The sequence below is a fragment of the Eleutherodactylus coqui genome, chromosome 1, assembly GCF_035609145.1.
Source record: "Eleutherodactylus coqui strain aEleCoq1 chromosome 1, aEleCoq1.hap1, whole genome shotgun sequence".
In the NCBI taxonomy this organism is placed as follows: Eukaryota; Metazoa; Chordata; class Amphibia; order Anura; family Eleutherodactylidae; genus Eleutherodactylus; species Eleutherodactylus coqui.
In genome coordinates this window covers 413,334,404-413,622,761 of record NC_089837.1, presented here as the reverse complement: position 1 = coordinate 413,622,761, position 288,358 = coordinate 413,334,404, and the positions used below count along the sequence as shown (strand labels likewise).

Genomic DNA, 288,358 nt, shown 5'->3' with positions numbered 1-288,358 from the left:
CTCCGCCGTCCGCCACTGTGATGCCTACTCCTGTGTCCCGACAAGCTGTTTTGCTCCTGTGTCCCCATGCGTGCCGGAGCTCCATACTAAAGGCTGCATGTGTAGTGCACCGTGGCAGCCAATCCACAGCTGGGGACATGACCTGGGCATTTACCGTCACTGATCCCAGCCAACCCATGTCTCCACCCATAGTTCCGGTGGAAACATATGACACCAGTACCCTAGTGGTCATTAAAGGGTTAGAAAATCAAATTCCATCGTCAGTTAATAGGAGTATTTAAATAAATTCCAAAACCCCACAGTGCAGGCAGTGATCTGATGAGCACAAGTACGTTAGTCAGATGGAAACCTGTAATTTCCCCAGGAAATTACACATCAAATACAAAAGAAAAAAAAAATGCCTACCAAACATTTTTGTGCCTGCGACCCAACAGGTCAACTTTAACTATCAAAGTGCCAGTGATCATGTGAGAGTGAGATGCTAGGAAACAAAAAGATTTATTTTTTCCACTCTTTGGATGGCCTCATTTAAAAACTACTCAAAATGACGCCAAAGTAAGGCTGCCTACCCACGGGAGTTGCGATATCATGACAGATAGGCGATCCCATGGAAAATCACGGCAATTGGCAGCATGCTGCGCCTTCTATAGGAACGCAGTGTAAATTCATCCGTGGACAGGAGCCCTAAGTGCCATGTATGAAAGGGGTTGCTTAGCCATATCTAATTTTTGTAAACAGCGTACACTGCTATTAAATAAAAAGAAAATAGTAATACTCCCCTACGGCACCACGGAACAACTAGCTTTCATAGTCCCTGAAGTGTACAAGTGCTTAAAAATCCTTTACCGAGTGCTTGTTGTTCACAGATCGTTCATAGGGGGAATCTTGTTTGCAGGTTGTTCAAATATGTGCAACTGCAGTTTTATACCGGGCGACTTTCTGTTTTGAAAAGTGAACTCAAACAATCAATAAGGCATTACTTCTGTCATTTTATAACATAAGCTGTGTGAACAACCCCTTTGAGGCAGAATGCCCATAGACAGATTACTGCTGCGGAATTTGTAGTCAGACGCCCCTGCCACGAATTCCGCAGCAATATCCATCCATAGACATGCTGTGTTACACAATTCTCCCCCGCCCACGAGGGGGGGGAACAATTGCAGCAGGTTCTATTCAGTGCGGGAAGAAAAAATTAACTAAAATATCGGATAGAACAGCTTCCATTGCAGTAAATAGCCCAGTGCAAGCGCGTCATGCGCCGCATTCTGCATGTGCGCCAGCTTGCCAGGCAAGACACTAATGGCGGATCCGGATGAGTATAGGGTCTCTGGGGGGCACCGGGTGGGATTCCGCTGCGAGACTTCACAGTCAGAATCCAACCCATCCGTTGGCATGAGGCCTATAAAGCATAGGGTATGTACATGAGCCATCTGCGCATTCTGGGGACATCATAGGCAAAAAGTAGCCTGAAAGTATAGTTTTATCTTGATTTGCGCCCTTCCTATCTGTGAAGATAATGAGAAGTGATCCAAAATGACTGGAAATGATTCAATAAAAAAAGTTATCATGGCAGCAGTGAGGAGAGCAGGTTCCCAAAAGCCTGACCCTTCACAGAAGAGAGCATACATACTGCCATATACAAGGTGTCCCAATAAAAAGTATGAATGCCCACCCCTCTGCTCTCCCGAACAATTCAGGCATTTTGGCCAAATGGTGAGTAAACAGACAGGAGGCGCAGAGATTGTACAGATTGTTCTTATAGTGTTGGAAGATCTGTTGCCTGCAGCCTCTGAGTACATGGGAGCGCCCCTGTGAAGAAAGCTCTTGCCCCAATTGGTAAGGAAACAAGTGTCTTTGTTACTACAGAAGCTCTGTACCCAACAACAGACAGTGGACTGCAGACAAGCTGGGATGGAGAAGTCCATGCAGCTGACATTTGTACAGCCATCACCTGCATCCTCTTCGTGAGACAGACTACAGTTACATAACAAAAGAAAATTATTTCACCCAAGTGGTTCTTTAAGGCCGCCTGCACACGGGCGGAAATCCCGCGGCGGGATTTCCGCCACTGAAAGTTTGCATAGGAGTGCATTACAATACGCACTCCTATGCAGACGGCCACGGTTTGGCCGCGCAAAATCTCGCGCGGCAAACAAACCGCGGCATGTCCTATTTTTGTGCGGGGCTCGCACTCACCGGGCCGCCGACTCCGGTCTGCGCATGCGCCAGCTGCGTGGCAGCCGGCACATGAAAGAGCCGGGGCTGCCAGGCGCGGGTGAGTACGCACTTGTCTCTGCAGGCTCTCGGGTCGGGTCCCGCGGCGAGATTTCTCGCTGCCGGATCCGACCCGCTCGTCTGCAGGCGACCAAAAGGATATTTCTAGCACTTAGATTTCCTCCTTGGGATTAAAATCTTATTCAATTCTCTTTTGTGAACACCATGGATTTTATTGTATTATAGTAATGGGCAGGAAGGAGTTGGATAGTTAAGCACATGATCTTGTTTATATAGAATACACTAAGGTAGCATCAGAATAACATGAGACAAATGTGCAAAATGCCTTTTAATCCAATTAAAACCACCTCTAACTGCATTTGTACAATGCTTGGCAAGGAAATACCAGACTCTCTTGGTATCTTATCAGCAAGACAGAAGAAAATGTTTAGACTGTCAATATTAATTGCACCAGAGTTACACCCAGAAAAATGTGGACCGCTGGTTAACCTCTTCCCCACCTGTCAGTACAGCCAGCACTTCATTCTTTGGAAAGAAAAAAAAGTTTAAAAAAGGTACTTTTACACGGGGCAATTATTGCCCAAACTGTTGCTGTAAAAAGTGAATTAGAGCGATAGTCACCCCGTCTACAAGCGGCCACTGACAAGGCACTGTCAACATTTTTATAAACGATCTGGAGGAGGAAATTGATGGGAAACTGATCAAATTTGCCGACACAACGCTAGGAGGGATAGCTAACACTAGGGAAGAGAGCGTATTCGAAAAGATTTAGAAAAGGTTGAACAGTTGGCAGTGACTAACAGAATGGTATTTAACAAGGAGAAATGCAAAGTCCTACATCTGGGCAAGAAAAATGAAAAAAAGCACATACAGAATGGGAGGAATTGGGCTAAGCAGCAGCACATGTGAAAAAGACTTGGGTATACCAATGGATCATAGACTGAACATGAGTCAACAATGTGATGCAGCAGCCAAAAAGGGAAACACAATTCTGGATGTATTAAGAGAAACATAGAGTCTAGATCACATGAGGTAATTATCCCCCTCTACTCTTCCTTAGTCAGACCTCATGTGGAATACTGTGTCCAGTTTTGGGCACCCCACTTTAAAAGAGACATTTACAAACTGGAACAAGTTCAGAGAAGAGTTACCAAGATGGTGAGCGGTCTACAAATCATGTCATATGAGGAACGGTTAAAGGATCTGGGAATGTTTAGCTTGTAAAAAAGAAGGCTGAGAGGAGACTTAAAGGAGATGTCTCGAGGAAGCAGTGAATTTTTTTTTTTTGCCCAGTCCCCCTAATTAAGCATACATTACTAAGCCGCCCTGTAAATGACTTTTCTAGCTGGTTTGTACTTACCGTTTCAGCAACTTATAAAAGTTTCCCCAAGATGGCCGCCGGCTTTTTTCCCGTCGCTTGCTGTAGCCCGACGTGCGCGCTCCCGAGACGCTGCCAGCTGTGTCTCCATGACAACACGACGCCCCGCAGCCGCCGACCGGACCCCTGGAGTGAACACGGCCAACCACGGCACACAGTCACCCACCGCCAGGCAGCAGGTAACCGGCGCAGCCCCCGGCCCCCCCACGCTACCTCCCCGGCTCCCCAGCGCTACCGCCCCGGCTCCCCAGCGCCAGACCCTGACAGACGAAGGCCCCCTCGGCCCAGCGCTAGGCCCCGGAGCCCAGCGCTAGGCCCCGGAGCCCAGCGCTGTGGCCCCGGAGCCCAGCGCTGTGGCCCCGGAGCCCAGCGCTGTGGCCCCGGAGCCCAGCGCTGTGGCCCGGGAAGTTCACCTGTTAGTGAAGATCACCCCCCGACCCATCACTTACCTTGGTGGCTTCTCGGGACAGCTGGGCTGGGCTGGGCTGGGCTGGGCTTCTCCGCTGGGCAGCTCCAGTTTCTGCACCTTCCTCTAACAGAGGATGGTACAGAATGGCCGCTCCAGCGCGCTCCCGAGCAGTGACAGCTCGTCTGCGCATGCGCAGAAGAGCTGTAGCGGGGAGCACGCTGAAGCGGCTCGTGCTGAAAGGAGAAGACCGGACTGCGCAAGCGCGTCTAAAAAAAGCAAGCTGCCAGCGAATTTAGACGGAACCATGGAGACGAGGACGCTAGCAACGGAACAGGTAAGTGGAATAACTTCTGTATGGCTCATATTTAATGCACGATGTATATTACAAAGTGCATTAATATGGCCATACAGAAGTGTATACCCCCACTTGCTTTCGCGAGACCTCCCCTTTAATAGCGGCCTACAAATATCTGAAGGGCTGTCACAGAGGGATCAGCCCTATTTTCATTTGCACAAGGAAAGACTAGAAGCAATGGGATGAAACTGAAAGGGAGGAGACACAGATTAGATATTAAGACAGTGGGGGGGATCAATGAGTGGAACAGGTTACCACGGGAGGTGGTGAGTTATCCTTCCATGATAGTCTTCACACAGAGGCTGGACAGACATCTGTCTGGGATGATTTAGTGAATCCTGCATTCAGCAGGGGGTTGGACCCGATGACCCTGGAGGTCCCTTCCAACTTTACCATTCTATGATTCACTGAGCGAGAAATCACTCATCAGCTGGAGTCACTTGGTTCTTAGCAGAGCTAAAAACCAGGCGACTATTGGACCGTGTAAACAGGAGCCGCTCAATCCATGAAGGGACAGACAGAAGCGATCTCCGTCGGCTCCATCTTCATTCACAGAACGACTATCGCTGCTGTGTAAAAGCACATTAGTTATAGTCTCTCGGCCGCCAAATCATGCGACAATCGCTCCGTGGGAAGATACCGGTACACACTGGGGAGATACAGCACAGTATATTTGATAAGAAGCCTTCTGGATGCTTCCGGGGTTTTACCATACAAACCTCAACACAGTATGACTGTCAGGTGCACCCCAGAGCCGACCCAGAGAATACCTCTGCTTGCTTTCAAACAGGAGCGATAGTCTGTCAGTGAATGGAGGCAAAGGCGGTGCGGGGGGAATGGGGGTGATTTTGTTGACCAATGTGATCATAAACTTTGTCGTTAATTTTCTGCAGACATATAAATAATCGTTGGCTTGTTCAGTATTTAAAACCTAACAATTAGCGATCAGTCACTTATAGAGTGGATGTGAACGACGGAACGGTTTCTCATGTGAACGAGCCAGCGATGTATCTGCTGCATAAACAGGCTGCAGGAGCGCCTCCATACATACATGGCAGAGCGTGCATGAGCTGCGACTGTAGAGAGGGGAGGCCGCCGCCACCGCGCACCTCATCGCCTATAAACTAATATTTCGAATTCCAACTGCCCGTTCCTTAAGGTTCATAGCTTTTGCCATAGGGGGAGAATCAGAAGGCAACCATAATCATTAGAGGAGTCCTGCCATAATCCGTGGGTTTAGCTGGTCTACTTCTAATGTATATAGCCGCCCTTAGCTTTACAATAAAGTGAAATAAGAAGTATACCGATGGAAAGCAGCTGCGCCATACTCCTTTTCTGCATAGGTCAGGCCATAGAACTCTGCCACATGTACACCACTCGCGGAGTGACCATAGCCTCTGCCGGAGACATAGCCTCTCTATCATATCACTGCCCTCACCGGCCTGTCCACCCCACTTCATATATGCTGTACCCATCATCTTTACCTACTAGGACAGTGCAATTATCCTCCTACATGTCAGTAGACCATAAGCATACACAGCCGGAGGCCGAATGGCCATCTTCATCAGAACTGTTGTAAAGGAGCCCGCAATCAGCAGCAGTAAGGGCCCTTTAACGATGAACGATCATCATTCACATGGCGGGAATCTGAAGAAAAATCATTGTAAACGCTGCACAATCTAAAGGAGGAAGATCAGCCTGTGCAAACGAACTATCATTCATCTACGACGGCCTGCTTACTGAGAATGAAGGAGGGGGGCTGGAGCGATCTCCATCCCGCTCCAGCTCCATTCACTGAGCAGTGATCGCTCGAGTAAGCCTGGTTTAACACGCCCAAAAAAATCGTGCAAGATTTGTGCGTTGCGCGACGGGGTTTGAATGGGGTTATACACGTGCGATGTTTTTCCCAAAATGTGGTGCAGGAAAAAAATACATAAAAACCATCGCTGCATGTCCTTTCTTCGGGCATTTCTCAGAACGCATCGCTCATTGTTTTCAATGGCCCAGGCAAAACATTGCACGGTGCGCAAGTGTGAAGTGAAGTTTCCCATTGAAATCAATGGGAAACACTTGCTATTCCTGTGGCGCAGCTAAAAGCCACGCCGGAGAGTCACTGCTTCCCTGAAGTGATGCCAGGTATTTTTGACAAACAGTTTACATCTGCGGAAAAATCATACATTCCTAAGCGTGATATCGGGCTAAGTTCCACTGATATCATGCTTGCCCGTGTGAAATTATCCTAAGAGCGCAGAAGCAATTATTTCGTTGGACAACTGTCGGTCATGTCTGCACCCGATAGTCGTCTCGTGTAAAACAGCCCCTAGAAGGCAGCGCTCCTGCAAGTCAATGTCTGGTGATATAAGCCAAAGCCTTCCCCAGAAGAAGAGATCAACATGGATATATATACCTTCTGGAGAAGACTCCGACTTTGGTATATATTCTCATTCAGGTTACAAGGCCTCTTAGAAGGTCAGACATTGACTTGCAGGAACACTACCTTCCAATAGGTGGCGCTGTAGAGGCATTGTAACATCTCCACTTTGCATGCACCAAAGCTTGCTTCACACCGTTTCTACACAATGGCTCCAGTTTGATATTTAGTGATAGAAGTAGGAAGAAAACGAAGAACTAGGAGACTTGCGCACCAGAGTCTGCATTGCATCATGTGGAACATTAGTTTTGGACAGAGCTCCTCTTCAATGATTTATGTCATACAGAAGCAGAGGAACAACTAAACCTCTACTGAGGAAGAGAAAGCAGTGCCATCCATCTGACAAACATAACCTAAGGAAGTTTTGTACTACCGTCACACTGATAAATGTGCCATATAGATACAAACAGTCCGTAAACGTTGTGGTTATGTATCAGTAAAGTGGCCACAGGACTAAGACAGTCAGTCTCCCTCCTCCCTTCACACACCAGGGCCATCCTCTTGGTCTCAGACATCTTTCACTTAAGTCGCAGCACTTGTCAAAAAAGAGCAGATTACACCCCGTGCCACACAGACACTACCAGCGGCCATGTAGGTAGCCGCATATACCCTGCAAAATGGCCTTCATTTTCCGTTACCGCCAAATTGATTACTTTAAGACAAGCGACTGTAACTACTAGGAAGACAAATGGGGATAAGGGCACGGAGGGAGCAGTCTAAGCATTCATCGCTTGTCCTTGGACAACCCCGCGTTGCAGTGTACAGCCTTGAACTTTCACTGTGCAATCAGATGTCTACACATTGGGACTAGACAAGGTCAGCAAGGCCCTCCACATCCAGAAACCTTGGATTCTTATCTTTCAACTGGTAATGAAAGGGGAAAAGAGCCATTTTACTATATTTATGTCATTAAAACAACGATACAAGAAGAGTACAGTAAGGAAACACTTCCTGCTGGACATAAAATTGTTGGAATAACCCCTTCATGTAAAAAAGGAAAAAGTCATTACAACTTATTTTTCAAAATCAGTGGTTTAAAAGAAAAAAAAAAAAAGCTGTGCTAAGGCCAGGTCAGTTATTTCAAATTCAATTATAGCGCCCTCTAGTGTTTCTATGGTTCTCCTACTACTGCATCCACCTTACACAGCAGTCAGTGGTGGACACGCATGCATTTATCTTCATCGCTGCACTGCCTGAATCCCTGCTAGTGATGCACCTCTGTGTTTAACCAAATTACTACCATTACATAGCTGTACTCTGCGAACGCCAGCATTGTTTTCTGTAAAAGGGTTTATGGATTGAAGACAATGGGGTCTATGTCCCTAACAGTCGTGTCTCTCGCAACGCACAAACCTCGCACAGGAAACTTGCCCAAGTAAATACCAACCAACTTGGAATATCAAGCCTCCCAGCTTACCGCTACATTGTGCATTAGATTGTATGGGTGTGAGAACTACTTGCAGACGCTTAATAAATCTTCTCTTGTCTTCCTGCAGAAACGGCAACTGGCTTCTATACGTTCGGTTCCACGACTGCAGTGTCACACCCAGGGGCCACGGAGAGGAGCCCACGCAGTGTCACACCCAGGGGCCACGGAGAGGAGCCCCGCAGTGTTACCAGTCCTCCTCTCCACAGAGCTGGGAGGGTAACAGCTGAGGGGTAATGTTAGGATGGAGCACATCTTAAGGAACTTGGCAAATTAAGGTATCCAAAAGCTTTTGGTACCACTAAGCAATTCTTCATAGTACAAGGTGTGGTGGCAGCTACCACCAATAGACGACCCTTTGAGGGTACAGAAGAGACGGCTCCTCCAGAGGGAGAGATACTGTTATAATAACGTTCTTGCTACAGTAGAGGGTCTGTAAGGCAGGCCACCACTGATTAACTATCCTTATGTTATGGCATGAACATTATAGTCTCAGAGACCCCCTTTCAAGAGACCATCAGCTTATGGGTGCTGGGGCGCTGCTTTGGGGAGGTCACTCTCATACCCACCAACTTCCCTTTTTCTCCTCTGTCCACCCACAAAGCCGCTGCTCCTAAACTAGGTTATAGCGCTGTTCGGTGGGTGACGGAGAGCTGGATTATTTATTTATACGTCACCGGGTGAAGTCCGCATGCCACACGAAACTGACTCTTTTCAGATGTCTATATGTGCGCACACAGACATCAATGGGTGGGTATAAAACATACATGCATCGGCTAGCCATCACCTCCCCAAACGGCACTATAACTTAGTTTACGGTACTGTTCACAGGCAACTGGTTCTCTTTAAAGGGGTTGTCTCGCGGCAGCAAGTGGGGTTATACACTTCTGTATGGCCATATTAATGCACTTTGTAATATACATCGTGCATTAAATATGAGCCATACAGAAGTTATTCACTTACCTGCTCCGTTGCTAGCGTCCCCGTCGCCATGGATCCGTCTAATTCTGATGTCGTCTTGCTTTTTTAGACGCGCTTGCGCTGTGCGGTCTTCTCCCTGCTGAATGGGGCTGCTCGTGCCGAAGAGCTGGTCATCGTAGCTCCGCCCCGTCACATGTGCCGATTCCAGCCAATCAGGAGGCTGGAATCAGCAATGGACCGCACAGAGCCCACGGTGCACCATGGGAAAGGACCCGCGGTGCATCGTGGGTGAAGATCCCGGCGGCCATCTTGGTAAAGGAAGAAGGAAGATGTCGCAGAGCGGGGATTCGGGTAAGTAATATGTAAGTAATATGTAAGTAATATGTAAGTAATATGTAAGTAATATGGGGGGCCTATGGAAAAAAAAACATAAAAAAACAAAAACGTTTCGGCGCGAGACAACCCCTTTAATCACCATTTTAAGACCCATGATACATTTGATCATGATACATTTGGTTTTTTTGTTTGTTTTTTTAAGAACAGCAGATGATTTTTGTGGAAAGGGTGTTTTAGGCCTCCTTCCCACGAACGGATTTCCGCCGCGTAATTCGCGGTGAAAATCAGCTGCATTGCCTGCAGCTATTAGGTTCTATTGAACCTAATAGCTCAGGGCACACGGTGCGGAATTCCACACCGTGAAATCTCCCGTTTTCACCCGCAGCATGCTCTATTTGCCGTGGGTGTACGCGCGGACGGCTTCCATTGCAGTCAATGGAAGCTGTCCGCTCACGCTATCTCCCGCTGTAACACATCGGAAGATAGCGTGAAAACGCTTTCCCGCCTACCGCCGCCACGTCATGTGACGCGGCGGTGGGCGGGGAAACGTCATGCGGGACCCAGAACGGCGGATCCGCTGGTAAGTATGGGGTCTCTGGGGGGGCGCCATGACGGGCTTCGGCCGCGGTATATTCCGCGGCGGAGCCCGTCACACTCGTGTGCAGCAGGCCTTAATGTAATTTTTGTACCCTAATAGCTATATGTCAACAATCTTCCAATCCATTTAGAGTAGCTTTCCAGGAAATAACAATGGTGGGCTATCCTTAGAATACACCATCAATGAGATCTGTGGGTGCCGCAGCCTTTACACTGCAGTACCCGATGCAGCAAATTCCACACGTGTGTAAAACTACAGCAACTCATGATCATAAGGGCATGAAGCCGAGCCATGGCCAATCACAATACCGTGCCCGACTATATGCTTTGTTAGTAGGGATAGTGGGGAAGCTTGAGGTGAAACCCCATACTGCTATTTTCTCTATTTATGGGCAATGTTCTATCTTGGAAAGCTTTCCATAAAAACACATCGGAGTTGACCAAGCCTAACAAGCAGCAGCCAGCGCCAGGTTCAGCCTGCACTGCCGTGTGCTTTTCACACAGTGATTAAAAGATTGAAAATCATTAACATGATAACTAACTAGCAGGAAAGCTGCCAAAGCCCAGAAATGTCATCCCGTTTTACTCCGGCTCCGTGACACTGGATGGCTGAAGCAGTCATGGGCTTCCAGAGTCAGATGTGCAGCGGAGGCTCCTTCCCACCGCGGCCAAGTACTTCCACCGTCCGGCTCCTATCGAGGAGCTCAACCGTGATAAACCCTGAAGGGCCAAGTCTGGCACATGCCAACCAGACTGGCGACGAGCAGACCACATTAACTATAATGGGATCAGTCTGGATACAGTGATGCCCTCCGGCATTTTCAAGGACAAGAAAAGGGCAATTTATCAAAGTAAGAGCCTTCTCACAGAGATTTGCTTTCCGTCTTGCAGATCCGTTGTAGGAACAGCAAAAAAGGTGCTTTCAAGCCCATAGAAACAGGAGGCTTTAGTTTTAATCCGTTTGTGCAGACTGCTACACTATTGTTTCCAGTTTCAGAAATGAAATACAAATGGATCCTTCTTTAATCCATTGTATTAAACGGGAGGCAGATGGAACTGAAAGCTCCAACTCCAGCACTGCAAGGCAGCAGTGCTAACCACTGAGCCACCAAACCTTGTAAGGGGCTTACTCACACGGGCATATGTGGCCTGGATATTACAACATAAGGAGCTAGAAACAAGGATAGGTTTAGAAGGGGAGCTGTCCAAAGGGCCGATGACTCAGTAGAGCCGCCGTCCAGGGTGCAGGAGCTCCTGGGTTCGAGTCCTGACAGAAGGTATACCCACGAATAATATATCTCAGCAAACAACTAATGATCAATAAGCACCATTTGTTAAAGTGACCATCCTGTCATGGCAGAATCCCCGTGTGGTGGCTTGACAGACTGCCTGCTCGACAGCAAGAAAAACAAACACTGTATAAGTCTGCCATCGTAGTAATCGTACTGACCTATAGAATAAAGTTGTCATGTCATTTTTTGTTGCAGTTTGTGCGCCGTAGAGACAAGATGCACCGAAAGATGGCGGAATTTCACTTTTTTCCCCCCATTTCTCTCCACTTAGAATTCTTTCAAAAATTTTCAGTACATTAAATAGTACCATTGAAAAATACAACTTGCCTCACAAACAACAAGGCCTCAAACAGCTAAGTCGATAGATAAATACAGGAATTACGATTTATTTTTTTTTAAAGGGGTGGGGAAAGGAAAATAGAAAAACGAAAAGAAGCTTGGTCACTAAGGGTGCGACCCCTGATCCTGTTCACTACAAACCCGAACATGCATGGCGTGACTGTACATCCTGGAGCGTTAAGGGGTTAAAAGCAGATAAAGCCTGGTTACTGACAAATCTGTTCTTCAAGAAAGACTGGTTAGTGTGAACCATGCCTCCAGCACCTTCCAGAACATCTCACAAGATGTGTTCTAGAGATGCATACAGCTGGAAAAGGCTAAAGACCCGGGTCTACATCAGTCTAGGCTTACAGGAATAACCTGCAAACACAAAATGGACTGTTGATAATCTCCCCAAGAGTAGGTGCCGTTTTAGGGTCACTCCAAGAACACAACTGGGAATCCTAAGAGAGGTGAGAAAGAACCCAATGGTCACAAAAGACCTACAGAAGACACTACAAACACCTCTGTGTATTTACTATTAGAGAACCACTGAACAAGAATGGTGTTCATGGAAGGAAGCATTGGGGCCCTTCTCAAGTATTCCTGAGACCACCTGGATGTTCCCCTATACTTTCTATAGACTGCGAGAAAAGTGGGAACTTTTTAACATGAGGTTTGGAAGAAAAAGGACACTGCACACCAACACCAAAACCTCCTCCCGACCGTGAAGCATTGTGGAGGGAGCATCAGGGCCTGGACATCCTGCCATCATTATAGGAGCTCAGCCACGTTTGAAAGTTATTTCCCATCCACAGGACAGCCAATAACCTGCCAACCACTGGGAACCCCACTTACCATTAGTTTCCAACAAAACAAATAGAGTGGTGGTGCACATGCGACTGCTGCGGCCCTCACTTCAGGATGAGCAGGAGCCCTGTGCTCAAGATCGGTGGGGTCCCCGGCAGTCAGACCCCACTAATCTTCAAGTTATCCGCTATCCTGTGGAATAACTGTCAATCATGGCACAACACCGGTATTAATGTAATATGTCTCCACTAGGGCTATGGGTGGAGACATAGTGAGTTACAGTAAGCGCTGTGGTAACGCCCCAAAGCTGCTGATTGGGTCTCGTGGCAGTCTGTCAGCAGTGAGGGCAGAGAGGAGCAGGACTTTTACAGCGGTCTGTGTTAGTTGGCGCCAGGATGGAGGTGAATTGTTGGCCGTGGCTGTTGGAACAGCCCAAGCAGGAGCTGGCCTGCCGGAGCCGCTTCTAGATCCTGGGCGTCCAGAAGCAGAACCAGTCGCAGCATGACTGTCTGAGCCGCTTCAAGGAGCTGGCCGCCCAGTAGCATGAGCGGCCGCAGCAGCAGGACTGCCGGAGCAGTTTTCAGGAGCTGCCCTACCAACAGCTGGAGCAGTTGCAGCATCAGTGGCGGGGTCGCTTTCAGAAGGTGGGCGGCCAACAGCAGGATCAGCCGCTACTGCGCTGCCGGGGCCACTTCCAGAAGCTTGCCGGCCATGACCTGCAGCACAAGTGGCCGCAGTGGGACAGGGCAAGAGGGTGCTGGAGTAGCAAAAGCTCAGGAGGGCACGTCTGCAGCAGCCAATCAGCAGTTTTCAGGAGCTGCCCTACCAACAGCTGGAGCAGTTGCAGCATCAGTGGCGGGGTCGCTTCCAGAAGGTGGGCGGCCAACAGCAGGATCAGCCGCTACTGCGCTGCCGGGGCCACTTCCAGAAGCTTGCCGGCCATGACCTGCAGCACAAGTGGCCGCAGTGGGACAGGGCAAGAGGGTGCTGGAGTAGCAAAAGCTCAGGAGGGCACGTCTGCAGCAGCCAATCAGCAGCTGTAGGCATTCCCTTTTACTTAGGGCAGCCAACCCATGTCTCCATCCATTGTTCTGGTGGAAACATATTACACTAACACCCACAACTCCTTTAACATAATTAATTCTAAGGTGAATCATGTGTTACAAGATAATGTAAGGGCAACAATCCATGACCTGGAGCTGAAGAGACCCTGGCTGAGGCAACAAGACAATGACCCAAAGCAGCACATAAGTAAAGGTGCATTTACATGGTAAGATGATAGCTCAAAACTCAGTCAAGTGGCAGTTTGAGTGACAGTTTTGAGCGATCACTTTGCATAACTTCTTAAGTAGCTAATTATCTACTTAAGAGCTTATTGGTGTGTAAATGAATGAGGTCGCTGTATGCAGAAGACAGCAGAAGTGTTGCCTTCTGCATACAGCTGCTTTGTTCTTGGAGCTGTCAGCTGGTGTTGATAAGGCTCATTGCTGATTTTTAGCTTGTCAAAAGTTAAAAAAGAGCAAATAGTGGGCCAAATAGTGCACGATGGCAGCGCATTTAGACGATTATCGCTCAATGGCTTTTGAGCGAATTTTGAGCAATAATCGTGTCTAAATGGGCCTTAAATCATCTAAAGAATGACTGAAAAAGATTTTTGATACATCTGAACTGCCATATTTTCTTCCTTTGCTGTATTATGGCCTATTGAGATGTAATACAAATCTTAGAAAGAGAGGTTTTGAAATTTCCAATACTAACCCAAGAGGTTGTGGCATGACCCAAATACAATTGTGCATGCAAGGCACCCCAGAAATATTAATAAAATGAAACACATTTGCAGAGAGACCTGGTCCAACATTTCAACATTGTGCAAATATTGTTTGCAGCTACAAGAAATATTTGCTGGAGAGGATTGCTGTTCAAGGCCCAACACACACGGGCATATTTGAACTGCTGGATACGGAGCGAGCAGTCGCCAAATACTGCCCATAGGCATGCTATGCAAAATGCTTTTCCATGCCCACGAGTGGAAATCAAAGGAAATTTTCTACTTGTGCGGGTGGGGGATTTGTAGCATGTCCTATTCTAGTGTGAGCATCGCATGGATGGTCTCCATTGCAGTCTATGGAAGCTGTCTGTCCCGTGGTGATTCGAGTCATCGCCGATGCGTCTTCTGCACTGCGCAAATGCCATGGCGCGCTAGCCACATCCGCAGCACAGAGAAAACGACAAGTGTCAGGTACATGGGGATCACGGACGGGCACAGGGTCTGATTCCACTGCGGGATCTTGCAGTCTGAATCCGACCACAGGAGGATCCTATAGTTTGTTTTACCTCCCTGCACTGTGGATGTTTACGGAAGGTGCTCAATAAGAGGGTGTTATTAGTTTTGGTAGATTGCTAACTTACTATTATAGACAAACACAAATCAGGCTACATTGTATTAGCAATCAATGTGGAAATTCCAAAAGGTTCACTTACTTTTCTCGCAACTGTATATGGGGGCAAACAGAGGGTTCCCCCGCCCCCCTCACAGTTGTATATAGAATCAGAGAAAAAAAGATTTGTGGCAGGTTTCAATGGAAGAAGTCACATTATGTATTCTCTTCTAGTTCTAACACCACGCCTTAAGGGGAAACTAAACATAAAACAGGCCCATAGCGCCCCTGTGCTTAGCCATGTGATGAGGCCTTCCTAGAGTTGTTCATTTATAACTAGAGATGAGCGAGCGTACTCGGATAAGCACTACTCGCTCGAGTAATTGGCTTTATCCGAGTATCGCTGTGCTCGTCCCTGATGATTCAGGTGCCGCTGCGGCTGACAGATGAGTCGCAGCGGGGAGCAGGGGAGAGCGGGCGGGAGAGAGGGAGAGAAAGATCTTACCTCCGTTCCTCCCCGCTCTCCCCTGCAGCTCCCCGCTCCGTGCCGGCACCCGAATCTTCAGGGACGAGCACAGCGATACTCGGATAAAGCCAATTACTCGAGCGAGTAGTGCTTATCCGAGTACGCTCGCTCATCTCTATTTATAACCCTTATCCTTCGAATAGGTCATCAATAATTGATTGTGAGGCGTCGGCTGTTTGGAATCCCCACCAATCAGCTGATCTTCCAGCCGAGTAACAGAAAGGCTTTGCCCCAACTGAAATCAATGGGAACGATGTCTACTACTACACTCCGGCTACTCGCTGCGGTCAGAGCTGGAGGTGTAATAGAAGGTATCGCTCTTGTTGATTTTAATGGGATCAAAGCTTTCTCTCACACTCCTGGCTGTGACCTCTAACACCAATGTCATGCCCGGCTACGCTGACAGCTGGCTGGAGGATCGGCTGAGTGGTAGACTCCCACCAATCAACTACTGATGACCCATCCTGAAGATAGGTCATGGGTGGTAAATGCCCAGAATACCCCTTTAATCCTCTGCTGTCTCTGACAGCCCCATGCTGTGCTCGTTAGTATCACGGCTCCCGGGGTTGGCCCACCTATTCTACAAAAACTCTGAAGTGACAGAGTCCGATCACACAAGAGTTGTGGTTACCGTCGGCACTTGACACTTTGTAGATGGATTGACTCATCTCGGATACATTGTCAGCCTAGGCTTTTGGCTTCATCAAATCATACACATGCAAAAATAAAATGTGTTTTCTACCCCAAAAATCAGGCACACCTTGTAAAAGCAATAGTTTACTCATTTCTGAACGTCATTGAGTAAGCATCAAGATCTAGAACCAAGTTTTCTTGCATTCCTATGTAGGTTGTCTGCAATTGGCACACAGACCCTGTCAGGTACCAACCACCGCGGCGCAGCAGATGTCATCTATCCTCAGCCTAACTAAAATGAAGGTGGCCACAATCTTCAAGTTGGCTCTACAATTTAACTATCATCATACTGGATAGTTTCCTCAGGTGTACCAGAAGGAATAACGCAGTGATTTGGGTCTAGTCGGACAAGAATCAGCTCCATATCCAACTGTAATGGCCTCTCTACGCACCTCCACGTCCGCAGTGGACAAGTTACAACAGTCGCCAACCAGGATACCTGCTTCTACGGCACCGACCACAACTTCCTAGTTCTTTATAGCAGACATAAAAGAAGTCACATGCCACCCATTACACCACAACAACTGGCACCCAAGCCAAGCAGCGTGCCCCGTGTACCAACAAGCCCGACTACGGCGATGTTCGCCTCTTGGGAGGGCAAGCCTAATGCAGGAGGGTCATCCAAGGTCGGCGTCTGTCAAACCATCTACATATTGGATTACGTTTTCTACCATGCTATTGGATATGCCACTGGAACAAACTTTTTTGTCCATGCGCCTCCTCACCTGACTGGGGTCAGCAGCCTTGAAGACATGGCAGGCCATCTCAGACTCGGGGTTGTCAGGTTGAGTTTTAATCAAGTAGGCAAAATAGGAGGGGTCCTGGGTATTGTGGATGAAGCGGGCAATGTTCTGCGCCTTGTGCTCGAAGATGAAGACCGCCGTATTGCCACTGGCTCCGTTCAAGGCTGGCACACAACGCAGGTGCGGGGTAACCAACAGGAGCTGGACCTCCCGACACGGTGCCACACAACCAGGGGGCTCCTGTCTCTCTGCCCGCCGGCGGATCTCTGCCACCAGCCATGGCAGCATTGGTAAAGTTGTCCTTCGGTCCAGGGATGACCACCCAACATACCATAGGCGGAACCTCTTCTCCCCCTTGGGCGTTGGGTCAGGGAGCTGCTGTTCCTCCAGCAGGGGGTGACACTGATCTGCTGAACTTCTCCTCTCCATGGCAGAAGGTCCTAGCAGGGAGGTAAGTACACGGGGTGATAGTGGAGGTAAGGAGCCTGCATGCAGCCGGCTAGAAGGGGAGAGCAGTGCGGAGGAGCTGCTGCATGCTGGAAGGCACGGTCTATGGAGGAGCTACTGGCACATGGCATCTACAGACAATTGTGCCTCCAGGAGCTGCTCCGAGCTTCCTCCTTCACCTCCTCCCTGCTGCTCCCACCTCCTGCTCTGCCTCGTCTCACCAATAGCCGGCAGCTGTGCCGCCGTCTCCTCACACCGAGCCCATTCTCCGGTCCTGCACCGAAGGGAAACCCCGGACTAGTGCGACTAGCACAGCAGGAGCCGCCGCCAGTCACCGCCCCTCCCTGCCGCTCCCACCCCTTCCCTCTACAGCATGGACGGTGGCTGACAACCCCCCTCCAAACAGCAACTTTTATCGTCCCACTAGCAGAATGCTGCAGTGCGCGTGTGGCGGCCGGTGAGACCATGTGTGGCTGCGGGGGTGTCCCTGTACCTGAGCTAACTGCAGCAGTAGGGGGTCGGGGAGCCCGCGGGCTGCAGGAGGACAGGGCTGTCTGACATGTCAGCATGTTATGTGCTGTGGTCCGGGAGGCACGGCCAGCAATGGTGGCCATCCGCTGCTTACAGAGGACGGTTGCCAGATCTGCCTAGTGTCCCTGTTTAGACCCGGACATGGGTTTGCATTAATGAACTTACCATCCTGCTCCATAAACTATTACAATTACTATCTGTCTCGGGGACCCGACTTTGCATATTATTCCATCATTCTAATGATTTTTTTGTTGTTGCCGATTTTTAAATTAAAAGTATTCCAAACATATCTGTCATACAGGGAAGCATCGGTGCCCCTCTGTGCCAAAAAGTTGGTACCGCTGAGGTGGCAATCACTCCGGTCTCTGCCCGCATGCACACTGGTGTCGTTCGCATACATGTTATAATATACCTTAACCCCTTCATGATGCAGCCCTTTTTTATTTATTTTTTTGGATTTATTTTTCCATCCCCACCATAAATAAAAAGGCTTGTTTTTTGCAGTTGTATTTTTGTAAGGTACCATTTATCGTACCTTATTTGAAAGCTTAAAAAAATGAAGACTATGGAAACCTTTGTGCATGAAGAGTCAACACAGACACGAAGTCCCTACAGAAAAACGTGATACACTTAGCTGCTTTTTTTTTGTATTTAGTTTTCCTTCCCATGCATTTAGAAAGCCTCATGTGATGCTCAGGCTCTCTTACATTCAAGTTTCTGGCTCAGGGCATTCCCAGCACTGATCAGCGGGTCTCTCATGAACCAGCACAAGCTCCCCTCCTCCTTATTCAGAGACTGTGCAGCATAAACACACCTACCCAATACTACACAGCTATTATAGGCCTCTGTACCTTGTTTCCCTGAAAATAAGACATAACAGGATTTTGTAGTAGTAGCTTTCTCTGCTCTCTGTCTTGCTGATCTCCTCCACCCTTTCCCAATCCTCTGTAATAACTCAATGGAAAGGCAGTGAATGGAGGGGCCCTTCCAAACAAGGGAGCCGCCTAGGAGAGGAGCTGAAAAATAAATCTGTGGGTTCACTCTGACTGATAGACTTAGCCAGGATTTCAGTCCTCCAGCCTGCAGTCCCTTGGAATGCAACACAATCCGAAATTTTTATGAACACCAATTATAAAAAGTCTTCATTTCAAAAACACATTGATTGAGAGAAAAAAAGAGTTTACTGGCGTGCCCAGCATTAAAGTGGGGTGAAACAGAAAAACAAGCGATTTTGCCAAATCAGAACAGGGGCTTAAATACATTACATATAGAAAACAGGAATGATAAACATCCACTAAATGACAAAGTGATACCGAGGGAGAGGGGACCCTGCCCATGGGGGCTCACAGTCTACAAGGAAGGGGGAGGAGCCCTGGGGGAGGGTAGGAGGTGCTCAGCTCGGGATGACAGCAGGGTTACTGTACTGTGTAGATCATAGGTTTTTCTGAACAGGTAAGTTTTCAGGTACATTTTGAAGATTTCCACAGTGGTACAGAGTCTGAGTTGTAAATCCCAGAGTATACAGTTATATGAGGAGCAGACTAAATCACAGCCAAAAATCTTTATGTTGTTCTACCTAAAAAAAAACTGCTTTTCTTTTTAAGCAAAAAAAAAAAAAAGCTTTCTGTGTCCAGCTTCTGATCAATCACTTTTCTATTATTCTGTCGATGGAGCCATATGAGGGCTTTTTTAAATTGATATCATTTTGGTGTATATAAAGCTTTTTGGGGGGTTAAATAATGTGATATTTTAATAATTTGGACAGGCATGGTGATACTAATTTCTTTTTTTAATGCAACGTCCAGAAAAGGTTTTTTTTTTCTTTTTTTATATTTTTTACATTTACTTAAAGGGGTTGTTTCGCGAAAGCAAGTGGGGGTATACACTTCTGTATGGCCATATTAATGCACTTTGTAATGTACATCGTGCATTAATTATGAGCCATACAGAAGTTATTCACTTACCTGCTCCGTTGCTGGCGTCCCCGTCGCCATGGATCCGTCTAATTTCAGCGTCTAATCTCCCGATTAGACGCGCTTGCGCAGTCCGGTCTTCTCCCTTCTGAATGGGGCCGCTCGTGCTGGAGAGCTGCTCCTCGTAGCTCCGCCCCGTCACGTGTGCCGATTCCAGCCAATCAGGAGGCTGGAATCGGCAATGGAACGCACAGAGCCCACGGTGCACCATGGGAGAAGACCTGCGGTCCACCGTGGGTGAAGATCCCGGCGGCCATCTTCGCAAGGTAAGTAAGACGTCACCGGAGCGCGGGGATTCGGGTAAGTACTATGCGTTGTTTTTTTTTTAAACCCCTGCATCGGGTTTGTCTCGCGCCGAACGGGGGGGCTATTGAAAAAAAACAAAAACGTTTCGGCGCGGGACAACCCCTTTAAGATTAAAAAGAAACTTACTTTTGAACTGGTGATCATTTGATTGCATGTACAATATGGTACAATACAGTATTGCAGTATATTGTATATATTGTATATATTGTATATTTACAGGAATCCAATTAAACTCTGCCCTAGGGATTCCTCCTTTTACACCCTAAGGGTGCATTCAGACGACCGTATATTGGCTGGGTTTTCACGCAGAGACGATATACGTTGTCCTCATCTGCAGGGGGGGAGGATGGAAGAGTCAGGAGCAGGAACTGAGCTCCCGCCCCCTCTCTGCCTCCTCTCCGCCCCTCTGCATTATTTGCAATGAAAGGAGGCGGGGCAGGGGTGGGGCTAAGTTTCAATAATTAGCCCCACCCCCATCCCACCTCTCCCCATTGCAAATAGTGCAGAGGGGCGGAGAGGAGGCAGAGAGGGGGCGGGAGCTCAGTTCCTGCTCCTGGCTCTTCCAGGCTCCCCCCCTGCAGAGACAGACGCCATATATTGGCTGGGCGTGAAAACCCAGCCGATATACGTTCGTCTGAATCCAGCCTTAAAAAGGCAGCGCTTAAGGCTTGTTTCACACGGCGAGGAAATCGCAGCGATATTGCATGGGTGGTCTGTGCGATATCGCTGTGTTTTCTGTGGCGCTACAAAGTCGCACGACTTTGTAGCACCACGTGCAAGGTTTTTCGGGGGTCGGGGATTGGCGCATAGCCAATCAGAGCCAGCGCTTGATGAACCAATCACAGCCATTCATTGATGCAATGCAACAGAGAGGAAGGCTCCATAGGGAAATATGAGCTACAAAACATCGCAAGTCACGGCATATCGCGATCCACTCACTTTAATGGGACTGCCGGAGATATCTGACCCTAGTGATTCAGTACAAAAGCATCATTTTAGGTATATAAAGACATTAGCTTGTTTACTACTTCTCACATTGACTATCATATAAGCACAAGTTTATAGAAAGTTAGTGGCCATGTAAACCCCAGCAGTTTTGGACAAGCTCTGTTGGAACTTCTTCTATAGGAAAAGGATATTATAGCTTAGGACAAACAGAGCTGCGTCTAATTTAAACATCTGTAGCTCCAGCTCTATCACGACTACCAACACCGCTTTGGTGTTATTTCAAAGCCAAGATTCTTAGCTTTTAAAAGATACCCAAAGCATGTTCATAGTCCTTAAAGAACCCGAGTTACAGCTGCTGGACATGGAGGCAGGAATACTGGATTTACAGCTGTCATTCTTTCGTGTGTGCAGAGGAGGGAGGGGGAGGGGCAGGGAGCCGCAGCAGAGAAGATCTGGGATTCTTCTGAATATCTCAGTCCCAGGGGAAGGAGGACATGAATTTGTGTTCATGTTATCACCACACCCCCATCAATCAGAAAACATATTTTCTCTCAGATTGTTGCATAAGGAGTTTTTTCCAGAAAAGGAGTAAAATGATGAGGACTTGCTCATCTAATCACATCCCTACAGGTGTACAGATGCTGCAATCATTGCTCAAGTGGCATCCAAACATTGTTACAAAGGTACACAAGGTTTGAAATATTGAAAAAATGAAAAGAACAAAAAAACCCTACAAATAACTGGGACCACCACATTTATAACACTTTATTCTATAAAATATTACATTTTTTATCAAGCATAGAAAATTCCATTAAAAAAATCCCAAATAGCCATTTTCTGATCATCTCGTTTCCCCCAAATAGGAATAAAAAAATCGTATATACCTCAAAATGGTACCAATAAAAACTACAAGTTTCCCAGAAAAAAAACAGTCCTGATACAGCTCTGTTGACTGAATGCTGAGGTCCTAGAATGTGACACAACAGGCTTTTTATTAAAAAAAAAGTTTTATACAGCGCAAAAGTGGTAAAACATAATAAAACCTCTATAAATTTGGTGTCATAATCATAATGACTTGTAGAATAAAGGTAACTTAATATTTATACCCCACTGTGAAAGTCATAGACATAAATAACAAAAAAAAGTAGTGAAATAACTTTTTTCTTAGGCCTCATGCCCACGGCCAGGTCGGATTCCAACTATGAAATATCACAGCAGAATTAGACCCGGCGCCCCCCAGAGACCCTAGACTCACCTCTCCGGATCTGCTGCAAGTGTCTCGCCTGGCATGCATGCGCAGTGCAGCACATGATGCGCCTGGCGCTTGGCTGTGACACAAATTCCCGCGGTACTTCCGCAGTGCTCACAGCAGAAGTATCGCGGGACAGACGACTTCCATTGACTGCAATAGAAGCCGTCCATGCGATTTTCTGCACAGAATAGAACATGCTGCGATTCTCCTCCGCGAGTGGAAAGTCGCAGTTGATTTCCGCTCGTGGGCAGGGGAGAATCGTTTAACATAGCATATCAATGGACAGACATTGCTGCAGAATTCTCGGCGGATATTTGACCGTGTATTCCGCAGCGATAATCCATCCGCGGGCATCCAGCCTTACCTCCAGCAAAAGAAAGCTAATAAAAGTTTTTCAATACATTGTATGCGCCCGAAATTAGTTACTATAAAAACTAGAATTCGTCTCTCAAAATAAAAGGTGAAATAATGCTACATTGACGATAATATAAGAATATTATAACCACTGGAACTAAAAAGGGGAAATCATTTGCTGGCTGCTAAGGCTGAAATTAATTATGTCACTAAAGGGTTAAAAATGCACTTAAAGCGACCGAGTTCTGTACCAAATATAGTTAAATGAGACATAAATTCAAAATCTACAATAAAGAGAGTGACAGGAGGGTGTTTCCAATTTTAACGTGACTGTTGAGGGGTTAATACATGTGCAGACTTCTGCTCAGACCAGCATGGGTTTGTATACATCTTTCCATGTATGTTTAATGCATATGGTAAATGTTCATTAAAACATGATGGGAACGGTCTGTCATGCGTTGGGGGCCTGCCAGCTCTCTCCAGAAAGCAGATGAGAGGGTTCAGGCATGCTAGATTTCAACATGTCCAATCATTGTTTCCCCACAAAGGGTCTGCCAGCCGCTTATTGTCTTCTCTTCATTAAAATAAATATTTTTTGTGGCTTTGATAAAAATTGCTGTTGGCTGAACAAGTATTTTCACGCAGCTATCTTGAGTACAGCCTACTTGAAGGGGGTTCCCCCTAAAAGTTATCAGCTATGATCACACCCGCCACTAGACTGGGGATCCCAAGTCCTCCATTGCTCCTCACTGTACAACTGTGGTGCGGAGGAGTGGGAATGAAGCGGTGGCTGAACGTGCGCGATGTCACTCCATTCAAAGTCTATAGAGCTGACAGAAACAGCTGGACACTGTGGATAGATAATACCGTAAATGTTCTCAGTTGGGAAACCCTCAAGATTCATATGCGCCATTCTAGATTCCAGCAGCTCACACCTGAGACATACTATCAAGTCCATACCAGGAGGCGAAATGACTAGCATTAAACGGGCTTGTACCCTGTCCGGCGCCTGTCCGATGGCTCGCAGTGCGGACCATCCAACTAGTACAGATAAAAAGAACAGAAAGCAGGTACACGCGAACGCCGCTGCTGCCAGGGCGTTCCACTCCGCATTCGGAATCTGAACCACCCGTGTGCAGGCGGCCGAAATTAGAAGGTCAAGGTACAAAGATTTAACATAGGAATAAAAAACAAGTGATGGTTACATTTGGCACCAAGTACAGTGCTAAATATAATGGAGTGATATCAATAGTACAAAGAAATGCATCTGTACAATGCCAAAATGATATAGAAATACTGAAGGAAGGCTGTAATTTTGTTGCCAGAAGGGGTAAAACCACAGCAAATGCTGTTGCATCAAGTATGTTTATTGGAAATGCAACATGATCAGGGTATGTGTGGGTCGAGGAGGTGCAATGATTGAAGGTGTTCTAGAAAAATCTTATGCTTTATCCTGGCTTCCCACACAGCGGAATCCCGGCGGAAATCTCGCGGTTTGGCCGCAGCGAAAAACCGTGAGATTTCCGCGGAGAAAAGCGCTGCTTCAAAACCCGTGGCTGTTTGCTGTCCCGCTGTGGCCGGCGCTTCCATAGAGGAGAGCGTGGCCGCAGCGGAGGAAGAAAAAGAATGAGCATGCTGCGGCCGGCTAATCCGCGCCACAGTGCCGGCTTTGCCGCGGCGGATTTGCATTCCCGTGTGGACGAGATTTCTGAGAAATCTCGTCCACATGGCTACTAATCCCGGGATTAGCGGCCGCAGGCGGATTTGCCGCGGTGAAATTCCAGACGGAATTTCCGTGGCAAATCTGCCCTGTGTGCACCCAGCCTTAGGCCTATTGCCCATGGCTGTGACAGGCTCCGCAAGCGGAATTCCGCAGCGGAGTCCATCATGGTGCCGCCCCCAGAGACCCCATACTCACCTCCGTGCCGGCGCACATGCGCACTACAGCACATGACGCGCCGGCAGCGTCATATGACACACCCGCAGCGTCACATGATGCAGGTGTCAGTGGGCGGGGAAGCGTTTTGATGCTATCTACTGCTGTGCTACAGCGGAAGATAGTGTGACGGACGGCTTCCGTTGACTGCAATGGAAGCTGTCCGCGCGTACGCCTGCGGCAAATAGAACAGGCCGCGGGTGATTACGGGTAATTTCACGGGGCGGAATTCCACGGTGGAATTCCGCACCGTAAGCATTGCGCTATTAGGTTCAATAGAATCCGCCCGTGGGAATTAGCCCTTAGTGTAAATACCGATGCAAGTATGTATAGAATCAAGGACTTTATTTATTATGATGAAGAGGGAGTGGACATAAATATGGAAACACTGTATATTTTTGCCCCCCACCCCCTCCTTTATGTGGACAGATTTATGTAGTGTCAATTAAAATGTGAGCTGTACAATGCATAACGCAGAATAGCGGAACATATTGGGGATATCCGACCCCCAGTAGATAGGAGTACTGGGTACTGCAAAACATTTTATAAACAGTCAGAACAGTAGTTTGTCATCATTTACATTTTTATGGCATTGAGAAAGTTAAAAGACCAAACGGGAAGGAATTAGCTAAAATATATACAGAACGCTGAAGTGGTTTGGATATTTCAGCACACAATAGCTCAAGGGGTTAAACTTCACAACTGATGTTTTGTGTTTATATTGAATGTATTTAGAGTTGTTGGCATATGGACAGATTTTATTATTTATGATCAGGTAACTGATAGAAGTGGCTTAACCGAGGGGGTTTGTAGGTGTCTTGGAGTGATCTTGTTACTTGCCAGGAGTAAGAGCGTTTATACACTAGAAACACTGGTAACACAAGCATCTGCAAGTTATAACCTTGTTATATATAAAGTGAAGTGATTAAAGAAAAGTCTGCAGTGCTGGAAAATAGACTCGTTGGCTTTCTCCTGGCTTGGTGTCCATCAAGAAGTCGTGTACCCTACGCAACTATACACATGGTATACAAGCATTCATTGGATTTGAGTGAGCTGACAATATAATGTGTTTGGATGTAACACTTTCGGACAAGCCCCTTACTGGATGCAAGCACCTGCAGGTTTTTGTCTTGCACAGCAGCAGCCGTGGACACCCGGATGAGCCTGCTGCATTTCCCTGCACATTCACTTGAATGGAGTTATGCTGCAGTTCCCTTGAACAGCGGTTGAACGGGTGTCACTGTACAGGGAAAGACTAGGCTGAACCAGAAGGCATCTTGTAAGTGCAGTGTGTGTATATCTACCTGATATGGCCCATTTACAGTTTTCTCTACACAGTAGTGCCAAATCTAAATTTGTATATATTAGGAAAGAGCACATACATTAATATAGATTCTGGCACTACTGTGCAGACTGTAAAGGGTCTATATTGCTGATTGAGTGTTGTAGCTCAAGATTGTGGGGCACCCGGAGTCGGACCCCTGACAACCATAAGGTTTTGGCATAGCCTAGTGTCCTACTAAACCCTGTATATATTACAGCGGCAGCAATAGACCAAGATCAGCTCTGATTGTAATGTTATCACAGTGCAGCAGAGATTCTCACCATCAGTCATTTTAACTACTTCTCTCTGTTTTTTGGCCCAAATGCAAGCGGAAGCAGCCAAGATAGAGTAGAGAGCTCTCAGTATTGCCAGTACTATGTGCAGAGTGAATGCAGGAGGTGGAAATGCAGGGAGTCTGAGGTGCAGCTTCAGCCAATAGCTGCAGCGCAGGAAACCATATCAGAGAGGCCGCTGTAATAAGACAACGCTACTGCGACCAGTTCTATTGCCACCAACAGCAAGCCTGATGATTAGCCGCTCAGCAGAGATTCCAAGCGGCAGACCCCTGCCGCTCAGCTATTGATAAACGATCCTGCAGATAATCGTAAAAGTAGTCCTATTATAGGAGGAAATTGCATTTAGGTTTAATCCATTTGATTTTGAGCATAATAAACAGAACAAGAAAGTATAAACCACAATGAAAAGAATTGCATGTAGAAGTACAGGGCTTATGAACTTCACAATATAAGCAAGTCTCAAATAAACATTGTAAGTACCTGTAATCAGGTAACATAAAAGCAAGGATATCACTCTAATACAATTTAGGCATCAGAAGAACATACACACTAGAGAAAAGAGGGGGAAAAGTGAAAAAAAGAAGAGATATAGAGAGTAAAAAAAAGGTGGGGGGGGGGGGAGGGCTAGAGCCCCATTAATGAGGTCTCATTATGGCACAGAGTCTTGGAAATCAGACCACGGCAGCACACATTTCCAGGGGTCTGGAGAATCTTACACCACCAACTCCTCCTCCATATGCATGATGCGATTCACTTCCTGTATCCATTCTATCACAGAGGGAGGTGCTCTTCCAATGCCTTGGGGTTACAGCTCTAGCAATCATCAAAAAATGGCGAAGCAGGTCCTTCTTGATGGACGAAATGGCACCATGAATGATAGAGAGCAACTACAGATTGATTAGTTACCTCACCACCGTATGTTTGTTCCAAAAGGGCCAAAGTTTGAACAGACCCATCAGACGTACGCCATCAAACCACAATCCTGCTTTACAGAGCCAGATGTGTTTCAGCACGATCCCGTATGATGAGCAGATTACTTTGGATAACGTTTACTGGATTAACGATTGCCATATAGTCGTTTATGGGATTATTAAGCGCTATAACTAGAGGACTGGGTCTGGAGCGACTCCAACTTTTAAATTGGTCTTAAACTAGATTTAGCAGGATGCATATTACAAGTCCTAATGATTCATACCACTTTGTCATCCAAGCGAGAAGCTGTAAACGATTCACCTAACAACCTGAAAGCAGAAAGTTGTCAAAATGCATTTGTTGGAGGAGATCCAGTGGACAATAGTACAATAGTTCTCTGAAGCCCACACACACCACAACTACGACTGTCCCGATGAAGACATTTAGCACCCGTGCGATCTGCTATGCCTGAATGTTGAGGCGGGTGCGGACACATAGTGATAACGCCGATCTGTGTGCAGTCTGTGCTTTCCAGTCTCCGGCAGATTTACAAAAAAACTGAAAACAGCTGTATTGTTCATATCTATGGTGACACAAAGAGATGTTTTCAGCATACAGCCTGGAATGGGCCGGATCTTATCCAGTAAACTAGTTATAATTGGAGGAATATTTTAAGAATTTTTCTGTGTTAATGTGTTTTCAAATAATGAGTAGATGCTGGGCATTGTGGTACACCACGGGGGCCCCACGGAGTTACAAATCTAGTGTTAGTATTTTAACACAATTTTTACTTTATATTGTTTTTTTTGTTAATTCAGCTGTGGATTGTGTGGATTTGCTTTGAGAGCCACCATTTTTTCTTACCATATCTTTATTGCATGCGAGGAAACTTGGCAAATCTTATTTATATGGTGAACTGCTCAGCTTTTTGTTTTCAGATTTGATCAGTACTTTGTATCCTTTTTTAAAGCCAAAATCAGTTGTGCCTGAAAATCTAAAGTACAAACTTTTTCATTATAGTTTTGGGTTTAGAATTCACTCCTAGTTTATGCTTTAAAAAGGAGCAAGAAAGACACCAAATATGAGATGTGTAAAAATGGACCTTAGGCCAATTTCCCAAAATTGTACTATGTCTCTGTGCTTTAGTGCCTCGTACGGCACATGCTATATTACTCTTAGGTGCAACTGAGCTTACTACTTAAAGGGATTCTGACATGAATAATGTTTTTATGCTTTAGCAGCCATTGTTCCCTGGTCTGCCTAATGGACCCAGGGAACCCATGGTTTAATGGCTGCTAAAGCATAAAAAGATAATACTTACCTGTTGTTCTGTTGTTGTTGACATCGGGGGGGGGGGGGGTCATCTCCCGGCAGGCGCTGTTCCTCCTCTTCTGTCTGCACAAGCCGCGCCACTCTGGTATCATGCGCAGTGGAGAGGTGCCCTCTGACAGGAGTCAGGACGGGCTGCGTCTCCACTGCGCATGCGCAGCACTCCGGAGTTCAGCAGGACGGACGGGCCGCCCACAGCAAGCACTGTGCGGTCCGTCCGTTCACCTCGGAAGTGCCTGACGGACGGACCAGAGCAGGAAGCGGTCTTTTTGACCGATCCTGCTCTGCTTTAAAGGCACAGAAGAAGATGCCGGCTGGAGGGGACATGCCTGGCGATCGGGCCAGGCCAGGCAAGGTGAGTACAAATTTTTTTTATATGTCAGAACCCCTTTAACCCTTTAAAAGGATCAAGCACGGTAACTTTACAGTGCTTGAGCTGGGGCTTTAATACTAACTGATAGAAGTACGGCGCAGAAGGAGGTCAGATCCTTGGCTGTCAGACATAGCCAAGAACTCTGAGGAGGCGGCAGAAACTGTTTTTAACCGCTGCTGCCTTCCTCTTTACAGACTACATTGTACTCAAAGAGCCCTATGTAGTACAGAGAGAAGGCTATTCAACCTGCCAATCACGTGACCTAATCTGAAATACATTTTCCCAATAAACTCATGGGGAAGTCATTAACCCAGAGCTTCACTTTTTCTCCCTGCACTTTTAGGGTGCGTTCACACGAGCGCATAAACGGCGCGTTTTTGCGACCAAACGTATATACGTGACCATCTGAGGCAATGGTTTCGAATGTATTCGTTCACATGGGCGATTTTACGGCGCGGAAAAACGGACATACGCGACCGAAATACGTGCCGGCGAATATTCGATGGCCGAAAAGACCGTTTGAATAGTAGGAACAAACGAAAATACGCTTTCTAGCTCTGGTCGTGATCGGCGAAAAACGTTCTTTCCGGCGATTATACGCTGCGCACGTGCGAACGTAAATACGCCTACGCTCATGTGAACACACCCTTACTCTGTGTGCTCAGTGAAGGATATGGCCAGTATAACTGTTCGGGTTTGACTAGAATTGTGACTTAGGGTACTTTTTAGTCCCAATGATTATCTATCCTGTGCTTTCACAGAGGAGCGAGAGTCATTCAGTAAATGGAGGCAAAACGAGCGGAGATCTCTTCCAGCTATCTGCCTCCATTCACAGTGAACAGGCAGTCATTCAAGGATGAACAAGTGCCTGCTTACGCTGCGTGATCAGTCGTTCACTAGTTTTGTGCGCTGAAACAAATACTAAGGACTTTAGCGATTATTTGTTCAGTTTCCTGTCAGATTCCGCGTTCGCATGGGACAGCTATAGCTTAAAATCCCTTGTTTCAGCAATTTTTGGACAACAGTTGACCGTGTAAAAGCGGCCTCAGAAAACAATCAGATCACTTTTTATTAGTAATCAATGCAGAATTCCAAGCAACTCCAACCAGTTCACTTACTTGTTCATGACTATGGGTGTTTTGGTAATGATGCCTTCTTGTTTAATTTACATTCATTTTTCATTTCGACAAAGCTAAATGTGCTGTGAAATTGCTTTTTTTTTTGAACAGCATATGCCCATTATCATGCATGACATTGTAAATCACAGTCTAGTGACGATACTAAAATTCATGTATTGAGACTTAGGCCTCCTGCACATGGGTGGGTCGGACCCCACAGCGGAGTTCAATCCGGTGTCAGGTCGGTGACCCCTGCGTACCTGTCCGGCATCTTCTGAGAACGCGCCCGCCGGCACTCTGTGGCGTATCCGCCAGCACTGGTGGTGGGGTGACGCTTATCTCGCAGTGCTTACCTCTGAAGTGCCGTGGGACGGACAGCTTCCATTGACTTCAAAAAGTAAAAAGCAATCCGTGTGATTTATTCTCCATGAGCAGAAAATCTCAACAGACTTCTGGTCGTGGAAATGAAATGGTGTTTTGCCACTGAACGCTATGGGACAGTATTTGCTGCGGAGTCCGGAGGCGGACGCCCACCGCAATGCAAATACGCCGTGTGCAAGAGGCCTTACTGTATATGCAAAACAATTTATTTACTGAAAAATAAGTATTTATTACAGGTATTTGAAAATAAAATAAAGCCCAAAATTCTCTGACTTTGAAACGTATTTATTTTTAAATGGATCCGTCACCCTCTATGAAAGGGCAGTATATTACCGCTACGAGTGCATACGAAATGGTAGCCAAAATAGCACAAAAAATTAAAGAAACGAGACTCCGAGTTATGAGAGCCTCACACTTCTGTAAGGTGCATTAAAAACTTGGGTTCGTTTATCGTTGCAGGTCATTCTGCATGAATAGGTCAACTTTACTTTTGCACCCTTCTTTTTGAATCATTCTGTACATTTATGCAAATCCTAATGTATACACATTTAATGGATTATATTAGTAACTTTTAGGCCTCATTCACACTGACAAGTGCACATGGTTTACAGATTATAGGGCAAGACATATTTAAAAGTGAAGTATATAGATACTGCACAGCAGAAAGAATCCATATGCACTTCACTTTAACAACATACCAAAAAAAAGAAATCAAATAATGGAATTCTTGTGTTAAAGGCATTTGGAATCGGAAAAAAACATTTCCATTACAAGGTATGACATTTTATGTATCCTTCACATTAGAGTTAAGATCTTAAACATGGACCAATATCTTCGCCACTTAATGTACTGGAACTTTAATGGAACTCTGACAGACCCCACTTAGAAGTTGGAAGTTGATCAGGGTTGATAACGTTGGAGGCATTCTCTTTAGGATGTCAAGCTGCCCCCACTGATCTTCCTGCTACAATCTAGTCTTCTGGTCTCTGCCAACAGGATGTCTGGCTGAACATTAAAGAAGCTACTAATCTTGTTCTGGTGCGGGATGAACTTGTACATCAATGTCTACATGCACACCTGCTTGCAGGAATGGGATAACCGGGATTATTCATCAGTACTACATAGATCTAAACTATAATTATAAATGCTTTTAAGTGGTTTTCAAGAGCAAATCTCAGGGACAACTGCATACATAGAACATGCGTTATGTGCATACCTGCTTATGAAGCTCCTGCCAATCTATCTAATTTCCATAAACACTGTCTATCGTATTCTGCGAGACCAGTAATGCACTGGGCATAAAAATATGACAATGTGTACTCGGTTATTTAAATGGAATATGCGCCACTTTTATTAAAAAGTATCTACAGGCTGCTCCTCATAATAGGATTCAGCAGGTTTACCATTCACTGGCTTGGGAGCCCTCTCAGCGGATACAATAGTAGGCTCCATGTATAAAGTAATGACAGAATCACTTTAGACTCAAGTTATTCGAGGTTAAAGAACCTTTAACATTTGTAAGAAATGTAAGATAGGACCAGTAACAGAGAGAAGAGCTCAACAGATGCAGAACTGTTCTAACTCCACATTAAGGAATAAAATGCTTGTCACGTCAGTCAGCTTTCCTTGGTTTTTCTTGTATACACCAATTCTCTCATCAGACTAAATCTCAGTGACTGCTGCATCAAACGTTCTCAAGAGCTGCAGACATCTCCTTAAACTGCTTGGAGAAATTCTGAAAATAAAGACAAGACACAAGTGTTATAAACTTAAGCGCCATTTACACGGGATGAATGTCAGGCGAACGATGCCCAACACTGGACCCTGTGTGTACTCACTTCCGTGCTGCTGCACAGGAGCGAGTATCGCTGGCTTGCTCACAGAGCAGCCAGCAGGGGGCCGTGGTAGCTGGAGGAAATTTCACTCCTCGTTCTCTCGAGCCCCTCTCTATTTACTTTAGCAGGGGCCGTTCAGTACTGAATGGCTGCTGTTAACATTGAACAATCATCGCTAATCGTTTAAGCTGCATAAAACCCTGCACGATGATCATTCAGCATAAACAGCAGCCATTCAGTACTAAACAGCCGCTGTCTTAAGTGAATGGAGAGGGGTGGGGGAGAGCAAGGAGTGAAATCTCTTCCAGCCGTCCTGCTGCGAGCCAACGATATACGCTACTGTGCAGCAGCACAGGAGCGAGTACATGTGGGGATGAGTGTTGGGCATCATTTGCCTGACAGTCGTCCCGTGTAAATGGGCTTTACATTGAAGTTATTGTCCCACTTCTGGCTGTTTTGTTGCAGGAAGCAGACAGTTCTATACATTACTCAGTGGGCTGAGTTGGTTCATGAGTCCTATTGAAAGGAGTAGCACTTAGTTTGTAGTAACAACCTGGGCCACTGCACAATGTACGGAGCTGTCTGCTTCCTGCAGCAAAACTGACAGAAGTGGGATAACTTTAATACGTACTTGGAGAAAGCAATGTCAGTTTTGTAGTCAACTGTCTAGTAGCCCAGTAGTTTGAGAAAAAGTGAGCCTGACCATTTCCAGCAGTACTAAAGCTGCAGAGTGGGGTTGCCAACCATGTATATATTTACTTTTCATTCTTTAAACTACTTATGTGAATAGAGAGTCACACTGGGCCAATCTCCACAGAATAGTAGTTATATTAGGTGACCGGGGATCCCCTGCCAAGACCCCCGTGACCTCTGGTATGGGATACCCATACATCTGCGGTGACAAAATGGTGTCTAGAGCAGTGGTAAAGCATGTACATTGCTGCTCCATACTAATCTATGGGAGTGAGAACACGCTGCATTTTAGTGCACTGTTTCTGCATCTGCCACAGTATGCACGGAGCAGCAGCTGCATAAACCCTTCCTGGACATCCAGGTGAGGGTGAGAAGGAATGAGGGGCCTGGGATCACCCAGTGATTTTACATTACCTGTCCTTTGGTTATGTAAAACCCATTTAGGCCTTTATGAAAGGCATCTATACAAACCTGAAATTCTGGAATAGTCATCTCAAAGACCTTGTTTTGGACCTGACCAGAATGTTCTGCGACTTTCAATTGTACGGTGACGTATGGGTGATTCAGAGATTTGCAGCTGTCTGAACTGACGGCCATCCCAATTTTCCACTGAAAATCAAGAAGCTGCAATTGAAAAGAATATGAAAAAATTCTATAAGCTACAGGTAATCATCCAAACAGTACAATTTTTATGAAAAAAGGTGGTTCAGACTTCAAGGAACTTTACAACTTTTTCATGAATGATCTATCCAGCTGACCATCACTGTAAGTAACAGTTGAGCTCCTTTAGCCAATCTCACTAAATGTTCAGAACTGGGTCCCACTCATTTTCACACAAGAGCATGTGGGGGCCTTTACTACCGATGTAATCGGGAGCTATGAAGCATTTGAAGAATACAGCAATGGAGATAGTAGTCCAAGATGGTGGGCTGCTGGACCATCATCTGTTAGATACTTATGGTAGATTTGACGGTTATAATTTATTAAATTCCCATAAAAAGACAATTTGACAACAATGAATGAAACTTTTCAGTTGTTCCTCTAGTATTTGCCAGCCACAGATGCCCCCAGAGACTAGTCTCTACATACTTATTAGCTGTGAGAGTTAGCCTGTGTCCAGCTCCACAGCACCTTTACATAAAAAAAACCCCAAAAAAACAAAGTCGTGGCATCAGCTACATGATCCCCTTCAGTCCGCATCAGTAAAGGTTAGTGAGTGACATTTTGTACATGCAGGCTATACACCAAGACAATCCATTACCTGTGCCGCTGGCAATAAGTCTCTGGAACACTCCGTGCCGGACAACTTTTCACCCTCTTCATTCCACACGTGGCGAAAGACCTGCAGTGTCTGCTTGGGAAGCTTGTAATGGCTGGCGACAACGCTCAGTAATGCGTCGGTGGACAGTTTGTGCTTCGCTGCAGTGCTAGAAAGACAAAACCACAGTGCAACAATGCAGAGAAATAACTGCTCAACTACAACGTTGTGAAGGGAACAGAAGGAGCTAAGTGTAGGGATTTGATGCTGCTAAAAAACAAAACGACAGCAAAATTGATAGTTAGCTCTTGTGTCTATTGTAATGCAGTAAATGGAATGGAAGCCCACCCACACCAGTAACAGCTGAGAGAAGAATCACAGGTCTTTGTTTTGCTGCTATAAGTGAATATTTAGACTTTATCTACATTTTCCTTGTGTGTTATTGCTGGTTTATAGCTTAGTGATCTCACTTTCACAAGTTTGTGTGAACTGTCCTGACTGCTCCGCAGATTGAAATGGCAAATCACCATTATTTTGGTTGTCGATACAGAGAGCAAGATAAATCATGGGCACCGCTTGTTGTGTCCAACACTTGTGCCAGCAACTTGCGAAATTGGATTAACCCTTTAAGGACACAGCCTCACCCCCAGATTTTTGTTTTTCCTCCACCCCTTTTAAAAAATTAAAAGCTCCTTTATTTATCCATCAATGTGGATATCTGAGGACTTGTTTTTTGCAAAACATCTTTGAGTGAGTCTTGTTTCTACGGCGCACACACTGCAGCAAAAATTACCTGATAACTTTATTCTATGGGTCAGTACGATTACTACCATACTAAATTTATACCTTTTTTTTGCTGTACCACTTTTATATTTTTCAAAGATATTAAATTTTTTTTAAATTGTTTTCCGCCACCATCTTCTGACAGCCATAAAGTTTTTATTTTTCCGTCAACATAGTTGTGTGAGGATTTATTTTATGCAGTACATCCTGTAGTTTCGTCAGGCGAAGACAGAGCGCCAAACTTGGTATCGCAATAAATGTAGTTATTTATTATGTACTTTGGCCCATGTAAGGATCGTTTGTCATAAAAATTCCCAATAAATGTGTGGAAGGTTTTTGCAAATTTCACATGGTAACCATGAACTGTGTATTTCATTACTTTCATTGTCCCATATCTCCAATTTTAAATACTAGAGCTAATGATTTAGAGATATAAGGCTGATTTTAGACACAATGAGAATGACTGAAAATTCGCTTAAAAGAATCTTTTGAGCAATTTTCGTTCTGTCTAAATGCAGGGACATTGTGCAATTTCCGTGCATGAGTTATTGGTCGCTGAATTCTAGCTTGCTAGAATTGAGCGATCAGCTATTATAAATAGAGCAGGCTGTTATCAGCTGGCTGCACTGATAAGATTCTCTCTGCTTGTGTCCTGCTGTGAATTCACAGCGGGGCATGAGCTGTAAGCACAGAGAACACTACAGCTGTTTGTTCATGCAGAACAGCTGTAGCTTTTGGCAAGAGATAGCGGCTGTGTCCTGCTGTGCCTGCATAGCTGTATAGTAGCTAATTAGCTACTTTAAAGTATGCAAAGATGATCGCTCAAAACGGTCACTCAAACTATCGTTTCAGCAACATTTGAGCGACTATCTGTCAGTGTTAATGAGGTAATAGTATTCTATACCCTTATGGCCATAGAAATGTAAATAACTTCATTTAAATCCATTTACAAAGACTTCATGACAATTTATTGAACAGTGTGATCTAAAACTACAGCCAAACAAACCTGCTCACACAGAGCATCATCTGTGCACTCAGAAGGTGCAGGGCTGTTTTGTAGCTAGTGAAAACAGTATAGTTTTATGTTTGATGTTCTAGCATTTCATATACAGATGAAAAATAACACTTCATTTGCGTGTGAAGACGTGTATGATGCTTAGTACGATCTTTTGAAACATCAAATGTGATAACTGGTCTATTGATTCAGTCACATCCAAGTACATACACTTATGAAGTAGAATGGTAGAAATGTACCTGAACAGATAGTTCACGGCATTCAGAACATTTCTAACTTCATCCACGTTTGTGTCGACTCCTGCTGCTTGAAACCTCTGTTGAAGAAAAAAAAACAGCATAACTAAACTTTCAGAGGACTTCAGAATCTCCTGTCATGTGTGTACCTGAGGAATAACACCATTCCTGACCATTCTATGACTGGTATCCATTTATCACGAGCTTCCCCCTCTGTAAGCTCCATCCCTAATTCTCGGTTCTCCCTGAGCTTAGTCTTCAAGTGGGGAGGAACTACATACTGCACACATTGACAAGAGAGGATCCTGCTCCCCTATCTCTCTGCCGCAAACCCACAGGAAGACCTCATACAGCAGTACTCAGCAGAGTCATTGTGAACTCAGCACTGGGGTGCGGCAGAAAACTTTATAGCCAGTAGCAGCACGTTTGTCTCCATTCCTACAGTTTCTTCTTCCTCTCCTCTTGATAGACTTCTATGGGCAGCAGTTGTACCCTGATCTTGATGTGTACAGATTTTACCAGTACATTCAGAGTGAGTGATCAGTACAGGAGGAGAGGTGGAGAAGCATTTCTTCTGTAATAACATGTTACCAGCTCTCTCAGTAGCGGGCTGCTTTAAAATGGTAATACAACCCAAATGTTTATATACTTTGCAACATATGCCAGTAATAGAGATGAGCGAGCATACTCGAGCGAGCATTGTCCTTCGCGAGTACCTGCCCGCTCAGAAGAAAAGGTTCGGCTGCTGGCGGCAGGCAGGGAGCAGCGGGGGAGAGCGGGGAGGAACAGTGGGGAGATCTCTCTTTCCCTCTCTCCCCCCACTTTCCCCCTGTTCACTGCCGCAACTCACCTCTCACCCGTGCCGGAAGCCGAACCTTTTCTTCCGAGCGGGCAGGTACTCGCTAAGGACAATGCTCGATCGAGTAATTGTCCTTAGCGAGTATGCTTGCTCATCTCTAGCCAGTAATAGTCCCAGGAAGTTTCTTTTAATCCTTAAACTCCCTCATCACTACATTTATTTGGGGCTCATCCTGCTCTAAAATTAAATTATCTACTTTACGAAGACCTAAGGAACTCCATGAATTTACCAAACCCTCTACTCTATTGCCGTTGCACAGATTGACTTAGTCTATGTAACAAACTGCTAAGACTATTCCACATTCTTGCCTCTCCTTGATCTAGATCCCACAATCACATTATTTGGCTTGTAATATGAAGAATTATGGCCATGTTACACACAAATATTCCATAAAGAGGTCCTGTTTCTGGCCAGAAAAGGCAATCACCATGAGGTGGATGGCCGAGGAGCCACCTTCCATTTTAGGCTGGGTGACAATTTAATAATTACTAATGAACAAATCATGTACCAACAAAAGAGGTCGTCCAGAGAAACTTAAAAAAAAATATGGGGTCCCTGGCTTAACTCGCATTCCACATTACAATATGACTGATCAAATTCAGTTTTCCCCTTCCTCCTCATCTCTCCCCCTTCTAGCTCTATGCTTAAAAGGCAAACATGATTGGTTATTGCGAAAAATGTGACATGTCATGTAAGCCGAACAGGTCATCATTAAAAAAAAAAAAATTAACATGAAATATTTTTTTCTTCTAATTGCTAGGGGGTTTCAGAACACCAATTTACATATCAGTGGCCTCCAAATGTGATCAAAGTAATGAAAGGTTACCAAGAAAAAAAAAAAAAAGAATACTACATGTAAATTGTAAGTGTGCAATTATTAAAAAGTGGCCACTAGAGGGCAAAATAATAGAAGGCTGCTAAGGGTTAGGTATGCAACCCAAGAAAAAAAAGGTGATGAGATACAGAAATAGGGCTTATTTATACGAGTGTATATCAGCCAGCGTATTCACAGCCGGCCGATATAGGCTTCCATCTGAGCAGTTCCCCCTCTTCCTTCCCCCTCACCTCTCTTTCCCTCCGAGTGGTTTGCAATGGGATTGGGCGGGACGGGGCAAAGCTAAGCTCCCGCCTCTTCCCCTTGTCCATAGCCAGCAATGGGAGTGGGTGGGACAGAGCAGAGCTTAGCTCCGCCCTCTTCCCACTGCAAACGCTGGAGTGGAGGAGAGAAGCAGAGGGCCGGTGAGGGAAGGGGAAGGTGGAAAAGCGAATTGCTCAGATGGAAGCGTATATCGGCCAGCCATGAAATCACCGTCAGATATACGCTCATGTAAATAAGCCCGTAGCCTGATTATAAGGTACCTGAGAGGGTGTGCCTCCTGGGGATAGCTTCTGAGCTGCTAGGATTCTGGCACCAGTCTGTCTGAAGAGATGCCCTCTGTACTGAGACAGGAGTCATGGCAATGGACTATGTTTATGCTCTAAATTGCACTAATTCCTAAAAAGAAACTGTGGGGTCAGAATACTCATGACACCCCTCAGTGTAGTTTTTTTTAAATGGGGTCATTTGTGGGGGTATCTATCATTCTGACACCTATGAGCCTTTGCACTCTTGGCTTGGTGCAGGAAAGCAAAGTGTTCATCAAAATGTTAATAATTAAATGTTTAAAAAAAAAAAAAAAAAGAAGAAGTTTTTCCAATGTGCGTCCAGAAGAAAGTAAACAGATGGATATATATAGCTTATCAAAAAATTCTATATTATGTTCGCACATATTTGAGATATCGCAGTTAAAAATGTGAAAAAAAAAAATGATGATTTTTTTTCAAAATGTTCTTAATTTTGATGCTTTTAATAAATATACACAAATTCTATTGGTCTACTTTTTTTGGTTTACTTTATTCCATGTTAAAGTTTCCAAAATGTGGCCTGGCGCAAACAGGCTTGGTCACCAAGGGGTTAAAGCTGAATGTGGCACAGAAGGTAGAATGGGTATGGCACCTGTAATAGAGAGGATGCAGTAGTACTTAGCACTCCTTACTTCTTACCTGACAGAGAAGCGTCTGGTCTACACCGCTGTTCTGCCATTGGAGATGCTCAATACTTTGTTGACACTAAAAACAAACAAAAAACAACATTATACTATTTAGGGCAAATGTGCTTTAAAGGGGTTGTCTCGCGGCAGCAAGTGGGGTTATACACTTCTGTATGGCCATATTAATGCACTTTGTAATATACATTGTGCATTAAATATGAGCCATACAGAAGTTATTCACTTACCTGCTCCGTTGCTAGCGTCCCCGTTGCCATGGTTCCGTCTAACTTCGGTGTCTTCTTGCTTTTTTAGACGCGCTTGCGCAGATGCATCTTCTCCCTTCGGCTGGTCTTGGAAGCATCTGCGTTTTGGCTCCGCCCCCTTGTACGCTTCATCGCGTAGCTCCGCCCCATGACGTGTGCCGGTTTCAGCCTCCTGATTGGCTGGAATCGGCATGTGATGGGGGCGGAGCTACGCGATGACGCGTACAAGGGGGCGGAGCCAAAACGCAGATGCTTCCAAGACCAGCCGAAGGGAGAAGATGCATCTGCGCAAGCGCGTCTAAAAAAGCAAGAAGACACCGAAGTTAGACGGAACCATGGCAACGGGGACGCTAGCAACGGAGCAGGTAAGTGAATAACTTCTGTATGGCTCATATTTAATGCACGATGTGTATTACAAAGTGCATTAATATGGCCATACAGAAGTGCTGAACCCCACTTACTATCGCAGGACAACCCCTTTAAAGTCCATAGCTCAAACAAAACCTGCGCGGTGCTGGTGATTACATGAAATGATTAGCGCTCATTTTCAGCTGTTTGAACGAATTTTTAGCGTTAATTATTGCGTGTAAAAGGGGCCTTAACCCAGGAAGAAGCGTAGAGTCACCTTAAAGATGAAATGGACAAGTCACCGGGTTCTGTAGGCAGACATCCCGGGTCTGAAGAAAATTAAGTAATGTGATAAACAAACACGTGTTTCTTAAATTTCTATGCAGTGATGGTGTCTGTAGTAAATGTGGCATCGATAATCAAAAAGGGGTCAAAAGGCAGTATACGGCTGAAAACGGATCTGGATAAGTTGGGGGCAGAGGAGTGGCAAATGAGGTGTAACACGGATAAATGTAAGGTTCTGCACACGGGCAGAGGAAATACATGTCACCATTACACACTAAATGGGAAACCACTGGGGGACACTGACATGGAAAAGGACTTGGGGATTTTAGGTAACTATAAGCTTAACTGGAGCAACCAGTGTCAGGCAGCTGCTGCCAAGGCAAATAGGATCATAGGGAGCATCTGACTGGCTGAGCCAAGGCACTCGTGAGCCAATCACAGCACTCGCTTGCTGGAGGCGGGATATTCAAAGCCCCATCACCAGAAAGAGTGTTCTGTGTGAATGCCGAGGACACTGCAGCTTACCGCATTGCCACCGAAAATCAGCAGCACCAGGGACCCAGACACTGCGGACCAGGTGAGTATAAGCCCCCTTCCAACCCCCCCCCCCTCCCCCTCCAAAAATAAGACACTGTGCCTCTTTTGGGGCAAAAATTAAAATAACAGTGTCTTATTTTCGGGGAAACATGGTGTCATGGGACAATACAGAGATCTCTCCCATCTAGTTATACCCAGGACTGTAACAAGGGGGCGCTCTAATCACTATGTATAAATATATCAGGGGACAATACAGAGATCTCTCCCATCATCTACTCATACCCAGGACTGTGACAAGGGGGCGCCCTTTACGTCTAGAGGAAAGAAGGTTTATACACAGACATGGAAGGGGGTTTTTTACTTGGCTTTAAAAGCTCCTCCCACTGCAGCCCCCATGTAATAATCCATGTATTAGAGGCATTACCAGCTCAGCGAACAGGTCAGGGGGCAGCAGCTTCATCAGGTCACTCGCCTTCTCCAGTCCTGCAATAAGAGGAGGCAGGTTATCCCAAGTGCATTTCACAGACAGAGCGCGGCCCTGCGGCAGACGACTCCTCGCGGTCCGTACGGGAACACAATACTCGCCGCTTGTCTTATTCGTTTATAGACCATAGTATACACAAGGCGCAGGATTGGTGGAGATCTGAGCACACACAAACCCCCGTCTGGGCACTGGCCATGGCACCCAGGCACATCATGCATTACAGCCGTGTGCTTTCAGCCTACCGTGAATACACAGTGACCGGCCATGATACGTCACCCTACCATTAATATACAGGTTTGTCTGGGTTAAACTATGTATGCTTCATCCTCAGGAAGGTAATCAATAGTAGATCGGCAGGGTCAACCACCACAAACCCCTCTTCACCATGCTGGTACACTTGTGCAGTAAGCTGGTTAAGACAGGAAGCAGACAGCTCTGTTCTTACTGCAGTGGCCAGTCTTGGTATTGCAGGCACAGCTACCATTGAAATGAATTGGAACTTGACTTGCAATACCGAACCTGTCCAGTGCAGTAAAAACGGAGCTGTCTGCTTCCTGCCAAAACCAGCTCAGTGCCCAAGAGTCCTGGCCTTGGCAGACTGAGTATTGATGACCTGTCCTACAGATAGGCCATAGTTTACAGCTGGACCACCCCTTTAACTGCACCCACTGTTGGTCTACAGGTTGACTAGAAAGTATGTTCACAGCTAGCAGGCTACCAGGGGACCCCCTCATATGGAGGAAGGCAGGACTAGACGCCATCTACAGTGCTGCTCTTATCACACCTGTGCACCCCACCTGCCGGTCACCGCAGCGTACTACACGGGCAGCCCCTCTCCTGCAGCTGACTGACGCTACATACCGGCTCCCGACAGTTCATACATCGCCCTCGTAGCCATATAACCGTCAGGCCCCGCGGAAGTCACGTGACTTCACCCAAATCACGTGACTATTTATTACTCCTCCATTTTAAACCGGGTGGCACGTCCCAACTCCCACAGCCAATACTCTGTGAGGAGGAGGAGAAGCTCTCTCACCGGCCGGACATAAGAGCCTGCTCCTATGCCGCATGAGTGACTGAGCAGGAGCCGTTACTTCGTAAAACAGGACTAAAAGAAGAACGTGACAGCATCTGTCTCGAGGCTTGGAACGCAAAGAAACAAGCACGTTCACATTTCCCGCGTCCCAGTGACGTCACACGCACCAGCGCGCAAGTCTATTGGGCAGTCTGCGTTCCACAACACGCTCCCTCATTATAGAGGAGTCCATTTCTAGCCGGTTATGGGGGGAGGACGTTTTCTTTTCTGTATTGTATGGTAGAGCAGATTAAAGCCTTAATAAATATATTGTAATAGGTTGAGTTTAAAATGTAATAAAATCATTTGCTCGTCAGGTATTTTCTATAGACTGATTTAATCTTGTGCATATTTACAGGAGACAGGAGCTCTCCCCCCCGTATGTTAGGAATGAAGTGGTCCATGGGTGAAGTTTGGGAGAAGGAAGAGTGTGCTGTCAGATCAGCATCCATAGAGTGGAGCAGGCATTATGCAGTCTATGCGTTGGCTGCCGCTGGAGGCCAATCCAGATGTAAGTGACAGGTGGCGGGTGCGCGGCTGTCCCCGCGGTGTGCCGGTTGGTCTGTGACAGTCTTTGTGTTTCCTTGCAGGTTATGAACCAGGTGAGTGCGTCTCGTAGGGCGCGATGTAAGTATGGGGTGCTCGGCGGGGACAGTACACACGTGCCGCTGACGGCTCTGCTGCGGCAGCGCGGCTCTGCTAGTTGCACATACTATGCAACTTGGTGCAGTAAGTGAGGGGTTAATGGCTGGGTGTGGGTGCAGCCGATGGGATTACTCATCCCAGGGAGGCCGGGGTGCTGCAGGAGGATCAGCTAGGGCGCTGTCAGATGTTATTGTGGCAGGGCGCTGCCAGCTGCTCAGGTGCCATCATTCTACATGGGTGTATCTATATGGGGGGCATGTGAAAGTGCAGCACGTTCTGTTCTTGTGTGAGAGTCTCTTACGGGAGGCTACAGAATAATGTCTGTAAAATGCCGGTTTTATCAAAGTGTGACTTATTTCTCCTATTGAAGCAATGTGATTTTTCACATGCATGAGAAATGTATGTAAAGCAATGCAAGTGCGATATCAGTGCAAGACTGGTCTGCGCCAACGTGGCCTCGGTTGTGTTGGGGTCCCCTTTACTAAGTCCCCCCTGCTGGTCATATAACGTACCCAGGGGCGCTCCGTGTCCTGCCGCTGCGCCGCATTCATGTCATGCCTCAGGAAGCCTCCATATACAGTCCGAGGTGCAGCGGGGGCCTTAGCAATCCATATCAGGCAGATATGTCATGGCGGCATGCTGGAGCTTTAGGGGTCCCGGTCCTGCGCAGAGTATCGGATGCGGTGTGTTGTAGTGTTGTCTATCCTGAGATTGTGGTGCTTCTAGAATTGTCTATAGTCACTGGTACAAGGTGGGTACTAACGCCAGTTCCCAGCATCATGCTGTAGGGGGAGGCAGTGGGTGATGACCATCCCAGCACTGGGGGCAGCTTAGTGTGACGCCGGGCTCTATCGAGTGTATGCTATTGCGCACACAGCTTTTGCTTATGTAATACGCAGTACCGCTCTCCCATTGACTTTGTGCCGCTCACATGGTGCGTGCAAAATACGTGCAAAATAAAATCGTGGCGCCTATTCCACGTGCGTCCACACTTAGTGTACATTGGGGGCACACAGCAACTATACATGTCGCCGTGTGCCTGCGGCGTGCCGGTAAACTGTCATGTGAGCCCGGCCTTATACTTGCATGTACTGTATAGGGCGCCATTAGACTAGGCAGCCCCACACTCAGTGTACCACACCGGGCGCCCTGGCATCTCGGGCAACCAACTGCTTCTGGAAATATGAGGAGTTAGTAGTTGTTTTGGGCAAAGCTCACAACCCAACCTTAAAGGGGTTGTCCCGCGCCGAAACGTTTTTTTTTTTTTTTTCAATAGCCCCCCCCCCCCCCCCCCCCCCCCCCGTTCGGCGCGAGACAAACCCAATGCATGTGTTTTAAAAAAAACAAAAACGTTTAGTACTTACCCGAATCCCCGCGCTGCGGCGACTTCTTCCTTACCTTAGCAAGATGGCCGCCGGGATCTTCACCCACGATGCACCGCGGGTCTTCTCCCATGGTGCACCGTGGGCTCTGTGCAGTCCATTGCAGATTCCAGCCTCCTGATTGGCTGGAATCGGCACACGTGACGGGGCGGAGCTACGAGGACCAGCTCTCTGGCACGAGCGGCCCCATTCACCAGGGAGAAGACCAGACTGCGCAAGCGCGTCTAATCGGGCGATTAGACGCTGAAATTAGACGGCTCCATGGAGACGGGGACGCTAGCAACGGAACAGGTAAGTGAATAACTTCTGTATGGCTCATAATTAATGCACGATGTACATTACAAAGTGCATTAATATGGCCATACAGAAGTGTATAACCCCACTTGCTTTCGCGGGACAACCCCTTTAAGGGCCCTCGTGTCTGCGAGTCCCTACACTAACAATAAAAGGGGTACATTCTGTATGAAAGAACATCTTTGTTGCCCCTAGCAACCAGTCACAGAGCTGCTTTCATTTTTCAAGAGCAATGAATGAATGAATGAAAGCTGTGCTGTGATCGGTTGCTAGGGGCCCCAAAGAGCTTTTCTTTCAGATGGTTTCCTAAATCTGCCCCCCCTGTATTTAAATAAGCCTGATAAGTTATCAGCTGGGTATTATATCAGTGTGCATTCACACGGGCGTATAACTACAGCGTGCAGAATATGGACACAAGTGGTTGTGGTTTTGCATAGCTTACTCACACGCTCCTTATACCTAATACAGGATATCGGCATGAATATACAGATACACACGCCAGGGTTTGGTTTTTAAACACAACTGACACCAGTGGGTTCCCTACGCAACTGACACCAGTGGGTTCCCTACGCAACTGACACCAGTGGGTTCCCTACGCAACTGACACCAGTGGGTTCCCTACGCAACTGACACCAGTGGGTTCCCTACGCAACTGACACCAGTGGGTTCCCTACGCAACTGACACCAGTGGGTTCCCTACGCAACTGACACCAGTGGGTTCCCTACGCAACTGACACCAGTGGGTTCCCTACGCAACTGACACCAGTGGGTTCTCTTCCCAGGCATGGCACATGCAGAATGACGTGTGTAGACACATGACGTATAGATGCTGGTGTGACTCTGACCCTCACGCTGAGAAGTCACTTTCTTCCATACAGTTGGTTTGATATAGCGAAAGTGAATGTTTTTCCCGCTGATCTGTAACTGGCGCTGCTTATCGCTCCCAGCTAAAGCAACCCGTCAGTTATGTGAGAATGACTAACGGGGGGCTGAGGGCTCAGTCATACAGACATGGTGTATTCGGTTGTGGAAATTGCTGCGTATTTATGTGACAAAGCTGCGCACATTCTCTGTATATTTCGTGATTTTTTTTGTATGTAAATATGGATGTACCATGTATGCACTGCAGAGTTTTACCGCTGCCATAGACTGGCATGGGCAATGTAGGTTTCAAATACAGAAAATGGGACATAATGCAACTTTACTTTCATACGTGTTTAAATAAGTGTGTGTGTGTTCGGAGCGTACCAAATCCACATGTAATGAGCAGACACAATACTCATGTGAGGGAGCCCTAGGGGTCTTATACATGGCAGATCAGCAGCCGAATGGCCTTCATGGAAGCGTTTCCTCTGTATTATTTTCCTGTGGCTATGGGACTGCAATTGGTCTACAAAAGAGCGCATGTTAGTTGTGTTAGCCAAATTTTTGTGTGTGTGTGTGTGTGTGTATATATATATATATTTGTGGACCATATTTCATACATATTTTCTCACATGTCTAATAGACCGCTCTGATTTGCATTGGGATATGCAGATGTGTTTATTTCACATGTGTGAGAGAAATTGCAGCATGTCCTATTTTGGTGCATATTGTGCACCAAAATTGGCCATTAATGCACAAAAATGTGTTGAATGCATGTGGTAAATGTGTATGTACGCATGAAGACAGTAGAAGTTAACAGGGGTGTGTGTGTGTATATGTATATATGTGTGTGTGTATATGTATGTATGTATATATATATATATATATATATTATAAATAAAATTTTTATTTATTTATTTTTTCATGCCCGGATACACACACCACAGTAAACACTGTCTTGGTGTGTGAAAATACCACGTTCACAGCTGTATAAAGTCAGGCAGGGTTTCTCAAATGTCCCTATAGCAAGCCGTTAATGATGACATTGTTAAGGACCGCTAGGTCACATTAACCTTTCAAGCCTTGGGTTCCAAATCAATTCGTATCCGGTGCACCACGGAGGCCAAAAACCACACAAAGAGTCGGTTTCTAGTTCTCCTCAGATACGTAGAGTTGAGCCACGGCAGATATACAGCTCACTCTGCTTAAGGCGTGCGTACTCTGAGCGTTTATTGACTTGGTATAGTTCTAATACAGGAAAGGAATACGTCATTAGTCACGGGGTTAATCTCATTGGGTTAGAAAAACATCAAGAATCGTGCATTGTTCAACAATCAGTGTAGTGAGAATATATCTGTTATGTTCTCAAGTGTCTGTTTCTCTTCAGCGTTATCTTGGTCCTCCCTTGTATTCACTTTGTTATTCAGGTGGTTGTAGCACAGTCAGTTCCTTTGTCCAAGTCTGCGAATGGAGGTGTGGGAGGCCTTTTTCTGATAACAGCTGTGTCCAGACTTGGTTCTCATGAAAAAGAACAGAGAGACACATTAGACATTGCACCGAATCTCCTGCCCTAAAGTTATTTCTGCTTGAATTATTGTTTCACTACACACAAGCTTATTTACATCTTATAATGCTCCATTTTGTATCTAGCGGCCATTTTGAGACAGATTCTTCCATATTATGAGCCTGTACCTTCTCAACATAGAACGTGACACACCAACTTGAAGAGAAACAACTGACATGAGCATCAAATTTAGGGCTCGTTCACACGGCCGGACGCTTAAGACACTGCGTGTATTGCGCATAAGGCAGCGTATCTCCCGCATGCTATCGTGTGACTAGGTTCCCCCTGCCCTCTCTTAGTGGTGTTGTGTATGTGCAGTATTATGCGGCCATAGAGAACTATATACGTGATTGTATGTAATACATGGTAATATAGAACATGCTGTGTTCTTTTACGTAATGGAAAAAGGGCCTAGTGTATCTGAACTGCCACGATGTACCGTGTATTTATTATACACACATAATACACAATTCAAATAAAATAAAATCACGCAATGTTGCGTGAAGAAAAAAAAATCACAGCCTGTTGTATCTTTTTGAGATGTCGCCCATTGTTTTCAGTGGGGCCGGTGACTGCAGCCTGATCTTCTGCTCGGCTGTGACAGCCACGGCGGGGGAACCTCTTCATCCCCAGGGTGATGAAGAATCCCCCATAGTGATGCAAGACTGTTTTCATTTGGTAGAAAGTGCAATATTGGACCGTGAATCACAGCCTGATATCGCCCTCGCCCGTGTGAAGGGGCCCTTGGGGCTCACTTATACAGACGTAGTGTATTTGCTCACATGATATGCTGCATACACAATACCGAAATGTGCGGAATCCCTGTGTATTTTGGGTGTTTTCCGTGGGTAAATCTGCAATGATCACTATGTAATAAATAGATACGGGGAAAGAGTTCTCCCCCTTGTGAACCTGCATATTTTCATGCGTCCATTTTTTGGTCCCAAATAGGTCATGCTGCGCCCTTTTTACGAATGCCACAATGCAAGTCTGTGGGGTTTCAGTATTGGTTATTACATGCATAAAAAATGTGTAAATGAGCCCTAAGGCTGGTTTTACGCAGCCGAGAAAACGGTGTGAGAGCTTTTGAATGGAGTCATACACACGAGCAATCTTTAATTCTTTTATTTTCCCACATTGTGGCATGTCCCATCTTTGGGATGTGCCCTCGGAACACCCCGCATCGCCTTTTGTTTTCAATGGGGCCGACACACCATCGCACGGCGTGTGAGTGCGATGTGAGGTTTACCTTTCAGATTGCTTCTTTCCTGCAGTGATGTGAGGCAGTTCGCAATATCAGGTCGATATCACACTCGCCTGTGTGAAATTGGCGTAAGGCTGGTTTTACACGGCCAAGAATCTTGCCCAAGTTTGATGCGTTGTGACACTCACAAAAATCCATTATTTTTCATCAAGTCCTGTCTTCGCATTCTTCGGAACGCATCATCCATTGTTTTCGATAGGACAGTAAAACACATGGGACACCATGCGAGGTGCCCACAGGTGCCATGCGAGGTGCCCACAGGTGCCATGCGAGGACTCCCATTGAAAACGATGAAACCCTTGCCTATACAGTGGGCTCTTCTCCCTCTACTTCCCAATATACTATATCAGCCCGCATACCGTTGTGGCTTTGTCGCGTTCAGGCACACTTGGTGGGGATGTCAGAATATGCATCTATTTCCCATACATCAGTGGGGCCAATACACAAACTTTATGCGCGTTCACACGGAAATTGATTTGCTACGTATTTTGGTGCAGATCTGCAGCACATTTCACCCCTCAATTTGAGCTCAATCGAAAGGGTGAAATCTTCTGCAGATCTGCCCCAAAATCCTCCACGAAATCAGCTGTGTGAACTCCACCTTGTCAACGTATCACACAGGGCGCGCTAACTGATAGAACGGTGTGCGGCGGCGTCCCCCCGCGCCTCTGGACTTTGTCTCTTCGGTTCGGTCTCTGTGTGTGCAGGCCTCTTTAGATGAGCCGATTATTGTTTGAAGAAGCCAGTGACGTCGCCGCCGGCTCGTTCGCGCTCACGTTGGCTGTATGCGTGAATGAGGAGGACTGAACACGCACAGGTTATACCGAATGATTTGGGAATGAGCCAATCATGTGTCTTTATTTATGTTTTTATGCCCACATAAAATGAATGCCGAATGAAAAGTGAATGATGATCGCTTGTTGGCTCGCCTTTAGCCCGATGATTATCATTCATGTTTGCTCGTTTGAATCCTTTTTTAAAGAGTATTCAGTCTTAAAGCACCCGGATGGGCATCTGGCTGAACTGAATACATGTATACACCCGGCTGACTCCACAGTGCTGACCCTTCTACGTGAACGTCCAGTCTCGGCTCACGGAGCGCCGGCACTGCCGTCTTCTGGCACGTCACTAATGACATTTCAGAAGATGCACCATTGTAAATCTACAAATACACAAACGTCTTTTAATACCATCTTTCTCGGCAAGTTCTTTTAAAAATCTAGTTGGCCGTGCAGTGGTACTGTAGCGCTAGAAAATGGCGCTAATGATGTGACGGAATTTGTGTGCAGATATAAAAGCACAGGATGAACGTATATGTAAAGTACAGCTCTGGCCGAGACTCCGAAGCTGTCAGGCCGGGCGGTCTAGAAGATATCCTGCTTCTTGCTCCACTTTATTATTTACTTGTGCATATCCTAATACACAAGAGGTAATAGGACGGCGTGTGCTGTGCCACTATTGGGGTGTTTTTTTTGTTTTTTTTAATTAAGTTAAAAAATCCAATTTCTTTTAGATTTTGTGCATCAGTTAACCAATCTGCAGTCTGTTGAATGACCACAGGGTGGTGCTGTTCACCTACAGGTTACCATCCAAGCAGATGTGTAGGCCCATGACACTGCTGGATGCTTGCTGCATGTCTTCCCAAGTGACGTGTTAGGCTTTCTTTAATTAAATTGCTGTTGAACTTAAGACCTCAGTTTTCATATTATCGCTATAAGTTCTCTTCTACAATTTAGAAACAAATACTGTAAAATTTGTGCTTTCTACTTCAATGTCTCATCTTGTTCCTTTACCTTTCTGCATCTTGCAGTTCCTCAAGCAGTTGGGTGTTGGCACTAGTTGGCAGTTTGTAGATGTCTATGGACTTGACCCAGAACTTCTCAGTCTAGTTCCTCGCCCAGTCTGTGCCCTGCTGCTTCTCTTCCCAATAACGGAAAAGGTAAGTTTCTAGTAGCTGCCGTGTTTGTCCCAGAGATGCTTAGTTGGAATGTAATACTGCCATGGAGGAACAGGTTACTGTTACTCTTTCTTTATACGAGATGTGTTAGGGCAGGCTCAAATGAGCACGTGGGAAAACGCTGAGTATATATCACAGCGTTTACCGCGTATCGCCACATATGGCAGTGAGTTTTGGCGTATTTCATGGACTGGCCCCCTGGTTTTATTGATTTTAAACTACCGACTCTGTCTCTTAGCAATGTTGCGTGTAAACGCCCCACATATGCAACGTAAGTACATATGTACAGTGTTTTGTACACACCCATAGAGAATAGGGCTCCATTGCAAGTAATGCGTGGCAAAATAGAACACGCTGCGTTCTTTTATTTTTTACTTGCATATTATATGCAATGAAAACATGCTAGTGTAACAGCGAAAATCAATGTATTTGAATTGCTGCGATCTACCACATGCCATACACATGTAATAAGTTCAGATAGGCTTGTGTGAGCCTGGCCGGAGGCCACAAGGACACGTGTCTGGGTTTTCTGCACCAACCCTGTACATTGGAATGTCCTACTCCTAAGGCCGTCTGCACACCACCGGGTTTGAATTGCTAAATTCGCGATCGTCTCCCACTCTGACTATCTGCGGCATTCTGCACCAATTCAAACTAATGGAATGTCTGCTCACACAGCATGCTCCATTTTCATGCGGGCTCCGCACTAATGGCTTTTACTGAAGTCATTTGAAACCACCTGACCAGTGGCCCCTCCGCAATTAACATTATCGCCTAGCGATGGCGCAGGAAAGATAATCAATTTTTGGGAAAAAAATCTGTACTTTGCATGTTTGACAGCTTGCCGTCCGAACCATCTGCAGTACGGAAGAAAAGAAATGACAGGTACACATGGATGCCGGCCGGGCACAGGGTCTGATTCTGCTGCGGGATCCCGCATCCGGAATCTGCCCCCGTTCGTGTGCAGGCAGCCTGAAACCCGCAACCCTTTGATAAGATCTACTTGTATCTGTAGATGTGCTTCGATGCTAAGCTGTAGACTGTAAGTCAAGTAGGCTTGCTTTGGCGCAGTGCATGTGTAAGAATACTGTTATTCTGCAGCCAAGACATGACATATGAAGAGCTGTGGATGGAAGAATGTCACGATTAACATTCAGTGATTGAATCCTTCTATTTTTCCTCCTTCAGTATGAGCACTTCAGGGCAGAGGAGGAAGAAAAGATTAAATCCCACGGTCAAGATGTAGATTCCTCTGTTTACTTCATGAAGCAGACGATAAGCAACGCCTGTGGAACAATTGGCCTCATTCATGCAGTGGCAAACAACAAGGACAAGCTTAGCTTTGGTAATTGTCTGCGCTTTTCCATAACTGTCCACCAGGGGATGCTATAGTGTCAGTTTTTGGGTGCATCTAGGTGTTTTGTACAAAGTTCTTGTTTCCTATAGAGTATTTAAAACTTTAAGGCTGTGTTCACACACGTAGTGGAGTTGGGCCAGAGTTTGTAATGGATTTTGGTGCAGATCGGTAGCAGATTTCTCCCTTTTCAATTAAATTCAAATTAAAGGGCTGAAATCCACAACAAATCAGTGATCACACGTGGCTGAAAATGGTGCGGAAAACCGACACAAAAATGTACATCAAAATCCACACCATTGCTGGTTTGTTTTTTTGATGCAGATCCCATCAGTGGTGTGGATTTTGAAATCGCTAGTCGCTCTCTTGACTCGACCGGATTTAGAAGGGATTTTCTAGTGACATAAAGCATTACTAGGGACACTGATACTGCAGCAATTATTAGACTTTTTTATTTATTTATTTTTTCCTAGTAGATAACAAGGTAACAGCCCCATAATAACGTTGTTGACTTGAACCGCAAGAAACCTCTCCTCTAAACTACTCCTTAGGGCCGTGTGTGTATGTCTAATATGTGCATCAGTCAGCCATAACATGTAAAACTACTGATGGGTAAAGGGAATAACTATTACCTTGGACACTGGCACCTGTCATGGGGTGGAATATATTTGGCAGCAGCTGAACGGTCAATTCTTCCCACAAAAGAGCTACTGTGGTACAAATTACTGGAAATGTTAAAGCGACCCTGTGGTGCCGCTTCTCTGACTACCTGATGCATCCGGTGTCATAGTACGTAGCAGTAGTCTAAGGCCTCATGTCCACAGGCTGGTCAGGTTCAGTGGGCGGGAGCCCCGCTGCGGGATCCCACTCTGCCCGCGGTATGAGGACACTGCTTACTAGTCCGGATGCGTGCGGGTCATCCGTCCTCTCCTCTGTGCATGTGGGCGTGCCCGCCAGCTCCCCCCCCCCCCCCCCCTCCCTGAACATGCGCAGTGGAGATTTTTGAATCTCTTGCTTTCCCGCGGGATCCGTGGAACACCCAGAGTGACTGTTCCGGGTATGCCGCAGATTGGACGGCTTCCGTTGACTGCAATAGAAGCCGTCTCTGCGGGATCCCAATAAGCTGCGGTTGCCCATGATTTTCTATGGGTGGCTTGAACTCCGGATCATTTGCGCGGGTGCCCCACAGGGTTCCCGAAATTCAGACCTGCCCGTAAACCTGAGCCCTAAGGCACTACTACATGCTGATGTGACTGGCCAGCACTGGTTAATCAAAGCTGATGCAGTTTCTTATACACTGTGTATTAGTTCACATCATTAGTCTATCAGGTAGTCAGAGAAGTGGCCATCTTTGTTTCTGGAGGGTTGCTTTAATGATGGATCATTGGATTTAATATTCTGTCTGATCGGTGTCTAGAATGTGTGACCTGATCTGCTGGACTATTAATTCTAGATTATGGAATATATTTAAAAAGTGTGTATAAATTACTTAAAGGGGGTGTCCAACTTTTTTTTTTTATAAAACCAGCTGCCCCGTGGGCCAAATAACTCCTTTGTAGGGGTAAAGACCATCCTATAGCAGAGTATTAGTCTAATAAGAACTATTCCTTCAGCTTCATCAGATTGTCAGTTGCCAGCTTGTTCTGCACGTTTGCTCTATTTGTAGATTTGCATCCTTTCCGCTTATTTTCTGTTTTGGTATATAAAAGGCCTACCTTTTTTTAGACAACAAAAGTAAGATGATGTTTTAAATATAACACATCATGATGGTTAAACTGGATTAGGAGGGGTGTCATGTCTCCTTAAAGGGGTTGTCCCGCGCCGAAACGTTTTTGTTTTTTTTCAATAGCCCCCCCCCCCGTTCGGCGCGAGACAACCCCGATGCAGGGGTTAAACAAGAAAACCGCACAGTGCTTACCTGAATCCCCGCGCTCCGGTGACTTCTTACTTACCTGCTGAAGATGGCCGCCGGGATCTTCTCCCTCGGTGGACCGCAGGGCTTCTGTGCGGTCCATTGCCGATTCCAGCCTCCTGATTGGCTGGAATCGGCACGTGACGGGGCGGAGCTACAAGGAGCCGCTCTCCGGCACGAGCGGCCCCATTGAGAAAAGAAGAAGACCCGGACTGCGCAAGCGTGTCTAATCGGGCGATTAGACGCTGAAAATTAGACGGCACCATGGAAACGGGGACGCTAGCAACGGAGCAGGTAAGTGAATAACTTCTTATAACTTCTGTATGGCTCATAATTAATGCACAATGTATATTACAAAGTGCATTAATATGGCCATACAGAAGTGTATAGACTCACTTGCTGCCGTGGGACAACCCCTTTAAGGAGAGTACCCATAAAATGTATGGAGACACCTAGGGGGTGAGTGGATCAGGGGATGGTATAGTCTCTTCCCAAGGGGAGCACCCAGGAGGGCTGTGGGGACACCTAGAAGGTGAGTGAGAAGACTTTTATAAGGCTTTGCAAGCTCCTCTGGGTAACTTATGGAAATAAGGAAGATGGAAAAATACCTATGCAGCGCCACCCTGAAACAGCTGTCTGTGTATGGTTTTCTTGCTTTAGTTTCCTATTCCCAATCATTGGTAAGACTTGTTACAGTCACATTGATTTGAAGGAATGCTGCCATCCAATAGGTGGCGCTGCAGAGGTATTTTTCCATCTTCCTTTTGATGGTAAAACTATAACCCCTAAAACGTTTGCCCAATCTGTATTATAAAGGATTAGCGATTAAATAATAAATAGATATTTTCTTTTTTGCACGGACCTCTTCCACAGAGATGGTCACAACTCGGGTCAGTCGCTAATTCTGTTATAGTGGAGAGTACGGCCAATCTTATAGGAAGCTAAATAACCTAACATGATGTTTTTAGATTGTTGCAGAAAACCCACGCAAATACTGGAGAACAAACTTTCTAGGCAAATGTTGTACTTGGCGAGATGCAGACCCCCACAGGACCCATTGCTAGAAGTTAACCCTTTCCAGTCCAATTTATGTCCTGGTTTTCCTAGGTGGCTTACTCTTTTTCTGCCGTTATACAATGGCGCTATATGCTGGCTAAAGCCAGTACTGCATGAGGTGACACGTTGGATAGGCTCCGACAGCAGAGAGGCTGGCAATATACAGTAAGAGAACCCCGACGGATGTCTACCAACATCAGAGCTGTACAGCCTCAAATCGTAATGTCTTCACAGGTCAGACAGTGGATTGGAAAGGGTTAACAGTGCTGATCGCTGAGACCCCCTACAATATATTGAAACCGATCAATAGTATAAGATCAAGATCTGGCAAAAATCTACTGCATAATGCTATGACATTAAAGCTGATGCATAAACGAGTAGATCGGCAGTCACTGAAGATACGTCTGTATGCCAGACTCCCCATACAGTGTGTGTATATAATCTCTCTGTATCCCGGATGGGAGCCGGTTAGCTCTTCTTCTTCTGACAGTTGTTTTTTTCCCCTCAGAATGTGACTCTGCTTTGAAAAAGTTTCTCGATGAGTCCTCCTCACTAAGTCCTGAAGAAAGAGCCAAATTTCTAGAAAAGGATGAGGTATGTACAAGTAGAACTTCTTGCTGTATTTAACTGTGGGCAAAGTGATCAGCTGATCAGTATGGCACCTACATTCTAAGGGGACCCTTGCAGGGACTTGTGCTTTAAATGGTCACTGACTTTTCAAACAACTTCATGTTTGTGGCAGTTAATCATTTTATTTACTTAAATTGCTGTCCACTCTGACTGCTCTGTCTTATCGGTGACTAGAAGCAGGTATCATTTTGCAACAAAGGAGGGTTTTGCTTCCCATAGAAGCATATGGAGAGGGACGGAGGGAAAGAAGCAGGGATACATACTGATATAACTGCAGCAGCTTGGTGAGTTCTTTCCTGTACTACAGCTACTGCACTCACATCTGCACTGCTCAGTACTTCTCTTGTGTTCTTCATGCTGATGTTGTTTCTCTACAGACAGGGAGCAGAATCTGCCATTTCTTGTGTATAGAGCATAGCGTAGCAGCAGTCTCCTTCTACCTGCTCGGGGACAGCCGAGTATAAGCGGGAGTAACTGGTGAAAAATGTAGGATACAAATCCTTTAACAGGCAGATATGTTAATCATCATGTACACCTGGCAGCTTCTTCTGAAAAGTCGGGCAGGCTTTAAAAGTTGTCTGGGAGACTTTTGAAAAGGGTAAAAAAATGGATTCCTTCCCTGCTGCTTTTGTTTCGCATGCACTCACTTTCAGGCGCAGGGACCTGGTGCTGATGTCAGGGATACCATAATCATGTGACCGCTGCAGCCAATCACTGGCTTCCTTCAGTTGGGGATCAGCTGCAGCAGTCACTTGACAGATCATCGGTACGTCTTTAAGCCCCATTTACATGACACTACTGTCGGGCAAATGATGGCCAACACTTGTCCCTGCATGTACTCCCTCCGTGCTGCTGCACAGCAATGCGCATCGTTGGCTCACAGCAGGGCTGCTGGAGGTTTCACTCCTCGCTCTCCCCCACCCCTCTCCATTCACTTAACACAGCGCCCATTCAGTACCGAGCGGCTGCTGTTTACACTGACCGCTCAGCGTTCAGCCCATCGTTTACACTGCATAAAATCCTGAATGACTGAACAGCAGTCCGAATAAAAGCATGCAGATTTGATTCGTGGACCTTTTAGGTGCGGAAATCAGTTCGCAGCATACTTCATTTAGTGCGGTTCTCGCACAGACGGCTTCCATTGAAGTCAATGTAAGTCGTCTGATTTGCTGACGGCCACGGATTCTGTGGGAAAGCATTACAGAAAAAAGACCGGCAAGGTAAGCGGGGCCTCGGCTATGAGCAGGATCTGATTCCGCTGCGGGCTTCCGCATGTGGAATCCAACCTGCCCATGGATGTGAGCCCTAAGGCTTCTGTGGCTGAATGTGAATGGTGTAAATTAATTTTAATTTTATTTTTTTTATGTATTTTACATATTCTTTTAACTAGTGTAAATCTTAATCACTGTATTAGTAAAACGTTATGCCGCTTTCTGACTTCCAGTGTTTTCACAATCTTATTTGATGGCAAATGAGAACTATGCAGTGTTTACAATCAGAGGCTGAAAACGCATATGAACATAAAGGGGACCTGCACCATAAACTAACACATGGTGCTCTTAGAGGAGGTGATGGAGAGGTGTGTGTTGGTTTTTTAGTTGTTCGGCTCCTTGGATCCTGCAGTCTCTGCCGCTGAAGCCTGCACTGGGCACAAAAGTCTGACTTTCAGAGTCCCGTGCTTGCGCTCTGCCGTAGAATTGTAAGGGAGAGTGCACACATGGGACTCTGAAAGAGTCCGGTTTTTTTTTTTTGTTTTTTTTTTAATGCGCCGTTTGGGCTTTAGTTCCGGTTTTCAGCTTCTATGTGTAAACAAATATGTTCCCATCCACTCCTAGGAAACGGATATATTCAACTCTTTTAGGGAGGAGAATCACAAAGTAGATGATGGTTTCATAACATTTTGTTCTTGTGCAGTGAACAAGTGTTTCATAAAAACTGATCACATGCTTTAAAGATGACATATCATGACCCCCAAAAAGTAGAACCTAACTGCATACATTATGATTATTCTCCCCTATTGCATTGCTCCTTCTATTGCGCCCACCATCTCCTTATTTCCCCACAATGATGCTGTTCACATGGGCAAACCTGCAGCCCCTCTGACAGCTTCCGGCTCCCCTGTACATGTTGTTGCAGTTTGCAGCGGCATACCTTTATTCCGGTGTATATTACAGTACTAGCGCTTGATGTTCTGGCACTTTGTAACTTCTCTCTACTTTAGTACTGAACCTCTTTAACCCTCTCCAATCCAATTTTGGCTTCGGGTTTTCCTAAAAGGCTTTCTCTTTTTGCTATTATACAACAGTGCCATCTGCTGGCCAAAGCCAGTGTGTGTGCGCCAGAGAGGCTCCGACAGCGGAGTAACTGGCAATAGACGGTAAGAATACCCTGTTGGACGTCACATTGGAGCTGTACAAGCTTCAATCAGAATGTAGGAAGATGTCGGTGAATTGGAAAGGGTTGATATTCTAAATTTTAATGACCTAATGATGAGATTTATTACTCGCCTTTCATATGCCAGGCTTAAACTAAAGTGCTATGGGTCCCATGATGCATCAGTGCAGCATGACATGACCAGCTAGAGCCTGTACCATCTGTTTGCTGGGAGGATAGTGCTGTTGCCATCTGTATTATATATTCATATTAACGTGTTACAGACGAAGTATACAGTCAGGAGGATGAGCTGTGATCTCCTCTATTATAACTGTGTGATAGGAGCTGTGTGATCATCATTGGTAAGTATGATAGGAGTGTCTACATCCCCTGTAAAGAGCTGCTATGGTGGGGTCCATGTAATATCGTGCAGAAGTTATTCTGACTGAAAGCTGACTAATTTAAGCATACATAAACCCAAGTAAATCTGAGCTGGTCAGAATTAAGACTACGTGACCCTCCTGAGGATAGACCATGAGTTTCAGATAGAAAGGAATAACTAACCAAGGTAATACATAGTGTGTGTATAATGTAAACTGTGCCAGCTATACACCAGTGTAAATGTTTAGTGACATTTACATATTTCTGTCTTCACCTATGATTACCTTGTTGGACAGTTGCTGGCCCCATCCCCTCCAGTTAACATCATCCACTTTTTGCACCACTTCTGAAGTGCTGAGGGGTCCCAAAAACTGCATGCAGCAAAACTTGCTAAATAATTTACAAATCCTGAATAACTGGTGTGAATAGGTTAATGTTCTCCACCCACAATAGTTTCAGTTAAGAAATCTCAATGGAAAAATGTGCGTCAAAAATGCAGCAATGTATCCCATGTCTCCCCAGTAGATAGCTGTAAGGATGTAATTGTTGACTTTTTGGTTGTGTACATAGTTGGTATTCCTGTGGTCCCGCTTATTACAGTGTAGCAGAGACTAGTATGCCTGTAACTATTAACAAGATTATTGCTCTCCTATTCCAGAGTATTCGGGTTACACATGAGAGCAGCGCTCAAGAGGGACAGACTGAGGTAAGGCTTCTTGTTTATTCTGTCTTTTCTGCCCACTTCTTGCCAATTTTCAGGGAACAGACCTGACACTGATACGGCTCATTCAGATGTAAGTGAAACCCCTGTGTGGGAATATATTGGCGGAGAAGAGCCCCCTGTACAATCATTATTCTGCTGCTGTGTGAATGTTTGCAGGTAATCCTTGTCATGCATGCAGAGGTCAACAAATGTAGGGAAGGCCTAAGCAAGAGCTTACATACAAGAGGGCACAGGCGTGGAGCCGCGGAATTGTGAGCTCTGTCCTGGGAGTGGAAACATTTTCAGATTTATATAGAACTGTGAATTCTGGATGCCAGGTTAAGTATTTGGCCTCGATGCAGTGAGCACCATCTACCCACCAACTCTCTCTCCATTGAAATAAATTAGGAGTGTAAGGGATACCTGTGACTCTATGCTCACAATAGAGAATAGGCAGTTTTAGGGCCAAGATTGACTCTACATACCTTGTATTGATTTTCTAGAGCACCTATGGCAGCGTGTGGCCCATATAGATGCTGTTCTGCATATATATATATGTATATGTGTGTGTATATATATATATATATATATATATATATATATATATATATATATATATATATATATATATATATATATTATATTACACTATGCAGCACTGTCCTGCATAGTGTTAGAAACCTGTGTCAGACCCAGTTTGACATCAGAGCTATACAGGAAATTCTCTGTCAGACAAAGCCTGACACGGGATTGGAAAGGGTTAATGTCTGGCCCAAGACAACTCTTCTTCCGGTGTGGTCTAGAGACACCAAAATGATTGGACACACCTGATGTAGAACAATAGGTTGTATGTCAGATGTTATATGCACCCGAAGAATGGACTTGTACCCTGCCAGGCACTTGTACACATGAAGCTGGGGCAGATGCACCTCGCTGCACTGTGCATACCCCTGGAGATGAGTCCTGGGCTCGGGTAAGTTATAACACTATGATCACAAGGACATTTTTAGAAAGCTATACCCAACTGCATAATGATATTCTGGCAGTTTAATGGCCCTAAATATGCTGACAGACTCCCTTTTAACCCTTTGCAATCCAATTTTGGATTCAGGGTTTCCTAGGGGGCTTTCTATTTCTGCCATTTTACAATGGCGCAATCTGCTGGCTAGAGCCAGTACTGCGGTATGGGACATGCTGGAGAGGCCCAAATACCCCCCCGGCGACGTAGTGGCCAGTAATATACAGTAAGAATACCCTGCTGGATGTCTTCCCACATTGGAGCTCTACAGACTTCAATCAGAATGTCTTTAGATGTGAGACAGTGGATTGGAAAGGGTTAATATGTTCTAAATATCAAGTGTAATGGAGTATGCTCACGGTCCATATATACTAAGGGGGTTTTCTGCATGCTCTGAAGAATTGTAATTTTGTATTCTTCCAGCTTGTTTAACAAAATAAAAAAATGAAATTTGAAATGATAAAAAGAGAAAAAAAAATCAAGATTTTAGAATTGGGAACATTTTGGAAGAATCTTAGATTTTAATTTTGGGTGTTATCTCCCAGTCCTAGTAGTAGCATACATGCACCCATAGCAGTGGGATCAGCCCTCCAGTGGTTGCTTGTCCTGCCTACCATACTATGGGCTAGCGTGTCTTACTGTGTGACTATCGCATCGCTTTCCACCTTTTGTGAAGTCCTGTGTTATTTCCTGCCCCAGGACTTTTTGCCTCCCTTGGGGGGGTATATATATAATGCTGAGTCGTGACCTCACCAGCTGTGCCAGTCTGCTCCATTCACTTACATTTAGTCAATGTGTAATTCCATACAAGCGTCGGCACAGTGTAAGGAGCGTCTCGGAGTAGATTTCCCCCACATTGGTAATACAGGGAAGCGGTAGCCTGAAGCCATGATGGTATCTGTTGCCATGACTACTCTTGGGCTCCTAGTCAAAAAGGGTGTCAGGATTGAACATGGCTCTCAAGCCTTGACATATGTCAGATAGTTACTTCAAATGACATTTCGGTTCTTCATGTACTCCAGAAGTGACAAGAAAGGACTTCCTAGGTTGACGAAATCCTCCAGTGAAGCCGGATTATATTAGCGACGCCCGTAACGCTGTATGTGGGAAATGACCAACTTCAGACCCTGTTCTGCCCTGATAGCGATATTCTCTTCCCTTCCTCCATTACTGCACTGCAGTTCCTGGCTGTTCTCCCAGCGGCTATGTGCATGGCAGTGCAGTAAGCCCCGGGGTGTGATGTAACCCCATGATATATGGGATTGTGAGCTCCCCATTCTAATACTGCATTTTTAATCAAATAAATGTTTTGGAGGCTTTTATATTATTGGATTAAAGCTTTTCACCTCAAACCTGCTAGTCAATGGGAAAAGTCACTACAGTACTAGACTAGATCCGGCAAGCGGGACTGTAGCCACTGTTTCCCTGGAATAGGACCTGTCATATGAGCTCCAGCTATAAAGGGAACCTGTTGTATAGAACGTGCCCTGTGGTATCTGCACTAATACAGCAGTACGGTAGCAGATCCTTTAACTACGTTTCAGTCCTAAATAACAATTTTCTCGACTATTTTATGCATGAAGTTGATGCAATAACCCTATATATTTATTTATTTATTTTTTCATGGGCTACCGAAAATGTTTATTTTCAGCTTTTTTTTTTTTCAGAACTTTTTCTCTTTTTATTAAATGTAATGTGTGCAAAAAGATTTATTTATAATTCTGTAGTTTTTAAAATTTAAACTAACACTTAGGATATAGGAATAGGCACCCCATTTTCCTTCGGCTGTTTTGATATGTAACTTGCATAGGGTGCCCCTGGTGATGGTTTGGATTGGCGTGTGGGTGTTTTTTGTTTAGTTTTTTTTCTGTATTCCATATATTTTAGCTTGTTTTTCTAATATACAAGACCTCTGGGGGGCCATTTACAGTGATGCATATAATTTGTTTTTTTTCCTCTGCAACTGCAGCAGCATCCATAGGAGCCCCAATTACTGGAGAAAATGCCCCCTTAACGACAAATGACGTACCGGTACGTCATGGAGCTTCGGGGTATGTATGAAGAGAGGTTGCGTGGCAACCTCTCTTCATACAGTGCGGGCGTCAGCTGTTTATAACAGCTGACACCCGCGGGCAATAGCCGCGAGCGGCTATTAACCATTTAAATGCCGCTGTCAATTCTGACAGCGGCATTTAAATCCCCCAACGGTGTTCGGGAGTCCCGCGCGGCCCCCCCCCCCCCCCCCCCCCGCGGTGAGATCGGGGGAGCCATGCACGTATCATGGCAGCCGGGGGCCTAATGAAAGGCCCCATGGCTGCCTTAGCAGACTGCCTATCAAGCCGTCCCCGTGGGGTGGCTTCATAGGCTGCCTGTCAAAAAGCAGTATGACGTAATGCTATAGCATTACGTCATACTGCAGGAGCGATCAAAGCATCGCATCTTAAAGTCCCCCAGGGGGACTTCAAAGTAAAGTAAAAAAAAAGAATCCATGAAGTTTTTTTTTAATTGAAAAAAAAAAAAGTTGTAAAAGTTTAAATCACCCCCCTTTTGCCATATCTATTATTAAAAAATCTAAATAATAAATTAAAAATATGTATTTGATATTGCCGCGTCCATAAAAGTCCGATCTATCAAAGTAGCACATAATTTTTCCCGCACGGTGAACGTTGTCCGAAAAAAAAAAAAGAAGAACGCCAGAAAAAGCGATCAAAAAGTCATCTGTATTCCAAAATGGTACTATCAGAAACTACAGGACATCCCGCAAAAAATGAGACCTTGCGCAACTACGTCGACGGAAAAATAAAAAAATTATTGCGCGCACAAAATGACGACAGAAAATAATTGAAAAAAATTTTATGTCTTTTTTAAAAAAAAAAAAAAAAAAAAGAGTATAGTAAAAAAAAACCTAAACAAGTTTGGCATCGTAGTAATCGTACCGACCCATAGAATAAAGTTATCATGTCGTTTTTGTTGCCATTTGTGCGCCGTAGAAGCAAGACGCACTAAAAGATGGCAAAATGTCGTTTTTTTTTTTTGATTTTACTCCACTTAGAATTTTTAAAAAGTTTTTCAGTACATTATATGGTACTTTAAATAGCACCATTGAAAAATACAACTCGTCCCGCAAAAAACAAGCCCTCATACAGTGACGTGGATGGATAAATAAAGGAGTTATGATTTTTTTAAAGGGGGGAGGAAAAAACGAAAATGGAAAAAGAAAAATGGCCGCGTCATTAAGGGGTTAAAGAACAGTAGTTACTAGCTAAGCTGGTTCTTTAAGACCCTGCAGCTTTGCCATGCCCAGGGTCCCCAGTGATTGCCATTTACTCTATTCACTACATGAGACTCGCTGAGCACTATGTATACTTGAAAGGCAAAGCCAAGCAGTTGTAGACCCCTTCAGTCTCCTCGGGCCGCTCTCACACAGATGTTAGCAAAACGTTGCATTTGAAATCGCATCATTTTACTGTGATTTCGAGCAGCATTTTCAAACTCCTCGTACGGCATCTTTTAACGCACCCCATCATTGAGATGGGTGATGAAGTGCACTAACACGCATGATAATAGAGCAGACTGCGCTGCAAAATCTAATGCTGCATTCGAACGCTAGCCTGCAAGGCCCCATTGAAGTCAGTGGGAGTGGGTTTTTTTGGCGTTTAGCGCGGCGTTTCAAACATATATGGCACATTTCAGGAATGGTTATCTATGCCCTCTTTAAAAAATCTAAATTAATTATGGCAGCAATATGTAGTATTGTGTTGTCTTTAACGATGTCAGTAGTTGCATATTTGCTAAAACCACCAAGCGGCTGCCAATACAGTCAAATAAAATGGTGGCGGCACACTTGGCTTTTAACACCTTAACGATCGCTGATATGCCTTTTGACGGCCTGTATCAGTGGTGTATGTATGAAGGGAGATCGTGGGGTGATCTCCCTCCATATATTGTGGGCGCTGGCTGTAAGAAACAGCTGCCAGCAGCGATTGGCCGTGCGGCTGATTGGACCTGTTAACCCCTTGTAATGCCGCGGTCAATTCTGACAACAGCATTTAAATCCCCCAAACGATGTTGGGTGGTACCGTACAACCCCCTGCGGTAATATCGCAGTGAGCCATGTGAGTGTCATGGCAGCCTTCTGAAAGGCCCCAGGGCTGACCTGGCAGAATGTCTATCAAGCCATCCCCGTGGGGTGGCTTAATAAGCTGCCAGTCAAACTGCAGTATGATGTAATGCTATAGCATTACATCATACTACAGGAGCGATCAAAGCATAGCTAGTTGTACCCTAGGGGGACTAAATTAAAAGAAAAAGAAAAAAAAGTAAAAATAAGAACAAAGTTTATTTAAAAAAAAAAGGAATAAAATTTTTAAAAAAAGCGAAAACCTTTTGCCATATTTATAATAAAAGAATTTAAAGAAAACAAATTCATATTTGGTATCGCTGCATCCATAACGCATTATTTACCCCACACAATGAATGTCGTCAGAATAAAAAAACGAAGAATGCCAGATGCTTTTTTTTTTTTTTTTTTTTTTTTTTTTTTTTTTTCCCCCGGGCAACCAGTCTCCAAGACGAAATGCAATAAACTATCAGTCATATGTTTTCAAAAATGGTACCAACACATACATCCCGCAAAAAATGAGCCCTCGCACAACTATGTCGACGGAAAAATAAAAAGGCAATAGTACAGCAAAAAAAAAAAAAAGTTTGGTATCGTAGTAATTGTACTGACCCATAGAATAAAGCTACCCTGTCCTTTTTTATTGCAGTTTGTGCGCTGTAGAAACAAGACGCAATGAAAGATGGCAGAATTTCAAAATTTTTTTTTTTGCCATTTCCCTCCACCTAAAGTTTTTTTTTTTTTTAGTACATTATATGGTACATTAAATAGTACCATTAAAGCATACAACTCATCTCGCAAAAAACAAGCCCTCATACAGCGACCTCTCTGGATAAATAAAAGTTACGTGGTTTTTTTTTGTTTGTTTTTTTTTTTTAAAGGGGGAGGAAAAAACTAAAATGGGGGGGACAAGCTTGGTAATGAATGAGTTAAAGGGGTTGTCCCGCGCCGAAACGGGTTTTTTTTTTTTTCAAACCCCCCCCCCCCCCCCGGTCGGCGCGAGACAACCCCGATGCAGGGAGGTAAAGAAAGCTTACCGGAGCGCTTACCTTAATCCCCGCGCTCCGGTGACTTCAATACTTACCGCTGAAGATGGCCGCCGGGATCCTCTGTCTCCGTGGACCGCAGGGCTTCTGTGCGGTCCATTGCCGATTCCAGCCTCCTGATTGGCTGGAATCGGCACGTGACGGGGCGGAGCTACACGGAGCCGGCATTCTACACGAGCGGCCCCATAGAAGACAGGAGAAGACCCGGACTGCGCAAGCGCGGCTAATTTGGCCATCGGAGGGCGAAAATTAGTCGGCACCATGGAGACGAGGACGCCAGCAACGGAGCAGGTAAGTATAAAACTTTTTATAACTTCTGTATGGCTCATAATTAATGCACAATGTACATTACAAAGTGCATTATTATGGCCATACAGAAGTGTATAGACCCACTTGCTGCCGCGGGACAACCCCTTTAAGAAAATGTAAAACCATTTTGAAGTGATATTGGAAGTTGAGAATGTGTGTGAAGTACGATGAGAACTGCATCGTGAGTTTGGAACAAAACCAACAGGCCTATTTGTGATAAGCTTGAAACCTGTGGCACGGTGTGTGATGTGCAGAAGCCAAGAGCTGGGAGGCTTCGCACCTCAACAGGTCCGGCCTCCTTGGATATGGTGCTGGAACAGATTACATGCTAACCACAGAAGTCAATGTGCACATGAGACAGGAGATAGCAGATCCAGCATACAACACATTAAGGCAGCACATTACAAAGTTTACATCCTGAGCTTGTTACATACCATGAATGAAGATGACCCTGATCGAAGAAGGCAGTACTGTGACAAATGCCGACTGAAGCACAATTTAAACTAAATGTTACATACAGTAAGGGCTCATGTCCACAGGCGGGTTTTAATTCTGGGATCCGCCTGGTGTACCAGCGCAGATGATTCGGAGTTCAAGCCGCCCATAGGCAATTCATGGGCGCCTAAAGCTTACTTAAAGCATGCGGGTTTGTTTTCCGGACCATCCATAGCATGCTGCGATTTGCTGTGGGACCGGCTTCCATTGAAGTCAATGGGAAGCCGTCTGATCTGCGGCATACCTGGAACTGTCACTCTGGGTGGGCTGTGGGTCCCAAGGAAAAGCAGGACATTTTCAAAAAAAATATCTCCACTGCGCATGTGCGGGGGGCGTGTCGGTCAGTGGGCCCGCCCACATCCACAAAAGAGACGCCGGATGACCTGCACGCGTCCGCAATGTCCACATGCCGCAGGCAGGGAGGGATCCTGCGGTAGGTCTCCCACCCACGGAACCCAGCCCGCCCGTGGACATGAGGCCTAAATCATCATAATTGTGTCTATTGGTCTCCAAAAAATCCTCAGATTCACATGAATAAAGCATTTGCGCTGGTAAACTGATTGCTTTATCCACGTGAATGTGAGGAATAGTCCAATGAAACTCCTCATCCAGGGGTTTCATTGGACTAGCCTTTTTTTTTTTTTTGAAGACTGTAGCTTGTCATGTTTTGTACATCTAGTTTACTGGCCCTTGGTGCGCTTTATGCAAGTGAGCGAACTTGCTTCCAGCTAGAAGGCGCCCCACCATGCCATCACCGAGCCGTGAAAGCCTACTTGGATAACCTGCCAGCATGTTGGATAGAACAAAGAGGTGCTGTTGAAGTGCTTCCTCGTTCCCCTGACTTACCACCCCTCAACGTCTGATTTTGGCAAACTACTTTTTAGGGTTTTCTACAGGTACAAGTGTCTGGATGTCACTGGTGACCACTTTGAATACCGATTGTGATTGCAGAAGTCAAATATGACTCACAACTATCCTTTGATGTCTATCAATCTAGTAATAAAACTTTATGCGTATTTTTTATTTTTGTATTTATTGAATTGTGCCCTTTTGTGCCGCCCTGCATTCTTGTAATATATAAAGTAAAATAAAGAAAACTGTAAGAACAGAAATAGAAAAATGGAAGTTAACAAAGAGGCTTGTTGGCATATTCTCATGTGCTGCTGGGCATTGCCTGGATTTAGGTGGTGCCTGGAGGGCAGTGGCTGCTTGAATAGAAAAGTATTCCAATAATAACTCTATTATAGGATTTTTCAAACATAAGCCCATAATACAATCTTTACACTAGATTCATCGCTGGGCTTTACTTTCAGTGGAGTCTGTGCGGATGTTTTCTGATGATGATGATGATGATGGTGATGGTGATGGTCATGGTCCTCTGAGTTCCCATAAGACCAATGCTCTCTTCTGTTGAGGGACATTCTGCTGGGCTGAGAACTCGGAGCTCCTGAGACTTTCTCACAGCCAGGAAGTGGCTGCAAGCGTTGCATAGGAAGAGGAATGCAATGTTATTCCAGGGTCAGGTCATAGATGTAAATGCACATGTCTCCTCCACGCTGGTTTCTGCCTACTTGACTGAACACTACACATGCCTAAGCTGTGGGCAAGAGACTACCTGGTGGGCACCTCATTGACTGCCTGGGCAGGGAGTTCTGCATTCTAAGGGATGGGAATGCAGGAAATGTATTTAGTGAGGCTGTAATATGTAAATGTGCTACAAAACAGTTCATGCTGTATAAAGTTCAGCAACATTGTAATGTTAAACCGTTACAGAACACTTCATTATAGAATCCTTTTACAATGTTTCTACACCTGAGTAGTAGAACCATTAGGGCTTCTTTACATGGTGCGCATTATATGCTGTACCAATCTGCCATAGGTTCCTATATTTCCACTCACACATTGCGCAAAGTACGTGTGCTAGAATGATCGCGGCATGTTCTATCTTGACATGTATATGTGCCAAGATTAGTGCATGGCATTTGGCGGCACGCAACACGTACACCATTTTATAGTAGACTTGCTTTGTGCCGCCTTATGCCCCTTCACGTTCACCATATGCATAAATGCACTTATTGTAAAAAATCACACCCCTAGAAGTTGTCGGTTTGCTGCAAAACCCGGCATGCAGTTTTATCTCAGGCTGATATGCAATTGATTAGAGTTGTGCTGTGATTAAATGAACAATCTTGTCACATGAGGCTGTAAAAGTGGTCCCACCTTTGGCTTGTAACAAAAAAAAAAAAAAAAAAAGACTTGACATGCGTGTAGAGCTGCTTGACCTCTAGGCTCCTCTATGTTGCCATCTGAGAGATTTTGCCCAGTTAATGGAATTTGAAAGGGGCGCATTATTGGAATGTGAAAAGCTGGATGTTCGTATCGACAAGTTGCCCACCAGCTGGTAAGTTTTGGGTCCAGTGGATGCATGAAGGCACACAAGGTGACTGGGGTCAGGATGCCCTCAGCAGTAGAGAGGATTGTCTGATTGTACGGCAAGCACGAGCATCTGCAACTGTGTTTATCTGCCATGTAAAGACTGGTGTTCCATTGTTAAAAGCCATTGTGTCTGTCTGAACCATTTCCAGGACCTTGGCTAAAGAATATTTGGTCTCACGGCGCCCATTATTTGTTCTGCCTTTTGACGCTCCTTATCCCCTTTATTTGCAGTGGTGTCATGAACTACAAAGCTGGACAGCTACAGAGAGGAACTAGGTTGTCTTCAGCAACAAATCCAGGTTTAGTTTAATCACAAGCACGGTAGTCATCAATGCCCAGAGTCCTAGGGGGTTGAGTGCCTCAATACTGTCCTGGTAGTGAAGCAGCATACTGCCCCCTGCTGGTGTGATGGTCTGGGAGGCCATCGTATATGACACTCAGTCACCCCTAGTAGTGGTACGAAGTATGACAGCTCAGCGATATGTTAAAGGGGTTGTCTCGAGGAAGCAGTGAATTTTTTTTTTTTTTTTGCCCAGTCCCCCTAATTAAGCATACATTACTAAGCCCCCCTGTAAATGACTTTTCTAGCTGGTTTGTACTTACAGTTCCAGCGTTTCAGCAACCTATAAAAACTTTCCCAAGATGGCCGCCGGCTTTTTCTACCTGACAGCCAGACGCCCCGCAGCCGCCGAGCGGCAGACCCCCCCCCCCTCCCCCCCCCCCCCCCCCCCCGGCAGAGCGGCAGACACCCCTCCCCTTCCCCCCCCCCCCCCCCCCCCCCCCGGCAGAGCGGCAGACCCCCCCCCCCTCCGGCCCATCCCTTACCTGGACGGCGGGACAGCTGGGCGGCTTCTCGGGACAGCTGGGCAGCTCAAGTTTCTGCACCTTCCTCTAAGAGAGGATGGGACAGAATGGCCGCTCCAGCGCGCTCCCGAGAAGTGACAGCTCGTCTGCGCATGCGCAGAAGAGCTGTAGCGGCTAGCAGGCTGAAGCGGCTCGTGCTGAGAGCAGAACACCGGACTGCGCAAGCGCGTCTAAAAAAGCAAGCCGCCAGCGAATTTAGACGGAACCATGGAGACGAGGACGCTAGCAACGGAGCAGGTAAGTGTATAACTTCTGTATGGCTCATATTTAATGCACGATGTATATTACAAAGTGCATTAAAGGGGTTGTCCCGCGGCAGCAAGTGGGTCTATACACTTCTGTATGGCCATATTAATGCACTTTGTAATGTACATTGTGCATTAATTATGAGCTTTACAGAAGTTATCCGAAATTTTTCACTTACCTGTTCCGTTGCTAGCGTCCTCGTTTCCATGGAGCCGTCTAATTTTCAGCGTCTAATGGCCAAATTAGACGCGCTTGCGCAGTCCGGGTCTTCTTCTTTTCTCAATGGGGCTCCGTGTAGCTCCGCCCCGTCACGTGCCGATTCCAGCCAATCAGGAGGCTGGAATCGGCAATGGACCGCACAGAAGCCCTGCGGTCCACCGAGGGAGAAGATCCCGGCGGCCATCTTCAGCAGGTAAGTAAGAAGTCACCGGAGCGTGGGGATTCAGGTAAGCGCTGTCCGGTGTTCTTGTTTAACCCCTGCATCGGGTTTGTCTCGCGCCGAACGGGGGGGCTGTTGGGGAAAAAAAAAAAACCCCATTTCGGCGCGGGACAACCCCTTTTAATATGGCCATACAGAAGTGTATAACCCCACTTGATTTCGCGAGACAACCCCTTTAAGGTCATCCTGCACCCACAATTGTTCCCCTCATGGCGGCTTCCAAGAGGCATTTACCACCAGGATAATGCTCACCCACACACAAGGGGGTCACAGAAGTGTCTCCACAAGACTTCTAAACTTATATGGCTGCCCGGTCACCAGATTTATCACCAGTAGAACATGTATGGGACCATCGGGGATGCAAACTTCAACAGCCTATGAGTTTGCACGATTTAGAGGCTCAGTTACAGTGAATGTGGACCAATATGCTGAAGGATACCATACAGAACCTGTATGCCTCTATGCCTGCCCGTATCACATCTTGCATCCAAGCTAGAGACAGTACAACAGGATACTAGAGCCTCCATGCCCGTATAACATCTTGTACCGAAGCTAGAAGTGGTACAACAGGGTACTAGAGCTTCCATGCCCGCCCGTATCACATCTTGTATCCAAACTAGAGGTGGTGCAACAGGGTACTAGAGCCTCCATGCCCATCCGTATCACATCTTACATCCAAGCTAGAGGCAGTACAACAGGGTACCAGAGCCTCCATGCGTGCCCGTATCACATCTTGTATCCAAGCTAGAGGCGGTACAAGAGGTTAGTTTTCTGCAGTAAAATCCTATTGCTCTGATACTGTAATCACTTTGATACCAATGTTACAATCGCACACATTTTCATTCATTGTCAACAACTTCTAGGTACTTTTTGTCATGCGATCATGGAGGTCATATGCAGCGGGCTGAATACTCTACCGGTGTCAGCTGTTCTCAACAGCTGACAGCCGCGATTGGACTAGCTCTAATCACAGCAGTTTAACTGTTTTTAGATGCTGCAGTCAATCCAGACTCTGTGTATAAGCAGAAAGCTGAACAGGAGGGTATATGATCATGGGTGCCGAAGAGGTTGACATGGCAATCCAACACTACCATGCATGGATGCCTATTAAGTCCTGCCTTTGGTAGAGCTTAATAGACTACACAAAAAAGTACTGCATCCTGCAATAGAGAAGTATTGCAGTGTATAGTACAAGTGTTTGCATGTTCTAGTTCCCTAGTGGGGCTGAAGAAAATTGAAGAAAATAATTTAAAAAAAAACACCATTTTCAAAGCACTTTATGAAGAGAATTTTAAATGGAAAAATAAACCCTTTTTAATTTTGCATCTAAAAATAAATAATTTGAACGTTTTACTTAAATGGTGATACTAAACTGTTAAAGTATTAGACTATTAATACCGTGGTGAACCTTGTAAGAAACAAAGACGTTATGCCAGAATTGCTCTTTGGGTGGGCACAAGGACTCCTCAGAAAAAAACAATTTACTAAAAAGTGATGCTTGTGTCCCAATAAAAGCTGCTGGTCGTCCTGCAAGAAAACAAGTCTCCACAGAACCTGGTCAGCAGAAAAATAAGTTATGGGTCTTAAATACTGATTTGATTTTTTTTTTTAAATAAAAGTGATTTAGGTTTTACTACTTAAAAAAAAATAAATTTGATTTGATAGTCGTAATGGACCGCAGAATAAAGTAAACAAATCATTTTTGAAGGGCTCGTTCAGCATTGGGGCATTCAGGAAACCTGCACCCCCCCCCCCCCCCCCCTGGCCAAATGGTTCTGTCTTATGAGGGAACCTAATGGCTCCCAATTAACCCACTTAAAAATTTAACTTTTTCAAACCAACTCATCCCGCCCAAAACAAGCCCGTAACCAGCGATGTCTATGGAAAAATTATGGCTCTTGAAAAGTGGGGAATAAGGGGGGGGAAAAAAATCTATAGTCTTGAAAGAGTTAACATTCCTTCTCCCTCGGCACCCCAACAGGTCATGTTTTTAGGATATCCCATAGTGAGAACACCTGTGGCAATGTCTGAGGCACTGACAATAATTACATCACCTGTGCAATACTGAGGAAATCCTGAAAACATGACCTGTTGGGGGTCCCTGAGGACTGGAGTTGGGGAACACTGGATTAGCCACTGTCTTGCCACCTCCTGATTCTGATGAAGTTCTGTTTTAGGGAATTGCTATTTATGCTGACACTTATGAAAAGCAACAGATTTTCTGTATAGGTTGCACTGATTGGTGATCCACTTTAGCCGTGGACCTAACTAGACTGTGTCAGCCTTGGTTGAGCTCGATTTGCATGGAGCCTCTACTGGTCTTTGTTAAAATAAGGACTATTGAAAGCAACATTTGTGCACATTCTTTCAGTGAAAGTGAGGGAGTTTTACGAAGAAATGTCAAGTTATTTAAGAAATGTAAAAATAAGTGACCCCAATGCTGAGGGCTGGAGACCTGTGACAGAGTAATCATATCTACTGATGAAGAGATTAAATACTCATGTGCATTTCCAGCTGAAGGATATCATAAGATTCTTCTTTGGCACACGTTGATTTGTTAAAGGAAATTGAGCCACAAATATGTGTTCTCGAGTCAGACTCTAAAGCTATGCCGTTGACCCCATTATTGCTGATGTTGACCGTTTCAATTATATTGATGTAAAGGCTGCAGTGGGAGGGGATGGAACTATTAGAGCTTTTCCATGGAAGCACACAGAGCATGAATCTAACTGGTTCATGAGCTACATATGGCTACATAAATACCGTCTCAGATCCCAGACTGGCACTATATAGAAATATTTCTACTCTAGTATCTTCTGGATCAGCAGTCCTGTAGGACGTTCCGTAGCATTAGTGCTGTGGCACACAGATGGACTGTCTGCCTTGTGTATGTATTGTCCAGAGAGCTGATGACATTTCGGGCTCAAGCCCAACAAAAACCCATGTGCTTACTTCGTGATCTCTGTTGCCACTTTCAGATGGAATCGGCGACGGTGGCTCCAAACATGGCCTATGATGGAGCAGATAAAGCTCTGTACCAGTCTTCTGTGCCTGTCATTTGCAGCAGTGAATGGGTTAACTTGTGACACACAAGTTACAAGTCTGCCAATTTGTCTTGAGAAGATGGAACAATACCTCTTCAGTGCCACCTATTGGAAGGCAGCATTCCTGCAAGTTAATGTTTGACTCTTTAGACAAGCCTTATAACAATGACAAGGAATTGAAAACCAAGCCAGAATCCATACACAGACAGCTGTTTGGGGTTTTTTGCCCCTCACCAGTGTGCAGTAGATTTCTTGCTTGGCTAGTGGGAGGCCTATGATGTTGATTGAGCCATGGGTTGGTGTCATGCCTGAACTCCTACCATTCATTATCCAAATAACTTTTTTCACATGTATAGAAGGTGTGCTTTTATTTTTCTGCCAGTTAATATTCAATTGTAGGGAAAGTTGAGCTTGCATTTATGTAACCTCCGCCCCCATGTAGGGGTTAAATGATGCCTCCAGCAGTGCGGCACCTGCATTGTCTTATGAACTTCGGTGGGAGGTCTGAGGCGAGGGAGCTAGGGGACTTGCATATCCGAAATAGTACAGCTATGTATATAGCCTTCTGCAGAACAGGACGTGTGTAGGAGTTGCTTTTCTTGGAAATGCTATTATTTCTGTCAGGTTTCAGGCAGAACATCCATAGTACAGCAAAGACTTAACACAAAGTACATTCCTGTGGAGCACAAGTCTCTGGAAGCTGCTAAATAAAATCTAATGTGTTGGAATGTCTGTAATGCCCTCGGTATTGCTGCAGCCCTCTTTATAGAAGTGGGTACAAAGAAGAAGACTTGGCTGAGTAAACATTTTACCCTTTCAGTGACTCTGCTTAACGCAACTTAATGAGATTTAATGAGGATCTACCAAAGGAGTGACCGTTTGGTATATTGATGGCTTAATTATGAGTTTCCCCCTTGCTATGAATGAGTATCATCTGCTTCCATCATGGCTGCCTGCATCTGTCTACCGGGTGACATCAGTCCTCTAAGGCAGGGGTCCCCAACTCCAGTCCTCAGGGACCACCAACAGGTCATGTTTTCAGGATATCCTATGGTAATAACACTTGTGGCAATGTCTGAGGCGCTGACAATAATTACATCACCTGTGCAATACTATGGAAATCCTGAAAACATGACCTGTTGGCGGTCCCTGAGGACTGGAGTTGGGGAACCCTGCTCTAAGGTGTTACTCCCTTGCTCCGATGCTGGATATATGATCCCTATCATTGAGTGCCGGGGCCTGCGCTCTGTTGGTACACGACTGCCGGGCCCTGCGCTCTCCTATAACGCATCTGTGGTTGTCTGGTATTATAGCTCCATTGAAGTGAATAGGGTTGCATCATCAGCCAATGGAGGTGTGGAACTGTTCTTGGAAGAAAGCAGTCATGTTTCTCTAATCTTGGATCATTACTGCATCTCTAGTGCTAATTAGTAGAAGGAGAGACATTTCATCTCGCTCATGCCATGATCTTTAACTGAGCCTTATTATGTCTGCAAGTTTACTGTAAGTCGTAGCTGTGAACACATTGGGCTTCCTGCCTGGTTGAAGCGGATTGCTTCCTGGAAGACTAACAGAAGTATGAAAACACATTTTGTAGTAATCATTGAAGGCTACAGATTTGTGAAGTATCTAATCCTGGACAGGCCATTTGAAATATACATACTTACAAGAAAACGAGAATCGTATGGTAAAAGTGTAGTCTTCTGTTGCCCTCTTAGCCATATGCACTCCAGGCTTCTCATGCCTTCAGCCTTGGAAACCAGAAGATGCTACTTGCTGCCCCGAATATGTCCATCAGCCAAGTTCAGACCCAATTTCTTTTTCCGATTGACTCTGTTCCTGCAGAGCTCGGAGCAATGTATGGTATAAAGTTTTTTTTATGTATCTTTCATGATCCCTGGATAGGTACTAAGGAGGATGGTGTTTAAGTGGACTCATTAGTAATTGGGTTGGACTGCTCACAGTTGCTGGCACTGATATTGAGAACCTTGTAGAAGCAAAGTGCTCCAAGTGGAACTTTTCTTTAATAGTTGGTAGGTACACCATGTAGATCATCTGTAAATGTTAAAAAAATATTAAAGCCCCTGACAAGCTAAGAGATCCACGTAAGCCATGAGCAATCAGCTGCATACAGTGCAGTATATAATGAGGTGTCACAGGCATATAGAAGTTCTCTGAAGTGCCTAAATGTTTGCTTGTGGGTCTTGGGTTTGGAACCAGTTTCAGGGTCTGGATGCCAGTTGGCTGTACTGTATTCCTGGCAGACTCGGCGCTTATTCTGGTATTTTGCTGAATGTTTCAGAATGCATCCAGTTTTCAAAAGGCAACGACCGCAGAAAGCTCCCAGAATAGATCTGTGTCTATGAACTCCGAGTGACAGTTCTGTGGGCCAAGTAGATAAAGTGGAGGAATTCGGCTTTCTTGTGCTGCTGCGAGCAGACAGCTGGTACGTGTCAAGAAGAGTGAGGACGGCGAGATGCCAGCTGCTGCGCTCCTGTCACGGCTTGGCCTCTTGTGCTCTGATTTATTACATAAAAGGACATAATAGAACTAGCACATCCTGCTTCCAAGGACTAATGCACTGATAGACACCACTCACCTGGTGGTATAGGAGGGCACACCATAGCACTTATCTGGAGGGGACCGTTAAAACTTACATTAGGGAGGCAGAAGGTTTAGCTATATTTTTAAATTGACCATTACAGGGACATGTAAAGTCCTGTTCATATCGGCAGCCGGAAAGCCTAAACCAAAGAAGGGGAGGAAGAAACAATTATGCCCTAATAACCACACACCTCTGCACCATATAGAACGTATAGAAATAGTGCATTGCCATATTTCTATAGAGAGTATGTAAAGCCCAAAAGGGCAACAAAATAGAGGTTCACATAACCAAAATGTTGTAGCTCCACGTATAGCAGGTTTAGCTTATTTTTTTGTTTGTTATTCATTATGAGAACCAGCAAAAGTACTATTTTTGTCCCCAACATTTTTACCACAACTTTCCTATCAAAACCTGCCATTCATGCCATAAAATGACCTACACAGCCTAAACTTGATATGCATAATGTACATGGCCGTGTCTGTAGTTTTATCAGAACCTCTCTTTTTTTTATTTTTTTAATAGGAAATTTTGGTTTGTAGTTGAAACACAAAAGAAGCAGAAAGGAAAGGAGACGAAAGATTAGTGAGGGTCCAGCTGGAATGATAATAAAATGGGACTCCACTCCCAAAGCAGTCCATATTTGAGCTGTCCAATAAGGCTACTTATATGACTGTTGTGCTATCCTTAAGGAAAGCTAAGAGATGGTCACACAGGGCATCCAGCTTGGGAAAGAAGAAGGTGGTGATGGCCTATGGTAGCCTTGGTGATCCTGGTATGTTCAATGTAAGCAGTGGTGGACAGTAGGCCGAAGTACAAAGAAGATCCTGAAATATTTGTTGCCTTCATGGGTTGATTTACCATGGTCAAGTGTCCACATGAAAGCCTAACCTCACTATGAGCAATGTCCACTACAGTGTTGGGGCTCATTCACATGGACTTATGCGTACGGGCTGTGATTGGCACTGTGCATGCTTGGGATTCTGGCGTCACGAACATGCACAGTGTGTGAGTGTTTGAAGGCGGGAAAAAAAGGCAAATTCCTCGCTCTGCAGAGTAGGGCTTTGTATTGAAATGCTGTTCATACGCAATGCCTACATATGGACAGCATTTCAGATGAAGCCCTTCAAAGGCTGCATATAATACGTGGAGAAATACAGCATGCTGCGATTTATTTCTCCTGCGTATCATACGCAGTACACACGCAGGTGTGAATGAAAGTCCATTGACTTTCATTGCCTCTATGAACCTTGTGTTACACATGGAAAATATGTCTGCGTGATACGCCCGTGTGAATGAGCCCTTACACATACCAACATACAACATTAATTTCTTGTCTGTCCTCTCTTAATTCTAGTAGCATGATGATCAGTTGCCACATCTTTTGGCTATGTAATGTTGTTGTTGTTTTTTTGTTCTTTGCTTAATTGTCTTATCCGAGGCATGTTGAATGATTCCTATATAGGATTAACACTTTTTTGTTGGCATTTCTTGTCTAGTTACAGGATTAGTTGTGATGGTTCTGAATAGCTTAAGAGAGTGACTGAGAAATTCACTAAAAGAATAAGAAGGCCCTTAAGTTTGCAAACTTCACACAAACTCCCATACAAGTCACAGCATGATGTATGTGCAGATTGTTTTGTCTGGAACATTATATGGAATTGCTTTGTTTGCTAGTTATGTCTTGCAGAAATAGTTTTGTCTTTCTCATGTATGAATTTAGAACTAAAGTTAAGCAAAAACTTCAGCTTTAGGCCACCTGCACACAGCCGGGTCGGATTCCGTGCGCAGGATCCCGCAGCAAAATCTGACCTTTTGTCCGGCTGGTGATCACCCCCCACTCCCGTGTACCTGTCCGCAGTCTTCATAATCCGTGCTGCCGATGTGCCGGACGGCATACATGCGCAGTACAAATTATGTCAGCCCATCGCTAGGCGATGACACAGATCCTGCGACCTTTCCGCAATTATGATTGCAGAAGGGCCGCAGGTCAGTTGGCTTCCATTGACTTCATTGAGCATGCTGCGATTTCTCCTCCGCAAGTTGAAAATCGCAGTTTATTTCCACTCGTGTAGAGGACATCGCGTTTTGCCATAGCATGCTATGGGCGGTATTTGCTGCGGAATCCGGAGGCGGACGCCCGCTGTGGATTCCGCAGTGCAAATCCGCCCGTTTCCATTCAGCCTTAAGTGCAGTTAATGCTCCCCAGATTATGTTAAGGGAGGATGCAGGTTGCCGGCTTCCATCATTCTCTCTTGGACATTTGCTCAGAACCCATTATTTATCAGCCAGACTAGACCGTGACTGGTCACTGTGTAATACATTAGTACGTGCAGGCTCTGGATGCTTACCTTGGCCATAACTGCTGACCATGTGGGTTTCTAGCAACAAATATCCCACAATCAGCTCATGTCACTGCATCAAAGGGGAATTATTAAAACATGACCCCCTTCTTCCAGAAACTGCACCAAAACTGTCCAAGGGTTGCGTCTGGTATTGCTATGTGGCTCCATTTGAAGGAAGACCAGTTTCACGCAGGTGTATTAAGGCACGTTTATGCTTCCGTAATAGAGAAGTGTCCTGACCATACTGAATCTAGTGACCCGAAGTCAGAAGTTTGGGTCAGTTAACCTGCAGTCAGGCTGCGGATACATAAATGTGCTCTTAATATGCTTGTGTGAAATTGGCTGAAGCAAGGCTGAGCTTGCAGCACAACAGCCCAAGGACCAGTGTGCGACTACTTTAGAAGAAAGAAGCCATGGTGCTCTAATCCTGCACAGGACTACAACCCCGTTTTGTTTTTTTCTTTGTCGCGGTGATTAACCATAGGACTCTGAGATTACAGTGGGCACAGGCTCACCAAAGCTGGATACGATGAGGCTAGGAAAATGCAACATGCACTCGCGAATCAGTATTTCAACTGCGTCATGCAGATAGTAGGGTCAAACTTTGGCTGTGTGTGTGTGTTCTCGCTGCCTCATCTCATCAGTGAACACTGCTGTGGTGTTGGAATAGTATTGGGAGGGGCTTTTTTGGCCCCTTTTAATATTTATAAAAATATTAAACAGCGGTGAGAGAAAAAACGTACAAAGGCATAACTTACAGAAAAAGAAGCCAAATAATGCATCATCTGATACTGCAGGACAGGCCCAATCACCATCCCCTAGTATATCAGCTATGCATTATTTGGCTTTTTCTGTGAGTTATGCTTTAATATTCATAAAGGTTTATTTTAAGGAGTTTTTCTTTCTGCTTGAAGAAATTCTAGAAGTCTCTTAGTATAAAAAATAGCAAACCAATTAGCACCTCTTAAATACCCTGCCGCTCTAGGGTCACCAGTGTCTGTCCCCCATTGGTTTCTGTTGACGGTGTGTGACCAGTCCCGTTGGCCACGGGATGTAGATATGATGGGGTATATCACATCCTTATGTCACTCACTGATGCACAGATGTAAAGGGAGTGGTGGGGACTACAACCAGCAGAGATGCTGAGCAGAAGTGCATTTTTCGTTTTACACCACAAGTAGCCAGTGTGGGGTTTGTTTTTTCTTCTCCGTAAGCCCAGAAACCATTTAAATGTCCGAGCCTGTTTAATGTGGCTTATAATGGACATCTTTGTCACCCATCTACTTCAAGCAGGAAAAGCTCAGTTTCACAAAACTTTTAAGGTTGTCTCCAGGATCCATTCCGTACCTCTATAAATCTACATGGATTTGCATTTAGATTTGTTGTTGTCTTTGCTGCTTATTTCCTTTCTCACAGTAGGTGAACTATGCAGCAAATCTGAAGCCAACCCACAGTGGCATAAAGCATGCTTTTATATCCACAAGGACTTTTTGCACTGCTGGTGAAGCGTTTTCTAAATCCAATTCATCTCCATTGTACTGTACATATTTGAGATCCTGTAATGCAATTAACTTCACTGCAGTGTGTTTTGGGAGATTTAGTTTCTCACATACTGTACAGTAATTTACACCTCATGGATTGTAATTTAGCACAGTGTGCGCTTTACAGTAACTGAACCAGCAGGGGGTGTTGTGAGCCCCGAGCTATGAAGAAGCCAACAAAATTGATGAACCTGTAAAAGCATGATAAGATTGAATGAATATTCAGCCATTAAAGAGACCTTGTCAGCAGGTTCATGCTGCTCTAACCATGGGCAACATGATCTAACGGCAGGCTCCCTGATGACATTGAACTGCGTGTGTTTTATGCTGTGGCTTTTGGGAGAAGGCATTAGTTTTAGAAATGGAGGGGAGCTCTACACTCTTTAAAACTGAGTTTTCTCAGAAAGCCTGCAGCATTTTGCAATAAAACATAAATTCTCTGATAACCACGTACTATCACTATTTCATGCTGCTCGTAGTTGGGACATGAAAGAACCTGCTGACTGGTTCACTTTTTAATATTCAAATGGAAAAAAAAAAGTGCTCCAGTGTGCGTGCCAACGGTGGGTGTATCGGGACAGGTTTATCATCCGGTTGTCTGAAGTTAAGAGAGACCACAAGTACAAGGATGGCACTGAGAAACCTATAATGGGCGCTCCCATGCAGTGTTACACTGGGTGCACAACCACTTGTAGCATTCCTGAAGATTGGTATAGAAGGGAGCAGCCACAGATCCCTTACTGGATCGGACAACAAAGAAAAAACAATGGAGTGCCTTTTGTAAGGCACACACTGCAGGAGGGGGAGAGATTAACGCACCTCTCATACGGTTTTAATAAATTTCCCCGACTCGGTTGTATAATTGCTTGATATTTTAATCCAAGTACCTCCAAAAAGTTTTACATTTAGTTTTTTTTACATATCCATACAAGCCCCGTATAGATGATAGGTGATCTCCTGGCTGTTTTTGAAGGTGCTGACCCACAAAAAATATTGTTTATATAGAAATCCAGCCCATAATTTTAAACCTAGTCTGTATTTAGACTTAATGAAAAAAACTTTGTATCACCACCTACTACTTTATTCTGTAACTTTGCATCACCACCTGCTGCTTCTGTTCTGTAACGTTGTATCCCCACCTACTGCTTCTGTTCTGTAACGTTGTATCCCCACCTACTGCTTCTGTTCTGTAACTTTGTATCTCCACCTACTGCTTCTGTTCTGTAACTTTGTATCTCCACCTACTGCTTCTGTTCTGTAACTTTGTATCCCCACCTACTGCTTCTGTTCTGTATCCCTCAGTAAATTCTCCAAGCTGGTCACACCTGGGCTGCTGTCACACCGGCGTTGGAGTCAGTTCAGGGGTTCTATCTTTGTGCTCCATTTTTGGAGGAGAGAAACTGAAATAAAACTGAGAAAAAGGGATCTGCTTTTTTTTGTGTGTTCCCCCACCCCCACCTACACCTCTATTTGCTTCTATTCTATCAGGTTTCAGTGGTTTTTTTTGCCGGAAGAATAAGGCTACTCTTACATCTCTGTGGGGGTTCTGCTTTATAGGAGCAGGGAAGGGGCATCCTCTGGCCACATAGACTGTCATCTGATGGAACCAAACCTTGCCAAAAGGGCCGTGTTTACTTGAATGGGGTCCATTTGGTTTCTGCTCAGCTCTTCGGCATTTTACCCGACAAAAAAGCACTGCGTGCCGAGCTTTTTCTTCCGGTATTTTGTACCAGATCTGCAACGGAAACTCCAAATGGAGGTTCCATCTCAGATGTGAAAGTAGCCTTATGCTGCGTACAGAAAACAGAAACCTGATGGAATATAAGTAAACAGCGCCCTAAATATATATGCGGGGATCCCATTTCTGGGACATTTATGTATCAGGATCACTTGGGGTCCTCTGACTGCATCCTGGGGGGGAACTGAATGAAGACGTCGCTCTGTAGCCCTGTCTATTGAAGTAGAAGGTATTTGTGGAACAGCCAAGCAAGCTTTCTAGGCGGTCAGGGGCCTAAAACATGCCATAAATATCTAAGATGGCAATCTCCCCTGCCACAATATAACTAATGCTGTTGACGTCCCATAATCTCACTAGGAGTTGGCGATGCTCTTGACGTTTCTTACTTATTAAAAATTAAAAACTGTTGATCGTCCTTCTTTCTAGTTATGGGTATGTTCACTCGCTGGGGAGAACGTATAGCATCTTGCGGTACAAGCGATGTGGATGGGATTTAAAGAATATCTATAGGTTGTGTAAAAAGTCAGCCTCATACATTTTACAGTGCTGCAAATTTTTTAAAATCCACAGCATATCCATGTATATTGCGGATTCGCAGCCGGCTGCACCTTTTAATACGTAGATGAATTCGCATCATTTAGTGTGGGTTTTGCCGCTGCAAATGTGCTGAACATAGCTTAAAAATGTGAGTTATTGTTGCCGTTCCCGCTTTTACAGTATTGTGCCCTCAGCCTGCAGATGTCACTGTTACTACAGCTTGTCATCACCGTGTAGTCAAAGACTTTACACGTTTAGTTACAGGTGAAACCGAGGAGGGAATCTGGTGTCTTATTCTTCATTTACTTCACCAAGCGCATATCTGGTCCAAGACATTTCAATGGCATCTGTGATCGATTAGTTCCTTTCTGTTACCTTTTATATGCATGTTGTATAGGCCAGTAGTAACATTCATATCAAATTAAAGGGGGTATTTCCAGAATCACATGGGTGGCTTTGTGTGTTCTGTTCATGAACTTTTTAAGCTTGGCAAAAACTTTTTTTTTTTTTCTTTTCTTTTTTCTTATGCCTCCTTTTTATTTACCTGCCATCTTCACTCGGAGGTTGAGCATGTGCATTTCATCCTCTTGAGCTGTCAATGTAACTGCTGTCTCTCCTCTGTGCAGGAAAGCCATCCATGCATAGTTTCGCTGTCTTCAGCATGGCGAGTATGCAAAGAGGGAATTTCAGGCCCTCTCTGCCTTCCCTTCTTACCTGCCTCCACCTAGTGCTGTCTGATTACTTCATACACTGTCAGGACCAATGGAAAGTAATACAGACAATAAAGAGTCTTCATATTTATTATTTCATTGATACAAAGGGGACTGAAACCAGTTGGTAAGAAAATCCTGGAGAGGGGACCCTGAACGGGGGTTGGTGACACCAGCCCAGCAGTCCTACTAGAGCTTAGGAGATGATAGATGGATCCTCTCTGCTATTAGTATCTTCCTATCCAGTTTCAGTCCCCCTTGTATCATCTCACCACCTCCTGTTTCCTCCCCACCCTTACTCAATTTCATCCCATCCCTAGTAGATCCCCCTCCAGTATCCAGCCCACCATGCTTCAGTATCACTGAGATGTTAGGACCAATTTTTTTACTATCCATCCACTTGCATTACAATGAGGGCTTACGTTACTGACCCTGTCCTGGCTCGTGTGCTCTGTAACTTGTGAGAGTGGCTTTTCAGTGATTTACATGGCACAAGAGCCAGGACCGTATGAAAAACAATGGGCTTTATCATTCAGGTATTTCTACAGTTCCATTCATTTTAATGGAGAGGGACCCTTCTTACACAAGAATGGTGGGTTTCTCTACTGCTGGGCCATTAGTTTGACAAGTAATAGGTCGTACATTTGAACTCTGACCTTTAGACCATGACTTGCTGCAGTACTGTGAGCAGTATCGCAGGCCTAGCGGACAGTACTTGTGAGCAGTATGTTTTATGCTTGTACTGATCATTGTTTGTCCTCTTCTCCCACAGGCACCCAATATAGATGATAAAGTAGATTTACACTTTGTTGCTTTCGTCCATCTACAAGGTCATCTCTATGAACTTGGTAATTATCTCCATTTAATTGTTGGTCCATTATAATTTTAATATTCTACATAAATTGAGCACAAACTCATAATGGTCAATGGTTATCTCACACGGACTAATGGCCCCTGAGCAAAATGTCGCAATCCACACGGGTTTAACTCGCAGCACACCTCAGGGTTCTTCAAACCAAACCAAAAAGGGGACTAAGTCCAACGGGTGCACGCCAGCAATGTGAGATACCCTGAGCAAAATGTTACAGCATGTGCTAATCCCATCCAAATAGCCCAATCAGTGTTAACTCCTTAAAGGGGCATTCTGGCAATTCAGAGTGAAAGTTATAAACTTCATAAAGCAATGCAATATAATATAACTTGTTTTACAAGGCTGTAGAGATATAGATTTACCTGTGGTCTCCCCTTTTTAGTTCTCAGTTTGTATCCGGTGGTCATGACCTGTGGGCTTTGCTGTTTTTCTGGTCAGGCATGCTCAGTGCCCTTTATAAACTGTCATTACAGAATTTGGAGTTGTGAATGCTCACTCGTCAGTAACTGGCCATGGGGCATTGTGGAAGATGTAGTTTTGATCCAGTTTCATCATCTTTTTTTGCGACTGGTGTGCATGACACACAATGCATTAGCTTTATAGTACAAGCTGTCATGAACACAGCGATGTGTTTTCCCCTCTTCCCCCGTATCAATGGGGGACACAGCTTAAAGACCGTGGCAGTAGCTAAACCCATGGCCTTTTAACTTTGGTTCCCAATGAACAAGATGAGAGATTTTACGGGAAGTATAAAACATTTTTTCATTCGCCCCTCCACTATGGGCCATGAGATCGGTTGAATGCTAAACTGCAATACTTCTCCAGCCCGGTCACACTGACAGTTAAGGCAAGGTCCTATAGGCCTATGTAAATTGAATACCCAAAGACCAATTTTAGGCCTTTACAGGTTTCCATAGCAGCTACTGGCTTCACTCACTCAGGCCATGGGGGGCTGATGGGCTGACAGAGGGAGCCCCCCTGCGTCATGTAAATAGTTTAGTTTAGATGCAAAGGTCAGTATTGGCCATGGCATCCAATGTGTTCCAGTTGTGCTCTTGCCACTGATCTCCCAGGTACTCCACTTCATGGAGTGGGCATTCAAGCCTGCTTATGACAGATATACTGTATACTTCCTATAGCTTGGGAAATGGTTAGAGGGGGTTTCCAGCTCTAAACTATTGATGCCCTTTCTTGAGGATGGGTCATTAATAGTTGATCCGTAGGCGTCTGTCACCCAGGACCCGTACCAATCAGCTGTTCACCTGAACTGGGAGACACACAGGTGCCATGTACTCCCTGCAGTGACCAGAATGGTATTGCAGGCACCGTTCCCTTCAGGTGAATGAGGTAGAGTTGTAGTTTCCTGTACACCAGTGCTGCTGTGCAGAACAAACAAGCCTTTCTTCTGGGGTACGGTATGTCACCAGTTTCTCAAATAGGGAAACCCCTTCAAATCCTGCAGAAAGAAGCTGGAAATGATGATGATTAATAATGTTTCCATTTTTCTCATTTCCCAGATGGAAGGAAGCCTTTTCCAGTGAACCATGGGAAGACCTGTGAGGACACCTTGTTAGAAGTAAGTGCACCAAGTAGTAAGTCCTTTTCATGTAACCTCTTTTATACCAGCATCCTCTCCTGTTTGTAATGGTGCCTGCAGATGAGTTTACTAATGGATAACTAGTCCTGATGGATTTGTTACATTATAATGGGGTCTATTTGGGTTCTCGTATACTTGGCAGCAACCATAGCACAGCACAATATGCTGCAAATATACCGGAACCCCTGCTGGAAAGGGAACGGGGCATGGAGAGATGGGTGCTAAACATGCCCTAAAAAAGAAAAACTATGGCTGGCAATCCAGCGCTGCAGCTCCCTCTACACCCCTGGTCTCTGCATGTCGACACCAAGTCACCACTGCAATCAGTTAGTGGCCACAGAAGCCATATGCCCATACTACTGGCACCATAGCTCAGTGAATGGAGCTGTGATGCCAGCAGTAAGTCGCATGACTGCTGTGGCCATTGATTGTTTGTGGCAGCATGAAATGTCAATACTGGCAACACGTAAGCAGACTGATGGGTGGTCCTCAAGAGCTTGCAGTCTTGGATTGTTGGGGCAGATAGTAGTTAAGTACTGTTTTGTACGTCTGAGCAAATTTGCAGTTCTCTCTACTGTGGGGGGGGGGGGGGGGGGGGGGAGTTGCCCGTTTTATAACCGGATAACACCTTTAAACACTCTGGATATATGTCCTGAAATGCGCTTCACTGGTTAGCATTAGTAATTGTTGTTGCTCATATAAGACCCCACTTTTCAGATTTTACACCCTCAGGAAAAAGTTTTGCCGCAAAGTTTATATTAGTTCTGTCCCTGAGATGAGCAGCAGTGACAGTGCTACAATTGGTAGAAGTATGGAGCATCATACTTGTCCAGTACCCTGCTGCTAGGGTAGGCTATAGTGTTTAGAGGAAGGAAACCACTTCTGCTCCTGTGTTTTCCCATGTTTCCTATTTATTCATCAGCTACTAGTTAGCAGCTGCTATTTCCTCCCCGGAGACATGGTGTTTCTTTAAGCCCCCAGCGCTGTCAGTGTAAAGAGAACCTTGAGAAAACTCCTGGGATATACAGAAAAAGTATAACAATAACTAACACTTTACTCTGTAAGATAAGATCTCTATGCCCTTCCAAAAATGCAGCATTTCCCTGGTCAGAATGTTTTCCAGAAGGATTAGGTTCTCATAAGATGATGCCACCTTTAGCCGAAGGCTGCAAGGCAGCTTAAAATTGGATGTCGCTTGCATGCAGAAACCGCTTCCATTATCCCTTATGGAAGAAACCCGGCATGATGTTAATTTCTGCAACAAGCTTCAGTCATCTGCATTGGTTTCCAGTGGGATATAATACATATTATTTCTAAGCGACTGTACAGACCTATATAGGCGTTACACAGAACACGGTTGCTGCTTGATTGCATGAAGCATTGCTTCTTAAAAGACAGATTATTCTCTGTGTGCTACTCCCAAGTCCCCTATTAAAGGATCTATGTTACCAGATGAGGTTCTTGTTTGTTAGGCCGCTTTCGCATTGCATTGAGTGGCTGGGATTTGGTTCATCAAGAGTTGCATTGATTGGCTGAGCCATGACACTCAAAAATCAATCAGAGCCAGCGCTTCCTGGAGGCGGGATTTATGAACCCCCTAACCAGATAGCAGCAGTTGAAGACTGTAAACAAGTGCGGTGGAGCTTCGGGAGGAGAAGTGCGGCAGAGCGGACAGTACCTGTTAGGTAATGTATTGAGCAGGGTTTTTTTTTGCTTTGTTTTTGTGTTTAGGGCTTATTTTCGAGGTAGGGCTCCCAGCGAAAGAGCACGACAAAGTCGGGATATCACCGCGAGAAAATCGCAGCGATATCGCACAGAAATTGCAGGAACGCAGCTGCAATTTTCTTGCGGTGATAGCTCTGTCGCCCGTGTGAAAGAGGCCTTAAGCTACATCCTAAATGCCCTGAATGTACAGAACATGAACATAACCATACTGCCAACCTTATAACCTGTGGCCCGGCGTGTGTTTTGCTGCACCTTCCTCAGGGGGTACACTTCTGAGTTAAAATACTTCTTAAATAGTACCCAGATTAACCCCTTCCTGCTATATGATGTACATTTACGTCCTGCAGCGTCTGGGTATATACGAAGAGAGATCGCGGGGCATCCTCTCTTCATACAGCACGGGCGCCGGCTGTTTACTACAGCTGACACTCGGTGGCAATAGCTGCAATCAGCAGTGTGGCACTATTAACCCTTTATATGCCATTGCCAATTCTGACAGCGGCATTTTAAATCCCCTGAACGATGTTCCCTTGGGTGGTCATATCTTGGGTTTCAATACAGCAGCGCACAAACAAAATGGAGTTATGTCACTGATCACAGCATGGTCTGCCACCGATGGGAGGGGGGAGCGTCCTCATTGGAGTAGTTAATGCCAATACCTATCAAGGAGGACTGTCCATCAAACTGGCAATATCCTCAATCCCTAAAAGAACCAGTACTCCCATTTGTCATTTGTCTGCTATATCAAAGCCCAATAAGTTGTAATAAGTGGGTTTTCAAAGATATTTATTATTTTGGGACAAGATCAATTTTATTTTAATAAATAAACTAGCCTGTACTTGCCCAACCTGGGTCCTCACGGCTTCAGCGTCACACCCATGCTTTGTTTGGAGGCTGCAATCAGCCTCTTGAAAGGATGTCACAAGCTGCTGCAGTCAATTACGGACCTCAGCAGTGAACTTTTTAAGACCATATCATCTCGTAGACTAAACATTGTGCTAAATAACTAAAAGGGATATTCCGGTAGTGGGTAAAATTACAAGTTGTCACCCATCCAGTGAGAGGCAGTGATGCTGCTGCTCTTACCATCTTACCCCAGTGCTGCTGTATAACGTCTTCTGTGCTGTGTGCTGTAGAAAGATTAGGGAGTAGGATCTCCTCTCCTTTGTGTGCAGTGTATGGGAAACAGCTGTAGTCTCCACCATCTCAGGTAAACTGATAATTTATGACAGAGTACAAGGAGAAAACAGGTTATAAATGGAGCATACAAGTCCTATAAGAACCTTATATAGTGCTGTGTATCTTGTACACACATTGCAGTTTATTCAGAAGAATTACCTGAAACGACAAGTACACTTTAAATTCTTTCTCCAAGTTGTGGTTACATAACACATCCCCTTAGTAATTATAAGTAAACACAAATGTAGATTCCTATGTTTAGTTACCGTACTTCATCCATATTCTATCAGTTCAGACAATTGAAAGAGATAAACGCTTGCCAGCAATGCATCATGCATTCACAAGTGATGGACTATGAAAGAAAGCAAAGCCAGTCCTCCTGACTGAATCTGCCCGCAGCTAACATAGGAGCTTTCCCTGATAGTTCAGCCTTGTGTATAGGAAACATTCCTGTTGCTTTTATGGAATGCATGTTTATGTCAAGTGTCTAGTCGTGCAGTGAGTACGCTAATCTTATGATATTAAATGTGCTTGGATCTTTCATTTCTTTTTCCTTCCCCCACCCCTCTCCCAACCCCTCCTTCCTCCCGCCATGCAGGATGCCATTAAAGTTTGCAGAAAGTTTATGCACCGTGATCCAGACGAACTGAGGTTTACTGTGGTGGCTTTCTCTAAAGCATAACAAAAACCGGACTTCAGTGGAATGCAGAAATGTCCAAGAAGACTTGGAAGAAAGCCACATGATGAAAAATGAGTTTTATATCTTTGTGAGCAAATCTGAGTACTGTACATTAATAATAAAAAGACAAAGTTTACCAATCCTGACATACTGTGGTAACTACCTCCTGCAGCTTTTGTTCAGTTTGTTCCCATTTTTAAAGCATTTGTGACATGTTCATTGTGATGTTACCAATAAACCTGACAAAAGTGCAAATAGTCAAAGCTTGTTAAATAAATACAATTTAGAGAGAACAGGTTGCACTCCCACTGCCACTTCACGGCTGCCCATGGCACTCAATGCACTTCTTATTTTCTATTTCATACTCTTTGTAGCGCAAGGAGAAGGTGTTCAAATACAAATACATAAAGGTTGCAAAAGTTCACAGATTTTTTGTTTTGTTTTGGAAAATTGCACCATTTTTAGTACCTGTAAAGTCTTAGAATGTTGCCTTCTCTTAGATTTCCCCACATTTGTTCTCAGAGAAGTAACATTTTAAGCCCTGAATTAAAAAAATAAATAAATAAAATTTTTGCTTTCAACAACAAAAATAAAGCTGGTGCCACAACATAAGCGCTCCACTGCAGTGTGAGGAAATGGTAATGCTCACTTTTTTACGAGGATTTAAATTATTTCCGGATTTTATTTGAAGTACTGGTATTTGTACCCTGGGATTCCTCTCATGCTGGAGCATGCATAAGCATGCACCCAAAGGAGAATTTCTCAAAGAATTTAATTGCAACCTTGATTGCACTTGCGGCAAGAAATAGAAGTCTGCACTTCCAACAAACTAAGGCTACCTACACACGGGCCGAGTGCGATATGTGACCGTGACACTCGGCCCGCTATCATGCGCGTGCAATGTACCGGTGGACGCAAGGCATCTTTCTGTCAAACGCTTCCCATCACTTCTGTGAGTTTGAGATGGGCAAGTATTTTCAATTGTTTTCGATCGAAAACCTCACATCGCACTCCGCGTGATGTGTTTCCCTGTCCCATTAAAACAATGGGTGATGCGTTCCAAGGAATGAGCAAAGATAGAGCCTGCCATGCATAATCACTCATGTGTATGACTCTATTCAAAAGAATGGGGTACAAATTCACGCAAGATTTGTGCGTCTCATGCCGCTAAAATCTTGGATTCCAATGCATCAAATCACATGGGCGTATTTGCGAGAGAAAAACGCCCGGCCAGCCAATATAGCGCCGGGCATTTTTGCGTCGGGCTCAAAACATAGTTCTGGAACTATGTTTGGGCCAGAATACGTCCAGCGGCCGTAGGTGGGAGGGAGTTTAGCAGCGTGGCTTCCTCACTCTCGTTCTGTGCAATGGGAGGAGGCGGGACGGGGGCGGAGCTAAGCACTGATCCACCTCCTCCCGTTGATGTCTATAGACAAGGGGCGGGACATGGGCAGAGCTAAACGCCCGCCCCTTGTCCTTGGCCATCAATAGGAGGAGGCGGGGCAGACCAGCGCTTCGTTCCGCCCCTCCCATTGAACAGACCGAGCTAAGAGAAAGACGGGTAAGCCTGCGATGGGGAGGGAGGGGAAATGGGAGATGGCCATATGAACGGGCGCACAAACGTTCGATTTGTGTGCCCGTTCACCACATTTTTCGCCACCAACGTTGCGTATATCGGTCGACCGTGAAAACGGCCGGCCAATATGCGCTCGTGTGAAAGAAGCCTAAGTGTACCTTCCCACAAACCAGAAGTGGTGCAGATTTTCCATTGTGGAAAATCCACATCAAACTCCACATAATTGGTGTCAAAAACCACGCTATTGGTGTGGATTTTGGTGCTGATTTTCAGCAGCCTTCACCCCTTTTATTACAAGGGTGCAATCTGCATCAAAATCTGCATGAATGATGTGGGTTTTTCATTGTGGAAAATTGCACCATTTCTGGTACTTTGTGAACATACCATAAGATCTGTGCTGCGCCTCATGACTGCTTGTCGATTGATGACTGGAACCAATAGAGCAGTTGGCATTATTATCTGTTGTGTGCTTATAGGGGTAATCCCATCTCAAACAGTCATGACATATCAACAGGATACCTATGTCATGACAGCTTGGTAGATGTGGGTCCCATCTTTGGGACCTGCACTTATTTCCTCTTCTGGCTCCCACTGCTCCTGACCCGGCTGTGCGGTGTTCTGAAGGACAGAAATGGCTGGATACACTCAGGTAAGCTGTTCCTGTAACTCCCGTAAAACTCAGTGGGAGTTGTGCGAACAACATGGCACAGTGAGAGAATTGTCAAACTTACACATCTCATTATAATATACAAGTACAGTTAGGGCCAGAAATATTTGGACAGTGACACAAGTTTTGTTATTTTAGCTGTTTACAAAAACATGTTCAGAAATACAATTATATATATAATATGGGCTGAAAGTGCACACTCCCAGCTGCAATATGAGAGTTTCCACATCCAAATCGGAGAAAGGGTTTAGGAATCATAGCTCTGTAATGCATAGCCTCCTCTTTTTCAAGGGACCAAAAGTAATTGGACAATGGACTCTAAGGGCTGCAATTAACTCAGAAGGTGTCTCCCTCGTTAACCTGTAATCAATTAAGTAGTTAAAAGGTCTGGGGTTGATTCCAGGTGTGTGGGTTTGCATTTGGAAGCTGTTGCTGTGACCAGACAACCTGTGGTCAAAGGAACTCTCAATTGAGGTGAAGCAGAACATCCTGAGGCTGTAAAAAAAGAAAAAATCCATCAGAGAGATAGCAGACATGCTTGGAGTAGCAAAATCAACAGTCGGGTACATTCTGAGAAAAAAGGAATTCACTGGTGAGCTTGGGAACTCAAAAAGGCCTGGGCGTCCACGGAAGACAACGGTGGTGGATGATCGCCGCATACTTTCTTTGGTGAAGAAGAACCCGTTCACAACATCAACTGAAGTCCAGAACACTCTCAGGGAAGTAGGTGTATCTGTCTCTAAGTCAACAGTAAAGAGAAGACTCCATGAAAGTAAATACAAAGGGTTCACATCTAGATGCAAACCATTCATCAATTCCAAAAATAGACAGGCCAGAGTTAAATTTGCCGAAAAACACCTCAAGAAGCCAGTCCAGTTCTGGGAAAGTATTCTATGGACAGATGAGACAAAGATCAACCTGTACCAGAATGATGGGAAGAAAAAAGTTTGGAGAAGAAAGGGAACAGCACATGATCCAAGGCACACCACATCCTCTGTAAAACATGGTGGAGGCAACGTGATGGCATGGGCATGCATGGCTTTCAATGGCACTGGGTCCCTTGTGTTTATTGATGACATAACAGCAGACAAGAGTAGCCGGATGAATTCTGAAGTGTACCGGGATATACTTTCAGCCCAGATTCAGCCAAATGCTGCAAAGTTGATCGGACGGCGCTTCACAGTACAGATGGACAATGACCCCAAGCATACAGCCAAAGCTACCCAGGAGTTCATGAGTGCAAAAAAGTGGAACATTCTGCAATGGCCAAGTCAATCACCAGATCTTAACCCAATTGAGCATGCATTTCACTTGCTCAAATCCAGACTTCAGACGGAAAGACCCACAAACAAACAATACCTGAAGGCTGCGGCTGTAATGGCCTGGCAAAGCATTAAGAAGGAGGAAACCCAGCGTTTGGTGATGTCCATGGGTTCCAGACTTAAGGCAGTGATTGCCTCCAAAGGATTCGCAACAAAATATTGAAAAAAAAATATTTTGTTTGGGTTATGTTTATTTGTCCAATTACTTTTGAGCTCCTAAAATGTGGAGTGTTTGTAAAGAAATGTGTACAATTCCTACATTTTCTATCAGATACTTTTGTTCAACCCTTTAAATTAAACGTTACAATCTGCACTTGAATTCTGTTGTAGAGGCTTCATTTCAAATCCAATGCGGTGGCATGCAGAGCCCAACTCGCGAAAATTGTGTTACTGTCCAAATATTTCTGGCCCTAACTGTATATGAACGTCAAAGAAATTACAAAGCATCTGCGCGCTCAGCTCTTTCATGGTGACCTCATGCAATGCTGTGCTCCTATCTTGGCCATGTTTACCATTGATGGGAACACTCTTTCAATGTCAAAGGAATAAGAATTGATAAGCTATGAATTGTTACTTTTTTGGGTCTTTCCTCAGTGCTGGTTAGAGGGTAACCTGACAAGTGGCTCTGGTTTTGTTTTTTTGCTTGTTTTTTTTTTGTCCAGCCAAAGCGGTACAATTCTGTTATAAATCCAGTTCCAAGGTGCTGTAGAACCACACATATAGAAGTAATAGGACATCAGGCACATAACATGTTAGCTATGCAGATCACCATCCTGCTGTTGTCAGTCAACGCTTAGCTCCCCATATAGGTATGCATGTACTGAGTGAACGCTGCTTGCCTTGACCGCCGATTTGAACAACCACCCTTCTGCCTTACAATTCTGCACATGATTACCATCTGCAAATCATTATTGGTTACTAATGATTTGCCTCAAATGCGCTTCATCCGGCGGTGCTCTAGGTGTGCTGCACGGCTGTGGAGAAAGTCGCAAAAGTCCTCATGCTCAGAACCTACAACCTAGCCCTCCACCATGCCAAACAAGTCTACCTCACCTCTCTCACTATCTCACAATCCTAAATGACTCTTTTGTACTTTCCACTCCCTTCTCAGTCCTAAACTGCACCCCCCCCCCCCCCATGACAGATCTCCGTGCCGAAGAGCTGGCTGCTTACTTCAAAAAGAAAATGACACCAGGCAGGAAATAACCTCCCAAGACTAGCCCCAACCCTATTCTGGTCAGTCCTGTATGCATATTAACACATTCTGCCGCAGTTCTCCGGCGCGGCCGATTCACCCAATCAGCTGGCTGGAATCGGCACACGTGACTACACAGCGTGCACGCGGATTGCCTGCAGCAGCCGTGTATACTACACAGTACAGTTAAGCAGCCGTGCACTACACACTCGACTTAAGCAGCACGGGGTTAGGTTTAGGGTTAATTAAACCTAACCCTAACCCCAACCCTAAACACTAACCCTAAACCTTAACCCTAAACCTTAACCCTAACCACTAACCGTAAACCTAACCCTAAACCCTAACCCCGTGCTGCTTAAGTGTAGTGTGTAGTGCACAGCTGCTTAACTGTACTGTGTAGTGCACACGGCTGCTGCAGGCAATCCGCGTGCACGCTGTGTAGTCACGTGTGCCGATTCCAGCCAGCTGATTGGGTGAATCGGCCGCGCCGGAGAACTGCGGCAGAATGTGTTACTATGCGTCCTGCATCTATCTTCTGCTCACTCTCTGTATTAAGACCCAACAACAGAGGAAGAAGTCTCCAGATTGCTTTCCTCTGCTCAGCTCATCACCTGCATTAGCGACCTTTCCCTCACCTCCTCTGGTCCCTCTCCCCGGCTGTCATCACCCACCTCGCCACTATATTCTACCTCTCTGATATTTTCCGCTCATTCAAACAAGCAGTCATATCCCCACTGCTAAAGAAACCAGCTCTTGACGCAACCGATGCCGCCAACTTACTGACCCTTCTCAAATCTCCCCTTCATCTCCAAACTATTAGAACGCCTGGTTTACTCCTGCCTTATAAGCTATCTCTCAGAAAACTCTTCTTGGAGCCCTACATTCCGGCTTCGGCCCTCTACACTTGACAGAAACCGCCCTTACAAAAGTGTCAAATGACCTGACAGCCAAATTGAGGGCCGACTACTGCCTACTGATCGTCCTTGATCTTTTTACGCAGCATTTGACACTGTTGACCACAAACTCCTCCTCAGAATGCTTCGCTCTATTGGACTAAAGGACACTGCTCTCCTGATTCTCCTACCTTTCCGACCGCTCCTTCAGTGTCTCCTTTGCTGGCTCTACCTTCCCTCCTCTTCCCCTTGCTATTGGGGTCTCCCAGGGCTTCTCCATCTACACAGCCGCTATTGGGCAAACCGTCAGGAGTTTTGGTTTTCAATACCATCTCTATGCTGATGACACCCAGTTATATACCTCCTCCCGTGACATCACAGCATCAGAACTCCACCAGCTGTCTGTCCTCTGTCTCTAATATTATGTCCTCTCTCTACCTAAAACTGAACCTCTCAAAAACTGACCTACTCGTGTTCCCGCCCTCTGCTAACTGACCTCATCCTGACATTTCCATCTCAGTGTGTGGCACCACCATAGCTTACAGACAGCTCGCCCGCTGCCTTGGGGTCCTATTCGACTCTGATTTCTCCTTTACCCCCTATATTCAATCTCTTGCCTGAATGTGTCAGTTGCCCCTCAAGAACATTGCAAGAATCCGACCCTTTCTCACTGTAGACATGCTAAAAACGCTCACTGTTGCCCTCATCCACTCTCTGCTCGATTTTTGCAACTGACTGCTGATCGGCCTCCCCTGCATCGGATTTCACACTCTCCAATCCATCCTGAATATGGCAGCCACTACTTGGCTGCCTCTGCCCTGTGCCAGTCACTGCACTGGCTGCTCGTCAAATATAGAATTCAATTCAAACTCACTACCTTCATCCATAAAGTTCTCCACAACACGCCGCCCTACATTGCCTCCCTCAATATGCTTTGGATACCGCCGATCATGTGACCAAGGTACGCATACCGCAGCCTCCCGTGACATCTCCAGGCTCTTGGCTACTTTTGGATGAAACTTTTATCTTTTAAACATTTTTTTTTTTTACACTTTTTAACTTTGCATGATCACTGTTATTCGATGGATAACAGTGATCATGTGACCAGGAACCGCATACAGCGGTCCCCGGAGACCTCTCCCTGCACTCGGCTATCTTTGACTGTCGGGTGTAGGGAGATATTAAATTTGCCGGGCCCTCCGGCTTTCTACGCAGGCGAGCCACATCAGTGCCTGAGCAGAAGCCCACGGCAGGTCCAGACTGCCATGGGACATCATGGAGGATGGGGGTGAGTATTTTCAGCTGCCCTCAAGGATCTGATTCATGAGGGCAACTGAAACTTTAACTTAATTTTTTAAAACTTTTTTCTGACTTTTTCGTGATTGCCAGTATCCTTCAGTAGCCGGGAACCAGTTGATTTCAAATTTCCCGAGCCTCCTGGCTTCTGCGCATGCAGCTAACATAATGACGTCTGGTGCGCATGTGAAGAAGACCGGCGTCAGGTCTTAGAGGACCAGATCGCGGCGGGACAGCACGGAGGACCTGGGTGAGTATTTTCAGCTACCCTCATAGATTCGATCCGTGAGGGCAACTGAATCTTTAACTTTTTAAAAAACTTTTTGTTTACTTTAATGTGATTGCATGACCACATTTACTGGCGATCGCATGACGGGGGGCTTCCCGCGGACCCCCATGACAGCTCCAGGTTCTCGGCTACCTCCGGTAACCAACAGCATGAAGGTGTAACGTCCACAGCACGTGGGGCTTTAATCCCCAGAGGCAGACAAATAAAACAGAATTGAACGTTTCCATTTTTTCCTCCATTGATAGAAATATTTTCTTTAAGGTTAACATTTACGTTTTGCTTCAGTTCTGTTTCCGTTCTTTAAATGGAATAAATAGCACAGTTAGCTGCGCTATTCTGTTTAAAAGTCTGAAATGAAATAAAGCTAAAGCAAATGTAATAGAATTTTTTTTTTCAACCCATTGAAATCTCCTTTCTTTACATTTAGATTGATATTCTGCACTCTATATTCTAAGTATAAACCCAGCAGATACAAATGCCGCTATGCTATTTGCTGTCGTTGCTCTATTGTGAATTATTGCACTATAATAAAAGGAACGTATCGGGCTGGGCTGCATTCTAGTGAATGGGAATTAATAATTGCAATTACCAAGTAGGGAATATTGTGTGCTACAATATTGTGTGAATATGGAGAACTCCAGTAATTGCCTCATTAGTAGAACAACTGAAGATTATACTTTATTATCTCGCAATAACTTGCTATTACTCATTTCTTTGGCTCCTAAAAGCTAATATTTTGGAAACTCTGTGCCATTAAAGGAAGAAAGTAGTTACTGTATTTGTTTTAACGTGTTCAGTAGCTGTTACTAAATAATTAGCATGTGGAATCTGAACATGTAATTTGCTTCAGATACAGCAGTCTGAGATGTAATTACAACTTCCTCCAACTTGCTTACAAAAAACACCTTTTTATGATGGTGAATGATATTTTGCTCATTGTTAAACAGCTTGTCTACAGTCAGACAATGACTCGAGGTATTATTATTGTTTACCTAGTGGAAGTTATTCCACTTGGTACTATCTTATAAGTGGACTATTCGTCAGGACATATACAGAATACTAGAATATTTTAGGGAATGGAGAGTAATTAATGTTAATAAACATGAATTATGACTAAAAATCATCCATTTTTGTCTCCAATTTAATTTTTTTAGGTCAGCTTTCTGGTATACAAAAGTGCCAAAATTGTGACCTTTTTAGAGTTTAAAGCCTGGCCGTGTTACGTTTTCTAAAAGTGGGTGGAGCCCATCAGGGCCGTGCATGACGTTATAGCAAGGACCACCAATGTGCATCTCAAAGGCTCCTATGTAAAAGTTGACCATAGCATGGGGCAAATTTTGTGCCCATAGCTGTCCCCCTAGTTTGAAGGTATAATTCAATTATCATGCTTAAAATAGTTATGACAGCAGATAAAGCCAATCGCATTTAAAATTTTTCCTGTTTCATTAACGTAAGAGGATCTGATATGGAGGATGGTGAAGTGTCTGCCACATTTCACAACTGGCGGTTGTCCAGAACTTCGACCACCAGATGAAAGAGGTAGTAGGAGCCGGAGGATGCAGTCACAGACACTGGATAATGGAACTGAGTGTGTGTGACCATCAACGTTAATACAAGCTGGACGTTTTGAAACCATCAAAAAAACACCAGGGGGTGCCATAGCAAGTACACAACAGGAACATCTATACATGAGCATTTAAAAAAAATTATGCCCATTGAAAATTGTGTGATTTAACTTTACAAATTGAATAATCCTACCATAGATATGGGACTCCCAGGGGATATCCTTTATATCCAAGGATGTAACTCTCCGGCAAGAAAAGCCTCTACCTGCTATTGTGGGTTTATTTGAAAGCTACATTTTGGGTAGAGATGAGCGAGCGTACTCGGCCACGCCCCTTTTTCGCCCAAGTACCACGATTTTCGAGTACTTCTGTACTCGGGCGAAAAGATTCGGGGGGGCGCCGTGGGTGAGTGGGGGGTTGCAGCGGGGAGTGGGGGGAGAGGGAGAGAGAGAGGGCTCCCCCCTGTTCCCCGCTGCTGCCCCCCCGAATCTTTTTACCCGAGTACTGAAGTACTCAAAAATCGCGGTGCTCGATCGAGTAATTACTCGAAACGAGTACGTTCGCTCATCTCTAATTTTGGGCCATGAGTAAAGAGCACCCAGCTTCCTGGGGGGTAAAAGATGAGTGGGTAAGGCAATGGCAAACCACCCCTCCAAAACAGTCTGCCAAGAAACCGTTAGGATGTGACGTCATGACTCGGTGCTTGCACCAGGGGACTTTACCTTTTTAAAGCTAAATTTTGGGGCATGAATACAGTGTTTCTCTGGCCATTTGTTCTAATAGTCCAACAGGCCTGTCACAATTAAATGTTGCTCTTACAAAGGTTACCATGTTTCAGTCATAAATCAGCTATGGCAGTTATGGTAGGCCATTCATCCATAAATACTAGCTTCAGCCGCCAGTAACCCCATGACAGGACAGCGCACACATATGGAAGATATTTCACTGCTCATAGCAGCAACAACTGAGCTTTACAGCTTCTAGGTTTAAATGACAATTACTAAGGCATATAGAAATGTGGATTCCAGAACGGATGATCAGTGCCTGAATATATACAGTCCACCATTGGAAACTTTTTCCAAGCTGTTGGTCTGCCCTTTTCTTTAAAGAAGGGAAACATTTTGGATTTTACTTTATTACAATGTTTTGGATCAATATTTGCATCAGTCTACTAACAATCCATCCTTTTTGCAGTCCATGCCACATTTCTGATTGGGTTTTGAATCAACTGTTTAGCAGGAGCTGTGTATTGAAGGACCAAATACCAGAACATGTGAGTCAGGTAGCAGTGGAAGGCAGTCTCATGTAAACACATTGAAAGATATTGAATTTAGGCATTGGGGAGAGACTGATACAATGTCTGTCCACATAAATGTTTCACTTCGGAGAGCTGCTTTTCAGTAATATAGTAAGTGTAGGCAAATTAAGCTCTATGTACATTTTTATGCACTGGTCTGTGGCTGCAGTACCAGCCATCCACAGCAGTGGCAGTGTTCTAGTGCGGCATTGGAGCCTGGGATGCAGTATGATTTATTTCATTTACCTTCCACCACTGTGGGCGGTATCTAGTAACAAGACTGAGCAAAGCAGTGTGAGAGGACTGCCGGGAAGGTGCAAATGAGCAGTTTTGAATCAGAAACCACTGGACAAGATTCCTTTTTCATTAACTCTTTCATGACCAAGGGTGATTGCTGCTCCAGTGACCAGGTCACATTCTGCAGTTCTGACATTCCCACTTACGAAAAGTCGTAACCTTGTTTAATTTTTCCATTGCTTATGGCCGTGTAAGCGCTTGTTTTTTTGGAGGACAGCCTGTAGTTTTTATTGATACCATTTTAGGGTTCATTAGACTTTTTTATCGCTTTTTATTCAAACCTATTCTTGGAGATAGTGACTTTAAAAAAAGCGCAATTCTGGTATTGTATGTTTTTTTTTCTACGTTTACTGTGCTAGTCTAGTATCTTTTAATAAATTGGACCTTTACAGGTACAATGATATTTTTTTTTCTTTTGATGCAACAAGTGAGAAAAGGTGAGTTTTTATTTTTTAATTAAGTCTTTAGTTTTTTTTTGTTTTAATCTCCATAGCAATCAAACGATCACAAATTCAAGTCCTCTTATACAGTAAACTATGGTATTACGTTATGCTGCATTACAGGCTGCCTATTATAGACATGCCACAGGCACGTTTTAATAGACAAACCAACCTTGCAGCCCTGGGAGCCTTCAGAAGGCCCTAGGCTGCCATGACACTTGAATGGGAACTCCGCGATTTTATTGCATTGGAACCAATCTGGACATTTCAATAATGCTGTCAGAATTGACAGCCACATTTAAAGGGTTAAAAGCTGCGATCTGCATTATCTCCGATCACAGCTGTTGCAGGTGGGTCACGACTGACGAAGACCGCCAATACGGAGCTAGCTGTTGCATACACAGCGCATATTGTGGACGTTTATACACATTCTAACTGCACGGGGTATGTGAAGCTAAAGATGTATATAGCCGTATGAGTGTGGGGAAGGAGTTCATCTGCAAACTCTAGTTTCAGCTTATTGTTTGAAACTCCTTCCCACCTAAATGAATGTTATGAGCTTCCAGTTAGACTGATTAGTAAAAATAACTTTGCTACATTTAGAAATAATTAAAGTGTGCCTTCACACTCTAATGTATGTGACTAGGAAATAATTCATTATATTTGAACCCAAAATCAGAAAGACCAACATTTAGAATAAGCATTTTGGCTTAAATAGTTCTTAGAGCCATGGAGATGTAGTGAAGTCATAGGGCCCATATCAAATCTAAGAATAGGGTCAACCCCCGCAAAGGCATTTGTCAAATGCCTTTTGTTTAAGGTATTGTCCACCTTTATACGTGTTTAAGTCTAAAAGTCTGTGCTGATTATTCTCATATTACTTATATATCTGTACAAGGGACTTCAGATTTTATAAATGCTACAATTCTGTCTGTCTTTAGCTGCCACTAGGGGGCACTTACTGCTTGCGGATTCAGTTGCCCATTATTGAACTTCAATGGATACCTTAAACATGTGTCAAATAAGCTCCCCTTAGTGGCAGCTGTCGATAGCTGATAAGATGGTAATCGAGTAAGCAGAAGAAGCAGTTCAGCATCGGGTCTCCGTACTGTCATGCTTCTATAGTAGCTTTTCCACTACTCAGCGATCTTGCATTGTTAACAGCTAGGTATAAAAAATTTTCTCAAAGTGTAACTGCTTTCTAAAAACTTTTGACATGTCATAGGGAGATATGCTGCTGAGACTCGACTGATTGCTAGAGTGAACCAGCTGAAGTGCTCATCTGAGCGCTGTCACTGCTTGCCCATAAAGTTTTTATTGACTCCATCTTCAGCTAGCGAGCGGTGACCGTGTTTGGATGAGCGCTTCACATGGTTCATTCTAGTGAGTAGTGGGAGTATTGGCAGCTGGTCCCCCAGCGATCAAAATGTTTAACTGACCCTGTCTTCAACTAGTGAACAGTAGCAGTCTTCCGATGAGTACTTCAACTGTGTTGGTCTAACAATCTGTGTAGGTCTCAGCAACCATCTTACCAGTGATCAAAACTTTTGATATGTCCCTATAAAATGTCAAAAGTTTCTAGGAAGCGCAGTTACACTTTAACGTCTACTTATTCATATAATGTTATTAGTTTGCAGCTGTATGAGTACTAGCATCCAAAATGTCATCATGATGTTACTAACGTCCAAGAATGGTGACATCATTTTGTTCTACAGTACAACCTATAGGTGAATATTTACCAATGACCACCACCTACCATGTTTCTTGAGCTGACAATGGCTCAAGGAAAACGGAAGTGCGGGTATTGGAGGCAGTAATTATATTTAATAGGCTATCTTCATTGTAACTTCTCAGCACAGCAGTAGGATTCCTGTTGGTATGATAATCCTGGCTACTTCTTACTGACATTTCTTTCACATGTGTTATCACTGAAGGGTAGATGTCATGTACTTATTTACTATGACCTATCAGTTTTTCAAGCCTAAAAGAGGGGGTTTGATAAGAACTTATCTGTGTACAGATATCCTTTTAACAATAGCGAGCATAGATATTCATTTGCTTAAAAGAAAAGATCAAATTCCAAAAATCTTGTTTAGCTCCTACTCTGCCTCATGTGGCGCAAAGTATTCATGCAGCAGAAATGCAGTCCTAAGCTCTAGCTCATGACCTGAAGGTTGCAAGTTAATTTCCGGGATGGTTCAGGTAGCTGGCTCAAGGTTGACTCAACCTTCCATCCTTCCAAGGTCGGTAAAATGAATACCCAGCTTGCTGAGGGGTAAAAGATGACTGGGGAAGGCAATGGCAAACCACCCTGCAAAAACAGTCAGCCAAGAACACGTGACCCTAGGAGTCCATCATGACTAGGTGTTTGCCCCAGGGGCCTTTACAATACCCCAAAATGGAAATAACGGAGTAAACCTGCAGGGATGGATCCCATGTTTGACCATTTAAAAATAGACATTTTATCCTGAAATCTATATTTATACTGCATAATTGTTGTTCTGAATGGAAAAAGAGTATTGTCTGCCTATCATACGTGCTATACATTGCAGCTACAGACAACACCATCTGCCATACCGAAAACAAAGATAAGAGGTGAAAGATCAAGTAATGCAGGAATTATGAGGATGGAAGGGATGTGGCATCTTTTGATTGTCCCTGTGCGCAGTTTACTTCCATTGGGAATTCCAAATATCTATTTTATCCATCCAGTACTATTTCTTGCGGCTTCTGCTAAAAATGTTATGTAAGGAGAAACAATTTTCCAACAGTAAAAGCTCTGTGGTGCAAATGCTTGTATAAAGCAGTCTACAGGACAGCATCTTGACAGTGGCTACCTTTTATCACTTCAAGTTATGATGACTCCATAAATCCTATTGGTACAGACAAGTGGTAGGAAACCCAATGGATTCTTGAAGCCTCAAATGTAGCCCTTGACTCCACTAAAGGGATTAATTCCACATTTAGCCAGGCCATAGTCAATAAGTAGGCACACACCTTATTTCCCTCATAAATGTGTTTATGACTGCAACTAATAAAAAGACCTTTCATAGATACATAAACATAGGACATCGTTAGTAAATACTGTGTTCCCCCAAAAATAAGACCCTGTTGTATATTAATTTTTGCCCCAAAAGAGACACTAGATCTTCTCTTCGGGGAGGGCTTATTATACTTGCCGAACAGGCTTGGTCCAGATGTCTCACGCTACTCTCCAGAATTCTGAAACGGTACCTGCAGTCCTCGGCCGCCCACAGAAGATCGCTTCCTGGTTACAGGATTCAAAAAAATCTCGCCTCCACGTAGTGATGGTTCTGATAGGCTGAGCAGTGCTCTAAGAACCAACCAATGCAGAGCTTGAACCAATGCGATGGCTGCGATTGGTTCATTGAGTGCTGTATTGATCAGCCAATCAGAGCCATCGCATTGTGGAGGCAGAATTTATGAATCCCGCCTCCACAAGGCAATGGTTCTAATTGGCTGAGCAGTGCTCAAAGAACCAATCAATGCAGCACTTGATGAACTAATGTGATGGCTCTGATTGGTTCATCGAGCGCTGCATTGATTGGCTGAGAACCAATCACAGCCATCGCTACTTGGAGGTGGGATTTAAGAATTCTGTAACCAGGAAGTGATGTATGAGTGGCCGAGGACTGTGAGAACCGCGCCGGGGCTCTGGAGAGAAGTGGGAAAGACCTGGACCGAGCCTGCTAGGTGTAATGTATTCCTTTTTTTTATGTAATGCAACTAGGGCTAGAATCAGGGTAGGGCTTCTTTTCAGGGAAACACGGTAGAAATGATACCATTGAGCTCCCATTATAGAAAAGAAAACAAAGGAGCTCTTCTGTTCCTGGTTGCATAGAGCAATCAAAATACAGCAATGCTCATGTTTGATCAATATTCTAGCGAAGGCCGATCATCCATATAAAATTCCCTTCTCTGGGTTTCACACATTAGGCACATGATGGTAACCACTTCCACATCACTGTTGAAGAAAGTACAGTGTAACTATCAGATTATGTAAGCAAAATACATTCGCTTTTTTCGCAGTCCAGCTTTCACATCCATACATGGCTTAAGGGGAAAATGGGGGTTTGCACTATCCTGCGATTAGTTGCTATACCGTTATCCCTACTTTTCAGGTTTTGTCCATGTTTAGCATTGCCCCAATGCTATCCTGCATTTTATCTCTGGCATAGATTCTGCAGCCTGGTTAATTTTTGAGTCAAGGAAGATGAAGTCTCGCATTTATTCTATGACCTCATTGCCGATTTTTTTAAATTTTTTATTTATTTATTTTTAAATCTGAATTTTGACATTTTTTGCAGGTAGAGGCCCATTTTTTCACTTTCTGTTTTAATCTTACATATCAGCTGCTTCAGACTGGCTTCTGTTCCTGCAAGAAGAGTTGTTATCTGCCTAATGGAGATTGTTGATGTTTCTTCCACCTATTTTCACCCCAATCTCTAATTTGTCTAGGTCCATTTTACACATGATCACTTCCGCATATAAGATAAACAAGAAGGGTGAGAGCATGCAGCCCTATCGGATGCCCTTGCTAATCTCAAACTAATGTGTCCCTATACTGTGTTCTCACAGTGGCTTCTTGATTAGTATAAAGTGATTTTATTAGCCTTACTAGACCAGCTCTTGTAGGGCCTGCCATAGCTTGTCATGGTAGATGCAGTCAAAGGCTTTGATGTAGTCGATGAAGCACATGTAGATATTCTTTTGGTATTCTCAAGCTTTTTCCATGGTCCATCGCAGGTTTGCAATATGGTCGCAGGTGCCGCCTCATCGCAGGAATCCTGGGAGTGCTGCTTCAACTACTGAACCCAGTGTTTCCTGTATAATTTTGAGAAGGACCTTGCTTGCATATGGAATGAGGGCTATTATTTGTTAGAGGGAACAATTATGGGAGTTGCCTTTCTTTAGTAGAGGGATGAAGACAGATATTTTCCAAACCTGTGGCCATTGTGTGGATGCCCATACTGCCTGGCACAGCGCTGTGATGTTTTCACTGATACTGGCAGCAATAGCTCTGCCGGTATGCTATCTAGCCTTTTGCTTTATTTTTGGCTAGTTGTTTCATTGCCATAATCACTTCTGCCTCCATAATGGAGGGCTCCAAGTCCACGGGCTCCACCTCATGCAATGGTCCAGGTATGTGGTTGCAGGCATATAGTTCCTCTGTGTATTCCCTCCACCTATCCCTGATAGTTGTTTGCAGCCCTCATCCCAGTCTATTTCTTTATCTTTAGCTCGCTGGAAAATCGGCATTTAGTTGCCGAACTTCGTCTTTGTTGCTGGACGCTCTTGCTGCTCTTCTTTTATCAGCCATTCTAAGGCCTTGCTCTCAGACAACCAATAGTGTCGTTTCTTTTATCAGCCATTCTAAGGCCTTGCTCTCAGACAACCAATAGTGTCGTTTTTCCTGCTTCTTATAGGTGAGATGCTTACTGGCTGTTTCCTTAATTGTGAACTGTATATTGTGCCATAGTTCCTCTGGATGCTTTTCTGATGTGTCAAGCAATTCAAATCAGTTTGCCATCTCAATAGTCTATGATTGGGGAATTTTAGAGGAGTCAAATTTTCTCAATGGAGCACCTTTCTTAATGCTACAGAATTTGATCTTGATCATAGCTGCAAGGAGTTTATGATCAGTGCCGCAGTCGGTGCAAGGAAAGGTTTTATTGCAACGACTGAACTTTGCCAATTATGATTACACAGGAGGCCATTGAGAGATGTCCACGTGTATAGTCGGCGTTTGGCTAGCATAAGCCATGTGTTTGCTATCCTGAGCTGTTTGTTCTTGGCAGAACTGTACCAGGCAATCACCGGCTTTATTTCTTTCCCCATGCCCAAATCTTCCTCCAATGGTTGCTTCTGGCTAGCTGCTGACTTTGGAATTGAAGTCACCCTTAATGTAAATGATGTCCTTCTTTGGCACTTCATTTAGTGTTTTCTGGATGTCAGCATAAAAATCTTGAATGGTTTCCTCATCAGCATCAGTCGTTGGGGCATAGACCTGTAAGACTGAGATGTTCACTGGCTTACCACGTATCCGGATAGCAATGATACGGTCGCTGATTGTTCTAAAACTTTCTACTGCCTTTGAGGTCTGCTTGTTTGTAATAAATGCTACTCTATTCCTCTTGATTTCCTCGTGTCTGTCATAGTGCAATGTGAAGTTATCGGACTGAAAACATTCATTATTAGTGATGAGCGAACGTACTCGGATAAGCACTACTCGTCCGAGTAATGTGCTTTATCCGAGTATCTCTCCGCTCATCCTTTAAGATTCGGGACGCGCTGCGGAGCGGGGAGCTGCAGGGGAGAGCGGGGAGGAACGGAGGGGAGATCTTTCTCTCCTTCTCTCCCGCCCGCTCTGCCCCGCTCCCCGCTGCGACTCACCTGTCAGCAGCGGAGCGCCCCGAATCTTTCAGGACGAGCGGAGAGATACTCGGATAAAGCACATTACTCGGACAAGTAGTGCTTTACCGAGTACGTTCGCTCATCTCTATTCATTATCTGTCCAGCGCAATTCGCTAATTCTAAGAATATCAATGTGAAGTCTTGTCATTTCACAATGAACCACTTTCTCTAGACTCATGCCACGCACATTCCATGTTGCTAGTATGTAAGCTTTGGTACAGCACAGCCCTTCCCTTTCATCATGAGGTGCATCAGCAGCTGGGCTTTCTGAAGACTTCCCCCCAGTTGTGTCATGAGGAAAACCCTGACTACTTGTATTCAGACCTTGCTCTTTCCCAGTAGCATTTAGAGAATCCATAGGCCAGGTGCGCCTGTCATCAGATACCATATCTGAATCATTTGAGAGCTCTTTCATAGGGTTTCCAAGGGAGGTTTTTACAGGGTAGATTGCCGGGTCTTTCCCTAACCCTACCCCTTTATCCAGGCTTGGGACCGGCATATATGGATGACTCCTACACGGCTGAATTTAGTTGTTTAATACTTGCATGTTATTCTCTTTATGATTGATTGATATCTGCAGGACCTTTATAAAGGTTATCTAAAATTCTCATACAAGGCATAGATTGCACTTACTGGAGCAAGACTATGGAATTTTCTAGATATCTTACTTAAGTTATCAACAAACTCTTGGATAAAAGTATTTCTTTGAAATTTTCCCTTCCATGATCAGGAGGAGCTTACACCAATTGACAATTCATTCAGCGACTGACTGAATCTTCCAACAAATGGCTGCAAATTGTGCAAATACAAGAATGGATTGCAGAACATGTCAACAAATCCTAGAATGAAATGTCCAAAATTCAGTGAGAAAACTGAGGCTATAAAGAGGTTGTACATTACTAGACAAGGATCCAAAACATGCTTGATAAATACTCTTGAGCTAATGCAAGAAACAAAAACAAACATTTAACATTTTGGAATGGCCTTCGTGATTCCCAGATCTGAATATTATGTAACATCTATGAATAAGTCTCAAACATGTGGTGAATTACGAGCGCAAAACAAAATTTAGGATTCCTAAAGCAAGAATTTAAATTCTGATTGCTGACTAATGAAAACATATTTGGGATGTCTGCCAAAAGGGGCTGACAGAATGGCCAAACATTCGACCTTGCCAAACTTTAGCAATTTTTTTTCCTATTGCTATGAATTGTGAATTAAAATGCACAGAAATGTGTGATATCAAAGTTTGTTTTCTGTACAGGTTGTGTTAACTTGTTAATGAAACGAACATATAATCTGACAAGGGTGTCCAAACATTTAGGCAAATCTAGAATGCTGTTTGATCACTACATTGCGAGCACAATTTTTGCACACGGTATAGCGATATTATTTTTACACAACGTGTGTGTATATATGTACATATAGCAATTATTATCCACACAATTATTCTTATTGTAACACAATTGGATAGTAGCAGTGCTCAGTTATTTTTTGTTACATACCAGCCGTGACAGTAAAGACGAAAGGCCAATATTAATTGTAAGAAAATTACAAGAATTTTCTGAAGGCAGAGCAATTTATGTTTATGCCTTAAAAGCGCAAATAGCTTTTGCCTATTCTTTCTACCTTACATGGCCATGAACAACATGTTGGATACAAATCTGAAGAATGCATTACATTTCTCAATATGCTGATTTAAAGTGTTCATTCTGAGGGTTTTGGGAACAATGGTAAAACGACTTCTACCGTTTTTGGCAAACAGTTAAAAATAGTATACAGAAAACAAAAGTACACAGCTAGAAGTTAAAAAAATGCTGTCTGCCCAGACTTACAAGAAAAGAGAGTTGCTAACATGTTAACCTTCATGTAGCGATCTGTACTGCAGGCATCACACATCTTTTACATCTGAGCTGGTGGCTTAGAACATTTTGTTTTCATTGTGAAACCTGGCTTCAGTCTTTGGCTTTTTTTCAGAATATTTGATCAAATAAAGCCTTGTTCCATGTCACATCTACAGCACATATTAGGAGTCACTTAGCTCATTTTTATATTAAAGTAGCTTTATCAGGTTTGGTGAATTAAGTGTTTCTGATACATGCGCTTGACACTTAACTTTTTCAGTATAACACTTGCTCTAGAAATGGGGCCGACACACTTGCCTTGTTTGCTCAACTTTTGGTGAAAATTCTTGCATGCTAGTCTAAATACTGACCTTCAGTATAAAAGGGATCCTACACTTTAAGAAAATCTTTCCGTATTGTAGAATATGTAGATATTGTAAGCAAAGTGCCTCCAAACTAGACATACATTTTAAGACAGTCATTATGGTTTTGCAATGGTAATTATCTTCTGTAATGAGAAAAAAAAGAAGCCTTGGCTGAACAAGCTCCTCTGGATGTATATTGTTTATTACAGCCATCAAAGCTCGCATACAAAAAGAATGCATCTCATTTTATTTAGCACTAAAAGCTCTTTGTTTGATGCTGGTCACATAATCTTCTCTATCTAGTTTACCCTAGAGGCAATCATGGCTCATCTACCTGTTGACCTATATTGCTTGTTGCAGCTATTAAACGGTTGAGTAACTCTATAAGAATGCTGAGTAGCCAAGGCTTTTTGTCCGGTGTCTGTAACTTTATGAGGTTCAGCTTGTATACAAAACACTCCACAGCAACCACTTGCTTATTTCCTCCTTTGAATGTTTGCTGAAGATGAATTCAAGTGTAATGGAGACTACAGGTCTTTACCAGACTGATCTTTTTTTCTGGAAGTACTACCAATAGTCTATTACACAATACAGTTTTAATCTAATGCTCAGGCACTAAAGGCTCTTTTACACTGCAAGATAAATTGGAAGGAGTGGGCAATGAGCGGCGAACAAGCAATTGTACATCGTTCACTAATCATGCATTTACACTGAGCAATAGTTGGGTAGTTTCAATTATTCATTAGATCATAACCATGCTTCTAGTCAATCATTCTGTCACCTCTTTATATGCAGCTACTCTTTACGATGCCTGTTTATACCAAAGGATTCGCAGCAGATGAACAATGCTGTTTATGTCCACATGAAAGATCCAATCACAAAATCAAAAGCCCCGTTTATACAGGACGAATGTCGGGCAAACGACGGCCGACACTCATCTCTGCACATACATGCTCCGGTGCATAAACCATGAGCGATGAGCTTAACTATGACAGTGCAGTGTAAATAGCAGCCGTTCAGTATTGAATGGCCACTATGTTAACTGAATAAAGAGGGGCTGGGGGGAGCGAGAACTGAAATCTGCTACTGCCGCCTCACAGTGACCAGCGATACAAGCTCCTGTGCAGGAGCATGGGAGCGTGTATGTGCGGGGACGAGTGACAGGCATCGTTTGCCCAACATTCGTCCCGTCTAAATGGGGCATAACAGATTGCTTGGTCGCTGCACATGTTTACACTTAAGAATTATTGTGCAGACCGATCAATCTAACGATTATTTGCACAATTATTGTGCTGTGTAAAAGGGCCTTCACTGGCCATACTGAGACCAATGAATGGCTGGAGCAGTCATGTGCTTAGACAGGCATATGACTACTCAACCTGGAAGAGAGCAGAGACTGGGCAAACCAGACATATACCAGGGGGGAATATCGTGATTTATAATTTTCTAAGCAGTTACTTTATTTTTTTATTAGGAAACATGTCCCACTGGACAAAACATTTAACACACTGTAACTAATACGCTCTGTGTCCTCAGAGAGACTGTAACCAATATGATCTGTGAGCTAGTAAGAGACTGTTTGCTTGTTGCTAACAGTAACCGCTAAACTGGGTGTTGCCACTGTTTTGGGCTTTATGCCCTAACTATGCTCCATGCCAGCATGTCAGATAATGGAAGCAGACTATGCACCTCCATTTAGTCAATCAAAACAGTTCCAAGTCTATAATATGGAACTTCTGGTGCCTCTAAGGTTAAGATACCACCTAAATCTAGATAACACTATTCACAATAGGTGATGAGCAAAAGCGTATGGACTCCACCTGTACAATGAACTCTCTGCTCATATTACAGAACATGCCCAGAACAGTCTGCCATAGAAGTGAATGCATGCCCTCCTGCCCATTGTGTCTATGGCCCATAAGGCTGCTGTAAAGCATATCTCTAAATGCTGTTAACTACAGTTCAGGCAAGATGGCAGCTACATAGTCATCTACAGATAAAAGAATAAAAAATCTACAATCAGAACATAAAAACAGATTAGAAAAATGTTTGACTGTGGTTTTAATTAGTTCAAATAAAAGAGGTGATACATTCCCTCTAAGTGTAACAAATGATTAAGTACAGTATAGCCTTTGCTGCTCATGACAAGTTTAGCCTTGCTAATGAGTTGCTCACGTTTGCCAAAGCAGTATATGACACTATGGATAACTGTTATTGGTGTTCTTGGGAAACATGCAGGCTATTAATTTTTAATTAAAATCAATGTGACATATACAGAAATGATGGTCACTGGGTTGACAAAAATCCTACAAAAGCATTCTTTTATAAATGATTCCAGAGGAGCCTTCCATAGAATGTCTATTTATATAGCATCTGGCCACCATCCTTGACACATGTTCCACATGGCACAGTTTTTAATTAAGGGCGGTGGCCTAATTTATCACATGACTGGTTCATATTTATAAAACACATGGGTCATTTTCTACTCCAGTAAACTACTGGTAAGTAAGGCCAAATGCAGACGGCCGGGTCGGATTCTGACTGGGAGATCCTCACAGCGGGATGGGACCTCTGGCTTACCTGTCTTTACTCTGCGCTTTGGATGTGCCAGCTGCTGCACAGCCGCACATGCGCAGTGCAGAGCCGGAACATCAGCAATGACGCGGCCGGGTGAGCCTGTGCGATGCTCGCACTGAAATAGGACATGCCGCAATTTACATCCCACGAGTGGAATATCACAGTTGATATGCATTTTTCAATTCATGTCATTTGGGCAGTATGTGCTGTGGGATCCGAAGCTCCGGATCCCGCGGTGCAAATATGCCCGTGTGCATTGGGCCTTAATATGAGACCAGAACTGATGTAACATTTTATTTATTTTATATATGTTTTTGAGAAACCCTTCAATATATAGTTCTTGTTTGTCTGATAAGAATTGCATTTTCACATATGGAAACTGTTCGGAAAAGTCTGCTTTTAAGAACGTATCTAAATGTGTGTTAATAGAAGACAAACTGCCATATGGAAACATACTGCATGTTGTTAATATCAGAGTGAGAATTTGCCATCCGATGCTGAGGAAGAATTAAGAGAATTAGAAATGTTTAGGAGTTTGTGTGTTTTAGTACAACTGCTAATCATAAACGTTTGACAGCTGTCATCTGTTCTCACCCCATTGCCCTCATTACATGTAAAAATGTTGGCTATATTTGCTTGTCATCCAGCTTCCCAAGAAGTGTTGGCCATGCACGTCTGTCCACTCTCTAGTATAAGTTTATAACAACCGCGGGTTTTAAAGCTGTGCTTATCCCGCGGAAATCTTGTGGTTTTTCGGTGTGGCCATGCCACGAGATTTCCACTGGATTTCCATCCCGTGAGAACCGGGCCTTAAAGCAACCTCTGCCTACATCCAGTACACATGCATGGTGACTTTAATTGTATTCATAGATGAGAGCACTGTGGAGCCTGACCTCATTATGTTAGATCGTCTTTCAAAAAGAGTTTTTGCATCTCCACGATTATTAGATACTTTATGCTTCCAGATTGAAGGATCTGTAATAACACTAAACAATAACACCATTCACTGGGATAATATGGCAGTCTTCTAAATGATGTAAAACAGAAGATAACCTAATTAGAAGGATGGCCTAGAACATTACGCACAAACCGCTGTCTGCATGTTCTCACTCTTCACTCCCATAACTTCAAAGCCTTTTACTCCAAGTAGCGGATATTTTGACTCCTATATTCCCTCCTGGAGAATGTGACAGACACAATATCAACAAAGGGTCTATATACTCCAGCACTGCTAAACAGAAGGGCTACTATATGTTTATAGGCCAACTATACCTACAGTCCACGCTAGATTGTGATGGGAATGACAAGTGGAACAAAAGAAAAATAAAACCACCCAGCACAATAATGTAGCAGGATGTCATCAGTAACTCCATGTTGTTCTCATGAACGACATTCATATGCTTATGTACTTATTGAGATCACTGTTTTACTAAGCTCCCCATAGTAGTGACTTAAAGGGGTTGTCCCGCGGCAGCAAGTGGGTCTATACACTTCTGTATGGCCATATTAATGCACTTTGTAATGTACATCGTGCATTAAATATGAGCCATACAGAAGTTATTCACTTACCTGTTCCGTTGCTAGCGTCCTAGTCTCCATGGTGCCGTCTAATTTCAGCGTCTAATCGCCCGATTAGACGCGCTTGCGCAGTCCGGTCTTCTCCCTGGTGAGTGGGGCCGCTCGTGCCGGAGAGCTGGTCCTCGTAGCTCCGCCCCGTCACGTGTGCCGATTCCAGCCAATCAGGAGGCTGGAATCGGCAATGGACCGCACAGAGCCCACGGTGCACCATGGGAGAAGACCCGCAGTGCATCGTGGGTGAAGATCCCGGCGGCCATCTTACTAAGGTAAGGAAGAAGTCGCCGCAGCGCGGGAATTCGGGTAAGTACTAAACGGTTTTTTTTTTTAACACATGCATTGGGTTTGTCTCGCGCCGAACAGGGGGCCTATTGAATAAAAAAAAAAACGTTTCGGCGCGGGACAACCCCTTTAAGGGCTCCTGCACACTTGCGGTTTTCTTGCGCGTTTTTTTATGCGATATCGCTGCGTTTTTTTCATGCGATTGTCAATGGGACTTTCTAATGTTAAAAACGCATCGCACAAAAATTGCAAAGCACAAACTTGTGATGCGTTTTTAACATTAGAAAGTCCCACTGAGAATCGTTTGAAAAAAACGCAGCGATATCGCGTGAAAAAAAAAAGCACAAGAAAAACGCTAGTGTGCAGGAGCCCTAAAACGGACACAACTTGTACATTTAATTCAGTTTGTGATGTACTGTATCTCTTCCCATGTCACATGCGAAAGGTTTATCAACAGGTCTGACCTGATGTTATTGTATCTTGAAGAATGAAACAAACAAAGCCCACTTCTTCCAACGCAGGTGCGCAGTATAGAGGCTTCATAGATATAATCCTGTTTATATAATGGATGTATGCATATTGATAAATCTTCCCCTGTGTCTATGCCAGAGATTGTATCGGATATCTCAGCCCCAATTGCTATATATATACATTTTTAACATGAAGAATTTCTAACATTTCTCACTGAGAGGTTTCATTTCCCAAAATGCATTTGTTTTCACTGGCTGTATTAATAAAGAGAAGTCCGGTTACTAATCTGCCTCTGGCCTCTCTTCACTTGCAAAGATTGTGGCGTTAGTGGCTTTTTCTGCTCACGTCCTCCTGGTTCACATCACGCCCACTGCTTCTCTAGAATGAACCCTGAGCAATATCTTTTGCTTGTCTACGACATTATTTGCACCTTCTAAGTAGTATATTAAGATAAAAGATTTGAAGACAATCGATGAGGCTTTGTACAGGTCTATCAGCATCAGCTTCTTTCACAATGCATCCAGCACAATAGTGAATGTTTACTGATGTCTGACCAAAAATTAAACTGTAATGCCTCAGATAATAAGGTAAGAATCAATTAGAAATTATTAAGATGGACCTGACTCCCCGCCCCCGCCTTCCAAGTATATTTGATTTAGTTTGTGTACAGAGCATTACTGTATATCCACTGGTTGCCTATACACTATAGATCACAATTTAAACTTCTCATTCTTGCCCACAAAGCTCTCTACAGTGAAGTCATGCTACATCTCCCTCCCATCTCTGTCTAAACACACCATCCTCCGTAGTCCAGACCTTGGACTCCTGTCTCCAAGATTGTTCTGCACCAATCTGTGGAATGCGGCGCCCCAATTAAATTAATTTCCAACATATACAGTTTTAAGTAAGCCCTCAAAGTGTGTCTTTTTAGATAGGCTTATCACATTCCCTCATGTAACTTTTCTACATTTACTCCTTTTCTACACTATTTCTCAGAATTAGCGATGAGCGAGCGTACTCGGCCACGCCCCTTTTTCGCCCGAGCGCCGCGATTTTCGAGTACTTCCGTACTCGGGTGAAAAGATTCGGGGGGTGCCGTGGGTGAGTGGGGGGTTGCAGCAGGGAGAGGGAGAGAGGGCTCCCCCCTGTTCCCCCCGCTCCGCCACGCCGCCCCCCGAATCTTTTCACCCGAGTACGGAAGTAATTACTCGAAACGAGTAGGTTCGCTCATCTCTACTCAGAATCTAATCCCGTCACCCCACAGTATCCTCCACACTCCTTGCATCCTAATATCTGCACACACAGAGCCTGGCTGGTAGTTGGCTCATACAGCATTATGTGCACTACTTTATTTTATGAAAGATGGCTATTGCTCAGATTGGAGGCTTCTACCTCTTGTGTTTCCTCATTGTAAACTCTTGCTAGCAGAGCCCTCAGGACTATTTTTTGAACTGCTCTTTGTTAGGTCACATTCACACCCGCGTTTTGCTTTTCAGTTATAATTCCGTCTCTCCGTCTTCTGAGAAGAGAAATGGAACTAAAACTGAAATAAATTGATCCATTTTTTTCCACATTGATTTCAATGGGTTTTCAAGGAAATGGAAAACAAACGGAAAGCTTTCAATGGGGAAAAAAATGATCCATTTATTTCAGTTTTAACTCCGTTTCTCTGCTCAGAAAATGGACCATAGAGATGGAATCATGACTGAAAGGCAAAACGCGCGAATTCACGTGGAGTGTTAGGTTGCTTCTACAAGGAACGACTAACTGCAGTACAAACATGGCCAATGATTGAATGACGAAGAAGAAATCATTTGTTCCTCGTAGTCACACATTTTATGCAGGCATATGAATCATCATTCACTCGTTCACACATCCTTGCATGTAACCAGCGATCGTTTGGACGTTCATATTCACTGTACAGCGAATGAGCAAGTGATCTATCTGCCTGTATAAACAGGCCGCAACAATAAATCACTCACTGTAAAAGTACCCTTAGGCTGGGTTCTCACACAGGGCGGATTCCCGGCGGAAATCTAAGGGCTCATGTCCACGGGCAAAATGTGATTTAAAATCCGCAGCGGATCTCCCGCGCGCGGATCCGCATCCCATAGGGATGCATTGACCACCCGCGGGTAGATAAATACCCGCGGATCGTCAATAAAAGGCATTTTAAAAAAAATGGAGCATGAAAAAATCTGGACCATGCTCCATTTTCATGCGGGTCTCCCGCGGGGACGGCTCCCGCGGGCTTCTATTGAAGCCTATGGAAGCCGTCCGGATCCGCGGGAGACCTAAAATAGGAATTAAAAGCATTTACTCACCCGCAGCGGACCGCGAAGCTCTGCTCTTCCTCCCGGCCGCATCTCCCTTGCTTCGGCTCGGCGGATGTGCCCGGCGCATGCGCGCGGCACGTCGACGACGTGCCGGCGACGTGCCGCCGGCGTCAGGAATTCATCCGCCGGCCGAAAATGAAGATCCGGCCGTGAGGAACAGCTGACCTTCGCCGCCCGCTACGGAAAGGTAAATGCTTTTAAATTTCTATTTTGAGCGCTCATGTCCGCGGGGCAGGAGGGACCCGCTGCAGATTCTACATGGAGAATCTGCAGCGGATCTGATTTTCCCCGTGGACATGAGGCCTTACGGTTTGGCCGCAGAAAAAAATGCAAGATTTCCACTGGGAAAGCGCTGCTTCAAAACCCACCGAATCTGTGCCGCAGCGCCGGCTTTGCCGCGATGGATTCGCCGTCCTGTGTGGACGAGATTACTGCAAAATCTAATCCACATGGCTGCTAATCCCAGGATTAGCGCACGCAGGCGGATCTGCTGCGACGACGTTTTGGACGTAATTTCCGCTGCGAATCTGCCCTGTGTGAACCCAGCCTTAATCTGTAAAGTCTGGTTTTATTTGTACACATTCCCTCTGATTTGTACAGTGCTGCCAAATATTATTATTATTATTTTATCCATATACAAATCAGAAAAAGGACATTCCTGGGAGAGCAGAAGATGAATACAGAAAAAGCACCAGCCACTTCACAGAGGCCTCTATGTAATTGCGGCACTCTCAGCGAGTACACAATCAGCCGATCGGTCGGGGTCCCGAGCGACAGACCCCAGCCGGTCAACTATTGGTGACCTATCCTGAGGATAAATCATTATTAGTATTCTCCCTGACAAACCCCTTTATTACTTTTTTTTTATTCCCCCCTCTTTTATACTTTTCTGCTTGTACTTTCATTTTGTGTGGTGTTGTTTCCTCATCCCCTGTACATTAGTACCCATCCCAGCTCATCTAATGAATGGGCTCACCCAAAATGCACTTTATTGCTGGTTGAGTCCAGTGGCCCACTAGGGATTCCAGCGGTCGCGGACCCTCAGCGATCAAACATTTATCTGCTGCACAGAGCTGTAATATGGATGCATGCCTACAACATAACTGAAGACCATTTACACTGACCAATCAGAGGGATCATGTGCATTGTCCAGTGTGAACAAAGGTCATCGAAATATAAGATATTAATGACCTTCACTGATCGAGTCGCTGTTAATCAATAACAGAAAGATTATAGAGAAATGTAAATTCTGCTTGTAGCGACATTAGCACCAGGCACTGCAGGCGAGTACACAGCTCTCATGAGATCCACCGCAGGAAACAATGGCGCTCCTTGTCCGTAAGGGAGGAAGTTACTGCTCGCCTGCCATTTATGATGGAAATGCTCATCAGATCTCGGCTATGGATTATCAATACCTCCGTTAATAACCGTATAGCAGAATGCTTCAGTGAATATTTGCTGTTGTGAAATCTTTACCAAAATCTGCATGTCTGGATGCGGAATTGCAGAATTCTGCCATTTTCAATTACTTATCTGAATCCACATAATAGTGGCTGCAGATTTTGGTGGAGAATTTTCTGCAGGACAGCAAATTCTGCTCACTGTGTCCTGTGAAAAAATTCTGCCCGTGTCAAAGCACCCTTGGGCCGCCTGCACACAAACGAGTTTGAATTGCGGAATCCGTGATCGTCTCCAGCGTGGACAATCCACAGCATTCTGCACAAATACAAACCAATAGAGCATCTACATATCCGCTCACACGAGTGGACAGCGACTGCAATTTTCAGTTCACAGAAAAAATTAGCAGTAGGCTAGATTTTTTCGCGGATTCTGCACAGACCGCTTCCATTGAAGTCAATAGAAGCCGTCCGACCTGCAGCCCTTCAGCAACTGACATTGCGGAAAGGTTGCGGATTCTGCTTCATCGCCTAGCAATAATGCAGGAAAAGCAGTTTTAAAAAAAATCTGTACTTGTACATGTCCGACAGCTCGCCATGCGGACCATTGCAGTACAGATTATGAAGACAAAATACAGGTACGCACGGACGCCGGCCGGGCACAGGGCCAGATTCTGCTGCGGGCTCCGGCATGCAGAATCCGACCAGTCTGTGTGCAGACGGCCTTACAGCGTCATGTGTACGGGTCACTAGCGTCAATGACAGGACTTTTTAGGCAGTTCTTGGTTCTTTTTTTGCGCGCAAATGTAAAACATACACATGTATTCGCGAATACGCAACGCCCGTTACGCAAACATGCAGCACGGCTGTGTGACACCGGCCTAATGCTCCTTTTACATGGGGTGATGAATGGTTCTTACGAGTGAATGACGACAGAGTTTGCTCATTCAATCAGTTTATACGGTATATACATATATGTAAGACTGTATGGGGGATACGAATGACTAAATGCTCGCTGTTTACACGCAATCACGTGCCGACGATAACGTTATGCTTCATAAAATGAACGAGAAGTAAAAGAATTCTCGTCCATCATCCAATCGTTGGCCGTGCTGGCACAGAACGAATTGCAGGATCTGACGATTTTTTTGTACGTTAATCGTTCCATGTAAAAGGGCCTCAAGGGCTTATTCACATGAAGGCATTGGTGCTGCGTATTATGCATGCAAATTTTGCGCACCCAATGCTCAATTACTAGAACCTGGTTGTGTTTTTTTGCCTATGCAAATACACAGGGCATGTGTGCGCAAAAATATTGTAAAGTGCGCACATGTGTGCAAAACTGCAACACTTATTTGTGTGCATACGCTTATGGGCGTGTAAAGCCAGCTGAAGGGCTCATTCACATGGGCGCAAGCGGGTTTCAGTCGTTTAAACATGCTGCGTATTTACATCTGCCTGCATATCTCGCCGCCTCCTGCAGGTATTTGGGTGCGCAAAAAACTCAGCAGAACGGCCCATTGATTTGCTGCGCAGGTTTCCGGTGTATTCTCTCCATATTTGCGCTGGCCCATACACCTCAGTGGCTCAGGCCTCCTGCACACGGGTGGGTCGGACCCCACATGTGGGATTCCCGCAGCGGAGTTTGACCCGGTGCCTGGCTGGTGACCCCTATGTACCTGTCCGGCGTATTCTGCGAGCGCTGCTGGTGTGCCCGCCGGCACTCCGTCGCACATACGCAGTAGCTGCCGGCACTAAGGGGTGACGCCTATCCCGCGATACTCACGCAGTGCTCACTGCAGAAGTGACACTTGATGGACGGCTTTCATGGACTTCAATGGAAGCCAGACGTGCGTAACCCGCACAAAATCGCAGCATGCGGCGATGTATTCTCCGTGAGCAGTAAACTGCGATTTGCGCTCGTGGAGATGAAATGGCGTTTTGCCACTGAATGCTATGGGGCGGTATTTGCCGCAGAGTCCGGAAGCGGACACCCACCACGGACTCCGCAATACAAATACGCCCGTGTGCAGGAGGCCTTATAGAGGTGCGCAATATGCGCTAAAATATGCAACGTTGTGTCTTTTTTCAGGGGGATTGTAAAATAACGCACGTGTGAACGAACCCTTCAAATAATGTTTCTATTCGCTACACATATTCCACCTGCAGATATCCGCACGTGATACGTGGCACAGGTTCTCCGTATGAACGAGCCCTTACTAGTCTCGGTTAGCACACGGCCCGCAGCAGCAGCAGCAGCAGCTCCCCTCCATCTACAGGCTGCGCACACCGCTATGTACTATCCCTCCAGCAGGAGTGCGAGCCCGCGGGTGGGCGGGGCTGCCGCGGAGGGTGTGGCCGGTGGGGGAGGGGAGCGGGTACTCACCTGCAGCCGGGACTGTGAGCCGAGGCGCTGCTGCGGACGGATTACTGAGTGGTGTAGCAGAGCTGTCCCTGTCCGGTGAGGTAGTGGATGCAGTCGCGGTGAGTGTGTTGTGTACATGACGTAGTAGAGCTGAGGTGGACTTCTGTAGCGCCCCGTCCCGCAGCTCTGGGGGGCTCCTCGCAGCGTCACATCTCAGGACTACTGGCCCCTCTGTCCGGGGCTGCTGACACTATCCTGGATGTGACCCCCGTGTGATCAGCGGCATCACTAGTGGGAGCAGCGCCCTGCACGGGGGGAAGTTGCTGCGGCCCCACAAGTTGGGCTCCGCTACATGAGTAGGGTGATGGGGCTGTAGGTGGCTGTCCTGTACTTACAGTTGTGTGCGGAGCTCTCTGCTACATGTGCATGGTGAGGGGACAGGTAGGTGGCTACCCTGTACTTACAGCACTGTGTGGGGTGCCCTGCTACATGTGTAGGGCTGTAGTGCAGGGTGATGGAGCAGGTAGGTGGCTGTCCTGTACTTACAGCTCTGTGCGGGGTGCCCTGCTACATGTGTAGGGCTGTAGTGCAGGGTGATGGAGCAGGTAGGTGGCTGTCCTGTACTTACAGCTCTGTGCGGGGTGCCCTGCTACATGTGTAGGGCTGTAGTGCAGGGTGATGGAGCAGGTAGGTGGCTGTCCTGTACTTACAGCTCTGTGCGGGGTGCCCTGCTACATGTGTAGGGCTGTAGTGCAGGGTGATGGAGCAGGTAGGTGGCTGTCCTGTACTTACAGCTCTGTGCGGGGTGCCCTGCTACATGTGTAGGGCTGTAGTGCAGGGTGATGGAGCAGGTAGGTGGCTGCCCTGTACTTACAGCACTGTGTGGGGTGCCCTGCTACATGTGTAGGGCTGTAGTGCAGGGTGATGGAGCAGGTAGGTGGCTGCCCTGTACTTACAGCACTGTGTGGGGTGCCCTGCTACATGTGTAGGGCTGTAGTGCAGGGTGATGGAGCAGGTAGGTGGCTGTCCTGTACTTACAGCTCTGTGCAGAGGGCTCTGCTACATGTGATGGGGCAGGTAGGTGGCTACCCTGTACTTACAGCACTGTGTGGGGTGCCCTGCTACATGTGTAGGGCTGTAGCGCAGGGTGATGGAGCAGGTAGGTGGCTGTCTTGTACGTACAGCACTGTGTGGGGTGCCCTGCTACATGTGTAGGGCTGTAGCGCAGGGTGATGGGGCAGGTAGGTGGCTGTCCTGTACTTATAGCACTGTGCGGGGTGCCCTGCTACATGTGTAGGGCTGTAGCACAGGGTGATGGGGCAGGTAGGTGGCTGCCCTGTACTTATAGCACTGTGTGGGGTGCCCTGCTACATGTGTAGGGCTGTAGTGCAGGGTGAGGGGGCAGGTAGGTGGCTGCCCTGTACTTATAGCACTGTGTGGGGTGCCCTGCTACATGTGTAGAGCTGTAGCGCAGGGTGAGGGGGCAGGTAGGTGGCTGCCCTGTACTTACAGCTCTGTGGCAGGGCGGGGGGTCTGCTACGTGAGCAGGTAGGTGGCTGTCCTGTACTTACAGCTCTGTGCGGGGGGTCGTGTTCTGCTAGATGGGAGTTACTTTGTGGCTATATAGTGTTGGCTGTGAGGATATTGCTAGAGGACCCCCAGTGTTTGTGCCTCTCCCTCCTCTCCTACTGAACTCGGCTGCACCCCTATAATGATGGGGTCTGCGGGTCGGGGAGGCCCTCAGTCTGGTGTCATCACTTACCATTTGTGTGACACTGCAGATCTGTGTGTTGGTGACACTGATGACACCTGAATGTCCAGACGGACCCTCCTGCCACCTCAGAGAAGCTTTCTTCTTCTTGGTTACTTGTGTTCCATGGAAGGCATTGATTATAAGCTTTGTGTCGCCCTCTCACACCAACGTCTTATTGCACACAACCGGACTGGCATTGTGGCATTGCATTGGGTGAATCGGCGGGAGGTGCCCGCACCACAGATCCGCAGCAAGTACCGTTTGTAGCGTGCAATGGAGAAGTGCTCCTTCAATTGTGCAGATTCCTGTCCACAAATGACGTTGTTTGCTATGGCAGTGAGGAAAAAAAAGCCTTGCCCTCCCGGGACTTGTAATCTGCGCGCACAATGCGCTTTCTACCATTTCAAGTATTGGAAACGCATGCAATTTTTTTCTCTTCTGGTGTGTAAAAACGCGTATATCGCACGTTAGTGCTAAAATGCATCATGTGCATGGTGTTAAATCGCAGGCAGATGAGTGCCGGATATATCTCGCTCCCCTATGTGCCTACAGCTGGGGCATTCCTCCCTTACAGGTGTAGCATCGCCGCCAGTCACTATAATGAGCCTCGGTGCCGGCTGTGATCTGTGATACTCCACCTGCATTCTGTGAGGGGGAAGCGCTCCCATAATGGCACCCGAGGAGAACAGTCTATCCCGGATATCCTGCAGTACCGCAGCCTGCTGTCTCCAGTCTGTGTCCGCCTTATCACCTGTTCCACCTGTTTGGGCCCTTTTACACTGGACTATTACGTAGGCTCTTCTGAATCTGAGCTGTAATCTCTCAGTAAGTGCCGCAGCGACTGGACGACAAACATCTTCAGTTTTGGCCCGTGTGAACAGGCAGCCCTCCATCTACACAGACTGCCTGTTTACTGTGGTTGGAGGCGGACGAATCTTCATTCCTGTGTGAAAAGACAGGAGCGTTTATCGCTGGGTCGGGGCAGCTGCTTAGTGGGAACCTGTCACCTCCCTATGGCACCATAAGTTATGGTAGGTGACGGGCAGCTGGGTGATACATTTTTTATATTTGCCCGCTCTCTGATTCCTGCGGTGCCCACAGCTGAAGTCTACTGGCTGACTCTTGGCAGTGCCGTGCGCATGTTCTCCCGTAAAGGTCCATAGGAAAGTATTCACCTGGCATTGTGAAGAGTCGAGTGTTCGGTGGCACAAAGACTCTTGAGGGGGACCAGGTACAGGTGAGTATAAAACATGCACCAGCCGGCTTCCCGAGGGCGTCTGCACACGGGCAACAAAACCGCAGAAGAGCTGTGCGTTGTGGGATACACAATCTCACAAGTATGAACCCCTTTCTTTAGCACGGGGTCATACACATGAGTGATGTTTTCCCGCATGGCACCCCGATGCAGGAAACGGAACACGCCACGATTTATCTCCCTGTGTGATATCGCAGCACCCATTGTGCCCAATGAGGCCGGCGGCAGCAGCGCACCACATGCTAGAAGCACACGATGCAAGGCCTCCCGTTAAAAACAATGGGAGAAACTCCATGATACTCCCCGCGGCTGACAGACATGGCGGAGGATCACTACATCCCCAAAGTGATACGGGGCTGCATTGCCTCGCATCCTCAGGGAATTCACATGGTGGGGAGCGCGATATGGTGGGATTCACGGCCTGACACTGCAGAGTTTCTCCTGTTGCTTTCAATAGGGCTGCGATGTGAGATCACGTAGCCAGATAGACCATGCCGCAATTTGTTTCCCGCATCGCGGTGCCGTGCAGGAAAACATCGGGGTCATATGTATGACCCCATGCTAAAGAATGGGGTTCATATTTGTGCGTCTGATAACGCATAAGTCTTGTGCGACTTGCTTGGCCGTGTGAAGCCGGCCTAAGTGCACATTCACACAAATGTGAATATATGCCATTTATTACATATGTAATACACAGTGAACAGAGCCCATTGTTTTCAACGGGTTCATTCATAGCAGCGTATTGATCCATGCGACTTTTGGTCACATAAAGTAAAAAAAAAATAGCATGTCCTATTTTGGGGCATATTACACACCAAAATGGACTATTAAAATCACTGGGCCTAGGTTTCCTGTGTACTCGCTGTGTGTTTATGCAGTATATCAATGGGATTTCTTGCTTTTTGTATTTCTTTCTTGGCACGTAAAATAAAAAAAAAAATGCAGATATGCATAAATATGTGGGCAATCGGAATATCTTCATTCGTGAATATGCTATATATATTCATAGACCAAAATACACAATACACTTGTGTGAATGAGTGTTATTGCAGAGAGACAGGACTGAGTAGGTATGACCACTTTGTAACATTTAGGACAGTTAATCACTGCGGGATTTGCGGTCAGACACCCACCGAGATTCCCCCCGCAATGTCTGTCCATAGGCATATTGTGTTAATAGATTCTCCCATGCCCACAAGCGGAAATCGTCTGCGTTTTTTTTTGTTGTTTTTTTTCCACTCGTGCTGGAGAATCGCAGCATGTTCTATTTATCGCGGAAAATCACACAGACGGCTTCCATTGCAGTCAATGGAAGCCGTCCGTCCGGCGATACTTCCGTTGTGGAGCACAGCGGGAAATCGCATCATCACCCAGCGCTGTCTTGCTGGCAGAGACTCTTGCCAGGGATCTAGAGAGGTGAGTATGGGGTCTCTGGGGTCACTGGGTATCGCAGGAGGCCTTAGTGAGGTTGACCAGACACGGGCTCCTGGATAGTAACAGCAGGTGGAGCTCTTCTAACATTAGTTCTGGAATAGAACCATTTCTTTAACCCCTTAAGGATGCAACAATTCTGTTGGGATTTTCAGAAGCCATTTAAATTTTTATTTTATTTTTTTTATTTTTACGTTGATGGAACTCTCTGCCTGAGGACGTGGTGATGGCAAAATCAATGGAGGAGATTAAGAGGGGACTAGATGTCTTTCTAGAACGCTATGATGATACAGACATTAAATAAACAGAAGGGTTGTGGATCTCAAACGTTGATCCAGGGATTATTCTGACTGCCATTGTGGAGTCGGGAAGGAATTTTTTTCCACCAAATGGGCTAAATTTGCTTTTGCCTCATTGGGGTTTTTTGCCTTCCTCTGGACCAACACGAGGGGGGGAGGGGGTGGGGGGTGCGGTGGAAACAGGCTGAACTGGATGGGCATTGTCTCCCTTCAGCCTAACATACTATGCTACTAGTAACGAATGGCGCACGTGCCCACAGAGAGGACCCTAAATGCCCCCTTTGGCACGCGTGTTATAGGCTCGCCACCACTGTACTAGTCCATCTGCAGCAGAAATCAATGGGTCATTCTTGGATTTCTACCACAGATCCTCTTGTTAATACATATAGGATTAGCCATAGGCAAATTCTGGACGTATGAAGTTTGCCTAAAAGCCAATTCATTTTAGCGTCCGTATTATGGCTGCTTTTCCAGACCCCAGGTCTGATGACTTGAACTTGCAGTGTCATGGGCATGTAGTATGGTACATAAGGTTGGCTCATGAACCTTAAATGTGGCCACATTATGGTTACCTGAGTGGGCTCTTAGCAAGGTGTCAGCGTTGGTCGTGTTTCATAGGTTCAGTCACTTACAGTAATACAGATTCTGTAATGGGGAGGCATTGATATCCAAACTATATTAGAAAGTTGTAGAACTTCATTGTATGATTACTTGTTACCAACCATAACGTTCTGTCTTCACCCCTCTCAGCTCGCCATGGAGTGGAACGAACCTTCAGAAGTGTCGTGCGATGTAGCGTTTTCGGAAGCACAGCGATGGATTGAGGTAGGATTACCTGCTGATATCTCGATCTGCTTTGACGATTGTATTGTTGCTCTGTCAGTAAGTGGCACGCTATACAAAGGTATGACAGGCGGTTTAACAGATGTATATTTCACAGTGCGGGGACGGAGGGGTCTGTTACCGTATTTCACAGTGCGGGGAAGGAGGAGTCTGTTACCGTATTTCACAGTGCGGGGACGCAGGGGTCCGTCGCCATATTTCACAGTGCGGGGTCCGCCGCCGCATTTCACAGTGCGGGGTCCGCCGCCGCATTTCACAGTGCGGGGACGCAGGGGTCCGCCGCCGCATTTCACAGTGCGGGGACGCAGGGGTCCGCCGCCGCATTTCACAGTGCGGGGACGCAGGGGTTCGTTATTATGACATAATACACTTTTCATAGATCCTGTACTGAATGGAGAGGGGTGGGAAGTTGGTACGTCTCGCTGGTTTACTCATTGTCTATAGAAGAATTCTTCAGACGCTGAAGTGTGGGATGGTGCCGAGGAAGGAAGAAGCAATTTCTAGTTCTAGTGAGGAGATGACTGCTGGTATTCAGGCTCCAGAAGGGAGTTTCGGCTGCTGAATACAAGCTTGTTTTTCATGTGTTTTTGGTCGCCTCACAATAGACAGACTTTATTATAGTGCCCATAGATCACATCAGGATGACTTTCTGTATTTGTTCTGTAGGTCGCAGCTGATTCAGATGGTGGCCGGTGGGCTTGTTGCATGGAATTAAGTACATTTTAAGATCTCACATCCAGCATTAAGGGCTGGAATGTGTACATTTACAGACAGGGGATTTTGATCCATGTTTTCCTCAGTCCCTACAAACACTACTTAAACATGGGGCAGCACACTTACATAGACGGGATTTTCCTGTAGTTAACCTTTGCCCTGGTACGTGACATATGTTGAGTGATACAGTTGTAAGGATTGGGCACCATGGCAGGTACTCTGTCTGTAGTGACTAATATTTAGACATTAGATGCTGGTTATATGATTGTTACATGCCGGCTTGTATCAACACACTGGAAAAATTATATTTTGTGATACACAAAAGCAGAAGACTTATATTAAACTATAAATGGTAACCTGTAGTCTACATGCCCTGAATATCCTTGTCCTCTTATTAACCCCTTCCAATCCAGTGTTGATCGTCTGACATTGAGACTTCCCTGCATAGCTCCCATGTTGGGCGAGGTCCGACACAGGTTTCGGATCTCTCCTGCATTGTGTGTGTAAGGCCTCATGCCCACGGCCTGGTGGTATTCCAATTGCGAAATCTCGCAGTGGTATCAGACCTCACCCCCACCCCTCCCTATCCTCCCAGAGACCCTGTACTCAACTGTCCGAAAGCGTCTTGGCCGGCGCGCATGTGCAGTGCAGCAATTTTCTGCGATACTTTCGCTGTGCTCACAGCAGAAGTTTTGCGAGACAGATGGCTTCCATTGACTGCAATGGAGACTGTCCACGACTTTACGCACAAATTAGAACTTATAGTTGATTTTTGCTCATGGGCAGGGGAGAATCTTTTTAACATGGCATGTCTGTGGACGGACATTGCTGCAGAATTTGCGGCGATAATCCGTCTGTGAGCATTCAAACTATTGTGTATGTATGCTGGGGCGTAGGTATAGGGGGTGCGATCACACCTTGGCCCAGGAGCTCTAGGGGGCCCATAAAGTCTCTTCCCCCATATTGCAAACCAATAGGATCAATGAAGCTTTATAGTTGGGGTCCAGTTCCAGACTTTGCACTGGGGCCCAGCATGTTCAAGGTGTGTGTGTGTGTGTGTGTGTGTGTGTGTGTGTGTGTGTGTGTGTGTGTATATATGTATATGTGTGTGTGTATGTGTATGTATATATATATATATATATATATATATATGTATATATATGTGTGTGTGTGTGTATATATATATATTTCATATTCATTCAGCTGGCGCTAAACTTTCAAAAAATTGCTAATAAAATAATCATGACAGGTCATTTTTGTGTATCTGTTGAGTAATTCCAAGGAATCCAGAATACACTTTCCCACCCAAAATAAATAAGCGTTGGGGTGTGCGGTTGGCAGGGAAACTGGATTGCAGAGGGTTAAAGGGTGTCTGTCAGGTCCTTTTTCCTATATAAAGGCAATATATTGGCAGGTGTGAGACGTCATGGGCGAGAAGACTCATGCACTGTGTGGAAGCAAATAAAGGAACTGTTTTATTCCTACATCTGCAGGAAAATTGCATTCATAGGGAAAAAATGACTTGAAAGACTTCCTTTTAAGTAAGAAGTAAAAAAAATTGAGCCTGTCAACACCTTTATGCTGCTAATGAGAGGCATGCAGATTTCAGCGCTGTCTGTAGAGTACTTTCTGAGAAACTTGTGCTTTTCCAGTAGCGGTGCCTACATCTCCTGAGAGGAAGTAGTCCTAGATAGTCCTGATTGTGCATACTAGTAGGGAGAATGCTGCTAATCGGTAGCTGGTGGGCGGGGCTGGCTAACAGCAGACTACTTCCTGCCAGCATAGAGTGTGCAACCTCCTTTTCAGGGCTTTTTTTTCTTTTTCCCTGGATATCTGAACCAAAAGCCACAGCTGGCCCAAAAGTTAAGACGCATGCATACAGCCTCTTCTTATAGACAATATCTTACTCATCACGTCATTAGTGTAAACGATGTTCGGGTCCTGTACGGCCCCCCGCGATTCGATCTCAGGCAGCCGCGCGGGTGGGCTGTCATGGCAAAATACCTATCAAGCCATGCCCTTGGGGTGGCTTGATAGGCTGCCAGTCAGGTTGCAGTATGATGTAATACTATGGCAGGAGCGATCAAAGCATGGCTCAACCCCACCTCCCCCACCTCCCTTTTGCCATATTTATAATAAAAGAATCAAAATATTACCAGAAAAATACATATTTGGTATCGCCACATCCGTAAAAGTCTGATCTATCAAAGCAACGCATTATTTACCCCACATGATGAACGTTGTCAGGGGAAAAAAAAGAATGCCAGAAATGCGCTTTTTTTGGTCACCCCAACCCCCCCATCCAAGAAAAAAGGCAATAAAAAGCGATCAAGAAGTCGAATGTATCCTAAATGGTGCCAACGCAAACTGCAGGTTGTCCCACAAAAAGTGAGCCATCGCGCAACTATGTCAACGGGAAATTATAAAATCTATTGGGCACAGAAGATGGCGGCAAAATAACTTTACATTTCTTTAAGTAGTACAGCAAACAAATCTACATAAATTTGGTATCGTAGTAATCATGCTGACCCATAGAATAAAGTTATGTCATTTGCATTGCAGTTTGTGCGCCGTCAAAAATTTCATTTTATTTTTTCCGTTTCTGTCCACTTAGAATCTTTTACAAGTTTTTTTCAGTACATCATATGGTACCATTTGTAAAATAAAACTTGTTCCGCAAAAAACAAGCCCTCATGCATCTACGTTGATGGATGAATAAAGGAGTTGCACGTTTGTTTAAAGGGGGGGGGGGGGGAACCAAAAGGGAAAGAGAAAAAAAAGCTCGTTCACTAAGGGGATAAGAGGTGTGTACGGTTTACACTGTGCTGTAGATGAACGTGGCAGTGTAAAGAAATACCTATTACCATCTCTTCTAAAGTGACATGATGAATTCTTCTACAATAAACGTGCGCACGACAATAGGAAATGGTTATTTTTTGACATGGCAGATTTGCCTTTCACAATTAAGGAAAGTTTAGTAACAACTTTTAGGCTGGGTTTGCACGGGGAAAGTGGAAAGTCTGCACGGCAATTCCGTCCGCGGCCCCTATTCCTGGGATTAGCCAGCAGAGTGGACGAGATTTTGCAAAAATCTTGTCAATACGCTGCAGCAAAGCCGCATGAAAACTGACATGCGGCAGAAAATTCAATTCCGCAGCATGTCAATTCTTCTCGTTTTCGCCGTGGCCTCTCTGCTCTCCATGAGGAGAAAAAGCCGCAGCGGAATGCAGACGGCGAAACCGCTCCAAAACCTGCAGCTAAAGGCCGTGGGTTTTGAAGCTGTGCTTATCCTGCGGAAATCTTGCGGTTTTTCGGTGTAAGAATTCCCCTGGAATTCCTTCCCCTGTGACCCTCGGCCTAAAAGCAGTCACAATGGTTGTCACCCAGATTTTCATGTTTCTCTGATAGATAGCTGTGTTAGTCAGCAACAAACCAGTGGACACACTACTGGATCCATGCTACATAGTAATAGCCTTGGAGCAGGACTACAAAGGCCACTTGTATAAGTAAGCCATCCGCTGCATATTGCAAGAGACTCCACAAGTAGTACAGGAGGGCAGCACTCTTCCTGTGAGCCCTGCTGCTTGTCTGCAGCTCACCTCTTGGGTAGAAATAAGCAGTACCCACAACCTCCTGTAGTCCATTAAGTTCCTGAGTGGACTCCATCATATGCAGAGCTGTGGTGGCCCCATCTAGTACAGCCATATACTTTGCCTAGTTGCCATTAGGAGACTTCCCCACCAAGTCAACTGGAAAGCTTCCAGTGCTCTGCTGGCCCGCAGTCTGGCCATGCGAGCTGTAGGAAAGTGTAGGACAGCACCAGGCACGTTCCCCGTGGTGCATGAGACCAAGGAGCGCCACCTCCAGAGCATCCAACATACAGGTATGGGTCACAGCATCTGGTGGTGCTCAGAACTACCATCAAGCTGCTTTATATAACGGGGTCTAATACAATGAAGTGCAACCCTTCGGAAAAATAACTGTTTTTTTTAATAAGCTAACACATTATGGAATGTGCCCATGTAATTAACACTCCTCCCTTGATCATTAGAGAGACACAAACACAAGTGCATGTCTTCAGTCACCATGATGTCTGGGTATTAGCAATCCTTGCATATCTAAATACAATTCCTTCCCATATGGTAGTATTTATTTGCATATCTTATGCCTAAGTCCAATACCAATAGGGTACATTTAGTTGCTGCTTGCTGTTCATTCTCCATCTCCAGGTGGTCCCTCAATTTGCTATTCCTCTCTCCACGTTTGTAAATAAACTATCTGCACAAGCCTCAAATCTGATGCTCCATAGGGCTCGTCTGAGCATATTAGGACTTCTGATGGTATGGCAAAATCGCCTTGTAAGCTATCTATCCGAGAACTCTATCCTAGACCCCCCAACAGTCTGGCTTCCGACACCAACACTCAACAGAAACTGCCCTTACAAGGGTATCAAATGACCTCCTGACAGCCAAATTGAGGGGTGACTACTCGCTATTGATCCTCCTCAATCTCTCTGCAGCATTCAACACTGTTGACCACAAACCTCTCCTCACTATGCTTCATTCCATTGGACTAAAGGACACTGCTGCCTCCTGTTTTTCCTCCTACCTATTTGCTGGCTCTACCTCCTCTCCTCTTCCCCTTGCTGTTGGGGTCCCCCAGAGCTCGGTCTTTGGCCTCCTCCTTTTCTCCATCTACACAGCCCCTATTGGACAGACCATCAGGAGTTTTGGCATCCAGTACCACCTCTACGCTGACGACACCCAGCTATACAGTTTCCCGTGACAGCTCTGCACCTTTCCTCCAAAACATCACTGATAGTGTTAGAGACAGCGGACAGACAATGTCCTCTCTCTACCTAAAACTAAACCTCTCTAAAACTGACTTACTGGTATTCCCCTCCACCCTCATCCTGACATCTCCATATCAGTGTGTGGCGCCACCATAACTCCCAGACAGTATGCCCGCTGCCTTGGGGTTATATTCGACTCCGATCTCTCCTTTACCGCCTACATCCAGTCTCTTGCCCGAACATGTCAGCTGCACCTCAAGAACTTTGCAAGAATCCACTCTTTTCTCACCGCAGACGCGCTAAAAACGCTTATTGTAGCCCTCATTCACTCATTATTGCAACTCGTTGCTGATCGGCCTCCCCTGCGCCAGACTCTACCCTCTCCAATCCATCCTGAATGCGGCAGCCAGGCTCATCTTCCTGTCCAGCCGCTACTCGGACACCTCTGCCCTGTGCCAGTCACTGCACTGGCTACCTGTTAAATACAGAATTCAATTTAAACTCGCTCCCTTCATCCACAAAGCCCTCCACAGTGCAGCGCCCCCCCTATATCGCCTCCCTCATCTCAATCCACCACCCAGCCCGGGCTCTCCGCTCTGCTAACGAAACTAGAATGTTTGCCCTCTAATTCGAACTTCTTATTCCTGCCTTCAAGACTTCTCCAGAGCAGCACCTGTCCTCTGGAACGCACTACCAAAGGATACCCAGGCAATCCAGGACTTGCAGAACTTCAGGCGTGCTCTAAAACGCACCTCTTTAGGGAGGCATACCGCATTCTCTAAACAAACCCCTCTGTACTCTGCCTAATAACATGCTCCCTAACCTACTGACTGCAAATCCTTGCCAGACACCAACTGCCTCTGCAGTCATACCGATTCTACCGTCACAAGGCTAAATGTCTGACCATTGTCTGTGCACATCTTCAGCCCCTTTACCTTCTGTATCACCCCATTACTTGTAGTATGTAAGCTCGTTGGAGCAGGACCCTCACCCCTACTGTTTCCATCAACTGATTACTATATAACCGTGGTTCTGTAATTTTTGTACTTGTCTTTCTGTATCTCCCGGTCTTTGTTAGCGCTGCGGAATATGTTGGCGCTATACAAATAAAGATTATTATTATTGCTGTCCATCAAATCATGCTGTGTAATTGATAGGGACCAGCGCCACTACCAAAATAGGACCATGCGCACGTGTGCCTGGTATAACTCGCACTTGGCCTACAGGTGCATCAATAGAAGCTCACCTGTAATCAACTATGAGAATGCATATCATGGTGATTATGTGATGTCCTACCGGCAGAAGCTGAATGGATGGAGTACTGAGCGGCTGGGCTAGAGCCGCAGTGGGAGGATTGGGTGAGCGAAATCTCCACCGTAGTATAGCACTGGTCCCAGCTCCTCCTCATACAGGGCACCTGTATATGCCTCTGATCTCGTTTACACACTGGCAGATGCACAGGGCAAAGTTAAAAAAAAAAAAACCTTTTTGGATCCTACTAATATATGGAAGAGCAGATTCAGAACATAACGGACATAGGATCTCATAGATGGAGTTGTTTGTCTATGAGCCCATACTGTACCTCTTCCTGCCAAACCTTTTGAATCCTCTATTCTTCCACACTCTTCTAGGAAGTTGCTCTAGCGAAGACTATGATCACTAGTTATTTGCCCCCAAAACTTGCGTGTGTTCAGAAGGATTTTTGGAGTGATAACCAATTAAGATACCACACTACCTGTTTGTTTGCAGAAACGTCCTTTTTGGTGTCATCACAGCAAAATTAAAGAATCTTCCATACCAAAAACACTATAAATGAGTGACCCATGTACTAATGTTATGATTTGACAGTCTTGTAACAAGTGTTTAGAGTCATCAATTTTGGTATCTTTCAGTTGTGTGAAACGATTTCTTCTAGAATTTAGGCTAATGATTTACAGCTCTCAGACTTGACCTCCAGGAGTGACATTCCAGCCGCCCCCCCACAGAGCTCCTGTGTGCGCATTTCAGACACAACACATGCCATCTTTCATACTCCTGACATGTGGACTAACTTGTTTTGTGTGTTTCACATTTACTTGTTCATTCTCATGTGATGAATAGTTTGTTGTTTAAACATTAAGTAAGTTAAGGACATGTTTTTAAAGGGGTATTTCAAGATTTTTTTAACTTCTCTTTTTTTTGTAATTTACTCATAGGTAATTAATATCAGATTGTTTGTTTGAAGTCTGACACTTCAAACAAACAGGAGCCGCTGTCTACTGGCTCTGTACATCTTGCAGTGTCAGTGAGTGGTACTGCACGCTACATTCCATTCAAGAGAATAGCACTTAGCATGCAGTATCTTTCTGGTCCGCTGCATAAATCTGTACTGCAGGTCAATTAAAGGCCCCTTTAGACCCAACGATTCTTGCTCAAAATTCGCTTAAAGCCGTCTTTTGAGCGAGAATCGTTGGGTCTAAACACAAGTTGAAAGACAACAATGGGTCTTATCAGGACTGTGTGCTGAGTTCTCAGAGGGATATCGCTGATACTATTGTTTTAGCTGGTATCCCGCTCAGAGAACACAGCAGAAGCCTGCAGAGAACAGCGCTCCAGCTGTGTCCTGTATAACCTGCTCAGAGCACTCAGCTGTATACCAGCTGAGTCCTCCGAGATGACAACAGCTGTATGCAGAAGATAGTGGTCCCACTTGTCTTCCGCATACAGCGTGAGCCTTCATTTACACACATATGAAAAATGAACGCTCAAAACTGTCATTTTGAGCAATCATCTTGCCATGTAAATGCACAAAACGATTATCGCTCAAAAGATGTATTTTGAGCGATAATCGTTGTCTAAATGGGCCTTGAGGCTGCAGGTGAGATTTTTTTTGAAGTCTTCTCCACTTGGCCTGTACTGTATTACACTGGATTTCCTGCGCACACATCTGTGGAGGGAATATATGCAGCATGTACACCATATGTTGAAAACATCCTTATGGATATTTTGCCTCCCCAGGCAGTAGATTCACTTTATCAAAACCTGTAACCACATCTCCTTAACCACTTCGACTACATCATAAGTTGCTGTTTGGGTATATGGAGCTGGCTTGGGAGCCTTTTTTTAAAATTTTTTTATTTTTTTTTTTAACAGCTGAGATTGGTACCAGTTCTCATAGCTGCACTTAAGTCTGGGTTCACACAGCGCGGATTTGTTGCGGTTTCGCTCCGTTTTTTCCCTTGCGGTTTTGCCGCAGAAGAACTGCTTCTGCGGCAAAACCGCTTCAAAGGTTATTTTTGGCTTGTGGATTTTCTTGCGTAAATATCCCCAAGCGTTTTTTTCCGCAGCTCTTTTTTTTACATTTTCAGCGTATTTTGGTGCGGATTTTGCTGCGTTCGTAGAGGTCTATGGACAAAAAAGCGCTGCGGAAAAGTCAAAAGAATGGACATGCTGCATCTTGAAAAACCGCGCCACAGTTGCATTTCCGCACTGTGGCAGTGCGGAAAAAATCGGTCCTGTGAGAACAGCTTTTTTTGCTCAAACACATTTGTACTGCATTGCGTGGCAAAACCGCAGCAAATCCGCCCTGTGTGAACCCAGCCTAACTGTTTGTTTAGCTACCACAGTGAAGGTCGACTGCACATTTAAACAAAAAGCGGGGCAGCTCCCTTCAGCACCCTATTGGCACCCCCAATAATGCAGTTGTGGAATGCTGATGGGCCAGTATGGTTGCCCAGAGCCTAGTGTAGGCTCCCAGGGCTTTTTATGCATGGATCCCTATGAAGTCCTTCTTGTGACAAGGCTTCACGGACCATGTTAAAAATCACTACTGAATAATTGCAGTACAGCGATACTTTGGGTTAAGAGTGCCTCAGCTTACAAGCTTTTTGACTCCCTCCTGAATTTGTGCTTTGATTTAAGAGCAAAAACTTGGGTTAAGAGCCTAGCTCTCAATGGGGCCGCCGCTGCTGCCGGTGGCCCCATTGAAAGAAATGGCCTGCCGTCAAACCCCGGCAGTCATTTTTCTTCCCTAGCTGTAGTAAAAAATATATACTCACCTGTCCGCCGCTGCTGGGGCTCAGGCGTGTGTAGCCGCTGCTTGTTTCCCCTGCATTTTTAATCCTCGCCTACTGAAAAGCTTCAGAGCAGTGCAGGAAGAACAAGCGGCGGCTAGACATGCCTGAGCCCTGGCAGACAAGTGCGTAGAACCTTTTTTAATTTTTTTTTTTACTACAGCTGGGGATGACTTTCAGGGAGGGGCTTATATTTAAAGCCCTTCCCCGAAAATCACTGCGGGGGTGCCGTCGTCCTATTGCTTTCAATGGGGCAACACCATCCCCATTGAAATCAGTAGGAGAGCTTCACGATCCGGAACAGATTAATGGCTTTTCTATTCCCTTCAATGGAGAAAATTGATTTGACTTACGAGTGTTTTGGCTTAAGAGCTCCGTCACGGACCAAATTAAACTCCTAACCCAAGGCACCACTGTATATAGTGCGAGCTATTAAATGATCACTAGTTCCTGTCCCCTGTGGGAACTAAAAAAAAAGTACAAAAGGCTTTAATAAGAAATAAAAAAAAACTTAAGGCGTGTTCACACAGGGCATTAATCCCGCGGAATGACCTACAGAAAAGCCGCGAGATTTCCGCAGCAGACATGCAACTTCAAAACTCACGCCGTTCAGCGTGGGTTTTGAAGCGGCTTCGGTGCCTGCATTCCGCTTCCCATAGAGAGTAGTAAAATTGACATGCCGCGGCTTTGAATTGCCACACTCTGCATGTCAGTTGAGTAGGGGAGAGCGAGGAATGAAATCTCCTTCTGTCGCCCCGGCCTCCTAGGCGCTCTGTCAGGCAGCCAGCGATACTCGCTCCTGTGTAACAGCACGGTAGCGAGTATGTGCAGGGACGAGTGTCGGGCATCGTTTGCCCCGTATTTGTCCTGCGTAAATGGGGCTTTATTGTTCTCTGTGTACAAAAATGCTAAGGAAGATGGAACAATATCTCTGCAGCGCCACCTATTGGATAGCAACCTTACTTCATATCAGTGCTTGAACCTTTTTATATAGGTCTGTAGACTAATGATTGTGGCTTGGTTTTCAATGCTCAGTCTATACACCGACAACTCTTTTGGGGGTTTCACACGCTTATGAGGTGCAAAAACCCTGAAACGGCTGTCTGTGTATAGATTCTAACCAATCCCACCACAGCCTTTGCCATAAGCTGAAACCCCTAGTTGGGTCCCCCGTAAAAAGTAACTTTTATTGATATGTAATATAAAGTAGCAACAAATTAAAGACTGCTTTCACACGTGCGACAAAATCACACGTTTTTTTTTCATGATACAATTTGTAGCACTGTTGCATGTATGTGAAGCCCATGCTTTCCAAAGGGTTTCTTCACATTAGCAATGTTTTGTAGACTGCTATATTATGAGAAAAAAAATTCTGTGATTTGCAATGTTTTGTGGCCTATGTTTGCCTATAGAGCCTTCTCTTCTGTTGCATGGCACGAAATCATGGTTTACGTGCGGTGCGATGCAACTTTTACAGTAGGAAATCCTACTGTTTGAAACCTAAAATAAAAAAAATACATCACCTAACAGGCGCTTTCCGCTCAGCCACACTTCTCTTCACAGGTCCCTGGCACACTTGCTTGTAGTTTTCCCCCAGCACTTCATGGTCAGGGGTTCAAAAACCCTGCCTCCAGCAAGCGCTGACTTTAATTGGCTGAGCCGTGGCGCTCAAGAACCAATCACTGCAGCACTTGATGAACCAATCGCAGCCATTTAATGCAATGGCTGTGACTGGTTCGGCTGAGCAGACTGCGCCTGTTAAGTAATGTATTTTTTTCTTTCTAATGCAGTCGGCTTATTTTCAGGGTAGGGCTTGTATTTCAAGCCCCCCAAAAATCCTGGCAAAAGAGCGCTACAAAGTCGCGTGACTGCGACATCGCCGCGAGAAAATGCAGCGATATCTCTGTGATTTTTCTTGCACCGATATTGCTGTTGCTCCAGTGAAAGAAGCCACGAAGATCAGATTCTCAATGTAGTGCGAGTGAATGTTGTACAATAGACAAAACCGGTCCAAGAGAAACCATATCATGCCTTGCATCCAGTCAGCGATGCTCGCTCCTGTGTAACGGCACAGGAACGAGGATATACGGGGATGAGTGTCGGGGCACTCACCCTGTGTAAGAGGGCCTTTAAACTGTGAAGAAAACTGTATTTGTGGTTCCAGCTTTCTCTCCCACCAATTTTGCCTTTTAGCTCCCCTGTCCACGGGCGTTGCGGTATCCCGCGGCTGATCGCCGCCGCCCGGGACCTGCAGCCGGCTGACGGATCTCCGCTGTCAGCCTATCTGACCGACTGACAGTGGAGAATCATGGCAATTCGCAGCAGTGATTCTCTGCTTGTGGACACAGGGCCGGCGCTTTCCATAGCAACGCCATAAAAAAGCTTCAGACGGCATGATTCGCCGGTGAAATTGCGTCCGTGGACAGGGGGCCTTAATTAATATTTTGTTAGCCTCCATGCAATCAGACCATTGATAGAAGTCTTTGAGACCCCCTGGCAATCATTTATTGCTGGTGGATGTTGCTGGCACCTCCACATTTTAATGCCAGTTAATATGCATCAAGCAAAGGGCTCATTCCCTCGACCATATCAGTAAAACGCTGCCTTTCTCCTTGCTGCGTTCTACTGATGTTTGTAAATACCGCCAAAGACCGCGTATGGTATAAAGTCACAGGCTTGCTTCACTGGCTGGTGTGGTTAAGGGGTCAGAAGTATGACTTCCGCTCCGATGTGCCCTGATAGAGCATGTATACAGGGATTTTGCCCATCAGACAACCACCACCTTCTTTAACACTCAATGGTAAGACCTGCATATGTACACAGTTGCAGTTTTTTCATTGAAGGCTATTTGCTATGCTGCTGTTGGGCACTGCGGGATCTGTGCAATTATGAAAATCAGATTTAAAACTCCCTAAAAATTTTTTCTAAAAATGCGCATTGATAACCGATCCTTGACATAGATGTGTGATGGGGTCTGACACCCACGGTTGGCTGAACTAGGGGGCTGCAGCACCAGCTGTACTGTCGCCGCCCCTTCATTCTTGCAGTATTGGGCACAGCTAGGTAACCACTGATTGCTTGGAAAAACATTGGAGCTCCAAGACTTCAGTGAGTACCGTGGCCCCTTTATTCTGCAGGTGGGGGTCCTTGAGGTAATGTACTCAATGATCACAGATTGATGGTCTGTCCAAAAATAGCCTATTGATATGTATTCCTAGAAAACCCCTTTATTGAAATATGTTGTGGTTGTTCTGGCCCCTTTCTTCCAGCGACTGTCAGTGGCATCCATTATAATCCGCTGGGTATATTCATGTGCGGCAGATGTCATGTAAGGACCCTCTTATGTGAGCTGATTAACGAGCACAAGTGCTGGATTGTCCAGTCATTAGGTTATGTAAAGTACAGACAATCGGCCAACAATCACTCGTTCGTCAGTTAACTGGCTAGTTTATGCTAGCATAAAAACACTTGCTGATTGGCTGTTTATCTCCCAGTCGCAGCTCTATGGGGGACGAATGATCATAGTAACAATCGTCCCCATCCTAATTGGTTCTCAGCCCATGTAGAAATCGAAGCAAACTCAGCTTGACTTGCTTTGTTGATCGGCACTTGTTACATTTGGGCCCATAATTGCCTTGTAAAGGACCCTACGTGTGAGGGCCTTTTGTTTCTGCGGTGTGACTGTAACATAATGTTTCATTTTGATACTATACAAACAAACTGACTTCTATTGCAGTGATGGACTAACACGCTGTCAACTGCTTTTTGCTAATTGAAGTACATACAGTATGTCCTTTACATTAGCTGTACTTGAGGCAGAGTTCATTACGGTTATAGCTTAAAGGGGTTGTCCCGTGCCGAAATGCAAAATTTTTTTAAACATACCCCCACCTTGTGCAGCGTTAAAAACAATCCCTTTGTTATTTAATAAAAAAATTGCTTACCTGCATCACCGTTCTGCAGCTTCTTCTTTTCTTCTTTTAAAGATGGCCGCCGGTCCTTTCCCAAGGATGTAGCACGGTTTTCTCCCATGGTGCACCGCGGGTCTTCTCCCATGGTGCACCATGGATTTTCTTCTCCTGTCTTGCGTTCCACTGCCGATACAGCCACCTCATTGGCTGATCGGCAACACGTGATGGAGGCGGAGCTACGATGATGCGGAAAAGAGGGAGGAGCCAGCACGCGGCTTGTGAGCCCGGAGGGAGACAGAAGAAGAATCCTGCGGTGCGCAAGCGTGACTGTTCGTGCGACTAAGAATCAGCTTTAGTCGGCGCCATGGAGACGGGGACACCAGCAACTGAGTGGGTAAGTGTATAACTTCTGTATGGCTCATATTTAATGCACGATGTATATTACAAAGTGCATTAATATGGCCATACAGAAATGCTTAACCCCACTTGCTTTCACGGGACAACCCCTTTAATATAAGAAGTCCTACAACATATGAAAAGGCTTATCCAAGCCAGAAACCCCATTAACTAGTTTTTGTTTGCTAAGCTAGTCTTTACAATGTTTGTATAAGGGATCTTCTGTATCGGAGCAGTATCTACCTCTAGAACAGAGCCTGACCTGCTGAACAAAATAGTGAAGCCCTAATTTATGGTCATCGCTTCTCTACTCCTTTAAAATGTCTTGTAAATCAATTCTATGTTTCTGCTTTCTTTTCTTCTTCCTTTTTATTTTTTTCGATAAAATCTGAGTGTCCTTATTTCTCACGGGTTCACAATGCAGCCCGACCACGTGAAGCAAGAAGAACACCAAACTGTACTGTAGATTGTGTCGCTCTAACCTTGTTCTTCATTGTCCTATCTGGGTGGTTATTATAAAGCTGAACACTACACCGTTACATGAAGGTACATTGTGCAGATAAGTGACTTATCTCTGTAAATCTTCAGCTCCAGATATTGTATACAAATCCATTGCCATGCCTAGAATCTGTGAGAAGCCGGTCTTTTTTGTAGGGTAGATGATGTGTGAAGCTCTATGGAAGTGAGTGTTACTATCCAGCCCAAGCCAGCAGGGTGCAGCATACTTCGCTAAATACCATGGCCGCCTTGTTCCGGACGGCTTTTGGCTTTGTTTAAAGAATGTTTTCAAGGGTGTATTGATGCCAAGTGGAATTCCAGAGCAAACATGAAATGGCAAATTTCCAAGAGACTAATGACCATTTTGCAAAGTAACTTTACTATATTGTCAGTTAGTAATAAGAACAGCAGGTGTCTTAGGAAAACAAAGCACATAATTGCTGGGGAAAACTTGCTCTTCAAACGATAAGCTGATCAGAAGGTATCCAGTTGCTGAGAGCCTTCTCATTCTGCTGGAATGGGTGGTGGAGTCTGTTCTTCTACTCCGGGCATTAGATGAGGGGACAGAAAGAGGAGACATGGTCTACTAACTCTTAATTCTGTCATCTATTTTCAAATGCCCTTTCTTGAGAAGCAATAAAGTAGCAACTATTAAGGCCCTTTTACACACGATTTTCGCTCAAAAATCGCTCAAAGCCATCTTTTGAGTGATAATCGTTTGTGCTTTAACTGCACTGATATTGTGCAGTTTTCATTAAACCGTCGCTCATCTTTCAGCATGCTGAAAGTTCAGTTATCAGGAATTCACAGCAGAATACAGCTGATACTATTATTTCAGCTGTATCCCGCTCCCTGAAGACAGGCGAGCTATGAAGAACACAGCGGTCCAGCTGGGTTCTTCATTCCCCCCGCTCGGCGCGCTTGGCTATATAACAGCTGGGTGCTCCGAATAGGGAACAGCTGGATGCAGAAGACAAGCGGCCCCGCTTGTTTTCTGCATTCCTCACTCGAAGCACAAGGTGATTTCTCAAACGTTGAGCAAATCACCTTGCACTGTTAAAAAAAAAACAAACAAAAAAAAAAACCCCCACAATTATCGCTGAAAAGATTTTTGGAGTGTTAATCATTGTCTAAACCACGCTTTATTAGTACAGCTCAAGGCTTATTTTGCTGTTTTACAGATTATACAATGGTGCCAAGTGAACAAAATTTAGAATACAAAAAAAATAAATAAAATTTGGACATCTTGCTTGACTGCTTTCTTCTCACTGGTAGTATCGTGCCAATGTGGCTTTGATCTGAGCAGCTGGATTATGTGTGATGGTGTTCTGTAGTGTGGCTCTAGATTACCTATGTGGTAAATCTACAGGATGATAAAGAAAGGTGCAAAATTAAAGCTGATATAGTCATACCGTATCTGAATTGACATACAACAGAATTAAAAAAAATAAATAAAACTTTTGTATAGCGCAAACTTATTCCACAGCGCTTTCCGTTTATTACCTCTCACCAAGCTAGGTACTCCTTTTACCGACCTCGGAAGGATGGAAGGCTGAGTCAACCTTGAGCCGGCTACCTGAACCATGCAAGGATTGAACTTGCAACCTTCAGGTCATGAGCGAGAGCTTAGGACTGCATTTCTGCGGCCTTAACACTCTGCGTCACACAAGGTTCTACACACATGAGGCTCTATATAAAAAGCATTCAAGATTTTAATGCAGATGTTGGCAGTGTGTACTGCTGGTGACCAGGTAGATGTCAAATCGGTAGTCCAGTTCTGCCCAGAAATGTACGTGTATATCCTCCGTTATCACTTTCCCCTGCATGCATGGATTCTCTCTTTTCAGTTGTCTAGTGTCACTGATGGCGCCCACATTGAGCATCTGTCAGGTGCGTTAAGATCTTGAAGAGCTCTATCTTTTCATGTCACTCCTGTTCTATGTCAATTCATGTAGGTATGAATAAAGTCACTTTTACTTCTGCACTTCCCTGGTTTATGGGGTTATATGACTAAGGAATGAACCCAGCCCCTCGGTGAAAGTGCCACGTATACTAGTCTCTGGCAGTAAAAATGCCACCTGCCAATGTAAGTGTTTGTAGAGCTGACATTATTAGGTCTCTTAAATCTTTATCCCTATAATTAGTAAAGAGTTAAATTTCTGAACATGTCATAAGGTGTTAGGAAACCCTTGCGAAATGTCTGCATCTGCCTAATATGTTGCAAATTCTGCGTCATGATGGAAAGGGTTCTTGAGTGAGTAAAGCTGCAATCCTTTGCTCTGGGTGTCCTAATAGAGTGGTTATGTCACCCGCCCTGTTGGTGAGAAGTGTTTGCATTATTACATCACCGCGAGCTCCTAATTCCAATCATTGTTTGTCTTAGTATGCTTCTTGTAGGTGTATTATTCGGGAGTTGCTAGGCAAATGTCTAACCTGCTTCAGTTTTTCTACATTCCAATGGGCAGGTAATCATGAAAATTGTCATTGTCAGGCCTCAGGCATCTGGATTACGACAGGAGATAAGTGCTAATACATTGTTTATCAGGATCAAGCAGAGCGAGTCACTAGAATTAGCCGCTTGTCGTTCAACATTGCATGTGGTCATGAATATCTCAAGAACATTCGACTTCTGCTTCCTCTTTGACTATGCTTCCCTTGTAGTGTAAAATACACGTTAAGAGCTCATTCCCACAAACGTGATTTCACCATATATTATGCGCATTGATTCATTCACATAAGCGTGTAATACGGCGTGAAAAAGAGCCTTTGGGCGTTCTATTTCACCACGTAGTAGGCATGTACTGCCATATTTTCTGACTAGTATAGTCAATGTCGTACATACGCGACACCGCTGTGAGACAGAGCTGGGATTTTTTTAAATTTTAAGTTGTCACGCTGCGCATGACCGTATGTGTGAGATTCACTGCCGTGCGCAATCGCTAAATGTACCGCAAAGAATTCTTTTCTCTCCTACAGAAAACGTATGGAGGTATACTTATTTTTTCTCTTCTCAACGAAAAACTTGACTGTACATTTTCCATACATTTAATACATGTGTTTAGTGATCAAGTGCCCTAAAGAGAAAAATTGGTGAACTACAAAACTGAAGTATTTTTCACTGTAATTTTTTTTCTAATGTTTTAATGTCAAAATTGTACCACCTGATATGGTTAACGCAATTTAAAAACTTGTGGTTATGCTTAAAATGGCATAAGCTTGTATACGTTTATTTCTTGTACATTTAATGCATGTAAAAATCCTAATGTTAAGCCCCTGAAAGACATTCTCTTATGATTTGAGTTAGCCTCTCATCTGGTTGAGCAGGCCTACGTGGCGGTATCCAGGACCCCTTTCAGGACTGCACTCACTGAATTGTATTAGGACGCCCCAAGTTAACAAGGTCTGTTCCAGTGATCAATTCCATCTAAAGAATTAAAGGGGTTGTCCCGCGGCAGCAAGTGGGTCTATACACTTCTGTATGGCCATATTAATGCACTTTGTAATGTACATTGTGCATTAATTATGAGCCATACAGAAGTTATAAAAAGTTTTATACTTACCTGCTCCGTTGCTGGCGTCCTCGTCTCCATGGTGCCGACTAATTTTCGCCCTCCGATGGCCAAATTAGCTGCGCTTGCGCAGTCCGGGTCTTCTGCTTTCTTCTATGGAGCCTTTCATGCAGGATGCCGGCTCCGTGTAGCTCCGCCCCGTCACGTGCCGATTCCAGCCAATCAGGAGGCTGGAATCGGCAATGGACCGCACAGAAGAGCTGCGGTCCATGGAGACAGAGGATCCCGGCGGCCATCTTCAGCGGTAAGTATTGAAGTCACCGGAGCGCGGGGATTAAGGTAAGCGCTCCGGTAAGCTTTCTTTACCTCCCTGCATCGGGGTTGTCTCGCGCCGACCGGGGGGGGGGGGGGGTTGAAAAAAAAAAAAACCCGTTTCGGCGCGGGACAACCCCTTTAAGTGCTTGATTCACATGCAGTGGTAAGAGGATGAGCTGAATCAATATAGCAGTCAAGGGTGGCGCAACTAAGGGCAGCGTGTTAAGTGACAAGTACAACAAATTTTTAAGCAAGATGGCACCAACATTGTACCATTTAGATGAGGGCTTAGAAGAAGATACAAGATTCATTAGTGTGCCCACTGTATTCATAAAGCTAGCGCTCCTGACTTCTCTTTACCTACTCCTGCCCATTAACTAAAACATTAGCAGCCGTTAATCATGAGGAGGTGGGGAGAGAAGATCTCCTTCCAGACGTTGGCATATTTTCACTACTAGGAATAGTTTTTGCAGTTTCTTCTTTACAACAATTGTTCGTGATGTACAATTGCAATTCCAAACTACCGTGTTTCCCTGAAAATAAGACCTTCTCTGAAAATAAGACCTACCCTGGAAATAAGTCCTACAGCTTGTCACGCAAAAGGCAAACCCTCCGTTTACGGAAAAGTTATGGAACTTCGAATATAATATAAAAAAAATCCCCCAAAGTTTTCATTTTGCAAATGGGGGGAAAAATCTAAAAAAATAAATGTTGTAATTGTACCAGCCCGCAGGAAAAAAAATGTCGTGCTTGTGCTGCATGACTAATGCTGTAAATAAAAAATGGCCACATCTTTTCTCTCCCCGCCATCCAAAAAAAGTACCTAAAAATTATACCAATAAAAACTACAGTTTGCCACGCAAAAAAGAAGGCTTTTATATGACCATTGAAAGGGGAGGTGAAAAATCCTCAATCAGTGTCGTTATGGTCAAAATGAGCCTTTAAATATGCCAAAATATGTCCATAAGGGTTAAAAAAAAATTACTACTTTTTAGAACTTGATGGTAGCGACAAACACACAGTTGGGACAAGTAACAAAAGGCCGAAAAACTTAGCGGTATTAATGAAAAACAGTTGCAGGGTCAAATTTTCTAGTAAGTCACACAACTATATAAAAAGATCGTGTTAGAGATGCAGAGTCTCTCAGAAGGAAAGATGGTCAGAGCTTTACCAATCCGTGAAAAAATGGATTTACAAAAACATTGTGCAACAATTTCTGAAATATCTACAGTACATAGATTTACAGAATCCAGAGAAATTCATGTACACAAGAAACAAGGCCCTTTATTGGAATATTGGTCAATATTGGAAGTTCGAGACCTACAGGCCCTCAGGTGTCACTGCATTAAAAACTGGCATGTTTCTGAAACGCAGATCATTGCATGAGATCAGGAGTGCTTCTCAGAAATCCTTGTCTGTGAACACCGTTCGCCGTGCTATCTACAAATGCACATGAAAGCTGTATTATGCAAATGGGCCATATATCAACACAATCTATAAATGCCAACGTCTTCTCTGGGCCAAAGCTTATTTAAAATGGACTGAGGCAAAAGGGGAAAACTGTTCTGTGGTCAGATGAGTCCGAATGGGAAAGTCTTTTTGGAAACCACGGATGCCGTGTCCTGCGGACTCAAGAGGAGAGGGACCATCCAGCTTGTTATCAGTACACCGTTCAAAGGCCTCCATCTCTGAAGGTATAGGATTGCATTAGTGCCTATAGCATGAACAGCTTGCACATCTTGAAGGGACGCTCAATGGCTATAGAACGACATATGCTCCCATCTCATCCAGACAAGGTCTATTTCGGGGAAGGTCTTGCATATTTCAGCAGGACAATGCTACTCCACATACTGCCCCCATCACAACCCCACGGCCTCAGAGTCTGGAGGCTGAACTAGCCTGTCTGCAGTCCAGACCTTTCACCAATAGAAAACATTTGGCGCGTTTATGAATGAAAAGTTCGGCAAAGACGACTCAGGACTGTCGAGCAGCTAGAGTTCTACATCAGACAGGAATGAGAATGAACATTCCTATTCTAAAACTCCAGGAATTTGGTCTCCTTTGGGCTTCTATCCACAGATGACCGTGCATTGCGTTACTCGCGACGATAATACGGCTGCAAGTATCGCAGTGCGCGCTTTCCATAGCAATTCTCCGCTCGCGGGACTCAAATCACGGCATGCGGCGATTCTCCACAATTTTTCGCGCTGAGCCTGTCAGCTCTCCCTCCTCATCCCCTGCGGTGGAATATCGCTGGCGATCTTCCGTCTCGCCTGTGGACAGGGGGCTTACTTCTCAGATGTTTACAGACTGTTTAAATAGAGGGGATGCTACACAATGGTAGACACGGCCCTTTCCCTGACTTTTTTGAGATGTTGCTGCCATAAATTTCTAAATGAGTGTTGTGTTTTTTTTTGTTTTTTTTTATGAACTGGTAAAATGTCTCACTTTCACCTTCTGAGATGTTCTATTGTTAATAAAAATTTCCAAAACATTGCAATTTTTATTTTCTTCCTTACGTGTGTTTACATTTTATACGCTGTTCCAATTTTTTTTAAATTGGGGTTGTATGTATAAACCACTTTGGAATTATTTAAATAAAATACATATACGATAGAAATCTATTTGTTAAACTTTCCACTACTCTAGTTCTGTTATGTTCTTGTACACCGAGCTCACACTCGAGAGTCCAATGGGTGGATATGCTGGCATAGCAGAAATGTGGCCTAACCGGACAGCATAACTATGTCATTCACACCCTGCTAGAAGTAATTCTTAATGAGGATGGATGGATGAAAGGACAGTGTGAATCACATCGTCTTAATAACTTCTTTGTGTGTGGCAGTAGGCCAAGGTTAGTGTTTTCAGTATTTAAGCCTCTATGCTGCTTCTGACTCCAGTGTTTAGCCTTCCCTGGCAGAAGGACGGTGTGATTGTTGTACAGAGGAGAAGCGGATGATGTGGCTAGTCACCTGTTTTGTACAGTTGGTGGGATGGATGGATGTATGTTTGAATGATGGAGATAGATAGATAGATAGATAGATAGATAGATATTTTTTTTTTCTTACCGTCTACTAGCCTCTTAAGGCCTCATGCCCACAGCCGTGACTGTCTCCGCCAGCGGAATATCACAGTGGAATCCGTCACGCCCCACTACACCTTCTCCAAAGACCCCATACTCTCCTCTCCGGATCCGCAGCTTAAATCTCATTCGGCGTGCATGCGCAGTACAGTGCATGACGCAGCGGTAGTGGAGGATGATGCGGTGGGCGGTCATGCATAATCACGCGATACTTCCGCTGTGCTCACAGCGGAAGTATCGTGTGATGGCTGGCTTCCATAGACTACAATGGAAGCCGGCCCTGCGGTTTCCTACAGCAATTAGAACATGCCGCAGTTTCTTTCTACAATGGAATTCTGCAATGTGAACATTGAGCTATTAGCTTCAATAGAACCTAATCGCTGTGGCATAACAATTGGCGTGTGTTTGGCGCAGGTTTGAAGCGTCTTTTCCGTCTGTGTTCAGTTGGAGAAATCTGTCCACATAGAGAGGAGAGAGCCTGCAGCGGAAACGGCGATAAAATTGACTTGTCTCGGATTTTCAATTCTGCGCGGCTGGTCTGCAGCAAACTGTCGGCCGCGTGTGAAAGAGATATTTTTACAAGTCTTGTCTACTTTGCCGCTTAGTCTCAGGTTTAAAAATGCATGCGTAACTTCTGTGTGGAAAATCCACTCAGTAATAACGCCCTGTGTGAACCCAGCCATATTTTTCCATCTGTTTACTTTTATTCTGGAAGCACATTTTGAGAATTTTTTTTAAAATTTTTTTTTGACTCCTGCTTTCCTGCAGATTTGCGGGACAGCCACAGTGTTATCTGTGGCTGTGTCATGGATCAGACGGCTTACGTTGGCTTCAATAAAGCGTCCATGAAACCCACTAAAAAACGCGTGTTGCGGTTTTCCCGTGCGTGCGTTCCGCTTGAAAATGACATCTGCAGGTATTTAATTACTTGCTGGTGCCCAGTGTTTCTCTATGGGTGCGGATCGCACAGGCGGGGATCCAGCGCAGATTTCTTTAAATCCATTTTTCCTGTGGATATGAGGCCTTAATGTATTCACTGAGGGTTGTTATGAGTATTTTGACCTGATATTTTGACCTGATATTTTTCAGGAGTTATGAAAAAAAAAATTTCCTCCCTAAATTGCATTATTTTAGCAAATAAGTCATTTTAAAAACAGTTTGTGTGTTTTTTTTTGTTTTTTTTCCCCCCTCTATAGCTCACACGGAAAATGAGTATTTTCACCCCAAAATAGATACCCCTGTTTGTCCTGTATTCAGAAACATACCCAGTGTGGCTCCAATCTTATGTCTGTATGCACAATGGGGCCCAAAATGAAAGGAGCAGCCGGTGGCTTTCAGAATAGAAGTTTTGCTTGTAGAGCCCTTGAGCTGCCAAAACGCTAGAACCCACCCACAATTGACACATTTTGAAAACTAGACCCCTTAACAAATTCATCTAGGGGTGTGTCACTTTAAACGTGTTTTCTTTTCTAGAGCACACACATGAATGAAGATTTGCACCTCAAAACAGATCCCCCGGTTTGTCCCGTGTTCAGAAACTAACCCAATGTGGCCCTAATCTACTTACAGGACACATGGCTAGGTTTATAATGGAGGAAACGCCTTTTGGCTTACAGGGCACAACTGAATAAATTCCAGGCCCCATTGCTCATGTCTGCAGGGAGAAAAAAATTGATGCCCTAAAAAGAATCTTTACCCCTTTTTGGCATTCCCTAAATCTTAGATAAAATGAATGTAGTATGTCTCAAAACGGGGGTAATTACGGAAGCCTGGTTGGGTAGGGCACATGTGGCAATAAAACAGGGTTCCCCCTACCCCTGTCCTCCCATACTTGCTGGCACTTTTTTTTGGGGGGGGGGGGGGGGGGTATTTCTTGACCTCAGTGGCAAGGATGGGGTGTAAAAGGTGGTGCTCTGTGAGCCTTTGCACTTCCTCAAAGGTGCGGTGGTCTTAAACAGAAGGCGCTCGGCAAGCTGCTTCTGAAACTGCAGGAAAGGGAGTCTCCTGGGATTTTCTGTAAATTACATGAGCGTTATAGGTAGCGCTCTGAATAAGGTAGATCCGCTGAGGGGCCTGGGACTGACTATTACGTCCGAGGACCTTACCGGAGGTATCGGGTAGGAAGTTTTATCTCCCCTCATTGTTCGGATATGTGAGGGGGGATGAAACTTTTTAAACTTTTACATGGTCACTGTTCGTTAAATAACGGTGATCACGTGGACCAGGCACTGCTACGGTCACTGCTCAAAGCTCTCGAATCCCTTTGGTATCCGGGAGTAAGGAGAGTTTAAATTTCCCAGGCCCATGATACCACCATTTTGCTGGTGGGAGCATGCACAGAAGCAGGGAAGGTCTGTGGAGAAAGATATTGTCCGGTGACATCGCTGGAGGCTTTAGGTAAGAAGTATCATCTCCGATCCAATCGGTGAGGGGAGACGAAACTTTACCTTTTTTTTTTTTTCTTCTTTTTACGCGATCTCTATTATCCATTACATAACAGCGATCATGTGACCGAGGACCACACATGGCGGCCTCCGGAGACAGCTCCAAGCAGCTTTATTTTACAGGGAAAATGTGTTTTAACGGCTATGTAGAATAAAGCCCAGACACCCAGGAAGTGAAAACACATAGGCGTGGTCACTAAGGGGTTTAAAGGACACTCTTTTTGTGTGTGTGTGTGTGTGTGTGTGTGTGTGTGTGTGTGTGTGTGTGGCCTTTTTTTTTTTTTTTTTTCATTCATCATGTAGCTGTTTTGCTAGTGCGTATATAAAGGCCCATTTAGACGGGACAAGTGTCGGGCAAACGATGCAGAACACTCGTTCCCGCACATACTGGCTCCTGTGCTGCTGCATGAGAGCTAGTATCGCTGGCTCGCATTAGGAAAGCTTGCAGGAGATTTCTCTCATCACACTCCCCTGCCCCTCTCCATTGACACGCAGCATAAAGGATGAACCATCGTTCAGTGTAGATAACAACCTTCACTACTGAACAGCTGCTATGTTAAAGGGGTTGTCCCGCGGCAGCAAGTGGGTTTATACACTTCTGTATGGCCATATTAATGCACTTTGTAATATAGGTCTGCGCAGACCAGCTCTCCGGCGCGAGCCCGCCGGAGCGGCCCCATTCAAGAGAACAGAAGACCGCACAGCGCAAGCGCGTCTAATGGAAGGAGAAGGCAGCTTTAGTCGGCGCCATGGAGACGAGGACGCCAGCACCGGAGAGGGTAAGTGTATAACTTCTGTATGGCCAATATTTAATGCACGATGTATATTACAAAGTGCATTAATATGGGCCATACAGAAGTGTATAACCCCACTTGCTGCCGCAGGACAACCCCTTTAAGTCAATGGAGAAGGGTGGGGGAGTGCGAGGAACGAAATCTCCTGCAGCCGCTTCCACCTCCCCTGCTGTTCACTCTGAGCGAGCCAGCGCTTCTAGCTCCTGTGCAATAGCACGGGCGCAAGGGGACACAGAGACGAGTGTCAGGCATTGTTTTCCCAGCATTCGTCCCGTCTAAATGGGACTTCAGTGAGCTAGTGTTAACTTGATTCCATTCTATCTGAAACTCCTGGCCTTTCTCCTCAGATGGTCATATGATCTTAATTCTGACCAGTTCAGATCTGCTTATAGTTATGTATTCAGTTACTGGTAAATTTTCCAGTCTGTTATGGTGTTACATGGGCTCTATCACAAAAACTGCTATCACACAACTCCTGTTGCACAGTTGAAATACAGGAGATCACAGTTAGGCCTCTAACTGTATACCTATGCTCCTGTAGCTTATTTAGATTTATAGAAGGTAATTATAATTAAACTATTCCCCATTAGTCAGAAGGGATACCGCCTCTAGCTAATGTTGTGCTGATAGATGTAAAAGTGAAACCAAAAAATGCTGCACTGCAGTAAAGTGGCTGCAGTGTACTGTACAGAGTGTGACATGTAATTGGGTGATGGGGGCAGGGGTGGAAAAATCTATTTTCGGTGGAGGGCCCTTATGTAAAAGCCATGATGAGACATTTTCATCTTTCCTTTTGCCGTCATGGAAAGGTGTGAAGCACAATGTCTTCCACGACTAGATACTAAATCGGTGTGAATAGTTTCATACTTCACATTGCTTTCGATCTTTCAGTGCCCCATCTTAATGTATTAAAACCCTTTTACATAGTAACCTAGTATGTTGGGCTGAAGGAAGACCATGTCCATCCAGTTCAGCCTGTTTTCACCCCAGCGGGAATCTGCACAATTATCTTTACGTGTGAACGTATGCCTCAAGACCAACGCGGATTTGTTTGCTTCTTGTTCATTGGTCGGTTTCGGCATGCAGAAAACTAACCAAAGCACGGACCCGTGTAAACAGGCAGATGTTGACTTATGAACGACAGCCTGCTTACTGGGAATTGAGGTGGGTGGGCCGGAACTATTCCTGGCCCGCTCCACCTCTATTCAATTAGCAATGATCGTTCCTGTGTAAAAGCATGGGAACAATCCTCTCCAGGACGAATTGTTGGGCATCTCTGCCTGACAAGTCGTGGCATGTAAAAGGGCCTTTAATGTCCCTTAGTGTTTTATTTTAGTAACTATATTAAACCAAATTGCAGCTTATCTCTGACCTACTAGGCACTGCTTAAAGACACTCTCTCACATGGACGCGGCAAAGCACCGCGATTTCAATCACAGCGCTTTGCAGTGATTTTTTTTTTTGTTTCGTTTGTTTTCGTCTGCAGTTTCCTGTGGCCAACAGTGTGTGTTTTTGCACAACCCATCATTGTGATGGGTAATGAGGTGGGCTAAACACCAAAAAACAAAGCAGACAGCGCTCAAAAATCACAGCGCTGCGATCAAATGCATGTCTGCAAGGCCTCATTGAAAACTCCTGTGTGAGAACAGCCTTAAGAAAGATTCACTTTACTTTCATCCACTCTCACCAGCATAGCCATGTGAACAAATACTGAAGGGTATGGACTTTTTCACACCTACACAGTGACTTCTAAGCCTAAGGCTACATTCACATGAGTGCGAAACTCGCGAAAATATGAACTCTCTTCTTTTGAATGGAGTCCCACACGAGCGGCTTTCCCTCACAGCGCTGCTGCAAGGTGAAGAAAAATGCTATATGAGCTATTTTTTTTTTTTTTTTTCCGCTTTCCTTGGAACACATCGCCCATTGTTTTCAATGAGACCTTAAAGGAGATGTCTCGAGGAAGCAGTGATTTTTTTTTTTTTTTTGCCCAGTCCCCCTAATTAAACATACATTACTAATTACCCCTGTAAATTACTTTCCTAGCTGGTTTCTACTTACCGTTCCAGCGTTTCAGCAACTTATAAAAGTTTCCCCAAGATGGCCGCCGGCTCTTTCCCCGTCGCTCGCTGCAGCCCGATGTGCGCGCTCCCGAGACGCTGCCAGCTGTGTCTCCATGGCAACCGGACGCCAAGCAGCCGCCGACCGGACGCCCCGCAGCCGCCGACCAGTCACCCACCGCCAGGCAGAAGGTAACCGGCGCTAGCCCCCCCCCCCCCCCATCACATCGGCAGCCCCCCCGGCGCAGCGACAGCCCCCCCGGCCTAGCGCTAGTTCCCCCATCACAGCGGCAGCCCCCCCGGCGCAGCGGCAGCCCCCCCCGGCCTAGCGCTAGTTCCCCCATCACAGCGGCAGCCCCCCCGGCCTAGCGCTAGTTCCCCCATCACAGCGGCAGCCCCCCCGGCGCAGCGACAGCCCCCCCCCCCGGCGCAGCGCTAGTTCCCCCGGCGCCAGCCCCCCCCGACCCATCACTTACCTGGGACGCTTCTCGGGGCTGCTGGGCTGGGCTGGGCTTCTCCGCTGGGCAGCTCTAGTTTCTGCACCTTCCTCTAACAGAGGAAGGTACAGAATGGCCGCTCCAGCGCGCTCCCGAGCAGTGACAGCTCGTCTGCGCATGCGCAGAAGAGCTGTAGCGGGGAGCACACTGAAGCGGCTCGTGCTGAATGGAGAAGACCGGACTGCGCAAGCGCGTCTAAAAAAGCAAGCTGCCGGCGAATTTAGACGGAACCATGGAGACGAGGACGCTAGCAACGGAGCAGGTAAGTGAATAACTTCTGTATGGCTCATATTTAATGCACGATGTATATTACAAAGTGCATTAATATCGCCATACGGAAGTGTATAACCCCACTTGGTTTCGCGAGACCACCCCTTTAAAGACATCGCATGGAACTCACATGCTGTGCGATCCGATGTTTCTCATTGAAATCAATGGGCGATCCTCTATAGCGCATGACTATCAAAATTTCACAGAAGCAATGCTAGGTGGTTTTTTTGCATAAAAATGCCTTGCATCCGTGGATAAAACGCTTGTTTGTTTTTCATTACTTGGACCATGGGTCAGACTAAAGAAATTGATCATGTAAATTAACGCATTCAATTCTAATGTGCTCATTTTCCGCAGTAACACAGGATCCACCATTGCCAGTGGGTGATGGTCACAGCTAATTTACTCCCCCCACACGGTTCAGAGCATGCCTAGAACGCTCTCCCATAGAAGTCCCTGGGTCCCGCTCCTGTTCTACCTTCCATTAAAGAAGAATCTGCTTGTCTACAGTTTTCACAATATTAAAACACATTTGAAGTTGCTTTAAGAGAACTGTTCACCTGCCTACAGCCCCATAAACTAACTTAGTGCTGTTAGGGCAGGTCATGGGGAGCTGGGTACTGTGTTTTTCATCTTCTCCCTCTTCTTGGTTCCCGTGGTGCCCGCCTGTCAAGTAGTATATAGACTCTCCTGAAATTTGAGTGTGTGGGATCCATACATATCATAATTGTCTACAAGCCACCCAAAATTGTGCAGACGTGTATCTATTTATTTAGGGAGCAGCCATTTGACTACTATTTGGATCCAAACGCTGTGAAATCTAACAAGTTCTACAAAGATGATGTATGCCACAAGTCTATATCTAGAATGTGCAGCATCTGAATACAGCCAATTGTAAGACATAGCCAATATACATAAGCATTATATAATCATCGGAATCCTCATCACACTATGAGCAATAAGTGTCTAATAATAAACCTGGTCTTATAATTGGCCCCACCCACTAGTTAATATGCCAGCAGCTTTCTACTCATTACATATTAATATGTGTAATAAATATTGCTTTCTTTCATGTCTTGTGTATTATTTTTTGTTTTAGGCAGTGACTGGTAAATGTTTCGGGGACCAGGATTTCCGCACTGCTCTTGAGAATGGGCTGCTGCTGAGTGAGTAAGTATCAAAGGCTTTTACATTGGTTACATTGTTGCAGAAGAAATAGAGCAGGGTGTGTATTCTTAATTCCTACCACAGGTAATTAAATTAGTGATGTAAGTGGGCATCTCACCAAGCCTTTAAGAAGTATGTAGACAGTTTAACCTGGACCAGCACACCCTTCATATGTTCTAGCAGTTGGATGCCTTGAGCATTACCAATAAAGTAGTATTGTATTGTATATAAAATCAGTAGATGATATTCGTATTATGAACATGTAAGCTAGTCATTTTTGTGTAAAACCGCTTTATGAAAGGGAATCTGTTACCGTTTGTATGCTATCCTATCAAAAGGCAGCATAAATGAGTGACACCCGGCGTGCAGTGGCGGCACTTTAACTGCCATTCTGATTAAACTGGCCTCACTGTATGCAGCATACTCTATGCTGCCTGTGCACACTGTATAGTCACTGATATTCATGAGCTGCTCCTCCCGCTGCTGCTGATTGACAGCTTTCTACCTTTTATACAGTGACAGCTTTCTGCTTATCATCTGTAGGGGCGGGCAGTCGCAGCTCATGAGTACCCTTTACTATGTGGGGTAGTCCAAACGCTGATTTTATGAAAAGTGCAAATTCTACCAAAGTAATTCCTAATGTCCTTGGACACTGTCACATAGAGCAGCATTATTGGGGCAGGTTTCCTTTTAACAGTTGAGGCCACTTTCACATTTGTGTTTAGAATTCCATTGTCCGGTTCCAGTATAATTCTACTTGGCATCTTCCTTGGCATCTTCCTGGACGTGCCACTTGGCTTCTTCCTGGATGAACTAGCACAGTATCCTGTGCTATTTTGTCATGGGCTCTGCCCGAACTATGCTGTGGGTACTGAGCCTTCAGTGCAGATGTCAACATGGCCGTCCTTGTATCATGTTCAGTTGATCCTCGTTGTGCTTTACAGATTCTTCCAGAAATACAGGAATGCATCACATTGGCTTGGTGGCAAGCTGCCCACTGTATTCATTTTTTCTGTTTTTTATTTTGTCTAGCCTCGTTAACACAATCAAGCCTGGAATTATTAAAAAGATTAACAGACTGTCCACACCCATCGCTGGCTTGGTAAGTATTCTAGATTTGCAATGCTAGAAATGTTGGTTGATGCATATGCCAAGTCCACGGTACCAAAGTGATCTGACAGCTGTTGTGGCAAAACCTACAGGTAACAATGAAGTTTATTTACATGAACACACAATATTGTGAGTACAATAGGGTTTCTTCTACAGCTTGGAGCACGTTTGTCGGCTGTCCTTGAATTCATGGATTGTCAATAAAAATAGGGAACATTTGTCCGGTGTCTACATGTTAAAAATTTAGAGGAAAAAAGTTCAAAGTTTTTAAAACTTGAAATCTTATAAAAATGGTTTTAATGCCACAAGTCCTTTATACACTTGAAAATTCTCCAGTTCAGATTCCATCACAATTTTTGGGGGGGAATTGAGGAATAAAAGGGACTATATCCAACATATTTAACATGTTTTTAACAGTTTAGAGCTTTGATGTTCCCAATAGTTCTTTCCCCGCTCCTTCCGTTACGACATGAGTTTGCTGCTTAGGCTCGGTTAGTATCTCTGCTTACGATTCAACACCCTGTGGTGAATTTTCTTGGGTGTTCTGGAGCTACGAATGGTGTAATATCTTATTTATATACACAGATGCTTTCTTACTATTTACAGGAATTTCCAAGAGGTAAATCAAAAATGGGAAAAACCGATTTAGGCCATATTAGTGAAGCTAAATGGGCTGCAGTGTTTTGCATGATTTCAATGCTATCTCTATTTAGTGCAGAGTTTATCGTACTCCATATAAAGTTGTTTAACACGGGTATTGCACTAAACTCAGACTGTCCAACATGTTATATGGATTGTGCAGATGGTCTGGGATTGTGTAAAACTGCAGGACTTTTGAAATGGGTGCTATAGATAATTTTAAAAATATTGTCAATATTGGTCCTAATCCCAGAATTTGTATGTTGGGTATTGTTGATGGGCACACTCTTTTGGGAATTCAAAGAAAATTGTATCTGACACGTAAGCCAGTTTGTTGCAGCACGCTAAACATGGTATCGCTGGAATCGCACGGACCCAGAGAATAATGCATGCTGAATGTCATAAAAATAAAAGCAAAGAAAAGGAAACAAAATTTGTGGTGGTTGTGGCGAAAAAACTGTTTTGTGTACCCAAAAATGCTATTAAAAATTGAAACTCGTCCCACAAAAAAACAAGTCCTGATTTTTGCAAAATCAAAAAAAAAGAAAAGTTAAAAAGTTAAGACTCTAGGAATGCAAAAATAAAAAAAAAAGAGAAATTGGTTAGTCACTGAGACCTAAAATGGACCCATCAGTAATGGTTTAAGAGGAATAACAAAACTTAAAATTGTTGGGCTATTCTCATTACAAGCCATCGATATCTGATTCGTGGGGGTTCTGACACCCAGGACCCTTACCGATAAGCTGATTGGTGCTGTCACAAGTGCTGGGGCTATTCAAAGGGCACTTTTGCACAGGGCACCATTCAGCCTAAGGCCAGCTCTGCATCTGTGCTATGGTAGCGCAGTTTTATTTTTTATTTTATTACAGCCTCCATTTTTCTTCTCGGCAAGAAGTGGCTTTACAAGGGACAACTGTTAGGCACATAAGCACCCAACAGCTGTTCCAATGACTTTGTGCTTTCACACAGAAGCAATAGTAGTCTAGTGAATGGAGACTGAGTACATCAGAGAGATCTTCTAGCCAACTGCCTGCATTCACTGTGAACAGGCAGTCCTTCAAAGATAAACAGCCTGTTCACACTGAGCGAGAATTCGTTCGCTAACCACTTTGTTCCACTGAACTGAAACAAAGTGACTATCGTGTAACTTTTTTACACCCTGTTGGGTCCCATGTTTACAGGTTAAAACCATCAGTCAAACAAAGAAATGGAAATACAATTGATGACCTATCATTTAAATGAACACCCAATATTGTGTGTGTGTGTGCATAAAAGGGTTTCTTCTATGGTTTGGAGCACGGTTGTTGGCTGTGGTGTCCCGGCATTGACAACTTGTGCCTGCTCATCTGATCGATCGGGGGCCCAAGCGGGTAGCCTGGCCAATCAACTTTTGATGACCTGTCCTGATAATAGATCATCAATAGTATTTCCATGGAAAACCCCTTTGAGACCTGACATCTTGCCAAATATATCAAAAATGGACATAAGACTACTAGATGTATTCACACCTTCATATACAACAGATCAGCTGCATATAGTGAAACACATTCCCCAATTTCTCCATACTGCAATCCAACTATGTCGGGTGACTGCCTTCTCAAACCAGCCAGGGGCTCAACTGCCAAGGAAAGACGAAAAGGGACAGGGGGCACCCCTGCCCTGTTCCCTTCTCCAACAACATCCATCCAGAAATCTGACCGTTTACCCTCACTCTTGCCCCTGGTATTGAATAGAGCAGTTTAACCCATGATTTTTTGAAAGTAAACAGGAAAAATTGATAATGAAGAATGGGGGGAAAAAAGGGGTGGTGTCCTTAAAGGGGTTGTCCCGCGCCGAAACAGGTTTTTTTTTCTTTCAACCCTTCCCCCGTTCGGCGCGAGACAACCCCGATGCAGGGGTTAAAAAAGAACACTGCACAGCGCTTACCTGAATCCCCGCGCTCCGGTGACTTCTTACTTACCTGCTGAAGATGGCCGCCGGGATCTTCTCCCTCGGTGGACCGCAGGGCCTCTGTGCGGTCCATTGCCGATTCCAGCCTCCTGATTGGCTGGAATCGGCACGTGACGGGGCGGAGCTACACGGAGCCGGCATCCTGCACGAGCGGCCCCATTGAGAAAAGAAGAAGACCCGGACTGCGCAAGCGCATCTAATTTGGCCATTAGACGCCGAAAATTAGACGACTCCATGGAAACGAGGACGCTAGCAACGGAGCAGGTAACATAGTAACATAGTATGTAAGGCTGAATGAAGACATTGTCCATCTAGTCCAGCCTGTCTATCCTACTGTGTTAATCCAGAGACAGGCAAAAAACCCCAAGGCCAGAAGCCAATTAGCCCTTTTGGGGGAAAAATTCCTTCCCGACTCCCTAATGGCAATCAGACTGTTCCCTGGATCAACCCCTAATAGTTCCTACCTGCCTATATACCAGGATTGACACTTAACCTAATATTTATATCCTGTAATATCCTTCTCCAGAAAGACATCAAGTCCCCTTTTAAACTCCTCTGTGGATTTTGCCATCACCACTTCCTCCGGTAGAGCGTTCCACAGTCTAACTGCTCTTACAGTAAAGAACCCCTTTCTGTGTTGGTGATGAAACCTACTTTCCTCTAATCGTAGCGGATGTCCTCTTGTTACCGTCGTGGTCCTGGGTGTAAACAGATCGCGGGAGAGATCCATGTGTTGTCCCCTCATGTACTTATACTTCTTATAACTTCTGTATGGCTCATAATTAATGCACAATGTACATTACAAAGTGCATTAATATGGCCATACAGAAGTGTATAGACCCACTTGCTGCCGCGGGACAACCTCTTTAAGGGGTTAAAACCTATGAGATTTCCTGTTTTTGCCTTTACTCAATACTGCCACTACTTAGTGATAGAAAATAAGAGCTGTACCTGGAAATCCTTCCTTTTTTTTTCCTTGATGTCAGTTAGAAAGGGGAGTAATTTTAACTTTTGATGGAGTTATTGATACAAAAAAAATCATGTTTCTTTTGCTATAACAGATTGGGTTCCAAGACTCCTCATCGTATAAACATTAAATTTGCACATTACATGTTAACTATGAAAATGGGGTGGGGGGGGGGGGGGGCTGACCTCTGTGGCACTGCTTACTTCTAGGATAACACACAGCAAGTATGGAAAACCTAACTTGTAAAAATAAGTTTCACCTAAGAGCTAACACCTTAGGATCAAGTAACGTGGGAGTTCAAACATGTCCAACCCCTGTAATAAAGCCACACCTGAGCAAAAGTGAATGTAATAATGTCAGTACCATAACATACTGGAGGTACTAATGGCTGGGAAGCAATCAGATCTGTGGCTACAAGCATGTTAACTGTTCATCTGGTGTCCCTGCAGAGATGCTACACTACCGAGTTATTCACCAAATGGAACCTAAATAGCCAAAGGTACGGTAGTTTAATGAAAACAAACCTGTTTAATATCTGATTTTGGTAGTTTATTAGCCTTTTTCAGTATTTTTGTGAATTTTCCGTTTCAAACCATGAATAGATGTACCAAACATAATCTAGAAAAAAGAAATTCGGATTGTTCACTTTATCTCCTAATCTTGTAAGGTGGCCAAAGTGTTATTTTAGACTCCTGCTGGAAGCCAAGTCGATGATCAGTGACTTTCTCACAATAGGACAGAAAACTGACACTCCAAAGCTGCCTTTGTTTCCCGTTGTGCCAAAATGTACTGTAGCTTTACAACATGTACCTTCTAAGGAAGATACAAATACAATCTCTTGGTTGCCCACATTTGCTTTCAAATTTGGTACATTTTTTCAACTTGCTCGTTCACATGCAGCACATTAGATAAACTATACCCCGATCAGCCATAACATTTAAAACTGCTGTCAGGTGACATTGATTGTAACAAGGGCTCTTGTCAAGGGGTGGGATATATTAGGCGGCAAGTGAAGGTTCCGTTCTTAAAGTGACCCTCTGGTTTCAGGGCAAAACTTTCTCATGGCTCTAGGGGTAATATGCCATCCCTCTGATCTGCCCGTTCAGGGGCCTGTTTTCAGCCAGCTAGGATGGTGGACACGATCTTCAAATGACCCAATCACAGAGTGCCTTTGTAGTATTTGTTCTCTGATTAGCTAGAGCTGCTCATGTGATCAACACTGGCCATTTAGAGAGCTTTGCATACTTTGCATTAGTTAGAAAATTGCTGCAGCCAACTTGGAGGGCTGAAAATGGGGCCTTAAACCAGCGGATTAGAGGGGCTTGACAAAAGATCTGCAGAGAATATATGCCTGTCCCTCTCCAGTCCTGGGACAGAATTTTGTTTGGAAACCAGAGTGTTGTTTTAGTGCCGATGTATTGGAAGCAGGAAAATTGGGGAGATAAGGTTTGAGTGCAGTTAATGATGAGAGAAACCAAATGCAAGACTCCAGGGACAAAGTACTCAAAGTTGGATCACAAAGCAGTAGAAAAACACTGCCTAGTCAGATGAAGCCAGATTTCTCTTGCAGCATGCTGAATATTATTTATCACATGCAGCATGAATCGATGAACCCTTCCTGTCAGGTTTCAACAGTTCAGGCTGGAGGAAATGGAGTAATGGTATGATGCCTCTATCTTGGCACACTATGGCTTCGATATTCTTGTGGGAGGATTTCAGAATTGAGTGTAATGTATGCCACAAAAAATCGCTGCAGTTTCGAAGACCAAAGGAGGTTCAGCACTACTAGTTGGGTGTTTGTAATAAAGTGACCATTCAATGTATACTGGTGGTCCCCTCCAGCATGTGCTTAGCTGTCCTACAGCTAGTTGAGTGTGGTGACGAGGCGGTACAGGGGAAACGGGAGGATGCAGAACGTGAGAATGAATGACTGGAAAGTAATATTGCTAGTTAAGGTTTTTTCTTTTTCGATTTTAAGCTCCCCAAATAGCCCCTTTCATATAAATAACACTCCTCCATCTCCCCCCCCCCCCCCCCCCCCCCCACACACACACACACTACCTACACACCTTCAAATGTCTAGTCGTTCATAGGAAAGTGGTGGAAGAAGGCTGCTAGACAGAACACCTTCAACATAGCTGTACTGGGTGTGTATTGCCCGTGTAACATACCTGGCATATCTTTTTCCTAATAAGGATAACTGAGAACTGGAGATTGCATCACTCCATACAGGTACACGTATCTATTTTGGCGTTGCTAAGAGACTGTATATTGCTGATATAGTAATAAATTCCAAGATTCTTTTGAAAGTATGAACACTGTATGCTCCCTGTGCTACTGACTGCAGGCCCTGCCAGCCACAGCCATACCGAGTCGGACACTACGGTCTGACCATTGTCTGTGTATAGCGCATCTCACTCTCCATCTCGCCCTTTACCTTCTGTCTCACCCCATTACCTGTAGTATGTAAGCTCGTTGGAGCCCCTCACCCCTACTCTCTCCATCAATTCTTACATGTAACCGTGGATTTGTTGTTTCCCCCTGCTTTTGTAAGTGCTGCAGAATATGTTGGCACTATATAAATATTAATGAATAATTATATTATTACTACAAGGGATATACTTCTGGTACAAAAGTTCATTTATAGCCTTTTAAGGATTTCCCCCCCCCCTATAACTTTGTTTTATTGATCACTTAATTTGGTACACTAATACATTCCATATATTATTTTTGGTATTATGACAAATTCTATTACCTAGTTTTTATTTGTTAGAGTATCAAGAACAACATGCGTTATCTGCATGTATCTCATACACCGCTGCAATAACAATAGAATCTTTTCCAATCTTCAGATGAATAAACAATGAAAAAGTCTGCATTAGTAGTCGTCTGCTTTTGTGGCTATAAAGTGGCATTAGTGCTAACGTGTGGTAGTACAGGTATCTGCCAAAAGAGCGCCAATTTTTGGAAATTTAGCTGGACAACCTCAGTGCTGATAGACAACCTTTTCATATGGCAGTATAGTATTGACCAGACTTATCCATCCTGAGACGGATGGAGACTCGTCAGCCATCCATTTCACAATGACTGCTTTCGAAGCCAAAAACAGCACCTCCTTTACAAAGATTTGCATGCAATGAGGCTGTGGCTCTTCATCTACTAAGCCAAATAGTGCTACTTTGGGATTCAGAGTGATTGTGTATGGGGAGGGCAAAAGCCCTGATTAGAGATGAGCGAGCATACTCGCTAAGGCACATTACTCGAGCGAGTAGTGCCTTAGCCGAGTGTCTCCCCGCTCGTCTCTAAAGATTCGGGGGCCGGCGCGGGTGACAGGTGAGTTGCAGGGGGGGGGGTTGGTTATCTCCCCTCCGTTCCTCCCCGCCGGCCCCCCGAATCTTTAGAGACGAGCTGGGAGATACTCGGCTAAGGCACTAATTGCTTGAGTAATGTGCCTTAGCGAGTATACTTGCTCATCTCTAGCCCTGATACAAATGCTATCACCTCCTTCCAGAAGTCCCTCATATATGAGCAATCCCGTAACATATGCAGTTGTATTAATCTTTTATTTACTGCTGGGGATACCCATACATGGGACTCGAGTATATTCTGCCAATCTTCCGATGTTTCTAAGATTAGAGCCTGCTATTTATCTTAAACTATTGGAGTAGAACTAATTTTGGCCGACGACAGGTGCGGATATAATGCAGAAGTCAGTCTTTTAGTGCCTTGGGATTTGAAAATTCTTATGATGGGGTATTTAGATATTTGGAACATAGTAGCGGGGAATTGGGCAGCGTGTTGCAGTTGAAAATATCTAAATAGTTGCAGGTGGGGTGTTTGCAGCTCATCCCATTATTGAGTATATGAAATGAACATATTGGTCATAGACATATATGTTATCCAGAGTTACCACCCCCAAGCCTACCCAGTATTGGGGATCTGGTACCGAAGGCATGGCAGGAAGAATAGGGTTATTCCATAATGGAATTTCCTCTATTGTATCTGCAAAATGTTGCACAGATTTAGCCAAGTGCCAAACTGACAGGGCCAATTTATTGCAATGGAAGTATGCTGAGCCTTAGGTTATTCTGGCCTTTCCAGATGGCTCACCAAATTTTTCTCATTAAGGGCTCGTGTCCATGGGCGATTGTTCACTGTGTTATCTGCAGCGATAACCCGGCCACGAGTAATGCAGTGCATGCTTTTCATAGCGTTGCTATAGGTAGCGTAGCCCCCCCCCCCTGTCCACGAGCGGAGAATAATAGTGCTCACAGGACTCAAATCGCGGCATGCTGCGATTGTCTGCGGTGAGCCAGATTGTCTGTCAGATAGGCTCACCACAGAGAACTGTCAGTTCTCTCCCCTGCTCCCCCGTGTATAGGGGGGCCTTACTGTTTCAGCTAGAAAGTAATCTATACTGGGGAGTTCTTCATTCAGAAACCATTATCTTAGATTCCTCAGCTGTCCCGCCAAGCCTTTTAAGCATTTTTATTAGTAAAAGTTTTGCCTTCTAGTCCAGAAAGTAAAAATATATTAAGAGCTGCAGTTATATAAATGGTAAACCTATTCAATGTTGAAAGCTAATATTTTTTTTAAATCTCTACTTGAGATGCCATTTTAATCTGTTGTTGCTAAACAAGCCAAAAATACCAAGACACCATTTATTAAGGGAATTGCATAAACGACAATTCCTTCATATTGATTATTATCAAAATTGAATGGGACAATTCTGATCTAGTACTCACCAAGAAATTGCTATGCATGCGATTTCCTTATGTAAAAGAATGAGTATGAACTTTAGATATATACACATAAAGGATGGGGTTGCACACCCCCAGTCATCCCAACCCCATATACTATGCACATACCTTGCAAAAACAATTTAAATTCAATACCAAATAGGGGCAATATACATATTTTACTTAGACATATTCCAAACCTGATGGACCTGATCTGTAGCTTTATTCTATTTCACATACTATATGTGCTATTAAATACCAAAACACTATCCTATCCCTACCTAAGGGCTTATTTACACAAGCGTATATTGGCCGGCCGTTATACGCTTCCATCTGAGCAGTCCCCCACTTCCCTCCCCCTCACCGGCTCTTTGCCTCTCTCCTCACCTCCGAGTGGTTTGCAGTGGTAGTGGGCGGGATAAGGACAGAGCCAAGCACCTGCCCCTTCTTCGCAGCCAGCAATGGGAGTGGCCTGAGGTCAGCTTCGCCCCCTCCCATTGCAAACGCCGGAGTGGAGGAGAGAGGCAATGAGCCGGTGAGGAAGAGGGAGGGGAGGAACTGCTCAGATGGAAGCGTAGATCGACTGGCCATGAAAATGCTGGCCGATATACGCTCGTGTAAATAAGCCCCAACTGCGGGGAAACTGCCCTGAAAAGGATAGCCCCACTCAACGAGGGCTTTCCCCTACTAAATACCCATTGAACCGTGTGTGTGTGTAAGTAATAGAATACGTAATTGTTTTTATGGGATTATTGATATAGACATATGTGCTACTAAATATTGTATGATGGCAGTGGGAAGGAGAGCAATCAACCGGTGCTGCTATCAACATCAATTTTGGTATCTGAGAGAGAAGGTCCCGGAAGCACTCTATAATTTGCAACCCTTTGTCCGCTTCTATAATGCCTGGTGCCAAGGTCTGGAAGGTCAGATTGGAGATACCGTTCTATTAGTTACACTCTGAGAGAACTAGAGATGAGGATGAAGGAGAAAGGAGTGTATACAGATACCTCTGCAGTACCCAGGGGAGGGCATCCACTTTCCATGCTCCCTGTGACAAAGTCCTAGAAATCAAGGGGCCTGCATAATTCTCTCTATTACAAGATCTATTTCTTTCTTTTCCTAAAAGTCTGGAAAATGTCAGATGGCTACAGAGAAATTGGAAAACTATGTAATGAATGTAAGCCTGATGAATTTTTCCCTAATGGCCCAGAAAACTCCTTTAAACTATTATTTGGTTGGTTTCGGGACGGACTGTGGATGCAAGATGTCTTCCAGGTGCCACAGTCAATGGGGATAAGAGATGTTCTGCGAGTTATTGTAAAGACCAAGTCGGGATAGTGAAGTTGATCTGGTGGTGCTTCTAGGGACCAGTTATTTGTCCCAAAAAGGTATACTTTCAGTACCAAGGGACTTCCAAAATTGTAGCCAGGAACTTTTAGTAACATTTCCAAAGTTTTTGTCAGTCTGTAACCAGGGAAACGAGGTGCTTTGTATCTCCGATTTAATACGGTATGTGGTTAAGACAGTGGAATACATTTGAAATAAAGCTGAAGATTTTGCTTGTTAGCCATGATAGTACATGGTCTAATAAGGGGTTGTGTGAAAAAGATGGTTTGCATTCAGATACAGATGTGCTTGTTGAGGAATCCCAGATTGTTTTTGGCAAAATAAATTAAAAGCATGGTTTATCTAAAAATACTTAAAATGAAGCAGTATGTTGGTAATTCCAAAGGCTTGGTCCTTGTTATAGTATGTTACTAAGAATAAAACCAGTTCTGTTCTACATACAGTTGGGCTAACTGAAGATTATGATAACCTGCTGCTTAAAGTACACAAATGGCAATAATATGTCGCCGTTATCTATTATTACAACTTCTCGTATCTGATGATTACATTATTTCTAGTTCACTTGCATGAAAGAGCTGAAATTTGATAACAGCTTGTTGGGCCGTTAAACGGACGACAAAACATTCTAGATTTAGTAAAAACAGACTTTAAGCAGTTCTGTAGTGCAACCAAAGTGTTAGCTTTCAAACTAATTTCAAGGAAATGGGTGTTTAAAGAACTATAAAAGGGTGTAATAAAACAGCAAGAGTGCCAAGTGGCTATTTTAAAGGCACTTCACTATATGTCAAACAAATTAGCTGAGGTAGAAGAACCCCTGTGATTTACTAGAGAAGTAAGAGCCATAATAAAAGTGTACCAATAAATATAAAGAAATTGGAATGTGTACCAGACAGTGCTATAGAATTAGATAGGAGGAGGCGAAATACATTTTAAGTGGAAGAACTGGCCAAATGCTATTTTAAGGAACGGTTTTAAAAACTTTTTTGGGTATGGTATATTACTGGCCAAAAAGAAAAACTGAAATTTAAGGAGAGATAACTTGCTCAATATTTTCTGATGGTGACTTTCCAAATCAAGTTTGGATATGGCATTGCTTCTAGGTGTAAGGATTCAGTTCCTTTTTTTTTTTTTATAGGCTGGTGTTGCAAGTGAACTTTGTGCTTTCTAAATTTGAATAAGGTGATGGGTCAGGATAGCATCCTCCCAACTTTCTCCCCCCCCCCCCCTTAACTTCACAGGACATAGGTTCACGTCTTGGCCGCATGTAATTAACATAAGACATAAACTTGCGTATTGTGGATGGCACAAGCTCAGAATTCTGCCCACACCATCCTGCAGCAGGGGTCCGCTGAGTCTGACAGCCGGCCTCCCACTGCAACAGCGGGTATCGGTGAGAACACCAGTCCCCCGCTGTTAACCTCTTACATGTCATGATCAATGTACATCGCAGCATGTAAATAGTTCGCAAAGCGAGTGCACGCTCCCTCTGACGTCATTGGCCCTTCACTGTGTAATTGCAGATGGCTGTTGGGTTGCCATGGCAAACGGATGCCAAACAATGGTTTCCAAGCCTGCCATGGCTTTTGATCGTTATTGTAAGCGATAATGTAGTACAGAAGTACTGCAATACATTATCATAACGTTTCTGATTCCCCCTACAAGGACAAATGTTTAAAAAATAAATAAAAATCGCTTTTTGCGCCCTTTTGTATAAACGCAACACATATTTGTATCATCGTATCCAAAATGACCTGTGCAATAAACTGAACACCCTCTTTATCGTGCACAGCACTCTAACACAGGCGCCTGAAAACGTGCAATTAAAAACACAATCCATTCATTTCAATGGGCAAAACATTGAGTTTTAAAATGGAGAAACGCATAAAAATAGAACAGACACTGCGTTTTTAACACTTGTCTGTGAAGCCCCATTGAAATCATTGGTAGTGACTGACAGTGTTTAGCGCTGCACAGAAAAAATTGCTTTTGTGAGAGTTGGCTAAGAATTGTAGCTAAAATGCGTATTTTGTTCATTTCGCCTCCTGAAATAAAAGTAATCAAAAAAGCCGTATGTACCCCAATATGCTAATGTACCCAATGTTGCTCAAAAAGTGGTATAACAAAATTATATATCCTTCAGTTTTTAAAACTGCAGAAAAAAATGTATCATGTAATTTATGCTGCTCTCTGAAAAGCAAAGTTGTTTTTCACCTCCTGAATTGTACCGTTATTTCCAACAAAAAAATTATATTTTATTATTTTTAATCCTTTTTTTTTTCTAGGTGTTTGCATTTTCTTTTTTGCCTTTTCTGATTTACTGCTTTTATTCATCTTGGATCTTCACATGCATCACAAAGTTATTTGTCATTGAAAGTGACATTCTGTTAAGGCCTTTTTTTCCCCAGAAAATGTGTGAAGGCTTCTCATGTATTAATGTGACTCATGTGTTAGTTAGCCAGCTCCCTAGTTAAGATCTTGCCATGTACTTAACGTCCTCGAATTATTCCTTGACCCCCTCCATTTGCTATCTGGGTATGGATATGAATATTGTGTACACCACCTATTTTATATGGAATGAAGAACTGTTTGAGATGAGGAATATACTGTAACTTTCATATTAAACAAATGTATAGTAATTAGAGATGAGCGAACGTGCTCGGGTGTTTTTGGACTGGAGCACCGCTTTTTCTGAGTAACTCGGACGAAAAGATTCGGGGGGCGGAGTGGTGGAGCGGGGGGTAGCAGTGGGGAACAGGGGGGAGCTCCCCTCCGGCGCCCTCCAAATCTTTTCGTCCGAGTAGTCAGTTACTCGGAAAAAGCAGTGCTCCAGTCCAAAAACACCCGAACAGAGTACGTTCGCTCATCTCTAATAGTAATGATATGGGTCTAAAATAGCAAATACAGTGGCGAGTATTCACCCTTGATTAAATATGGAGACCTAACCATTAGAGATGAGCTAGCATACTCGCTAAGGACAATTGCTCGAGCGAGCATTGTCCTTAGCGAGTATCTCCCCGCTTGGAAGAAAAGGGTCGGCTGCCGGCACGGGTGACAGGTGAATTGTGGCCATGAGCAGGGGGGGAGAGGGAGAGAGAGATCTCCCTTCCGTTCCTGCCTGCTCTCTCCTGCCGCTTGCCGCCGGCAGCCGAATCTGTGCTCTCCGAGCGGGCAGGTACTCGCTAAGGGCAATGCTCGATTGAGCAATTGCCTTTAGCGAGTATGCTCGCCCATCTTTACTAACCATCAATATAAGGCTCCTATAACATCCGTGTTGGAGGTGCAGAGTAGAATACTACCGTGTTTCCCGAAACCCTGATGTTTCGGGTTTTCCGGGAGGCTTGTAATATAAGACATACCCTGAAAATAAGCCCTAGTTACACTACATAAAAAAAGCTATGCACTTTACCAGTCCCTACCACTGCTCTCCAGAGTCGGCGAGGTTCCCGTAGACCTCTGAGCTCGTACAACATCCCTTTCTGGCTACGGAATTCATAAATCCCATCTCCAGGAAGCGATGACTGCGGTTGGTTCTTCAACCGCTGCTCAACCAATCACAGCCATCGCATTTGTTCATCCAGCTTTGCATTGATCGGCTTAGTAGTCGCTTCCTGGAGGTGGGATTTATGCATCCCATAACCAGGAAGTGATATATGATCGGCCGAGCACTGCGGGAGCACCGTACCTGCAGCGGGAGTCACCTGGACAAAGCCTGCTAGGTAGGTAAAATAAGACCTAGTGCCTCTTTTTGGGCAAAAATTAATAGAATACAGGGTCCTATTTTGGGGGAAACACGGTAGATGGCTCCCCACACCCAATGTATGGTAGGTGTGTGTGAGTGGCTATTTTGCACCTTTCTACCTCTATAACCTTCTATCTTTTCTGCATGCTGCTGGGAATTTGTGTGTTCTACTTCCCCTTGTAGCTTCATATCAGTAAGTATGACCTTCTTGTGATTTCTCTCCCCTCCCTGATTTCATCCCATTTTCTGTGGTTTCTCTGTAAATGTATCATTACCTAGTCCCAGACATTGGGACATTAGCATGGCTTAGCCTAGGCCAAGAGGCATCCAAGATAATTGCTACTGTAGTGCCCACACAATTGTGGTCAGTAATATTTGACTAAAGCAGTGCACATGCATCAAGTGATCCTTCTGCACTGACTGCCACATTTGTGTCATTAGTCGTAGAGAGAAGTAAAGGCTTGTCTCAGGTCAGCTTCTTTATAAAACCCACATGCAGAATATACTGAAGAGCTTATGCCCTCCTTTCCCTTCTTTTCCTCCCCCTTCGGTGGCTCAAGGTCTCCCTGCTGACGTAATGTTGAGCTGTCTCGTAAGCAGCCCGCTGCAGCCAATGACAAAGCTCAGGAGTCGTTGCTGAGCTCTGTCATTGGCTGCAGCCTGTAAACATTACGTCCGCAGGAAGGCCTGGAGCCGCTGGTGGGGGACAAGTGGGAGGCCATGAGTATGAACTCTGAGCTTTATTGTTTGCATGTGGGTTTTATAAAGAAGACTCATCTGGCAACCACTTTTAAGAACTCGTTGCTTGGCAGGAAGTATGCCTAATCTGGCTAGATAATGACCCCCCCCCCCCCCCCCCCCCGCCTTTTTTTTGGTATATTTTAAAAGTTGCCAAGCTGTATTCAGCGGGCATGCAGTATGATCAGCTTTCATGCGCAGCATAATCAACCCTTTCCTATTGTCCTGGCTGTAGAATTTACCTGTAACTTCCCTTGTGTTCACGGCCTTGATATTGTATGTAACAGAGCAGTTGGTTACTTTCACTTCTGTCTGTGAGTTTACATTGCCAGGCCGGCCTTCTGGACTTGTGTACTATACGCATATGCCAGATCCCGGTAAGCTTGCTTGCATAGGCAAAACAGCATGACAAATGAGTAGATTAAACATCCTGTAAAGCAAATGGGCTGGGTGGGACCAGTTGTTGCTTCCATGTAGTATTCATGTTGTTTGCCTTTAGGTTTCACTAGGTGTCAGCACTTTGTGTATGTAATCTGCCCTGCAGTATGTTAGACCTGTTCATCGCTGCACCTGTATGTAGTGATAGATGGCTGCTCAGTGGCACTGTTTTGCTTATATTTTAGGGATCGCCTCCATTGTCAGGTTGACATCTCGGTTAGATTTGCAGCTTGTCATATCTGATGGTTCTCTGCAGATTACTTTGTAGCGGTTATGAATCCAGTATATTCTCGGTGCAGTGTATAACATCTATAAATCCCTGTACTCGGACACGCGGTCTAATATCTGAAGTATGTTTATTCTCTGTAGAACCAGTACAGGGCGATGCAAAAAGTAAAGCTGATGTATTCATACATGAAGTGATCTACAACAGCCAGAATGACACGCAAAGATAGGACTCTTCGAGTTTTTAATGCACCTTACAGATGTTTGGTGTGGGACCGTTGGTGACACTAAAGGACCTGAAACGCGTCACCACTGCAGTGGAATTAACAGAGAATATGCCGAGACGCATCTGGGTACAACTGGACTGCTGACTTGACATCAACAGTGCCCATATCAAACATCTCAAGGTGCATTAAAAACTTGAACTGTTCTATTTTTTTCATGTCATTCTGGCTGTTGTATGAATAAATCGGCTTTATTTTTGCACCATTCTTTTTGAATCCCTTTGTATTATAGGATGCCCATCAGTATGTTTGAGGCCTGACCACTGCCACAATGTCACAAAGCTGCATGTACCATAACAACCCTAAATATGCTTTTTCAAGAAACTCTTCGAAGAAACTTATTTATTTATTTTTTATGGGGTACCCTAATCACCATGCTACATGTAGCTGTGTAGGGTTTCCACTGCATATTTTAAACCAATGGCTACAAAAGGCCTTAAATGGATACTCTTAGAAATCATATTTTACTGTTTTGAAATCCCAAAACAATGCATTCTTCCATTAGATGATTATTTCTAGAATGCTATGTTTTTCAGAGATTGATTGCTCTGTCCCCCACTTGTTTACTCCTTGTTGCCATGGTAACAAACTATCTCTAACTAGGGGAAGAGATGGCAGAGGAGGTCTGCACTTGCACATTTTTTTTCTAACCTAAATCTGGTGGCCAGGATTTCTGGGGTGCATGCGCCCTAGCTTTCGGTCCAGACACCAGGTACCATTGTGCTGCCTGGTTCTATAGTAGAGGTAGTCTGTTTCCCTGGCGACTAGTAGTAAACAACCAGAGGAATCAATATCTGGAGAATGGAGCATTTTGGAAATAGAGATGAGCGAACGTACTCGTTTAGGGCAATTTCACAATAGAGCGTCGCTTTTTTCGAGTAACTGACTACTCGGGCGGAAAGATTCGGGGGGCGGCGTGGGTGAGTCGGGGGTTGCAGAGGGGAGTGGTGGTGGGGAGAGCTCCCCCCTGTTCCCCACTGCTACCCCCCGCTCCACCACGCCGCCCCCCGAATCTTTCCGCCAGTAGTCAGTTACTCGAAAAAAGCGACGCTCTATTGCGAAATCGCCCTAAACGAGTACGTTCGCTCATCTCTAGAAATAAACATCTTGTTCATGAATGCATTGTTCAATTTTAAAACACATTGCAATAGGTTTGCCAAGACGGGAGTAGCTCTTTTTAAATGTAATGCTTGTGTTACTATATTGCCCCGACATACCCCTAAAATCAAATTTCTGGTCCATATTATGTTATTTACTATCTGCTTGGACTTCTGATGTGGCAACACTTGAGTGTTCTCAGCAGTTTATCCGTATTAATTGATACCTCAAGTGCAGTAAACCCAGTCGCCCCACAGCCGCAGGGGGGAAATAAAAGCAGGTCTGCTTTTACTTGAAATTGTAGAAATCTTAGTAAAAAAAAAAAAATATATATTCTTTGGATGCAGCAGTCGTCAAGCTGTAGCAAAATGCCGAGAGAAACTGCAGCCCAGGGCTGAATCTAAACTTGGATATTGAGATCACTCTCTACTAGGAAAGTGGCTCAACTTTTCCTTTCCACGTTGCTGCGGGGGATTGCAGTGTGAAGCTGCATTTACTTCTGTAGCTAATAGCTTCATTATCCCTGTTCCCCAGATCTTCCTCTAAGATGTTTCGGTTTGTGCGGCTTGTCCTTGCGTTTTCAGCTGTTGCATCTTGTTGAGCTTTTTATAGGACTGGCTTCCCTTAGCAGAAGGAAGTGGCCTCCGACAGGTGCAAATGAGTAATATGTACCACTCCTGAATACTTGTCTGATTCCTTCATGTATCTTTGTTTTCTTCTTGCAGGACTAGATCATAGCTGTGACATTTTTTACCTTCTGTGTACATTCACATTCTGTCAAGATCTTGTTAGACGGCCAAACCTAGATTCCAGGTGCCGTGTCCCAGCCGTTCTATAGAGACGGCATGTCCCTCCTCTTTTTCTTCTCTTCACCCTCCTATGCCGGCTCTGGCACTGGTTTCTGGGTGGGTCAATGTCATTAGCTGCAGTTATTTTTAAAGTCCCAAGAGGTGAGGTTTGTCGTGCAAAGACAGAAAGAGGGCGTTTGTTTGTAGATCTGACATCAAAGTGTACTTTTGTGATTCCGGAGTGCAGCAGGTAATCTCAGCCACACAGATTAGAGACGGCTCTCATGAAATATTAGTACGATCCATCTTCCAGCCTCGCAGCGGCTCCTCTATGGACTTTGGAGTTTTGGACTTCGATAAGCAGTTTTGATTTGTAACTGCTCCGCTAAGCAATCATTTTTCTACTTGCCTTTTCAGGATAATATTAATGTTTTCTTGCGGGCGTGTGAGAAACTTGGACTGAAAGAAGCACAACTTTTTCACCCTGGGGATCTTCAGGACTTATCCAATCGTGTGACTGTCAAGTAAGTTACCTTCTCTTTTCTCATCACTTTGTCTTTACGGTAAGCTGCAAGTGACCATCCTCATTTGTCACCGAGGGAGCTGTAAACAGTAGAAGAGTAAATACGCTTTCCTAATGCAGTCTCTAATTGCTTGTTTAGTTATGTCGCTGAAGCAGGCGAGCTCGTCTGACCTGTATTCCACTACGTTTGGGGTATATATGCTTGCTTAGCACAGCAGTGCAGATTTGTTCTATATAGGTTCTTTACTGTAAAGAACTTGGGACCTAACGTTTCCACTTTATGTACATACGGGCCTGACTTGTAGAGGAAAAGGGGACTTGAAGAGTCCTGGCAGTTTGCGGTAGTAGGTGCCATACTAATAGGCCTCCAGCTAGGCAGTGTCTTATAAAAAAAATGAATATATCCATAAGAACGTAAAAACGCTCATGTGCGATCTGGAACAAACACAGTTCGGGAAAAAAAAACAAACGGAGCCGTTATCAATAAGCTGGAGGCCTAAGAATTTGTTGAGGCCCCATAAAATGAAGTAGATGTTGTACTTGTACAGTCGCACTGGTTACTTTTGTGTAGTAATTTTTTTGCCCCTTCAGTTAGGTTTTTGTAATCTAATTTTTTTTCTTTTCTCAATTTTACGAAGGCTGTTGTCACATCTGCGTCGGGACCTCCAGCACTGATCCAGCTGAAAATACTGGAAGATTTTCTTTTTCTTCCGTCCAAAAGCTGGGCGAGCGGGAAGCGGACTGACACCATTATAGTCAATGGGGTCCATCCGGTGCTCTTTGATTCTATCCAGAGACTGAGCCGATCGCCTACGGGGATTCACCTTTTCTGCTCCCCGAATGGAGTAGAAAATCAGAATCCCCAACGCAGGTGTGACACCACCCTAATATGGTTAGCATTAAAATTAGTTTCTCAAGAACTGACCTCACTGTGTCTTTTCGATGGAGGCGTCATTTGTTGGCACACAGACCTCTATAGGTTGCTCTGTAAATTAAATATGGAGTCCATTAAGCAGCCAAGTAGTCACGCATATATGTGTATCCCTTGCTTATGAGAACCCCGAGATCTGTATATTAAAAGGGCAAAGTGCGACATACAGTAATCTGCCATATTACTAGGGAAAGTGTTTCATGCTGTAACTGTAGGTTTACTAGGCTAGAAATAGAAAGTTTCTGCCTTACCTGTTTTTATAGTATACTGTAATTACAATTCTCATGAGAACTGCGTGTTTTGGCGGGTTCTATAAGTATTAACTGCAGTACATATAGCAATTGTGAATAGGCCATGTACTTAGAGGCTGCTGAAAACATCACAGCGTGGACTGGTTTTCCTTTACACGTTGTCGTCGGGGTGGGGCTGTAATGCGGCCAAAAACGTGCAGATCGGCAGGTTTTCAAATGACTGCAGCTTAAAGCAGTTTCGTTGTTAATGGCTGTGCAGTAAACTGCATTTTAGCATTTAAAGGGGCTGTCAGCTATCCCCTATCCACAGCATAGGGAATAACTTTCTGATTGGTGGAGGTCTGACCGTCTGGATCCCCACCAATCCCAAGAACAGGTGTCCCGAAGGTCCCTTAATTAATGAGTGTGCTGAAGACTGCAGATTTCATGCAAGCAGCAATCTCCGCACTCCTACTTAAATGAATGGAATGCAGCGCATGTGTGGCGACTGCTGCTACATTCATGCAGAGACCCCTATTATTGGGGGGGGATTCTAGTGGTCACATCCCTGTTGATCAGAAAGTTATCCAATATCTTGTAGATTGGGAAATAACTTTCTTGGTACAACCCCTTTAACTGTGTAACCACTAACTATCACTAATCTCCATGGTTCTGGCTGCATCGGTGGTGCACCTTTGCTGCAGAGCAGCTGCAGCTTTTGAACCCAAGTTGAGTACATATTACTAATCCCAACAACCTGCTCCCCTAACCTATAGCTATAAGCATTAGGCCTCCTGTCCACGGGCATAGCGATATCCCTCGGCAGATCTCCATCGGGGAGCTGCTGCAGGGGAGAGCTGACGGCTCTCTGTGCTAAGCCTATCTGACAGGCTCACAGCGGAGAATCACGGCAAATTGCGGCATGCTGCGATTTAAATCCTGCAAGCGGAGAATCGCTATAATTCTCCACTCGTAGACAGTGGAGCTGCGCTTTCCATAGTAGTCTATGGAAAGCATTCACTACGTTTCCCCTGGCCGGATTACGCCGCGGGAAATGTGGTGAAAAATCGCCTGTGGACAGGAGGCCTTAGATTCACATTTATGTGATTGCAGCTATTTTGTGTACTAGGACCAATTCCAAACGAATGCATACACAACAAATGGGAGAGTAATGTTTAGGGCATATTCACATGAGCGGGTTTTTTTTTTTTTCATGCCCATGTACTGTCCATATTTGCAACTGATTGCAGGTGGATAGACCATTGGCCCAGTGTGACTTTTTTTTCTCCTTAAATTCCCGCTCCATCTCATAGTGGCATAGCATATGCAATGCCGCCCAAATGCAATGTATTACGAGTAGACAGAGTTGAATACACTACCTATATAGAACAATATGGCTGTTAGATACAGCCATATTAGAGAACATATTTACACACAGTGTATATATACGCTAATGTGTTTTTATCGCAGTATATTCTATTCTGGTCCAACTTCTCAGATGACAGTCACCATTTTAGATCAATGGACCTCTATATGTGCTGTGTTTTTTCTCAACCATTGCAAAACAATTGTGCAGGTTTTTTTTGTTTTTTTTTTGCATGCAAGAAGAAAAAAACCTGGCACACAATCATACATGGATGTAAAAAGGTGACTGTACGCAGTGCATCCAGACATCTCATGAACATGCACATTATAATTGGTCTGGTTTTAATACACTGAAGTCTTAGGGCGCCTACCCACTGGCGTTGCCGATTTTCGTGCATGAAAAACGCAGCGTTTTTTACGCGTTTTTCGTTAATTTCCATTGACAATCATGGGTGCATTAAGAGAAAAATAAGGAGACATATGCAACTGACAGTTCCTATGTGAAAAATTGCAACGAAACGAAAAAAAACCCCCAAATGGACAAGAACACATTCTATGCTAATTGCTCTTCAGAAAAAAACGCAATTTAGCATCGCAGGAAAAAAAATCGCCAGTGGGTAGGCACCCTTAATCGTATTTATTAGTCCTTAGGGCTCATGTCCTTAACCATGTTTCCAACGCTTATTACGCGTGTTACATGAACGTGTGATACGCGGTGAAAGGAGTCAGTGAAAGTCAAATGGACTTTCATTGATCCATCGATTGTGTGTGTGAACACTGCGCGTAGATAAGCACAAGAAATAGATCGCAGCATGCGCTATTTCTCTGCGTACCACCCAGCATGAGTCCTGTACATTGCGTATGGTAAGCGGTCTCATATGCATCCCTGCTACTGACAGTGGGGATGTGAACCAAAAAGTCACATGGCGGATGTGTGTGTGATACGCGCATGTACATGCAGCCATACCTGGCGTCTGCCGGCAGACCCGATGTTTGTATAATGGGTAAAACACTGCGGGGAGACATGCCAGGTTTTACGCATACGCCTGTGGACATGAGCCCTTTGAAGTCCTGCATTCTTTACCAGCCCCAGGTTGACTAACGCTATTGTACTTTGGGCCATGGTTGTGTGTAGGCATATCTACTTCTTTGCAATAAGGAGTATATTACTAAATGTTTCTCGCCATATCACAATGTTTAGCACAGCCTTGTCCATTACTGATGGTGAAATATCAATATATTTCCTAGCATTGTATAACGGTCTGCTTCGGATCTGGAGAAATCTCTGAAGCCCGAAGGGGGACAGGTTTTGCCATAAATACAGACATACACACCCTATGACCAACTGCATAGAAAGCCAAGTAACATGTTTTTGTAGTGTAAGAGGAAACCACAAACACATAGGTAGGATATAACTCTCCATGACTCAGACATAGTATAAATAGTTGATGTGCTGTTTTTTGTTTTTTTTTGTTTTTTTTTAGTTTCTTTTTCCCCCTATTTTATGATGCAATATTTAATTTTTGAAGAATTCGGTGCTACCTGGTTCAGGACCCCTTCTGTATACAGGCGCTGGAATATCATATTGAGAATAGAAGTGGTGCCTTTGAATAAGGCTGCTCCTTTATTTGCGGAGAGCTGAGCATGGCTTTCTATTTAAGGCCTAGCGATAGTGTCTTATCAGTGGATTACAGCATGGCCCCATACAGGAATCTGGTGCCTTAAAAGATATGGGTGCATGTGACCAGGACTGTCAGGATAACAATACTGTAGTTTCTACGGATGGGTGGTGCCCTTTAATGCCTATGTTAAACAGGACCAATTTTGCATTATTAAACCTGCCTCTAGAACGCAGACGACACAATGCAATTTTTTTATAGTGTTGGGAGGAATTACCTAATTATATTTCCAGTAATTGCAGATTTCTGGTTGCGGCAGGTTTTTCTTTTCCACTAGGCCAAGTCAAACAGGTGTACTTTAACATGGAGCGGCGACCAGCAGCCTGAAGTTGTACATACATGAAGGAGCGTTGCAAAACTCTGCTGATTTATGATGAAACCGCATGGTAGTGCTGTTTTCGTTTCGGCTGCCTTTGGCCAAACACGGTGCCTGTGTGTTGCCTTACCCTAGTAGTAGGTAAATAAACCCAGTGGTGCTCTTGCTTTACCTGAAAGTCTCATTTTTAGCCTCGTCTCTACTATACTGTAAGGACTCATTTACACAGCCGTGCTATGACTGTGTATTATGCACACCTGTGTGATGCGTGGTGAATGGAGTACATTGATTTTCATTAATCCATTCACATAAGCATATAAAGATTTCAGCATACACGAACAGCCTTATGGGTAGCGTATGCAACGCTGTCCACACACAATACACTGCGTACAGGCGATGTTGCATACGCAACGCCACCATGAGATAGAGTGGGGAGTTTAATTGACGGTATAACTCTGCATGAACCCTCATAGCATTTTATGTATACGCCTGTGTGAATGAGCCCTAAGCCAGCTGCATGTAGCGCCTTTTTATTTATTTTTTTTGCACATTTTGGGATCCTATCCCCGGGTGTTTCGCTAAATCTCCCACAGTTGCACTCTATTTTTCGTGCTTACCGGCACATAGTGTCTACACGCTCATGTGCATGGATCAATTAAAGTCCATTGATGCCATTCACTCTGTATTACATGACCGTGTAATACGTGGTGAGAAAACTCCCTGAACATTAGCCCTTTCTCTCCTAGTTATTGCTGCAGACAGGCCAAAACATGTTGATGCGGTACAATGAGGCCTCGTGTCCACTAGACAAATACAATCCGCGCAGAATCTGCTGCAGATTTCCGCAGCAGATTCCGCGCTGACTTGCTTTAATGGTTTTTTTTTTCATGCGGATATCTGCACCTATAGATAGCAATATGGCCGATCCGCGCGGAATCTGCGGTAAAATGGTGCATGCTGTGTTTTTTTTCTCCCGCGCATGAAAAACGCAAATCGATTAAAATGCCATCCGCGGGTGCAAAATTCAATTTAATTGACCATGGATGGCCAATGATTCCCTAGTTCTTATGTCTCCATCGGTAGCAATATGCCCCCTGCACCTGCTGAAGTGACTAGATGGCATATAGGCGCTAAAGTTTTCACATCCATGTTAGATTTTTAGATCATACAAGTCCCTTTCGATGCCACAATTCTCCAATATCCTTGTAGCGACATCCTTGTTTATAAACCCTACTTTTGTGATTGCACGTTCTCCACATTAAACTCCACTCGCTTCTACATGTTGATATCGGAGCAACATTCTTTTCCACTTTAATTATTTATCCCAACCTGTTTATGACCCCTCATAATAATGGTAATGGCTTTATTCCTAGTTGAGCCGTGTGGAGGTACATCGTTTCAGCCTGCCTGAGAATTGACTTTGCCAAGTAGTAATCCTGTCAGTGAGTGATATAGTACTTATTATATACAGTCAGAAGAAGGAAGGGTTGTGCGTCTCGTGTAGATTCTGGGGAGGAAACCTTTTTATTGGCGAAGGGTCTCTAAAGCTTGCTTGCGGCCATGGACAGGCCGAATCGTCAGCATGCCACTCGTATTTGCTTGGTTAGACATAACAGCAGAGCTGGATAAATATAGATGAGACATGAGATACTTTTAGAAGTGACTCCAAAGGATTGTTTTAGCAAAAGCTAGTCCAGATGCATGTGTCCATCAGGAGCCGCCTGCCCTATAGCTGCTGTCCTTCCTGCCGCATGCAACCTGGCCCACATCTAGGCTGCTCATATGGGTAATGTGTTTATCGGATGATCAGTCTTTTCTGCAGAAAATGTTTAAAAGACGAATATCTTGAAGTGCTGCATATTTGTTCAGTCCCGCAGAATTTCCGTCCATGCACGCTGCCATAGGATTGCATTGGTTTATGCAATCCTGTGCAAGCAGCCGCGATTTGACCGCGTGAAAACTCGCGCGGTAAACAAATCGCGGCATGTCCTATTTCTGCGCTAGCCTCAGAGGCCCGCACAGAAACGTCCGCTCTGAGGTACCGTCCCTGCTCTGCGCACGTGGCGGCTGGGCGGCGGCCGGCACATAGCAGAGCGGAGAAGATTCCAGGAGGAGGTGAGCTGCGGTGATCAGTGCAGGGGCACGGCTAGCATCCCACTGCGCTAGTGCACTGCACATGACAGCGTATCTCGCGCACGCAGTAACACGCACTGTGACTTGTTTTTTTCTTAAATTCCCCGCTCTGTCTCATAGCGCATTATGTGAGTAGTACGTAGTGAAATTGCGCTCATTGGAATGAGCCTTTAGGCAGTGATGCACAGTAATTGAAATACATGGACTTTCGAAGTTTCACTCACACTTGCAGGTAGGAATCGCTGATTCTGCACGTATGGGCTCAACTGATCTTTATGTATGCAGTTGATCCACTGTGTATACGCAATTACATTGCGTATGGACATGGATTAGTACGCACGTTGCTAGGAGACCAGATAACAAATGGTATTCAAACTGCTGTCTGCAACCTCCGCTTGTTCTTCTGGGTTCTTCTGTTTTTTCAAAGGGGTTTATACTACTTCCAAAATAAGTAGTATAAAACCAGCCAAGCCTGGGGTTCAGTATCCTGGTCTGAAGGTGTCAGAACAAGAGAATGTCAACTGAGCGATAGGGGGTTTTACAGGGGGTTGGGCCACCTTCTGATGTCCTTTCCTGCTTGCGTTTTTTATTCTGCGCAGATTATGCGCTTTCCATACGCGTAATCACCTCACTCATATTCAACTTTACCCAATTCGTTTCCGCTATCATTCACAGGTCTTCCGCTGTGGAATCCGACCCGCTCTCTTTGAGAGAGAGAGGTTTACCATGTTTGTAGAATGTATTCAGTCCAGACCTGCCCGTGTTGGAAACAGTTTGTGAACGGTTTGCAAAAATTTTCCAGAGACCTGTTTCAAAGTCTAGACTCTAGGGCTTTCCGCGAGCGTCTTTACATATTACACGCGTGGGTTTTGCGTGCATAACAAACAGTAACAAACTTTACTTTGCTTTTACACAGCACACGTAAAAAAGATCACCATGCATTGCATACTGCTGCATGCTGCTGCGTGGAAGATGCGCCTGCGGCGCGCAGGAAAAAACACTTGTGTGAGGGAGCCCTAGAGAAAGAAACCTGTTTCTGTTTAACATATTTATTAATTATGTCCAATCTTCAGCCTCTTGACACCTATCAGCCCAGGTGTAACGTTAGGCTCTTGGGCCCAGTACAAAACCTGTACCCCCTACCCCCTCCGCAATGCCATTTAGAATACTTGTGTATTATGAGGTAGGGCTAGGGCCTAGATGCTGCATCCCCTATAGCTGTGCCCCTGCCCAGCAGCCGTGGTAGGTGAAACAGTTTTGTTTCCACGTGCATGCTCTGGACTTAACGTGTCGGGCGGATGTCTTCTGTGGCCGTTTGTTGGAGATGCCGAATGCGTGTTTAGAGCAAGTTATGGTTAAGCGGATAAGCTCACATACATGACAGCCGAACTGCCAGGTTTGCTCATGTCCACCTGATCAGCCAGCCCCCGAGGTCTGTCTCCTTGCTCTGCACTGCTCCCGTTTCCTCTCCATTAGCTGGGCCTGCGGTGAGTCTCCTCCCTGTGGCTGTCCAACTATGTCACTCTCCGCTCCCGTCCCCTAGATAAGCTGTCCTGGCTGTGGTCGGCTACTTTTGAATACTATCGCGGCCGCTGACAACCCCGATGGTACTGCGATTGCTGGTGTCCCTGCTGCTGCAGCAGGGAGCCAATGGCATTCCTTGGGGGTGGCTGTCGGTGCCGGAGCTGGGGCGAGAGAAGGGACCGCGACTGTGACAGTAGCTGAGAGGGGAAAGGATGATGGTGGAGCTGCGAACATAGGTGCTGCAGGTTAGCACAGCGGGAGACAGCTCAACTCGGTGCAGTTGTATATCCTGCAGCCAATCCAGAGCTTTGGGCGTTCCCACTAGCTGCACCAGGCAAGACCATGTCTCCACCCATAACTCTGGTGGAGACAAGTTACACCTGTGTTCTACTGAAGTAATAGCATCCACCAGTATGGTATTTATGCAGATGGGGAAGGTTAGCAAAGTGCCTGGCAAAAAAGTGATATTAACAGGGCTCAACAACAGTTTGTTTAGATTTAGTGCAGAGACGGGAAAAGCTCCTGATGGATATGTTAAAAGAAGGCCGTGAACATGACGGACGCAGCCTCATCCATTGATCTGACTAATGGGCCGCTACTGACACGTTTAGCATGTATGTTAAGTGCTCGAGCGTACACACTGAACGTAAAGAGATGATAGGACTGAGGCCTTGGTGGTAGAGCCTCCAACCCCAATTCTAATTTGTAAGGTACTGCTTTTGACAATCTGAGAGATTCTAACATATTCCATGATCCCAGAAGAACATTTCTGTGCATAGTCTTCCTCCTTGTAGAGCTTGGCCTCCTCCCTGTGACTGTTCACTGGAGTAAAGAGCTGTGGGAACTCTGAACCTAATTCTTCCAGCACACAAGAGCACAGAGTTGTATAAGAGCTGCTTGTTTGGCCCTCGGTGTAAACTGATACCAGAAGCATTTGTGTGAAAATATGAGGTAAAGGTATTTGACCTGAGATCTGAATACGCTGATACTGTGTACCTGGGATTAGGCCTGGATCAAATGCTCAGATTATTGTTTTGCTCACCCAGTTTGTTGCTGATCAGTCAGAATAAATATTTAAAAAGTAATATATATATATTAAAGTATTTGAAGTAGTTTAAAGAAAAAATTTGTCACTAAATATCATTGGTACTCGGTCCTAAAATACTATTCCGTTGTGGACAGCGGTTTTAGGACTTCGCTGAGAGGCCACCAGTCCTGAGATGTCGGCAGTATTTTACTATACTTGCATATAGATTTGTGTTTGCAAAAGTGACATGATTCATATTAAAACTGTACCCTCCAAAATGGGGAATCCAGATATGCTTGCAGCTTTTGACTCTATTCCCAACCAATGTTGAGAAAGTCCGAATACCCATTAGAGGCATTGTCTGGTCCTCCTATGCAGAGAAAGGTAGAATGGAAGACTTGGCTCAGGGATGTACCGTGTTCTATGATTCTGTTCACGACCCCCTCCTAGTCTTAGACATAGTGGATTCGGTACTCTAGCCTTTCCGTGCTGCCACTTGTACTTTGTGTCATGTACATTCTGTCAATAATGCCTTGGCTACTTGACACTTTATTTGCAACTGGTCAGACTACATTGTTTTGACTGCGCTCTGTCGCTTATTTTGTGTTGCACTTAGTGTATCACACTGGTATTAATTACTGTTTGTAGTGGATTTTACTGTTTCATTGTAACTATTTAACTGTACAATTCAGAGCATTTAACTTTTTCTTTTTTTTTTTTTTGCAATAGGCACTTTATTACATTAAAGGGGTTGTCTCGCTGCAAACCTCAAAATTTTACCTTACCCCATTCCCCCTGTCACCCCCCCTGGCAAAAAAAAGGAAATTAAAGCGGTTTTTAAACTGCTTGCTACTCACCGATCCGATGAAATAAGGACTTTAAAAAATCTTCTCCAAAAGATGGCCGCCAGTCCTTTCCCAGGGATGCACTGCGGTCTTCTCCCATGGTGCACCGCGAGTCTTCTCCCATGGTGCACCATGGGCTCTGTGCGTTCCATTGCAGATTCCAGCCTCCTGATTGGCTGGAATCGGCACACGTGACGGGGCGGAGCTACGATGACGACGACCAGCTCTCCGACACGAGCGGCCCCATTCACCAGGCAGAAGACCGCACAGCGCAAGCGCGTCTAAAAAAGCAAGAAGACATCCGAATTAGACGAAGCCATGGAGACGGGGACGCCAGCGCAGGGAAGGTAAGTGAATAACTTCTGTATGGCTCATATTTAATGCACGATGTACATTACAAAGTGCATTAATATGGCCATACAGAAGTACTTAACCCCACTTGCTGCCGCGAGACAACCCCTTTAATATCAATTGCAAGGTAGACTGTACTGATGTCCTTACCCCAAGTGATGCCTACTTTCTCCATTGTATGATTTAATACTCCACTGTTTAATTTAATAAGGATTATTATTTTCTTTCTTTTGGCTTATATGGCTTATTTTTGTTGATACATAGGATTAAATTCAATATTTGCATGTAAGAAGCTATTTACACATTGCCAGGACTCTTCCTACACATCCACCCTCCCCTACAACCTACACAGCAATTGACAGCTCTTCCTTCATGTGAACTCATATACAGGAAAACTGGTCAATCACTATGGGTGGGGAAAACAACTTTGAGGCTTTCTCTTGAATTCTGCCAACATTCATGTGCTGACCATATACAGAGTAGCATAGGAGACCTGATGGGTACGTTGTAAAATAAAAATGTACTAACTTTCAGATTTGTTTTTTTAATAAACAGTTGTGCATTTATGTGTGCCTGAGGAATACCATTTCATTGGGCCATTATATTACTTGTATCTTACATCACTTTCCCCACCAAGCTCTATCTGATTTTCATCTCTTTGAGCTGGTCGAAGGAGTCTACTATGCTCCGTTCTTTACAATGCACATGGCAAAAAACAGCAGTAACTGCTCACTGAAGCACTCAGAGGAATAATCTCAGCTTGGAGGACACTCAGAGAAGTACTGAGCAGTGTGAATGTGATTCCAGTAGCTGTAATTGACTTACTGTTAACAGCATGTCTGCAAGTTCCTTATCCTTTTCCCTACCCTCTATAGACTTCTATGGGCCGCATGAGTCATCACCCTTCTCTTCTTAGTGATCTGTTACTGTAGACAGGCTTCACTTGGCAGCAAGCAGTGGACAGCAATTTAGACTGTAGGGTACTCCTAGTGGCCATCATTTTAGAGGGATTTTCCAGCACAAAAACATAATTTTAGGTAAATTTTAAAGTGATTTGTGCTTTTTCTAGTTACCACATTGGCTATCATATAAGCACAAGTTTGAAAGATTAGTGTTCAATTAAGGGAAAGAGAAAAGCTGGATATTCTCTTGTCCCCTGTTGATCTGCAGCATCTGGGTGGGGGGGTGGTTGGCAAAGTTGAGTAGCGGAGGTAGTGCAGAGAGGAGAAACTTGCCCCATTTGTTGGAGTGCTTTGTAACTTACCCATATACAGTGCAATGCCAGCCTCATGCTAATTGCTTGGCACGTCAGATACCTCCCACAACTAGACTATCAGATGCCGCATACGGAGATCCCTGGAAGCTCAGAACTTTATGGCTTTTATTTTCTACTTTACTTTTTTTTTACAATGTTGACCGAAAATGAAAAATAAGTAAAAACTGTCCATTTCAGAAGCAAAGCTTTAACAGCCTCTGCACTTGGCTTATTAGTGAATGGTGGTTGCCCTGCGATTATTCTGTAGCACATAGCGCAATAATCTATTTCAATGGTACCGGTATATCCATATTTGTAGGTAAAAACACGTTCAATGAACTTGTAAAACAAATATTGGTTTCTGCTGCTCAGTGAATCTCTGCCAGTAACGTCTCCGCATGATCTTCTAGCCATATTTTAATTGCTGTACTGTATGTTCAGGGTCATACGCACACTGAGGTGTAATTGTGTAGTTTTGTGGGTTACTTGGATCTAAAGTAACACAAACTACAAGTGCCGATCTGCTGGGTTTCTGTTCTGCCCACTAGGTGCCATGTACGGTGCTGCTGAGATGGTCACCTTACTGCTCAGATAAAGATGCGCCACGCATTCTGCTTTCTGAATAGTTGTAAATGCCAATTTATATGACTAGTGTGCTGTGATGTGACCCATGTACTTCGTGTCGGAGCTCACAGGTCTGTTTGTATTGTGTCATAAACATATCATTTAAAACATAATTGCCCATTTATCACTTGTTCTACGGCTAAAGGTTGCACAAAATTCCTTTCCAACTAGCAAAAGTGTAGTCACAATCAAATCTAAGATAAAGGTTGCATGGTTCTTGAACACCTGTTTATAGCAGATCACTTGGTGATATCAGGTAGGTTACAAATGATCTACATTCCTGATGCTGAAAGCTGCACATTACTTTTGGGTTTTTTTTTTTCTTAAAGTGGCACTCCTATTTTATCTTCAGTTCTTACATTGTTCTTGTGGGCGTTAGATTGGTGCAGTTGTTGCACAACACAGTAACCCTGTCAATACTGGGAAAGTGAATCATGCACATATTTTCTGCTGCTATATATAGTGACAATAGTATTGTAATCCAGTTGACACTTGACTTATGTTTATTAATGGTGGTGTGTTAAGGCCCATTTACACACTATTATCGCTCAAAATTTGCTTGAATAATGCCTTTTAAGCGATAATTATTGAGTGTAAATGCTATCATTTACTTTTCTGCCAAACAATGATTTTTAGGTGAGCATAAAATCCATCATTCGGCCGGAGAGATGATGGGGAGCACACATTGTGTTATCCACAGGAGCGCTGATTACAATGTATTCAGCTTGCAGCCCCCCGGCAGAACAAAGGAGCTGTATGCAGAGAACAGACCACACGCTGTTCTCTACATACAGTTCCCGGAGTCTCATTTACATGCAAAATGAAGGTAATAAGCTGCTGGTTTTGAACGAAGTTTGAGCGATCATCTATGCATGTAAATGGGCCTTTAGTCTTTGCATACTTTGGCCCAAAATATTACACCGGATTTAATAGAATGCAGTGATTAGTCTTCTAGCTATTATGTATGAAGTACCGTATATAGAGATAGGAGTGTCATTTTTTTTTTTTAAAACTTCTATTGGATGTAATTCTTATTTTCTACTTTGACCTACTTTTCTACTCTGAGCTAAGTGCAGGATTCACTCAATCATCCCAGACAGATATTAGTCCAGCCTCTATTTGAATACTTCCATTGTAGGAGAACTTGCCACCTCCCGTGGTAACCTGTTCCACTCATTGATCACCCTCACTATCAAAAGTTTTTTTCTAATATCCAATCTGTCTCCTCCCTTTCAGTTTCATCGCATTGCTTCTAGTCTTTCCTTGTGCAAATGAGAATAGGGCTGATCCCTCTGCAGTGTGACAGCCCTTCAGCTATTTGTAGACTGCTATTAAGTCTCCTCTCAGCCTTCTCTTCTGCAATCTAAACATTCCCAGATACTTTAACCGTTTTTCATAGGACATGGTTTTTAGACTACTCACCATCTTGGTAACTCTTCTCTGAACTTGCTCCAGTTTGTCTATGTATTTTTTTTTTTAATGGGTTGCCCAGAACTAGACAAGTCTAGATAATTGCCTCACGTGATCTAGACTCTATGCTTCTCTTAAAACATCCCAGAATTGTGTTTGCCTTTTTGGCTGCCGCATCACATTGTTGACTCATGTTCAGTCTATGATCTATTAGTATACCCAAGTCTTTTTCACGTATGCTGCTGTTTAGCCCAATTCCTCCCACCATTCTGGGAGGAATTGTGCAGGAATGTGCAGTCTTAGTACCAATACAATGCATTAAAACTGGAAACCACTAAGGCTAATGCTTTAGGTTCACTTTAGGCTGGGGAAGTTCAGATTACAATGTTTTTACACGTATTTTATAACCGGTGGCCCTTAAGCCACCTCACACACAGTGTCGGAAAAACGCCATGATTTTGATTGCGCATTTTTCTGCAATTTTACCACTATTTTTTTGATGCAGGTTACAGGTAACCACCCGATAGGTAACACCCCGTTAGTGTGATGGTTAGTGAGGTGCGATAAGTGCAAAATAGAGCAGACAGCGTTCGAAAATTGCTGTGTTAGAAAACTCATTCGAGTGCAGGTCTGTGAGGCCCCATTGAATGGGAGCGTTGTACTGCAAGTACCACAACGTTTAAAACTCAGGAGGAATCCAGGTTCACACACTTGCATGCAGCAGCGCTTTGAAGGAGAAGATAAGTATATTGGTATTGGGGGGGCAATATTACTACTGGGGCTGATATAGGGAACACTATTAGTAATGATGTCCCCTATATCATCCCCAGTAGTAATACTATTACTACTGAGGCCGCTACAGGGGACACTGTTACTGCTGAGGCCACTCTGCATACCTCAAGCTGACTGAGGGCTCTTTCACATGAGCGCAAAAAACGGTGACTGTGTCTAAGTTTTTATGCCTGCTCCGTATAAGTGCCTGAATGGGCGTTTCTCTTCGTTCACTGACAACGTTTTCTCGTCCATTCACACGACCCTCGCTCTGCCAAAATCCTCGGGATGGCTTCCAATGCCTATATAGAGGCACCTGTAAGCTTTTTGGAATGTTGGATGCTGCATAAATGCCCCCCCGCCCCCTTCTCTTTCCTGGCTCCCATAGGAGTCTATGGGACCCGCCGGCATATATTGGCCAGAAGATAGTTCCAGAACTATCTATTAGCTGAGCGTGTATGCGCCGGCCGCGTGTATGTTCTAATTTTCACACTACTGGCGTATTTACGTGCTGTATATTCGCCTGTGTGAACTGATGCATTGAAAATCAATGCCTCTCATGGGCACGTATATACGCCTGGGGGTAAAAACGCGCCATATATGTGCTCATGTGAAAAAGCCCTTAGGCTGCTTTCACACTGCCGTGAGAATCGCATGGGATTTGTGCGTTGAGATGCACAAATATGAACCTCATTCTTTTGAATGGGGCCATATACATTGGCTTTTCTTTCTCTAGCATCACAATGTGGGGGGAAAATCATGGCATGTTCTACCTTTTTGGGTGCTCCCTTGGAGTGCATCACCAATTGTTTTCAATGGGACAGGAAAACGCATTGCACTAGCATGTGAAAATAGGACACACTTACCAATCCTTCAACGCGGCAGAAAGTTGCATCCGCTGGTACGTCACATGTACACAAGTGCTATAACGTGCTGTGCCTCAATTTTCAGGTTAAATTGCTGTGTTGGCACTTTGTGATAATTGGGTTTTGGGTTACAGTTTGGGCACTCAGTCTCTGAAAGGTTCGCCATCACTACCCTATACAGAACACAAAACTGCTCTGTACATTGTGCAGTGGCCCCGTGTGGCATTGCAGGCACAGCTCCTGTTGAAGTGAATGGGAGCAGTGCCTGTAATATCACTGCCCAATGTGTGGCGCTATCCACTTCCTGCTCTGTATAGGGTAATAGCTAGCCCTGCAAACAGCTGATTGACAAGGGTCCTGGTCAACAGACACCTGCCAATAGACTATTAATGACCTATCTCGTGGTTGGGCCATCTTTTTTTTATTTATTTTTTTTTTTTTAAAAGAGCTGAAAACCCCATTTAGTGTGGTTTGTGAAATATTTGCAGTAGTAGTCCCTTTAGTCAGTGATCTGCAGATCATGTTGATTATTTGTAAAACCTAAGTGCTAATGCCTTGTAATGTAGCGTGTAATACATGGGAGCATGCACACATTAAGTGAGGAATGAGCGCTGAGCATGTAGTTTCAAACCGCTACAATCCTTAAATTGTTTTGTCACACCCAAGACAACACCTGAGATGATCTGAATCATAAGCAAATTACAGGCTTACTATGGATTGCCAGTATACTCTCCCACTAATCTCAGGCGATAGAAACCGTATATGGGGCAAGGAAGAGACCAGAATACCCTATTCTTATCAACTTGTCTCAACCAGTACACCATGTCGAAAACTAAAAAAAAAAAGGCGAAATGTGTTCTCTGAAAGAAGACTTGATCATTGATTAGCTAGAACCTACGAGTTATTTCTTTCCATGTGGTGATCACTGCAACGGAGCGCCTGCCCTGGGACCGCTTGTCCTGTTACCTTTGTGGTCTAGGACAGCCCTGTTACAGTATCGGCATGTACAATACACAAGGTTGGCAATGTTGTTGCGTTTTAAAGAACAGTCAACATGTTCTGTAGCTTTGGACTTGTTACGTTTTCTCACCCGCACTGCTCACGCTCTCCACTTCTTTATACATATGGCTTTATTAGATATAACTGTATATTATGTACTGTATGTAGATCTGCTCCTAAAACAATTCTATTGCAATTGTAGAATAATGTAAGTGTTCCTGGCAAATGAAAAATAGCAGTTCGGGGCATTTTTTTCTTCAGTTTTACACTATTCTCAGTGCTTGATGAGGGCCGTAATATTTTTTGAATATAGGTCATGTCCATCATGAACAGAATAATGACGACTTGTAGTCATTTTAATGCTGCAAATGTCATATGTGATTTATTTGCTTCTTTAGCTGTTTGTTATTGTATATGACTTCGGCCTCATGCTCACGGCCGGGTTGGATACCGACTGCGAAATGTTGCAGCGGAATCAGACCCGGTGCCGGCCAGAGACCCTATACTCACCTGTCCGGATCCGCGGCGAGTATTTCGGCCACCGCGCCTGCGCAGTGTAGGACCTGACGCTGCCATCGTGCTGGTGATGACTCGGATCCGCGGCAACTTGCTGCATGACCGACTGCTGTCATTGACTGTAATGGATGCCGTCCGTGCGGTCCCCCCCCCCCCCCCTCCGCACAGGATAGAACACCCTATGATTCGCAGTTGATTTCCGCTCGTGGGCAGGGAAGAATCTTTTAACATGGCATGTCTATGGATGGACAGTGCTGCAGAATTCACATCGGGCGTCTGGCTGTGAATTGTGCAGCGATAATCTGTCCGTGTAAATTGGGCCATCCTCACAATAATGCTTCAACCAAGCTTGCTGTCATGGAGATGATCCACTAGTCAAACCTTCTTTAGGGCTCCTGCACACGGGCGGATTTGATTTGCACTAGCAATACACTGTCTCAGGCTCCCATAGAAAAGAATAAGCCTCCGCATCTCAGCACACACCTGTTTGATTTGCGGATTCCGCGATGCGTAAATAAAGCGTAGCATGCTCCATTTTAGTGTGGATTCTGCACTCACGCGCTCCATTAATCTCTGGGCGCGTGAGAGCCGCAGTGCATCCGCAAATACAATTAATACAATACACAGGTGTTCTACACTGGAAATCCGCTTGCAGGATCCGCCACTGCCATGTGCAGGAGGCCTTACCCAACATATACCAACGTGAGAGTTGGGGGCTTCCATACACATTAGATCATCGTTGGATCCTGCTGAAATTGGCATGTTTGGCTGAGTTTCCTCTGTGTAGCCAGCAAGTTGCTATAAAAGTTATCTCTAGATTTTACTGTCTAAGCTGTGATTTTAATATTACACTAATATCCATGTAGACAGAAGGACAGAGTTGGGCTTTGTCACCACATTAGTTGTAGTTCCATGTTGGACCAGCAGGTTCCAACACTGTAATCCACCATATTACCTCTGCATTTTGGATCCCCACCAATATGGTAACCAAGAGAGGAATGGGAGAGGCAGAGAAGTTTATGCTGCAGCCTTATTACTTGTTGACCTTGCCGCCAGCAAGAATCACAGTTGTACTATCGAACTTTGTACTCTAAAAGTATTTACAGCAATTACTACACTTCTACTGCACTGTCCGTCACCCAGGAAAATAGCTTTTAAAACTAAAGTAGATTTTCATGTATGGTCTGGGTCTACTTTACTAGCAAATGGCATGCAGGAAACAATGTATGTGTCATTGTGCTGAAGTATGCAGGGAGTGTCATACGGACAGCCATATCCAAATTGATAGACTAACACCACCAGAATGGCAATTCATTGTTCCATGTTGAGTGTGTTGCATGGTAACAAGGTAGGGAACAAGATGTAACACAGTGCCCTCTCCCGCTGTGTTAATATGTACTGTACTCGCGACATATGAAAGGCACTAGGAACTTACATTTGACAAGCACTGCTTTTGTTGAGAATAGATGTTAAATGCACAAAACGGAAAACCTTAACATTTTTAACAATCGCCTGCTCTGCTGTCTTATCCTGTAATTGCAATGAATAATTCTGCTGAGGCTGGGGAGATGAGCACACTGCCTTTTGCTAGCAGAGATAATCCTTTAGCCCTTGAGCTCATGTGTCTCTTTAGCATATTTGGCCTTGGGGCGTAAAATTGCAGTCACTTGTCTTCATCAGGTTCTCTCCTAACTACACACCTCAGTGTTTCGCTGCAACTTTGGGCATAGCTTCACTAATGGTCCTCTTACAGGGACAGATTAAAGTGCCCATAATGAGCTGTGATTGAAAATATAGCAAGCTGTTTAGACGTGCAGCAATTACATTAGTATGTTACAATGCTGGTGTGTTTTACATAATTGAGCAATTATTGCCCAATGTAAAAGGCCTGTAAAGGCCCATTTACACGGAGCGATCGCTCAAAACTCGTTAAAAATCGATCATTTGATCAATAATCATGGCGTCTAAAGAAACTGAAAGCGGATAAGAGCCCTCAGGCTATTAACCGCTTTCAGCTAAAGGCTTCATTTGCACACTAAATAGCTATTAAGTAGCTGAGTAGCTACTTAATAGTTTATGGTAAATGATCGCTCAAAGCTGTCACTCAAACTGTCGTTTGAGCAAACATCGGGGCATGTAAATGGGCCTTAAGCAATAGTCATGTCCTGAAATGAACTGATGTTAATGAAGAAGTGGGTGGGCACCAAGTAGAATAATAAAGCTGGGGTGCTACTAATGTAAATATGTAGACTCAGCTGGGCGTTGTGGACTGGCTTCCTTTGCTGCATTTTTTTTAAACTTTGTCCTCCTCTCCAGCCTCTTGTAACGTAGTTGGCATCATCCACGCATCGCTTTGCGCTGTGCTATTTTGCAAATTAGAGTGGAAATTGTAACACTGAATTAATCTTAGTAATCACCAAAAAATGTCAAAAATAACCTTTCATCAAAACACGTAAAAGAAAAGCCAATAAGATTTTTTGATGGCAAGTGCAATCTGAGCCAGGCGAGCACCGTGTGACGAGATGGGCCCATTTGTTGCCAATATGTTTAACAGTAGATTAATGTCATGAGCTATTATGTAGCTGCATTATGCCAAACATGGATGGATAGTAATGATCCCATAATCGATGATGCTGCCAGGTGGCCAAAAGCAGTAAGGACAAAGGGGGAAGGCTGTAAAGCAGATGCCCTACGTGTATCGCCATATAAAATAACTTCCTCTACGGAGTAATAAAGTACTGCAGGACAAGCCGGGGAACAAACCCCTATATGGTGCAATGCAATAAACGGTAACTCATGGACAAGCTATGTTTGCCAGACGAAAACAATTTTTATTTTTTTGTATTTTTACTCATCGTATCTTTTGCAGCATTCAACTTCCTCTATCTATTTTGCATGTTGTAGACCTCATAGTAGGAAAAAAGTTATCCCCATGCCAACCATGCGTAGCCCTACAAAGTCGCAGCATGCTGCTATTTCTGCCTCCAGAAAAATCACAATCTATTCCCACTCGTGGGCAGGTAATTGCAATTTGCCATAGCATGCTATGGGCTGGATTTGCTGCAGAATCCAGTGGCGGAATCTCGCTCCGGATTTTGCAGTGCAGATCCGCCCGTGTGCAGGCGGCCTTACTGTGTACATCGATTTCGTGCCACAGTTTATTTTCATGTGTTTTTTAATACCGACTACTAGTACATGGCAGTGTAATATTAGGTTAATGAAATGGCTTCTAAACAATTTTTTTATGTATTGTCTGTTAGATTTCAACATCCCTTCTAATATAATAGTTAATTTAATACTAAAACCTAAATGCTGGAAGAACGGGTTTAGAACTACTTATATACCATGTTGGAAAGACAGAATCAATCTGTCCTTTCTATTTTGATAAACCAGCTTCAGTTTGTGTATTTTGTTGCATGTTCTAGGTGTGGTCCCTACACTTACAAGATATGTTTGCCTCATAAGCCACACTGTGGCGGCCAGAATCAGAAATATACAACTGTTGGTTATAAACAGAAAACCGTATACATTACCTAGATATATCTGCCTGGCAGATACTCCAAAGAATACTCTCTTGGGATCTATCGGGCTCCGTGGATCAGTTCATCGAATAATCCTGGAGCGTTGACCCTAACATATGCTGTATATGGGTGTAAACATGGCTTTATCTGTGCATTTTACATGCTTGTTACCATATTGTTGGAATTTAACTATCTATTTGGAACTGGTAGTTTTGAAACTGAATGAGAAAACTTGATCCCAGTGGACCTTGATACCAACGCAGTTGTGTTTGTCATCTCTCTTGTTTGCTTTTACATGGTGTAGCAGTTGTAATAGTGCCAATTTTGAAGGTTCCTCATTGCGAAATGGTACAATTTAGTAGATATTGTCATTTGATCAGCCGTGCAGAGACTGTAATATGTTCTCACCACAACACTCCAATAACTACAATATCAGGCTTGTAACTTAGCACTGGGGATATCCTTCAGTCTGCTTTGCTCACAGCAGGTCTTTAAATTTTACAGAGAGCCTGCATTCAGTGTATCCCTTGGCAGGCATGAAAGTGATTCTGTGTCTCTGCTGTTGTTGCCGGTTTGCTTAGAAGCAGAGGATTTTGGGTTGCACATAATGATGTAGCACAGTTATTTGTCAGACTCTGGCATACAAAATGTTACTTTTGTCCAATATGGTAAAATAACGTTTCAGTATCTGTTCCCCCGGATACCATGTTGCTATAATTCATGCCTTGGTGTTCTTTGACTTTCAAAAGACAAGTTACTGATGGTGCTATTTTCATCTTTTAATATACATGGAAGGACACCCCAGTAATTTCACAGTATTTTGTGATCGGCCCAATAGGACACAAGTAAATGAGGTTCACCTTTTGGTTCTCTGTGAGCTCAGGGTTGACGCAGAATATTTTAAGTGGCCATCGCCGACCTTCACGCAATTCTGAACATGCAACAAGGATTGTTTGAGTTGATTTTTGATAAATGAACCCTATGTTCTCTGGAAATGCTAACTGCATGCCAACTGGTGGTGCTCCTTGATGGACATGGCACCCATGGTGGGAAATGGGACATGAGTCATCGATAATCCCTGCAATCTTATAAATGATTACACTTCTACACAAATTACAGGCTGAAATAAGAGTTGCCCTTCAAGTGAAACACCTTGTATGATGAAATCCAATATATCGTTCTTAGCTATACAGTAAACTAAACATGGAAGAAATTTTCATGAAATCCACCTAACATACCTGTTGTGTCCTCAAGTTCAATTCATCTATCCGCTTGTGTTTATGGAAAATTGCTGTTGGGTCCCTGAATGTTGCCACTTCATTAAGCACGTCTGCATTGGAGACATCTGCTGGTTCTTTGTAATAACTCTCATTGCTGCATCTTTTGTACGATTTTTTTTTTTCCTTTGATCAGTGTACTTATATTTTTGTTTCTTTAGACAGGAAGAAAATGAAAGAAGATTAAAGAATGTAAGTATTTGTCAAGTTCTCGGGGTTTCACTATTGGCTCATGTTAAAGATACCGTCACCTACTTTTAGCCCTATAAACTAAGTTAATGGGCTAAAAGCTGGTGACCTACTAAATCCAGGGATGTAATTGTTACCTTCCCTGTCGTTCCCAGTGCCGGCGCTGAAAGATGCCACTCAGTGTAATGAGTGGCACTGGGTAGTAGTCAACGTTAGATAAAAAGAACCAATATTAATAATGCCTAATGTATTGTCTGTTATGTCACCACATGACATTCTAAAAGCTTCTCTTTCCTGATACAGAATATCAATACTGTTCAGTGACCTGCTTGTAAAATGGTAGACTGAGGTATACTTACTGTAAGTTTTAGGTACCGTATATACTCGAATATTAGCTGACCCAAATATAAGCTGAGTCAATAAGTTTTACCACAAAAAGCTGATAAAACGTATTGACTTGAGTATAAGCCGAGCTATACTTGAGTATAGAGTAGGTAAAGAAAAAATGCAATACTCTCCCCCCCAGCCGGCGTTTGTGTCCCCGGTGCGATTGATCTCCCCGGCGGTGCGACAAGCTGCTTGAGAATTCTCCCGGCTGTCAGCTTTTTTGCTCAGCTTTGAATTCCCCCACCGTTAGCGCTGTGTAAGTGAGCACTGTGATTGGATTAAGCACCAGCCAATCGCAGCCGGCACTCGATAAACCAATCACAGCCATTCAGTGATGTCACCCACTGAATGGCTGTGAATGATCGAGCGACGGTTGTAATTGGCAGGCTCTCAATCCAATCACAGCGCTTGCCTACACAGCGCTGACGGCTGGGGAATTCAAAGCTGAGCATGGAGAAGACAGCAGGAAGAATTCTAAAGGAGCTTGCCGCACCGCCTGGGAGACCATCGCGCCGGGGACACAGACGCATGCTGGGAGGTGAGTATTGTGGGGGTGTTTGTTTTTTTTTTTTAACCTCACTTGAGTATAAGCCGAGGGGGGCTTTTTCAGCATTAAAAAATGTGCTGAAAAACTAGGCTTATACTCGAGTATATATGGTATTTAAAGTAAAGAGACTGGCTTTAATATACATTACCGGTCAAAAATTCTAGAACATCTCAATGTTTCCAATTTTTAATTTAAGGCCGGGCTTACACGGCGTGCTGCGTGTGAGAGATGTGCGTGCGGCACACAGCAAGTATACCATAGTAATGTGTACTTGCTGTGTGCCTCCAATCACTATGCACTACCCTGCCATGGATGCACCATAATATTTTGTGCAAGTCGTGTGAGCAGCACAATGTTAGTGTGTGGCCGATTGTGCTACTGTGTATTACGTGCGCAAAATACACAGTCAGCACATGGTCATGTGTGCCTGGCTGAAAGCCCCATTTATACGGAGCGATAATCGCTCAAAGATCGCTTAAACAACAGTTTGAGTGACAGCTATGAGCGATCATTTTGCATAAACTTTTAAGTAGCTACTCGGCTATTTAAGAGCAATTAATCCCTTAAGTGGCGGGTTTCCTACCACCCTGTCGTGCCCACCAGGGCAGGTTTTTTAAAATGGTCTAATCATTGAATTTCAACTAATTTTGCAGTTGCGTCTCAAGAGCCATAACTTTTTCATTTTTCCATTGACATGGCCATATGAGGGCTTGTTTTTTGCGGGACAAGTTGTGATTTTTTAAACAGGGGGGAGGAAAAAAAGAAATGGGGAAAAAAGAAAAAAAGGGGCCATGTCATTAAGGGGTTAAATAATGCATTAACTTCCTTTTCTGGGTCATTACGACGCAAGGATACCACATGTGTGATTGTATTTTTGATTTTTTACAAAGTAAAGGGAGGCAAGTGTTTTTATTATTTTTTTATAATTTTTTAACTTTTTTTTTTTTTTTAATTATTTTTTACATTTTTGTCCCTGTAGGGGACTTCCACAGGGACCCATCAGGACCCCTGATCACATTCCGGGGGTCCGATGGTGACAGCCCTTTACATGCTGCAGTCACATAGACTGCAGCATGTAAAGGGTTAACACAGCAGAGATCGGAGGTTTTCTCTGATCTCTGCTGTTAGAGCTAGTACCTAGCTGTCCTCTGACAGCCAAGCACCAAGCTCTCCCTGCCACAGAGACCATCGCCTTGCTTCTGACAAGCCGATGGTCTCTATGGCAACCTGTAAACAAAGTGGAGATTGCCGGCATATCGGCAATATCTTCTGCTGGTTTTTCAAAGCCCTTGCTTTGTTCTCTGTGGGACTGTGCAGGCAGAGCACAATGTCACAGCTTGTGGCATTGTGCTCTGCAGCTCCCATAGTGATACATAGCCCGGAAATCTTCCGGGCTATGTCACTATGAGTAGTGGAGCTCATCCCGGAAAATTTCCGGGCGTGCCACTCAAGGGGTTAAGTGGGCAAATGAAGCCTTCTCTGAATGCAGTTAATAGCCCGAGGGATCTTATCTGCTTTCAGTTCCTTTGTTCTCCTACGAGAAACAATGCTATCGGCGCTACCCGCGGAGAACTGCTGATAAGGCTGAACAATGATTTTTTTTTTTAGGTTTTTTTTCCCTTCCTCTCATCCATAAATGCAACTTATATGGACGAAAGGTTTCAAAGGAAAAATATAACACAAACTACCAACTTAATTCTGTAGATTACTGCTTATAGGCTGAATTTTAGTTATGGCAGTCGGAGCGCCTTACAATATTTCACCCCTAGTTTGTATGGTGTCCAGAAAGCTCTAGTTTGTCCCCTTTTGATAGTTTTGGTTAGGCTGCAGATAATTAGATTTTCCGTTGTTGTACGCTAGCTCTAAACACCTGACTGTAGAATTGAATAGTATCTGAAGCTCTCCATGTTAGAATTTTATAACCGGTTTGTTTTTCCTTTTTAGGTTTTGATCACCTTGTATTGGCTTGGGAGAAAAGCACAAAGCCTGCCATATTATAATGGTCCACAACTTAACCTGAAGGCGTTTGAAGGATTACTAGGGCAAGCACTGACCAAGGTGAGACGCTGCAGTGAAAGCAGTTACAACCTTTGCCACTAGTGTTAGCAGCACATTGTTGTCTTACATGTGAAGATGCAGAATGTTTCTGGGTAGATGAATGGCGCACTGTTTCTTTAATGGTTATTGGAGGTATGCTTGGACTGTGGTGTCCGTGGCTCCAGTTGCAATATGTATTGTGAAATGCATTCATTGCTTGTCCTGTAATAACCAGTGAAGATGTCCTTGTGCTGTAGGCAAGCTCAGCCGGGTTACACTTAGTTTCTGTTACATCAGAGACTTTATTACTTGCTGGTGCTAGATTATGAAGGGAGCGGCTGGATCTGCTTCACCAGTGTCAAAGTCCAACTCTTGCTGACGCACTTTACGCTCTTTTCATCACTAAGTGTAGATGGCGCCTCAGGCTTTGGAATGAACTTCACTAGTTCTTGTTTTCCTGAAGGAGAACACAGTGTTGCTTGCCTTTGGTCAAAGGATTTTAGCAGAGATTGATTGGGCTCTGTACGCTTGAAAGAGTGAAAATAACAGTATAAGGTTAGTTATTGATCGCTTCAACGGAAATTACAGCGCTCGATGAGGAGCCCAACACCTGTCAAGGCAGAGCTCATATTTATATGTTGTCTGAGAAATATTCTAGAACAAAGTGTTTACTGAAAGAAGGAACTTTGCTGCTTATGTTCTATTTCCTGTGAAGTAATAAATGCAACCGTGGATGAGGGAGGCATGGGTTAAGGGGGTGCTCATGCTTTTCTATTGGGGTGCTCCCTGGAAGGAATACATGAGTTGGTAGCCACATTTCTGTAGGTCTATTTGAGGACTGAATTACTCCATGGCATATACTGCAAAGTGAGCATGTGCTGCTATTCACGGAGGAACATTCAATACTTCCCTATTTAACCCTTTCTAATCCACTGTTTGACTTCTGAAGACATTATGATTTAAGGCTGTACAGCTCCGATGTTGGAAGACGTCCTCAGAATTCTCTTACTGTATATTGCCAGCCCCTCTGCTGTCGGAGCCTATCCAATGTGTCACCTCATGCAGTACTGGCTTTAGCCAGCATATAGCGCTGTTGTAGAACGGCTGAAAAAGAGTAAGCCCCCTAGGAAAACCAGGATACAAATTGGATTAGAAAGGGTTAATATATGATTCTTGTGCTGGGAAACATGGTGTAGTAGGAGCAACTGCAATGGAACAGAAGGCCAGGCTGCATAAACATGTTAAATCCTAGTTTCTTTTGACTACATGGTCTTATCCAGTTGTTCGCATTAGTTTGGATCAGACGTAGACCACCTGTTTTCCAGATGTTGCCATTCTCCAGTTTCCTGTGTACTTTGGCTAATATCTGGGCATATATAATCTAATTATTGTAATCTGACAAGTTGTTTTAAGAAACAAGACACAAACAGGCTTTCTGTAATGTATTGGAGGTTTGAACTAGAAACAATTAGAAAACCTTCTCACTATAGCAATGTCCAATCGTGAATCCCTGACTGATCTTTGCTACGATCGGGTGTAAAGGTTGAGTAAAAATAATTACGAGTACAGTTCCTTCTTATTAGGCTATAAATTAATCTTAGTAAATGCTGAACCATCCTGGGCTGAGGCAGACAAAATGTAATTCCTTGAAGCTCACATTGATTGAGGTAAAATGAGCCTAATTAAAATTGTGCAATAGTGTATCACAGGGCAAAGTCATATCGAAACTTGGATCTGCCAGAACAAAGAATCCTTGCCAGACCTTGTACTAACTCAGTGTTTCATGTTTTGTGCTTGAGCTACAACTTTATTGCTTCCTTCATTAATCAAAAATTGTGAAAAATATTAACTGGGTTGTCTGGAACTTTCCTATTGATCACCTTTTTTCAGGATAGGTTGTCAATAGAGATGAGCGAACGTACTCGCTAAGGCAAACTACTCGAGCGAGATTCTGGTGCCGGCCTGGAGGAACGGATTCCGAGATCTCTTCCCCTCCCCTGTTCCTTCTTGCTCACTCCCGCAACTCACCTCTCACCCCCGCCGGCACCCCAATCTTTATAGACGAGCGGGCAGGTATTCGCATAAGGCACTACAAGCTCGAGTAGTTTGCCTTAGCGAGTATGCTCTCTCATCTCTAGTTGTCAATAGTTGATCAGTGGGGTCTGGCACTCGGGACCCCCTTTGATAATCTATTCACCAGGCATGCTGTCATTGTCAGCGAAGCTGGAAACGGACAGCTCCCATTGAATTTAGTGGGACTTGTACCTGCGTTACCAATCTGTTTGGTCTGCTGTCTGTTTCTGGCTCTGTCCATAGTGATTCAATGATGGGCTGGCCCAATATCCGCTGACTGGTGAGGGTCCGCTGCTCAGGATCCCCATTAATTGGTTATTGCTGATCTATCCTGAGAATAGAGGTAAGACACATCCCAGACAACTCTTAAATCAATCCAAGCAATCCTAGAATTGCTCCTCACTTAGATTTTTTTTTTTTTTAGGAGCAGTTGGAATATACTGTACCTCCTACTGACTTTGGGTTTGCAAACTTGAGTCGTGTGTACTAGCTATAGCAGATGTTGAAGGGAGGGAATTAGATTGTCCTTATTTTATATTTCAGTACTGACAATTATCGCAGAAAATAGTTATAGACGTTTCCCTTACAGTACAGTTGGAGAATTAAAGGGATTCTATGAAAGTGGCATGTTCGCAGTATATAGAAGTACGGGTAAAATAATCCTAATATGTGACCTAGTTGCGGTTTGTGGACCCAGGCTGCTTTTATTCCTAACCTCTATTTCTTATTTCTGAAAAACTGTAGGTACTGGAAGAATCCAGTAGCTTGAAGAGAAGTGGAAGAGATAGTGGTTGTAGTGACTTGTGGTATAGTGAGAAAGGAGAGAACTTATCTCCTGTCCATAAGAGAGACGATTCTTGGGACAGCTTGGACTCCTTTGGCTCTCGGTCATACTCAAGCTTCTCCTCAGACGCCACCCTCAAAGGCAGCAGTGAAGGTAAGGTCATCATTGGGCTCTTTTTGGAAATTGAACAAGTTTAGCACATTTTCTCCAACATATTTAAAGGGGTTGTCCCGCGAAACAAAGTTGGGGTTATACTCTTCTGTATGGCCATATTAATGCACTTTGTAATGTACATTGTGCATTAATTATGAGCCATACAGAAGTTATTCACTTACCTGTTCCGTTGCTAGCGTCCTCGTCTCCATGGTGCCGTCTAATTTTCAGCGTCTAATCGCCCGATTAGACGCGCTTGCGCAGTCCGGTCTTCTCCGTGTTGAATGGGGCCGCTCGTGCCAGAGAGCTGCTCCTCGTAGCTCCGCCCCGTCACGTGTGCCGATTCCAGCCAATCAGGAGGCTGGAATCGGCAATGGACCGCACAGAAGACCTGCGGTCCACCGTGGGTGAAGATCCCGGCGGCCATCTTCGCAAGGTAAGTAAGAAGTCACCGGAGCGCGGGGATTCGGGTAAGTACTATCCGTTTTTTTTTTCAACACATGCATCGGGTTTGTCTCGCGCCGAACGGGGGGGGGGGGGGGCTATTGAAAAAAAAAAAAAAAAAACCCGTTTCGGCGCGGGACAACCCCTTTAAGTCTAGTTCGTAGGTTTGCATAATTTTAGCTGCGTTTTTCAGTTTCATTCACACTTTGTATTTGAAAATGATGCTTTTTGGGCTTGTTGCAGCTTTTTAAATCCACGTGAAATTGTAATTTTGCTATTGACTTCAGCAGAACAAATCATGTCAGAAAATATGATTTTTGTCTTTTTTTTTTTTCCTCCACTGAAAACTAAAAAAAATGTATAGATGGTGTTTGTGTAAAATCTGTGTATATGTGATCTCCTTATAACTGCCTCTTTAAAAAACCAAATGTAGCTATTGGGGTACAGCCAAATGAGAACACTTGTTAAAAAGTATTTGACTATAGTGGGGTTTCTGTATTTCAGTCCTCTTTATGCCAGATCTAGCTTTTTGTTTAATTGATTTGGCCTGTCCGTTGGTGTCTGTTCAGAAACCTTTTTAATAACGGATACATTTTGCTTCATGTATGCTTGTTATTGATTTTAATAGCAAAGAATGCAACATTTTACATAATATTCAAAGCAGGTGATAGAAGGGCTGACAGACTATAGTCTCTTTTGTTTCCAACTTGTGCATCTGCTGCCGAATCCTTTAGTAGTGGAAATAAACTTTAGTACACTTCTTCATTCTTCTAAAAGCGTTGTTCTGTGTCCCTGAACGTCACTCCTCCATGTTAAGGGCTCCTGTCCGCGTATTACACGAGCGTGGCTGCATAATACGCAGTGAATAGTCAATGAAAATACATGGACTTTCATTGATCCATGCACATGAGCATGTAGATATGCGTGAGAAATACATCGCAGCATGCTCTATTTATTTGCGTACCACGCTGCATGAGCAAACGCTGCCCGTACGCAATACATATGGTTGATGCATGGGATTTATGAAACACAGCAGTGAATTAAAAAATAAAGTTGCACTGCACATGACCGAGTGCGTGGGATACGCTGCCCTACGCAGCAATGGGCCGGCTCACTGCTTGCTTCACAGTGGTAAAGCCCTATGTGACTAATGCAGCATTTTACGCATACGGTCCAGTAGCGTCTGAGCAGTTTCGGACTGGCAGTGACTGCAGTGTATGTTCATGTTCACACATTGCAAATTGCTAAATTCTGATAAATTACTCTCCGGAGTCCACAGTAACTCTGCCAGCGGTGTGTGTGAATGGGGTGTTCTATATACTATTCGCATGCTGCAGGAAATGTGCGTGGAATCTGACTGCGTTGTAATCGTAATCCACCACCTGATACTTAGACATGTGTAAACTTAAATAGATCTAATCCGCGCGGAGATCTACAGTGTCCAGGAATCCACCTATTACCTTCAGAATTCATAATGGATTTGCCGACTGCTAGTTATGATCATGTGAATATGGCCTAAGAGGGTAAGAGTGGCACGTGCAATGTGAAGTGCTAGGCTTGTAGAAACCATACGGAGTAGAGAGCAGCATTAATGTCCCCCAGGTATAAGGATGCTACAGACCATCCTTGATGATTAGTCCCATTTCATCAAAATGCCTTAGAAAAAAAAAGTAGATGGACATCCGCATTCCTGAGTGTGCAAGCTTTATTTAAAGCCAGAATTTGTGTCCCCGGCCTGGCATATACCTTGCTCACTTTGGAAGGCTTGTAGAAAGTGTGACTGGACTGCAACCCTGCTGTAGATGTAACATGGCAACACAAAACTTTCTGCTAGGAAGAAGTAGGGATCTGCCATACAAACTGCTGAACTTATAAGGAAAATGCCTCCCAACTGCTGTACATGAAGATAGAAGCACACTGACTTTTTTTCATCAAAGCTATGCTTTAACTGCAGATAGTCTTTACTTTATATTAAAAAGGTGCATAATCGGCAATTACCTTTTTGATGCCTTCCTGCTTATATAGAAGGCTATCACTTAGTAAATGCTGTAAAAATCCAATTCCCTTCAGATCTGCCCTCTCTTTTGAGAGTATATAAATCCAAACAAAAAGCCACACTATTGGCGCTGCTGGATATCTGGAATCTCACAATGCTGAGGATTATGTCCAATGTGTTTATTCAGTCTTAAGAACCACGCTGTACAACGTGTTTCAACCCATCTAGGGTCTTCGTCAGGTACACACCTTTTTTGACAGATCTTCTACTGAAGGTTTGGGTAGAGGTGGAAAGTGGCTTAAGTAACCAAAGATGTACTGTCCCGTTCTTGGACAGAAGCATGTCATTTAAGAAGATGAACAACACTGTCACATTGCTTCATTCTGCAGCGCGGACACATATAACAGTTGTTCCACCCGAGCTTCCTGTTTAACTGATGAAGACCCCCAGAAGAGTCAAAACACCTTGTACAGTGTGGCTTTAAGGATTGAATAAATACATTGGACATAATCCTCATTCTTGTGAGATTCCATTTATCCAGCAGCTCTAAAAGTGTTTTTTTTTTGTATTTATGGACCTGGTTGAAGTGTATGGGGCTATGCTTCGCTAGTTTCACCACGGCTAGAGGCTGATGAACCGAACATTTCTACTTTAGTGGTTATTGGAGTTGTACCTTGATGAACACAACCCCAGCAGTTGGGCAGAATGCTTCTTATACTTATGATTCATAAATACTGCTCTTGGGTCATAAATACTGTATCTTGTTTTGTCTTTTTTGTTCCCTTTGATGTTTCTGGAAAGGTATTGGCAGTATGTGTAAACTATGCTATAATTCTGCTGATGGGGTAAGCAGCTGCACACAGTCATTCCCCCTTGGCTGCTTACCCTTAGGCCTCATGTCCACTGGGTAAATGGAATTGCGGATTCCGCAACGGATTTTGCCAATAGGGAATCATTGCCATCCGCGGGTCCATTAAATTGATTTTTGCACCCGCGGATGGCATTTTAAAAGAATTGCGTTTTTCATGCGCGGGAGAAAAAACGCGGCATGCTCCATTTTAGTGCGGATCGGCCACATTGCTATCAATAAGTGGGGATATCCGCATGCAAGAAAAAAATACTATTTAAAGCAAATCTGCTGCAGGAATCTGCGCGGATTGTATTTTTCTAGTGGACATGAGGCCTAAATCCTCGAATCTCTCATTCTAATAAAGGAAGCATTTCCAGTAATTACTTTAATAACATCCCTCTATTTAAAATGGGGTATTGCTACAAAAGTGGTGTCGGAATCTCCGTTTTAGACAACCTCTACTTGGTGGCCATTTCTTTCAGCAATGAGCTGATAGCGTCTTACTGTTTGTTGCCTCTGTAGATCCATTCTGCAGTTGATCTTGGTGGCACTGATCACACTATACATTGCAAGATGATATCCCTTAAGACCCCCCTGTAAGCAGTCGTGGACTGTGTATACAATACTTCTATTTATTAGCTGTCCGTAAGCTTCCAGTCTGTCAGTCTGGTTATAAAACGACTTTATAGCTTGATAAACAAGACTTTCTACTTCAGTAGCTTTTTTTGCCTCGTTTATTGGATCCAGTATACTATAGCTAATATTCAAGTATGTGGCACAGTCATCTACTGTATAACCAATTATGCATAATGGCTCCTGTTATTTGGGTTATAGCTCCTGTACTGGGCTATTCATGACTATGTAACAAAGTTTCAGAAGACTTGTAAGCACTATCTTAGTCTCTTGTGTATTTTGCAGGTGGAGAAAGTGACACGGAGTCTGAACATACCTACAAGATGCAGGACTCGAGCAAAAATGACATGTCTTTCCGAAGGATTGCTTCGGTGGAACCCAAGCCAGTTGGTAACTTCAATCAATTTCTCCCGGCTAAAACAAAAACGTTCAATTACGTGCCAGCACCTTTAAGGAAAAAACGTGTGGATAGAAATGAAGATAACCGGAGGAGCTGGGCTAGCCCCGTCTTCACAGAATCTGATGGAACATTTGCCAGGTAGGAAGGGTCAAACAAACCTGAAGACTAACGTTACCTATTTTAGGAACACTCTGCTCTTACTGTAGCCATGTGGTAGTAAGTCATAATAAGACTCCTTAACAGTTCTTTAACCATTTTCAGTGGGCCCCTACAGCATGTTCAGTTTGTAAGTGAATGAAGTTACAAGATGGCAACAACCAATACATTTTAGTGATGTACACATCACATTACTGTTTTGGAAGGAAAGTAGTGAAAAAAGGGTAGGAAATGCGTCTAGTTAAAAAATAAATAATTGATTTGTTGCAAGGAGCAATTGGAGATGCAATTACTTCTGCAGGGGGAGAGGGAAGTGCCAAATCCTCTTACCCTGTACTGAAGAAAGTAGCCTTATGGCAACACAAAGAACGAAACCTAAAGCATACCGGGTCAGAAACGCTATCTTTCTCCTTAGGGAGAGCACGTAGACGGTGAGTGAGGAGACTCTGTCCCAGTCCTCTCACTAGCAAAGCCAGACTTCTACTTTAGACTGATGAAGGGCAATTACCCTGAAACAGCTGTCTGTGCATGGAGTCTGGCTTTGCTTTTAATTCCCAGTCATTGTTACAAGGCTTGTATAAGGAGTTTAACTTTGGCTTGAAAGAATGCTGCCCTCCAATAGTTGGCACTGTGGAGGGATTATTTCATCTCCCATATTTGCTAAAACACAGACACACACACAGAGTAATCCAGTCATTTGTCTTAAATGTCCCACTACCGGGATAGAAACCAGAACGACAAGTGGCTGCAGCTTGTTTCTTATGTCTTGTGTCCTTTATTTCGTTTTACTCCTGATGAAGGGAGCATCCCCCAAACGCACTAAGTTGATATGTTTATGGAATAAACTTTAAATAACTTCCCTTGTTACCATGAAGCTCCTTTTTTCAGTAGGGGGTTAGAGGATTTGACTCCTCCCTCTCCCCACACAAATGTAAGTAAACTTGTTCCAAGACCATGACAGCGCTATATTTTATAACTGTTATTCCTAATAATTTTCCTGAGCATGGAGAATATATATATATATATATATATATATATATATATATATATATATATATATATATAAAAAATATATATACTATATGTGTGTGTGTTCTCTCCATGCTCAGGAAAATTATTAGGAATAACAGTTATAAAATAAAGGAGTCAGCTATTTCAAATACACAAAATGCTCAGGGCAAACCACCTTGGAGGTCTTTTGCGTGTTGCCCAGCCAGTCGTCTTTTGTAGACACTGGCAGAATTCTTCAAAATTCTCAGCAGGCTTTTCTGTTATTTTTAGCACACCTAATTAAGATATTTCCCGGTAAACATTATTCCAATGAAGCTTGTTGTACAGGGTCGGCCACGGAAAATCAGCCCAGCGCCACATTCTTATGAAAGCTGTCTAAAAGAAAACCTTTGGGCAGAGCAACCAATCACAGCACAGCTTTCATTTTACCTTAGTATAAGAAATGAAAGCTATACTGTGATTGGCTGCTCTGGGCACCAAAGTCAGATTTCCTTTTAGACAGCTATCATAACAGTATGCTACCTGGCTACTTTTCCGTGGCCCACTTTGTAGATGCTGTGGTGATGAGCGAGTGTGAGATATAGTGTGTAGTTACATAATACATCCACATGAGGGCAGAGTTGGGAAAAAACAAACTGCACCACATCTGGCTAAGGTGTGTGTACATAAAATGTGTCTAATAAAATATATGTATATAAATATATTGCATAAGATCTCCAATTGCTCCTTCAGACACCTCAAGTATGTGCTTTTCGACTAGGCTGCTTCCCATCCATTCCTATTTTCGGGGGTTTCCTTCCTGTTTAAGTACGGCCGCTAGCTTGTCCTGAGTGGAACTGGCTTCTCGTTGGAATCTCTGTAGACCTGTAGATTGTTTTGTTGCTGATTCACCACCGATGGAGGCTTGTACATTATACAAAGTTTATTGGGATATTGACGTGGCATCATTTGGTGCTCAGTGGTTATATCAATCTTTCATTTTGTCTGTTTTATTTTTTTTTTTTGTGGTGCTTATACAGTTTTTTTTTTTTTTTTTTGTTCGTTTTTGATTTGGTGAGTTTTCATACTACTGATCTTGGGGGATGAAGATGGCTGGTGCAACATCTTTAATAAAGACCTTTTGAGAAGTCATTTGTTTTTGTGAAGGCTGTATATTAGCACAATACTTTTCTAAGTTTCCTATTTTACCTGTAAAAATACCATTCAAATCGAAGTTACTGTGATGCCAGCAGCGTTATGTGGTCATCCGTGTAAGGCAGACGATCGACAGCCAAATAAATTAAGAATTGCTGGCAATGTGTACACATTTACTCCGCAGATGTAGGCCTATTTACATCTCCTCTTCAAGATGTTTTCTTTCATCTCCTTAACATTCTTTCAAGGAGTTCGGATTCTGAGGATGATGGGAAGTTACCGGACTTGGTGCTTGATGATTTAGCAGAAAGGAAGTTTCACCTCAACAGTAAACCATCTGTTACGGTGGCGCCTGTTCTTTCTGTTCCACCTCAAATGGACTCTCAGATTTTAACAGACTTTATTCCAGCTTCTCCTCAAGAAGCTGAGAGCAGGTCAGAGGCGTGAAGCTGATGTGTCGTGATGCCAACATGTTCATGTGTGCATGTACATAGTGGATTTTGTCATTTCTTTCCTATAAATTAACCATACTGATTGAGTTGTGTGAAGTGGTTTGTTTTTGGGAAAACTCAACTTTAAGTAAAGAGGAAGGGGGGGAAAAAAAGCTGCATGACCGATTTTATTAAGGGCATGCTGACTATTCCCAAATTATTCAGGGCCATTTATCAGCTGTTTTGTGTATTAGCCAAAATCAAGGATCGAAGGTGAAGAAATTAAATCAAGATGTGCCAAAAGGCTGTGTAGATTATGCCAGATTTTCTTCAGATGAAGATGAAGAATCTTCTAGAGAAGTTCCAAATATCGTCAAGGATGATCTCTTTGCAAGAAAAGTCAACTTGCCTTCACCGGTGCTGCAGCTTGCTTCTACACAAAATAAGGATGGATTTCAGAAAGTGATGTGTTCCAGAACCCGTCCTAAACCTTGGTACAATGAATTTCAGGGCTTCAGGTTTGTGTCTTCCACAGTATATAAGTTTGTGCCTGATACTACCGATGTCACGGGTGGATGCAGACCATGAGAGACGAAATATTCATGTTCATTCATTGCTCGTTTTTACTATTAACTATTTGTCTAGTTCTGGCAACCCCTTTTCATTATCCACTTCTCGTATGGTGTTCTGGTTCCCTCACTATGAGGTGGTATTGCTGGGAGAAATGGATGACTTGTTATCATTTCACGTATGGCTAAGCTTTGCAGAGTGTTAAAGCTTCCATGTTTTAAAAGTAGAATTATTACTCTAACTTTCTATGACCAGTGTAGACCTCTCCTCCCATTGGTCCCTGTGCAGCTGAAAAAGGTCCGCCTCAGCCAGTCATTGGTTGAAGTAGCAGTTCTATATAGGTGGGTAACACTATATAAATGTGAGCGATGGCCAACCCCCCTGTCACACATTTTCTAGTTGACCAGTATACGTTGGTACATAATGTTGTTCTCAGTAAGAAGAACGGTTCTGCATGAATAAACACTGATGTGTTAAAACCGTATAAAGTACAAGTCACTTTTTGCAGACAAGTTGGGAAGGTTCAATATCTTCTTGTTTTCTATGTCTATACAGTAAACATACTGAACAGGACTCTCTATGGACTTCTGATCTTGCCTCTGTATTTACACATTTGAGAGAGGAAAGGGCTGCCAATTTGGACACTAATTTGAGCAGCAAAGATGAGATAAACACAGTGGACCTATCGGAAAAGCCAAGGTTACTGTTGGCATGATTTGTGTGGTTCGCAATTGCTGTGTTCAGTGTTTTCTGTTTAGAATGCAACTGATGCGCTTTTTTTTTTTTTTTATTTGAGCATGTAGTGGATGTTAGTTTTTTGCTTTTTTTTTTGTAAACTCTTTTTGGTTTGTTTATACTGCAGCAGAAAATTCACACCAAAATCCACATTAAATTCTGCATCTAAAACTGCGGCAAAATCTGCACCATTGGTGTGGATTCATAACAGAATTTAAGCCTTCAATTAAAAGGGTGATATTTGTTGTGGATTCGCATAAAAGTAACCTGAAAATCCTCTCTGGTTTTTGGTGTGCATCTGCAGCACATATATTGCGGATTTTAGTGCACATCCATATCAAAATCCGCAATGTGTGAATGTACCCCCAAGGCTGCTTTTGAAGTGAAAAGTCAACGCTATCTAAATGTCTACATTCCTAAACCTTTCTCTTTTTTTTTTTTTTTTTGCTTTTTGAATACTTCAGTCAATTTTTAATACTCCAGGCCCTCCAGAAAATAACTTCTGACTTGCTTTCTTCTGAAGACAAAGTAAAAGTAAAAATTGACCCTACTTCTGGTCCTAGACTTGTTCATTGTCTTGAGACTTTAAGTGCGCAAAGCGATCCATCAGTGGATCATGACATGTATAGATTTCCAGATCTTGAAAATGATGACTTGTTTACACGAAAGACCGGGTCTTTTCACCTCAACCAAGTAATCAACCTCGGTACTCCTTTGGCACGGGTGCTTGAAATTGAGAAAGACATTGTCTTACAATCTAAAGAGTCAAACCAGCTCCCCGATTTAGTGAAGGATGATATGATTGTTCGAAGACCTTTGTCTGAACCAAAGGAAGTCCATTTGTCTGGTGCCCCGGACAATTATAATGCAGTTCCATTTCCTGACCCTTGGTCTCTTCCAGAAGATATACAATTGAAATTTCTTTGCTTAGTGAAAAAGCCACCAGAGTCTAAAACGACAGACAATCAAGGAAGAGTGCTCAAGCCTTCAGACGAATTAAAGAAAGATGACATGCTGACAAGAAAAATTAATTTATCTCAATGTTTAAGTGATGTAAAGCCACAGCATTTTATATCTGGCCCATGCACAGAAGATGATCTTCAAAAGTGGGAGTCCATAAGAGAGGCCAGCAAAATAAGGCACAAAAAGCGGCTTATGGTGGAAAGGTTAGACTGTGTGCTGCTTGCATGCAAGAGTGAAAATGCGGATGAGAAATGCAGTATCTACTGATTGGAGTGTCCTATATCAAATCTTTATTTTGGCTTTCCAGAAGGTGCAACACTACATGTACGCTTATAGTTGTACAACAGCTGGAGAGCCACATGTTGGAGGCCACTGGCTTCAGTTCTTCTGCTTGGGGGTAGTTCATCTTCTCCAATGAATATAGTCCCATATACAATATGCAGACCTTTGTGATAGATAGATATACTCTCCCCCCCCCCCAGTCACCTTAATGACAAGGCTGCTTGCCCTTGAGGGGAATATAAAATGTTAAATTGCTGTGGTGTGGTATCTTGGGTATGAAGGGGTTTCTTTAGCACACCTGAGAGATTTTGTAATGCTAGTAGTGATATACAGTATGATATGGAAAGCATCCTACTTTCCAGTCTGTAATATAGCCTTCTTAAATGGAAAGATGTGATTAGAAATATGGATAGGTACTGTACAGCACATTGATCTATGTATACCACCAAAAAGTTTATCAAGGCTACATTGTCATAGGACAACTTGAAACAGAAGTGGTAGGGTGTTGTAGGTATACATTTTGTGAACTATTAAGGTAAAGAATTTTTTTAAACTAAATAAAATATGATTTTGTCCACCGAGAGAATTGTACATAACTTGTGTTAAGAAAAAAAAAAAAGTATATCTTGGCATGAGTAAAATTTTGCATTGTGCATACTATGCATTTGTTGTTTTCTTATAAAGTCTTGTGCTTTCTGATGGTAACTGAAAATGTGCAAATCATTTTCTTTCTGGTTTCTCAGACTTCGAGAAAAACTCTGTGTGGAGGCTGGGTAAGTTTATGGCAGGCCGCACGCTAACTGCTCAGTGGGCTTTTATGGCGGCCCCCTATCATTTGGTTTGCTACTAATTTTCAGTTAAGCGGCACCCAGTCAAGACCTATGGAGGCAATGCTTGTGGCATGTGCAAGCTGCTGCTTCCATGTGCTGTGCATGAAAGTATTAATGGAATGCCTTCTCGGAAGAGGTTTCCTGGCTTGGCTTACTTGGCTGTTTGTTTTGGCTGGAACAATGAAATGTTGCTGTGATGGATAAAATAAATAGGAAGTGGAAGGCAAAGTACTCGGTGTTCCGCTTGTGTCTACACTTTAACTTTTACAGGCTGAAGAGATTTTAAGAAGTGCCAACAGTAGTAATAGTTAATGCAGATTGAGCCATTATCCTTTAGATCCTTTATTTTAATTCATTTTTTAAAATCTTATAGCAAAACATATCCAACTGACACCCTACTGCATCTAAAGAAAAGTACCAGCTTGATTAGATATGGGATAACTCTAATTGTGGCATGAGGAGTAAGTAATTAGTCTAAGGAAAGAATATCTGACATAGGTAAAATACCTGAAGAAACAGAAGATCCAAAGGGACAGTAATTGTACTCCGTCAGCCATGTTTTCAGGTTCCCAGAAGGCAGTAAATCAACCAGTTGGCTGTAATTGGAGGAATACCAAAGCTCCTAGTCCTTGGGAGTATTGGTGGGAGTAGGTAATGAGGAGACTCTTCGGGTGGTGACGTCTGCCACTCATTTCCGCCAGTCATTAGCAGAGTCATCGCTGAAAAAGTATAGGTGCCGACGATGACCAAAAAGCCTATACTTCGTTTTTTCTTTTTTCTCTTTTTTTTTTTTCTTCTTCTACAGTGTTGTCAATCTTGGGCCAGTTTCACATGGACAATAAAATCGCAATTATTTTGGTGATGCAAGAGCGCGTGAAAACGCTGTAATATGAAGCCCATGTATTTCAATGCCTTCCTTCACATGTGCAAAGTTTTCACTCCTGCAATGTGACGTAAAAAAAATCGTGCCATCTTGCTGCAATAAGCCATTTTTTTCTCACCCATGTTTCCCTATGGGCCTCCAAAATATCACATCACGACTTGCGATTTGTTTGTGAGATGCGTTTTTTGCATTAGCAACCCCTATGGTCTTTCACGTGAGGAAGTCGTGTAAGAAAATGGCAAGCGGCAGCCATGGGAGATTATTTGCTGGAAAAAGCATTGCAGACTCTCAAACATCTCAAGTACAAAAATGCGATACTGCCTCCATTTTCTCATGGCCATATTGCACTCGCCTGTGTGAAACTAGCCTTGGGGAACACTGGAGTGGTGGAAGTGAGAGTAGCCGGTGTTGCTGGCTGTATCCACAGTACTCACATGCCGGTACCCCCAAGGACTCTGAGCCGACAGCTAACTGGTTAAACAGGACTGTCCAGGCACAATTACGCGTCTTTGGATCTTTGGTTTCTTCTGGTGGTTTTCCGAACTTCTACATGTTGGATATTCTTTCCTCAGACTAATTTATGTTAGTTGATTAGGGGCCAGCAATTAGTGTCAGTATATATATTTAGTTTAGCAGTTTTTTCTTATGTTGTTAGATGCAGAAGTGTGTCATCTGGCTTTTTTGTGGTACAAGGCCGATCTTGCGATGGCTGCTTTTTACCGTGATTAGCGCTGTATTCCGAGCGCTGTTCTAATCACGGTGCAATGCTCCCAATGATTTCAATGCAGGCCCATGCTCGAACGCAGCATTTCTAACTCTGCGATTTCTGAGCGCTGTCCTATTGTGCGTTTTTTTTTTTATTATAATCTGAGCAATTTGTAGGAAGGGGCACAGAGTCTGCTGCACTCTCTTGTCTGCCATCTCTTCATTTGCTTCCTGGTGTGTTAGTGTGACAGATCTACCGCAGTGATGCAACAATATGGCGATATTAAGTGTTGTTGGCTCCTCCTCCCTAAAGACACCCTTTCTTACTGGGTGAGGTAAGAAGGCACAGGGGGAGGTAGCATGTAGAACAAGTGGTGTGCAGCCGTACCTAGCACAATCCATCTTATTCACATCACCTGCTAGCAGACTCCGCAGACCCAGTAGTGTTTAGTTCCTTTCCACCTCATTGGTACAACTATAGTTTAGTATGTGTGTATAGCGTTGCAAGCTGGTATGCGGGTTTCCCTAATATACAGTATTTTGGTATGGGGTTGACTACGTGTATGCTATTAATGGATGTAAATAAGGAAGATGGAACAATAGCTCTGCAGCGCCACCTATTGGATGGCAGCCTTTCTGCAAATCCATGTCAGACCCTTTAAACAGGTCTTTATAACAATGAATGGGAATTGACCAAAAGCCAATGCAAACACTTTGTTCTGTACAGGGCACACCATTTAGTACACAGACAGTGCAGCATTGTGTGTAACTGTCTTATTCTATATGAACAATGCTGTCAGCTCTTGTAATATAGTCGTCTTCTAATAGAAGCATTTTTCTATTAATGAACAGAATGGAGCAAAGGACAATTGAATCCTTTTTTTAATGTAAAGTACTGCTTGGAACAGACTGCGGTGACACTTCACATGCAGCGAGAGGAGACGGGGAATACAAATCTTTCCCAGTTCCATCCAAGCACAATACTTCATATTGATCTGGAGCAGCTGAAATAATAGAACACATCCTTAATTGATATTTGTCCAGGCAGCAGTTGGTAGATGTGAAGTGGATTGTGAGATATAGAGAACAAGGTCATTAATTTACAAATGTGTCCTTTTATCTATTCTCCCTCTGGATTGTAGAATCTTAGATTTAAAGGATAATTTTGCTTTATTAATTACATTCAATAACGATACAGTATTAGAAAATATGTCCTTTTTCATTACAGTCCATGGAAAAAAGTTATGACTCAGACGTGCCTCTTGTCTGTAGAATGTGCGACTTCCTATCCTTGCATTGCTGAGGATATAATAAATATTTCCAGCTGGTAAACACAAGCAGTAGTCTAGCAATAAAGTGAAAAGCTCTTCAAGTTTTATCTAAGTCTCCTCTTGCCTCACTTGTACCCCTCTTCAGACAAGATGGAGTGACTGCTGAATGTAGGCTTCAGATTGTCCACATTCTTTTGTAGTGACAAATAAGTACCAAACCCTCCCAAATTGTTCTACCCAGTTGTAATACTGTTATCTACTAAACCTCCTGAACTCTCCAGATATTGATTGATCAAGACAGATTAGTAGCGATCGGCTCATTCTTTCTAAAGGATGAACCAGTGAATAATGGCAACTATTACCTATTGCAATCTTTAGTTTACAAGTCTATGCTAACATCTGCAATGACTTGTTGTGTAGGCAGTGAGTAGGATCAGTAAGGGCCTCCAGTTGTATACATTCTTTCTAACAAATGGTCATTAACTAGTGATTAGCATTGTTCTAACAGGTCCTAGGCCTACTTCAGATCATAATATAATTCTGCATATGTTCTAATCTAGGCTGGGGTCACACAGGGCGGATTTGCTGCGGATTGCCGTTGCATATCCGCACTGTGGCAAAACCGCTGCGTTTGCAGTGCAATGCAGCACAAATGAGATTTGCCAAAAAGCTGTTCTCACAGGACGGATTTTTTTCCGCACAGCCGCAGTGCGGAAATGCAACTGCGTCGCGGTTTTAAAAGATGCAGCATGTTCATTCTTTGGTCGTTTCTGCAGCGCTTTTTTGTCCATAGACCTCTATGGATGCAGCCAAAACCGCACCAAATACGTGACAAAAGTAAAAAAGCGCTGCGGAAAAAACCGCTTGCAGATTTTTCCGCACGAAAATCCGCAGCAAAATCCACAAGCCCAAATTAACCTTTGAAGCGGTTTTGCCGCAGAAGCAGTTCTTCTGCGTCAAAACCGCAACGAAAAACCGCAGCAAAACCGCAACAAATCCGCCCTGTGTGACCCTAGCCCTACTGTTTTAGGGTCTGCCCTACTCTTTGTAGTGGTTGTTCTGATGTAGCCCATCATGTTATACAAGAAAACACAAAATGTCACGTGTTCATGCTAAAGTAACAAAACAAAGCCGCTTGCTTTACTTATTTTGTTTTTTGTTTGTTTTGTGGTTTCCTTAATAAACCACTTGATACATGTGTCTAGCTTTGCTTTTATGTTGCACTCATATTGCATGTATGTAAACAGTTGTATATTGCTGATCACTTATACTGGTGGGGAATAGGATGATGTTTAAGTCTTATTATACTCCTATAATACTTGTGTTATTTCTAGTCCTAATTGTTTAATAGTGCAAGGTCTGCCCATGACCAACAAATAGTACTTTGCAGTTAGAGAACCCTTCCTGATTTACACTTTTTTGGAAATCTATGAAATTAAATGTTTAGTACATCAAACAGCTGTTTAAATTGGTGTAAAGCTGGTGTATTGAAGGTTGGTCGTTTCTGTCCTGTGGTCATGGTATGTAAATGCATGCTTTATTTAATTTCTACAGAAGTAAATCTCTGGAGAATTGCAACGCAGAGGAACTCCAGAGTTTGCGGAAAATCCGTTTGGAAGAATTGCAAAAGATCAAAAGTCAGATGAAGGAACAGGATCAGCAGTGGCAAGATGTGTGTATTTCTGTTCATTGCTTGTACTGAAGTAAATTTGCCTTTGATTTGCTAGATCTGATCCTGTTGTAATGATACTGTACATTCCCCTAGGCTCCACTGACCACCTTTGATAGATCACACTGGTTAAACATGCCTTATCTCACAGAAAGGTGTTTGTGTGGCCTATCAGGGCCCATTTAGATACAATAATTATCGCTCAAAAGATGTCTTTTGAGCAACTTTTGAGCGAATCGTTGTCATTTACATCGCAAGATGATTGCTCAAACTTTGAGCGCTCTGAGCGGAGGATGCAGAAGACAAGCGTGGTGGCCCCGCTTGTCTTGATCCAGCTGTTTTCTGCACTGAGCACCCAGCTATTATACAGCCAAGCGCTCCATGTGGAGTATGGAGAACGCAGCTGGACCGCTCTGTTCTTCATACCCAGCCTGTCATCAGGGAGGGGGATACAGCTGAAACAATAGTAACAGCTGTATCCCTGATGAATCACTGTGAATCCCTGATAGACTGATCGTTGTCTTTCAGCATGCTTAACGAAAACTACACGGTCTGTGCAGTTACACATGACTATCGCTCAAAAGGTGGCTTTGAGCGATTTTTGAGTGATCGTTGTCTAAAGGGGCCTTTAGACATTGTAATCGTTAGCATTCATTAATACACCAACAATCTTCTGTCAGTTTTTGTATCTGTACACAGTTAATAGTTAGTTGCACTCCATATTACTAAAATAGGAGCTGGTGTCCATCTGGCCACTAACCACCTTCAGCCTCTTTGCTCACCTTCATCTTCTCATTATCTCAAAAGTTGCCAGAGGGAAGTGAAATATTCTCTTGATTGCTTCAGTCACCCCGTTCCTTCCACATAAGTTTTGCACAGCTAAGAAATTGCCATATTTACTCACTTTTGAGTAAGTTTTTAACATATATGGGAGGTATATATCAGAAAAATTAAGAAGATTCTATCCAGTTTGCGTTACATTCAGAATAGCATAATTGACTACGTTATTCTGTTAGGCCAAAATGTGGAAGTCAAACGGAAACCAGTTATATGTAGACCAATGTTTGCTGCTTTAGGGTAATTTCTAAGTAGCAGATTCTGTTGTAGATTTTGACACTGCGCTTGATGTGAATCCTCAGCTGATTTTACCCTTTCAATTAAAGGGGTGCAGTCTGCTGCAAATTCCCACCAGGCAACCTGTTGGGCTGAATCATGTGGCATCATTAACAGGCTGTAAGCCTGCATGGTGCACCACCCATCAGTGGGATTGGCACCCTTTGTATGCCTTATCTGTGGGCAGGTATACTACTAGGCGGTCACTCTCCCCAATATGTGGTAGATGTGTGGGTGGTTGTTCATCAGTACCTTGCACTTGTACAATGCTCCTCCATATAGCGATCTGCCTGTCTGCATTTTGCTGAGAAGTGGTGTTTGTACCCAATTTTTTGTGTTTTTCTATCAATATATTGTTAATTATGGCTGCTGGCAGTGGTTTTTGCAATTCACACCAGTGGTGCAGATCTTGACATAGTTTTTGACATGTAATTTGATGCGGGTCTCAGTGCATATTTTCCGCAGGGGAAAATTTGCACTAATTCCACTATGTGTGAACATACGCTTAGTCTGTTTTACTTAGGGCTCATTCGCACAGCTGTATTCAGTGTCGGTCCGTGTATTATGCAGAGTTTTCACAGACCAACTTTGCACACTAGGTTTACTTCTGCACATGTGCTCATTGCACTTTTTACACTTACAAAAACCCACAAGAATGCCCATTGCTATAATGCTTGAATAAACATGTATCACTGCATATTTACTCCCATTGATTTTAATGGGCTATTTAACTAAAATAGGACAGGCTATGATTGATTTCATGCTTCTGAAAATCACCTGTTTGATTACCCCAATGCAAATCAATGGTGTTTCAGCTCTCCATATTACATGCATAATACGCTTGTGTGATTGATCCCTAATATCTGGTAAAGAGCTGTCTAGAATTCCATCTAGACACCATTTTCAGCATCCATATGGAGCTCCGAGATGGAACACTTGAATGGCATTCCAAATGGCTTTTAAATGTAGCCTAAAGGTCCATTTACAGGCAAAGATGATAGTTTCTGATGAATTTTGAGCAGACAGTTTTGAGCAATCATTTTGCATTGGGTACTTTTGGGCTAATCAGCCCATTAGTAGCTAACTAGCTTCATTTGCATGTATTTAGAGAACAGCGGGTGGTCTGTTCTCTAAATGCACCGCTTTTGTTCTGCCACAGGCAACAGGCTGCATACAATCAGCGCTGCCCAAAGAGAACACAGCATGTCGCCCCTCTTATCAGGAACAACGGCTTTTTATGCAAAGCTAAACTCAGTGATTGACTAAGGGTGCACGGTATGTGCATGATGGGCACACATTTACACACAACTACTGTAGCTCAAGAGCCCTCATTTGGATGACTTTTGAGCGATATCGTTGTGTGTAAATCAGCCTTTAGACTGGGCTCACATGACCATATGCTCATTGCATATTGTGCAGTTTTTGAGCACGTAATACACAGTAGTAATCTCCCAATGTGTCGCATGAAATACGCGCGCACACAAAATTGTGGCATGTTCTATCTTGGAGTATATTGTGTGGCGTATGGGGATAGGCGGCATGCAGCAAATACACATTGTCATCGTGTACATGCTGCAACCCGGAAACGCAGTCATGTGAGCACGGCTTTAGATAAGTTAGTTGCAGAGTATAGCCTGAACTGCAAATTAAGCTTTTGTCTATTTTTAAATTTTATTAGGATTTAGCAAAATGGAAAAATCGCCGAAAAAGCTTCACGTCAGATCTGCAAAAGAAAAAGGATGAGCGAGAAGAACTTGAAAAAACTTCACATGAAGGCCCTGAAAGGACCTATAAGACATTCAGGGAGATGCGACAGGAAAGGTTGGACTGTTAGTGTTTTCTCACCTTCCAGTAGAATTGTGTTCGCATGTTTTTAGATGCAATATTTAAACATGGTTTTCTTTAAAAAAAAAAATCTAACTTTGGCCCATCTGACAAACACATTTTAAATAACTCTGAATTCAGTGACTGAACGGTTTTTGCTCACTTTTATAGAATCTTTTTTTATATTCTTCCCAGGCAGTGTACATGCGCCAAATAGATAAGCATCTTTAGTGTGCTTTGTCCAAGGCTGCTCTATACAAATTATTTTGACCAAGGCTACAAGCTTCCGGAACAGAATCGGGTCTATTTTCAAAATGGCAAAATGAAAGTGTGGACTTTGATAAGATTTTGGGAGGATGACTTAAAAGGTCACATCTCTCATTTATAAGGCTTAGGAACATTCTGCATGTTCAAGAGAAACAAACAAATCTGAACTGCATTTTGCGCTGGAAAGGCTTGAATGTAAAACTCCATTTCCTGTCCTTTTATTGCTCCGACTTGCACTGCTGAGGAGTCTGATTTGCACAGTGACATTTTTATCAACTCTGAGTCATTCAATGAAAATATTAACAAGAAAAGTGTTTTATTTTTACAGGGAACATAGAGAAAATGAGAACCACAACAATGGACCTCAAAGGTCAGATGTGCGACGTATGTATTCATCAAATGATGATATCTTCGGAGAATCAGATGGTCCATCCAAGCCAGTTCTAGAAAAGAGTCACACAGTGGATGTTCCATATACAAGAACAGAGGTTTCTCCGTATGCTACCCAACACGATTCTTCTCCCAAGAAGGAAAATGATGGCGATCTAATAAGTTTTGATGACGAGTCCCTTCCTAGTGGTCAGACAGAAATGGAACCCCAGCAAAAGTTTCAAAGTGAGAATATTATCCCAGTACAACATTCCCAAAAAGCTCAGAGCCCTGAGATTACACCGGCAACACAAACACTGATTGGAAGAGAACCCTCAGATGATGTAGATAAACCGTATACAAGTAAGAGCACGACTAGCTATTCCGCGAAGAGTTATGTAACTCCAGGCAATGCATTGCCCACCGACTCCACCAGTATGCAGAATCTCCCCATGTCATCCAGCTCACTGAATGTAGAAAGCAAACCTGGTCTGATTTCTTCTTCATTACCAAGAGGATACCAAAAAACGGATACTTCTCGACTGACATCAGTGGTTACTCCAAGACCCTTTGTTGCCCAGTCAAAAGGAATCTCCTCATTTACCAAATCCTACACAGTAAGAACCTTTTGCTTATATAATTAAGAACTGCCTTAAGACAAGGTCCACATTTATTAAGACTGGTGTTTTGTGCGGTACTCAAAAGGTTGGTGGGATTTTTGTCATTTCTAAACCCCTTGAGGATACGGCCTAGTTTGGTCCAAAGATTGCAATCGTGTTTTGAAATTGGTATCTCCACTTTTTAAAAGCCATATCTTTTTTTTTTTTTTTTTTTTTCCATCCCACTGACATAGCCATATGAAGGCTTGTTTTTTGCGTGGCAAGTTGTAGTTCTTATTGGTACCATTTTGGGTTGCATATAATATATTTCCTAAGCTTTTAATATTTTTTTTGCAGATGGCTAAGACAAAAAACATCAATTCTACCATTTTTTCCCCCTGTGGTTCGGTATGATTATAATACAAAAATTAGATACATTTTTTTTAGGTTTTCCACTTTTGCGCAATCTGTAAAAAATATATTTTTTTTGTTTTTGCTGCATTGCGAGACCCATCTCATTTTTTTTGTTATTTATTTTTTTACTTTTCTATTGACTGAGCTCTGAAGGATTATTTTTTGCAGGAGAAGCTGTAGGTTTTATTGGTAACATTTTGGGGTGCATATGGCTTTTCTGATCATTTTTATTGTGCCTTTTTGGGAGATGGAAGTGAAAATAAGCATTTCAGCATTACTTTTAAAAAAATAGCATTTGCCATGCTGAAATGTGTTTTCAATCCATTGTACGGGTTGTTATGGATGTGACTGTTAAATATATATAATTTTTATTGCATCATATTTTTTGTCTCTATAGGGAACATAAACCTGAAATGTTATGAATTCTCAGATAATACACTGCAGTACTGAAGTATTATCACTATTCCTGTTTAGAACACGCCATGGCAGGCCTGAATATCATTATTCGGTGCATGGTTGCTATAGCAAATCATTGGCCCTCCACAATTACGTGGGTGAGGGCTGATAACATCAGAGGGAGCACTCTCCCTCTGTTAACCTCATACATGCTGCGATCAACATTGATCATAGAATGTAAGGAGGAGTTAACAGCAGGGATCGGTGTTCTCACAGATTTCACTGTTGCTTTGGAACCCCAGCTGTCAGTCATGGCCGTCTCCCGCTTCAGATAGCATCTGCTCAGCTGCTGAGCCTGTGTCGACTTCATGTTGTAAATCTACAGCATTTCGCATTAACCTTCCCCCTTTAAATGACCTGTCGTGTAGTTCATTGGACATGAAGGGTTTAAAAGGCGTATGTCATTGGACATGAAGGATCTAAAAGGCACGTGTCCATGACTCGGGCAGCATGAAGTTCCCCTATAATAAACCTTTAGTGATGCAGCACAGACCAATTTTGTTTGCTAGCGCAATACTGGAAGATTATGAATGTCTGTGGCTTTTATAGATCTTCTAGACTCGGTTTGATATCTGAATTCACTAAGATTGAACTTTTTTTTTCTCTTGACCGACTTGTAGTTGTATGGTACTGTATTAAATGGTGGCATTGATGGAGTCCAGCTTTTTAGCTGCAAAACAATTTTTATATCCTGATGGTCATCAAGGATTAAATGTTTTATGTAGACGCACAGAGCAATATGGTACTAGTTACTAGTAGTCATGTTAGTGTTGTGTACTGGTTTTATGCTTTACAGCTATGTCTTGGGGAAATGTACTAAAAACATTGTGATGTTTTGTAGGTGGATGATACACGAAAATATAATGGTTCAGCGCCGGAGTCCCATCACAAGCCCGAGGTGGAGAGACCCAGCAGTACGTTTTATAGTGAGGATGAAGTTGACAACGTGAAAGATGAGCGGAAAAACACCGGAAGTTTTTCTCCTAAAGCCTTTGAAGTTCAAGTGGAGAAGAATACAGTAGCTCAACCTGCTACATTGTCCAGCTCCCTGGTAATGTGCTAACGGAGTACCTAATTTAAAGATTAAAAGCTTTAGAGATCTTTTTGCATGAAGTGTTAATGGCCATTTATCATCTTCATTTGCATTTAAAAGAACCTCTAGGAGTTGTTTGCAGAGACCAGTATATGATTTAACACACACCCAACTGTGTAAACAGCGTTCACCACATTCCTTTGTTCTCCTCACAGCTAGTGTAAACATCCTGCAGTCTTTTGAAAGATGAGTGAAATATATTCAAATGGAATGTATTCGCTCAGTTTTTCAGTGGCCAAACGATGGATTTTAAGTTTAACTAAAAGCCATCATTCAAATAAAAAGTGGATGATGCCCGCGTTTACATGTAACGATTATCACTTATGTTTGGATGAATTTTGAGCGATAATCGTTGCGTGTAAAAGGGCCTTTAGGCTGTTATGAGGTGCATTTGTTGCAAGCGTCTGCAAAAAATGTACATAACAATGCAGATGAATAAGGCTTCATAAAATCCCATTCACACGTTTGTAGGGATTTCACAATCTGCTGCATATCTGTTGCAAAAAAAGAAATCTGCGGCTAAATTTGCAGCCAGATCTTCACATAATCTTGTCCTTTTTTTTTTCCTCCAGAGTTGCAGGTCATTTCTTAAGTTGTGTAGAATCAAATGTTGCAAGCATGTTTACAAGGCCATAATACTTAGACTATTTTTGTACTGCTATTATGTGCTCTGTTTGCCAAATCATACATCAAATGGATCCATAGGCCCCCATTCACCGGCGGGAGAACTTTTTGGCTTCTGCAAAATTTCTTCCAGACACCTACTGTATTTTAGAAAAAAAAGGGAAAAGTATCCATGAAATAGATACAGTAATAGTTTATGGGTGATGGATGCCGCTACACAGTAACAATCAATCCATTTAACTGACAGATCATGAGCTTGTCAATACTTTATCATGACAGATCTGTTAAACGGACACGATAATACCTAGATGCATTAAACGCATGGGTAACTGGCACCCATTGGATATAATGGCAGCGTGTAGAAAATTGTATCCATTACATGGATAACATCATAGGTTATGGCTGACCGATGCCCTAAACTATAAGCTGGAATAGATTTAATTTTCTGATGCAGTGACTGTCAGAGATATGTCAGATTTGTTTAATACATTTGGCACACCAGTGCACTTTGGATTAATACTGGGGTAGAAAACGCTGGTCTTGGACAGAATTTTTATTTTTTTTTTGTGTAGATTTGTGCTATAATTTTTGCTAATTTGTTTTTTTATAGTAAATTTGTTGGGCAGTGGGAGCCCCACCCCCTTTATCGGCACTTTGTAAGTGCAGGTAGCCTTAAAAAAAAAAAAAAAGAAAACCCCACAAAAATGGCATGCATCAAAACTTGTGACTTGCACTATAAAGGTGTTTAATGAATCCTTCGCATTGTTTGATAGATTGCAGTAGAGCAGGTAGTGGTTTGATCATATTCCTTCAGCTGATTTAAATACAAAATGAATTCAAAGCTGAAATAAGTTTTCAACCTCAGGCTTTATTTCCTGTCTGGCAATGTCTTATGAAATTTAAGCGATCATAGAGTTTTATCTCTTTTTTTGGAATGGTGAAAAGTCCTGATATTGATGGCATTGATTGTACGCATTGAACATTGCCTGTTCCTACAATACCAATGAGGTGGCTATTTAAACAAAGCAGCGGGGAGTAGGGGAATTCAGTAGCAGACTGAACAATGTGCATTGAGAGTGTCTCTGGAGCATTGAGCATGACGGCGGATAATTAGAGTATACGGTGTACAGCCTGCCTTCTGTACTGGGTAGACTTTCCTCCCTGCCGAGGTCACAGACACAGGATACTCAGGCTGTGCGTTTGTTGTTTCCAGGACCAATACAGCGACATGCGAATCAGCATTAATCAGAAGCCTGGAAGCAGCCATGACTTTGGGTTTAAAACCAACTGGAACAGCACAGGGGTGGTTGTAACATCTGTGGATGCAGGTACAGTAAACTTTTCTCAACTATTTATAAGTGTCATGGAAGAACGTCAAGAACTCTCTAGATTAACTTTTTTTGCCCAGTTTATGTATTTGGTGAGTAAAATATTTTGTCTTTTGCCTTTTTATATCTAGTGGTGGTCTGTAAAAAACGTTTACTTCTCTGTACATTGCTGTTAGTATTGTATGTATTTTGTTTCGGAACGTCTCACAGTTATGGACTTTTACCCAGTTTAGATTACTAACCTTTCCGACAAATTGCTGTATACTTATTTGCAGGCAGCCCGGCGGAATTTTCCCAGCTGCAAGTAGATGATGAAATTCTATCTGTTAATGGCGTCAAGGTTTCATCCATGGACCATAATCAGTGGAGAGGAGCCATGGACGGCGCTCTGGAAACCGGAAACCTTGTAATAGATGTCAGACGATACGGCAAGAATGGTAAGTTTCACTGGTGGTGATGATGCATTCACTTTAACAGCTTTTGGCAATACTAACCGGAGAATTTTGCCAGTTTTGAAAGATGTACCTTTTCTAAAAAGTGAACGGAAGGCTCAATTGTTGCATATTTTGATGCACAGATATCCTGTTTTTATCTAGGTTTTGTTGGTTATCTTAAAAATGAGACTTTTCATACAACTACTTGTTTTTGTATGCTGGGTGTGGGAATAAAGTATGATGATATAGCGATCTAAGAGGTCTTAAGATTGTTATATCCTATAAGGCTTGGCATTCTCTGAACTGCACTAAAGTGGTTTAAAGTTTGGACATGGAATAAGCTGTTTGTAGAACAGGAACGGGGAGCCAAGGATAGTTTAGTTTTAGTACGTTTGTCATTTACGTCTTTAGTTTCCAGCTTCCATTTACAATAGTGTTTCCCAAACAGGTCATGTTTTCAGGATCTCCTATAGAGGACACCTGTAGTCATTTATTGAGACATGTACAGTATGAAGGAAAGCCTTGAACCATGACCGCCTGCCGTTGGCGAGCACTGGTTTACAGTGACTGTGTGACAGTTTCTCCAGCTATAATAAAGATATATTCCCATTGGTCATTGCTAATATTTTATTTGTTACATTAAAGCTCCACATCATCAGCGGCAGCGATGCAGTCTGGCATCTTTGTGATGTTTGTGATGCAGTCTGGCATCTTTGTGATGTTTGTGATGCAGTCTGGCATCTTTGTGATGTTTGTGATGCAGTCTGGCATCTTTGTGATGTTTGTGATGCAGTCTGGCATCTTTGTGATGTTTGTGATGCCGTCTGGCATCTTTGTGATGTTTGTGATGCCGTCTGGCATCTTTGTGATGTTTGTGATGCCGTCTGGCATCTTTGTGATTGTGATGCCGTCTGGCATCTTTGTGATGTTTGTGATGCCGTCTGGCATCTTTGTGATGCCGTCTGGCATCTTTGTGATGCCGTCTGGCATCTTTGTGATGCCGTCTGGCATCTTTGTGATGCCGTCTGGCATCTTTGTGATGCCGTCTGGCATCTTTGTGATGCCGTCTGGCATCTTTGTGATGCCGTCTGGCGTCTTTGTGATGTTTGTTTCTCATATATTTTAAGTTTTAGTCCATATTAAAAAAAAAAAGTTTGCTACGCGGAATTTGTCAATGTCGGATTCGGTTGTGTACCCGACTGCACAATAATGTACTACTGGCATGTGCTACAATTCTACCGCACTTTTTTGCAATATTACCGATCCAGTAGGGATATCGCCTCATGGTTATGACGCATGAGCTTTCTATCCAAATACTGACATCTATTCAGATGTTCTTTATTTCTGGGATTCGCTTCTTGTCGGGGTAAAGATGAACCAACAGGACAGCAGTGAAGTCCACTCCAGAGTAGTATATGAATTATGTATGAATATTAATGAGCCGTACCAGACTCATTTTTGTGGCTTGCTACAGATTTTGAAATTTTGTTTTCTGAAACTCCTGAAGTGATTGGTATAAGTGGGAAGTAGCAAGTCTCACTATATTGTATCCTCCACAGCCTGCATGCTATTAGGGAACTGACGACTTCCCTTTAAGCATCTATTAGAAATTCATGAAATAGTAAATAAGTCACTGTCAACTCTTGTATTTGTTTAAATAGATTTTTGGTACTTTGTGACTTAAAGGCACTTTAATTGTATAACTGCATTATAAATCGCATGTATGCTTGGTATATTGAAAATGGCACAGGCACGGCGGACCCTGCATGCGGGATTCCCACAGTGGAGTTCGACACGGTGCCCAGCTGGTGACCCCAGCTCACCTATCCGGCGCCTTCTCCTCTTCTGACAATGTGCCAGCCGGAGTGCCGGTCAGTACATGCGCAGTAGAGAGGACGCCACACCACCACTATGGCGATCATGCGGCTCCTGCAGCCATTCTGCAATGATTTTAGAATGGCCGTGGGAAGGACTGCTTCCATTGACTTCAATGGAGGCCAGTCAGGCATAGCACGCAGAAAAACGCAATTTATTTCCACGCATGGGCAGGAAATTGCGTTTTCTCGTAGCATGCTATGGGCTGGATTTGCTGCGGAATCCGGAGGTGGAATCCCGCTCCGGATTTCACGATTCAAATCCACCCGTGTGCAGGAGGCCTAACTATCACAGCATTCACAGCTACTTACATTTTCGATTCTTTTGCCACAATATAGTTTACAACGGTATGTAACTAGAGATGAGCGAGTAGTGCCTTAGCCGAGTATCTCCCCGCTCGTCTCTAAAGATTCGGGGGCCGGCGAGGAACGGAGGGGAGATCTCTCTCTCTCTCGCCGCCGCAACTCACCTGTCACCGGCACCGACCCCCGAATCTTTAGAGACGAGCTGGCAGATACTCGGCTAAGGCACTACTCGCTCGAGTAATGTGCCTTAGTGAGGATACTCGCTCATCTCTAGATCTAACCAAATACTAAATTTAGTTTGTGGTCCGATACCTGCTATATATTTTTAAAAAATGGAAATTAAAGTGCCTTAGGTTTTAGTAAAGTATTCACTATGCTGTATTATTGCATGTATAACTGCATGTCTGGGAAGGTGGTTTGTGTTTTTTTTTTTTTTGGCGGAAATCTAACCCTCTGACACTGCTTTTGCTGCATGCTTCATCACTTTGTATACTTGTCTTAAGTTTGTGTTTTTCACTAACTTTCATACTTTGTGTCGCTGCATTGAATTACTTACCAATCAGACTGGGGTATTGATCCACCTTCCCTGCCATACAAAAGCCATAAAACCCTCAATTTGACCAGTATGGATAACAAACTTGTAGGTTCTCCCGAGAGTAAGTGGATTGACGCAAGCTCCAGGGGCGGCAGCTCCTCCAGATCTTCCAGCACTTTACTGAGAAGCAATCCAGCGGACGCAGGAAATGTAAGTAGTATAAACAAGATGATTCACCTAATGTGGACTTTTTTTTTTCTCTGCCATATAATATGAGAAAACCTGCACCTAGAGATACACCCCTAAATGCACCACAGAAGGGCATAATTTGTTAAATTGAACCAGCAGGTGGCGCTACATGTGAGATTATGCAACCTGTGAGCCAGCAAGAAGTTGAACAGACTTTTTTTTATGCAGTATTGAATAGTATTTGGAGGTACATTAGAACTAGTTCATAGTTGGAATGGAGTCACGCTACGGGTTATGTGCTTTACTTACAGGGTGTCCTAGATATTTTTTCTAAATGCAGCAAGTGCAGTAAAATCTATAGTCACTATTTCATTCCCTGCTGATCTTGTCCTCCCTGTTGAGCTTTGTTTAAGCTGCTGCACGTGAGCACTGCAGCCAGTACATAATGAGACTTACCAGGTTTCTTGCGTTTAGGATCCAATATATATTGTTAACCCTTTCCAATCCAATTTTGGATTCAGGGTTTTCTAAAAGGCTTTCTCTTTTTGCTGTTATACAATGGTGCCATCTGTTTGCTAAAGACCAGTGTGTGTGCACGCGCCAGAGAGGCTCCAACAGCAGAGTGGCTGGCAGTAGACGGTAAGAATACCCTGTCGGACGTCTTCTGACATTGGAGCTGTAAAAGCTTCAATCAGAATGTAGGAAGACGTCAGACAGTGGATTGGAAAGGGTTAACCGCCTCTTTAATCACATCACCCCAATATATGGGCCCAAGAAAAGTTGTAGCTTGGAATTCACTACTTTTATCTCCAGCCCTGTATTTAATCTGACCAGCATCATCTGACAGACTGACATGAAAGTTTCTTCTTGAGAATCCCTCTATTCACTTGGCACAACGCAGGTCAATAAAATGTTTTTGTTTTTTTTTCTCTTAAACATTCTTTAAATCACCTAAATGTTGTTGTGATTTATGTATTTCATTTAGATATGGTTTTAGGCTAGGTTTTCATATCTCATTTCTTGGGGTTTTGATGATTTAAGTGACCAGATAACGTGTGTCTGTGTGTCTTTGTATATCATTTGACTACCAGATAAATGTATTTTATTGGTTTGATAGGTTGAGGAGACTAAACAAGTTAATGGACTTAAAAATGAAGTGGGCGTTAAGCAAAAAGGTAATGCCACCATTTTCAGTCCCTCATGTTTTAAGTATGTTTGTCTGTTGTTCTGAAGTTCACATAAGTTGCTTCACATAAGAAATAACATGTGCACGAAGACAAAGGGACAGAATCTGGGGTAGGTAGTGTACAGTAGGCTGCTGCCTAGGGTACCATTCAGAAAGGGGCGTTCAGGCAAATTATTGCTTAAAACAGCTGCATTCTGCCAGCTTAGGTTCTTTTCATCATTAAAGAGGTGATTTAAATGGAATGTTTACATGCTTAAAATGGTGTGACATAAAGAAACAAAAAAGGAATACTCATTCCAATGACTCCTGTCCAGCACAGCAGCCTCGGCACCTGCTGCTTGTGCACGTGACTGCTCAGCCAATCACAAGCTCCAGCTGCGATTCTTCCATGGCCACTGAAGCCTGTGATTGGCTAAGCAGTCTGATGTACAATGAATGACGTGACCGTCTGCTGATTCTTCTGGTTCCTGAAAGGCAGGTAGTGGCTGCAGCTGAAATAGTTCAGCGTACACTTTTACTTTATTTCACAGCATTTTAAGCACACTTTATTTTTTTTAAGTCTTGGAAAACCCCTTTAAGTGTCTGAGCTGCAGATAGTGGTGTCCGTGCTGTTGTACAATATGCATTGGTGAGAAAAATATATTTTCATTGTGTGACCACTACCCACCGTAATCTGGAGTAAGAGTAGGGTCAAATTCTGAAACTCTCATTTTAGGGATAAGAAGTGCTTTTCTCACCCTTTGAATGGGGCTAGTGCTGGATTTGATATCAAATGCTAGGTTATTTCCAGAATGTTGTTGGCCTTTTAATAATGAGTGCTTGCATTTATTCACCCCCATTACGCAAGGTAAAGTAAAATGGTTTTACTGCTTTATCGAGTTGGCACCATCAGGGTCAGTCTTTCCATACTTGTTGCTTTGCCAACAATGCCTTTCTCTTCATACTCGCCCCCTTCCCTCTGTACAGGCTGTTTTTCGATTCAGCCCATGACACTGTAAATGCATCAGTTGGGTTGTCCCCCCACACTCCCTGTCAATCAGATCTGATGTGGCTCATTAGCAGTGAGGACCAACCACTTGACACATTCAGTATGTGTAGCCGAATCCAAGAACTTGTATAGCAGTGAATATGAACATGAACACATTGTTTGTGTCAGCAGGATTAAGAATGCAAAGCCATACAGTCGGCCCCGCTGACATGAGGACATAAGTCCATTCTAAATGTCCTGCAAGGCCTGTAGTGGAATCTCCCGTAGCAGTCTTGTAGTATTCCTGGCTTACTAGTTCACTAGTCTCAGCGGTCATGTATGCATGACTGGCACATGACTGTTGAGGCCAGTGATCCCATGAACGGCACATGATTGATACAAGAGCCTTCAGCACTGGGCCAGGTGGTTGGACATTGTAAAAGCTAAGTTGCTGTTTCCCCCCCCCCCTCTTTTTGCATACTTGTGCTCTCAGGTAAAATTTCAAAAATCTTGGACAGGCCCATGATAAATACTTTCACCTGCCTTTTTGTTACAGTAACAATTGTTTGTGTGCACCATGTTTAAATATCTAATGAGTGTACGCTACAGGCTCTTTGTGAAGCTTCATCAGACGGATCACATTCCATGGTGTTAGAATTCAGACTAAAGACACCATTGTGCCTTCTAAGTTACAGTATTGTATTGTGTTTTTTTTTTCTTCAGCTTGAACGTTCAAATGGCCAAGAAGTTATTTCATTACCTTACTAAAGTTGTTTGTAACGGACTTGCCTAGTAATGTTGCTTCGTTAACAAAAGCATGTTATTTATCAGATTTGACATACCGGTGCAGTATGATTATGGCATGCAATGTTTGAAACCGAATTGCTGCCTCTTAAAATGAAGCTTCACTTTAGAGCCACTCTGGTTATTTGCATACTGGTTTCCCTATACGAAATACTGTATACTCTAAGAAGTTTGCTAATGTGAGTCCCAGCTTATAGTATCCATGTTGAAGCTTCACTTTAACACCAAGTTGCTAATGCAATGACCTTGCTTCCCTCGAATTTAGGGCTTACTTATTTCTTGTTGTGTAGACTTATGCAAATGTTCTCCTTTCAAATTGTACTTACACTTCTTAGAAATCTGCCATTTCATTAATACATGGTGGTATTTTCATGCTATATCCTTTAGCGCACTCACGAGGTAGTACTGAGGAGCTGTGGTATATCTCTATAGCTATATGATCAATGTGATCCTCCGTAAGGGTGCCTTCACATTGGACAGAAATGCTGCAGGGTTTCCGCAGAAAATCTACAGCACTTTCAGCATAAGATTAAGAAAATCGTGTCCACATGGAGTAAAAAGTGCAGAAATTGCAACGTATTTCACAGCAGATTTTAACCTTTCACTGTAAAATTAACAGTGAATACGCCCTATGTGAAGGGACTGTAAAGTAGCTACAGTACCATGTCAGTATGGGGTTGCTTTAAAAAGGACCAGTCGGCCCACCTGACAGATCTGTTTTAGTAAATACCTGAATTCCCCATTTAAAAGCTGATGATTCTGGAGCATTATTTGTTAGAACTCTGATTTGCACAATTTATCGTTTTATTCCTTTAAAGGGGGTCATTAAAAAAGAAAAAATTCTATATTTACCTATTCCTCCCCCGTCAGTCTCCTTACCAGATATTCACCTCTCCTATCTTCTCCTGTTTCCTGCAGTCCCAGGGGGGTGACCTTACCTCCGATTCCTCTGCTTCCTGTGATGTTACGTATATTCTCAGACAGTCGTCTTCCTGTCTAGCAATGTACGCTACGTCACAGTCCAGCAGGGGGAGTGCTGAGCTATTGCAGAGACTGCTCATGCCTGCTGTCTCTGCAATAGATCAGCATTCCTTCCTAGCCAGTGAACGCTATGTCATAGGGACCTTCACTGATCGGTAGGAAGAAATGCTGGCTTCATAACAAGCTGGCCTGGCTAGAGGTGATGTGACCCGGGCCACTGCAGTAGCGCAGGAAGGAGAAGATGGCGTAAGAAGACTGCCTGTGAAGGAATAGGTGAGTATAGAATACATTTTTTTTTTTTGACAAAACCCCTTTAAGGAAATGTATGAGTACATTGGCACCTTGCCATTCTTGCTGTCAGGTGCCCCCTGCACAACATACCCTGGTCAGCACTGATCTAACCATGTTGGTGTGTACAGACACACAATTAACATGGGGAATGGAAATAGTTGTTAATTTATTCATACATTTCCAGAAAGAACAACCATGGAATGGTACAATAGAGAGTTGCAAGAGAAGATGTTCCAGCATTGCTATGTCTTAGCAAATACTAAAAGTTACCAAAGACAGACCTGTTAGGAGAGCTAAGGATAAGAGTGTAGCAAAACATGATTTTAATTTTTGACTACAGGGATGTTCTCCCTAATTTATTGGAATGATTATGAAACAGTTTTTCCACTTTGTATCTTTCAATTAGAAGATGAACCTATATCCTTGAGAAACTATAAAAGGAGGTCTCAGTTTTTTGAGAAAGGTAACATTTGTGATCAAGTACTAGCTGCTTTGCTGCTGCAGAATTTCCAAAAGTTCCTTTAGGACTAACCATGGTGTTGGGTTCTAGGCTTCTACTGCCGTATGCTGAAAGCAACATAATCAATTTTGTTTCCTCCTTAGGATCCTCTGGTTTTTCTTACAGCTCATGGGTCTACTTGTGTGGTAATGGGTGGTGGTGTTGTGCTGTAATCTATCCTTTTTTGTTTGGACCAATATCTTTAGAATAACCCAATTTACAAGAAAAAGCTTATGCCAACTCAGATCCAGGACATCCATATTTGTATGTTCTACAGTTTTAAATAAAACATTTATGCTCTTTTTAACCCATTTGGTTATTTGTAGCTTTTAGCAGCAAAAAGTAGCACTAGTACTTGCAGAAAAGCTGCCTCCGCAGTGACATTCAGGAGATCCTGTCTCACGTCTGTCAGTCACTTATAGCAGGAACGGATCCCAGCACAAGAGAAAGTTTCCATCAGCAATAAGTACAGTAGCCTCTTGAAATGGCATATTCTGCATCGGAGAACGAGGCTATGGATGTAGACTATAACCAAGCAGTATTGTTTGCTAAGCATTAGAGAGAAAATGTAATTGTAAGAATAGCTTCTAGATTACATGTTTTTTTTAGTGTAGCGCAGGCACTTTATTTTATTGTGCTTTTTATTGCTGCTTGTGATATGTTAGCAATACCTTTTTATTCTTCATCAGTTGTGCTGTAGATTGCCATGCTTTGTGTATGTGACTCAGAGTAGGCCAGTCATTGAGATGGTTCCATAGCTTTTTCTGTGCAATGCATGTGAGTTCCCATCCACTTTAACTAACCAGCATGTTTGCTTTCTTTGTTTTCTTTGTTTGTTGCTTTTTTTGTCTGCTGTGTCATATTTTGCATTGCGTTAAAAAAAATGTTTTATATTACAATATGCATCAAAACAGTGGTAATAGTGACCCCCCCACGGTAGCCCCAGTGGTAATGGTGACCCTCCCACAGCGGCCCCCAGTGGTAATGGTGACCCTCCCACAGCGGCCCCCAGTGGTAATGGTGACCCTCCCACAGCGGCCCCCAGTGGTAATGGTGACCCTTCCACAGCGGCCCCCAGTAGTAATGGTGACCCTGCCACAGACCCATATACTTACCCCCTTCCTCCTGCTCGGCGCTGCCACCTATGCTGATCCCAGGTGCACAATGTGACGTCAGTGTGCTGCCGGACGCCGCCTCCCCCTGCTCTCACGGAACCTAAAAGGAGATGGTAGGGGGAGGAGGATCCCGGCTGCGCACTGACGTCACAGTGTGCGACAGGATCAGTGCTGCTAGCAGTGCGACTGAGTGAAGACCGTCAGGGTAGCCACGGCCCCTGCCGGTATTCACTAACGTGTTGAGCGGTCGACGGCGGTGCGTGCCAGCAGGGAAGGACTCTGCATGCCGCCTCTGGCACGCCACCACTGTCCTATAGTAACAACACCTGTGGCAATGTCTGAGGCACCGACAAGAATTACATCACCTGTAATACTGAGGAAATCCTGAAAATGTGACCGGAGGGGGGTGGGGGGGGGGGCATGAGGACTGGAGTTTGGGAAACACTGATCTAGAGGAAAGAAGGTTTCTACACCGACATAGAAGGGGGTTCTTTACTAGAAGGGCTTCTTCACACTGGCGATGCTATGCAGGAAAAAAATCGCATGTCTTTTCTTTCTTCGATATTGCCCATTGTTTTCAATGGCGCCAGCAGCATAGTTGGGGGTCCCTGACAACTGGAGTTGAGAAACACTGGCTTGGGCCATGTCTGTCAATGGCTCAGGTCACTATCTTTAAGTGCAGTGATGGTGATCGGGCCAATGCAAGGGAGAGCAATGGTTGGCCAGACAGTCATCGAATACTGACCTTGGAACTTTTGTCAAGGGTGTGCTTTGAAGACTAATGGAATTTATGGCTAAATATTAGCCTGGTTAGAAATCCTTGCAGATACAATGTATGCTTGTCCTTTCCCCATTGTAACTCCAGAATATAACAATTTTGAAATCGCAATGCTATATCCATTTCAGAACTTCCTCCAAGTAGGGTGTAAGTTGTCAGAAAACATTATACTATTTAAACAAAAAAATTATATATATATATTGTTGGCCAATGAAGTCATTGTGCAGAAACTGCCCTTTCTTCATTTTAGTTTTTTTAATTCTTTGCCTAGAGAATTCTATGCATTATTAGGCCTTAGTCAGACGGGCGTTTTTTTGCGCGATTTGCGGATCGCGTGATGGATGCGCATGCGCAAATCGCGTGACAGGGGGGCGAAAAATCGCGGGAAAAATCTACACCTAGCCGCGTTAATCGTCGCAGCAAAACGCCCGTCTGACCGGAGAAAAATCGCCATGTGCATGAAACTTAGACTGGCCGGCGAAAAAAAACGCAGCTAGCTGCAGTAAATGATTTTGGTGCGCACATAAAACGCCGAACGCAGATAGGCGCGATCTGTGAATTGTCGTGTCCTATAATTTATCGCATATCCGCATAAAAAGCGGACATGTGACCGATACCATAGCGAACTATTGGTTCTATATATGCGCGATTTGCATGCGCAAATCGTGCGAAAAAACGCCCGTCTGACTAAGGCCTTACAGTGCGCTTTATAGAAGGGGAACTGTGTACAATAACGCTCCTTCTATTACAATCTAGATAACCTTTTCCCCAGGTTTGTCAATAATATACGTTGCTATTGAAAGAAAGACGATGTAGTGAAAATGTATTGCTTTAATCAATGTAGATTGCAAGTATACAAGGGTTAAAGTGTTCTCTTTTATGAACACTTTAACCCTTTTTATGTTAAAGGACGTCTCTCATCCACTTTACCTCTAAACAAAGTGTGTCCAAAGGTGGACGTTATGAAGAGAAGTATCCACATACTGTGTTTATGCAGTACTTACATTAACCCAAAATTGCCTCTCTCCATGGCGCACACTGAATGTAAATTGCCTTTAGACAATCTGATGGGCGATGGTCTTGCTGCTACTGGTCCATACTCCCTCCCCTTCACTGTGCACAAACCCTGCCAAAATCTGCTATTTGCCTGATGTCTTCTTTGCCCTTGACTTGAGTGGGTTGGCTGTGTTGGGATAGCCCAGACTAGTAGCCACAAGTGCACCACCCATCAGACAGAAACACTCATTTCAGGGTCCTGGAAGGACTGGTATATCGATTCTTGTTAGGTGGGTGATAGAAAGTCAATTTGTTTAGTGGCTAAAATGGATGGGACAGACTCTAAGTTAAGAGACCAAAGTATAGAGTGTTGAAAGCTTCCACAAACAGAGAATCTCCTCCTTGGATGTTTTTTGTACTTCATGTAAGCATACCAAATGTTTTATTTTCCTAACTTATGACCTCTCTTTGTTCTGTTTTGGCTGCCTCACTACTAGGAAGCACAGATTCTTCTGCACCAGATGTAAGTTTGCAATTTGTCATCGCCTATAGCAAATTGGCAGTATTTATTGCATACAAAGTAGTCATTGAATCAGTCAGTGATTTAGCAATACCCAGTGTAAGGGATAAATCAAAGAATAGCCCATTGTCAATGATGACCTCGCAGTTTTTCAAAGGATCTTGAGAACTTGAAAGGGTTTTCTGAGTAAATGCTATTGATGACCTGTCCTCAGGATAGGTCATCAATAGTCGATTGACTGGGGTCTACCGCTGGGGACTTCTGCCAATCAGTTGATTGGGCGCTCACTGTCAATGCCACAACACAAAGGGGTACTGAGCAGAAGCAGTTAGTTACGTAGTGACTGGTGATCTTAATCACAGGCACAGCTCTCTTTAAAATCAATAAGCACTGCGCCTGCAATTATGAGTACCAGACACTACACAGGGAAGAAGCAACCAAAAATTATAGTGTGCACTACACAATGAGGAACCTGCTAATGAGGTGCACAATATGTATGGTTTGCTTCCAGCCCTTTTCTTTTCAGTTGCATCTTTTTGTCTGCAAATAACACCAGCACTCTAGAAAATATGAATGGTCTCTTGGTATTTAAATAAGATTTTGCATAGGATATTCAAACATATTAAAACCATTTAAAACACACAAAAGACAGCTAACTACTGTAGCTGGGAAAGACCACACAAAACCTACATGATTGATTGCTGCACAAATAATCCAAAGCATGTATGTAACAAGTAAATAGCCACTCGTAATACATGCTCAGACTGCAGGATTCTGTTCAAAGAGAAGTATACCAGAACGATTGCTAAGGAAGCGCCACCAGAATGAGAAGTGAAGCGGTGGGCTTCATAAAGAGAAGAATGAAGGCTACATGTGGTCCATCCACCCTACACGCATCACCAGTGGATGCCTGGCTTCATCAGGGGTGGCATAAAGTGTACAAACAAAAAGGTCCTTAAATGGGAAGTAAGGAAAAAGGTTCAGCTTGAATATGATGAGCCAATTAAACTCCACCAACGAACATGGGGCAGAGAAGTAACAGAGTCAGTCCAATGTCGGGGTGCAGTTAGATGACGTCTGCAAAGAAAGTGATGGAGAGCCAGGAAGAGTACACACAAGGTATGAACAAAAGACTAGAGCATGCACAAATTGCTTGTTTCTTTTCCCTGTTGGCCTTCTCTATGCAAAGAACACAAAAGCTCAGCTAGTGAAGTGGTAGCTAGAAGGCATGAAGGGGAACAAAGGAAAAGCTGTCACATGATGAAAGAATATGATATAAACAAACATATGGACCAACTGATTGGAGCAGTATTGTGAAAGAAACGCCAATGCAGTAATACTGCGTATAAGAAATATACTGCAAATAAAGAAAAAAAATACCCATGGGCCCAGCAGGAGTGGGAGAGTGCGTCAAGAATGGACACGATGCCCCTCTACCACAAGAACACAAAGAGAAGGCATACTCACAAAGAAACTTCCAAAATTCTCCATTACAAAAATAGAATTCAATTTATCATTAAAGGCAGATGAAATAAGTTGGATAAGTCTACAGAAACAGAAAAGTAGAATTTCAGTTCACATAAAAAGAAAAAAAAAAAATAAACTGGTTTCTCTTCAAGCTGTCCTCAATGGATGCAGAAAGGGTATGCACCAGTATGCTCTGATTCAGATAAAATAAGTAAAGCACAAGCAGAGGAATCACTGATGCTGATAAAAATCTGAAACCTAAACAATAGGATAAAAATGCAGAGAAATGACAAAAAATGTCTAATAGGTTAATGTAATGCAATGTCACTGTTTTATAGAAGCTCGTAAATAGCAACTCTTCGTTGATGCCTATAGGAAATAAACTATTAGGCTCAATTCACACGGGAGAGTGCAATGTCTGGCTGTGATTGACAGCCCAAAATCACACTCACCAACATGCGATATTCCCACGGAGGCGAGGCGTTTTCATGTCAAAACCACCTCAATCACTTCAGGAAAGTAGCTATCCTCAGTCTCTGCTGACAGCTGCGGAGGATCGCAGAGTGTCTTCCATTGTATTGAGGGAATCCACTGTGAGAAACCTCATATTCTCTCTGATTAATAGCACCCTTATGTAGGACCGATAACAAAAGGAGGTCCAGCATTTTCTTGAAGGCAGTTGGATCTGATGGCAGTTAGACAATTGAATAACCAACAATTCTTTGACAATGAGCTTCCTGCCAATTCATATCTGTGGGCCATAGAACGACATTGCCCCCCTTATCAGCTTTTATAACTATGTTGGAATTATTGTTCAATCTTTTGGTAGCAGATTGTTCCCTTTGGTATTCATATTGCATATGATACTCCTTCATATTTTCTAGAGTGCTGGTGGTACTTGCTTGCAACCCTTTTCTTTTCAGTTTGGACACTACAGAGGGGTCAGAGCGAACTGCTTCTGCTCTGTACCCCTGTGTGTTGTGGCGCTGATGGTAGATATCTGATTGCCTGGTGTCCCAGATGATCAATTGTTAATGACCTGTCCTGATGATGGGTCATTAATAGTATTTGCCTGGAAAACCCCTTTTAAATGTTTTTTTTTTTTTTGCTAAGGACTACTCCACTTGTTCTTATTTTCTTGTTTCTCTAACACTCCCTCATTGCGCAAAATTGATTAGACTTGGTTTGCATTGAATGTTTTTATTTATGAGCATGTTAATTAGATACACATTTTGATATTTATATAGTTAAACACCTGTATTTGAATTTTCTGAAATTAATCCTAGATGCCAATTCCATCTATAAATGTTTCAACAAGGTGGTCTTGGGACCCTGAAGAGGAGAGGAAGAGGCAAGAAAAATGGCATCAAGAACAAGAAAAAATGTTGCAGGTAAAGACTGTCATAAACATTGAGTGGACACTTTCAGGGCTCCTTCACACTGGCCATCGCTATTTTGCCGCGAGTAAATCACAGCAAAAGCGCTATTTTGCCTTTGAGATGTCTGAGCGCCAGCAATACTTTTCTTGCAAAAGCATCGCTGACACTTACGATTTTCTCACGATAGACATTAGGAGTTTCTAATGTTAAGTCACCAGTTCGTGCCTTGTAATGCAATAAAAAGGAGGCTCCGTAGGGAAACGTGGGAGATTAAAAAAAAAAAAAAAAAAAAAAAAAGGTAAACACAAAAAGATAGGACACGCTGCAATTTTTTTTCCACATCGCATGAGTGAAAATATCGCAAATTGAAGTTAAAACATTGCAAATCATTGGTTTCATAATTCTGCATTTTCACTCACTCTCACATCGGGCGAACATTTGTATGATTTTATTGCAAGTGTGAAGCCACCCTTAGAGACGCCTTCCATTTCATGATTGGAGCTTCCCTATAGGGAAATTACACACATGATCCTGGAGTGCAGCATGAAAGCAAGTGAGCAGGTTTTCTGTGGATCAGTTTGTATGAATCCGCATTAGAATGGGAGCATCAAGCCATCTGAGTGGCTTCTAATGAGACCTGGTCATCGCTTGTAGGTTAGTCGCGGCCAGAATTTCCAAATATTACAGCCTTGTGGGGTTTTCTCATGCAATGCATGCTGTTCAGTGTAGACGGTGCATGGTGTGATTTTAGTAAACCTCCAGCTACAGGGCATCCTGTGGGTGTAAAGCACTTGTGAACCAAAGAGGTCAGAGGAGGATGCCAAGCATCGTTTTGTTGAACAGGCCGTGTATAGCTGAATACAATACTGATGCTGCAACTAATGTCTGAATGGACAACTTTGTTCTTTAGCATGGTCGGAGCCGCAAACCAGTTGGAGCGCTCTTGTTTAAGAGAAACAGGCAAGACTTCAATGGGCAAAAAAGACTAAAAACTGGATCACCGAGCTGCTTGGGTTAGAAGAATCCAGATTTCAGTTGCACAGTGTTGATGGAAGGATTAGAATTTGGTGCAAGCGGCATGAATTGATGAACCCTTCCTGTCAGCTGTTCACAGCATGTCACTATCGTGTCACTGCCATCTAATTGATTTGTACATGGCATCTATTGCATTACATATCCATAAGTAAACGTGCAGTGTAAGAATAATTGGCATCAGTTAAATTTGCACAGAGAACACTCGCATTTCTTGCAGAGTAGCCGCATTTTTAGCTAATGTTGGACATGTCCTAGAGACATGCAAAAAATGTTGATCAGTGGGGTTCTGCTGCTGAAAACCCACTAGAATGAGGCGGCTGCAGCACTCATCTATGTTTTGTGTCCCCTTGGCTGTCTTCATTGGTTTTGAGCTTCTCTTTTTTTTTTTTTGTTTTTGACCGCTGAAGACTGCCTCCATAGAGTTGTTTACCATTTTTTCTATAGCTCTCTGACAAAACTAAAAGTTAGCTGAAAGTGCAGCTACTCTTTAAGAAATGCTAGTGTTCTCTGTGATTTGACTAATGCCAATTACGACTCTTTAAGCCTTTAATGCAGCAGGGTGTAAGTTAAGTCCCGCAGCTTCAAGACACGTATGAAGAAAGATCGCGGGGCGATCTCGCTCCATAGATCACGGCTGCCAGCTGTTTCTTACAGCCAGCAGCCACCTCTAACAGCTCCGATAAGCCGCATCGCTTATCAGAGTTAAGTTTTTAAATGCGGCTGTCAATTCTGATATCTAAATCCCCCGATCGATGTTCTGGGGTTCCGTACGGCCCTTCGCAGTGAGACAGCCGGTTGCCGTGCAGATATCATGACAGCCGGGGGGCCTTCTAAAAGGCCCCAGGACTATCATAGCAGAATGCCTATCGAGCCATGCCTGTGGCATGGCTTGATAGAATGCCTGTCAGATGGCAGTATAATGTAATGCTATGGCATTACATAATACTGTGGGAGTGATCAAACAATCACACGTTCTTGTTCCCTTTGGGAACTAAGGAAAAAAAAAAAAGAATAAGTTAAACAAAATATTACGAATTATTAAATAAGTTAAAAAAACAACAACTTTTGCCATACTTATAATGAAAGAATCTAAATAATAAAATAAAAATGCATATTTGGTATCACTGTGTCCGATCTATCAGTTATCCCGCACGGTGAACATAGTCAGAAAAATAAATAATGGCAGAAATGCGCTTTTTTTGGTCACAAGCCCCCCCCATCTCCAAGAAAGAATGTAATTTAAAAAGCGATCAAAAAGTTGTATGTACTCCAGAATGGTGCAAACAGGAAAATGAAAAAGTTACCGTGGTCAGAAGATGACAGAAAATAAGCAAATTAAATTAAATAAGCAAATTAAATATCTTTGAAAAAAAATAAATGTAGTACAGCAAAAAAAGCTGTACTTTTGGTAATTTTGGTATCCTAGTAATCGTACTGATCCATAGAATAAAGCTATCATGTCATTTTTGTTGCAGTTTGTGTGCTGTAGAAACATTATGCACTCAAAGATGGCGGAATTTCATTTATTTTCCCATTTCACTCCACTTTGGATTTTTAAAGAGTTTTTCAGTACTTTATATGGTATATTAAATAGCACCATTGAAAAATGCAACTCCTCCCACAAAAAACAAGCCCTCAGACATCTACATCGATGGATAAATAATAGTTATGATTTTTTAGAAGGGGGTAGGAAAAACCAAAATAGAAAAAAAAGGGCCATGTTCTTAAGGTGTTAAAGGAAAGCTGTTGCCTCATTTACTAATTTATAAACTACTTTATACCATAAAATGTGGGATATACTGGTGAAAATGACTGTCTTTATTTTGCTGATCAAACCCTCCAATGCTGCAATATCTTTTCTGCACTTCCGATGCAGTATGTAAATTTCTTTTAACCCCTTGAGTGGCATGCCCGGAAAATTTCCGGGACCAGCTCCACTGCTCATAGCAACATAGCCCAGAAGATTTCCGGCCTATGTATCACAATGGGAGCTGCAGAGCACAATGCCACAAGCTGTGACAGTGTGCTCTGCTTGCACAGACCCACAGAGAACAAAGCAAGGGCTTTGAAAAACCAGCAGAAGATATTGCCGATATGTCGGCAATCTACTGCTTTGTTTACAGGTTGCCATAGAGACCATCGGCTTGTCAGAAGCAAGCCGATGGTCTCTGTGGCAGGGAGAGCTGGTTGTTAGCTGTCAGAGGACAGCTAGGTACCAGCTCTTACAGCAGAGATCAGAGAAAACCTCCGATCTCTGCTGTTAACCCCTTACATGCTGCAGTCTGTGACTGCAGCATGTAAAGGGCTGCCACTGCAAAATGTAAAGGGCTGTCACCATCGGACCCCCGGAATGTGATCAGGGGTCCTGATGGGTCCCTGTGGAAGTCCCCTAAAGGGACGACGACAAAAAAAAAAAAAAAAGTTAAATTATAAAAAAATAATAAAAACACTTGTCTCCCTTTTACTTTGTAAAAAAATCAAAAATACAATCACACATGTGGTATCCGTGTGCGTCGTAATGACCCAGAGAAGGAAGTTAATGCATTATTTAACCCCTTAATGACATGGCCTCTTTTTTTCTTTTTTCCCCATTTCTGTTTTTCCTCCCTCCTGTTTAAAAAATCACAACTTGTCCCGCAAAAAACAAGCCCTCATATGGCCATGTCAATGGAAAAATGAAAAAGTTATGGCTCTTGAGACGCAACTGCAAAATTAGTTGAAATTCAATGATTAGACCATTTTAAAAAACCTGCCCTGGTGGGCACGACAGGGTGGTAGGAAACCCGCCACTCAAGGGGTTAAGCCATACATTGGGCATTTCACCTCGCCTCCTTGTCTGGGCTCTCTCCCACCACCTTTTTAGTAGAACATGCCCATCCTCTTAATTGTCTCCATGCAGTCACAGATGGCATCTGTTTCAGATCTTCTGTGCCACACAGTGATGACCTGTCATCCATGCAAGTGCAGTAAATGTCGTTGCATGCAGGTGCTAACCTCTATACAGCGCAGAGGCAGAATATCTGGCACACTGTGTCTGACTGCCTGAGCAGGAGACTTCAATTAAGATATGATGGGTGTGTTTTGCTCAAAGAAAGGGGAGAGAGCCTGGACGAGTAGAAGAAATGACCTGCCTATCAGACGGGTTAACAAGAATTTGCATACCATGGTGGAAACGTGGAAAAGATGTCTGCACTGGACGACCTGATGAGCAAAGATGGTACTGTAATCTTCACCACTGTGTCGTACACCTTTTTGTTATGAGCAATTTTATATTCCGAAAATCAGGCGACTATCTCCTTTTTTAAATGGCTTTTATTCTATAGCTGAAATTTAGATATTCGATTTTAGAATTTGTCATTCTGTGTTGGCAGGAAAAATACAAACGGGAGCAAGACAGACTTAAGGAAGAGTGGGAGAGAGCTCAGCAAGAATTTGGGAAGGGAAGACCTCTTGATCAGGTTTGACCCATACGTCTTGTTCTGTCTTTTGCCTATTTAGTTTTGCTCTCTTTGCAGTTTTGTTACATACTTGTAATGGCCTGTGGCAGAAGGATATGATTGGTTATAGCTGTCCCTACATTGCTTTTAATAAAATTCAGGGTTTGGTTTCAGAGATTGACATCCATCTAGGGTATCTTAGAAGATGAGAACTGCAGAAGTGGGGTTGTGGAAGTGAAAGGCTTCACATGCATGATGAGAAAGTTGGCTAGTGCCATGTTGAGTGCCACTTTTGGAACAGGAAATATACATTTAAGCAATAAGAATGAATAATGGCTATGAGAAGCATGGATGATGCAGCTAATTAAAAGTGTGTTTTAAATTTACATAGGCATACATTTCAAATATGGACTTAGAATGGGGAAGTAGTACTGGGCACTAGCCTTTGCCTTGAGAGCCAAAAGAGTTTGTACTGTGACTTTAAGCAGCTGGTTTCTTTCCTTGTTCTTCCCTACTTTCAGCTTGCAAAATGTGGTAACCTTGATGCATTTAGAGAAAGTCTGGGGCAAGTGCAAGAAAATCTACAGTTATAGGTCCCATAATACCTCCTGAAATATGAGATGAGGCATGCTGCATAAAATGTGGTTCTCAGTTGTGTTTGTTCCAATTTTCATTTAAACTTTAATGTAGCATCCAAAACCAGCCAAATAACTGTGTACCCTCATCACAGGGAAAACCAAGTATTAATTATACCATGTTGCTAATTTAGCATTCGCTCAGGCTAATAAGATGGGGGTTTCGGCGCGAGTCTTCTCTGATGGTGAATTTGAAAATGGGTTTTCTAAAATAGACAACTTATTAATATCTTACAATTTTATAACAGGAACCAGAGCTCCTACAATTCCATACTACCAGGTCCATGACTTCACATGATCCTTCTTCATACTTGAGAACAGAGGGGTCTGAGGACTTACTGAGCAGTAAAGACAATCTTAAAGACGATAACAAGAGACAGGAAGAGGAACGTGAAAGAAAACTGAAAGAAGAAAGGTTGAATTATTTGGAAGCCCAGCGTAGACAGGCAGAGGAAGAAGAACACAAGCGCCGAGCAGAGGAGGAAGAGTCCAGGCGCTGGGCAGAGCAGGAAGAACGCAGACATCTAGCGGAGGAGGAAGAGCGAAGGTCCCGGGCAGAGGAAGAAAGACGCAGACTGCAGCAAGAATTAGAAAGAAAACGGCAAGATGAGGAAAGAAGACAAAAAGAGGAGGAACAAAAGAGACTTAGAGAAGAGGAATGGCAGAGGCAAAAAGAGCAAGAGGAGGAACAACAAAGGCTAAAATTACAGAGTGAACAAATTCAAAGAGCAGACGTAAGGTTAGTATAGCCAGCTGCAGGGTGTTGATTTTAAGCTACTAGGAACAAAAATCAAAGCTGAACATAAATGGTAATATTTAACTTTTTTTCGGCTTCTTTTAAAACAAAAGGAGGTTTCATAATGAGTTGCTTATGCAGTGTGGGTTAATTACCAGGCATTTGAAGATCTGTGATTCAGAAATTGCCACCAAAACACAAGTATATAATTTAACTATTTTAATATATTGATCCAAATTATGCTCTGCACTGACACCTTATGATATCCATATACTGTGTATTGTAAAATGGCAGTACAGTATATCTGTCATCCGACTTTTAACCCTTTCCAATCCAATGTCTGTCCTGCCCCGAAATCATCATTTCCCTCCACAGCTCCGATGTCGGGACAGGCCCGACACTGCAGTGCAGGAGTGCATCTGCTCCCGATCATCAGACACATCGGGTGCAGATACACTCCTGCGCTGATCCTCATCAAGGACCCCTGAGGAGAAGGCAGAAAGGGTTTTTAACCCTTTCTGCCTTCTCCTTTACACATTACATAGCGCTCAATTAGCGCTATGTAATGCAGAGAGATTCTGGCCGGCGATCATGTGACCGCCGGTGTTACTTGACCCCCAGCGTTCACATGAATGCCGAGCCGGGAGCCTGCACCGTGGGGGGAATGCAGAAGTAATACTTCCGCATTCTCCTTCTGCCTCCTAGCCCGGCGGTCATGTGACCGCTGGGTGCCACCTGACCCCAGCGGTCACATGATCGCTGAGCCGGGAGGCGGAAGTATTACTTCCGCATTTCCCCCACGGTGCAGTGAGCACCTGCACCCTCCTGAACTCTGTTCAGGAGGGTGAAGGGAAAATGTATTTTTTCTCATCCATTCTCCCCAGCTCCAATTTATTTGGAGCTGGGGAGAATGGATGAGTAAAAAATAAATGGATTGGAAAGGGTTAATCCTCCATCTTCCAGTGATGACATTACTGCTGACCAGTTTTAGTCCAAATCGTAAAGCTGAAATGTAAACTACTGAATAACAAGAAATGTTAGTCTTTTGTATGTGATCCAGTTGCTAGTATAGAAACTACAAATTTCAAGTTTCGTTCTTTAAAAAAAAAAAGACACAATATTTAACAGCATTATTTGGCTGTAAAATCTGATTCAAAAAGTAGTGCATTATGAAATTTTTTATGTCAGATGAGGTCTATAACATTATAGAAACGAACTGCAAGTTACTGTTTTCAGCTCTCGATGCATCCAAACAGACATGACACTCAGCTGAGGACTGAAGTCCTTTTTGTTTTAACAGTCACTTGTTGGCCTCTGCACCAGATCCCGACAGTGATTATTTTTTACATTCTAGGTTTGTCAGAGTTGTTAAAGGGATTCTAACATGAAAAAAGAAAAAAAATTTACTTGCCTGGACAGGACCGATCGCCAGGCATGTCCCCTCCATCTGGCTTCTTCATCTGTGGCTTGTAGAAGCAGAGCAGGAGCAGTCAAAATTACCGCTTCCTGCTCTGCTCCGTCCGTCAGCCACTTCCGAACTGAACGGACGAGCCGCCCACAGCAAGCATGTCACAAGCAGTGCTTGCTGTGAGGGCCCATTCGTCCTGGCCAAACTCCGAGATTTTGCGCGTGCGCAGGGGAGACACAGCCCGTCCTGACTCCTGTCAGAGGGCACCTCTCCACTGCGCATGCGCGCAATCCCAGAGCAGGGTGGCTCGTCGTCGGAAAAAGAGAAAGAAGACTGCCTGCTAGGAGATGAGCACCCTGATGACAACAGAAGACAAGGTAAGTATTATGTTTTTATGCTTTAACAGTCAAAAATCGTGGGTTCCCTGTGTCCATTAGGCAGACCAGGGAACAATGGCTGCTAAAGCATAAAAGCATTATTCGTGTCAGAATCCCTTTAAGAATGATAAATGCCCTCCAAAGCCTAATGGTTATAAAAAAAAAAAAAAAAAGCAAAGACTGTGTATAAGATGGTACCTTAACCTCTGTCACAGAATACAACATCAGAAACCTTTCTGAGACCAACACAAAAAACTTTAGTAATTCAGCTTGCGTCCGGGAAAATTTTTTTATTACATTTTTAGAATATCAAAACAATATTGTATCATACAGTGTAGTACAGTATATTAGAAATACAATTGCTGGAAGACCTTCAAAAAGCAAGGCAAATTTTTCAAAAAATTATACACACATTATCCCACTGATGCTGCCCGTTGGTGTAGGCAGCGAGAAAAATACAACAAGTTATATGATAATCCGACACTGTATTTTCTAGGTTTTTGTATCATGAAATCAATTGGCTAGCAAAGTATAGATATAGTATAGAATTTTCAACTTCTTAACAACTAAGCCAGTAAATCAGGGGTGATAATCCAACCTCCAGGTGAGTACTGAGAATGTATCGTCTATTTTCATCTCTGGTTGCTTATCGATCCATTAAAGAACATGACATTTCATAATCCAAAATTATAGCTAGCCTCTCAGTAGAGCTTTTCATCTACGGAAGGGATATTGGTTTATGTTTCTTCTAATCTCCCCAGGTGATTTGTGTCTGCTTGGATATAGTACCAGGACGTATTACTAAATGGGCGCATACATGTTAGGATTTTGTTTGAGTCTAGGAACCTTTCTATGAAACCCGCCACTTAAAGAACTTGGGTGCTTGCGATTCTGCACATCTTTCTATCTCCAATCTCTCCATTTTTTAAAAGGTGTTTTAGTTGCTGTACTAGATCCAATAGTACCGGGGATTTTGTTTGCAACCAGTTTGCCAACTAGCACCTTTTACTTCTTATAAGAATAGTATGATTTTAGTGTTTTTGACTTAACTAGGGAGAGAGTGGAATACGTAAGCTTTGGATTTGCTGCAGATTTTACACTTTTGGGTATGTTAAAACCATGGTGGGAAGCATGCAGCATATCCAACTGTGCAAGTGTGAAACACATGCAATGAGTAGCAAAGTGAATGAGCTTTCAAGAAATCTCAGGTACTGCAGAAAAAAATTGACCTGCAATGGGGTTTTTAAATCCACAGCATGTCCGTTATATGCTGTGGGATTCCTGAGTGAATTTCGCATCCTCAAATGAGGGAGTGAAATCTGTATCCAAACTAGCATCAAAATCCGCATGTAGCACGTGTGGATATTGATGTGCATCCAACCCAAAATCTGCAGCACACTTTCTGTACTGTGTGAGCATAGCCTTTGCATCGCAAATGGTGAAATCCACACTGAAAATCTGCAGCATATATTGGCATGAGTAGAGGTAAAGTCTGTGCCACAGATCAGTTTGGGTTTTCTTTGCAGCATGCGGATGTAATTTCTTGAAGTCACATCCACATTGCTCGGACTGCCAAATGCTTCGGGGTTTCCATGCACAATTCTATTGCACAAAATCTACCCCATTTCTTACATGTGAATGTCAGCTTGGAGCTTTCAATATATTCACGGTGTTAAAGTTTTTTATGGTTTGTTTGTGCAGTTCATCTTATTCAAGATCCACAAGGCCTGTTGATGAGCCTGAATATACATCCTACAACAGGTGGGTGCTTAGGAAGGAAGTTGCTGAACCTCCAAAAACTTCTGACATGCCGCCGCTGCTCATGTAAAATTACATTAGAGTCGTATCTCACATTTCTGATTCTTTCTTCAATAAATTGCCATTGTAAATGTGTTCTCATCATGGGAAATAGTTATGTGTAAGATTTTCTGGACTCAGTTGCTGGCTGTTACTGTAAAGAAACACATTTCTGTAAATTATTGGACCTTTACAGATGAAGGCCCCTAGGTGTGCATTAACCCTTTCATGACCAAGGGTCATTGATTTGCCTAGGTCCAGGTCACATTCTGCAGTTTCAATATTCCCACATTCAAAAAAAATCATAAAAATTCTATAGGATTGCTTTTCTTTTTTTTTTTTAAATTTTGGTGGGATGAGATCCATCTTTTAATGGTGCAACTTTAAAATTCTTCCACTACATTATATTATACGAAGTAGGGGAAAACGCACAGTTGCGCCATTTGAGGAGGCATGGGGTGTGTTTGTTTTTATTGCACCATGAACATGATAAAAATAATGTGTTCTCTTTTATTCGCTAGGTCTGTGAGTATAGTGATACCAGAGTTTTTTTTCTAATCTTGTAATACTTTAGTATTTTTACATTTTTGTCGCCATCTTTTGACTCCCATAACCTCCGGTTTTTATTTTTCTAGTGATGAGGCTGTGTAGGGGCTCGTTTTTTTGTGTAGTTTTGTATTTATATCATTTTGGGGCACATATGACTTTTTTCATAGCTTTTATTCAATTTTTCACCTGGTAGATGGTAACCAAAAAAGGAATATTCTGCCATCACATATTTTTTTTCTGATGGAATGGATTATGCTGGAATAATAATGTGATATTTTAATAGGTTCTTCTATAGAAGAAGCAATACCAATTTTTAGATTTATTTTTTTTATTTTTTATTTTTTTGGAATGCGACAACTTTGAAAAGTGGTTTTTGTTTTTTACCTTTGAAATATTTTTAGAATCAAAAAATCTTTTTTCTGTCTTTTACTTTTTATTAGTGCCCATAGGGGGCCGTATATTTGTGATTGGTTGATCATACAGTATAATACAAGATATGGTATTGCATTATACTGTATTCTAACAGCGTGTCTGTTAGAGATGTGATACTGGTACCTCTTTTAATAGGAAAACTATCATGGCAGCCCTGGGGTCCCTGAGGCTATTATGATACCCTGACAAGGCAAAGAAGACCCTTGGGACATTTAAATGTCGCTTTTAAAAGTGACAGAATTTAAAGGGTTAACAGCCACAATCTGAGTTCTCTGATTGTGTACCTGCTGTGTATGGGGCAGGCTCGGCATTAGGCTCTATTCACTTCCGAGGAGTGGTTTCCATTTGTAACACAATCCACGATGCAGTGCTGGATCCATCGCCCAGCGAACACCTGACCCCAATGACTTTTATAATGGGGTCCATTGTTTTGGTGGAAAGATATAGAACTCCATGCAGCACTATTTTCAGCCAAATGTAATATAATCACAATCTTAGGTGCACAGGATTAAATTGAACCAGTCTCATCACGATCACTTGTTCTATATACAATATTCCAAATTAGTGGTACAAGACCTTGTTAGAAACTTAATAGAATTTAGAGAACGTTTCTTGACTCTGAAGGCTCTTTCCCACAAGCAGATATATGGTGATGGCGTTTTTATGTTTTCACGCCTGCTCTATAGCGGCGCCAGCGTTTTCTCGTCCATTCACATGACCGCGAGCATTGTTTTTAGCTAAAAAATACGCCGCACCCCAGAAAACCCCTGCACTGCCAAAATCCTTGGATGCCTTCCAGTGCCTATATAGAGGCACCTGTAAGCTTTTCGCAGCGTTGGATACTGCAAAAATGCCTTCCCCCTCCTTTCTCTTTCCCTGCTCCCATAGGAGTCTATAGGACCCGTCAGCATATATTGGCCAAAACATAGTTCCAGAACTATTGGCTGAGCGTATATGTGCCAGCCACGTATATTTTCCTTTCCCCCTTTTTTTTTTTATGCTGCCGGCATATTTATGTGCCTTATGTCACCAAATGCTTCACACTGCTAGCTTATATACACCCGAGAGCGTAAAAACGAGCCGTATATGCACTCATGAGAATAAAGACTTAGTGGAACAATTTGTGGTGTTCTACAAGGTTTACTCATACGTGTATGTGTATAAAAAGTCACACCACGTTAATAAGCCCGCAAGAACACCATTCTTTCTGTGAGCTTTTCTGGTTTAGCAATTTTCTCCTATTTTAAGCGTGTTTTTTTGTTTTGTTTTTTTTCCCTTTTTAGCAGCAAACTTCGAGATACTTCTGAATCATTGGATTATCCAGCTCAAGGAAATGGTAAGGTCTGGCTTGGTGTTAAATTGTACTTGTCATATATTAACTTATGTATCACTGAAAACAAACTTCTTTTTTTTTTCTTTGCTCACAGCTGTTTTTTCTATACTATAGATCTGCCATTTCTTATTGAATATTGTGGTTTAGGGTCACTACAACACAAATACACATTGCATGGCTGACTGATTTGTCTACATATGTGGTATTTCATACATTCTGCATCTCATCTAGAATTGTTGCTGGTTCACTTATTCACTTATTGTTATCGCTGACTTTCAATCGGCATAAAAACCATCGCTGGGCCATGGGATTCTTGCTAAGTGTAAACACTCCCTGCTCAGTGCTCCACTTAGAATGTGAAGCGCTGAGCAAGAACCCTGCGATCTCTGCCTCTGTTAACACTCTGCATGAGCGCTGAAAACCTAGCGTGACATCGGTGCTCGTGGAGTCGTATAGACTATTCTCGGCCTTATCACATACAAATTGTAAAATTTAGTGTATGTTGTACTATTAATGTTGTTTTTTTGTTTTTTAAATGGCCAGTTAATATTATGGTGCTGTATAAGGAGCATAAAATATCAGTGATTTACATGAATCCTTATATATAGGTGGACCTGGCAAGGCAGCATATGGTTTTGCTGACTGGGTATATGAAGAGGAACAAAACAGGCCACATGTTATGAAGTCTCCACCAAAAAAACTCCCATCAGAAATGGAAGTCATGGAAAAACAGACAGTTTCTCGGATGAGGGAGTATCCAGGCCAAGGTGGGCAAACACTTGACTTCTCCGCTTATTCCTATCAAATTATAATCTTTAAAAAGGTTCTATACTGTTGTCATGTAATGCTCCAGAGGCTGGAATGCTAACGGGTGTAGGTTTCTTATAGGGTATATATCCTCTTTCAAGGAAATTTGCTTTCTGCTGATGTATATTGAGCATAGTGATATTTTATTTTGGTTATTCATCTATCCAATATTTTAAATGTGTTTCCTACTTTCCAATTTTCTCATCTGGAATTTTTTTAATAAGGAGAAAGACTGCATAACCAGTAGAAAGAGGCAGATTGTGATCCCACTGTATAGAGCTCTGGTCAGACCACATGTGGAACATGGTATTCAGTTCTGGAGCCCTCATCTACAGAGAATAAGTCCAAAGATTGGCTACAAAAATAATCGAAGGTCTCAATAGCAAAACATATCAGGAATTACTTGAAGAATTTGGCTGGTTTAGAGTTAAAGCTAAACAAAGTGATTTTAATATTACATGGCACTTACTAATTCACTTGTTTTTCAGCTTCGGTTCTGTTGAATTATTGAAACCCCGCCCCCGCTGTTTTTGTTCATTTCAGCTCCTCAAATGCACAATAAAAAATTATCAAGAAGCCATATATACCCCAAAATGACACTAAAGATAACTGTCTTTGCACCCATACAGCCCCTTAGATGGAAAAGTAAAAATGCAGCAGAAACATAAAATGTATTTTTAAAAAGGTGCTGTGCAAAAATAGCAAAACCTTAAAGTGAACACTGTATCTAAACTGTTTGCCCAACAGTTTTCCCACTCCATTGGCACCTCCACTGCGATCATAGGGTGCCCATGGTTGCCATGGCAGCTGGAGGCCAAATAATGGTTTCCAGGTCTGCCATGTACTATGGTCTGCAGTGATCACTTTCCTGACCGTAGTATACTTAATATCCCAAACTGCCCTTTACTCACAGTGAGGCCTATTATCTAAGTGATCAAACTATCTGCTTTTTAAATTCCCAAGACAAATATGGTAAATAAATTTTCTGAATTGAAAATAATGTAGAAAATAAAAATCGCCTTTTTTTCCAATAAAACCTAATTTATTTTGAGGGGAAAAAAAACGAAAAGAACCTCTGAGAAATGTACCATGAAATGTGTCCGATTTGAAAAAGGGGGGCTTGGTCAGGAAGGCTAAAACTTGCTGCAAAAAGAACACAATGATGCCCTTCAACAAACTTGTGGGTACCAGGTATGCAGTTTTCTAATTTTTGTGACCTAGAAATCTTGACCTCTTTACTGCCCATCCTACATCTGTCAGCTGCAGCTGTGCTGCTCTTCTAGTATCACTGGGATGGTCGAATACCTGAGAGAGCTTACGTTCCTCTTAAAGTAGAAATGTTAGCCGGCAGTCTGAGGATGCAATCCTAATAATGGAGGTGACCAAGGATTTGCTGGCACTTTGTTAGGGGCACTGTTACGGTATACTACCCGTAATACGCCAGCCCGGGTGCCCTAGATCTCACCCACAACCCCTGTCCCTGCCTGCTTGCCTCCACTCCTGGCTTACCCCAGGCGTGCAACTGGGCGGCAGTCCCTACTCTAACCGAAAAAGGGACGCTGGTGTACCTGGATGGAAAGGGTAGAATACCGACAGAAAAGGCAGATGAAAATAACCAACACGAACAATACTAAGGAGAACTGAGGCAGATGAAAAACCTGATAATAGCAAAGTATAGCAGACAAGCTGACAGAAGCAGGAGACCAACAGAGGCAGACTAGCTAGCACAATGAGGGAAACCAGTAACTGGCAATGATTGCAAGTCTCTGCCCGACCTTTAAACAAAAGCCTCCGCCCAGGGGCGGAGAGAGGGAGATACTCAACTCTCAGCAAAACCTAATAGAAGGGAGCTCGTGCATGGCAGATGCACTCACAGGTGCGCACGGCGCCGTGCGCCACCAGCACCACGCCGGCCAGGCACCCGCGCCCCCGGCAGCTGAACAGCAAGCCGGGGGGACGCTCTCCAACCGCGGGACCTTGCACACCGCCATACCGGAAGGACCAGCAACCGTGGTAACAGGCTCATGCTGTATTTGTTTTTCACATGTCTGTAAAACAAGGGTAGCCAGAGGTTTTCTGGAGCCAACACGCTGTGTGAACGTGCCCTTAGACTGGTTTCTCAAATGCAGGCTCCGCTCTTTAAAAAAAGATTTAAAAAAGTTTGGCTCAAAAGGATGAAAAGTACAATAAATAAACAAGTTACTATTTTTTTCTTTTCTGCAACTTTTATTTTTTGTTCACTAAAACTTAGCAAACCTACAATAAGAAAAAAGTCTAAGCAAAATGGATAAAAATTACACTGCACAGTAAGATAAGATTGCTGAGCTTGCGCAAGGGAAAGAGGGGCAGATACAGGGTGAGCACAAAGTTGGTTTCCAACAGCTATAGAATGTAACTTGAGGACTATTTTTGTGCTCCGCCTCTACTTGCTGGTCAGAGATCACTCTGCCGATTTTTTGCATAGTGCACATTGATGGCAGTCACAGCAACTTAGTACTTGCTCCACAGCCATGCTGCTTCAAACTTCTGCTTTACGTTGTATCTTTACTTTCGGAGACAAGAGCTAAATAGTCCTGATTAAATAAATCCAACATGGGTTTAAGATGTTCAACCTTTTAATAAGAATGACTAGCACCACCGCTGTCCTAAAATATCACGGATTAAATGATATTCAGACTGGCCTAGTAGGATTTGATTAACACAATTGCAAGTGAAGCAATTACATTTTTATGCTACAGATGGCGGCCATGATTCTGAATCTACAAGGTCAGTGAGTGGATCACAGAAAGAGGGTCCTGCAGAACTGGAGAGACAGCAGGTAATAAAGGAAATGAGGAAAAAAGCCCCTCTTCATACTGACAACAGCTGGATCCGGCAGAGGAGTTCTAGCGTCACAAGAGACGGCTCATCTCTTCCAAACTTCATGAGAAGGTAAAGTTTGTCTTGGTTCATTAAAACTAATGTAATATTTAATTGTTGGAGAAGTTGGTTTTCAAAACAAATGCCCTGTTACCTTGATATATGGATATTATAGGGGGTCTGTCACGTACACAGGAGGAGAGAGGAGAGGGAACGATACCTATCGATCCCACCTCTGTCCCCGATTACTCACAGATTGACTATTCCGAGTGCACTTGTCGCTACCAGCCATCACAGCAGTGCCCTAATCAATCAGTCTAGCAGTATTGTGAGCGTAAAGTCCTTAGAATACAGGTGGATCTGGATCCGGTTTTTCCAGGCTTCTACATGCATGCAGATCGTGATCTATCCATTCTACTGACTCCTGCTCTCTACAATACACATGCTGCCACCACCAGTTTGTTACAGGTAAACTGGAACCCAGACTTATGAATCAATCTTCAGAGTTTGAGTCGTTTTAAAACGGACAAGGCTTAATTGTAGATTTTATTCTAGAAAAGGTCTAGCAGTGCAAAAATTGGTACGTACAAAAAATATACACAAAGGTTGTGTATTAATACGGTAAGTTAAAATAAACGGGAAGAAATGAACTGATAGTTACCAGATTTGGATATCAGTCAGATGTTCTAATTGGCGGAGAACCAGAAACAAAGGGACAGTCCATATGCCGTAGCATATCTCTGAGTTCTTCATTCAAAATGTCAATCCACACTCAGTTTCAAAGCTTCCGCAGAACCACATCCTCGCCATCCTTTCCTGATGTCCTCAAGACTGGTTGAGAATATGTGGGGAAGATCTGCAGGAAACCTCAATTTAATATTTCACCCATATTTTTCCTGGAGGCGCTCCAAAGCGGAAGATATGGCTGTCATGTCTAATAGCAAGAATTTACCAATCCATAGATACTAAGCATGATATGTACCTTAGGCCCAGGAGATATGCCATTCGGGATGTTCTGGGCCTCAGGTCTCAATTCGTGTGAATGTGCTTTATTCGGCTGTGCCGCCTGATTCTGAAAATGTCATATCTGGCTAGGCCCTTCAGATGACACAATAATCTTTATTAAGAGTCTCTTAAAAAAAATCTTGGCACGCTTTAGCTAAGTTTTATTGCAAGTGGAACAGGATTCCCTGGCCTCTTGTACACCAAAAGACCTGGCAGATGTAAGAGAGGGGGGTGGGGAGAGTGGGATTAGAACATTTGAACTCATCTTTCCCAGTATCCTGAGCGGCAAACTGCTATGGATAGTTGGGGGGCACTTTACCAATATCTTTATATCGCACCTCCCCTTTTTGGATGGGCAATGGTGGTTTATCTCTACAGATCACTTCCATGCCCATCCCTGTTGCCTAGAAAGGGGGAATTCAAGGGGGAAGGATGTCTGCTTAACGTTTCTTCGAGTGTCCTGAGCGGCAGCTGATTAATACTGGACAGCTGAGGGACACTTTACCAATCACTCTATATCACAAGGTCCTCTGCTCAAGAACCCATTCTATGAGCCGGAACGGAGGTTGTCTCTGTTAAAATGGCTTCCAATCTGGATTCAAGACGTCCATGTATTTAATAATCTAAAGATTTTCCATTGTAAAATTGCATTTCGCCTGTAGGAGAAAGGTCTCTGCTTTTCACCCCCTGACAAAATTGGCTATTTAAAGCCCTTTAAAGTTGCCTGTTTAGTATACATATATAGAGCTTGTAGGAATTGGAATCCAAACTTTTTTTCTAATATGCCACCCTTTCTTGTTACAGAGGGGAATCATTAGACAACCTAGACTCTGGCTTAAGCTCACGCAGACAGTCACCCTGGGCAAACCATTCATCGTCTTATAACTCTTTATCATCTAGTCAAGACTTCATTCATTCTCCAGTGGTATCCACCTCTAACCGTTCCTACCTGCGCAACCCATCTTCTAGCCTTCCACAGGTTAAAAGTACATCACTTTCTCAAACATCTGTGGCATCATCTTTGTCTCGGAACCAGCCTTCAACACAGACATCTGGTCAACAGCGTAACAAGTAAGCACAATTTTTTTAGGTTTTCAATAATTTTTGCTGAATTTTTTTAAAATAATCTCTTCAGTTTTTAAGAATAGTTAAGAACCTACGTTCAGCTTCTTGATTGTCAGATGCGTGGAACGTTAAACCAGGTTCTAGATTTTATCTATTTTGTAGTCGCCGCTATAAATGGAGAGGAACTTGCTTTGATTATTAAAATGAGAGGCAGTAATTTTAGTGTGCGTTGGGGTCATACATGGGGGGATTATTAGGTTAAAACTTTCCCCTTGTGTCCACACTTCTACTGCATGCGTATGTGAGTTTGAATGTGTCGCAATGTGTATATATGTGTTTATGTATATATGCATTTACTGTCTTAATTATGAAACCCCACCTTGCGTATGTCCATCTCCTGTACCCATGATGGTTATGTGGATAGTTGTATTAAAGTAAACTTCTTTTTAATTCTCACATATAATTTGTCACTTTAGTGTTACAGACTGTCTAAACTGGCCAGTTGCCCTACTGGGCTCAATGGGTTTCCATATGAAGGCATTTCATGATGCCAGTATCTAGAAATACGTGGGTGTCTGTGTTCTAAATGTCTGAAGGAAATATGTTTGCCTTGGTTTTTTTTGGCATTAGTAAAATTTTAGAAAATAGTGAATCCTTATTGAATAATTAATTACATTTTTGCTTTTCCTGGTTACATCTACTAACTGAACAGCTCTTCCTTCATGAGGTTCTTAAGACTGTGTTGCCCTCATGGCTGGTTCCTTGTAATGGAGCCATGATTTAATTTACCCTTTAACACATTTCTGCGTTCCAGAGCATCTGTCAGACTTCAGACAAGGGCTCAGTTATTTTCTTCTGTATCTAGGTCAGTGAGCGGGAAGAAATTGTGCTCATACTGTAGTAACAGTTTGGGCAAAGGAGCGGCCATGATCATCGAATCTCTTGGTCTTTGTTTTCATTTACATTGTTTTAAGGTGAGCCATTGAGGAGATCTGAATTAATCCTCCATAAACATAAATGCCGTTATTGCGGGTACTAATTCTAATCATTTGTCGGTGTCAGACATCGCTCCATGAAACAACCTTATGTATAGATAAAAGATCTAACAGCAAATTGAGGTAAATTGAATTCCAGGATTAGAGTAGCTAATCTCTGATCAGTTGTAGATTTATTAGAATAACAGGACATTTAAGAGGAGAAAAGCGGCTTCTAACCTTGGTTATTTATGTATTGGGAAGAGTCCTCAAAACTGGTCCGTGTGAAAAGTAGAGCAGTTCCTCACTGGAACACTTTACTTCCAGCGCTCTTTTCTCAGAAACCTTTTTCTAAGACCTCCCTGACTTTACTGTACAGTTACTCCCCTACTTGCGAACAGGTTCCGTTCCAGGAACCTGTTCGCAAGTCCGTTTGTTCGCAAGTCAAACAAATGGTTGTATGGAGCGTGATCTCAGGTGGATCCCGCTCCATACAACGTCGGGTACCAGCTGTTCTTACAGCAGGCACCCGGCGGCAGCAGTTCTGACGAGCCGTGCTGCTTGTCGGAACAACTGTTAACACTTTAAATACCGCTGTCAGAGCGGTATTTAAAGGGTTAACAGTTCTGCCGAGCGGCGCGGCTCGTCAGAACTGCTGCCGCCGGGTGCCCGCTGTAAGAAACAGCCTGCACCCGACGTTCAGGGGGCCCGTACAGCGTCCGACAATGAGATTGCGGGACGCTGTGTGGTTGCTAGGCAGCCGGGGACCTCCTGAAAGGCCCCAGGGCTGCCTATGTAGAGTGCCCATCAAGCGCACGGCTTGATAGGCGCTCTGCATAGACAGCCCTAGGGCCTTTCAGGAGGTCCCCGGCTGCCTAGCAGCCGCGATCTGACCGGACAGGCTTCTATCAGGCTTGATAGAAGCCTGTCCGGTCCCTTCACAGTATGATGTAATGCCATAGCATTACATCATACGGTGCAGGACAGATAGTCCCCTACTTGCGAACATTCGACTTACGAATTTCGCAAGATACGAACTATCTATATATGGGGCTGCTAATCAATAGATAGAACTTGACCTCGTTGGAGGCCTATGAGGCTACTATGCACATGATTCTTCCCACGGACTGCTTTTTCGTAAAGGAAAAAACTTGCGGCGTGTCCGTTTCACGGCACGGTTCTTTCACCATCTAATTTCCAACTTTCCGTCATGATGTATCGCGGCATAACTCAGAAGGCAAATAAAATGTGTTTACAGTAAAAATACTAAAACTTCCGAAAACAAAACTTCTTAGCAGGCAATGTCACACACATCAGTCAGGTGCAACCACTTGTTAAAAATGAATGTGATGCAAAACTGGTTCTGTTTCCCGTCCCTTGAGGATTGAAGTTGCCCTGAAGCAAATCTTCATTTTCTCTGAGCTATAAAAAAAACATCTTCCCAGGCTGTCGTGAAGATATGGGCTCCTCTGTTTTAGTCTTAGCATAGACAAAAGCCAAAAATGAATTCTAGTCTGATTAAATGCAAATCTCAGTCTGCAGCTGTACAAAAGGATTTTTCTTGCTCTTTTCAGTTTATTTTAATCAAGTCGGTAATAACAGTGCAGCTTCTTGTTTACGTGATTTTATGCTGTGGATTTCCAATACACATCAGTGTTTGGTTTCATGGAATATGTCTGTGCCACATCTGCTTACCTAGTGCCAAATCACTGCTCCTCCACCGGTGCATCGCGCTGGAGACCTCCCTGCCTAACATTTACCGCCTTTGCATATAATTACAATAGAAGCTGATCACGCTGTCTGGCTGCTGCCTTATCCACTAATGATGTTAGTTGCTTTGCTGCTTATTTCCATCATTTCAGGCTTTGCTGGATGCATCCTGTCAGTTGCTTACTGTCCAGAGGCCTACCAATGTTTTGTGCTGCAAACAACTTATTTTCCTGCATTGATTTCTTTGAACAGTGTGTCGCCTGTGAAACAGACCTTGGAGGTTCCCAGTCAGGAGCAGAAGTTAGAATCCGGAACAATGAATTGTACTGCAACAGCTGCTACATTAAATTTAAATGTAAGTTTGCGTGACACGTATTTCTACAGTTTTATCTCCAGCTGGCAATTTTATGGCCAATGCCACATGTAGCTCGCTCCTTCACTATTAATGTTATGTTTAAACCAATAACGTGACTGTAATCTGTTCTGTTAATAGCCTGGAAGCTGATGTCAGAGGACATTTAGAGAACTTTATACAAAATTGGTAGACTGTACAATTTTGGTTTTGCGCTCTGAAAAGTCTGTTTATAGGTACATTTGTGGAGAAGCCAAACTTGGCGTAAGAATGTTTACTTTGGATTGTCGGAGAATGTAACCTCAAATGCCCTCGACTCCTCTTTTCTTCTAAAATATTTCCTTTCAGATTGAAAGTGTACCTGACTTTTCAGGTGGAGGTTCAAAATAAACTACAATGTGGGCACAGAAGGAAATGCACTTTCTGGTTATTACATGATGTGTCCTGCAATTATCACTATTTGCTGCTCAGTGCAGGTTGTAGCTCTAATTTTTCACGCAAAATTACAGAAAAATGGCTATACTTAGAAATATAACTGCCATTGTATCAGTAGGTATGGCTGTTTTCATTAATAATTTTTTTTGCGTGTGGTGTTGATCCCTTTTTTTTAATGAATCTCTAATTTTCAGTTTACTCGGAGATAGTGGGTGCAGACCAGCTGCATTGATGCCTCCTATGCACAGTACATGAATAACCCAAATAGAAAGAGTGGTAGGCGACACGTAATTGTGACCTACGCTGTAATGAAGCATAACAGGGAAAAGAAAGCAAAGGCAGTATGTAGACAAGCCATGAAGTACATGTAGATACCAAGCCAGCTGGATCCTGGTGGCCAGTAAACTGTAGAATTGGGACATCCTCTTTGTTGTGTGATACTGTTCCAACATCAGGAGAAATTATTAATACTACAAGTTGGCTTTTGAGTTTCTCCAGTATTTCATTGTGGGATTCTCCAACCTCATGAGCTATTAGCCATCAATAGTGTAGTACGTCAGACTGGAACACCTGCCCCCATCTCCCAAGTTAATAACCTAGTTTACTCTATCAGGGGCATAAGGGAAGTAAGGTTATGTACTGGTAATCAATTGTCAATGAGTCTATGACAGCACCGCTAATTCCCCCCTATTGTATTTATTCCCAAACCCCTTTATAACGGAGTTTTTTGGTTTTTTTTTTTATAAACCTTTAAAAAAATACGGCAGTAACACCACCACATATTTTAAAATCCCTAAAAAGTGTCTGGTCCTTAAGGTACAGAACAGCCTGGCGCGTAAGGAATTAAATACCAGCCTTTTATGCGGCACACTATCCAACACTTTGGAAAAATCAAGATGTATAAGATCCAATGACTCTCCCTGGTCCAGTCTAGAACTTACATAACCATAGAAGCTGATCAGATTGGTTTGACAGGAACGATCTTTCATAAACCCATGCTGATATGGAGTTATACAGCTATTTTCATTGAGAATCTCCAGGATGGCATCTCTTAGAAACCCTGCAAACAGTTTAACATCAAGAAGTTAGATTTACTGGCCTGCAGTTTCCAGTTTCCCTTTTTGAAATATTTGCCATCCAGAGTCCTTAAATATAAGAAACCATGTTCTATCATATACATAGTGCTGGAGATATTGTTTTGGAGTAGTCATTCATTGCATTGATGGTGATATTCATTAAGTCATTAGATTTCGCATGTGTTGAAATGCAATTTAGAATCTCTCTGAGCCTCAAGTTAAGTTGGCATTACATTAAATACAACCGCTTCATGAATTCCTGTTTTCAGTGTTTTCTGGGTAATAAAGTTTCTTCTTCAGGAGACTGCCAGGTTTGTATAGGGAATCTTACGGGCCATGCAGTGCTCCCTGTATAAAAAGATATGCAGATAGAAAAATATCTCTGTAGCACCACCTATTGGAAGGTAGCTGACTTAGCTTATCTCCTAGCCATGTGTCAAGGACTGATAAAGGGTCGGACATTGCTTTATAGGGAAGCCATACCACAGACCTCCCAGGAGAACAATTGACAAGGCCCACTTTAATATAGGCATCCTTGAGTTCTCATATTCTGTTAGGTTCATTGAAAAAACTCAATATTTTCGAAGTGTCTGAAACCTTTATCTACCCATGGCTCCCACAAGTTCTGTCCTCAACTTTCTTAGAGCCTTGCATGGCAAATCTACGTTATTTTGTATTATGAACAATATAGATGTGTTACTTAAGTACTATGGAATAACTAGATTTTGCTTTGTTTCACAGCCGGACACTCCACCGCCATGTGAAGTCCTCCTCATCACGGAACCGCTTCTAGAAGTAGCAGAGGAGGATTGATCCACGACAGATGTAAATCTCTAAGCACTAGCTGGATGTGTGCTTTATACAGCTTATATATGTTATATATAAGATACGACATTGCAGTTGCCTTTTATTCTTGTATTACCTCATTAACCAGATTTCCTTGTGGTATATTTGAGAGAGGATAATCAAAGCTTAAGGGGCATGTTGTACTTCCAGTGTTCTGAATTCTGTATGTAAAAAGGATGCCTATTATGTAATTTCAGAATATTTTTGAGTCCCTTTTGCATTGGTGTCTGAAGAGGGTATTTTCACTAGAAAGTTTATTTAAGACATTCAGATTGTGTTCTGTTGCTTTCATCACTCTGAATAATATTTACTCTCTACAGTAAAGAGAAATTTGCATTGAAATGCATGTGAATGTATGGTTCTATATTTATATGAACATGTAGCAAAATATATGGTATCACCGCTTTGTGGGGGAGGTGCAGGATTGCTTCGGATACCTGTTTAATGAACATCAAAATCTATGCAGGAATTGTGATGTAACACATTTTTCTTTTAACCTTATTTTCTTTCTGAAATTAAGAAGTTTATTTTCTGATAAAGTTTTCTGTAACTAAAGTATTTTCTGATTTACTTTTGTAAATAAAATTGTGGCTGCATTTAAATCAGATATTTCAGTTGTATGGTTTTTTTGTTTGTTTTTTTTAAACCATGAAACTCAAGGATGGACCTCAAAATAAAGTGCAATGACTTCTGAGTAAATCTTCACGCTTCTTGCCTTTCTTGTGCCGGTGGTATTGTATTTTGACACCACCGGAAGCTAGAGGTTTGACAGGAGGAACGCCCCTCTCACACCCCTAGCTCCCGATTGGGTCAAGCCTTTAAGGTCCTAGCAGCGTGTGCATTGCTTTTTGCAAGTCGTGCTGCCTTAGGGTGAGGATTAGTTTTCCACTTAGCCTTACAATCTGAGCAGTTAAGAAAGTAAGGCTAAGAAGAAAAGTAAGCCTCAGGGTAAGGCAGCATGGGTGGAAAAAAGCAATGCACATGCAGCAGCATGGACTCTCACCGCTCGATCCAGTGGCGCTTCTCAGGTATGCGTCCCGACCGCCAGATGAGCCCTCCATCCTGGCCACAGCCTCTTGGTATCGTCCCACCTGCCTGCTGAGTACACGGCGCTGCCTATCAGACTTGATGCGACCCGGGCAACTGCCTGATGAGCCCTCCGTCCCGGCCACAGGCTGTATGTTTCGCCCTGGCTGCCTGCTGACTGCAGGCCAGCGCCTATCAGACCATAGTGCCCCGCGGCTGTGTCCCATTCCTGCTGTGGTGGTGCACACAGTGCCGACTGCCTGTTAGGCTGTTTTCCCCCCTGCTGCTGTGCCTACGTGCTACTGGCCAATATCTAAAAGTGACATCGGGGAGATGGGGCCCGCCTTGTGTTTCAGTGCTGGGGAAGAGCCTTGTACCTGTGGCTGTGTGGCTGCAGCCCCAGGGCGATGTATGCTTCTCACATTAAGCGCTTGCATTTACACTTTTTTCCTTAGTGGCCTGCTTGGATTTTTACTTCTTGTTTAGTGGGTTGCCAGGACCTGCAGCCAATCACGTACAAGGGGGGCATCCCCCCCCCTCCCGGTCAATCTTGGCTCCACCAGGACTTCAGGACTTCCAGGTGGCATCAACATACAATAATACCTCTTGTGCCTCTCTCCTCTTCTGCCCTTGAGATACTGGCCACAAGAGACTAAGTAAGTATAACTTTAGAGAGAGATTGAGATTAATTTTGTCCTCCGGAGTTCCACGCTAAGGCTCAATTCACAAGTCTATCTTTTCTACACTTTTCGCCAAAGGAGTAGGTCCACAAAAGTTGTCAAGTGTCTGTTTTTGCTTTGATACTTTTCATTCCCTCATGCTTCACTTTTGGCTTTGGCTAAATGAAAAAAAGTTGCATTACCAAGTATATAAATAGTGGATCTCCCTGACATTCTAATGCCTGTGGAACTACCAGATTCCTCCTTACGGTTTTTAGAAAAAGAATATTACTCAAGATACACACCCAATTGTGAAACAAATGGACGTCTATGAGTACAACAAAGAGGATCATATAAAAAAAACTATGATCTTGGTATATCATTCAAACACCAATAAAATTATGCCAAATGTAGCATTCATGCTTGTCTTCCATGTAACTTGTAAAATGCCTAGGTTTCTTGCATGGCCATAATTAATGGTTGTTTAAAGCACACCCGAGTTTTCAACACGTTTTCTAAAACATAGCAGATTCTCCTTACCAGTTCATTTGCTGCTGTTTATATCCTGTTTCATGTCTGTAAGTTCTGATTTTCAGGTAATCTTGTGCATTTTTCTGCTGTTTACAATCCACTTTCAGGGAGGGGGTGTGGAGCAAGCCTACCATTCTGCCAGTAGTTCACTGACTTGTGTTACGGCACTCTGACCCCCCCCCCCGGAGCGCCAGACGGGATGCCCTGAACTACCACACCCCCTGTCCCTGCCTACTTGCCTCGACCTGGCTAACCACAGGCGGACAACTGGGTGGCGGTCCCTACCCTGGCTAGGGACCTGGTGACAGCACTAGAAGTACCTAACTAACGGTGACAGCACTAGAAGTACCTAACTAACGGGGACAGAGTGCCGACAAGGGAAGGCAGATGAAGTGACCAAACAGAAAATACTAAGCACAAGGCAAGCGGGAAAGGAAGCTGACGAGCCAACTAGGGAACTGACTAGACAACTGCAGACAGGACTGACTAAGAGCTGACAGAACCAATAACTGGCAGTGAGCTCAGGTCACTGCCAGCCTTATGACTACAGAACTCCGCCAAGGGGCAGAGAGTGGGAGGAGCCAACTCCCCCACTCACGGTACAAGAGAGACGGAGGAGCGCGGCCGGCACCCTACGGGCGGACGCGCCCACGCCGCTGCACGCCGGCCCCCCCACGTCGCCGGGGAAGCCCTAACGTCAGAGCTCCAGGACGACGAAGCCGGAGCGGCGCGCGCTGATCGTGGGACCCCGCGCCGCACTGCACGGTAACATTTGTACTTACTTGCCCTCACTTATGCTGCATTGCATTGTCTCTGGTTCAATCCGCATTGACGCAGTATCTGAGTCCTGCTCCTCTGCTTTCCCCAGACTATCAAGCATTCAGGAACATTCTGGCCAAATGGTTAGTAAACACGCTATAATGTGTATACAGATGCACACAAACGCTGTAAGGATTCATTCATATGAGTGAATATTTTGCGTAGTTTTGTGTGTTGTGAAATGCGAGGATAAAAATCGCAGCATGTTCTATCTTTTGGGGCTCCTTCAGAATGTCTCGCCCATCATTTTCAATGGGACCTTAAAAGACATCACGTGGCACTCGCATGCTGTGTGATGTGATGGGTTTCCCATTGAAATCCATAAGAAACCCTTGCAATCCTCTGACATTTGAAGCACACCCGAGGATCGCAATTGCACAGAAGTGATGCGAGGTGTTTTTCAACGAAAAATGTACATTGGCAAGCGCAATATCTGTTTCTCTGGTAAATCTGTCCAAACAGCAAGAGAGACACAAGTTGTGGAGATCATGATCAGTAACTGCAGATCTGTCAGCCTGCAGCCTCTTGAGTACACAGGAGCTACCTGTTAAGAGGACTTCTCCCCATTTTGCTAAGGAAATGCTTCTGTGTTACTACAGAAGCTCTATACCAAACGACGGAATGGATTGCAGAGAAGCAGGGAGGGAGATTAACAAAAGCTAGTAGATAAGCGAAAGTCTGAAAAGTTTGTGCCCCTTTCAAGCATGCCCATGTTTCTGTGTACTGCAGCCGTTAAAAAAAAAAATATTAATCAAAATACGGTGTGGGATTAAAGCTCCTGCAGTCTAGTAGGAGCAGGTCAGTTCTTTAACCACTTCTGCTTTCTCTATTGCAGGCTACATGGTTCTCAAGAGTGCTATATAGTGAGTATTGAAAGCGGAAGTGTTGCTTCTGCTATTCGACCCAGTGATCACGTGACTGCCAGGTGCCCTCTGCCACAGCAGAGCTGCAGGGTCTTAGCAGACCCAGATTAACTCTGTCAGTGACTACCGTCGCACTGGGGAGATGAATGCCCCAATTTCAGTGGAAAAGTGTGTTGTGTGTTTTTTTTTTTGTTTTTTTTCTTTTTACAATCTAACCCTTAGAGGTCTTATGACCTCATGGGGAACCCAGATGTTAAAGTGTTACAAAAAATAGTAGTAATATAGCATTATAATTGTAATTTAAAAATTGGGCAAAAATTTTGGTAATTTTTTTTTAAAACAGACCTAATATGTTACAGAAAAAAACACAGCAAAACTAACTGCTAACCAAAGAAAACGAAATAGGGCTGTAAATCTCTAAAAAATGTCTAGTCCTTTTGGACCAAAACACTCTGATCCTTAAGGGGTTAATGGGACAATGGTGCCGAACATTGTTACGGATCATATAAAGTAGACACGTGTTGTCAGAGTGAGATGGTGTTTTTCACTTCTCTTATATGATTCTATTATCCCACTTTTAATGCTACAATAAATCAGCCCTTCTATTATACAGTAACAGCATCTCCCTTTTTGATCAGCTGTTAAAAGGGAACTGATTGTCTAATATGCATTGAATTGCTTCATTGAAGTACAAACAGGTGCCATAGAGCGCACCTCAAGATATTGTAATAAATGAATGATTATGTATGTGCAGGTGTTGTAAAATGTATTACACAAACCTGGCAAATCAAGATATTCACCTGAAACTGTGTCAGTCATCTGTATTGTATAATTGACAAGCATTACAATCAGATTTTGGGGCCCTTTTGCATTCTAAAATTTCCCAGAGAACATGGATTCAACTTACTCCAAGGGATTTTCTACTTCAGATAATGCCATTTCACATAGCTGGTTCCTCACATGCTGATCAAAGGGCATTCTGCTGCTGGGTGACCCAGCTATCTGCTCTCATTGGTGGCATTGTGTAATTGCCCTGCAGCACCTGGCATTCTCCACAGCTGCACAGGGCAGGGATCTCTAGCTAATAAGTCATTCTATTCATGAAGCCCCCTATGTATTACCTTAAAGTGGTGTGTCAAGATAGAAAGTTATTTGCTAGCCACAGACTTTGTGATCAGTGGGGATCTGTCTTCTTGGTACCACCACTGATTGCAAGAATGGGGTCCCTGCATAAATAGAACAATGGTCATGCATGTGCGCTGCATTTCACTAGGTACCAGAGACTGCCAACCTCAAGAGCTCTGTGATCTCTAGCAATCCGACTGAAAAGAATTGAGGCGTGTGCAACTGCTACTCCATTCATGCTGGTGCCTTTGAGACCCCCATTCTAAGGATCGGTGGGGGTACTAGCGGTTACAACACTACCCCTCTGTTACCCTTCTGTGGATAGGGAAAAACTTTCTATCTTGCAACACACTTTTTTTCAGAATAAGGTTTACAACCTCATTCACATGTATAGAAATGATATTTCACAGAAATTCCCGCAATGAAGCTGCCCTATGTGAACGTATAATTCATGGCCAAACTGGTTTAGACTTTCAAAGCCAAAATTTGTGTCTGTTGCGGCTGCAGTGTTTTTTTGATGATTTAGTCAGATGTTTCTATGGCCTCATGTCCACAGGCAGGCACGGATTCCAAGTGTGGAATCCCACAGCAGATTCCACCTGTGCCCACAGCCACAGACATGGATCTTTTCTCACCTGTCTGGCTGCGATGTGGGTCTTCTCCATCCTGGCCGGATCTGCTTTCTGCTGCACAGTGGATGTATTCGGCGCATTGAAAAAAAAAAAAAATATATATCCTGCTTTCCTGTGGATCTGCAATACGTCCACAGTGTCAGCTGCAGGCGTGCTGTGGATCATACGGCTTCCATTGACTCGAATGGAAGACATCCACATGGGAATCAGCAGAAAATGGAGCATGCTGCGATTTTCTCTTTATCCCTCCGTGCGTTTGATCCAGACACCAGAGGAAAAAAATTACATCCTCGTGCTTTTTAATTGTTTTGTGGACACTAATTCATCTCTATGGGCGGCTTGATTTGTGGATCTCCAGCGCGGGTTCCGCATATCAAATCCACTCGTGGATATTTGGCCTGAAGTACAATTATAAGCATTTCATAGGTTTTTAAACTTTTATTAGTAAATACATCATGATTTATACAAATATTTACAGTGTTGACCTTTTATTTTTCAAGACTTCAGCAATTCATCCTGGCATGCTGGATATCACCACCTGGGCCAAATCCTGACTGAAGGCAACCCATTCTTGCCTAATTAGAGCTTGGGAGTTTATCACAATTTCTGTATTTTCGATTGCCCACCCTCTTTTTGAAGATTGACCAGAGGGTCTCGGTGGGATTGAGGACCTGTGGGATCTGGGGAGTTTCCCGGCATTGTTCATCACCAAATTGCTCCTGGTTGTTTGGGAGACGTTGGTCCTGGAAGATGTTTATATACCATTCTTTTATTCATGGCAGTGTTCTTAGGCAAAATTGTGAGTGAGCCCACTGCATGGATGAAAAGCAACCCCACAGATGATCTCAGGATGCTTTACTGTTGGCATGACATAGGACTCATGATAGCGCTCACATTTTATTCTCTAGACAATTATACTTCCAGAAGTCCCAAACAGTCTAAAGAGGCTTCATCAGAGAAAATAACCTTACTCCAGTCCTCTGACATTCTGCAGTTAGTACAGCGATTGGACTGCAGTCTGTCATTAATGTTATTCTTGGAGGGAAGTGGTTACTTTATTGCCCCTCTTGACCCAGAGCAGCCTCCAAAAGCCTTTGCCTCACTGTGTGTACAGATGCACTGACATCTGCCTGCTTCAATTCCTGAGCAAGCTCTGCACTGGTCTAGAACAGATCCCGTAGCTGAATCGTCTTCAGGAGACGGGCCTGGCACTTACTGATATTCTTGGGCACCCTGAAGGCTTATTCACAGCAAATGAACCGCACTCCTTGAAGTTCTTGGTGATCTAGTAAATGGTTGATTTAGGCTGCTTTCACGCGGCCTAGAAAATCTCGCATGAATATGAACCTTATTCTTTTGAATGAAGACATATACACAAGTGTATTTTTTTCTGCATCGCGGTTTGGGAGAAAATTACGGCATTTCTTATCTTTGGGTGTTTCCTTGGAACACCTCGCCCATTGTTTTCAATGGGTCTGGTAAACATTGCCCAGCGTGCACTTGTACTGAAGCAATAGGATAAGAGAGGAGCGAGCGTACTCGCTAAGGCAAACTACTCTCTCACTCACCCCCCCCCCCCCCCGCTCACTCCCGCGACTCACCGCTCTCCCCCGCCGGCACCCAAATCTTTTGAGATGAGCGGGCAGGTATTCGCATAAGGCACTACTCACTCGAGTAGTTTGCCTTAGCGAGTACGCTCGCTCATCTCTAGATAGGAAGCATTTTTGACAGAATGGCCATAAACTGCGAACAAAGCATAATATTTGTAACTAAAAATACTGGTTTTCTTTAAGACTTGTGATCTGCGAATGTACAGAAACTGTTGTAAGGAATTTGTATGCTAATAAATTCATACAATCTGTGGTTACATGCTGTAGTCAAGATAGGATGATGTCAGTTCATTCAGGTCACTTACCAACCGCATCACAGGAGAGAGAATGATTTACAGGAGGTACTAAGGATGTCCGTTTTCAGCCAATAACTGTGTCTTGCACAGGTTTGCTTCACATTAATATGTTGCTTCCAGTCAAACATTGGCACGGCATGCCTGAATCTCTAGACGAGAGAAAGAAAATAGTGCAGGCATCTTCTTAGAATTCCAATAGAGAAAAGCTGCCTTATTTTATTATCCTAACATATTAAAACACGATCACTTAGAGAAAATCTCCAGATTAAAAATAGTTTGGTATGCCGCATGCAATCCTACGCCTCCTTTTAGCTGCTTCTGTGCCATTAATTGATTAGAATGATGTATGGAGCCATAACCTACAGACAATTTCTGTGTGCTATTTGTATATCAGATCTGAGGAGAGCCTTGTCGAATAGAGTGCAGAAAATTGGATATTTTTAAAACCCTTTTACAAACTAAATATTTATTATTGAAAAGCGAAAAGTTCCGGTCTCCACTTGAGACTGCATTGGGATCAGTCACAAATGAGCCTGATAAAGAAGGAATTAATGTTAGACTGCCTCAATGAATAATACATGAATCCACACAAACATGGCCAGCTATCTTATTGTTCCAGGAGGAAGGAATCATTTTGCTATATACAAGAAATAAACATATGCAAAAAGTGATGCTGTTACTTTGTAGAACTATAGATAACGCAGCTTGCTTTCTTACAGCTCCAGCAATGATTGGTTTTCTTGCTAGTATCTATAATGCTTGTGATTAAAGCCTTTTACTTGGCTTTACCAAGACCTAAAATATACATCCAGCCATAAAATCTGACTGGGCTCAAGAATCTTTATGGGCAGTAACTGTATGTAGCATTACTCTGTGTGTAGGCTCAGCTGTTTCCACTCTTGACCCTCTAAGTTTCTGGGACGAAGTATTTGGTCTCGAAAACTAAATGTTTTTGTCCATCAGTTAATATGAAAAAAAAACGTTTGGTACCATGTTAGCCAGTAGAGTAAAGTTTGATTGTTCCCAGCGAGAGAAACCAAGCAATCTTGTAGATATGATACCTTTTAATGGCTAACAAAAATACACGATGTTACAGCAAGCTTTCGGGAGATAGCCCGCTTCATCAGGCTATTGAATGAAACTAGTTTGGATGGCACATAACTATAACATGCAGAGGGGAGGGGTGGGTGACACCCCTTTTGATCTAAATAAAGGTTCACATACGGAAGTTTGAGACTTAAAAAAACACGACAGTCTGAGCAGAGAGATAAATAGTAAATCAGTCCACTGAGCTGAGGAATGCAACAGTTTTATGATCTCTCTTATCTCTAATGCACATAGAAGAAGATGGAAATACTACCTTAGCAGCAACACCTATTGAATGGAAATATTCTTACAACCAATTTCTGAATTTTTATGAAAAAAAAAACAAAAAATGATTGAGAAGAGGACACCCGTCTTGACCTCCTTCAGACCCTTCATATTCCTCACTTATGCAAGAATCCCAGACTGAGGTTCATTGCATTCTTGAGGGTGTCAAACATGGCCATAAACTTATACTCCCAAATTCTTCCGTGACACTGTAACTTGAAGTTGCCCTTCAGCATGATAACCCTCATCTGCTCTATGCTATGTCCCTGACCACAAAAATATTTTGCCACAGGTAATTCTGTCTTTTCCACTCCAATTGAGTGGCGATGAAATCTCACCCTGGCTCTCAGTTTTTGTCCTATTTCCCCAACAAAATGCCCCCCAACAGGACACTCACTGCACAGGATCAGGTACACAACATTGGACGTGGAACATGTGAATGTCCCAGGGATCTTATAGTCCTGCTGTGTGCTGGGGATTTGTATCCTGTCCTCAGTCAGTACATGTGAACAGTCGAAACGTCGTTTTTACTGGATGCAATAAAGAGGCATCTTATGATGCATTTTTAAAGTATATCCACTCCTGGCGCTGCTCTTTTCCTTGCATTGACTGAGTACATGTGAACAGGTCTTGCAGCTCCTTACATTACAGGGATAGGTTCCTTTTTGTGTATCCAAGGGCAATGCACTCCTGATTATAAAGTTCCTCAAATTAGGAGGTTGCCTGTAACATGGGAGGAGAGGGTACTGGAATATGGTTTTCAGACGGTCATCCTTGTGTAGGGTATAATGGAGTTTCTTAGCAGTCTTCCTTAGTACCTCTAGCTGTGAATTGTAGGTCACTACTAGAGCCACACGTACATTTTTTTTCTTTCTCCTTGTATTGGAGTAGTTGATTTCTGGGTATCCTGGTGGCTCTGGAGATTTGGTCAACTATTTAGGTGGGTTGGTAGCCCTGATTTAAAAATGTCTTTGTGAGATTGTCTAAATGTTCCTCTCTGTCTGTTGGGTTGGACCAGATCCAGTTGTATTCAGATCTAGATGGCCTGGTTGTAGACAATGGACTTTTTGTAACATCATGTATTTTTGTTAGCCATTAAAGGGTATCATATCTACAAGCTTACTTTGTTTCTCTTACTGAGAATAATCACACTGTCCATCAGTTGTTATGCTTAAAATTAAGCCTGCATTGATCTCTGCTGTTGCTGGAAGATCAATTTAATCTCATAGCAGCTAACTTTCTATCTAGTGTTGTTTTTCTTTCTTTTAATACTTTTAGGCAGACTGTCATGTATGCACTCTCAACACGGGATTTGGGTGCAACTTGCAGGGGTAGATCTATCTCAGCCATTCAATCTTGTGCATAACTTACACTTTGGCTGCCATCTGAGCATAGATCATACTCTGATAGATAGGCTGGCCGTGGAGATTTGGGGCAATTCACAGCATGCTGCGAATTGCCCACCGTGAGCGGAGAATCGCAATGATTCTCCGCTCGTGGACAGGTGCCGGTGCTTTCCATAGCAATGTGTGCTAAAGGTTTTGGTTTTTTTTTGGGAGAGGGGAGGTTGAACTCATTCCAGCTGTGCCAAGCTGTCCTTTTCGAATGTGACACTGTCCCGCTATCTGGCATAATGCTATACTTTCCACCCTGGACCGTAAGTGTGTACCTTCCCCTTATTTCATTAAGCAATTCCTTTGCTAGGCTTTATTCACACGGGCGCTGCTATTTTCGTCCGCGTGCATCGTGGCCAAAAATCACATGAACAAGAGGCAGCCGCGACCAGGTCATGGCTGCATCTCCCGTTTTCTTGACCATTCAGACGGAATACCGTCGGCTAGGGGGAGAGAGTTCAGCTCTGCTAAACTCCCTCCCTCTCTCTGCCCTTGCCGCCAAAGGGAACGGGCGGGAGCTTAGCAAAGCTAGTCATGTTTAACCCCCCACCCCTGCCTGCCGGCAGCTCCCATTAGCTAATTGTGGGCAAAAGATAGGACAAGTCCTATCTTTTCCGACCACGCGTAAAAGCAGTAGCTGTAATCGGCACCGTATGTGCTATTTTTTCCGAATGGATGATTTTAAATTGTCCATCTGAACAAATGCATTAGAATCCAATGCTTCAGATGGTCACGATTTTTGGTCGGCATTTTATAGCAGCAAAATCGCCGCAATAAAATGCTTGCATGAATAAGGCCTAAGACTGGGTGTTCACGTACCAAGGGGCAAACACAATGAATATTTAACAGCCTACCTTCTTATACTTCCTCCCCCAGCTTGAGGGCTCTTTCACATGAGCGCATAAGTGGCACGTTTTTATGGGTGACCGATATATGTTACCACTTGTGGCATTGGTTTCCAATGCATCTGTTCACACAGGCGAATATACGGTGCATAAAAATGAACTGAGAAAAATGGAACATATGCGTAATATGCGCTGATGCATATACGTTGGGAAAAAAAATTATTCTGGAACTATGTTTTGGCCAATATATGTGGCAGGTCCTATAGACTCCTATGGGAGCAGGGGACAAAAAGGGAGGGGGACTCTGCGTCATTCAGGGGAATAAAGCCAAGCGAGGTTTTTCCGGGGTGTGGCATAATTTTTTTTTTGCTAAAAACCACGCTCAACGGTCATGTGAATGGGCGAGAAAACGCCAATTACCCTGATGGAAAAACATCCTTTCAAGCGATTCTACGGTGCCGACGAGAAAACATAAAAACGCATACGCTCGTGTAAAAGAGCTGTGAGGTGGAAGGTTCTGGATTTGAACAGCAAATGTCCATCTGCATTTGCCTTTGAGGCTCGTCCAACTTGCATAGATGCATAGATACATCTCCTGAAAGCAGTCTGATCAACACCCAGAGCTCTTTTCTATAGTTATCTTCTTGGTATTATTTCAGAAGCCCCTTGAACTGACCAAGTTAAGCTTGTGGGTATCCAATATATGTATATACAGTCATCATGCAGCTCCCCTGTAGGCTTTATAATCAAGTCTTTATCCATTGTAGTATCCATTGTACCTCGTTTCTCAGTATAGACGTAATGATGAAGGTAAAACTCCTCTTTAATCACCTGATCTAAGACTTGAGTGGCATCCATAGTTACCAATGAGCTATACCTCCATCTGTTACTGTGCTGTATGCCCATCCGCTGTCAGACAAGCTAGAGTGCTCATTCTAATTCATACAAAGCTGCTGGGCATTGTCATTAAGCAGATGAGCAACAAGCAATTGCAGTTATTTGTATACGCAACAGGACAAGGAATATTTTAAACAGATTTCTAGGATAAAAAAAAAAGTCTTTTTTTTTTCATTCATAGAAGCCATTTAATTCTTATCAATGAGCTGTATTTGGTTCTGCTGCTCCCAGACGACTTCTTTAATTTTCAGTTCTCTTTTTCTGAGTAGAGTTCCGACTCTCGGGAACAGTTTGGAGGATACAAAGTGCTTAATTTCTTCTTAGACAACAGTGCATGGAGGCCATAATGTTTGTATGTTGTGAAAACATCATTTGCTGTACTGATAGAATCTAATTCTATCCATGTTTGGTACTGTAATAAGAACAGACTGCATGTGCATACATTATATGAGAAAAAAATGGGAGTCTTATAAAACATTTTTAAATAATGAAAGATATTACTCAAGTACACAGAATTTAATACATGACCCATATTATATATAGTACAGTGTAGGAGGTGACACAGCAGAAGGTACATGGAAGAAGTCACCTTCAGAGAGCTTATAATAGTGTCAGTACAGTAAGGTTGATGTGCATTCTGTATGTATCTGTGTGGGCTGTAATAACATAATTTGTATCATAATCATACAATCGTATAGAGGTCTCTTGTATAATATACGTAGCATTGCTCCGCCCGGTTTGATGAAGTAGAGATCTATGACCAGAGCTTTAAGTGAATCTGCTACTCCTTTTACCTTACACAGGTAACACAAGATGAGCTGCCTGCTGCATTAAAGATCAACACAGAGCTACTTATTACCAGAGCAACTGCCAGCTTCAATTATGGGACTATTTATATAGATAAATAGATTTACTTGCCATAATGTGTTGCCTATCCTTTCATTAACAGACTGCATAAAATAAAAACATTAATAGTTTGTATTTAATTTATTCTTACCATATGGTCACATTGAATTAAAAGAGGACAGAATTTCCCAATGTAACCAATTGGTCAAAACGCTCAGCCAATCACTGTCATTCAATGGCTGAGCGCTGCCTGTGATTGGCTGAGCGCTCAACCAATGAGACCAGTGCTTTCTGGGGGCGGGGATTTTTCAATCCTAGACCCGCAGAAGACAAAAGATGACTGCTGACAGAAGGAAGGGGGAAGTTTGATGATGCTCAAACCTCTATGGCTGGCATCCATGCGACTGTGTGAAGATACTTACTGGCAGTTGAGAAGTAAGGGATAGAGCCAAGGTTCAGCGGATCAGACAGGGGTCCTATCCATTCAGCCCCATAGCAGTCGTGTGGTCTGTCAATATTAACAGCTCTTCGCTTTTTTGTTTGAAGTACAGTGTGGCGGTATTTTGCTTGGCGTGATGCTACAAATTATAGTGGAAAATTTACTAAGCCTGGCATTTCTGACACTGGGCTTAGTACAGATCCCCCTGGCACGCTGAGCGCTTAGCACATGAAGAGGTGCATTCCGCTTTGTGTATTGCCCAGAGGGGAAGATTGTAATTGATAGCTGCGTTTTGTTTATTCCTCTACTTTTTGCAGGTTCCTTAAATTTTGGGGATATATCCAAATGCTACACAATTCCTTGAAAGCATAATTTTACGTTCAGCTGATGTGCCCATTTCACTGAAAACTCCCTTCTGCTCCAATGCCCCCTTGTCAGCTTTCAGAAGCTGCTTCTGCTTATCACCATACTGACTACATATGTAATAGATCCATGTGATCACTGGCAGTTATGATGCATGATACGGACAGGCAGTAGCGTGATGGTGGTCTATCACTGCACAGGCTGGAAAGATCTGCTCCAAAGACAAGATGAAGAATGATCCGATGAGACAATAATCCCTATACTTGGCATTGGACTGCTGGCTTTGCACTGCTAAAGACAAATAAAGCCCCTCACTATTGGTGATAAATGAAGACAATTGAATGAGTTTAGAATTTTATCCCACTTGCTGTTTTACTTCTTTATAAAATGCCAAAGACAGAAATATAAAAAGCCAGCTTAGCACTTAGAAACATGTAAGCCACATTGTTTAACTCCTATTGTAAAGTATGTTATATTTAGGAATTGTCACAATTGTGACTCATGAGTAGGATAATAGCTCTATAGTTAGTAAGTTCTCATTTTTTTTAAAGGGGATGATGGAAAAAATACACTCATTGTAAAGGCATGGCATGTTGTGACTTGTATCCACATTCAATCTTGTGTCGATTGCCACTACCTGGGTGAAATGTCACTGAAGTGACAGCACATGGACAAAGTATAGTGCTATAGTCTGGCATAATGTAGCAGTAATGTAATGATTGTAGTGGAATCTATTCAGAGTGACCTTTTGTGAAGAAATCTTCAGATTCCAGAATGGCAGAAATGCAAACAGTATGTAATTTTCAAGAGCACAGGTCCCCCTTAAAATGGATTTTATGCATCAACATTAATAGTTCAGCCTTCTAAATACCAGCAAGATGTAATGCTCTTTCCTGCCAAGATTTATCGGTGACAAGTAGGTTTTTTTCTTACATATATCTCTGGGACAATATTAACATTCCAGTCAAGTCAGTCAGTTACATATTCATTACCATCTGCTCCTCCAATATAATACTGCGAGTGAAATTGGAATTGAAGTGATAGCAATTGTGTGAATTATGTCATATTGTAAGCATTCAACATTACTTAAATCAGTTTCTATCAAACGTTTCTTGAGTCTAATGGGCACAAGCATTACACCATGGAATTGGTTATTTTGTAGGGTGAATACAATAAAAATGTTGTAATCAATGTAGAAGTTATAGCACATATTCTCATACATATTGGGCCATTTATTAGTATGGTGCTGGTTAACGGGCTCTGTAGATGGAATGTCAAGTACAAGGTTAATGATACACTTTTGAACAGAGCTGTAGGTTCTAGGCCACAATGCTAACAGAGCCTACACTTACCATGGGCCATTTATAATAGTCATCTTATCTGGCAGAGGGACCTTCTGGCCTTCACATCATTGGTCCTTCATCTACATCCCCTAGTAGCTATGCCACTGCATTTGGACATATTGATCTCATATTATATCCAACTTTATATGTACTCACATTCTGAATACATTTGATATATAACATATAAATTAATTTGGAAAGGAAAACACAATGCAAATGGGTAACAAGGCATTCATATATTTATATAGGGTGGCAAAGCCTAATTTGTCCGCTAGTCCTTAGTTTGTTAATGTTCGAAACAAAGTATAAGAACTCTAACTATTTTTATTCATGGATTGTTAACAAACACCTAATGTGTTACTTTTAATGCCATACACAGACTCACCACTAGATGGCAGTGTTTAGGTAATATAGAACAATGGAGAAGAGCTGCGGGGAAAAAAAACCCATTCCAGTTAATACATTCACTTTGAAATTGTATCTCAAGCTCAGAGTTACAAGACAACCCTATAAAAAGTAACCATATATATCCTATTTGGTTTAAGGGATACAAACTTTATGCAAGCATATCCGTTGAGATGAATTCATGGCTAAATATGAAATAGATCTGCACTGAATGCCTTAACCATATGTATTGTATTATGTATTTACATATTTATCTGCTGCAAACATCTACAGCCAAAAGATGGATTTAACCTGTAATAGCTTTGGGTGACGGTAACAAGCAGCTTTAATGCTCTGCATTTTAATACAATGGAAACCCATCTTGTTGGCATCACATTTTGTGACAGTTTTGTATTTGATCTACAGAATTTATTTTAAAGACCTAGAAGCAATTTCCATACTTGGTGTCATAAATTCTCACTAGACTGGCGATTGCCATTCTTAAAATAGATTTACCAGATTCACAATCACTCTGTAAGCAAGTATGTCTTCTAGCAGATGCTGACTACAGGGCAAGGGTGCACAACTTTTTGTGGTCCGAGGGCTGCGTTGTTAGACTGTGCTACCTCAAAAGTTTGCAGTAAAATTTCAAAGGCTCTATTAAGGCTCTGGATGGCACTTTTAATAATGGGTGGCGCTCTGCTTAGTGCCTTCCCAAAATGCACCATACATGTACAGCGCATGTTGGGTGTCGGTGTATAGATTGGGCTAAGGAATCGAGCCAGCTCCATACATGGCAGTTGTGGACTATCCTTGACAGCCGACACCTGCCCACCACAGCCATAACTAAAGGTACCTCCAGTTGTGACTGTTAACCCTTTAAATGTTACTGTTAATTATGGCATAGGCATTTAAATATCTCAATCAGGACTGTAATGTGCTGGATGCTTCCCCCATGATGAGATCACAGGGTGTCATGGCAGCCAGTGGCCTTCTGAAAGCCCCCAGAGCTGCCACAATTGATTGCCTATAGAACACCTACAGTATAATGCAATGCTATTCTATTGCATTAAGCTGTTGAAGCACTCAGATGATCGCAAGTTCAAATACGCTGTAGGGGCTGAAAACAAATGTTACCACTAAGTAAAATAAAAGATTTTTTGATTACCATTTAGAAAGTATAAAAAATTGAAAGTTTAAAAATTACTTTTCCCAGTTGTCGCATTAAAAATGAAAAAGAATGTAAAAATTGCTGCGTCTGTGAAAGTGCAAGTGATTAAAATTTCACATTATTTATCCCGCACATTGAATGCCTGCCAGAAAAAACCCCCGCAATGCCAGAACTGTGCTATTTTGGCCACCCCTGTCTCCAAGAAATAATTGAATAGAAACCAATTGAAAATTTGTGTGTCTCCCTAAATGGTACTAATAAAAACTGCAGGTCACCTCACAAAAAAACAAGCCTTCACACAACCCCATTGATGGAAAAATAAAAAATATTATGGGAGTCAAAATATGGTAACAAAGCAATTGTTTTTTAAGATGTTCTATTTTTTTAAGTAGTTCAACAGAAAAAAAATTGATATTGCTGTAATCGTACTGACTAGAGATGAGCGAGTATACTCACTAAGGCACATTACTCGAGCGAGTAGTGCCTTAGCCGAGTATCTCCCCGCTCGTCTCTAAAGATTCGGGGGGGGGGGGGGGGGCGGGGGAGAGCGGGGAGGAACGGGGGTGAGATATCTCTCTCCCTCTCTCCCCACCCCCTCCGCAACTCACCTGTCACCGGCGCCGGCCCCTGAATCTTTAGAGACGAGCGGGGAGATACTCGGCTAAGGCACTACTCGCTCGAGTAATGTGCCTTAGTGAGTATACTCGCTCATCTCTAGTACTGACTGATAGAATAAAGTTACTATTTCATTTATGCTGCACCATGAATGCCGTAAAAGAATCGCCTCCCAAAATGGTGTAATTGCATGGTTTTTTTTCCCAATTTGTCCCACTAAGAAATTGTTTTCCATTTTCCAGTACATTTTATGGTACAGTTAAATGGTACAATTGAAAAAAACAAATCATCCTGGAAAAATCAAGCTATATGTCACTGGGAAAAAAAAGAAGTTATGATTGTTTAAAAATTAGGAGGAAAAAAAATGAAAATTTAAAAAGTTAAAAGGGCTGCAGCAGGAAGGGGTTCATAATGGGGGCAATCTACTAGCACCATTAATAATGGGGGACTTTGCTGGCAAAAGGGCTTCTTGTACTGTACTTTCTGACTGTAACTAATTTGGGGCAGGGCAACAAGGAGGGACAAAGGGTCAGAGGCTCTGTGGGGAGCAGGTTGGGAGAACAAGAGATGGCAGAGGTTTTATGAGAGGAGGAGGGGGCATAAAGTGGCAGAGGCCGTTTGGGGGGGAGGGGGGGTGGAATCAAGGTGTCAGGAACTCTCTTAGAACACTGGGGAACCACAAAGAATTTGAGCAGGGATGGGCAGGGAAGACACAATGTAACAGGGAAAGGCACAAAATGGTAAGAGCTCTGTGTAAATGTTGTGGGTGATGGTATGTGACACAGGTTACAGAATACGATGCAGACAACGAAGTTACAAAAATAGAAATTTTTATTAAGGGTAAATTAGGTTCAGCACAGTCTGTTATCACAGTAATCATGCTTAATGCACGCAGTTTGTGGATGAGAAGGTTACTCTCTATGAACAGTGGATTTGCAAAACACTATTGGTGTCGTCCAATAGGTCCCGACTCGATTCTGGTACGAATAATAGTCACATTTAAGTATTTGAGCCTCTTTATAGATGCCAAAGTCCAAAAGGATAGCCTTTGATGTGCTATGCTGCTAGTAGGCCTGCTTAGTCCCTCAAAAGTCGCTTTTGGTGTGCATGTTATTCAGTTTTTAAGGAGGCTCCCCCCCACCTCACTTACAACCCAATGCTGCAGGAATTCTCGATGCCCGCTAGTGGACCTTGTATCTGTTCCAAACTCTCTCGCACTAATTGTTGCTCCTCGCTCAGAGCATCTTTTCAGCCCTTCATTCCTTTACCAACCTCAGAGCTACTTGTCTTAGTAAGGGCAGAGCAGAGAAATGTTCCCCTCTTACATAGGGAGGACAAGACACAAAATATGGGGACTCCATGTGGTGGCGGTAGAATAGGTGGCAGGACCCCAGGTGAGGTTGAAAGGACCAACTACAAAGTAGATAAGGCATACAACTGAAGCTGCTGCCATACAGAAAACAGGCTCGGTGGTTTGTATGTGTGAAAATATTAAATCACTTTTCAAAATTGTATAATTTCTTCATACTCACCTCCTGAAAATAGCCCTGGGAAGTGATTGTTGACCCCACATCGCTATTGGACTTCCAGTAGTTCTGTCGACAGTCCAGCGCATACTGTATGGTCATAGTAACATAGTATGCTAGGCCGAAAAATGACAAATGTCCATCTAGTTCAGCCTGTCATCCTTGTCTTCTATGGTAAGTGACCACTTGCCACCTGTGTAGGGACATGGCGCATGTACTATTTCCCTGTCCTCATTGTACAGGGGGCATATGTTCAGTGAGGTCAGTTGTGTGTGTATTTTCACTATGGAGCCGCTGCCCTCCACCACTCAGCACAGAGATAACCTGAGTCACCAATGCAAAAAGATTACTAATAAAGCAACCGCCCTCTGTAAGTGCAACTAGTAATGTGAACCACCAATGAAAAACAATTGCTAATGAATCCACTGCCCCATATTGATTGGGTGCTGCTCAGTTGCCAAGCAGCGCTCATTCAATAAAGGGGAGTGTCAATAATAACCACCTAAAGATTGGTATTAAAAAAACTGTAGTAGGCAATGTGTTTGTGTGTGTGTCTATATACCACGTAAAATAAATCCCTCCCCTAGAAGGAGTTGTCAGAATCAAATGAAACTTTCTATATGTGATTGTAATGTTAGTATAAATGATTACAATATTATAAGTGATCATAGCAAACATAATTTATTGCAAAAAACTGGACCCTGTTGTACCGCCTCTAGTTTGGATACAAGATGTGATACGGGCAGGCATGGAGGCTCTAGTATCCTGTTAGGCTGCCTCTAGCTTGGATACAAGATGTGATACAGTTGGATATTGAGGCTCTAGTACCTTGTTGTACCGCCTCTAGCTTGGATGCAAGATGTCATATGGGAGGGCATGGAGGCTCCAATACCCTGTTGTACCGCCTCTAGTTTGGATACAAGATGTGATACGGACAGGCATGGAGGCTCTAGTACCCTGTTGTACTGCCTCTAGCTTGGATGCAAGATGTGATATGGGCAGGCATGGAGGCTCTAGTACCCTGTTGTACTGCCTCTAGCTTGGATGCAAGATGTGATACAGTTGGGTATGGAGGCTTTAGTATCTTGTTGTACCGCTTCTAGCTTGGGTGCAAGATGTGATAACAGATGGGCATTGAGGCATACCGGTTCTGTATGGTATCCTGCAGCATATCACTCCGCATTTGCAGTAACTGAGCCTCTAGTTTGTGCAAACTAGTACGCTTTCGAAGTTGGCATCCCAGATGGTCCCATACATAATAATAATAAAAATAATCTTTATTTGTATAGCGCCAACATATTCTGCAGCGCTTACGTAGACAGGGGGAATACAGAAAGACAAACGTACAAAAATTACAGAACCACGGTTACATGGTAATCAGTTGATGGAAACAATAGGGGTGAGGGTCCTGATTCAACGAGCTTACATACTACAAGTAATGGGGTGATACAGAAGGTAAAGGGCTGGAGATGTGCACTGTATGGCGAGGTGGAGTGTGAGGGATGCTATACACAGACAATGGTCAGACATTTAGCTGTGTGACGGCAGAATTGGTATGACTGCAGGGGCAGTTGATGGTGGCTAGCAGGGATTGCAGTCAGTAGGTCAGGGAGCATGTTATCAGGCAGCGTACAGAGGAGTTTGTTTAGGGAATGCGGTATGCCTCCCTGAAGAGGTGCATTTTTAGAGCACGCCTGAAGTTCTGCGAGTCCTGGATTGCCCAGGTATCCTTTGGTAGTGCGTTCCAGAGGACCGGTGCTGCTCTGGAGAAGTCTTGGAGGCGGGAATGAGAAGTTCGAATTAGAGGGGCGGGCAATCTAGTTTCGTTAGCAGAGCGGAGAGCCCGGGCTGCGTGATGGATTGAGATAAGGGAGGCAATATAGGGTGGGCGCTGCGCTGTGGAGGACTTTGTGGATGAAAGTAGTGAGTTTAAATTGAATTCTGTATTTAACGGGCAGCCAGTGCAGTGACTGGCACAGGGCAGAGGCGTCCGAGTAGCGGCTGGACAGGAAGATGAGCCTGGCTGCCGTATTCAGGATGGATTGGAGAGGGTAGAGTTTGGTGTTGGGGAGGCCGATCAGCAACAAGTTGCAATAATCGAGCAGAGAGTGGATGAGGGCAACAGTGAGCGTTTCTAGCGTGTCTGCGGTGAGAAAAGAGCAGATTCTTGCAGTGTTCTTTAGGTGCAGCTGACATGTTCAGGCAAGAGATTGGATGTAGGGGGTAAAGGAGAGATCAGAGTCGAATATGACCCCAAGGCAGCGGACGTGCTGTCTGGGAGTTATGGTGGCGCCACACACTGAGATGGAGATGTCAGGATGATGTCGGTTAGTGGAGGGGGTAGGTCAGTTTTAGAGAGGTTTAGTTTTAGGTAGAGAGAGGACGTAGTGTTAGAGACAGCGTACAGACAGTCGGTGATGTTTTGGAGGAAAGGTGCAGAGATGTCACGGAAAGAGGTATATAGCTGGGTGTTGTCAGCGTAGAGGTGGCATTGGATGCCAAAACTCCTGATGGTCCATCAAATAGGAGCAGTGTAGATGGAGAAAAGGAGGGGGCCAAGGACTGAACCCTGCGGGAACCCAACAGCAAGGGGAAGAGGAGGGGAGGTGTAGCCAGCAAAGGAGGCGCTGAATGAGCGGTCAGATAGGTAGGAGGAGAACCAGGAGAGATACATGTTCTATTGGGGATAAATCTAGCAACTGGCAGCCACGGACGTGTGATAATGTTGTGGAGGCATTCCTGTGACCCCCCTTGTTGTGTGCGGCCGAGCATTATCCTACTGGAAAATGCCTCTTGGAAGCCGTCATAAGAGGAACACATGTGACTGCAGGATGTCCTGAACATATCGCTGAGCTGTCATTGTTGCTTGTACCACTACTAGAGGTGAACAACAATCATATGGGCCCCCCAGACCATCACACCAGCATGCTGCTCCACGACAAAGGCAGGATTGAGACGTTCACCCATAGGTCTCCAGACATAAACATGGTCATTGTCAGTACTGAAACTAAACCTGGATTAATCATTCAAGAGAACCCAATTCTACTCCGTAGCGTCCAGTTTTGTAGTTCTGCAAACAGTGGGTGTCAAAGGCAGTATACGTATGTCCTATAGCCAAGTGCCTGGAAATGGTTCCGACAGATACAGGGGCCTGTAACAATGGTGCGACCTGTCTCTGAATGGCGGACAACAAAACGGTTGGAGCTACTCGTGCTTATTGGATCATCAGACAATCCTCTTTATTGGTGGTCTCTCCAACCTCTAGCATTCTATTAATGCATCCCCTCTCAAAATCTGTTAACTGGGCAAAATCTCTTCAATTGCATTGTAGAGGCGTCTAATGGTCAACAAGCTCTACACACTGGAAAGAAAAAGTGGTCCACTACACACAAGTAGCCCCTGAGTGCCCTTTTAGAGGCAAGCCCTTATCATTTGCATATCTGCCTGTTTCTGCATGCCTATATCCATGTAACTGCATGCTGAATTTCACAGTAAAATTACAACCCCTTCTACCAGTAGGTGCTTGATTTTTTTTTTGCAAAGAGTGTATATATACACTAAATTGTGCTATACCATACCATCCCCGATGAAGAGACCTAAATAGTCTGAAGAGCTGCTATTTGTCTTCCTCATTTCTGTTAGCCATTAAAAGATCCCAACAGCTAAGGAGGATTCTCACCTTTTATCTTTTCTATCTACTGATTTAAAAAGGCACAAAGATTCATTTTTCTGTGTTGCTTTACATGCACATTTGAGCATCTGCAGAATTATATTGTTTATAAGTACATACTTTGCTATAGCATGCACTATTTCTATAAAGCATAGTAAAGTATGGGCTTTGCTCTAGGAGCAGCTGATACATAATTCTGCAGAAGTTGAGAACTGCCCATAAATTAATATTTGAAAAATAGAAAAAGGTCAATCCTGTCTTTCCAAGTCTACTGACTCTCCATAACTAGATCTGTCCTGCACTTACAATATGCTAAGTGTTATATTACTATACTCCATAGGCAGCTAGGAGCATCTTGAGTTTTATGTATACAGTACAGATCTGTTTGTAATCCTGAAGATGTCGGGAACTGCTTATAAAACACTTATAATGTAAGATAGTGCAGAGCAGATCTGCATATGTAGATGGAAACTCTCTGATAGTCATCAATGAGGAAGAGTGAATGACCTACAACATAGAGGGATGTAAGAGCAAATGGGTCAGAGTGAGCCAATTTCCAGTAAATAAGAAATGCGGTGAATAAGGAGCCTCATTACCCTCACCTGTCCTGCAGCTAAAGACGTCTTCTGCTCCTCTGGATGGACATAAGTCAGCTTTTATATGATTCTGTGACGTTTCACTTTCCGAGTGCCATATTTATGGTTATACACAGCAGGCAGTTCACCCCTCCTCGCATTGTATATCTGCAAATTGCAGTGAAATCAGGTCACTGGCTGATCGCACAAGCTCGATAAAATATTAACTTCTTAATACCTCATTTTTGTCCTTAAAAAGGTTTGTCCAGCCTTAGAAAAAAAGGTCTACTATCTTTCCAGAAACTGGAGCATGTCGGTCTATGGACTATGTTTGGCACTGCAGTGCAGCTCCATTCACCTGCATACAATACCAGACTCAACCATTGGACAAGACATGGCCCTTTTTCTAGACAAACAATAGACCCTTTTTTCTTGTCCAAAATGGACCAAGGGATCTTTTTTTTCGTTTTTGCCTCACATTCTATTAGCAATATCAATATTAGCTTTTTTTTTACATTTCTGAGACTATATACTGTAACTACTTGAGGTCTGGTTTTCTCCGATACTGTTAAAGCTGATACTGGAATGGATATCACTCAACTGAAAGAAGCAGGGCAAAACCAAAAAACATGGAGGGAGGGAGCCTTTAGGGTCACTGAGGGTCGTGAATGACTAAACGGCTAACAACAGCAACAACAACAGGAAATAAACTAAAAAGCCAGGAAAGGGTAAGACTAATAAACAGAAATCCCACTGAAGTACAACGGGCTAGGAAAGATTCTCAGACAAACTGACTGATGCAAACCAGAGACCAATAGTACATAACCAGTATGTGCAAGCCGCTCAATTAGCACAGTGAAACCAGACAGCACAGGACCAGTACACCCAAGAGTCACTAATCTATACAAGTGTATTAACCCTTTTCAATCCACTGTCTGACGTCTAAAGGCATTCTGATTGAAGGCTGTACAACTCTAATGTTGGAAGCCGTCCAGCAGGGTATTCTTACTGTAGGTTGCTGGCCGCTCTGTTGTCGGGAACCTCTCCAGCATGTCCCATACAGCAGTACTGGCTCTAGCCAGCAGATGGCGCCATTGCATAATGGCAGAAAGAGAAAGCCCCCTAGGAAACCCTGAATCCAAAACTGGATTCCAAGGGTTAAAAGTATTACCAACCTCCTAAGAAAGTTACTGATTGGCTGGCTGAGCTGTCAATCATTTTAGCCAGCCCATCAGTTAAACAGCAGAAGGGAGATGTTTCTGCTTCGGCATCCAGCGCCAAATAAAACTGCATATGCGCTGGCAATGGCTTCACAAGGTCCCGGGCTGATTTTGTGACATCATCCTAGACCCGTGCCTGAAGCAAGAATCTTTTGGTGCCGGTGCGCCGTGACAGATGAGCTGGATTTCTCTGGGTCGGTGGAGGTATCAGCAGTTGGACCCCCACTAATCACCACATTTTCCTCTATTCTGTATTAAAGGGATAACTTGCCAAGATTGCAAGATTGCAATACCCCTTTAATATGTGCATACAGAATTTGCGTCATGCAGGACCCATGCGGAGCTAAGTTCTAGGCTAGACCGGGCAGAGTCATTGGATCTTGTGTATATGGAGTTTTCCAAACCGTTTGATACTGTGCCACATAAAAGGTTGGTATATAAAATGAGAATGTTTGGTCTGGGTGAGAATGTGTGCAAGTGTATAAGTAACTGGTTCAGTGATAGAAGGCAGTGAATGGTTAGAAATGGTATGTGCTCTGATTGGGTCACCGTTACTAGTGGGGTACCACAGGGGTCAGTATTGGCCCCATTTTTTATAACAAGGTTGTGGAGTAATAGTACAATAAAATATAAATATTTGCAGATGATACAAAACTATTTAAAGTAATTAACACAAGAGAAGACTGCATACGGTTGCAAGAGTATCTGGATACGTTAGGGGCTTGTGCAGAAAAGTGGCAAATGAGGTTTAAGGCCTCTTTCCTATGAGCATATATTGGCACGCTGTTTTCACGGTCGGCCGATATACGCTGTGATCTGATGCATTGGATTCCAATGCATTGGATCACATGGCCGCATTTCTGTGACATAAAAACCCCCGGCCGGCCGATATAGTGCCGGGCGTTTTTATGTCGGGCCCAAAAGATAGTCCTGGAAATATCTTTTGGGCCGGAATACTTTGGCCGAAGCATGGGCTCCTATGGGAGCCCATGACAGCGCCCGGAGGTGGGAGGGAGTTTAGCAGCATGGCTGCTAAAGTCCCTCGCTCTGCTCTCCTCCCTGCTCGCTCTTTGCAATGGTAGGGGGTGGGGAAGGTACGGAGCTAAGCACCACCCCATCCCACCTCCTCCCTATGCTGGTTGTAAACAAGGCACGGGACAGGGGTGGAGCTAGGCTCCACACTCTCCCCGCCCCTTCTCTACAGCCAGCAATGGGAGGAGGCGGGATGGGGGCAGCACTTGCTCTGCACCCTCCCATTGCAAAGAGTGAGTGGGAAAGAGAGCAGAGGTGAGCCTGCGAGGGGGTGGTGGTGGTGGTGGTGGTGGGGGGGGGGGGTGGCGACAGCATGGTAGCCTTGGCGTAAATGCACCCATTTGTGTGCCCGTTTAGGATCTTTAACGCAACAGATGGTAGTGTATAACGGTGGCCAATATATTCTCGTGGGAAAGAAGCCTTATGGGAAAGAAGACAATTTAGCGACTTTAGCTCCAGCTTCAAAATAAAATTATGATATATTAATATATATTATATTTAGCCTATTACAATTTTACTACAGTACATTTTTTATCACTAATAATCAATATGAGACATTTATTAAGGAGTCTAAATTAGAGTGTGGAAAAATAGAGACGCCAAAGCCAGAGCTTCCTCCCAGAGCTTTCTACACTCTTTGTAAAGAAAAAGAAAATCAAACACCAAGAAGGAGTTGTTGTTTTGCTGCAAAACTCAAATAGAAAGATGGAACACTATCTCTGCAGCGCCACCTATTGGAAGGCAGCATTCCTGCAAGTCAATATCAGACTTTTTCATAAGCTTTGTAACAATGACTGAGAATTTTGAGCCAAAGCCAGAATAACCATGCAAAGACAGCTGTTTCAATGTGATTATCCCTCATTAGTGTACAGTAGGTTTCTGGCTTGGCTAGTGAGAGGTCTATAGATGTGGTCATGAAGGGTATCGTTTCCTCTTAGGGAGGGCAACTAGTCAACGGAAAAAAAGTTTTGGCTTAAGATATTTTAAAAGTAGTAGGACAAAAAAACGAAATAAGTTTAATATGATAGTAATTGTACCGACCCACGGAATAAAGTTATCATGTCATTTTTGCTGCAGTATGTATACAGTAGAAACAAGACCCCCTTACCCCCAGATGGCAAAATTTAGTTGTTTTTTCTCCATTTCACTCCACTTAGAATTTTTTAAAGGTTTTTTTATATTGTACATCAAACAGTTGGAAAATACAAGCCCTCAGATGGCTACATTGATGGATAAATAAAAGGGTTATGATTTTTTAAAAGTGGGGAAGAAAAGGGGTTAAATTCCAAGACTATAGTAAGTGGGTTTGCAGTAACTATGCCATGTTTAGTGTGAAGTTTATGAAAAGTGTTTACCATGGGATTGAACCAAGGGTGTGGAAGGTTTGTTATTTAACCTATAGTAACTTTGATGGCACCATCTGATCTTACATTGAGTGATGTCAGTAAGACATAGATCTAACTCAGTTCTAGCCTGAGAAAGTTTTTGAAGACTGGTTGACGATGGATGTGCTTTAGCTGTCGTCTCTAACATTAAGGCTTTTCGTTCCAACTGTTGTGCTATTCTTTCTCTCTAAGCACTCTTTTATGTGCTTCCCCTAGGGAAATAGGGGAGGTAACCAAAGGGCCGTTTATTGTAAAATATTCCTTTGTGGAAAGTATTCTTACATGCTGCTTACTTGATGCTATTCCTGTATTTGGGCTTTTATCCTTTATTTTTGGCACTTCTGTTATTTTCTGTACTATGATGAGTAAATGTCATGCATTTTGATTATACTTGTGAAAATTAAAACATTGCTCTTGTGCCAGTCTGAATTTGGTTTTGCGCTTACACCATTGATTAGTTGTATACATCAAGATCCAAGCAATTAACCTGTGATGTAAATAAATGCGTCCCGAGAACTCTATTGTGCTAAGACAGAGCATTTTGTATTATTTATGTTTGATCGCATCCGTAGACATTAACCTTTCCATGAATAAATAGGATTTCATACTCTGGCCTATAGAAAATAGAAATTGGCAGTTTTTGTTGTGTTGAAGTTGCTGGAAAAGAAATTGCTTATGCTACAAAGCTGACATGTTGAAGGTGAGAGTGTGAAATTAAACCTTGAAGGTCAGCGTATGAAATTAAACCTTGATTGGAAAATAAATTTGATTAATCCTCTTATTAGATTTTGTAAGTAGATATAAAGCCAAGGCTATGAGTATGAAGTCATAAGCTTTCTCATCGAACAGATTTCCTCCCCGTAACACTACTAGTAGCTGCTATTTTGCTGCAGCGTTCTCTCATTATGTTGAAGGAAATAAGAATATTTTCCTAGTTTATTTCTAAGTCTATTTCAGTATATATTGATCCCACAAAGATTGGTACAGTTGTACTAATGCCTATTTATTGACAAGTAACACGTTGAAGGCATCTTCTGGTGTAAATGATGGCCAAATCATTGGATCACAGGAAAGGACATGCTTACTGTAAAGAAATACAGGATATAGAATCAAGATTACTTGGCATGCTGCTGGGAATTGGTGGTTGGAACTGTATGTCCATTTGTGGGAATGCATTGTAAAAATTGATGTACAATTACGTCCAAATGTGGGAAGGGGTTAATGGGGTCATATTCAGGCTTAGTGCCAATCCTTTACATGGGATTTAAACAGATCCAGGTCTCCTATATTACCTTTCATGATTTGGATGGAATATCTGGAGTGGATCTGTGGAAGTTTGTGGTTATTCGGCCAAAAGAGCACTTGTGAAGTCAGGAAATGATGCTTATTGAGAAGGTCTGGCTTGCAATCAGCATACAATTCATCCCAAATGTGTTGAATGGGATGAGGTCAGGGCTTTAGGGTTTTGTGCAGCCATTCCAGTTTCTCCTCATGAAACGCATGACATCATGTTTTTATATAAAAAGATAATCAGGGAGGCGCTTCAACCGGTTAACTGGGGGGTTACACTAGGTTGTCAATAAAGTGGAATAAAATAAAATAAAATAAAAAAAATTGAAATGGGACTTACCCGGTGTATGGTGGAGACCCCTGTGGAGAGGAGTCCCACCAACACCTCTTTGTCCAAGTTTGCTTATCAGACCTCTAAGGGATCTTATTCCTCTGGTGTCGACCAGGTTCCTTGGTTGCTGGAGTCTGCTGCAGAGCTTCTGTGTCCAATACTGGATTGGACCCACGGTAACGTGATGAGAGTTATAAAAACTGAAAAATTGCTCCTGCGCTGCCTCAACAAACAACCGGGCTTGACAATAATGATATTGTCTAAAAAAATTTATTAGAGTACAACGCGTTTCGTCGCGTGCAAGCGACTTTATCAAGTACATAAAACATTAAACCATAATGCATATTTATATAGGGACTTACATTTGTGATGTGGTGATCCTGAGATAAGTTTCCGGGTGTATGGTGCTCACATGACCTCCACGTCATGTGAGTCACGTCAGATAGATGGTTACCGGAGGTAAAACGAAACTAAAACCACTTCCGGGTGCGTGGCGATCATGTGACCTGAATGGCCATATGTATGGATAAAGGTTTTTATCTCCCCGCCTCCTACGATGTCTAATAGGTATCTAATTATACCGAAGGCGGATGGCTAGATGCAATATAAGCTACGGTGAAGAAACCGGCAGCTGAAGTGAAGCGTCATGACGCGGGGCGACGTCATGACGTCAGCGGCGTGAAGACGCATACTAGCGTTAATCTCCCTTGGTGTGTTTCCCTAGAAACTGACAGCGTGGAGTAGCGTGATGAAGAAAAAAGAAAAATACAACAAAAATGAGAAAAAGACTGATAAGGAAGATGACGAAAATCATTTTAAGTTGGCATTTATCACTAAATATAGCAGACAGTACAGTACGATTAAAAGAATTATCAACAAAAACTGGTCAATACTAAAAGAAGATCCATTTTTGAAAAGTAGAATTTCAAACCACCCCGATATGGTCAC

General features: G+C 43.7%; 4 protein-coding genes across 16 annotated transcripts in view; 2 read left to right on the top strand and 2 right to left on the bottom strand.

The window, feature by feature from the left end:
- The window catches only part of TBC1D4 (TBC1 domain family member 4), a 127,241-nt gene extending 109,637 nt beyond the window's left edge, over positions 1-17,604 (bottom strand). For both annotated transcript variants that reach the window (XM_066581066.1, XM_066581074.1), the window contains exon 1: positions 16,831-17,604. In XM_066581066.1, the coding sequence (XP_066437163.1) occupies positions 16,831-17,277 (447 nt within the window). In that variant the 5' untranslated portion in view covers positions 17,278-17,604. The remainder of the gene's footprint in view (positions 1-16,830) is intronic.
- Positions 17,605-31,652: 14,048 nt separating this feature from the next.
- COMMD6 (COMM domain containing 6) lies at positions 31,653-42,068 on the bottom strand. 2 transcript variants are annotated; one of them, XM_066581047.1, is made up of 7 exons: positions 41,816-42,068; positions 40,895-40,953; positions 39,051-39,116; positions 36,152-36,228; positions 34,118-34,283; positions 33,328-33,480; positions 31,653-32,063 (listed from the first exon to the last, which is right to left on the bottom strand). In XM_066581047.1, the coding sequence occupies exons 1-7, from the start codon at positions 41,850-41,852 to the stop codon at positions 32,013-32,015; spliced, it is 609 nt and encodes a 202-aa protein (XP_066437144.1). In that variant the 5' UTR covers positions 41,853-42,068; the 3' UTR covers positions 31,653-32,012. The 2 variants fall into 2 exon arrangements, with proteins under 2 accessions (XP_066437144.1, XP_066437153.1); XM_066581056.1 differs by lacking the exon at positions 41,816-42,068 and adding an exon at positions 41,752-41,774.
- A 385-nt stretch (positions 42,069-42,453) lies between these two features.
- Positions 42,454-88,089, top strand: UCHL3 (ubiquitin C-terminal hydrolase L3). 2 transcript variants are annotated; one of them, XM_066581026.1, is made up of 9 exons: positions 42,457-42,540; positions 42,620-42,631; positions 49,853-49,981; positions 51,188-51,344; positions 54,830-54,915; positions 58,364-58,411; positions 82,671-82,746; positions 84,287-84,345; positions 87,869-88,089. In XM_066581026.1, the coding sequence occupies exons 1-9, from the start codon at positions 42,499-42,501 to the stop codon at positions 87,950-87,952; spliced, it is 693 nt and encodes a 230-aa protein (XP_066437123.1). In that variant the 5' UTR covers positions 42,457-42,498; the 3' UTR covers positions 87,953-88,089. The 2 variants fall into 2 exon arrangements, with proteins under 2 accessions (XP_066437131.1, XP_066437123.1); XM_066581034.1 differs by lacking the exon at positions 42,620-42,631 and having other exon boundaries at positions 42,454-42,540.
- A 30,387-nt stretch (positions 88,090-118,476) lies between these two features.
- LMO7 (LIM domain 7) lies at positions 118,477-259,757 on the top strand. Of its 10 annotated transcripts, XM_066580985.1 has the most exons (35): positions 118,477-118,552; positions 123,922-123,996; positions 152,448-152,518; positions 153,548-153,617; positions 170,998-171,104; positions 192,905-192,935; positions 195,811-195,924; positions 198,721-198,913; positions 203,122-203,374; positions 205,786-205,971; positions 206,223-206,486; positions 207,094-207,237; positions 207,738-208,439; positions 209,262-209,291; positions 213,762-213,879; positions 216,668-216,810; positions 217,409-218,066; positions 219,760-219,969; positions 221,849-221,963; positions 222,239-222,400; positions 225,141-225,322; positions 226,419-226,476; positions 229,937-229,993; positions 233,416-233,441; positions 236,192-236,296; positions 240,691-240,777; positions 241,640-242,130; positions 245,614-245,673; positions 247,974-248,026; positions 248,632-248,790; positions 251,569-251,761; positions 253,499-253,765; positions 254,625-254,733; positions 256,696-256,798; positions 259,048-259,757. In XM_066580985.1, exons 2-35 carry the CDS (start codon positions 123,928-123,930, stop codon positions 259,068-259,070), a joined length of 5,613 nt encoding a protein of 1,870 aa, XP_066437082.1. In that variant the 5' UTR covers positions 118,477-118,552; positions 123,922-123,927; the 3' UTR covers positions 259,071-259,757. The 10 variants fall into 10 exon arrangements, with proteins under 10 accessions (XP_066437082.1, XP_066437065.1, XP_066437039.1 ...); XM_066580968.1 differs by lacking the exon at positions 118,477-118,552 and having other exon boundaries at positions 225,222-225,322; XM_066580942.1 differs by lacking the exon at positions 118,477-118,552 and having other exon boundaries at positions 247,977-248,026.
- The last annotated feature ends 28,601 nt before the right edge of the window (positions 259,758-288,358 follow it).

Excerpts from the sequence above, each read along its gene's own strand:
- COMMD6 (XM_066581047.1), bottom strand. The coding sequence starts at position 41,852 with ATGGCTACGAGGGCGATGTATGAACTGTCGGGAGCCG. Across the intron at positions 36,229-39,050 it reads ACCAGACGCTTCTCTGTCAG|AGGTTTCAAGCAGCAGGAGT; the intron begins GTAAGAAGTAAG and ends TTTCTTCAACAG. Across the intron at positions 34,284-36,151 it reads GCCGTGAACTATCTGTTCAG|CACTGCAGCGAAGCACAAAC; the intron begins GTACATTTCTAC and ends TTGTCTTTCTAG.
- UCHL3 (XM_066581026.1), top strand. The coding sequence starts at position 42,499 with ATGCAGTCTATGCGTTGGCTGCCGCTGGAGGCCAATCCAGAT. Across the intron at positions 58,412-82,670 it reads CTCAAGAGGGACAGACTGAG|GCACCCAATATAGATGATAA; the intron begins GTAAGGCTTCTT and ends CTTCTCCCACAG. Across the intron at positions 82,747-84,286 it reads AGGTCATCTCTATGAACTTG|ATGGAAGGAAGCCTTTTCCA; the intron begins GTAATTATCTCC and ends CTCATTTCCCAG.
- LMO7 (XM_066580985.1), top strand. The coding sequence starts at position 123,928 with ATGGAGTGGAACGAACCTTCAGAAGTGTCGTGCGATGTAGCGTTTTCG. Across the intron at positions 152,519-153,547 it reads AATGGGCTGCTGCTGAGTGA|CCTCGTTAACACAATCAAGC; the intron begins GTAAGTATCAAA and ends TATTTTGTCTAG. Across the intron at positions 203,375-205,785 it reads TCTGATGGAACATTTGCCAG|GAGTTCGGATTCTGAGGATG; the intron begins GTAGGAAGGGTC and ends CATTCTTTCAAG.